This window comes from Hyperolius riggenbachi, chromosome 6, assembly GCF_040937935.1.
Source record: "Hyperolius riggenbachi isolate aHypRig1 chromosome 6, aHypRig1.pri, whole genome shotgun sequence".
Taxonomy (NCBI): domain Eukaryota; kingdom Metazoa; phylum Chordata; class Amphibia; order Anura; family Hyperoliidae; genus Hyperolius; species Hyperolius riggenbachi.
In genome coordinates, this window is record NC_090651.1 from 100,481,860 (window position 1) to 100,770,217 (window position 288,358).

The 288,358-nt window shown below is 45.4% G+C and overlaps 1 protein-coding gene across 1 annotated transcript; it reads left to right on the forward strand.

The window, feature by feature from the left end:
- The first annotated feature begins 51,134 nt into the window (after positions 1-51,134).
- On the forward strand, positions 51,135-216,692 carry LOC137521025 (uncharacterized). The gene is made up of 17 exons (XM_068239740.1): positions 51,135-51,215; positions 152,116-152,234; positions 155,530-155,573; positions 163,884-163,946; positions 164,798-164,854; positions 167,996-168,040; positions 174,812-174,880; positions 177,757-177,804; positions 180,707-180,751; positions 186,507-186,527; positions 190,225-190,263; positions 195,237-195,281; positions 197,418-197,456; positions 200,010-200,075; positions 205,258-205,320; positions 215,605-215,775; positions 216,436-216,692. The coding sequence occupies exons 2-16, from the start codon at positions 152,186-152,188 to the stop codon at positions 215,755-215,757; spliced, it is 846 nt and encodes a 281-aa protein (XP_068095841.1). The 5' UTR covers positions 51,135-51,215; positions 152,116-152,185; the 3' UTR covers positions 215,758-215,775; positions 216,436-216,692.
- The last annotated feature ends 71,666 nt before the right edge of the window (positions 216,693-288,358 follow it).

Here is a 288,358-nt window from a genome sequence, read left to right on the forward strand (position 1 = left end):
AGGGACAAGTGCCTTACGAAGGCACCTGGAGAGAAGGCACAAACAGCTATGGCAAGAACACCTGAGTAAAAGCAGCACTCCTCAAAAGACAAGCCAAACTCCTTCTCCTCTTCCTCCTTCAGGTGCATCGTCTTCATCCACTTTCTCCCTTGCACCTTCACAGCCACCCTCCTCCACACCGCCTCTTCCCTTGAGCGGTTCCTTCTCCTCTGCCCACAGCAGTACCCAGCTGTCCGTGAAGGAAGTATTTGAGCGGAAGAAGCAAATGTCTGCCAGTCACCCTCTTGCCCGGCGTCTGACAGCTGGCGTGGCGGAACTATTAGCTCGCCAGCTATTACCATACAAGCTGGTGGAGTCGGAGGCTTTCCGTAAGTTTGTGGCCATTGGTACACCGCAGTGGAAGCTACCAGGCCGCAATTATTTTTCTCAAAAGGCCATACCCAAACTGTACCGTGCAGTTGAGAGGCAAGTGGTGTCATCTCTGGCACACAGCGTTGGGTCAAGGGTCCACCTGACCACGGATGCCTGGTCTGCCAAGCACAGGCAGGACCACTACATTACATACACAGCCCATTGGGTCAACCTGGTGACCGATGGCAGCAAGCAGGGAGTACGTGGCTGCGCAGAGGATCGACTTGTCACACCTCCACGGCTTGCAGGCAGGCCTCCAGCCCCCTCCTCTCCACCTGCTATCACCGCTTCGCTGTCGTCATCCTCCTCCTCCTCCTCCTTGGCTGGTGCCTCCATCTCCTCCCCAGCTACACAGCCCCAGCACCCCAGGGCCTATGCTGCATGCCAGGTGCGACGGTGTCATGCAGTGTTAGACATGTCTTGCCTGAAAGTGGAGAGTCACACTGGAGCAGCTCTCCTGGCTGCTCTTAACAAACAGGTGGAGCAATGGCTGACCCAGCACAAGCTTGAGATCGGCAACGTGGTGTGTGACAACAGCAGCAATCTCATTGCTGCGTTGAATTTGGGAAAGCTGACACACATACCCTGCATGGCACATGTGCTTAATCTGGTCGTGCAAAGATTTGTGTCCAAGTACCCAGGCTTAGAGGACGTCCTGAAGCAGGCCAGGAAGTTGTGTGGGCATTTCAGGCGCTCTTACAAGGCCATGGCACGCTTTGCAGAGATTCAGCGTATAAACAACTTGCCGGTGAGACGCCTGATTTGCGATAGCCCGACTCGCTGGAATTCCACCCTGCTGATGTTCTCTCGCCTGCTAGACCAGGAGAAAGCTGTCACCCACTACCTGTATCATTACAGTACAAGGACACAATCTGGGAGGATGGGGATGTTGTGGCCCAACAACTGGACACTGATGCGAAATGCATGCAGGGTCATGGAGCCCTTTGAGGAGGTGACCAAACTGTTGAGTCGCGATGAGGGCACCATCAGCGACTTGATCCCCTACGCCTACTTCCTGGAGCGTGCCGTGCGTAGAGTGGTGGATACAGCTGTGGAGGAGCGTGAACAAGAAGAGTTAGGGCAGCAGGATTCATTGGAGCCATTTACACACGAACCCGATGTTTCCACAACACCAGCGGCAGTACAGAGGGGGGAGGAGGAGGAAGAAGAGGAGTCGTGTGGGGAAGGAGAGGAGTCAGACTCTGATGATGGTGATGATGAGGAAGGTGTTTCTGTGGAGGAGGAAGAGGCGGCGGAAGGAGAACAACCGCGGCAGCCATCACAGGGGGCTTCTGCTGCTCCACGTTCCCGTGGTATTGTTCGTGGCTGGGGGGAGTAAGAGGAGTTTCGTCCCATCACTGAGGAAGAGCAAGAGGAGATGGAGAGTACCTCTGCATCCAGCTTTGTGCAGATGTCCTCTTTCATGTTGTCCAGCCTGTTGAGGGACCCCCGTATCAAAAAACTCAAGACGAATGACCTGTACTGGGTGGCCACGCTACTAGACCCTCGGTACAGGCACAAAGTGGCGGACCTCTTACCAACTCAACAAAAGGCGGAAAGGATGCAGCACTTGCAGAACAAGCTGTCGATGATGCTTTACAATGCGTTTAAGGGTGATGTGGCTGCACAACGCAATCAAGGTACCACTGGCAGTAACCCTCCTCCTCCCAAGTCCACGCAGGCAAGAACAGGACGCTCCAGCGATCTCAGGGTGATGTCGGACATGCGGACGTTCTTTAGTCCAACTCCTCGCCATAGTCCTTCCGGATCCACCCTCCACCAACGCCTGGATCGGCAGGTAGCCGACTACCTGGCCTTGAGTGTGGATGTAGACTCTGCGAAAAGCGACGATGAACCCTTGGACTACTGGTTGCGCAGGCTTGACCTGTGGCCAGAGCTGTCCCAATTTGCCATACAACTTCTCTCTTGCCCTGCCGCAAGCGTCCTGTCAGAAAGGACCTTCAGTGCAGCTGGAGGCATAGTTACTGAGAAGAGAAGTCGCCTAAGTCACGACAGTGTTCAGTACCTGACCTTTATCAAAATGAATGAGGAATGGATCACGGAGGGCTACTGCACGACCGAAGACTAAGTCAGTCCACTCCCCACACACAGCATCTCTGCCTGCAGGCCGCTTGACTGCCTTCTCCGCCACTACCAACAGGGTCCAGGACTCTAGGCAGATTCCTGAATTTTTAAGGCCGCTGCTAGCAGCGGCCGCTACACTAATTTTTCTGGTGCGTGTACATGTGCCCATCCCCCTTCGTGATCATTACCTTGCCGCGGTGAAGGGGCTTGCGCATCACAATGAAGCAATGACCGCCGGCTATTTGAGTGTCTCGGGTGGGGGTGGCACACAAAAGATATTAAGGTTGTTGCTTCATTGTGGTCAGATCAAATTTGATCAGCTGGAAAGTCACTGTTCTGTCATTCAGCTACATCAGCCGGGCAAGCATATGGGCTGAAAAGCTACCATCACCTGCACTCTCGTCACGGTGCGCACCAGTCCAGCACGGCCGTCACTACACAAACGGCTGTTTGCAGTCACTGCATACCTTTCACTGCATCTGTGACTGCACATTATACCTGGCAGTCAGTGCATAACTTGCACTTGAATGGATACACTTTCAAACAATTTAAAAATACAACCATCTAAACTTTCAAACAATTTAAAAATACAACCATCTAAACTTTCAAACAATTTAAAAATACAACCATCTATCATTTTCAAAAAATTTAAAAAAAGGGCAAAAAAACTTGCCCTCCGTAAAACATTCTTGGCAAATGCTTTCGACTTGGTTTGTCTTCCGCTGGCTCAAGGGTCCATCTGACCACAGATGCCTGGTCGGCAAAGCACGGTCAGGGCAGCTACAGCATGGGTCTCAGCAGGCTCCCACTTCGGGCCGGAATCCAACCTTCATTCCCCGCGGTGACAATGGCAGACTTGCCCTCCATAACGGATTCCCATTAAAGGATTTAAAGTTAGTTCATTTCAATTAGGGCCGCAAAAGGTCCTCCTGAGTCCTGTATTGTTAATTTTGGTCACTACCTCGGGGCGGGCGTGCATGCCTGCCTGCTTCCCTCCTTGCCTGGATGTGTGGTGGTAGACGTTGATCAGGCTCCAACTCCGGAACGCAATACAAGAGGGAGCTCGTCCTCAGAATCAGCTGGGGGCAGTGTCCGGCGCCATGTATCGCCAGCTATGGCCAGACAGCCAACATGCCCTTCAACGTCAGCTGCTGATGCCACCGTAGCGCCATCAGCCCAGGGGGGCTCAGCGGTTTGGAAATTTTTTCACGTGTGTCTCAGATCGGAGCAAAGCCATCTGTTGTCTCTGCCAGCAAAAATTGAGCCGTGGAAAGGCCAACTGTCACATAGGGACAAGTGCTTTACGAAGGCACCTGGAGAGAAGGCACAAACAGCTATGGCAAGAACACCTGAGGAAAAGAAGCACCCCTCAAAAGACAAGCAGCGGAGAACAACCGTGGCAGCCGTCACAGGGGGCTTCTGCTGCTCCACGTTCCCATGGTATTGTTCGTGGCTGGGGGGAGGAAGAATGGATACACTTTTAAACAATTTAAAAATACAACCATCTAAACTTTCAAACAATTTAAAAATACAACCATCTAAACTTTCAAACAATTTAAAAATACAACCATCTAAACATTCAAACAATTTAAAAATACAACCATCTATCATTTTCAAAAAATGTAAAAAAAGGGCAAAAAAACTTGCCCTCCGTAAAACATTCTTGGCAAATGCTTTCGACTTGGTTTGTTTTCCGCTGGCTCAAGGGTCCATCTGACCACAGATGCCTGGTCTGCAAAGCACGGTCAGGGCAGCTACAGCATGGGTCTCAGCAGGCTCCCACTTCGGGCCGCAATCCAACCTTCATTCCCCGCGGTGACAATGGCAGACTTGCCCTCCATAACGGATTCCCGTTAAAGGATTTAAAGTTAATTCATTTCAAATACACAGCAGGGCCTCGAAAGTCCGCCTCCTGTATTGTTATTTTTGGTCACTACCTCGGGGCGGGCGTGCATGCCTACCTGCTGCCCTCCTTGGATGTGTAGTGGTAGCCGTTTCTCAGGCTCCACACCGGATTCCATCCCTCATTTCCCGGCCATTACCCGGGGTCACAAATGACAGACTTGCCCGCCTCCATATGATTCTCGTGAAAGGAATGTGGTGTCATCTTTGCCCACCATAACTGGTTCTCGTTAAAGGATTTAAAGTACATTCATTTCAAATACACAGCAGGGCCTCGAAAGTCCGCCTCCTGTATTGTTATTTTTGGTCACTACCTCGGGGCGGGCGTGCATGCCTACCTGCTGCCCTCCTTGGATGTGTAGTGGTAGCCGTTTCTCAGGCTCCACACCGGATTCCATCCCTCATTACCCGGCCATTACCCGGGGTCACAAATGACAGACTTGCCCGCCTCCATATGATTCTCGTGAAAGGAATGTGGTGTCATCTTTGCCCGCCATAACTGGTTCTCGTTAAAGGATTTAAAGTACATTCATTTCAAATACACAGCAGGGCCTCGAAAGTCCTCCTCCTGTATTGTTATTTTTGGTCACTACCTCGGGGCGGGCGGGCGTGCATGCCTGCCCGCTGCCCTCCTTGGATATGTAGTGGTAGCCGTTGCTCAGGCTCCACACCGGATTCAAACCTCTCATTCCCCGGCCATTACCCGGGGTCACAATGGCAGACTTGCCCGCCTCCACAGGATTCTCATTGTAGCGGTACTGAACAAGTACACAGCAAGTAGAAAATGTAAATTAAAAACAAAACGTAAGCTTTTTAACAATGCCATGGAAAGTTGAGAAGGAAGTCACACATTACCTGACATCACTGAGTGAGGAAGAGCAATCACGCCATGTTGCGCAGTAGTCCAGCATGGCCGTCACTACACAAACAGCTGTTTGCGGTGCGTTACACAGTGAGTTTGGTGTGTCAGTGTGAAGCAGTACTCTAATTACACTCCCTGTTTGATGTATACACATGCAAGATGTTTGAAAGCACGTTAGGCCTGCAATTTAGCATTCAATGTGATTTCTGCCCTTAAAACGCTGCTTTGCGTCACATCCAGATTTTTCACCGGGACTTTTGGCATGTATCCCACTCCGCCATGCCCCCCTCCAGGTATTAGACCCCTTGAAACATCTTTTCCATCACTTTTGTGGCCAGCATAATTTTTTCTATTTTTCAAAGTTCGCCTCCCCATTGAAGTCTATTGCGGTTCGCGAATTTTTCCGCGAACCGAACCTTCTGCGGAAGTTCGCGAACCCGGTTCGCGAACCGAAAATCGGAGGTTCGCGACATCTCTAGTCCCGGCACACTTGCGGATCTGACTACGGATCTGGGTGCTCCCACGTATGTGATCGCAACGCCAGACAAGGAACAAGTGAACAGCCAGCAGTATATATACCCAAGGACCTTTCCAGGACCTCCCTAATTGCTGGACCAATGAGAGTTGTGGAAAATGTCAGCTGACCAGCCTGGTCAGCTGACTCACTTCTGGCTGTTATATAAGCTCTGTCTCTGTGCGCGCGCGCGTGTTACGCTAAATCCTGGTGGACTATCAGTCCCAGCCACACTAGAACTGTCTTGCAATGTATCCAGTTCCAATGCGGATTCCGCCGTTTCCAATGCGGATTCTGCTGTTCCCAATGCGGATTCCGCCGCTCTGCCTATGCGCCATGCGGCGGTTTTTCCGCGTTGTGACGCCATGCTGGACGCGGAGACAGCCGCCTCACCTTGAGAGACGGCGGCTTTTCCGCGTTTCTTCACAGTCTGCATGTCATTAAATAGCAGCACCATCTTGCTGTATGTTACACAGACCTCCTGACATGCCACCTTGTGAGCGCACCTTCTCATCATTATTCACTTCAGTTTCCACCCCTCCCCACATGCAGTTCTTACTGTTGGCAAGAAGGTAAGCTATCGGCTTTTAACTCCTGTTTACATTTGCACATAAGTTTATCTTAGTAAGGAGGAGGTTTTTTTTGGTGTCTTTCAACCCTTTACACACTCCTAGGTGTTCCGGTTCACTATGAGCTTGCTGGGAAATCTGTAACATTTGTACATGTGATTCTACTATTGCGGATATTGACATGGGGACCAAGCTAACCAGCAGAAAGCTGCAACTGATCTCCTTTATGTCTTTTTACAGCCCTGAACCAAGCTGATAACCAGAGTTATGCTACACTGAATTAAGGACAGGGTCCAGGAGACAGTAATTGAGGGATTCGGAAGCTCATTCGGATTCTGCAGAAATGCGATTTCTGCATTTCCGATCAGATATCGCATTTTCGCATCGGAATGTGGAAATCGATAATACAAGTGCAGTAAGCAGATTTTTGCAGAAAATGCAGAAATGTCTGCCAACTTTAATATCGATTTCTCAAAAACTACAAGGTCTTTTTGAATTGTTTTCCCACTTGTTCCCACTCTTCTTCTGAACATACTGCAAATGTGGTATTTCTAGCGCCTACGGGGCTTTGCTATTAACCACTAAAGTCAGCGGCCATTGACTGTAATGTAAAATACGGAAAATATGCATTACCAATATGCGTTAATTTTATGACAATTAGAAGACTCAGAATGAATGCGGAGCCTCGGCTGCATGGGGCTTCGCACCCTGAGGTATACCAGCCTGCATGGTCCATGGTATGGGGGGCTCTGGAAAAGAGGGGCTGCCCAGCCTCCCCCTCTCCCCCAGAGCCCTTGCCCAATCCATGGACAAAGGGCTCTTCCCACCTCTTACCCCTTTCTAGAAAGGGTTAAATGAGATAAAACCAAATGACGTAAACAGTCCTTTCTTAATCTTTATTAACCAGAAATACAGGTCCTTCTAAAAAAAATTAGCATATTGTGATAAAGTTCATTATTTTCTGTAATGTACTGATAAACATTAGATTTTCATATATTTTAGATTTATTACACACAACTGAAGTAGTTCAAGCCTTTTATTGTTTTAATATTGATGATTTGGGCATACAGCTCATGAAAACCCAAAATTCCTATCTCAAAAAATTAGCATATTTCATCCGACCAATAAAAGAAAAGTGTTTTTAAAACAAAAAAAAGTCAACCTTCAAATAATTATGTTCAGTTATGCACTCAATACTTGGTCAGGAATCCTTTTGCAGCAATGCGGCGTGGCATGGAGGCAATCAGCCTGTGGCACTGCTCAGGTGTTATGGAGGCCCAGGATGCTTTGATAGCGGCCTAAAGCTCATCCAGCGTGTTGGGTCTTGCGTCTCTGAACTTTCTCTTCACTATATCCCACAGATTCTCTATGGGGTTCAGGTCAGGAGAGTTGGCAGGCCAATTGAGCACAGTAATACCATGGTCAGTAAACCATTTACCAGAGGTTTTGGCACTGTGAGCAGGTGCCAGGTCGTGCTGAAAAACGAAATCTTCATCTCCATAAAGATTTTCAGCAGATAGAAGCATGAAGTGCTCCAAAATCTCCTTTAGCTACCTGCATTGACCTTGCCCTTGATAAAACACAGTGGACCAACACCAGCAGCTGAAATGGCACCCCAGACCATCTCTGACTGTGGGTACTTGCAGGGCCGGCGGGCGGGCCGGCCGGCGGGGTGAAACTTTTGCCTCAGGCGGCAAAGTTCTAGGGCCGTCCCTGGGTACTTGACACTGGACTTCAGGCATTTTGGCATTTCTCTCTCCCCAGTCTTCCTCCAGACTCTGGCACCTTGATTTCCGAATGACATGCAAAAGTTGCTTTCATTCGAAAAAAGTACTTTGGACCACTGAGCAACAGTCCAGTGCTGTTTCTCTGTAGCCCAGGTCAGGCGCTTCTGCCTCTGTTTCAAAAGTGGCTTGACCTGGGGAATGCGGCACCTGCACACGCCTTACGCCTATACACGGTGGTTCTGGATGTTTCTACTCCAGACTCAGTCCACTGCTTCTGCAGGTCCCCCAAGGTCTGGAATCGGTCCTTCTCCACAATCTTCCTCAGGGTCCGGTCACCTCTTCGCGTTGTGCAGCGTTTTCTGCCACACTTTTTCCTTCCCACAGACTTCTGTAACGATTGTGGAACTTTCTCCGTGATCAGCGCACAACGCGTGCGCTGACACGGCGGAAATCCTCCACAAGCGTATATTTGCAGGCACCCAGCAAAAGGTGCTACGCACCCGTAGAGGGAAAATTCCTGTCGGCAGATGGCGCTGGGGAGTGCAGAGGAACCAATCCTCTGTACCTCCACAAATGCCAGACAGGAATTGTACGAAGCGCAGAACGCAATCGCACGACAGGCGATTGCGAATGAGACGAGCAAAGGGACAGGTTGTATGTATGTGCGCCAACCTAGTCGCCACCCCACGACAGTGCACATACAACAGCAGATATGAAACAGGAACGCGAACACGAGAGGTGCGATCGCCAGACGTGACACAAGGCAGATCAGGACAGAATACGAGGTTAGCAAAGGCACAGCAAATAATACAATGAGGAGATACGGAAAATAACAAACGCTAGCTAACCGCGAACACCGCACTCATTCGCAACAGTGCTCGCGGTTATGCGCGGTCTCCACGTGTTAAGCACAATAGAGACAAGCACGCCTAACTAACCATTAACAGACAAACATGAAACAGAGGACGCGAGCGCTTGCTTAACGGTTACCTCACTGAGCCTCCAGCAAGCGTAGCAGACAAGACGGACACACGAAAACAGGGACAAGCGAGAGATAGGATCCACAGCACTAGCGAAAGTGGCTAGCGCGATCCAGGTACAGAGTAGCAGAACAGAAGGATCCACAGCACTAGCGGAAAGTGGCTAGCGCGATCCCAGGAGACAGAACAGAAGGATCCACAGCGCTAGCGAAAAAGTGGCTAGCGCGATCCAAAGAGACAGATCAGAAGAGATAGCTGGTAGCAACCGCTGCACCAGCTATACTCCAAGAACAGAGATCAGAACCATTTCCTGTCGACCACCGCTGGGACAGGACAACAGCAACAGAACAAACAAACAGAAAAACAATCCTAACTGCACTAGGGAAAACCTGCCTAGCGCAGATTCAGGAATTACTCTAAGCTGATCTTCAAACAGAGAGTAAGGCTGACACCCCACCAGGAGTGTTACATAGGACGAAATCCTTATGAACAGCCAAGCATTGTGGGACACACATAGTACTTATAGTACACGCCTCCAATGAATGTGGCCAGGCAATTTGCATGACAAAGTATGCAAATTCCTCTGCAAGCACAAGCTGCAAAACTGACAGAAGCTCTTCTTTCCAGAGTCCTGCAGCATGCAAACCCACACAATGGTCAAAAAGCTGCCTGCCTGCACAGGCAGCTGAGCAAATCATCACAACTTCCCACAGAGGTGCCTTGATACAGCACTCTAGGAACAGCCTATTCGTTCAGAAATTTCTTTCTGTGTCTTACCCTCTTGCTTGAGGGTGTCAATGATGGCCTTCTGGACAGCAGTCAGGTCGGCAGTCTTACCCATGATTGCGGTTTTCAGTAATGAACCAGGCTGGGAGTTTTTAAAAGCCTCAGGAATCTTTTGCAGGTGTTTAGAGTTAATTAGTTGATTCAGATGATTAGGTTAATAGCTTGTTTAGTGAACCTTTTCATGATATGCTAATTTTTTGAGAGAAATTTGGGGTTTTCATGAGCTGTATGCCAAAATCATCAATATTAAAACAATAAAAGGCTTGAACTACTTCAGTTGTATGTAATGAATCTAAAATATATGAAAGTCTAATGTTTATTACAGTATTACATTACAGAAAATAATTAACTTTATCACAATATGCTAATTTTTTGAGAAGGACCTGTACCTTTAAAAAAAAATCCGAAGGGGAAAAAAAAATCAGATGCCAATATGCTTGGAAAAGTCCCACGCCAATATCTTCTCATTACATGTTGATTGAAGATCTCTGCTCACCCAACGCTACACACCGCTGCTCCCCACTGCCAGCTCTAGCTATACTAAGTATAGCTAGAGCAAAAGCATAATTAGATTTCCCTCAAAAGCACCCCATTGGTCTTTTAACAGACCAATGAGGAGCCCAGGGGGAGAATTTAAAGATGCTGTTAGCTCTGCTAGATTTAGTATAGCTAGAGCTCCGTCATCCCTCCATCCTCCTGCGTGACTCCCGCTCCCCTCCCAGCCCACCGCACCTATAATGCCCATCCACCCTGTCATCCTGGAGCACACAGAGATCCCTGATATCAGGATAAAAGCATCTTTACATTTCCCTCCAGAGCTCATGCACACTTATAATGCACATGCCGATGCATTGTCCCACAGGCATTTTGGCACTCTTCCTGTGCCTTTGTACTTTTGAAAGTTAACTCATTTTCAGTTGAAAACATCCTAGAAACACAAGAGTTGAGTGTGTCATCTGTAAAAATACATCCTGTCATGTGGTAATGCAGAGAATAGAAATGCATATTAATATGAAAGCTACATATGTCCATGCAGTGGCGTAGCTAAGGAGCTGTGGGCCCCGATGCAAGTTTTACAATGGGGCCGCCCCAAGCACTCTATATATAACAATTGATACGGCGCACCAAAATCTTTCAATGTCAACTACAGTGTCAGATTTGCAAGAAGGGGATGGGGAACAGTTTGTTAATGATTTACCACTATTCAAAGTATCTATAGAAGTGATTATTATGAGCACAGGACCAATAGAGAGCTAATACTGTAGTTGAGGCCCAAAGGCCCCGATGTGGTCGCGACCTCTGCAACCCCTATTGCTATGCCCCTGTGTTCATGCACATCACAGAACATGTGAAGTTAACCAAAGCTGGCTGGTGTGTATATTTATAGTGTGTGTGTGTTTCTGTAAAGAAATCTGTTACCAAGGCCTATCCGACTGTGTTCCTTTTAAAATTGCTTACCTGCCTGCTATGCTAATTCACTGCCTTTATTACTTCCTGAATTATTGGCCCAGGCTCAGTATGCAGATGAGGTGTTCTGATTCTGATGCCACTGGCTGCTCTGTGTTTCCAGTTATTTCTCTCAGGGCCGGATTTACCATAAGGCACTATAGGCATCAGCCTATAGGTGCCTGATGATGGAAAGGTGGCTCGCTCCACTCCCCTAGTGCCTCCCTTCCTTTTTCCCTCTGCAGAGTCCTCAGCAGAGTATACAGTAAATGAGAGGTTACTCTCGACATTTCGCAAGGGAAGTAGGGGAGAGGGGACAGCTGGGACAGCCAGCACACTTGCAATGCAGTTCGGCAGGGTTTTGTAGGTCCATGGAGGGTGAAGTCTAATGCTTCATACACACTTGAGATAACAGTCTTTGGAAAATGAAAGATCACAGACCAATTTACCCCATTCCATGCAGTATGAGAGCCATACTCTACACAGTCTATTCTATGGAGCTGCACTCCCCATCAGATAAAATCCTTGCAAAATGCTGCACACACAGATGCTGTACACACTCAAAAGATCAGTATCTGCAAAAGATCTCTACCTGCAAAATGCATTCATAGTCTATGGGATCTGCAGATCATCATACACACTTGGTTTAACAGACTTCATCTGCATATCTGGCAATCATCTGCAGATCTGAAAATCCACCCTGTTGGATCTGATCTGCAGATGATCTGCAGATGATTGTCTGTTAAACCAAGTGTGTATGATGATCTGCAGATCTCATAGACTATGAATGCATTTTCCAGGAATGGATCTTTGGCAGGAACAGATCTTTTGCAGATACTGATCTTTTGAGTGTGTACAGACATCTTTGTGTGCAGCATCCTGCAAAGATTTTATTTGTTGGGGAGTTCAGCTCCATAGAATAGACTGTGTAGGTATGGCTCTCATACTACATGGAATGGGGTAAAATTGGTCTGTGATCTTGCCTTTTCCAAAGACTTTTATCTCAAGTGTGTATGAAGCATAAGATGCCAGGACATCTATACCTATGGGCTCCTGTGATGTAAATCCAGGCCTGATTTCTCTGACTACTTCCAGAATTATGTCAGAATGATGCTGGCCACACACAGATTGGAGAATACCCCAAAGTTTGCAGCTGATAAAAGTGTAAATTTCAGTTCTTATTCCTGTTTCACAACCAACCTAATGAACCCTCATCAATGTATAATAACATATTATTCTTTCTAAATCTTCCTTTACAGGGAAAGCTGGGTAAAACCATTGGCAACATTGTATGTACTCCTGTGGTAAGATGTCAGTTACTTCTTTATTTCTTCATCTTCCCAGGTGTAATACCACTAGCACACACAAGCTTCTGATATCAGTTTGCTTTCAATTCACATTGAGGTTATGATATGTTTATATCCACATTATACAGATAAAGGCAAATAGGGTTCTAACTTAGATCAAACTAAACAGAATTGACCTTGAATGCAAAGCTGGGTGCACATTTTAAGTTATTTTAACTTCAAAAAGTTTTTAGAGAGTATTTGGGTGACATTTTTAGGAAGGAGGCCTGTTAAGACACACTGCCCCGCTGCAAGCCTGTTCTGTTCTATGTAGAGTAGAGATGTGGTGAACTGTTCGCTCGGCGAACACATGGGGGTTTTACTACTTCCGGGTCGCTCTGACCCGGAGTAGTACGCCTGCACTGCCCGGCGGAGTGCGTCCTAGATTGCGCTCCTGTTGCTGGGCACTCTCTGCGCGTGAGCGTGACGTTGTTCATGACTTCACGCACCTGCGCAGAAAGTGCCCGGCAACAGGAGCGCGATCTAGGACGCGCTCCGCCGGGCAGCGCAGGCGTACTACTCCAGGTCAGAGTGACCCGGAAGTAGTAAAACCCCCAGGGATTCAGAGATGTTCGCCAGCGAACGGTTCGGGAACCGTTCGCCACAACTCTAATGTAGAGGGGAGAGGGAAAAAATAAGCATGATCCTGCTGCAGGAACTTCAGAAGAAGCTCCCAAAAGAACAATAGCTATTGTTCATCCATAATCTAGTTAACCTCCCTGGCATTATGATTATTTCCAGATTTAGGGTCTAAGAGCTGTGCAATTTTTTCACAAGCTTTTAGACCCTAAAACAAGGGGAAAAAAGAGAGAGATCTGCAGCAGCACCTGCATATTACTCAATCAGGCATGGGGTTACCGATCTGAGTTGCTCCACGGCGCGAGTCACGTGGTCTGCCTGACGTCATCGGGACTGTACTGCACAGACGCAGTAATTCTGTGCCTGTGTAGTACAATCCTTATGATGTTGGCCAGACCACGTGACCCGCACTGTGTAGCGCACATGAAGCCGACCTGGTAAGGTCGGCTTCTGCAGCGGAGGACACTGGGGGCCACCCGAGCTGCAGTGAGGGCACAGGACTATTCCAAATTGTAATCTCTCTTACTTTAAAAGATTACCTGAAGTGACATGTGACATGATGAGATAGACGTGTGTGTACTGTGCCTAGCACACAAATAACTATGCTGAGTTTTTTTCTTTCTCTGCCTGAAAGAGTTAAATATCAGGTATTTAAGTGGCTGACTCAGTCCTGACTTAGACAGGAAGTGACTACAGTGTGACCCTCACTGATAAGACATTCCCTTTTTACCTTTTTCTTGCTCTCAGAAGCCATTTTCCTGCCAGGAAAGTGTTTTAAAGTTGGAATTTCTTATCAGTGAGGGACACACTGTAGTCACTTCCTGTCTGAGTCAGGACTGTGTAAGCTACTTACATACCTGATATTTAACTCTTTCAGGCAGAGAAAGAAAAAAAGGAACACAGCATAGTTATTTGTGTGCTAGGCACTGTACATACCCATGTGTATCTCATCATGTCAAATGTCACTTTGGGTATCCTTCAAATAAATGGCAAGAACTTTTTTCCTTCCATGCACAGATCATGTACTCTAGTCCAGGGCTTTTCAACCGGTGGTACGCGTACCATACCACCGGTGGTTCTTTGAAGCTGGCCAGGTGGTACGCGCCGGCACTGCTCTCTACAGCAGGGCTTTTCAACCTTTTCAGAAATTTTACCACTTTTATCGCATGAAAATTTTCAAGTACCACCAGTGTTTTTACAAGACATCAACAACTCAATAAGTGAAAAAAATTGATAAAGTGTGCACACTTATTATTGTATTTATAAAGCTCCAACATATTACGTGGTGCTGCCCCCAGCATAGGTACAAAATTGCCCACAGTATAGGTAGTATGCTGCCCCCAGTATAGGTAGAATATTGCCCCCAGTATAAGTAGTATGCTGCCCCCAATATAGGTAGCATGCTGCCCCATATAGGTAATATGCTGCCAGAGTATAGGTAGTATGCTGACCCCATTATAGGTAGTATGCTGCCTCCATTATAGATAGTATGCTGCCCCCATTACAGATAGTATGCTTCCCCCAGTACAGGTAGTATGCTGCCCCCATTACAGGTAGTATGCTGCCCCGAGGATAGATAGCATGCTGCCCCCATTATAGGTAGTATGCTGCCCCCATTATAGGTAGTATGCTGCCCCCATATAGGTAATATGCTGCCCCGAGTTTAGGTAGTATGCTGCCCCAAGTATAGGTAGTATGCTGCCCCCATTATTGGTAGAAAATTGCCCCCCTGTACAGGAAGCTCACCTCATCTTCAGACCTCCAGATCAGCACAGCGACCATCAGACCTCCAGATCAGCACAGCGACCATCAGACCTCCAGATCAGCACGGGACCCAAGCGGCATCAAGCAGCCGCGTAAATTGTTTCAAATCCAGAAAATGACATCACTCCACAGCTGAAGTGCGACGTAACTGTGTACCGCTTGGGTCCCATGCAGATGTGTAGGTCTGAAGGAGAGGGAGAGGGTGGGCAGGCTGTAGAGAGCAGTGCCGGCGCATACCACCTGGCCAGCTTCAAAGAACCACCGGTGGTACGCGTACCACCAGTTGAAAAGCCCTGCTCTACAGCCTGCCCTCCCTCTCTCTCTCTCTCTCTCTCTCCTTCAGACCTATAGATCTGCACGGGACCCGAGCGGCACACAGTTACGTCGCACTTCAGCTGCGGAGTGATGACATTTCCTGGATGTGAAACGATTTGCGCAGCTGCTTGGTGCTGCTTGGGTCCCGTGCTGATCTGGAGGTCTGATGGTCGCTGTGCTGGTCTGGAGGTCTGAAGATGAGGTGAGCTACCTGTACTGGGGGGCAATTTTCTACCAATAATGGGGGAAGCATACTACCTATACTAGGGGCAGCATATTACCTATATGGGGGCAGCATACTACCTATACTCGGGGCAGCATACTACCAGTAATGGGGGCAGCATACTACCTATACTCGGGGCAGCATATTACCTATATGGGGGCAGCATACTACCAATACTCGGGGCAGCATACTACCAGTATTAGGGGCAGCATACTACCTATAATGGGGCCAGCATACTACCTGTAATGGGGGCAGCATACTATCTATAATGGGGGCAGCATACTACCTATACTTGGGGCAGCATATTACCTATATGGGGGCAGCATACTACCTATACTGGGGGCAGCATACTACCTATACTGGGGGCAGCATACTACCAGTAATGGGGGAAGCATACTACCTATACTCGGGGCAGCATATTACCTATATGGGGGCAGCATACTACCTATACTCGGGGCAGCATACTACCAGTATTAGGGGCAGCATACTACCTATAATGGGGCCAGCATGCTACCTGTAATGGGGGCAGCATACTATCTATAATGGGGGCAGCATACTACCTATACTCGGGGCAGCATATTACCTATATGGGGGCAGCATACTACCTATACTGGGGGCAGCACACTACTTATACTGGGGGCAATATTCTACCTATACTGGGGGCAATTTTATACCTATGCTGGGGGCAGCACTACATAATATGTTGGAGCTTTATAAATACAATAATAAGTGTGCACACTTTATCATTTTCTTTCACTTATTGAGTTGTTGATTTCTGGTAAAATCACTGGTGGTACTTGAAAATTTTCATGCGATAAAAGTCGTACAATTTCTGAAAAGGTTGAAAAGCCCTGCTGTAGTCCTTTGCACAAACCTAAATAAATCCCTTCTACTGCCTGATTCTTAATATCAGCCCTTCCCTCATTTTGTACCTCCTTATGCTAATCTTACTTTCTTCTTGACTTGTAAACCTAGCACTTTTCCCATCCTGTTAACTCTAACTTTCCCTACCCTATCCCCTAACACTAACCCAGGTACATATGATATAGCCACGGGTGAATCATAGCGCAAGATATTATGGAAAGATAGATCAGTAATACCTGCACACCAAAGTACTAATTCCCTCTCCATACCCCTAACACGCACCTGCTTTCCTACATCCTTATCACCTAACACTAACTCTCCCCTCCCCCAATCCACCCCTAACACTAACCTCCCCACTCTCCACACCTTACAATAATATCCCTCCCCACTAACTTAGTTATCTCTGAAAACTAGTCCACAGGCATTGTGGAGAGCCCTCCAGGTAGAATACATTAAAATAAAACTAATTAATATCAGATTCTTACCTTGGGAGGGAGAAGCCTCTGGATTCTAATGAGGCTTTCCCCATCCTCCTAAGCAGCCCGGATCCAGTGCTGCCACCCCAAAGAAACATAAACAATAATAGGCATAGTATCAGCTTCCCCTCAGGCTCTGGCAGAAATAGCTGAGCTTGATTAGGTTAACTCTACTGTGCAGGTGCAGCTGGCTTATGTCTGTGCAGTGCAGTGGACTCAATTGGGCTTGGCTTTGTCCGCCGGAGCCGTAGGGGAAGCTGATATTGCTGCGTGAGGCTCCCCGCAAGTGGACTTTCGGGGATACTAGACTGGATAGATGGAGGGAGATGGAGAAAGCCTCTTTAAAATTCAGAGGCTTCCCCCATCCATGATAAGTACCCAGAGGGGCACTTATTTCCATTCAGGTACACCTTAAAATAAATTTGTAAAACACAATTCCATGATTTAATGAATAAAACTTCCAGATTACAGGTATTTTAATACACCCGCCATACTTTTCATATTAATTTCAGTCTACCTCCACTGCATTCTAAACAAGAGGGCATTGTTTCTACCTACATTTGAAGTAAGCTTTGCCCCTCCCTGCACTGAGCCTGACTTCTTCATAAGCCAAGCTCTGCACCCAACTGTTTCACAGTCTTAGTATCAGAATCACAGTGGTCTGAAGAAGCTCAGGTACTGAACCCTTAAGCAGCTTTGGGTTGAAATCTGGTGTTACATGAGAGAACAAAAGAAGGCAAAGTCTAAATGGAAGCCCATGGCCATGTGTATGTCAGGAGATGTAAAGAAAACAATACAGGGGACTTCGGGAGCTGTGAAGGTTGCAGCCTCCAGAACAGTCATAGTCTGCTGAACTAGTCCAAGTGCTGTCACAGCACTCTGTTTTTAGAAACAATGTGGTTTAGAGTATTGCAGCTATGGGTAATGTTAGGAAGCCCTTGACAATCATACTGTACTCTAGCCTCAGTCTCTGTTTATACTAGAACATTTCTCAGCTTATTTTTAATGCAAACATTTCATAGATGTTTTCTTTTAATCTACAAGGAAAACTTAGTTAACGATGTAGAAGGTGCTGCTAGAAGTGTTGTTGGTGGTCTTGGAAGTCTTGTTGGTGGTCCTGGTGGCCGTGGAAGCGTTGCTGGTAATGCTAACGTTGGTGTTGTTGGAAATATTGCTGGTGCTCTCGATCTTGGACCATTAACTCTGTAAGAAAAATGTATGCCGAGGTAAGCAAAATCTTTCTAAATAAAATACACACTGTAGAATATAGATTTAAAATCTGAATCATGGTTTTCATTATTTTGATAGCCACTAAAAAGTTCATTCCAGAGCCGTGTACTTGTTACTTGTTTGTCTCTCTGCACCTTAACATCCCTAAAGGAGATCCCAGTCTAAAGATACTCAGAAATCTCTATTGCTTGACATGTAGAGTATTAAGTGTGCCTTTTCTCTCTTCCAGGAACTGGACTGATTCCGTTTCTCCTGAGTGTAACTGCATACCAAGAATCCAAGAAATTCCAATCACTTCTCTGCTTTTTTTTTCCTTTAATCAATACTCTCTTTAATCAATACTCTCTACAACCAATCCATGATTGACTTCTATCAACATTAGTGATGATTGTAATCAGTTAATTAAGATTATTCGAAATATCGCATACATTTTCACAATTATGCCTAAACGTAATTGCGATTTGTACATTCAATTGATTTCATATAACAATCATTTTGCATACATTTTCACACCATTTTTGCGTAATTTTGCGATTAATTTGCGGTAAACATCAAAGACCCCATACATGCTTTTGTCACCAACATTGCTATATACAGTGGGTTGCAAAAGTATTCGGCCCCCTTGAAGTTTTCCACCTTTTGTCACATTACTGCCACAAACATGCATCAATTTTATTGGAATTCCATGTGAAAGACCAATACAAAGTGGTGTACATGTGAGAAGTGGAACGAAAATCATACATCATTCCAAACATTTTTTACAAATAAATAACTGCAAAGTGGGGTGTGCGTAATTATTCGGCCCCCTGAGTCAATACTTTGTACAACCACCTTTTGCTGCAATTACAGCTGCCAGTCTTTTAGGGTATGTCTATACCAGCTTTGCACACCTAGAGACTGAAATCCTTGCCCATTCTTCTTTCCAAAACAGCTCCAGCTCAGTCAGATTAGATGGACAGCGTTTGTGAACAGCAGTTTTCAGATCTTGCCACAGATTCTTGATTGGATTTAGATCTGGACTTTGACTGGGCCATACTAACACATAGATATGTTTTGTTTTAAACCATTGCATTGTTGCCCTGGATTTATGTTCAGGGTCATTGTCCTGCTGGAAGGTGAACCTCCGCCCCAGTCTCAAGTCTTTTGCGGTCTCCAAGAGGTTTTCTTCCAAGTTTGCCCTGTATTTGGCTCCATCCATCTTCCCATCAACTCTGACCAGCTTCCCTGTCCCTGCTGAAGAGATGCACCCCCCGAGCATGATGCTGCCACCACCATATTTGACAGTGGGGATGGTGTGTTCAGAGTGATGTGCAGTGTTAGTTTTCCGCCACACATAGCGTTTTGCATTTTGGCCAAAAAGTTCCATTTTGGTCTCATCTGACCAGAGCACCTTCTTCCACATGTTTGCTGCGTCCCCCACATGGCTTGTGGCAAACTGCAAACGCAGTGGCGTAGCTAAGGAGCTGTGGGCCCCGATGCATGTTTTACAATGGGGCCCCCCAAGCATTCTATATATAGCAAATAATACGGCGCACCAAAACCTGCCAATGGCAACTACAGTGTCAGAGGTGTAAGAAGGGGATGGGGAGCAGTTTGTTAATGATTATCACTATTCAAAGTATCTATAGAAGTGATTATTATGAGCACAGGACCAATAGAGAACCAATACTGTAGTTGAGGGAGGGCTCTTAGGGGCCCCTCTTGACCAAGGGCCCCGATGCAGTCGCTACCTCTGCAACCCCTATTGCTACGCCCCTGTGCAAACGGGACTTCTTATGCTTTCTGTTAACAATGACTTTCTTCTTGCCACTCTTCCATAAAATCCAACTTTGTACAGTGCATGACTAATAGTTGTCCTATGGACAGATTCCCCCACCTGAGCTGTAGATCTCTGCAGCTCATCCAGAGTCACCATGGGCCTCTTGACTGCATTTCTGATCAGCGCTCTCCTTGTTTGGCCTGTGAGTTTAGGTGGATGGCCTTGTCTTGGTAGGTTTACAGTTGTAGTCTCTGTGCCAGGTCAGCGCTTCAAACCATAGGTACACTCTGTGGGAATTGCACCACCACCAGGAACACCCTAAAGGATCCACACTCACCAATACTGGTGGGCCAGGTATTACAGTGGCCTTATTGCGCCTCTGGGGTATTTTCAAGGCTCCCCACACCCTGTGGCTGGTCTCTCCCAATCCAATGTCCCTTTTTATCTTCTTAGAGCAAGTTATACCTCAATGCAAACAAACACTATCATTGCGCAGATATCAGTAAAAAAATTACACTTTATTAAAAAGGTTCCACTCACATGCCATCAGCTGTATGTAAGCCTGTGGAGTATTGGAATGGGCTCCACCCCGTGCGGCCTCCCGGGCTGACCACCGTATTGATGTTACTGGGGTCCCGCTCGCTCCTCACACCACCGCGTCCCACGCTCCGGCTTGTGTTACTTCCGCATGTGGCTCCTCCCTATCGATTTCATCATAAAGGACTCATGACCCCTGAATGAGTCATTTATGACGAAATCGATAGGGAGGAGCCACATGCGGAAGTAACACAAGCCGGAGCGTGGGACGCGGTGGTGTGAGGAGCGAGCGGGACCCCAGTAACATCAATACGGCCGTCAGCCCGGGAGGCCGCACGGGGTGGAGCCCGTTCCAATACTCCACAGGCTTACCTACAGCTGATGGCATGTGAGTGGAACCTTTTTAATAAAGTGTAATTTTTTTACTGATATCTGCGCAATGATAGTGTTTTTTTGCATTGAGGTATAACTTGCTCTAAGAAGATAAAAAGGGACATTGGATTGGGAGAGACCAGCCACAGGGTGTGGGGAGCCTTGAAAATAGCCAAGAGGTGCAATAAGGCCACTGTAATATCTGGCCCACCAGTATTGGTGAGTGTGGATCCTTTAGGGTGTTCCTGGTGGTGGTGCAATTCCCACAGAGTGTACCTATGGTTTGAAGCGCTGACCTGGCACAGAGACTATATTTGAATTAAAGGACTTACTCAAGCCTTTTTTCTAGGAGCGCACCCATAGTCACAGGAACTGGGTGACACACACTGGTTATCTGGAGCATACACCATATTGGTGTAGACATTGCATATGTTTTAATAATATAAATCATATTGATTGTTGGTTTTGGCATCTGAGCGCTGTATGAAATTTTGGTTAGGTTTACAGTTGTGCCATACTCCTTTCATTTCTGAATGCTCGCTTGAACAGTGCTCCATGGGATGTTCAAGGCTTTGGAAATCTTTTTGTAGCCTAAGCCTGCTTTAAATTTCTCAATAACTTGATCCCTGACCTGTCTTGTGTGTTCTTTGGACTTCACGGTGTTGTTGCTCCCAATATTCTCTTAGACAACCTCTGAGGCTGCCACAGAGCAGCTGTATTTGTACTGACATTATATTACACACAGGTGCACTCTATTTAGTCATTAGCATTCATCAGGCAATGTCTATGGGCAACTGACTGCACTCAGATCAAAGGGGGCCGAATAATTATGCACACACCACTTTGCAGTTATTTACTTGTAACAAAATATTTGGAATCATGTATGATTTTCGTTCCACTTCTCATGTGTACACCACTTTGTGTTGGTCTTTCATGTGGAATTCCAATAAAATTGATTCATGTTTGTTCTCCCTTTACACAAACAAATGCAGATCCAGGGCAGACTTAGTTAAGGTCATCAAGTTCGCCGACGATAGATACTACTATCATTGGTCTCATCACCAAGGACAATATCCAGGAGTACTGTTAGCAGGTGGAGAGAATCTCCCTCTGGTGCAAGGGGAATGGGCTGGTGCTTAACACCCCAAAAACTGTTGAACTAATTGTTGACTTCAGAAGGTCTGCTTCCACCCCACCCCCAATTCACATCGATGGTACGGAGGTGGCAAGAGTACCCTGCGCTCGCCTCCTGGGCACCACAATCTCCAGTGACCTCACCTGGAGGCCCAATATCACGGCTATACAGAGGAAAGCCCAGCAGAGACTGTACTTCCTCCGCCAGCTGAGGAAATTTGGCATGGCCCAAGAGATTCTGACCAATTTCTACTCCGCTACCATTGAATCGATCCTCTGCTCATCCATTCTGGTCTGGTACTCTGGCGCAACCACCAGCGACAGGCACCTATTTCAGAGGGTCATCAGGGTGGCGGAGAGGGTCATTGGGGGATCTCTCCCCTCACTTGCCCTCCTACACAACAAAAGACTGAGATTGAGGGCCCTGAAGATCGCTAACGACCCCTCTCACCTGGGCCACTGCTACTTCAGTCCGATGCCACTGGGACAGAGGCTTCGGGCCATCTACACCAAGACGGCTAGGCACAGTAATTCCTTCTTCCCCTCAGCTGTCATCCTCCTGAACTCCCTCCATATGCTCCCATCAGGGCACTCCCATGACATATAGAACTGTCACGGACAGAGTCAACGGCTGCTCTAGTATGTAAACTGGAAATGCAAATGAAATGTAATGTACAATGTAAATGAAATTGAAATGCAAATGTAACCCTCTGCTACTGACATGTGTAATTGTAAATTTCTGCTCCTGTTGCTCTATGCTATCGATTGATGTCTCTTCTGAGCCAAATGTACTGTGCCAAACCCAATTCCGGGCATGACCCAGTCATGCTTGGCGAAATAAACTATTCCTGATGTTTGTGGCAGTAATATGACAAAATGTGGAAAACTTCAAGGGGGCCGAATACTTTTGCAACCCACTGTATGTTGTCACGATTTACGATTGTGATTAATTACGATTTTTACCAAAATTTTGCATTACAATTTTGCATCCTAATTGCAAATTTCAATGCGAAATTACATCTATGCAAAATGTGTGTTCATCACTAATCAACATCTGATTTATGTCTATTTCTTTATTGGCTGATTTAACAATAAAATCATTAAATCAAGCTGTAGTCTTTTAATGTTTTGATATTGAATCTATTTGATAACCTGAAGGATATAAACAGCGCAGTACACATATTACATATACAGGATCTTCTCAAAAAATTAGCATATTCTGATAAAGTTCATTATTTTCTGTAATGTACTGATAAACATTAGACTGTCATATATTTTAGATTCAAATACACACAACTGAAATAGTTCAAGCCTTTTATTGTTTTAATATTGATGATTTTGGCATACAGCTCATGAAAACCCACAATTCCTATCTCAAAAAATTAGCATATTTCATCCGACCAATAAAAGAAAAGTGTTTTCAAAACAAAAAAAAATCAACCTTCAAATAATTATGTTCAGTTACACACTCAATACTTGGTCAGGAATCCTTTTGCAGAAATGACTGCTTCAATGCGGCGTAGCATGGAGGCAATCAGCCTGTGGCACTGCTCAGGTGTTATAGAGGCCCAGGATGCTTCGATAGCGGCCTTAAGCTCATCCAGAGTGTGGGGTCTTGCGTCTCTCAACTTTCTCTTCACAATATCCCACAGATTCTCTATGGGGTTCAGGTCAGGAGAGTTGGCAGGCCAATTGAGCACAGTAATACCATGGTCAGTAAACCATTTACCAGTGGTTTTGGCACTGTGAGCAGGGGCCAGGTCGTGCTGAAAAATGAAATCTTCATCTCCATAAAGCTTTTCAGCAGATGGAAGCATGAAGTGCTCCAAAATCTCCTGATACCTAGCTGCATTGACCGTGCCCTTGATAAAACACAGTGGACTAATACCAGCAGCTAACATGACACCCCAGACCATCACTGACTGTGGGTACTTGACACTGGACTTCAGGCATTTTGGTGTTTCCCTCTCCCTAGTCTTCCTCCAGACTCTAGCACCTTGATTTCCAAATGACATGTAAAAGTTGCTTTCATTCGAAACAAGTACTTTGGACCACAGAGCAACAGTCCAGTGCTGCTTCTCTGTAGCCCAGGTCAGGCGCTTCTGCCGCTGCTTGTGGTTCAAAAGTGGGTTCATGCTTCCATCTGCTGAAATGCTTTATGGAGATGAAGATTTCATTTTTCAGCATGACCTGGCACCTGTTCACAGTGCCAAAACCACTGGTAAATGGTTTACTGACCATGGTATTACTGTGCTCAATTGGCCTGCCAACTCTCCTGACCTGAACCCCATAGAGAATATGTGGGATATTGTGAAGAGAAAGTTGAGAGACGCAAGACCCAACACTCTGGATGAGCTTAAGGCCGCTATCGAAGCATCCTGGTCCTCCATAACACCTGAGCAGTGCCACAGGCTGATTGCCTCCATGCCACGCCGCATTGAAGCAGTCATTTCTGCAAAAGGATTCCCGACCAAGTATTGAGTGCATAACTGGACATAATTATTTGAAGGTTAACTTTTTTGTTTTAAAAACACTTTTCTTTTATTGGTCGGATGAAATATGCTAATCTTTTGAAATAGGAAATTTGGATTTTCATGAGCTGTATGCCAAAATCATCAATATTAAAACAATAAAAGGCTTGAACTACTTCAGTTGTGTGTATTTGAATCTAAAATATATGAAAGTCTAATGTTTATCAGTACATTATAGAAAATAATGAACTTTATCACAATATGCTAATTTTTTGAGAAGATCCTGTATATGAAAGGAAACCTGAAGAGAGAGTATGTGGTAGAAGTACTTGTACTACTCAAAGGGAAAATGCACACTGTTTAGGCTGCTTTCACACTATGCACTTTACATCAATATCACAATACAACACAATGATGCTGTCGCATTGTACATTAGAAATGTGATGCGATGTGCTGTGAAGCATACCGTACCATTGAAAGTATGCTTCACTGCCACTGTAAACGTGCATGTTACACTGTTAATGCACTGCATGCAGCACGTTATCCTGATGGAAACCGTTGCAATGCACCACACCGCAATCTGTTTGCTATCCCCATAGGAATATAGTTGCATTGTGTTGTGATGCAATGATATTGCCTGTTGCAACACGATGCAATGCACACGATGTGACTGGAGCCTAAGAATGAAAAAAACCCCACAAAAAACAAGCAGTCCCTTCAGTTCCGCTCAGCTCTTCAAACTGCCAGGAATTCTGCCATGTGGTATTTCCCACACTGCATACCTTGATTCTGAGCACAGGTTCACCCAGCCTCTCCACTGTGATCCTGACATTGTCTGGCAGGCTGAGAGACCATGTTGCTGTCAATCAGTTAGAGCAGGTGTGGACAGGGGCATAGCAATAGGGGGTGCAGAGGTAGCGACCGCATCGGGGCCCTTGGGCCAGAGGGGCCCTGAAGGGCTCTCTCTCAGCTACAGTATTAGATCTTTATTGGTCCTGTGCTCATAATAATCACTTCTATAGATACTTTGAATAGTGGTAATCATTAACACACTGCTCCCCATCCCCTTCTTGCACTTCTGACACTGTAGTTGCCATTGGCAGGTTATGGTGCGCCGTATCAATTGTTATGTATATAGTGCATGGGGGGCCCCATTGTAAAATTTGCATCAGGGCCCACAGCTCCTTAAAGAGGATCTGTAACGTCAAAAGATCTCCTGGGGGGTACTCACTTCGGGTGGGGGAAGCCTCTGGATCCTAATGAGGCTTCCCACGCCGTCCTCCATCCCTCAGGGGTCTCGCTGCAGCCCTCCGTGAAAGATGACGTCAATATTTACCTTCCCGGCTCCTGCGCAGGCGCTCTGACGGCTGACGGCTCCGAAGTAGGCGGAAATACCCGATCGCCGTCGGGTCTGCTCTACTGCGCAGGCGCAAGTTTCCGGCGCCTGCGCAGTAGAGCGGACCCGACTGAGTTCGGGTATTTCCGTGTAGTTCGGAGCCGAAAGCAGCCACAGCGCCCCCGCTGGAGCCAGCAAAGGTAAATATTGAACTGACAGTCGGGTCTGTCGCCGGCTGTTCGGAGGGCTGCAGCGAGACCCCCGTGGGACAGAGGACGGCGTGGGAAGCCCCATTAGGATCCGGAGGCTTCCCCCACCCGAGGTGAGTACCCCCCAGGGGATCTTTTTGATGTTACAGAGTCTCTTTAACTACGCCACTGGGTGTGGAAAATAAATACCAAGACCTCATCTTGCTCTAGGGGTCAAATTACTCATGCAGGACAGGGGACATCTGATGTCCTCTGTACCAATCACATTTTTCCTCAGTGAACCACAACAGACATAACCGTGGCAACAGATGTGCAACATGCATGCATAAACAGACCCTTTGGAACTTATGGGCACTTCCTGCATGTCCAATTTTCTGCTGAGGTCTGCTCCAGGGTAGTGTACATAGAGTGAACAAGGCTTTTAGGCTTTGTGCTCATTATATACACTTAAAACATAAAAAATCCAGAGATCAAAATGAAGTTTTGGTTTTTGAATGAGTTTCTTTGTTGCATGTGATGGGAATGGTACCATTAAATTGGAAAGGCTGCACTGTCTTTCATAGGGGACCACGGATGAGAAATCATGTTAAAAAAAAAGGTGACACACAAACGTATATTTTGCACACAACCTTCCTTAGGTGCCCATTCCTACAGACCTAACTCCAGCCCTGTAACATGCATAATGCAGACATGCAAACATTTATTGCTATAAACCTATTTAAAGATGTATATGTGATATATAAGTGCTCCTAATGTTTAGGTTTGATGTAATGGATGTTTGCATGCCTGCACTATCCATGTGTTTCAATATTATTGGGAATGAGCCCTGGACAGAAAAAAGGGGACTCTTAAAGATGTATATATATATATATATATAACGATCCACACTTGAGCACACCACTATGCTTGAAGTGAAGCCACAAACCAGTAGTCTGATTCCAAAATTTTCGTTTTACATTTTATTCTATACAAAAAATCTATTCTCTTCAAAAAGGTAAAAAAAAGCTTTGTGTAAGCAACAATACAAGTTCTTCATGGTACAGACATATCAAACAAATATATACACATTAAAATCAATAGATTTGAATGTGTATATATATATATATATATATATATATATATATATATATATATATATATATATATATATATATATAGACTGTGTATATATTTGTGTATATATTTGTTTGATTTGTAGATATTCTTTATGCTTTGTAAAGGCCTGACGAAGGGTTAACAACCCGAAACGGACTAGTGTCCTTGCCTGAACTAAAATATCTGAAATACTTTGTTTCATCAAACAAAGCACACAGTGCCTACGGTCTGCTTAATATGTAGATCTATGTGTGTACCATGAAGAACTTGTATTGTTTACAAAAAGCTTTTTTACCTTTTTGAAGAGAAAAGATTTTTTGAATAGAATAAAGTGTGAAACTAAAGTTTTGGAATCAGACTACTGGTTTGTGGCTTCACTTTATCAACACTGATCCTCCTATACAGAAACCTGCACTATCCATGTTACAGGGCCAGAGTTAGGACACCTACATAAACTGGGGAACCTATGAGTGGTGTAGGTGACTAGGCAAGAATATGTATTCTTTTGTATTAAAACCCTGACTTTTAACTTAGCTGTAGGGATAGCAGTGGTTTCTGGATGATTTAATTCTGTGAATGCATTTGTATGAACATTTGTATGTGAGGGTGCAAAGGGTTAACTGTCTTTGTCATTTTCCTGGCCACACCCTATTTAGCACCTCCCTATTAACATATTTAAAGGTCCTAACTTGAGGCAATGTGTCTTGAATGATATGTTTTTTCTTATAACTTACACCTGTCGCCAGGGTTTAATTCAGTGCACTCCTTCATCCCTCTGCCTGACCATTGTCAGTATGCACACAGCTGATGCTGGTTTGTGTATGGTGCACATAAATATTTGTTCGCTCCCTTGTGGGATAAGTCTGATGCACTTATCTATCTGTCCCAGGAGAGGATGTCAGGATATGTGCTCCATATCTTTAGATAGGTTTGATGTAATGAATGTTTGCATGTCTGCACTATCCATGTTACAGGGCCAGAGTTAGGACAACTATGAACACTGGGATACCTCTGCGCAGTGTAGATGACTATGAAAGAGAATGTATTCTTTTGTACTAAGACCTCGGCTTTTAACTTAGCTGTAGGGATTTGAGTGCTTCCTGGATGACTGATTTCAGTGAATGAATTTGTATGGGCATTTGCATGTGAGTGTGCAAAGGGTTAACATGATCTATTACAACCAGTAGAGGCCATTCCTGTAATGTGCAGTACAGTGGTGCCAAGTGCAATGCACCTTGGGCTTGATTCACAAAGCGAGGCTTCTGCTAACTCAGTTAGCACGCCTAAAGACTTTAGGCGTGATAACTAGGGTGCTAACTGGGTTAGCAACGCTGTGTCAACCTGATCACGCGCAAAGTCCTGCACGGAAAGTGTTGCGCGCGCAGCGCGGTGAGCGCGAAACGTTGCATAGAACTAAATGAGCACTTCGCGCTGTGCGCGCCTTTGCTCGCGATCAGAACTTATCATGCCCAAACTGAGTTTAGGCATGATAAGGGGCTTTTCACAAGCGTGCTAACAGTTAGCACCGCTTTGTGAATCAAGCCCCAGGGGTTTGATTCACAAAGCGGTGCTAACCTAGTTAGCACGCCTAAAGACTTTGGGCATGTAAAGTAGGGTGCTAACTAGGTTAGCACCGTTTTGAAAAGTAGTTCACGTGCAAAGTCCCGTACGCAAAACTTTGTGCGCGCACAGCGCCTATAAGGTCTCATGTGGTGTGACCTTAAAGGAGTCATCAGGCAAAAAGTTCTGCGTGCGGGACTTTGCGCGCGAGTTCATTTTTACACGGCTAAACTCAGTTTAGGCATGAAGAGGGGCTTTTCACAAGCGTGCTAACAGTTAGCACCGCTTTGTGAATCAAGCCCAATTAATTAATGCTTTCTGCTTCTGATATTTAACATGAAAAGTAGGAAAATGTTTACACAGCTACTTAGACATTATTTGTACATTGTCATTTTAGAACACCTTGTTTGATAGTGTTCCTTTAACTGCTTTTACAGTATGCAAATTCAGAGCATCAGAGCCCCCCCCCCCCCCCCCCCCCTGTGAATGCCGTCATTGCTCAAACACCACTAGCTCCTAAAGAAAGTGGCAGTGTGAAAAAACTTTTTTCTGAGAGGGTGGGTGGCACGCAGAGGTGTATGGAATGCTGAGTGAGCCAATTAAATTTCTCCATTCTGGGAACTGATAGATTTCTTTAGCATAAAATTCCACATGCCACAGCCACGGGATTGCACACTAACTCGACCCCAGGTACCTATTAGGTACCTAGTACCTCAGAGGAACATTAGAATTTGAAATGGCAGCCACACTAGTTGAGGCCAGAAAAACTGAGCAGTTACCCACCTAAACATTTGAAATAGCAGCCACACTAGGTGAGGTCATAAAAATTTGGTTTTTACCTGCTGGAGACTTTCAGCCTCTGTATTACACAGAGTCCTGGAGTAATTGGCATGTGGCAGAGTAATAATGATAATAATGATAATATTAATAATGATGATAACAATTTAAATAGAAGATGAAGGAAGGAAGAAGAAGAAGGAGAAAACTCAGGAGAAAAATGTAATTGCATATGGGCCAAGTTATTAGAACATCATAAGGGGTCTCTTGTAGAGGTACTAGACCAGCTCAACAAGTGTCTTTAGTTTGGCTATTATTGCCATTCACCTGAAAGTCATTGCAAGGAGCAGACTTTTCAAAGTTCCCCTTAAAGAGAACCTGAACTGAAAACTAAAAGTCAAAATAAACATAAAGACGTCATACTTACCTCCTGTGTAGTCTACTCTTCAATCTCTTTCTTCTCTCCTGCATCCTGTTTGTCCATTGTGATCAATGGAATTGTCTGTCCTCCATTTTGAAAATGGCTATTTCCCCATAACAGCTTCCTGGACAGCACACTGTTAAACTGGTATATATCGCCCACTTGAGTCATAGGGAAACATGGACATTACCTTATCAATTCAGTTGTAACTGACAGCAGCTGCTATAAAACTGACAGCAACTGATATATTTCAGTTCTGACATAATATTGTCAGAACTGGAAGGGATCACTGTAAGAAGAAAATGGTGAGCTTCTGAGAGGAACTTACAGTGACGTACGTATGTAAAATTCATTTGCAGCTACAGCATATGTTTATTTTAAATAATTTTACTCACTTCAGGTTCCCTTTAAGCTTGAATCTATTTTAGGAAGAAAGGAAAACCAGAGATGGGTTTATAGAAGCTATTTATCTGGACTGTTTACACCTTCTCTAAAAGAGTTATAAGACTCCTCTCACAGGGGAAGCCATAAACTCATTTAAGAGGCCTGCTCAGTCCCTGTAGAACTGAGTTACGAAGATCAGAAAAAACACTTAAGACAGGAAAACAGCTGACCCCATTAGTCCTGGAATCCCAAAATGTCCCCCAGTTCACCTCTGATACATTTAATTCAGCACTCTCGCATAATTTTAGCATTACTTCGAGTTTGTAAAGCCTGGCAGATCTCCTGCTTTCTTTCAGCTGCTATGCCCCAATCTACCCCCACTTTCTTCACCCTATGTGGTGCATCCCAGCTTGAACGGGAGGTGAGGAAATAACACCTGCCCAACTTCAGTTACACCCAGGCCTTGGAGACCTAGCTGAGGCCTAGAAAGCCAGAGTACCACCAGAGGTCACCACTGAGGCTAGCAACACAGTTCAGCAGTATCACATACACAGTTTAACAGTTCAGCAGTAACGCACGAGTAGAGATGTCCCGAACGGTTCGCCGGCGAACGGTTCCAGGTGAACTTCGGGTGGTTCGCCTTCGCCGGCGAAGGCAAACTTTCCCGGAAGTTCGATTCGCCCCATAATGCTCTATGAGGGTCAACTTTGACCCTCTACATCACAGTCAGCAGGCACATTGTAGCCAATACGGCTACACTCAGCCGAGGAGACCCAGCCCCCCCTTATATAAGGCAGGCTCCGGCGGCCATTACACTAACTCTGGTGTCGGCTGCTAGTCAGAATAGGGCGAGCTGCTGCAGACTTTTTCTCCTAGGGACAGATTAGTCAGGCTCTTGGCTTGTTAACTTGCTCCTGGCTGAATCCTTATTGCTTTAATAGCACCCCTCATTCAACAGCTCTTTTCAAAGCTAATCCTGTTGTTGTGATCTTTTTTTTTCTCTGTGTGTCAAACTGACACTTGTGTTGCATGGACAGCATTGCTAATTCATACTGTGTGTGCCACTGCCAGCAGCCCATTCAGTGACTACCTGTGTGTGTGAAAGGGAGCTGCACATTGCACTACACAGTACTGCATATACCTACTAGTACCTGTTGTGTTTACTTAACCCACCTCATCACTGCATACACCTACCTTTGTGTTGAGTGAACTCACCTCACTGCATATAACTACCTTTGGGTTGAGCGAACCTACCTCACTGCAGATAACTAGCTGTTGTGTTGAGTGAACTCACCTCACTGCAGATATTTACCTTTGTGTTCAGTGAACTCACCTCACTGCATATAACTACCTTTGGGTTGAGTGAACTCACCTCACTGCATATAACTACCTTTGGGTTGAGTAAACTCACCTCACTGCATATAACTACCTTTGTGTTGAGTGAACTCACCTCACTGCATATAACTAGCTGTTGAGTTGAGTGAACTCACCTCACTGCAGATAACTACCTTTGTGCTCAGTGAACCCACCTCACTGCATATAACTACCTTTGGGTCGAGTGAACCCACCTCACTGCAGATAATTACCTTTGTGTTGAGTGAACTCACCTCACTGCATATAACTAGCTGTTGTGTTGAGTGAACTCAACCTCACTGCAGATAACTACCTTTGTGTTCAGTGAACCCACCTCACTGCATATAACTAGCTGTTGTGTTGAGTGAACTCACCTCACTGCAGATTACTACATTTGTGCTCAGGGAACCCACCTCACTGCATATAACTACCTTTGGGTTGAGTGAACCCACCTCACTGCAGATAACTACCTTTGTGTTGAGTGAACTCACCTCACTGCTTATAACTACCTTTGTGTTCAGTGAACCCACCTCACTGCATATAACTAGCTGTTGTGTTGAGTGAACTCACCTCACTGCAGATTACTACATTTGTGCTCAGTGAACCCACCTCACTGCATATAACTACCTTTGGGTTGAGTGAACACACCTCACTGCAGATAACTACCTTTGTGTTGAGTAAACTCACCTCACTGCTTATAACTACCTTTGTGTTCAGTGAACCCACCTCACTGCATATAACTAGCTGTTGTGTTGAGTGAACTCACCTCACTGCAGATTACTACATTTGTGCTCAGTGAACCCACCTCACTGCATATAACTACCTTTGGGTTGAGTGAACCCACCTCACTGCAGAAAACTACCTTTGTGTTGAGTGAACTCACCTCACTGCATATAACTACCTTTGGGTTGAGTGAAGTCACCTCACTGCATATAACTAGCTGTTGTATTGAGTGAACTCACCTCACTGCATATAACTACCTTTGGGTTGAGTGAACCCACCTCACTGCACATAACTAGCTGTTGAGTTGAGTAAACTCACCGCACTGCAGATAACTACCTTTGTGTTCAGTGAACCCACCTCACTGCATATAACTACCTTTGTGTTCAGTGAACCCACCTCACTGCATATAACTACCTTTGTGTTGAGTGAACTCACCTCACTGCATATAACTACCTTTGTGGTCAGTGAACCAACCTCACTGCATATAACTAGCTGTTGTGTTGAGTGAAATCACCTCACTGCAGATAACTACCTTTGTGTTCAGTAAACCCACCTAACTGCATATAACTACCTTTGTGTTGAGTGAACTCACCTCACTGCATATAACTACCTTTGTGTTGAGTGAACTCACCTCACTGCATATAACTACCTTTGTGTTCAGTGAACCCACCTCACTGCATATAACTACCTTTGTGTTGAGTGAACTCACCTCACTGTATATAACTACCTTTGTGTTCAGTGAACCCACCTCACTGCATATAACTACCTTTGTGTTGAGTGAACTCACCTCACTGCATATAACTACCTTTGTGGTCAGTGAACCAACCTCACTGCATATAACTAGCTGTTGTGTTGAGTGAAATCACCTCACTGCAGATAACTACCTTTGTGTTCAGTAAACCCACCTCACTGCATATAACTACCTTTGTGTTGAGTGAACTCACCTCACTGCATATAACTAGCTGTTGTGTTGAGTGAACCCACCCCACTGCATATAACTACCTTTGGGTTGAGTGAACTCACCTCACTGCATATAACTACCTTTGGGTTAAGTGAACTCACCTCACTGCATATAACTACCTTTGTGTTCAGTGAACCCACCTCACTGCATATAACTAGCTGTTGTGTTGAGTGAACTCACCTCACTGCATATAACTACCTTTGTGTTCAGTGAACCCACCTCACTGCATATAACTACCTTTGGGTTGAGTGAACCCACCTCACTACATATAACTACCTTTGTGTTCAGTGAACCCACCTCACTGCATATAACTACCTTTGTGTTCAGTGAACCCAACCTCACTGCATATACCTAGCATCCCCCCGAGATGAACAAAATGGACAAACCAGGTAGAGGAAGAGGTAGAGGCAGACCCAGAGGAAGGCCACCTGGCACCGGTAGGTCTGTGTGAGGTGGTGTTGCTGTGATTTCGTGCGGACCTGGCCCAAAGTACAGTGCTCAGAAGATGGCACGTGCCATCACTTCCCAAAATTGTGAGGATGTGCTTGACTATTTAGCACAGAACACCTCATCTCCTGCAGCCACCAGCGCTACAACAAGCACCACATCCACTGCATTTGACACTTCGCATGAGTTATTTGGTGTGGAAATCACTAATTCACAGCCAATAATGCTACAACAAGATGAACCAGAGAGGAGTAGGAGGAGACAAGTCCATGAAAGAAGCAGAGGGAGCTCGTCCTCAGAAACAGCTGGGGGCAGTGTCCGGCGCCATGTATCGCCAGCTATGGACAATCAGCCAACATACCCTTCAAGGTCAGCTGCTGATGCCACCATAATGCCATCACCCCAGGGGGGCTCAGCGGTTTGGAATTTTTTTAACGTGTGTACCTCAGATCGGAGCAAAGCCATCTGTTCTCTCTGCCTCAAAAATTGAGCCGTGGAAAGGCCAACACTCACGTAGGGACAAGTGCCTTATGAAGGCACCTGGAGAAAAGGCACAAACAGCTATGGGAAGAACACCTGAGGAAAAGCAGCACCCAAAAGCCACCCACCTTCTCCTCTTCCTCCTTCAGGTGCATCATCTTCTTCAGCCGCTTTCTCCCTTGCACCTTCACAGCCACCCTCCTCCACACCGACTCTGCCCTTGAGCGGTTCTTTCTCCTCTGCCCACAGCAGTAGCCAGGTGTCCGTAAAGGAAGTATTTGAGCGTAAGAAGCAAATTTCCGCCAGTCACCCTCTTGCCCGGCGTCTGACAGCTGGCGCGGCGGAACTATTAGCTCGCCAGCTATTACCATACAAGCTGGTGGAGTCGGAGGCTTTCCGTAAATTTGTGGCCATTGGGACACCGCAGTAGAAGATACCAGGCCGCAATTATTTTTCACAACAGGCCATACCCAAACTGTACCGTGCAGTTGAGAGGCAAGTGGTGTCATCTCTTGCGAAGAGCGTTGGGTCAAGGGTCCACCTGACCACGGATGCCTGGTCTGCCAAGCACGGGCAGGGCGGCTACATTACATACACAGCCCATTGGGTCAACCTGGTGACTGATGGCAGCAAGCAGTTAAACTCTAGTGGTGCTGCCATCTCCTCCTCTCCAGCTACACAGCCCCATCTCCCCAGAGCCTATGCTGCATGCCAGGTACGACGGTGTCACGCCATTTTAGACATGTCTTGCCTCAAAGCGGAGAGTCACACTGGACCAGCTCTCCTGGCTGCTCTTAACAAAGAGGTGGAGCAATGGCTGACCCCACACCAGCTGGAGATCGGCAACGTGGTGTGTGACAATGGCAGCAATCTCCTTTCCGCTTTGAATTTGGGAAAGCTGACACATGTACCCTGCATGGCACATGTGCTAAATCTGGGCGTGCAAAGATTTGTGTCAAAGTACCCAGGCTTAGAGGACATCCTGAAGCAGGCCAGGAAGTTGTGTGGGCATTTCAGGTGGTCTTACACGGTCATAGCACGCTTTGTGGACATTCAGCGGAGAAACTACTTGCCGGTGAGATGCCTCATTTGCGATAGCCCGACTCGTTGGAATTCCACCCTGCTCATGTTCTTTCGCCTGCTAGACCAGGAGAAAGCCGTCACCCAGTACCTGTATAATTACAGTAGAAGGACACAATCTGGGAAGATGGGGAGGTTCTGGCCACCGAACTGGACACTGATGCTAAATGCATGCAAGATCATGCAGCCGTTTGAGGAGGTGACCAACCTGGTGAGTTGCGCTGAAGGCACCATCAGCAACTTGATCCCCTACGCTTACTTCCTGGAGCGTGCCATGCGTCGAGTGGTGGATGAAGCTGTGGAGGAGCATGAACAGGAACAGTTACGGCAGGAGGAGTCGTGGGAGCAATTTTCATCCGAACCAGATGTTTCCTCGACACCTGCGGCAGCACAGAGGGGGGAGGAGGAGGAAGAGGAGGACTCATGTGGGGAAGGAGAGGAGTCAGACTCGGATGAGGAAGGTTTTTCTGTGGAGGAGGAAGAGGCAGCGGCAGAAGAACAACTGCAGCAGCCATCACAGGGGGCTTGTGCAGCTCCACGTTCCCGTGGTATTGTTCGTGGCTGGGGGGAGGAAGAGGAGTTGCGTGACATCACTCAGGAAGAGCAAGAGGTGATGGAGAGTACGTCTGGATCCAACTTTGTGCAGATGGCCTCTTTCATGTTGTCCAGCCTGTTGAGGTACCCCCGTATCAAAAAACTCAAGGGGAATGACCTGTACTGGGTGGCCACGCTACTAGACCCTTGGTACAAGTGGCAGACCTGTTACCAACTCAACAGAAGGCGGAAAGGTTGCAGCACTTGCAGAACAAGCTGGCAATGATGCTTTACAATGTGTTTAAGGGTAATGTGACAGTACAACGCAATAAAGGTACCACTGGCAGCAATCCTCCTCCTCCCAAGTCCACGCAGGAAAGGACAGGACGCTCCAGCGATCTCGGGGTGATGCCGGCTAGCAGCGGCCTCTATACTAATTTTTCTGGTGTCTGTACATGCCTGCCTAATTTTTCTGGCTGCACTGCGCGCGGCTGCAACAACAAAAACAAAGGGCATGTACATGTGCCTATCCCCCGTCGTGATCATTACCTTGCCGCGGTGAAGGGGCTTGCGTATCACAATGAAGCAATGACTGCCGGCTATATGAGTGTCTCGGGTGGGGGTGGCACACCAAAGATAAAAAGGTTGTTGCTTCATTGTGGTCAGACCAAATTTGATCAGCTGGACAGTCACTGCTCTTTAATTCAGCTACATCAGCCGGGCGACCATATGGGCTGTAAAGCCACCATCACCTGCACTCTAGTCATGGTGCGCACCAGTCCAGCACGGCCGTCACTACACAAACGGCTGTTTGCAGTCACTGCATACCTTTCACTGCATCTGTGACTGCACATTGTATTATACCTGGCAATCAGTGTATACCTATTCACTTGAATGGATGGCAGACTTGCCCTCCAGAACAGATTCTCGTAAAAGGAGGGTGATGATGGAATCATTGACCTCCATAACAGATTCTCGTTAAAGGATTTAAAGTTGATTCATTACATCAGGGCCTCGAAAGTCCTCCCGTATTGTTATTTTTGGTCACTACCTCGGGGCGGGCATGCCATGCCTGCTGCCTTCCTTGCCTGGATGTATGGTGGTAGCCGTTTCTTAGGTTCCAACTCCGGAACGGAATAGAAACCGGATTCCCCGGCCATTTCCCGTGGTCAGTGACCATGGTACTGAGAAACTAGTACCATCGAAAATTTCACACACTTGAAGGAATGGCAGACTCGCCCTCCATAAAACATTCTTGGCAAAATGCTTTCAAGCTGGTTTGTCTTCAGGGTCCATCTGACCACAGATGCCTGGTCTGCAAAGAACGGTCAGGGCAGGTACAGCATGCGTCTCAGCAGGCTCCCACTTCGGACTGGAATCGAACCTTGATTCCCCGGCCATTACCCGTGGTGACAATGGCAGACTTGCCCTCCATAACAGATTCTCGTTAAACGATTTAAAGTGAATTCATTTCAAAAACAGCAGGGCCTCGAAAGACCTCCCGTATTGTTATTTTTGGTCACTACCTCGGGGCGTGCATGCCTGCTACCCTCCTTGCCTGGATGTGTGGTGGTAGCCGTTTGTTAGGCTACAACTCCAGACCGGAATCACACCAGGAAGGGTTCCCCCGCCATTACCCTTGGTCACAATGACAGACTTGCCCTCCATAACAGATTCTCGTTGCAGGTACTGAACAGCAAGTAGAAAATGTAATGTACAAAAAATGTATGTAAACTTTAACAATGGTAGAGAAAGAACCATCGAAAGTTGATAAGGCAGACAGATATTACCTAACCAGACATCACTGAGTGAGGAAGAGCAATCTCGCCATGGTTCGCACTGCGCAGTAGTCCACCACGGCCGTCACAACACAGACGGCTGTTTGCGGTGCATTACACAGTGAGTTTGGTGTGTCAGTGTGAAGCAGTACACTAATTACACTCCCTGATTGATGTATACACATGCAAGATGCTTGAAAGCAATTTAGGCCTGCAATTTAGCATTCAAAGTGATTTCTGCCCTTAAAACGGTGCTTTGCGTCAAATCCAGATTTTTCCCCGGGACTTTTGGCATGTATCCCACTCCGCCACCTGGGGGTCCAGGTGTTAGACCCCTTGAAACATGTTTTCCATCACTTTTCTGGCCAGCATAAGTGTTTCTAGTTTTCCAAGTTCGACTCCCCATTGAAGTCTATTGCGGTTTGCAAACTTTTCCGCGAACCAAACCTTCCGCGGAAGTTCGTGAACAGGGTTCGCGAACCGAAAATCGGAGGTTCGCGACATCTCTATACATGAGTTATTACCTTGATTCAGAAGTATGAGGCTATCAACCTTGTGTGTTAGCAGTAGCAAAGTTGACAGACAAGTCCATGGGTAGCAGGTAATCCAAGCAGCTAGCAAAGGAGTATCCAGTAAACAAGCAAGGGTCAGTCCAGGCAGCAATCAAGGGAACTCCAGTAACTTAGCAGAGGTAGGTCCAGGCAGCAATCAAGGGAAGTCCAGTAACTTAGCAGAGGTCGGTCCAGGCAGCAATCAAAGAATGTCCAGTAACTTAGCAGAGGTCAGTCCAGGCAGCAGGAAAAGAGCAATCCAGGAATCAAGCACAGGTTAAATACAATGGAGTAGTCCAATGCAAGCCTAGGTAGAAGTCCAGAATATCAATACAAGATTCAGAGTGCGCACCCAGCAACTAGCAAAAGCTATGCTTATCACGGCCACGACTGGGAGCACTCTGCACATTTAAATAGCAATCATTCTCGAGTAAGTGGCCGGCCACCTTCCACTAAACCAATCACACAGCAAGGTACAAACAGCTAGAGATCAGCTGAGACTGCTCCTGTCAGCTGAACGGGTCAGCTGACTATTGTTTATCCTTGCAGAGGGCGTACTGTGAACGTGCCCTCCGCCTATCAGCATGTGAGTACTGTGAGTCCCCGGCAGGGCCGGTGGCGGGGAACAAGCGCTGAGACCCAGAAGTGAGAGAGATTCTGCCCGGGTCTCGGCAGCACTTTCATAATTAACAGGTACATTCCTTACAGAGATTAGTGTGGCTGCAGAAGGTCACCGCACACTGTGAACAAGACATCAAGGTTGATACACCTGTGAACATTCTTTCTAATTGGTCCAGAGCCTAAGATTCTGTTCCCTTAGACATGGAATATAGTAGATCGGGAGCACTTGGTATCCACGATATAAGCAAATTATGCTGGAGCCAAAACTGGCATCGATTATATCATCTGCTATACATCCATAGAGTTATGGCATAATCTGATATGAATGCCAAAACTCTCTTCCTAAAAAAGGTGGCTGACCCCAGCCATTCTCCTCCAGCTCCTGCCATGTGCGGTTCCTGTGTTTGAATATTACATGAGTGGTCATACCTGGCTTCATATTGTCCAGATGTTTCTTAAGAACAAGTGTTAACTATACAGATTTATCTTTACATGTGGAGGCCTGATGAAGGGTCTATCCCGAAACAAGTCGACGTTGTCGCCTCAATGTTTACAACTGCACTAATCTTAATGTTAATCACTGCTGTATGTTTGCCATTCTTTCCTATGGAAAATGTTCCTTGAAGGATACTTTTTATGAATATTCTTGCACAAGTGTTGTCTTCAATAAAGATGTATTGTATTTTTGGATTTTTATATATAAATGTTTCTAGTTTCTTCAATGTTCTTGATATACATATCCTTGTATTGGAATAAAGTGTATATGGGTGTTGTGGCATACCTCAGAGGATATTGTTCTTCTCCATCCCCTCTATACAGAATATGACCCCAGCCTGGGCTCAAGTTGCTAAAAGTGGGATCATCTCCCCTTTCTTCTACCCACCAGGGAGAGACACAAAAAGGTCTGACACACCGTAACGATGGGGAATTGTTTCCGTGGTCAGCGCACAATTCATCTAAAATCGTCTGCCACACACAAATCACCGGATCCACAAAACATTCATCACACTCATCAGAGTCAATCAAAGTGTACACAGAATTAACACAAGCATTAAGAGTCACTTCGCTTTTTGCGATGTAAAAATCGCAAAATGCCTTCCAATCCATCTCAAACTCCTTAATCAGAGCCCCAATCTCCCATGGAGCAAATGGAGGCTCAAACAACCCTGTATCAAGGTAATACTCATACGGGTTGAGCTCAGGAACATGCATAGATTTTCTTACTCCTTTAACCACTTCCCAACTGAGGGGTTTTACCCCGACCACCAGAGCAATTTTCACCTTTCAGCGCTCCTTCCATTCATTCGTCTATAATTTTATCATTACTTATCGCAATGAAATGAACTATATCTTGTTTTTTTCGCCACCAATTAGGCTTTCTTTAGGTGGGACATTATGCCAAGAATAATTTTATTCTAAATGTGTTTTAATGGGAAAATAGGAAAAAATGTGGGAAAAAATTTATTATTTTTCAGTTTTTGGCCTTTATAGTTTTTAAATAATGCATGCTACTGTAATTAAAACCCATTAAATGTATATGCCTATTTATCCCGGTTATAAAACCGTTTAAATTATGTCCCTATCACAATGTTTGCCGCCAATATTTTAGTTGGAAATAAAGGTGCATTTTTTTCAGTTTTGCGTCCATCCCTAATTACAAGCCCATAGTTGATAAAGTAACAGTGTTATACCCTCTTGACATAAATATTTAAAAAGTTCAGTCCCTAAGGTAACTATTAATGTATTTTTTTAAAATTGTAAATTTTTTATTTTTTTTTTAATTACAAAAAAAAAAAAAAATGGGGAGTGTGGGAGGTAAGGAGTTAATTTTTTGTGTAAAACAAGTTTATTTGTGTGTAAAAAATGGTTAGGGTGTAGTTTTACTATTTGGCCACAAGATGGCAACATTACCAATTTGTTTCATGCGACCTGCAAGCGTCCTTCCGGACGCTTGCAGGAAGTAGAAAGAGGCTGGGACTTTGTTATTTTTTCACAATGATCGCGCTGCTCAGCCGAGCGGCAGCAGATCATTGCGGGGCTTAGATCAACGAACGGGAATGGATTTTCCCGTTCGTTGATCTCTGGGCGAGCGGGCGGCGGCGTGTTTACTAGCGGCGGGCGGCGTGTTTACAAGCGGGAGCGCGGACAGCGGCGGGAGTGCGCAGAGTACGGATTTCTCCGTCCCTGGGGGTGAAAGGATGGAAAAAGGGGCGGAGAAATCCGTACGCGCGGGGGTAAAGTGGTTAATATACTGAATGGTTTTGCATGGATGGGATAGAATAGTTGAGTGATTAGCAGATACATGCTCATCAAGAATGGGTGGTAAACAAGGCAGTTTAAACCAGTGGGAGAAAATAAATGTGAGAAACTGATAAGGATTATCATCCCAGGAATTGCTTTCCAAAATAGCATAAGCCCACACAAACAGATATCCATGCAATAGAGTATGAGCTAATTGGAGAGCTGACGTGGAGGAATCAGAAATTTGAAAGGTAGGATTCAGAAGAAATCTTACACATTCAGAAAGGAAGTCCTCCTTGGTTTCAGAGTCTTATTTTTTAGCTCATAAAGGTATATGAACCATATTTGACAAAATCATACAAATCGGAAATTCCCTCTACACTGGGAATTTCGGTTTGGCTGGTCATACTGTAACAATTGGGAATTATTTCCGTGGTCAGCGCACAAGATGCGGAAATCCTCCACAAGCGTATAAAATAACAACAGAACCCAGCTATGGTGCAATGCACCTGTAGAGAGAAAGTGAGCACAGAGACAGAATGTATGTGTGTCCACCAATCTAGTCGCCACCCGGCGACAGTGAACACACAACAGCGGAAACCAAGTGGGAACGCAATCGCAAGAGTGGCGATTGCCAACAGTGACACAGGACCGAGTAAGACAGAGCACAAGTGTAGCAAGAAAGGCACAGCAAATAACAATGATCAGAACACCAAGGAAAATAACAAACACACTCACTAAGCACGGTCACCACGCGAAAAGCGCAACAGCGACAAAGCACGCTAATGGCGCGGTCTCCGCACGAAAAGTGCAACAGAGACAAAACACGTCAACCCTAATTAACCAATGTAACACAAAAATGAATAGAGAACGCGAACGCTTGCTAAACGGTTACCTCACCGAGCCTACAGCAAGCATTTGTTCTAGACAAGACAGACAGAAGGAGTAACCAGTAGCAACCGCAGCTCTGGCCTAAACTCCCAGACAGAGTACAGAAGGAACCACCGCCACTACCGCTATGGCAAATGCGATCCAGACAAACAAACAGAACGATTTCCTGTCGACCGCCGCTGGCGACAAGACAATCGTAAACACAGTAACTGACCAGTCAGAACCTCACCAGAGGAGCTGGTAGGCACCACTATAACACAGTAACTGACTAGTTAGCAAAACCTCACCAGAGGAGCTGGTGGGTACTATATACAGATAGACAGAACAAGGCAATACAGATAATACAACCTGACTACGCTAGAAGGAATGCTAGTGCAGTCCAAAGGAATTACTCTAAGATAATCTTAGCAAACAATTAGCAAAGGCTGAGACTCCAGGTAAGTTAGCAGGAACAAACCATCATGACCAGCAAGGAATTCTGGGAAGAAATGGTTTTTATACTGCAAGCCATCAGAGGAAGCAGCTAAGCAATTTGCATGACAAGTGTATGCAAATTCCTCCCCAGAACAGCAACTCTGCAGCTTGCAGAGTGGAGACAGGTCTCTTTTCCAGGGATCTGCAGCACTCAGATTTACAAAATGGTCAAACAGCTGTCTGCCTGTGCAGAAATCAGAGCAGATCATTACACACACAGACTGTCCTTTGTTCACCATGCTTGTCTCCAGCTCATCCTTGATCCATCCATCCTGGATCCATCTGCTAGACGATTGAACCTCGGGCCCAACTCTCTTTAATTTGAACTCTTAACAAAGTACTTTCTCCCAACTTCTTGGACTTACAATTCCAATGGACCTGGTAATACCATAGACTGCTCAGACTTTACTCCCCAATTATTTTAATATACAGATCTCAGTTGGCTTGTTGTAAATTTTTGACATTTTTTCTATAATCATCAATGCATGATTTTCCTTACAAAATAAACAATTACAATTGTTTTAGTCTACCACTTGTTCTGAATATCCTCTCCAAAGGATCCTGCCTTTCGGAGACAACATTTCCATAATTGTTTTATTATTATTGTGTCGGTGCTTGAAATATCCCTTTTTCCTACAGGACTAGCTAGATTTAGAATCATGTCTTCTCAAGCTCTTGAGAAGTTGTGGCACCCGATCTCTGAACGAGATTGAAGATTGTATTGATTCTACATACAATTAAAATTGTAACATGTTTTGACTCACAAACTAATCCAAAAGGTTGCTTTGTCTACAATTCTGAATGACTTCAGAAGACCCCGTGTGGCTGAGGAATAAATGGCAAGTTGTGACAAAAGAAAAAGGAATTGGAGGGTGATGTCACAGTCATCCCTTACATAGTCAAGGAAAATGGCAAAAAAGTAAAAGAAGAGAAGGGCCTAGAGCACACAGGGGAAAAAAACCTTTAAAGAGAGTCGGAAGAGTTTTTTTTTAATCTCTTTTTATTGAGCAGCATTAAGATCCAAGCTGATTCGCTGCATACCCACCCCAGAACGAGATATTCATGCCCCTGAAATACCCGGACAAAATTTCACAACTTTTGAAGTCGCAGATATTGTTCCCCGGCAGAGGCAGAGCTGTGCGCAGTAGCTCTGCCTCTTATCCAGCCAATCTCCGACGATCTCCACCTCTCCCTGCCCCTCTCAGTGAAAAAAGACTGAGAGGGGCGGGGAGAGGCGGAGATTGGCAGATATTGACTGGAGCAGAGGCAGAGCTACAGCACACAGCTCCGCCTCTTCCAGGAAGCAAAATTCTGCAATCACTGAATCTTGCTAGGGTATTTACGGGGCATAAATACCTTATTCTGCCGCGGGGATGCTGCAAATCATTTTGGATATTACTGCTGAAGATGACTATTCAATAAAAATATATATTAAAAAAAACGCTTCTGGCTCCCTTTAAATCTTTATGGAAATTGGGAATTTTTACCAGTGTACAGGGGTACATTAGTAAATATTGCCAATTCCTATAAAGACGTATGGTCTACTGTCAGTAAACATTATTTACCTATGAGGTAGCTTCCAATTAACTTCCACGGAGCCCGAACTGGGCAGGACATTTCCCATTGGGGTTAGAACTGGAGCAGAGAGATTACTAGGAAGAAGTGTTATTATTGTGCAAAAATTTAGTCTCTCACAGTCGTGCCATTTGTAGATGGTGGAGATCCATTAACGGTGACCACACATTATAGGCTTGTGCTGTATCTCCCTATCATCTCCCTGCAGAGGGATAGACAGGTGGGGCCTTGGAATTGGGGCACACAGAAGATAATATACCTAAAAGAAGCAGACTTGTCACAAATGTATGATTTTCCTGCTACACCTCTCTCCATGGGTAGCTCTATGATGGGTGTACATTACTGGCATGTGATGCAACCCAGCCATGTCTACTGCAGATCAAAAATTGGCCAGAAATTTGCCCAATGGCTACAGTAGTGTCTGAATTACACAACAGAAACAAGGATGCAGCTTATCTTGTCTTTTTTTTTTGTTTTGTTTAGTTTTTTTGGCTGAAACATATGATCTGCATGCTTGTTCAGGGACTATAGATACAAGTTTTAGAAGCAAAGGGAGGATCAGCATGACTGGCAGACAACTGGTATTGTTTAAAAAGGAAATAAATATGGCAGCCTCTATATGCCTTTCACTTTAAGGCTACTTTCCCACCAAGACGTTGCGTTTTAGGGGACGTTATGGTTGCATAACGTGCCCCTAACTCAACGCATGGTGGTGTTGAAGTTGGACGTCAGATTGAGCTGCGTTATGCAGCTCTCAAAGCAGCCGCTCCAGATTAGTGATAGGAAGTCCGGATCTTTTTAAGGAATCAGATCATTTGAATTGGATCATTGAAAAGATCCAAATCTTTGAACCGAATCATTTGAATCATTTTGCTAGGGAAGCGGACTGGGTGAAATGACTAGCAGGACAGGACTTTCGCTGCACTGTACATTCTGTATGTTCCTGTTTCTTCCAGACAGACAACCACTGTGAACCGAATCTTTCATTGTGATGATCCGGATGATTCGACTCACAAAAAAGATCCGGATCAAATGAACGATTCATTCATGATCCGGACAACACTGCGAGTCCTACCACGAGTCACCACAGTGCAGTGAGTGAATATTAATTAGCCATGTGGCGGAGGAGGAGGGGAGACCTAATCCTCCAACATTACTGAGCATGTGCACACAGTCTAACGTGGCTTAGCCCAGTATAACGTGCAGCATGCAGCACTTTGTTTAAACGTGCTGCGTTACTATTTAACGCAACGTGTGCACTGTGAACAGCACATTGATTTTACAGTGCTGTGAGTTAGGCTGCGTTACTGGCTGCTGTAACGTTGGACTTTAACGTCCCACTGTGAAACCAGCCTAAATGCACTTTAAAGTGAATGTTTACCATTATAAAAATCAAAAAGTCAGATACTTACCTAAGAAGAGGGAAGGCTCGGTCCTAATGAGCTTTCCTTCTCCTCTCCCGGTGCCCGGTCCCGCGCAGGATCCCCCGTGACAGTATTCGACCAGTTCGGTCAAATACTGCCACTTCCGCAGCCAAAGGGAGGTTTCAGAAGCCTTCGGGAGCACTCGGGCTCCCGAAGACAGGCCGCTCCATACTACGCATGCGCGAGCGTCCTCTATGACGCACTCGCGCGTGCGTAGTATGGAGCGGCCTGTCTTCGGAAGCCCGAGTGCTCCCGAAGACCTCCGAAGTCCCTGCGGCGGCGGACGCGAACGGGGGAGCCAGCGCAGCACCGAGGGCACCGGGAGAGGAGAGGGAAGGCTCATTAGGACCGAGCCTTCCCTCTCATTAGGTGAGTATCTGACTTTTTGATTTTTAAATAGGTAACCACTGGCTTTAAGGACACTTTGACTAATGCTATTGCAGACTTAAAAGACAACATTTCCCTCTCTCCCGACACTGGAACAGCATGAGGATTCACTTGAGAAGCATTGTGCTTACTTAGGAGAAAAAAATAGTCATTTGGGGCTATTCCAACATGCAGTGTTCCATGGAGGCGCAAGGGAACCAAAATCAGAGGCAAAAACTTACGGCTATTAAACAATATATGGAAGACTTTTGTGCTTCCCTTTTCCCTGAAACCCCAAAGGATATGTGGCAATTTGATTGAGCTCATCGAGCAATAGGGCCCTTGGCGGGCAGGAGCACCCTTATTGAGGAACATTACAGCAAGGTTTGGGCTGCATGGTGGCATAGGGGATAGCACTCACTTGGGCTGGTTCTAGACTTTTTGCTGCCTGAGGCAAACTTGTGAGGAAAAGCTCCACCCCACCCTCATTTGGAATTATTGCACAGTGCCCGACAATCTACTCTGCTCAATTTAATGTTCTCATATGATATGCTGCAGCTCAACACAGTAGCACCTTGGCTGGCTGTGAGTCTGTGACAAGCAAACGGCTTACCCCCTCAGCCAGGACAGCAATGCCACCTCCTCCCTTCTGCTGTGCAAGTCAAATGAAACAATGCTGTTCTCCTGCCTCCTCACTCACTGTCAGACTCTTCACACAGCACAACAAGCTGCTTTTCCCCAATGATGTCCTCTTCACCTTGCTCTCCTCTTGCTTCTCCTCTTACTCTGACTGCATGCTGTTAGTGTACACACAGTACAACCATCCTGCCCCTGTACTCTCTGCGCCTAATGCAAATGTTTCACCTTGGTTCATTAGAAAACCACCTTGGCACTCTCACCTTGCAACACTGGGTCCCCAGTTCGAATACCAGCCAAGGCACTATCTGCATTACATTTGTATGTTGTCTGTCTGGGTTTCCTCTGGTCACTCCAGTAAATTAATTGGCTTCCCCCTAAGATTGGAATTAGACTACAATGAATATAAGATTACAGTAGGGATTGTGAACCCCTCTGAAGGACAGCTAGCGACAAGACTATATACGCTTTAAAGCAATGCGGAATATGTTGGTGCTATATAACTAAATAATAAAATATAAATAATAATAATAAGGTTTCATTATTAGGAAGCTAAGAAGATCATAGCAACCTAGATAAGAAATGTACCATCCTACGACTTCAGGGGCTATGATATCCAGATATTTCAGGATATTTCACCAACGACATTGGCCAAGAGGAGGAAACTATTAAAGGAAACGGGTATACAATATCATTGGAGGTTTTCATTTAAACTGAGTGCTGTCAAAGATGACATTTATCACAATGGCCTCAATTCTGGTAGCTATGTGTGGTTAATATTTTTTTGTCTGTAAAATACCTTATGTGGTATTTTTTCCCTTTTTTTTTTAGCAATTCTGAAAGATTTTTCTGAATTTCCGAACATGCGGTAAAACGTGCGTTAAAACATGCGGAAAATGCATGAAGTGTGGTAAAAGTGCAGTATTTCAGCGGTAACGGTAAGCGTGCCGTAAATAAATATTAGTCTTTAATTGACTTCCATAAGTTAGGATAGTCTTCAGGAGATGTTTTTTTTTTTTTTTTTTGAAGGTGAGAAGGTGTATTTGATCATGCAGCAACCTAAAAAAAGTATACCGGTATTTATAGGCATCCCCTATAAAAAAAAATCCAGTAAATATTTGGAGTTTTATTTCTGCTATTCTTTATTACACAGCCTGAACTCCACCAAAACAGCAATAGGAACGCCACTGAAAAATGCAAAATGCAGCAAAAATGCTATCAAACTTCCTAATTTCCATGAGAATAGCAATTTTCACTACAATGAATCCAAATTTCCGCACAAATTACCACATAATTTAACACATACAGTAATTCACGACTAAAATTTACTGCATACAGTAAAACATGACTAAAATCTACCAGAATTGCTAAATGTCATTACCGCATGCAGTAAATTACTGTACATGCGGTAATTTGCTTGAAAACCCGGCCAGAATTGAGACCAGAATCTTGGATCCAGACAATGTTCTGGGGATGTTGCAAGGACTGAAGCTGTTAAATTTGTCATTTACCCCGAAGAACTCCCTGTGGTAATCACAGGCAAATTCCCCATCTTCTTCATCTCATCTTTCACAGAAAAATGATCCCCCAGTCTTAAAGGAATACTATCGATGTATGCATTTATTTTTAAATGCTGTATTGTAACGATTGGTGTCAGCAACACAGATATTTCTGATTATTGGTGATCTGCAGTATCACCAATAATACAGATGATATACTTGATTATGTGGTGATCTGCAGAATCACCAATAATACTAGTATAGCTAGACACAGGACACCCAATGTGGTATAGTGTTTGGTGCAACAGTAATCGGAGAGGTTATCTCCCAAGAAGCAGGAGATACAGACACTACTGCAGCCAAGGATTCCCTGAGGAGCAGGGAATCAGACTGCACTGCGGCCAGTGGACCTCTGAGGGGCAGAGTCCCACTGACTGTGCTGCCAGGTAATGATATGTAACAGAATGAGTGATTCAGATAGACCTGCAGCCGAGGATTTCCTGAGGAGCAGGAAATCAGACTGTACTGCAGCCAGTGGATACCTGAGGAGCAGGGATCACTGACTGGAGTAATGTGATGAGGATTGGTCTGCAGCTAGGGATTCCCTGAGGAGCAGGCAATCAGACTGTACTGCAGCCAAGGATTCCCTGAGAGGCAGGGAATCAGACTGTACTGCAGCCAGTGGACCTTAGAGAGGTAGAGACCTACTGACTGTGCTGCAAGATGGTCTCCAGAGGAGCCGGTGACCATAGGCCTGATCTTGCATCTAGTACTCACCTGAAGAGCAGGCGTCACAGGTGTACAGTAAGGCTGATCACCCAGGGGCTAGGTGACAGCCAGAAAGGTCAGACAAGCCAGGTCGGCAACACACGGACAGACAAAGTACAGAAGCGGAAGACTGATTCGGTATCCAGGTACAAGCAATGTTGGCAACAGGTAATCAGATGGGCGGAAGTACCGAATCAGAGAACAGGAGAGTAGTCAGGAAAGCCAAAGATCATAACAGGTAACAGAAATATCTCTTAATCCTAGTCTTAGATGTAAGGTCCTTGGTCTCAACACCTGGGATCTAGTCTAACAGATGATAGTAACAATATAGCAATCTCCTAGTCTTAGGTGTGAGGTCCTTGGTCTCAACACCTGGGAACTAGTCTAACAGATGATAATAACAATATAGCAATCTCCTAGTCTTAGGTGTGAGGTCCTTGGTCTCAACACCTGGCAACTAGTCTACCACATAAACAGTAGCAAGCAATAGTACTTTAAAGCTATCAATGGAATCTGACTCAGTGTGAATTCCCAGCTCCGGCTGGTTCTAACACACTGTGGGATCTGACTCAGGTCTGAGCGCTCACACGTAAATGTTCGCAACAGCAGACAACTTGCAAGTGAAAGGCAAGTCCTATATATACTAAAAGCGCTCCACAGCGCCGCCCCAGTCACTCAGCCAATCCGGAGTCAACTGATCGGCATGATCAGCTGACTCCTCTTCTAGCAGCATAAAGGTCCTGTCGCCTGGCGCGCGTAGCTCTCAACCTGTGTGCACTAGAAGGACCAGGCGAACCAGCAGCATGTAGCCGCGCGGCAGAAGCCGCCGGCTGGAACCCGGAGATAGCCACCCTGCCGCTTGCCCATGCGGCGGCATCTCCGATAATTCATTACATGTATGTTGTAGCACACATTAGGACAAGTACTAGGAGCAATTTGATTCCTCACACAGCTGTTCCTCTCAGCTGTAAAATCCTCCGTCAGTTTTGGCGTCAGTGTTGGATACAAAATGTATCTAAATACTGAGCTCCCAGAGGGCTAGACCATGTCTCTGCACAGGGGAGTTGCTATCAACTCCTCAGTTTATAGTTTAATTATCACCTTGCTGAAAGAATCTTATTGATATGGTGGTAAGGGGTTAAAGATTCTAGCAATGTGTGTTTATTATCTTTGCTTCTCTTGACTGATAAAGATACTAATAATGCTAATTGTAGACAGTGGTCTGCCCCTCTCAGAAGCTTGTAAAGTGGATGCAGCCTGGAGTGAATCACCACAAGCAGGCAGCCAGGCAACCAGTCTGAGTGTAAACACAGACTAGTGTTATAGCTAGTTATATTCCATCAGTATTACAGCTCATTTAGTTACCTGTTACCACCTCAGATCAGCCTATTTCTCCTCATGACTCCTGCATGCTGTGAGTGACACAGTGAAATATATTTGTGAGCTGTGTGACAGAGCAACCAAGCAGCTCAGGGTGACCCAAACTTCTATGAGCTGTGTGAGAAATGAATTTTTAAGCAGGGATAGTGAGAGAGAGCCCTGGGTGAATAAATAAAGTGCCCCTAGCACTAGTGGTAATGTGTACACTAATATAGAGTATTAAAAAAAAAAGTTGTTTCAATCGATAGTATTCCTTTAATTGGGCTACCAGCATGCAAGATTTCCCTGATTTGAATTGCTTTAGGGGCGCAGAGTTCTACATGATGGCTGGATGGCCTGTGGGTCTGGAGTGGGTCATACTCACACGACAAAATGTGGATTCCTCAATCTTTACATTTATGTTTTTTATTATTATTGATTTATAAAGCGCCAACATATTCTGTTGTGCTGTACAAAGTAAAAAACAAACATGAGGTACATAATAAAACAGACAATGGTATACACCAATATACAAAATACAGAATCAATACAAAATACAGAACTGGTAATTACAGTGACAAAAGTAACATGATGAATAAAGTGTATAAAGAATACCAAGACACAAAAGGGTGAGCGAGCCCTGCCCGTGTAGGCTTAATATCTAAAGGAATAGAGGGGAAACAAGAGGTGGGGTAGATGATAATAAACATACCCAGAGAGCTTCAGCCCCGGGCTGCCCATGATGCCAGGTCACGCCTTTTCCTCAGGCGGAATCCTGGGTCAGGGTGGAACCCCCCCCCCCTTTGGCAACCCCCCCCCCCTTGGCACCCCCCCCCCTCCAGCACAAATACCGATTTGTCCATTTTTTCTCTAATTACTTTTAGTTTTCTGTTTCTCTGCAGGATTTTCACTCTGTCCCGCTGCAGCTCACCTCAGGTCACTCCTGGGGAGGATAATCTCTCCAGCTTGGCCTTAAAAATGCCCACAGAGCAAGAGGCCACAGCAGCATCATCGTCACCGGCAGACTCCTGCTGCCTTACGCCGCTGCTTCTCCACACTGACCTCCCGACTCCAAACGCACTGCAGGGAGGAATCCAGAACAGATCAGGCATGAGAGGCTCCCTGCTCCCTCCTGCTACCACCATGGCCCAGCCCCGAACTGGCTCAGCTCCATCTGCATCACCTGCAGCTGCCTTTCCCCAGTACAAGCAGCTCTGCACCACTCGGCTACAGCCCAGCTCCATTCTGCTCCTGCCAAAGGCGGCTGCCACCCACGTGGTCCGGACCGATTTACATCGTGCCTCGGCTCAGGGACTCCAGGTCAGGTCACCTCAATCCCACATGCAAGCTTGAGAACTGCCACCACCGCTGCCAGGGATTAAGTAATGCATAGAGTCACCATCAAGCACACCCAGGCTGCCTCACCTCTTCATGCAGGCTGAAGCCAGGGACAGATGTGCAACCCCCGCTACTCACAGCCATGTCAGGATCCCTGTCTTTGTCCTGTTGGATCTGCAAGGTGGATCATACCATTCCTTGTGCCATCGGGCCTCATCATATTTTATCTAAATAGGATCATAGCCAGTCGAATAAGATTAAATGAAGTTGATATATCATATACAGGACTTAGATCCCATCTCGTATTTAGACCCTGTGGAATACAGGCTCCTAGCTGCCAAATCCAAAAAGCTTCTCTTTTTAGAAGAACTCAAAGCAAATGACCCCCTCTGGCTGATGTTTCACCCTCTCCAGCCCTTGAAACTTAAATGCTGTCATATCCTAATTATAGATATGCAAGAAGTGCTTGTACATGTTTGAAAGATTTGTGACATTGGCATTAAGGTTAAGACACCTATCTGGCCACATTCACATTGGGTGCATTCAGAAATTTATTTAACTACTTAATGCCAAGCAGGCGTATTAAAATGTCCTGCTAGAACCTCTTAATGGCCAGGAATTTGTATAAGTCAAATAGCGCTGATGCCGCTGTGCGTGTGCATGTGCGCGTGCGCTCCCGCACATGTACGTGAGATCAGTGGAAAAAAAAAACACCCCCCCAAAAAAATACACCTTTTTTTAAATAATATATTGTCACCATACTTTGTACTAGGGACATAATTAAAATGTTGTAATAACCAGGACAAATAGGCAGATAAAATATGTGGGTTCTATGTACAGTAGCAGTGTTTATATTACAACTATAGGGGATGAAATTGTAGAAATAGTGTATTTTTTCATTTTTTCCTTGTTTTCCCCTTTAAAATGCATAGAAATTAAGGTAATTACTGAAAACAAATATCAACCCCAAAAAGCCTAATTGGTGGTGAAAAAAACAAGATATAGATCATTAAATTGGGAATAGTAGTGATTAAGCTATTGGCAAATGAGCACTGAAAGGTGAAAATTGCTCTTGTCCATTAGGGTAAAAACCCCTTTGGGGTGAAGTGGTTAAGCACATTTTAAAAAACTCATGCATTGATGCATTTTTCATAAGGCATTTCAGTGTATTGCGGTGCACTTTTTTTAAGCGGACCCATGCGTTTTACTTCCACTTAAATGCACTTGAAAACTTTTTTGGTTAGCATGTTTTGCTTATTTGATGTAGCAGTTGTCAATAAAGATTTGTTTTCATTTGAATTTTTTTTAATTAGTAGTAAAAAAAATGCAAAAATAAAGCGCATTGCTATGTGCTGCTATGCGCTAACAAAAGCTCACCCATTCACTTGCATGGTTGGGCGCAACACCCCATTTCTCAAACAGACATTAACAAAGCTCACAGATGTCAAAGTGGTACATAATAATCAATGTAAAAGCTGTGAAAAGCGTGCAGCAACGTCCCTGGTGTAAACCGCGTCTTAGGGCTTTTATAGCATTTCGGAATACGTTTATGTAAAGAGCGAGTGGTACAAAAAAATATATCTTAAATTACAAGTTGTACGCGTAATTTAATTGACTAATGTTTTAGTCATTTTGAGAGAGCATTAAAAGATATCAAAGGTTGGAGAGTGATGGATGTGTTGTGGAAGGGCATTCCAGTAGAAGGGCGAAGCATGTGCGAAATTGTGTATACTCTTATATAATAAAATAATATAATATAATCTTTTATAATGTTCTTTCCTACTTTCTGCAAAGTCAGGAGTTTTCTTGGAGTGTCTGTCTTTTTCTTTTCCACTCAAAAAGTAAATTATCTTTCAACAGTTCTAATTGACATAAGGTTTGGGCAATACATCTGGGAAATCTGTATTAAATGGCAGATTTTTTAATATCTGGCTACGGTGCAGAAATAACTCTAAACACTGAAGGGTTCATTTCTATACTTAAAAGATATCTGACGCTGCAAGACCTAAATAGGTCTAAGGCAGATTTTGCCTGTGTTTCTTGATTTTCTAAAACAGAGAACCGAGGGGAATACAGAGGTTCTTGGAACCCAACTGGCCCTTCTGCACCTGCTCGCTGGCTCACTGTGGTTTGCTCACTACTGCCACTACAGGAAATCCTTCTTTGGGACTTGGCCAGCTGGGTCCTGTCATTTTGCATCCTGGACAGCCAAAGTCCAAAAATGCAGGTTAAACAGAAGTTGTGTTTGCATACTGACCACATTAGCAGGCCACTTCGCACATTACCCAGCCAGATCCCGAAGTGGTCAACTTTGGGCTTTAGCCATAAATGTATACACTATACTGATTTTTCAATTGTTATGCTAGATAGAACTGTATAACAACAGGAGCTTTTTCCAGCATTCTAAGTCAACACACTGCTGACATTTAGCTTGTGTACGCAAGGATAATTAGGAATCATTTGGCTTAGCTCATAAAGAGGAACAAAGTAGCAGGTGAGCGCTGTTTTCAGATCCACTTCCAATATTTAAATCACGATTTAATCTTGCTTCCGGAATATCTTTTTTCTTAGATGGCAGGTGCTTCAGTGATGAAAGCAAGGGTGGCAACATTAATGGGCCACTAATGCCATCGCGTGGTACAAAGAGATACTAGATCCTAGGAGGCACCTTACATGGTGTAAATATTTTGATTACGACTGCACATGCACCAAAACAGACACAGCTTTTGGAAAGAGTCTTAAAAAAATGAAAGTGGTTTCGATATCCTAATGTAATATTATTATTACTGTATTATTATTATTATTATATAATTATAATATAATACTTTCCTATGCTTTCTCAGAAAAAAAATCGTTTACATTTCAACTTTTTGCACCACAAATGAGCAGCTTCCACTATTTTTACCTACAGTTTGTTACAAATTATCATTTTTCAACAAATTTACTTAAACTTTTATATATATATATATATATAAAAAAAGTTTATTTTTATGTTTCACTCCACAATTATCTTTTTTTTTCTATGTTAAATAAAACCATAAACAATCATATGTAAATTTATTTTACACAAACTAAATGGGGAAATAGGGTTAGCCACCCTCCAGGGGGAGTTAAGGTTAGTCGCCACCAGGGGGATCTTAGGGTTAGGCACCACCAAAGGGGTCTTAAGGTTAGGCACCACCATGGGGTCTTAGGGTTCAGCACCGCCATGGGGGTTTAAAGGTTTGGCACCACCAGGGGTGTCTTAGGGTTAGGCACCGCCATGGAGGTCTTAAGGTTATGCACCGCCAGGGGGTCTCAGGGTTAAACACCATCAAGGGAGGGTTCCAAGGGAGTTAGAGTAGGGAGAGGTAAGGTTATAGTAAAATATGAGTAAGGATTTAAGATATTTTACTATATGAATGAGGTAGCAGGAAAAAAGTGCTATGACGGATAGTGGACAAAAAGGGTGCCGCCATAGACTCTAATGCAATTATCGTTAATACTGCGGAAAAAGCAAAAAAAAAGGGCACCCGATCAATATCGTTAACAACATTAGAACATATACAGTTTTTGAAGTATGTTATCGTTTTGAAAACTTGCATCGTTATAGTTTTTGTCATATTATTTTGTTTGTGTGTACAGATTTTACGTTATCAAACATTTTATCGTTTCTATGTGTAAAAAGTTGTTCCTGCAGGAGGAGTGGTTAGGCACCACCAGGAAATTATTATTATTATTATTTAGTATTTATATAGCGCCGACATATTACGCAGCGCTGTACAGTGTATATATATATCTTGTCACTAACTGTCCCTCAAAGGAGCTCACAATCTAATCCCTACCATTGCCATATGTCTATATATTATGTAGTGTACGTACTGTAGTCCAGGGCCAATTTTTTTAGGGGGAGCCAATTAACTTATCCGTATGTTTTTGGAATGTGGGAGGAAACCGGAGTGCCCAGAGGAAACCCACGCAGACACAGAGAGAACATACAAACTCTTTGCAGATAGTGCCCTGGCTGGGATTCGAACCAGGGACCCAGCGCTGCAAGGCGAGAGAGCTAACCACTACGCCACCGTGCTGCCCACCAGGAAAGTGGTTAGGGTTAGGCACCACTCAGGAGGCAGTTAGTTTTAGGTAACATCAGGGTGGTGGTTAGGGTTAGGCACCACTGCGGTCTTCTGGTTACGCACCATGGGGGGGTGGTTAGGGTTAGGCCCCGCTGAGAGGTGGTTAAGGTTAGGCGCCACTATGGGAGTTTTTAGTTTTAGGCACAAGCAGGGGAGGGTTCTGTGTGCGAGTAGGGTTGGGTTAACCTGTATTGTTGAATTACGTAACAATTTTTAACATTAATATCTTTTCGTTATTATTTTCTGTCTGGTTTTACAACGTTGGTTATCGTTAACCAAGTTTGACAATGATGTTTATCGCTATCGGATTTCGTTATCCACCAGCGCCATTTCATTACCCAGCCGGGCCTTTTTTTCACGGCACCCTTTTTTTTATATGCGCCTTTTTTTCTGGCGCCCTTTTTTTCATGCATGCATGAATGCGATAGTACACTATTGGTATATTAAATTATATTTTATCACTTCTAATGGTCCTCATTTTAGCTCTGGGGTTGTTGTAAGGACTGGAGCTGTCAAAGTTGTCATTTACCCCAAAGAACTCCCTGTGGAAAACCCAAGCAAATTCCCCATTTTTTCTATCTCGTCTTTCACAGAAAAATGATCCCTTAGTCTTAATTGTGCTACCAGCTAGTGTTGGGCGAACAGTGTTCGCCACTGTTCGGGTTCTGCAGAACATCACCCTGTTCGGGTGATGTTCGGGTTCGGCCGAACACCTGATGGTGTTCGGCCAAACTGTTCGGCCATATGGCCGAACTAAGAGCGCATGGCCGAACGTTACCCGAACGTTCGGCTAGCGCTGCGATTGGCCGAACGGGTCACGTGTAGTGTTGGGCGAACATCTAGATGTTCGGGTTCGGGCCGAACATGGCCGAACTCCGAACATAATGGAAGTCAATGGGGACCCGAACTTTCGTGCTTTGTAAAGCCTCCTTACATGCTACATACCCCAAATTTACAGGGTATGTGCACCTTGGGAGTGGGTACAAGAGGAAAAAAAAATTAGCAAAAAGAGCTTATAGTTTTTGAGAAAATCGATTTTAAAGTTTCAAAGGGAAAACTGTCTTTTAAATGCAGGAAATGTCTGTTTTCTTTGCACAGGTAACATGCTTTTTGTCGGCATGCAGTCATAAATGTAATACATATAAGAGGTTCCAGGAAAAGGGACCGGTAACGCTAACCCAGCAGCAGCACACGTGATGGAACAAGAGGAGGGTGGCGCAGGAGGAGAAGGCCACGCTTTGAGACACAACAACCCAGGCCTTGCATGAGGACAAGAAGCGTGCGGATAGCAATTTGCATTTTGTCGCCATGCAGTCATAAATGTAATACAGATGAGAGGTTCAATAAACAGGGACCGGAAACGCTAACCCATCACAGATGTTCATTGTTCATGTTACTTGGTTGGGGTCCGGGAGTGTTGCGTATTCGTTTCCAATCCAGGATTGATTCATTTTAATTTGAGTCAGACGGTCTGCATTTTCTGTGGAGAGGCGGATACGCCGCCGATCTGTGACGATGCCTCCGGCAGCACTGAAACAGCGTTCCGACATAACGCTGGCTGCCGGGCAAGCCAGCACCTCTATTGCGTACATTGCCAGTTTGTGCCAGGTGTCTAGCTTCGATACCCAATAGTTGAAGGGTGCAGATGGATTGTTCAACACAGCTACGCCATCTGACATGTAGTCCTTGACCATCTTCTCCAGGCGATCGGTGTTGGAGGTGGATCTGCACGCTTGCTGTTCTGTGTGCTGCTGCATGGGTGTCAGAAAATTTTCCCACTCCAAGGACACTGCCGATACCATTCCCTTTTGGGCACTAGCTGCGGCTTGTGTTGTTTGCTGCCCTCCTGGTCGTCCTGGGTTTGCGGAAGTCAGTCTGTCGGCGTACAACTGGCTAGAGGAGGGGGAGGATGTCAATCTCCTCTCTAAAGTCTCCACAAGGGCCTGCTGGTATTCTTCCATTTTGACCTGTCTGGCTCTTTCTTCAAGCAGTTTTGGAACATTGTGTTTGTACCGTGGATCCAGAAGGGTATAAACCCAGTAATTGGTGTTGTCCAGAATGCGCACAATGCGTGGGTCGCGTTCAATGCAGTCCTAGGCCGAAGAGGTCATAGCCTAGGGTCACAAAACCTGTTTATTGGGCAAATTCAATGGTGGCGAGTCTGACGTACATAAATCGCAGCAATGGCCGTTAGCAACGTCTGAATCTCACGAAATGTCTCATGCAGGTAGAAGACATATTGTTAGACTTGGGCTCCAAAGATGGGTTCCCTACATCTCTGCAAACCAGAGTTACAGGGCTCCAAATTTGGTAAAATCCCCCATAGGCTTTCATTGGGCCTCCTATTTACAGTTCCAAAATCTCACATCTTTTCAAAGGGCAATTACTCAGCAGTGGCAAATTTTCTAGCATTGTAGGGACCCTTAGGGGGAACATGACTGGTGAGTTTCGGGCCCCTAGGCCGAAGAGGTCATAGCCTAGGGTCACAAAAACCTGTTTATTGGGGCTATTTCAATGGTAGTGATGGTGACGTACATAAATCGCAGCAATGGCCGTTAGCAAAGTCTGAATCTCACGAAATGTCTCATGCAGGTAGAAGACATATTGTTAGACTTGGATTCCAAAGATGGGGTCCCTACATCTCTGCAAACCAGAGTTACAGGGGTCCAAAATTGGTAAAATCCCCCATAGGATTTCATTGGCTCCCTATTTCACTTTCCAAAATCTCACATCTTTTCAAAGGGCAATGGCTCAGCAGTACCAAATTTTCTAGCATTGTAGGGACCCTTAGGGGGAACATGACTGGTGAGTTTCGGGCCCCTAGGCCGAAGAGGTCATAGCCTAGGGTCACAAAAACCTGTTTATTGGGGCTATTTCAATGGTAGTGATGGTGACGTACATAAATCGCAGCAATGGCCGTTAGCAAAGTCTGAATCTCACGAAATGTCTCATGCAGGTAGAAGACATATTGTTAGACTTGGATTCCAAAGATGGGGTCCCTACATCTCTGCAAACCAGAGTTACAGGGGTCCAAAATTGGTAAAATCCCCCATAGGATTTCATTGGCTCCCTATTTCACTTTCCAAAATCTCACATCTTTTCTAAGGGCAATGGCTCAGCAGTACCAAATTTTCTAGCATTGTAGGGACCCTTAGGGGGAACATGACTGGTGAGTTTCGGGCCCCTAGGCCGAAGAGGTCATAGCCTAGGGTCACAAAAACCTGTTTATTGGGGCTATTTCAATGGTAGTGATGGTGACGTACATAAATCGCAGCAATGGCCGTTAGCAAAGTCTGAATCTCACGAAATGTCTCATGCAGGTAGAAGACATATTGTTAGACTTGGATTCCAAAGATGGGGTCCCTACATCTCTGCAAACCAGAGTTACAGGGGTCCAAAATTGGTAAAATCCCCCATAGGATTTCATTGGCTCCCTATTTCACTTTCCAAAATCTCACATCTTTTCAAAGGGCAATGGCTCAGCAGTACCAAATTTTCTAGCATTGTAGGGACCCTTAGGGGGAACATGACTGGTGAGTTTCGGGCCCCTAGGCCGAAGAGGTCATAGCCTAGGGTCACAAAAACCTGTTTATTGGGGCTATTTCAATGGTAGTGATGGTGACGTACATAAATCGCAGCAATGGCCGTTAGCAAAGTCTGAATCTCACGAAATGTCTCATGCAGGTAGAAGACATATTGTTAGACTTGGATTCCAAAGATGGGGTCCCTACATCTCTGCAAACCAGAGTTACAGGGGTCCAAAATTGGTAAAAATCCCCCATAGGATTTCATTGGCTCCCTATTTCACTTTCCAAAATCTCACATCTTTTCAAAGGGCAATGGCTCAGCAGCACCAAATTTTCTAGCATTGTAGGGACCCTTAGGGGGATCATGACTGGTGAGTTTTGCCACTGCTGAGCCATTGCCCTTTGAAATGGTGTGAGATTTTGGAACGGTAAATAGGAGGCCCAATGAAAGCCTATGGGGGATTTTACCAATTTTGGACCCCTGTAACTCTGGTTTGCAGAGATGTAGGGACCCCATCTTTGGAATCTAAGTCTAACAATATGTCTTCTACCTGCATGAGACATTTCGTGAGATTCAGATGTTGCTAACGGCCATGGCTGAGATTTATGTACGCCACCATCACTACCATTGAAATAGCCCAAATAAACAGGTTTTTGTGACCCTAGGCTATGACCTCTTCGGCCTAGGGGCCCGAAACTCACCAGTCATGTTCCCCCTAAGGGTCCCTACAATGCTAGAAAATTTGGTACTGCTGAGCCATTGCCCTTTGAAAAGATGTGAGATTTTGGAAAGTGAAATAGGGAGGCAATTAAATCCTATGGGGGATTTTACCAATTTTGGACTCCTGTAACTCTGGTTTGCAGAGATGTAGGGACCCCATCTTTGGAATCCAAGTCTAACAATATGTCTTCTACCTGCATGAGACATTTCGTGAGATTCTGACTTTGCTAACGGCCATTGCTGCGATTTATGTACGTCACCATCACTACCATTGAAATAGCCCCAATAAAAAGGTTTTTGTGACCCTAGGCTATGACCTCTTCGGCCTAGGGGCCCGAAACTCACCAGTCATGTTCCCCCTAAGGGTCCCTACAATGCTAGAAAATTTGGTACTGCTGAGCCATTGCCCTTAGAAAAGATGTGAGATTTTGGAAAGTGAAATAGGGAGCCAATGAAATCCTATGGGGGATTTTACCAATTTTGGACCCCTGTAACTCTGGTTTGCAGAGATGTAGGGACCCCATCTTTGGAATCCAAGTCTAACAATATGTCTTCTACCTGCATGAGACATTTCGTGAGATTCAGACTTTGCTAACGGCCATTGCTGCGATTTATGTACGTCACCATCACTACCATTGAAATAGCCCCAATAAACAGGTTTTTGTGACCCTAGGCTATGACCTCTTCGGCCTAGGGGCCCGAAACTCACCAGTCATGTTCCCCCTAAGGGTCCCTACAATGCTAGAAAATTTGCCACTGCTGAGTAATTGCCCTTTGAAAAGATGTGAGATTTTGGAACTGTAAATAGGAGGCCCAATGAAAGCCTATGGGGGATTTTACCAAATTTGGAGCCCTGTAACTCTGGTTTGCAGAGATGTAGGGAACCCATCTTTGGAGCCCAAGTCTAACAATATGTCTTCTACCTGCATGAGACATTTCGTGAGATTCAGACGTTGCTAACGGCCATTGCTGCGATTTATGTACGTCAGACTCGCCACCATTGAAATTGCCCAATAAACAGGTTTTGTGACCCTAGGCTATGACCTCTTCGGCCTAGGACTGCATTGAACGCGACCCACGCATTGTGCGCATTCTGGACAACACCAATTACTGGGTTTATACCCTTCTGGATCCACGGTACAAACACAATGTTCCAAAACTGCTTGAAGAAAGAGCCAGACAGGTCAAAATGGAAGAATACCAGCAGGCCCTTGTGGAGACTTTAGAGAGGAGATTGACATCCTCCCCCTCCTCTAGCCAGTTGTACGCCGACAGACTGACTTCCGCAAACCCAGGACGACCAGGAGGGCAGCAAACAACACAAGCCGCAGCTAGTGCCCAAAAGGGAATGGTATCGGCAGTGTCCTTGGAGTGGGAACATTTTCTGACACCCATGCAGCAGCACACAGAACAGCAAGCGTGCAGATCCACCTCCAACACCAATCGCCTGGAGAAGATGGTCAAGGACTACATGTCAGATGGCGTAGCTGTGTTGAACAATCCATCTGCACCCTTCAACTATTGGGTATCGAAGCTAGACACCTGGCACAAACTGGCAATGTACGCAATAGAGGTGCTGGCTTGCCCGGCAGCCAGCGTTATGTCGGAACGCTGTTTCAGTGCTGCCGGAGGCATCGTCACAGATCGGCGGCGTATCCGCCTCTCCACAGAAAATGCAGACCGTCTGACTCAAATTAAAATGAATCAATCCTGGATTGGAAACGACTACGCAACACTCCCGGACCCCAACCAAGTAACATGAACAATGAACATCTGTGATGGGTTAGCGTTTCCGGTCCCTGTTTATTGAACCTCTCATCTGTATTACATTTATGACTGCATGGCGACAAAATGCAAATTGCTATCCGCACGCTTCTTGTCCTCATGCAAGGCCTGGGTTGTTGTGTCTCAAAGCGTGGCCTTCTCCTCCTGCGCCACCCTCCTCTTGTTCCATCACGTGTGCTGCTGCTGGGTTAGCGTTACTGGTCCCTTTTCCTGGAACCTCTTATATGTATTACATTTATGACTGCATGCCGACAAAAAGCATGTTACCTGTGCAAAGAAAACAGACATTTCCCGCATTTAAAAGACAGTTTTCCCTTTGAAACTTTAAAATCGATTTTCTCAAAAACTATAAGCTCTTTTTGCTAAAAAAAATTTTCCTCTTGTACCCACTCCCAAGGTGCACATACCCTGTAAATTTGGGGTATGTAGCATGTAAGGAGGCTTTACAAAGCACAAAAGTTCGGGTCCCCATTGACTTCCATTATGTTCGGAGTTCGGGTCGAACACCCGAACATCGCGGCCATGTTCGGCCTGTTCGGCCCGAACCCGAACATCTAGATGTTCGCCCAACACTACTACCAGCGTGCAAGATTTCCCTGATGTAAATGACTTTAAGGACACCGAGTTCTACACGGTTTACTAAGGGCTGGATGGCGTGTGGGTCTGGAGTGGGTCACACTCACTTGACAAAATGTGGATTTTCCAATCTTTACATTTGTTTTTTTTATATAATCTTCTTTCCTACCAGTACTTTTTGCAAAGTCAGGAGTTTTCTTGGAGTGTATGTCATTTTCTTTTCTTTCCTCTTTTCCCTTTTCTCTTCAGGTTACTCAAAAGGTAATTTCTCTTTACACAGTTCTAATTGACATAGGGTTTGGGCAATCCATTTGGGATATCTGTGTTAAGCGGAAGATTTATATATATATATATATATATATATATATATATATATATATATATATATATATATATATATATATATATATATATATATATATATATATCTTGCTATGGTTACAAAAATAACTCTAAACACTAAAGAGTTAAATTCTATACTTAAACAATATCTAGGCCTGCAAGATTTACATAGGTCACTCTAAGACAAATTTAATGTTACTGCAATAACTTGATTTTCTAAAACAGAGAACCAAGGGGAATACAGAGGTTCTTGGAACCCAACTGGCCCTTCTGTACCTGCTCGCTGACTCACTTAGGTTTGCTCACCGCTGCCGCTACAGGAAATCCTTCTTTGAGACTTGGCCAGCTGGGTCCTGTAATTTTGCATTCTGGACAGCCAAAGTCCAAAAATGCAGGTTAGAAAGAAGTTGTGTTTGTATACTGACCACATTAGCAGGCCACTTCGCACATTGCCCAGCCAGATGCTGAAGTCGTCAACTTTGGGCTTTAGCCATAAATGTACACACTATACTGATTTTTCAATTGTTATGCTAGATAGACCTGTATAACAACAGGGAGCTTTTTACAGCATTCTAAGTCAACACACTGCTGACATTTAGCTTGTGTACGAAAGGATAATTAAGAATCATTTGGCTTAGCTCACATAGAGGAACAAAGTAGCAGGTGAGTACTGTTTTTCAGATCTACTTCTAATATTTAAATCAAGATTTAATTTTGCTTCCTGAATATCTTGCTCCTTAGATGGCAAGTGCTTCAATTATGAATGCAAGGGTGGTGATATTGATGCACCACCAGTGCCCTCTTGTGGTACAAAAATAATATAAAAATCCCAAAGGGAGAGACCTAGGCAGCACCTTACATGGCGTAAATCTTTTGATTGCAATTGCATATGCAATGAACCAGGCACAGCTTTTGGAAAGAGTCTTAAAAAAATAAAAATAAAATAAAGAGATGTGGAAGTCCTAATGTAATATAGGGGGAGTATTATAATTTGATTTTTTTCCTCCAAATTGAGACAGGAAGTCAGATATTGTCCCTTCTAATTATACAGCTATTTGCAAATCCTCTAAAATCTTCCATAGCTTGCTTGCACAATTCAGATAAGTAGATGCATGAAGAATAAGGCAGGTGCTGGACTGCCATTACATTTTTATTACTCCTCTATTATTATCGTCTCTTGCTGAGGCCAAAATAGTTCCCTTAAAAGTCACCCGATAGCCTATTGTTAGATGATTCCAATGCTCAAAAGGTATGGATACTATAACCAGGTTTTTTTTAGATCCAGTGACTTTTTATGCCACAGTATGGGAAGCCCATAAATCATCTATTAGGGGCAAATTGATAGCTATAGCAAGTGATAATAAAGGTGAATTTCAAAAATTAATTTATGAACTTTTGGATCAGTTAATGAAATTGGAGGAGGCTTATACAAGACATTGTTCTGAAGCATTATGTATGCAAAGATGCCATTTATCACAATATCTCAGATCCAGACAATGCTCTCGGGTTGTTTTAAGTAGAGATGTCACGAACATCAAATATTCCGATCGCGAACCCCGAATCCGAACTTCCAGGAAAGTTTAGTTTGTGCGAACCGGGCAAACCTCCATAGATTGTAATGGGCAGGTGAATTTAGAAACTTACAAAGACTGTTTTTGGCCGCAAAAGTGATGGGAAACTAGTTTCAAAGGCTCTAACACCTGGACAGGGAGAAGGGATCTATGCCAAACGTTTCACCAAAACTTACATACGAAGAGAAGTGGAGGGAACCGCTCACTCCGTCCAGGACAGTGCTGGAACCAGGACAGCCAGTCCAAAGGTAAACATCAAGCAAGGGAAGGTCCGCACAATGTCCATAAAAGACAAATCGTTTTATTATGGACGTATCCAAATCACCACATCATACAACTGACATGTTTCGAACCAGACTGGTTCTTAATCATAGCTGCTAAAATTTGACACACCTCCAGATTATATATCCTCCTCTCGTGGATTGGGCCATCCCCTCCAAGGAAAAATTACCTCTGGAGTGAGCATGCCCAAAAACTCCACATATAGGAAGGGATATTTACATTCCCATATAGGAAAATATAGTATTAAAATGAAAAAATTTCTCGGGTTGTTTTAAGTAGAGATGTCACGAACATCAAATATTCCGATCGCGAACCCCGAATCCGAACTTCCAGGAAAGTTTAGTTTGTGCGAACCGGGCAAACCTCCATAGATTGTAATGGGCAGGTGAATTTAGAAACCTACAAAGACTGTTTTTGGCCGCAAAAGTGATGGGAAACTAGTTTCAAAGGCTCTAACACCTGGACAGGGAGAAGGGATCTATGCCAAACGTTTCACCAAAACTTACATAGTTGATGCAGAGTCGGGTTTTAAACCCTACAGGGCAGAAATCACAGTACATTCCTACATTTGAGGTCTAAAGGGCTGCTTTAAAATGTCCAGAGTGGTACTGTAAGGGTTATGCCCGCTTCGCACTGCCGGACCAAACCCCGTGTTTACCGCGATTGAGCACTAACAGGTCTGTAAGGCCCTTAGGTGTGTGGGCGCTGCATGCGCACTCAGCTGAGGCAGACTGGCTCAGTGTACAGATTTTTTTTTTTTTGGGGGGCCTATTTGTGAAAGTTATTGATAAAAAAATTATTTTGAAAGTTATTTATGTATAGAAAAGTTATTTATAACAAATTATAAAATACAAATGTATTTATAAATAATACAAAACTTCAAGGTAATATATTTATGTAATTTCAATGATAATTTTCAAAAAATGTCAGCAGGTGGAGGGTTGCCATTGGTGTTAAAGCAGACCCAAACCAAACATTTTTTTAATTCAAAATATTTAGTTGCACCACTCTGACACATACAAAGATAAATAAACACTCCTTCAAGCCTATGAGCATTTCAGTGCATGCTTTTCACCCTTGTCTTTGCATAACTAGGGTTATACAGGTGGCAGCCATTAGCAATTCCTCCTTTGCCGGACACCATCTACTCCACCAGTTTGCCGGATTATTTGCCGGCAATATGAAAGGAAGGGAGGGGTTTCTCCAATAAATGTAAAATATTTTATATTTGTCATCATGCAGCTGAAAAAAGGCTGCTATTTATTATTATAATTTAGAAAATAGATTTTATTTCTGAAATCTTGTATTTTTAGTTTGGGTCCACTTTAACCACTTCAGCCTTCAGTCGTTTTCACTTTATGCATCCGAGCAATTTTCACCTCCCATTCATTAGCCTATAACTTTATCACTACTTATCACAATGAACTTATCTATATCTTGTTTTTTCCGCCACCAATTAGGCTTTCTTTGGGGGGTACATTTTGCTAAGAGCCACTTTACTGTAAATGCAATTTAACAGGAAGAATAAGAAAAGAAACAGAAAAAAATCATTATTTCTCAGTTTTCAGCCATTATAGTTTTAAAATAATACATGCCTCTATAATTAAAACTCACGTATTGTATTTGCCCATGTGTCCCGGTTATTACACCGTTAAAATTATGTCCCTATCACAATGTATGGCGACAATATTTTATTTGGAAACAAAGGTGCATTTTTTCCGTTTTGCATCTATCACTATTTACAAGTTTAAAATATTTTTTTTTTAAAAAATATTTAATCTTTACATTGATATTTAAAAAGTTTAGACCCTTAGGTAAATATTTACATGTTTTTTTTATTGTAATGTTTTTTTGTTTTTTTTTTTGTATTAAACATTTTTTTGGGGTATTTTTGGGAGGGTGGGATGTAAACCATAGTTTTATAATGTAAATGTGTCTTGAGTTTTATTTTTTTCACTTTTAGTTGTAGTTTTACTTTTTGGCCACAAGATGGCGGCCATGAGTTTGTTTACATGACGTCACTCTAAGCATAACATACGCTTAGAGTGACGCAGGGGGGGGACGTTACAGCCAGAAAAAACGAAGCTTCCGAGAGAAGCTGTCGCTTTTTCAGTGGGGGAGAGGAATCAGTGATCGGGCACCATAGCCCGATTCACTGATTGCCAGGCTAACGAACCGCGGCTGGGAGCGCGCGTGCACGCGCGCGATCGACCGCGGGAGCGCGCGGATGTGCGCATGGCCTCCTGGGCGTAGCTAGTACGTCCAGGAGGCCAAAGTAGTTAAGTAGGGTTGCAGGCTGGCAGCAGGCCTGCCTGCCATTCATGGTGGTGGTGTCACCACCAAATCCAATGCAGAGCCATGCAGTGGAGGCTTGCAAGCAGGGGCATAGATAGAAATGACTGGGCCCCATAGCAAAAAAATGTTATGGGCCCCCCCTACCCCCCACGACCTTCCAACCCCACGGACCTCGGACCTCCCACCTAAACATTCCTCCAGGACCCTCCACTCCAACATTCCCACACCCCTCTAAGTACAGTATAAGTAGCCAGGTCTATAGGTGTCCCCAGTTTAGGTAATAGTCAGGGGCGTAACTAGAAATCACTGGGCCCCCTTGTGGCAACAGCAATTTAACCTAAATACTGTACAGTCGTTTTAACTCATACATGAACATTATGGAAAATCCAAGTTAAAAATAAACTGTGAAGATAAACAATTTCATTCATCCTACTCCTGAAAAATAAATTCATTTTGTACAACCTCCCAGTTTTATTTTCTATTTTAAAAAGCTAAAAAAGTAGGTTTAATGCTATTGTCTCATATGATGATGATTCAGCTTTTCCCATAGTCTCGCAGTTAGCAATCATGTGACCCCCAACAAGACAAATTCAGCAATCATGAGGCCCCTATCAAGACAAATTCAGCAAAAATTAGGCCCCCAACATGACAAATTCAGCAATCGTGAGGCCCCCAACAAGACAAATTCAGCAATCATGAGGCCCGCAACAAATCATGAGGCCTCCAACAAGACTAATTCAGCAATCATGAGGCCCCCAACAAATCATGAGGCCCCCAACAAGAAATTCAGCAATCATGTGACCCCCAACAAGACAAATTCAGCAATCATGAGGCCCCCATCAAGACAAATTCAGCAAAAATGAGGTCCCCAACATGACAAATTCAGCAATCGTGAGGCCCCCAACAAGACAAATTCAGCAATCATGAGGCCCCCAACAAGACAAATTCAGCAATCATGAGGCACATAAATAGACAGCATTTCACATAAATAGGCAGAATGCCCCCTTAATATGGTAGACACCTCTCACCTGGCTTCTGAATTCTCCTGTACTGGCTGCTGTGCCTGGCAATACTGTTTTGGCTGGATTGGGGATGATGTGTGGGCTGAAAGACCTGGCAGTGATGCCGTGGCTTGGCTGGCGGTGATGCTGTGGCTGGGTTTGCTGGCGGTGATGCTGTGGCCGATGCTGTGGCTGGGTTGGCGGTGATGCTGTGGCTGGGTTGGCTGGCGGTGATGCTGGGCTGTGCTTGGCTGGTTGAAGTAAATGCTGGCCTGACTGGTGGTGATGCTGTGGCCTTTTTGACAGTGATTCTGGGCTGGTTGGCTGGTGGTGATGCTAGGCTGGCTGGCCTGGATAGTTTAGGTAGTGACAGGTGCCCCCTAGTTAAGGTAGCGCCAGGAGTCCCCAAGTTTAGGTAGTGACAGGAGCCCCACCAGTTCAGGTAGTGACAGGAGCCCCCCCAGTTCAGGCAGTGACAGGAGCCCCCCAGTGTAAGTAGTGACAGGTGACCCCCAGTGTAAGTAGTGAGAGGTGACCCGCAGTTAGGAAGTGACTGACAGGGACCTCCAGGTTAGGTTGTGAGTGACAGGGACCCCCAGGTTAGGTTGTGAGTGACAGGCGCCCCCCAGTTAAGTAGTGAGTGACAGGCATCCCTCCAGGTTAGGTTGTGAGTGACAGGGACCCCTAGGTTAGGTTGTGAGTGAAAGGCGGCCCCCCGGTAAAGTAGTGAGTGACAGCCCCCCCCCCCCAGGTTAGGTTGTGAGTGACAGGGACTCCCAGGTTAGGTTGTGAGTAACAGGCACCCCCCAGTTTAGTAGTGAGTGACAGGCGCCCCCCAGTTAAGTAGTGAGTGACAGGGACTCCCAGGTTAGGCCGCCCCTCCCCCGGGCCCGCTCAGGGTTGTTTTTGAGGGCTGGAGGGGTCGCAGCATGAGGGGAGAGCTTGGTGGCACGTCGGTGGGGAGGGGGGAAGGGCCCTCCCCCTCCCTCACCCCGGGCTTTCCCCTCTGCGCTCTCCCCTCCAGCATTAAACAGAGATTGTATGCAGGAGGAGGCGGCGGGGCAGCGGCGGCAGATACATACCTTCCGTGCGCTCCACGGATTCTCCTCTCTCTACCTTCTGACGCGACTTCCGTTATAAACAGGAAGTCGCGTCAGACACTAGAGGGAGAAAAATCCGCGCTGGAGCGCATGGAAGCTATGTATCTGCCGCCGCTGCCCCGCTGCCTCCTCCTGCATACAATCTCTATTTAATGCTGGAGGGGAGAGCACAGAGGGGAGAGCCCGAGGTGAGGGAGGGGGGGGGCCCTTCCCCCCTCCCCACCGACGTGCCACCAAGCTCTCCCCTCATGCTGCGACCCCTCCAGCTCCTAGCGGGGCATCCTGCTGCGGCCCCCCCCTGACGTAGGGGCCCCATAGCAACGCTATGGTTGCTATCTCCATTGCTACGCCCTTGCTTGCAAGCAATGAAATGCAGGCTACCTGAAACTCCATCATGGTGTTTGCTACTCCTTCAAGAATGAGAAGTAAGCTCAATCTACACGATACGATTCCTTGTGCGATTCGATTACGATTCTATTTACGATCCGATTAAATATGACACGTCGAATCCCGATGTCGGATTTAATCAGATCGTAAATAGAATTGTAATCGAATCGCACAAAGAATCGTATAGTGTAGATTGGGCTTAAAAGAGGTGGCAGTATGCGTGAACTGGCACTTCTATGAATTTTTTTTTTTTTGGTTTAGCCAATTTATGAAGGTTAGTTATGACAAATTAAAGGACAACTGAACTGCAAGAGATGTGGAGGCTGACATATTTATTTACTTTTAAGCAATACCAGTTGCCTGGCTATCCTGCTGCTCCTCTGCCTCTAATACTTTCAGCCATAGCCCCTGAACAAGCATGCAGCAGATCAGGTGTATCTGACATTATTGTCAGATCTGACAAGATTTGCTGCATGCTTGTTTCTGGTGTGATTCAGACACTATTGTAGCCAAACAGATCAGCAGGACAGCCAGGCAACTGGTATTGTTTAAACTGAGATAAATATGGCAGCCACTATATCACGCTCACTTCAGTTCCCCTTTAAAAAATACACTTTTTTTACAAATTGAAAATTGAAATGTTATTTATAAAATTTTACAATTATTTTTTTCTGAAATGTTAAAGGACAACTGTAGTGAGTGCTAAATAAAGGCTGCCATGTTTAATTCCTTTTAAGCAATAATAGTTGCCTGGCAGCCCTGCTGAACCTCTGCCATTCAGCCATATACCCTGAACAAGCATGCAGCAGATCAGGTGTTTCTGACAATATTGTCAGATCTGACAGATTAGCTGCATGCTTGTTTCTGGTCTTATTCACACACTGCAGCCAAAAGACCTACAGGGCAGCCATGCAACGGGTATTGTTTAAAAGGAAATAAACATGGCAGCCTCCATAGTCTTCTCACTTCAGTTGTCCTTTAAATCAGCAGGTGTCAGTCTGACAGCAGTCCTGCCTGTCATTCATGGCGGTGGTGGCACCAACTCCACTGCAGGGCCACGCAGAAGACGCTGGCTAGCATCCATTGGTGTGTTCAGTGGGTGGCAGGCTGGCAGCAGGCCAACAAGGCAATAAAATGCAGACTACCTGAAACAGCATCATGGTTTCTGCCACTTTTACAAGAATAAGAAGGGAGGTTGGTGGTATGTGAACTGGCAGTGGTGGAATTGTTACCAAGTCACAATCAGGTGGAACAGATGAACATGTTCCACAAAAGCCTGAAATCTATAATGACCTCACATAGTCTTACGCCAAAAGTATTAAGTCACTAGTAGAAGAGGAGGCAAGGGTGCAGTTGCTTCTTATCATAATATCAGGAACCAGAGACAACCTGTACGGTGCCACAAACAAGTTGTGCTGTGTACAAACACCTGTGCCTTCTCAAGCTGTGAATGTAAAAACATGATTCACACACACAATCGGGCAAGCACCATCAACCACAAAATAAATTATCTAGTGTAACGATTGCGGAATAATCTCCGTGATCAGTGCACAAGGCGTGCGCTGACACGGCGGAAATCCTCAACAAGCGTTAGAAGGGGGGAACCCAGCTTTGGTGCAAGCACCAGTAGAGGGCAATTCCCACAGGCAGATGGCGCTGTGGAGTGCAGACGAGTACAACCGCTGCACGGCCACAGATGCCAGATAGGGAGTGTACAGATCAAGACAATGCGGGGCTGAACAGCCCTTAAAGAGAAAGAGCACAGGTACAGGATGAATGTGTGTTCACCAATCTAGTCGCGACCCTGCGACGGTGAACACACATCAGCAGAAACAAAAGTAGGAATGCGATCGCGAGAGAGGCGATTGCCAGAGGTGACACAAGGCTTAAACAAGACGGGGCACGAGAGGAGCAAAGGCACAGCAACTTATACAATGAGAAGATAAGGAAAATAACAAACGCTAACTAAACGCGAACACCGCACTCATTCGCAACAGCGAACGCGTTTACAGTGCGGTCTCCGCATGTTAAGCACAACAGAGACAAGCACGCCTAACTAACCACCGACAGACAAACACGAAACAAAGAACGCGAGCGCTTGCTTAGCGGTTACCTCACCAAGCCTACAGCAAGCGTTCGTATCAGACAAGACAGACAAACGAAAAACAGGAATACGTCAGAGCGAGTCAAGTGAATGCGATCTAAGCTCAGGAACAAGAAAACAGATCAGAAGGATCCACAGCGCTAGCGCAAGGCTAGTGCGATCCAGACAAGACAGAACAGAAGGATTCACAGCGCAAGCACAAGGCTAGTGCGATCCAGGCAAGACATAACAGAAGGATCCACAGTGCTAGCACAAGGCTAGTGCGATCCAGGCAAGACAGAACAGAAGGATCCACAGCGCTAGCACAAGGCTAGTGCGATCCAGGCAAGACAGAACAGAAGGATCCACTGCCACTACCGCTAGAGGTTAATGCGATCCAGGCAAGACAGATCAGAAGGGACTACCGGTAGCAACCGCTGCTCCGGTTAGCACCCAGACAAACAGAACCATTTCCTGTCGACCACCGCTGGGACAGGACAATTGCAACAGACAGACAAAACAGATATACAATCTAACTGCACTAGGGAAACTGCCTAGTGCAGTCCCAGGAATTACTCTACGATAACTTTGACAAGATATAGCATGGCTGACACTCTAGGAGAGTTTCAACAAACCCTAAAGGATGACCAGCAAAGGACTCTGGGAAACATAGCTTCTTATACTGCCAGCCCTCAAAGGGGACAGCTGGGCAATTTGCATGTATGCAAATCCCTCAGCAAAGCAACTCTGAAAGTTGCAAGATGAAGCCAGGTCTCCTTTCCAGAGACCTGCATCCCTCAGACATAAGGAATGGTCAAACAGCTGTCTGCCTGTGCAGCCAGCTGAGCGGATCCTTACATCAAGTATATTGGTATTCGAGTGTGCAGAAAGGAACTATAGACAAACAGGAGTGGACAAGAAACAGAAGTTCCCTGAAAAACCGCACCACTCAGACAATATATATCAGTATAATCACACCTTTATTCAAAAAATAGATAAAAACACTTAAAAACAATTAAGGGTAGCCATGCTAAATACTAAGCCAATCATCAATAATATTACATACAAGGGTGTAAATATATATATATATATATATATATATATATATATATATATATATATATATATATATATATATAAATCCTTGGCTAATTAAGCCATACAAAATACTGACCACTGTAATAATCATAGTAAAACAGATGGCATAATACATAAGTGTAAAATACACATGGCCATCCAGACAAAACCAACATATATATAAGGGCTATAGCAGCAAAAATGTGTAAGTAGAAAACCAAACAATATATAAGTGTACCATAAGCAGTGCAAGGAAGATCCAGTAAACAGGAATGAAACAAATAGTGCAAACAGCAAAGGGAAATAAAGTGCAGATAGTGCATAAGACAGTGTCTAAACACTGAAAGAAAGTGCTATTGCTTACCAATGATGAGGTCAGTAAGGGAAAAGGGGCATGGCGTCCACCTACTGCCGTCGCGATTTGCCGCTCTCTGAAATGTAGCGGCTTCCACTGAGCAAACCCAGTGGAAGCTGCTAGATTTCAGAATACAGACATCAAGAGGAGCTAAGGGTTAAAAGTGGTGAAACCTCTGTAACAGTTGTGCCACTTTGTGCTTATAGCAAGGGTCCAGTAATAAGTGAAGAGAAGTGGAGGGAACCGCTCACTCCGTCCAGGACAGTGCTAGGACCAGGACAGCCAGTCCAAAGGTAAACGTCAAACAAGGGAAGGTCCGCACAATGTCCATAAAAGACAGATAATTTTATTATCGACGTATCCAGATCACCACATCTGACATGTTTCGAACCAGACTGGTTCTTAATCATAGCTATGTCGAACCAGTCTGGTTCGAAACATGTCAGTTGCATGATGTGGTGATCTGGACACGTCCATAATAAAATTATCTGTCTTTTATGGACATTGTGCAGACCTTCCCTTGTTTGAAGGGTCCAGTAATGTTGCCACTCAGTACAGGTTGTTCTCCTTGAGTCTTTTTTATACGGTGGTCCCTCAACAGGCAGGACAGCATGAAAGACCCCATTTGAACAAAGACGGATTCCAAGCTAGCCAGCTCCTCTTCCTCGCTGAGGTCACGCAAGATCTCCTCCTCCCCTAGCCCATCAGTGTCAGTGTTCTGTCTGTATCACACAGACACAGAGCTATGCAATAGTGCAAACACAATACAGTGATAACAGAGGCCCTGGAGCACTAGTGTGTGTGTAATGGGGCACACAATGATAATAATGTGCACAGCTCTGGGTGGGTACCATTGGCCTGTGGAGTGTCGCCCACACAAAAATAAAAAAACAGCAGAACAATGCAGTAGCCCTCAGAAAGGCTTTTGGGAGTGCTATTAAAGCAAGTTAGCCAGCGAGGAACAAAATAAAAAAGTACTGCTTTCTCTAATTCCGGCAATGTCTCTCCCTTCCTCTCACTATTCCAGCCAAAGACTGACTGGAACATGTCCGGCGTGTATGTAGTGCATTTTTATAGGAGGTGGGGGGCGGGTGGGTCCGTGAGGGAGTGCATGCTGATTGGCTGCCATATGCCTGCTGACTGTGATATAAGGGGTCAAAGTTTAGCCCAATGATGATGTTTGGAGGGGCGGGTCAAATAGCATCATGTACTCGCCACTAACGGAAAGCAGGAATACATGATCTTCGCTGAATAGTGCTCACCGGCAAACAGTTCGGCCATCTCTACTGAGAATATGCAACAGGTGAGATGAAACACAATACAATGATAATAACAGATGCTCTGGAGAAGTAGTAGAAAAACTGTGCTTGTGCTTTTATGTTGCACACAATTCAATATCAATATAAGTGGGCACAGGTGTGGCTCAGTGCCAGTGTGCTCTGTCTGTGCACTATCAGACAGACACTGAGAATATGCTGCACCAGTTCAAACACAATTTAATGATAATAACAGAGGCCCTGGAGCACTATAAACAAGCCTAGCTAACACTTTTCCTATCTCCAGCAAGCTGTGTCCTTTCTCTCACTATTCCAGCCTAAGACAGACTGGAACGTGGCTGACGCTGCTGCGTTTTTATAGGTGGCGGGTGGGTCTTTGAGTGAGTGCAGGCTGATTGGCTGCCATGTGCCTGCTGAGCTGACTGTGATGTAAGGTGTCAACGTTTAGCCCAATGATGATGTATGGGGGCGGGTTGAATAGTGCCATGTGCTCGCCACTCGCAGAGAGCACGAATACCTGATCTTCGACAAATACTGCTCGCCAGCAAACTTTTTGGGCCATCTCTAAATATAATTGAAATTCTATAACTCAACTGGCACTTAGTAGCTACTAGAATGTCAGCTGCGTGTTACAAAGGGGATCCCTTCAACCCTTAAACAATAGTAGTAAACAAAATAAAATAAAATAGTAACTCGTGTTAAAATTGAACCTTTTATTGTTCAAAGGAATTCCTAATCAAAAATTCCCAACATACTTTATCCACATAAAAACACACCGCTTCACCATACACTCCCAACACTCATATCCTTCACAGAAGGGCCCTTTAGAAAAAACAAAACAAAAATCAGACAAAAGAATGCATAAAGCTTGAAATGGCTGTAGTGTTCCTAAATTTCAACAAAACCAATAAAACAGTTTAAATCACTCCAAAAACGGTCCAAAAAACATGTGCAAAGAAAGGCAGAGTTTGTACTATTTCCAGCATTAGGTCATATGGGCTAATCAATATCCCAGTTATTCTCAGGCTCCCACAGTCGATTATACGGATATCACTCACTTTTCCGCAGTGCAATCCTTGCCTGGCACCAGTCCTTGCCTGGCTTCTAGTCCGCTTACCGGTAATCTGTTGTACCTAGACGGACCCCTCCTCAGTATTCATGTACTTGTTACCTCCGCTGTCGGCTTCTATTCGCGGCATACGTCACTTCCGGTTGTAAAGTCCAGACTTCCGATCGCCGCACATCCGTTCAGCTGATCTGATACCCTTCGGTGACGTCACCTAAGACCTATGGAACTTTGTATTTCTGGTCGCCACTGCGCGCTTAGTGGCCAACCAAGTTCAAGATCTTTGTAGCAGAGTGTTGCAAATTTCATAGTAAACCTCAACGCGTTTCAGCCAATATCGTTGGCCCTCATCAGGAGGATTTAATCATCTCTAAATATAAGCTTATGATGATGAACCACCACATAGAAATCAGACCCATCAGAATGTACCAGAGAGGTAGATGGGAGTTCTTTTGTCATTTGGGTTGTGTTGCCTGGGATTTCCAGGCCTCTGGTGAGGTTTTCTTATTGGAGGTTTTCTTATTGCATGGCTCCGAGTGTTCACCACATGGAGACTCCATTGCTGAAGCGTCCTGTTGCTAAAGTCTCTTTAGCAAATGGAGAGAATTCTGTTCACTGGCAGGGGCCATCCTTACTCCCTCCAGCTGAAGCCAATGGTGAGGTCATTTCCTCCCTTACTCCCCCCTCCTCCCCACACCAATAGCAAGTGCTGATTGTAAATGCAGGGAATCCCTAAGGAAATGGTAGCAGGGACGGGTGTCCCCATGGATGCGATGTGATGCAGTGGTGGCGGCCACTGCCCACATGCATTGGCGGAGATGCCTGTCGGGCTGGAGTGTGGGGAGGGGGCAGACATGGACAGTCATGGGAGGCAGCCAATGAGAGGAAAAGGAGTGAGAGTGACACAGGCTGCAGCCAATCAGGCTGAACTAGCTGTGTCTGTGCAGAAACTTCCCCCACCCCAGCCTGCACTGCAACTACTCTTTTGCGGCTGATTACTGGCTGCGTCCTAAGGAGCTGGGGGCATGAGAATTAATCTCTGCAATAAAAAAGTAAGATTGATTTTAAAGTTATGCATTGCCTTTTTAACATCCCTTTTATATGATCAACAGATAGAAATAAAGAATTGATTTCGTTTTTCATGCCTAACAGTTACTCTTTAAGAAGTCAGTTGTGAATTGTGTGAAATAGCTAAGAACTTTATCCAACACGGATGGCTGTGCACTGTACCGCAATGCATGACCACCTACTGCACTATGTACTGTCTGATGATTTCACATATTGGACACTTGGTTCATTGAACTGTGCACCACTGCACTGCACATTGCGAGAATGGCCTCTACTGGTTGAGATAGATCCTGTTAACTCTTTGCACAAATGTCCATACAAATTCATTCACAGAAATCAATCATCCAGGAACCACTCCTATACCTATAGCTAAGCTAAAAGCCAGGGTCTTAGTACAAAAGAATACATACTCTTGCATAGTCACATACACTGCGCAGAGGTATCCTAGTGTTCGTAGGTGTCCTAACTCTGGCCCTGTAGCAAATGAAGAGAAAGATCCGCACCACCTTCAGAAAAGCTTAGTCTATTTTATTGGAAAAAGACATACACAAGTTTAAAAAGTACTTTAAGGCAGGACAGTCCACTGTTTCGGGCTCCTGCCCATCTTCAAGAACTAGGCTTCATTTGCTACAGTTTGAGTCCCATGATGTCCAGGACTATTGGATCTGCACACCTGACCATCTGAGATTGATGGAAGCCAAGTAAGTGCGACTCCACACTCAAAATTACTGCTAACTCTGGCCCTGTAACATGGATAGTGCAGACATGCAAACATTCATTACATCAAACCTATCTAAAGATTATCCGACGAGGGAGCGAACAAAATATATTCATGTGCACCATGCACAAAGCAGCATAAGCTGTGTGCATAGTGACAATGGTCAGGCAGGGGAATGAAGGAGTGCACTGCATTAAACCCTGGCGACAGTTGTAACATCTCGTCATTTACCCCAAAGAATTACCTGGTGAAAACCCAAGCAAATTCCCCATCTTCTCCATCTCGTCTTTCACAGAAAAACTGAAAAAAATCCCCCAGTCTTAATTGTGCTACCAGCATGCAGTATTTCCCTTATTTGAATTTATTTAAAGGACCCCTGAGGCGAAAATAAACTAATGAAATAAATGATTATATCTATCTTCCTACTCTTAAAAATGACTTTTTAAGATATTCCACAGTTTTATTTTATGATTAAATCTACTTTTTAATATTTGTTTTTGTTTTGTTTTGTTTTTGCTCAATGACACATTCATTGAAATATGCCAGAGCTAAAATCTATGAACTATTGACCTTCTTTATCTCTTTCCTGCTCTCAGAAGCCATTTTCCGCGAGTGTTTTATAGTTGGAATTTCTTATCAGTGAGGGTCGCACTGTAGTCACTTCCTGTCTGAGTCAGGACTGAGTCAGCCACTTACATACTTGATATTTAACTCTTTCAGGCAGAGAAAGAAAAAAGGAACACAGCATAGTTATTAGTGTGCTAGGCACTGTACATACCCATGTCTATCTCATCATGTCACATGTCACCTCTAGTATCCTTTAAAGGCACAGAGTTCTACATGGTTTTCTAAGGGATGAATGGTCTGTGGGTCTGGAGTGGGTCATACTCACTTGAAAAAAATGTGGATTTCTCCTCTTTTCCTCTTTTTAGTCCACTCAAAAGGTAATTTCTCTTTATGCAGTTTTAACTGAGACAGGGTCTGGGCAATCCATTTGGGATATCTGTGTTAAGTGGCAAATATTTTTTTATATCTGGCTATGGTTACAAAAATAACTCTAAACACTAAATGGTTAAATTCTATACTTAAAGAGAACCCGAGGTGGGATTTAATTATGTTAGTGGGGCACAGAGGCTGGTTGTGCACACTAACACCAGCCTCTGTTGCCCCATGGTGTGCCTCCAGGACCCCCCTGCGCGCCGCTATACCACCCACAGTGCTGGCGACACGCAGCGTGTCGCCAGTACAATGTTTACCTATGCGTGTCTGTCAGCGCCGCTCCCCCGCCTCCTCTGTATTGGCGCTACCCGCCCACGTCCCTTCCCTACAATCAGCGGGAGAGAAGGGACGCGGGCGGGTAGCGCCGATACGGAGGAGGCGGGGGAGCGGCACTAACAGACAGCACATAGGTAAACATTGTGCTGGCGACATGCTGCGTGTCGCCAGCACTGCGGGGGGTATAGCGGCGCGCAGGGGGGTCCTGGAGGCACACCATGGGGCAACAGAGGCTGGTGTTAGTGTGCACAACCAGCCTCTGTGCCCCACTAACATAATGAAATCCCAGTCTAGTGTTGGGCGAACATCCAGATGTTCGGGTTCGGGGTGGTTCGGCCGAACATGCCCCCGATATTCGGCATGTTCGGGCCGAACCCAACCCGAACATGTCCCTTTGGGGCCCCCTATAGGGTCCCAGCATAAAGGGCGAGCATGCCCCGAGCGCTGGGGGGTCGGAAATGCCCCCCACTCCTCCCTGCTAAGCTCTCCCTTCTGCTGGACCCTATAAAATTACATTGAAGTCCCCCAAAGTACCTGGCAGGAGGAGGGCAGGAAGCGGGCAGCCGGAGATCACAGGCGCTAGTACCATATGGTACTTCCGCCCTCTCTCTGACGCACTTCCTGTTTACATTTGTAAGTCGCGTCAAGAGAGAGCAGAAGTACCGCGATGACGTGTACGAGGGTACGCGTCATCTACATGATGACATGAGGTGTTCGGGGGGTGCCGAACCGAACCCGAACAGGCCAAAATCCGGGCGATCCCGAACAGTGGCGAACACTGTTCACCCATCACTAAATCCCACCTTGGGTTCTCTTTAATAACTAGCCCTGCAAGATTTAGATAGGTCTAATGCAGATTTTGTGTTTCTGCAAGAAACTCAATTTTCTAAAACAGAGAATCGGGGGGAAGACAGAGGATCTTTGATCCCCAACTAGCACCTCTGCACCTGCTCGCTGGCACACTGAGGTTTGCTCACTGCTGCCACTACAGGAAAGCCTTCTTTGGGACTTGGCCAGCTGGTTCCTGTAATTTTGCATTCTGGACAGCCAAAGTCCAAAAATGCAATCCTGGCGGTAAGCCCGAGCTGAGCTCGGGGTAAGCCGCCGGAAGGCACCGCTCAGGCCCCGCTGGGCCGATTTGCATAATTTTTTTTTGCTGCACGCAGCTAGCACTTTGCTAGCTGCGTGCAGTGCCCGATCGCCGCCGCTACCCGCCGATCCGCCGCTATCCGTCGCGCCGCAGCCGCCCCCCCCCCCAGACCCCGTGCGCTGCCTGGCCAATCAGTGCCAGGCAGCTCTATGGGGTGGATCGGAATCCCCTTTGACGTCACGACGTCGATGACGTCGGTGACGTCATCCCGCCCCGTCGCCATGGCGACGGGGGAAGCCCTCCGGGAGATCCCGTTCTTTGAACGGGATCTCTGGATCTCCGATCGCCGGCGGCGATCGGAGGGGCTGGGGGGATGCCGCTGAGCAGCGGCTATCATGTAGCGAGACTTTGTCTCGCTACATGAAAAAAAAAAAAAAAAAAATTTTAAAAAAGATTTGCTGCCCCCTGGCGATTTTTTTGCAAACCGCCAGGAGGGTTAAACAGAAGTTGTGATTGCATACTGACCGGCCGCATTAGCAGGCCCCTTCGCACAGTGGCCAGCCAGGTCCCGCAGTAGTCAACTTTGGGTTTTAGATTTAATATATTCAATATACAGATTTTCTGTTATGCTGGTTAGAGCTGAGTAACAGCAGAAGATGATTCTAGCCAACACACTGGAGGACATTTAGCTTGTGCACACAAGGATTATTAGAAATCATTTGGCTTAGTTCACAAAGAGGAACAAAGTAGCAGGTGAATACTGTTTTCAGATTTACTTCTAATATTTTCATCTAGATTTAATCTTGCTTCCTGAATGTCTTGCTTATTAGATGGCAGGTGCTTCAGTTATGAAAGCAGGAGTGGCGATATTGATGCGCCACCAGTGCCCTCTTGTGGTGCAAAAAGAACATAGAAATATACAAATCCTCTAAAATCTTCCAGAGCTTGTTTGTGCGATACAGATAAGTAGATGCATGGAGAACCAGGCATGTGCTGGACTGCCATTTCAGAATCCATTACATTTTTATTACTCCTCTATTGTTATCATTTCTCGCTGAGGCCAATATTGTGCCCTTGGAAGTCATGTTAAATTTACTCTGTAATCCTAGAATACCATCTGTGTAACGATCGGTGAAGCACAGAGAGGATCTGATTACCAGTGATCTGCAGAATCAATGGGAATACAGATGTATACCAGATTATACGTGATCTGTAGTATCCAGTGCAGTTTCTAGGCTAAAATGCACCCAGGGCGAGGGTGTAAAAATTGCGCCCCCCCCCCCCCCGAAGCAAGGTATGGGTGCCCACAGTGTAGGTTAGCCAGGTCTAGTTGCACTCAGTATAGATTCCCCCAGAATAGGTACCCCAGTATAGGTAGCCAGCTATAGGTACCCCAGTATAGGTAGCCAGGCATAGGTGAGCCAGTATAGTTGCCTCCGGTATAGGTTAGCCAGGTAGGTGCCTCCAGTATAGGTAGCCAGTATAGTTGCCCACAGTATAGGTTAGATAGGCAGGCGTCCCCGGTATAAGTTAGATAGTTAGGTGCCCCCACTACAGGTTAGCTAGGTGGGTGCCTCTAATATAGGTAGCCAGAATAGTTGCCCCCCGCATAGCTTAGATGGGTAGATGCCCCCAGTATAGGTTAGTTAGGTAGGTGCCTCCAATATAGGTAGCCAGTATAGTTGTCACCTGTATAGACTAGCTAGGTAGGTAGGTGCCCCCAATACAGGTTAGATAAGTTAATGCTCCCACTATAGGTTAGATAGGAAGGTGCCCCCCAGTATAGGTTAGTTAGGTAGGTGCCTCCAATATAGGTAGCCAGTATAGTTGTCACCTGTATAGACTAGCTAGGTAGGTAGGTAGGTGCCCCCAATACAGGTTAGATAAGTTAATGCTCCCACTATAGGTTAGATTAGGTAGGTGCCCCCCAGTATAGGTTAGATAGGTAGCTTCCCCCAGTATAGGTTAGATAGGTAGCTGCTCCCCAGTATAGGTTAGATAGGTAGCTGCTCACCAGTATAGGTTAGATAGGTAGGTGCCCCCCAGTATAGGTTAGATAGGTAGGTGCCGCCCAGTATAGGTTAGATAGGTAGCTGCCCAGTATATGTTAGATTAGGTAGCTGCCTCCTCAGTATAGGTTAGATTAGGTAGCTGCCACCCAGTATAGGTTAGATTAGGTAGGTGCCCCCCAGTATAGGTTAGATTAGGTAGGTGCCCCCCCCAGTATAGGTTAGATTAGGTAGGTGCCCCCCAGTATAGGTTAGATTAGGTAGGTGCCCCCCAGTATAGGTTAGATTAGGTAGCTGCCCCCCAGTATAGGTTAGATTAGGTAGCTGCCCCCCAGCATAGGTTAGATAGGTAGGTGCCCCCCAGTATAGGTTAGATTAGGTAGGTGCCCCCCAGGATAGGTTAGATAGGTAGGTGCCCCCCAGGATAGGTTAGATAGGTAGCTGCCCCAGTATAGGTTAGGTAGGTGCCCCCCACGATGGAGGGGGGAGCCGCAGCCGCGGGGAGGGCAGCCCGACCTCTCCCTCCCTCTCCCTGGGCCGCCCTCCATGCGATCCCCCCTCGGACGAAGTGCAGAGTAATGCGCAGGGAAGCGCTATAGAAAACTACTCACCTCGCTGGCTCCAAGCGCTGCTCTCTCGCCGCCAGTCTCCTCTCTCTGCCTACACGCTGATACACACACACGCTGCTTCCTGTTTAGCAGCGTGTGTGTATCAGCGTGTGTAGGCAGAGATGAGACTGGCGGCGAGAGAGCAGCGCTTGGAGCCAGCGAGGTGAGTAGTTTTCTATAGCGCTTCCCTGCGCATTACTCTGCACTTCGTCCGAGGGGGGATCGCATGGAGGGCGGCCCAGGGAGAGGGAGGGAGAGGTCGGGCTGCCCTCCCCGCGGCTGCGGCTCCCCCCTCCATCACAGCGCCCCCCTCCCAGCAGCGCCCCGGGCGGCGGCACGCCCCGCACGGGGGTAGAAACGGCCATGGTAGTATCACTGATAATCCGATATACTAGCTAACCTCTGTTCACCTGATTAGAGTGTAGTGTTTTGGTGTAACAGTAACACTTAGAGGACAGGGCCTCAGTACAGTAAGGCGTACTGTACAGATTCCTTCCGCAAACCTGAGCTCTCCAAGGCGGGAGGAGTCAGGCTGCCAGCGGGAAGGATATACTGAAAGTAACCCTCTGGCGGAAGGGTCACTTAACAGAACGAGGAACCGCCTCTAACAGTAAGGTCGGTTCTCGAGGTCGGACAAGCCAGGTCGTACACACACGGACAGATAAAGTACAAGATCAGGAGGCAAAGGCGGAGTCAAAGTACAGGCAAGGTTCAGCAACGGGGTATCAGATATATCGGGGTACAAAATCAGGAGGCAGAAACAGAGTCAAGGAACGAGCCGGGGTTCGGCAACAGAGTATCAGAAATATCGAGGTACAAGATCAGAGTTCAGGAGGATAGTCAAAGCAGGCAAAAGTCATAACATATAATCACAATCAAACTAGTACTTTAGCTATCAACAGAATCTAGCTAAGTGTAGGATTACAGCTCCAGCTGGTCCCGGCACACTTGCGGATCTGACTACGGATCTGGGTGCTCCCACATATGTGATCGCACGCCAGACAAAGAGCAAGTGAACAACCAGCAGTATATATACTCTAGGACCTTTCCAGGACCTCCCTAATTGCTGGTCCAATGAGAGCAGTGGAATTTGTCAGCTGACCCAGCTGGTCAGCCGACACCCTTCTAACTGCTATTTCAACTCTGTCTCTGTGCTCGCGCGCGTGTAAGTCTGAATCCTGGTGGACTATCAGTCCCAGCCACACCAGTACTGTCATGCAATGTATCTAGTGCGGGGGCCGCCTCTGATGCGGATTCCGCCGTTACCAATGCGGATTCCGCCGCACTGCCTATGCGGCATGCGGTGTTTTTTCCGCGTTGTGACGCCATGCTGGACGCGGAAACAGCCGCCTCACCTCGAGAGACGGCGGCCTTTCCGCGTTTCCTTACAGTACCCCCCTCCCGAGGAGTGGACTCCGGACAACTCCTACCAGGTTTCTCGGGGTGTAAGGCATGAAACTCCCTCACCAACTCATCCGCATGCATACGGTGTCCAGGTACCCATCGCCTCTCCTCGATGCCATACCCTTTCCAATGTACGAGGTACTGTACCGAGTTTTGTACCTTGCGAGAATCTAATATTTTTTCCACTTCATACTCAGGTTGGGCATCTACCAACACGGGAGGAGGAGGAGTGGGACCCACCTGGACTGCTGGTTTAAGAAGGGACACATGGAAGGACCTTACCCCCCGCATGCTGGTGGGAAGGTCGACGGTATACGTAACATTATTAATCTTTTTTACTACCGGAAATGGACCGACAAACCTGGGGCCCAATTTATCTGAGGGCTGTTTCAGGGCCAAATGACGTGTGGACACCCAAACCAAGTCTCCTGGCTGGAAGCTCCACTCTACTGAACGTTTCTTGTCAGCTTGACCCTTCTGAGTAAGAAACGCCTTTTGTAAACTATTTCTCACCGTACGCCAAATGTCCTTAAAAGACCTCTGCCAGGCCTCCAGAGCTGGAAACGGGGTGGAGGCCACTGGCAATGGTGAGAACTTGGGCAATCTACCAGACACAACCTGGAATGGAGAGAATCCGGTGGAGGAGCTTTTCAAATTGTTTTGTGCGAACTCCGCGAAGGGCAGAAACTTGACCCAGTCGCTCTGCGTCTCCGCAACATAGCACCTCAAAAATTGCTCCAATGACTGGTTGATTCTCTCCGTCTGCCCATTGGTCTGTGGTTGGTAGCCCGATGAGAATGACAGCTTCATGCCCATTTGTTGGCAGAATGCCCTCCAGAATCTAGAAATGAACTGGACTCCCCGATCCGACACTATGTTTTCCGGAATGCCGTGCAGCCGGAACACATGTGTAATAAACAGGTCAGCCAACTCCTGGGCCGAGGGGAGTCCTTTCAAGGGCACGAAATGGGCCATTTTGCTGAAGCGGTCGACTACCACCCAAATGACCGACATACCTTCTGACTTAGGAAGTTCACCCACAAAATCCATGGACAAATGAGTCCATGGCTCACTCGGGGTGGGTAAAGGCTGCAAGGTACCCACAGGTGCCAGCCGGGAGGGTTTACTCTTGGCACAAATCGCACATTCCCTCACGTATTCCTTGCAATCTGCTGCCAAGGACGGCCACCAGGCGCATCTGGCTACCAGATCCTGTGTTCTAGATGCCCCAGGATGCCCAGCATTTTTATGTGCATGGAACATCTCTAGAACCTGGAGACGGAACGGTAGCGGAATGAACAGCACCCCTGCGGGCTTCCCTTCCGGGATGTCTTGTTGAAAGGGAATTAACGTCCCCTTCCAATCCTCCCAAGTCTCAGTTGCGGCTAGTACCAACCTCTGGGGAATAATAGTCTCTGGAATGGAGGGCTGTGCTGTCTCTGACTCGAAGCACCGGGATAAAGCATCCGCCTTGACATTTTTGCTACCTGGGGTGTACGTAATAATGAAAGAGAACCTAGAGAAAAATAATGACCAACGAGCCTGACGAGGGCTCAACCTCTTAGCCCCCTCAATGTACTCTAGGTTCTTGTGGTCAGTGTAGACCGTGACCGTATGCTCCACTCCCTCTAACCAATGTCGCCATTCCTCGAAAGCTAACTTAATGGCTAAAAGCTCTCTGTTGCCAATATCGTAGTTCCTTTCCGCAGGGGAGAACCTACGGGAGAAGTAAGCACAGGGGTGCATTCTACCCTGCAAGCCAGATCGCTGAGACAGCACAGCCCCCACCCCGACCTCCGAGGCATCCACCTCAACAATAAATGGAAAAGATGTATCCACTAGAGTTGGGCCGAACCTCCGATTTTAGGTTCGTGAACCCTGTTCGCGAACTTCCGCGAAAGGTTCGGTTCGCGAAAAAGTTCGCGAACCGCCATAGACTTCAATGGGGAGGCGAACTTTCAAAGTTTTAAAAAATTCTATCAACTGGAAAAATGATAGAAAACATGTTTCAAAAGCTCTAATACCTGGAACCACACCTAATTGAGTGAAATACACATCACTGCTGGAGGACCCACCCACCCTCCTCCAAGCAAAGTCCTTTATACCATTTGCCTACCTACACTAATTAGTTATGGGACAGCTGCTACACTCTCTGCTAGGGAGATTTTAATACCTCCCACCTCCCTCCTCCCTCCTACCGGAGGGAGGAGGGTCTCTTCTGCCAGGGAATTGTACTATTTTAAAAACCAGTATACATCATACCATAGCTGGTACATCATACCATAGCTGGGAATACATACATGAGTATACATCATACCATAGCTGGGAATCGAACCCAGATCTCACTGTGTGGTGGACACGTCACCCTAAGCACTGTACCACTACAGAAGAAAGTGAAACTAGCCTAAAATTTAACATTTATGCTCAATGCAATAGAACCATTAGGTTGCTTAAAGGAGAACTGTAGTGAGAGGTATATGGAGGCTGCCATATTGATTTCCTTTTAAGCTATACCAGTTGCCTGGCAGCCCTGCTGATCTATTTGGCTGCAGTAGTGTGAATCACACCAGAAACAAGCATGCAGCTAATCTTGTCAGATCTTACAAAAATGTCAAACACCAGATCATACCATAGCTGGGAATCAAACCCAGATCTCACTGTGTGGTGGGCACGTCACCCTAAGCACTGTACCACTACAGAAGTAAGTGAAGCTAGCCTAAAATTTAACATTTATGCTCAATGCAATAGAACCATTAGGTTGCTTAAAGGAGAACTGTAGTGAGAGGTATATGGAGGCTGCCATATTGATTTCCTTTTAAGATATACCAGTTGCCTGGCAGCCCTGCTGATCTATTTGGCTGCAGTAGTGTGAATCACACCAGAAACAAGCATGCAGCTAATCTTGTCAGATCTTACAAAAATGTCAAACACCAGATCATACCATAGCTGGGAATCAAACCCAGATCTCACTGTGTGGTGGGCACGTCACCCTAAGCACTGTACCACTACAGAAGTAAGTGAAGCTAGCCTAAAATTTAACATTTGGGGGGCGCATGCGCGGCGCCAACGGAAGTAGATGTACTCCGTGTGAGCTCCGTGCCTGAGCGGCAATAAAGGACGATATAACGCCATCTAAAGGGCCCCACCAGCCGCCACTTCACTGAGGACCACTTACTAATATGTCCAGGAGAGGAAAGAAGACGGGGGAATCCGCTGCCCAACCATCTATAGCCGAGCTCCTAACTAAGAAGCAGCGGAAGGAGAAAAACAAGATGGCCGCGTCACCCACCTCCAGCCAGGCCTCAGATCGCAGCTCTCCAGCACCACGTGAGTCGCCCACAGCCCCATCACAGCAAGGGTCGCCACTAACCTCCAGCCCTGCAAGGAGGTCTCCCCCCGCTCATCAAGCGGAGCGGCAGCCTCTACCGGCCTCCACGCCGGACCGTAACCTAGGGCCTGTATCATCATCCGCAAGCGGTCCTCCGCTGTCCCCACCGACATCTCAGGAATCTGTAGCACCCCCAGGCCAACTTCAGGAGCCTATGGCAGCACATCTAGCCGTGCGGGGATCTAATGCAGAGCTCCTTGCAGAATTTCAAATAATGCTGCGCAACGAACTAGCAACAGCAATAGCTGGAGTCTCTGCCCAGATGCACGAAATTGGGGGCCGTGTAAATGACCTGGAGCAAAGGGTGGATGCCTGTGCTGATGCTTTGAAATCTGACAATACCAGGCTAGACAACCAGGATGCCAAAATAGCCCTCCTAGAAGCGCGCCTTGAAGATTACGAAAATAGGGCGAGGCGCTCAAATATCCGTATCCGAGGCCTGCCTGAGAGCGTTGTGGACATTAAAGAAGCAGCTTTAAACCTCTTTGCGACCCTCCTTCCGCAAACTGATCCCGCTGACTTTCGCCTAGACAGAATCCACAGGGCGCTTGGAAGACCGCGCAATCCTGACCTCCCCAGGGATATCGTTTTGAAATTCCATTATTATGACACTAAGGAGAGAATTATGACTGCAGCACGGAACCTCACTAGCCTACCAGGTGTTCCACAGTCAGTGCGCCTCTATGCTGACCTGTCCCCGCTTACGTTACAAAAGCGAAGATCCATGCGACAGATCGTTCAGTCCCTCATCAGAGAGAATATCAAGTACAGATGGACTTTTCCTTTTGGACTGCAGTTCCAAATGAACGGCATCTCCCATCATGTAAAATCCCTGGAAGAGGGAAGGCTCATACTGGAAGAAGCAGATATCAGGATTGAAGCCCCTGACCCTCTACTGCAACAATATGCCCAACCACCACCACAGGGGCTCACAAGACCAGAGAGGGAATGGCACACAGTAAATAGAAGAAGACCCGGGGGAGCGGGCCCCTCATCCTCCCAGGACTCGTCTGTTCGCAGTCCGTGAGTTAACTAAAACGTTCTGCACTACGGTTTTCCCCGTCCGAGCCCCAGTTTGCAAGTAAGGCCCAGTTAGAGGCCGCTGACCCATGCCAATGTGCCATCTAAATGCCTCACATCCACCTATAAACCCTGCTTTTCCTTTTTCCACTTACTAACAGTGACTGACCATCAGAACAATCCTGTTTTTCCTTTTTGTTTTTTACTCCTATACCTGTTCCCTGGTAAGCACAGCCCCTTTGAGTATTGGGCTATCAAACTGTGCCGCACTTTAAGACTCAATAATGCCTTTAATATTGTTAGCATACGTTCAATTTTTCTGTGGTACTTCAAGGCTATGCTGATGTAAGGAGGTTCGCCTCTTCCCCGTGTGGACCCTGGACCTGGTGGTGGAGGCCGGGGGGGCGGGCGTGGGCACTCCCACCCTTGACCCTAGTTGGTGGATGGGGTGCCCATGTGCGTCCTTCGGCCGAAGGGGCTTGTCTGGTGCCGACACGGGGGAGATGAGATGTTACATTGTCTCTCATTGGGAATAGAGTCTGAAGCAGAAATCTGCATAAATATTGCATCTGGACACCAGGTATATCGCCTATAGGCCCCGAGGATACGTATATTAGTTATTTTTAATCACTTTACAAAACACCCTGTTATCAATGCCCTGGGGCGGTTCTCCTCTCTGGCTTGGTACCCTGGGCTTGGGGTGGAGGCCGGGGGGGCCCGCCCGGGCCGCTCTCTCTCTCCTCTTTCTGGTTGGGGGGGTGGCCCGGGCGTGCTCCTCGAGCCGAGGAGACCTGCCTGGGGACCTCCTGGAGATGTGGCTTGTCCCCCATGTATATTTACACGGAGGAACTGAATCTTTAACCGCCAATATTTTTTTTTGATGTTCAGTTTGATGTTTATTTTTGATGTTTAACCTGTTCTCTCACATTGGTGGTCTAAGGAACTAATTTACGGGGCAAGGACGGTAAAACCTCGAGTCATAAGGAAATATTTTTGAGACTCCTCATTGATCCTTAAGTCCCACAAATATAGCCGCCCTATGTAAAGCAATAAGAACCAACCCTTTGCCGTTCAGGGTTCTCTTGCTGCACCCACACACTGTGGTATGCTAGAGGAAGGCACTAATAAGCCTTCACTCTTCCATCCCCACTACGATAGGATTGTATTTTCAATCCTAGAGATTACGTTCTCATACCCCAACCTCACCTCACGGCCGACCCCGCTACCCACAACCATTATAGCACGTATCATAGATTTAGCAATATTCCCATACCATGTTGATACCTTCGACTAGCAAAGTTTTCCTAAAGGTATTATCGTTTAATGCACGGGGCCTTAACTCCCCACAAAAGAGGAGGAAGCTGTTCCACGACCTGAGCAGACACCACCCTGATATAATATGTATACAGGAGACACACTTTTCCACAACCTCATGCCCCAACTTTCTCCATAAACACTATACTACCAAGTTTGTAGCTAATGCCCCTAAAAAACACAGAGGAGTAATGATACTAGTCCATAAAAATCTTCCCCTAGAAATAGCTAGTACACAAATTGACACCGAGGGTAGGTACATAATTATGACTGGTTCGCTCTACTCCTGGCACCTTCACCTCATTAGCTCTTATGCACCCCCTGACCAAGCTTTTAAGACATTTCAACTCATCCAAAAGAAAATCCCCACTCAACCTAATACAATCTTTATCTGGTGCGGTGATTTTAATCTAACGCTAAATGAAAAGCTGGATAAATCCAAACCATCACCGGACAAATTAACTAAAACACAAAGGAATCGTCTTCAAACCCTTATGGAAAACAACTTCCTTGTTGACGCATGGAGGGAACTCCATGGAGACAAAAAAGGCTATACTCACTTCTCCGCAGCCCATCGCACCTATGCCAAAATTGACCATTTCCTGGTGACTACATCAACAGTCCCTCATCTGGCCTACATCAGACATATACCCACACCCCTCTCTGACCACGATATCCTCTTAGCCTGTTTTGACTTACATGCTGACGTTGCCAAACCTCGCATATGGCGCTTAAATGAATCTCTACTCATTAGTGCTAAGACACGGTCAGAAGTACAATCCTGTCTTCAACAGTACTTCTCAGAAAACGACCAACCTGACATTTCCCCACCCACATTATGGATGGCTCACAAGGCCGTCATACGGGGTAAACTCATCCAAATTGGGGCTCAAAAGAAAAGGAAAAGGTTTGAAGACATAGCCAACCTTTCATACAAACTCCAGCGTCTTAGATCTCTGCACCAAACCGAGCACTCTAACTTCATATTAAAACAAATAAAAGACGTAGAACTACAAATGCATATCCTCCTATCAGATAAAGTTGAAAAAGCCTTAACTTGGACAAAAGCTAACTATTATAAATATGCAAACAAACCAGACAGCTGGCTCGCAGCCAAACTGAGGAACTCCCATAAAACTAACACAATATACAAACTTAGGACCCAACAAGGCCAAGTCACTAGTGACCCAAATAAGATCTTGCGAACCTTCCACCACTTCTACCAATCTTTATACTCCGACACAACCCCACCCCAACACCAAAAAGTCTCCAACTTTCTCCGTCAAATACAATTCCCAAAACTGGCGGAAGCCGCTAAAAACCTATTGAATGCCCCTATAAACTCCGAAGAAATATATACCGCCATCGGAAAACTTAAAAACAGAAAAGCCCCAGGCCCGGATGGCCTAACGGCTCTCTATTATAAAAAATTTCAAGGTTTACTCTGCCCGCACCTTCAAGCCTTTTTAAACACCCTGCGGAAATCCGAGCTTACTCACCCAGAATTTCTGGACGCTTTTATCACCTTAATCCCGAAGCCCAACAGAGACCCCCTACAACCTAAGAACTACAGGCCAATCTCCCTTCTTAATATAGACTATAAAATCTTTACCGCTATTTTGGCCCGCAGAATAAATAATATTCTTCCCTCTGTTGTCAAAAACGACCAAGTTGGTTTCATCCCTTTCCGACAAGCCACAGACAACATTAGGAAAAATACCACCATAATCGCCCATGCAAACAGAACCAAAAGACCACTTATGACACTGACACTAGACATTGAAAAAGCCTTCGATACGATCTCTTGGCCCTACATGTTTGATGTCCTATCACATTTAGGCTTGCCAGACTCTTACGTACATTGGCTCGCTCAAATATACTCTTCTCCACACGCAACTCTTAAGCTACCCGGATCCCCTAACACTCCTATTACTATACAAAGAGGGACTAGGCAAGGGTGCCCGCTATCCCCAGCTATATTCGCAATTATTATAGAACCGCTGGCATCTTATCTTAGGCAAAATACTTCAATCCAGGGCTATAAGATTTCAGGTGAAGAATTTAAACTTAGTTTATTCGCCGACGACATACTCCTTACAATCACTAACCCTCACATATCAATCCCCAACCTAATGAAAGCCCTGAAATTTTTTGAAGGACTCTCTGGTCTAAAGCTTAATTATGAAAAATCAGAGGCAATGTATTGTAACTACACAAGGACCCAGGCCCAAGCCATTTCACACCAATTCAATTTCCAACACCGCGAACACTACACGCAATACCTAGGAATTAAACTTACCAATGACTATACCCAACTATATACCAAGAACTATATACCCCTGTATAGGGAACTGGTCGCTCTGCTCAGGTCGTGGAACAAGTTTAGTATCTCATGGGCAGGAAGGATCGCGAGTGTGAAAATGACCCTCCTTCCTAAAATCCTATACTACTTTAGGGTACTCCCAACCCCAGTCAAAAAATCTGATTTACTGCCACTTCAAAAAGAAATAATTAAATTCATATGGGCTGACAAAAAACCCCGAATATCCTGTAAAATACTGTGTTGGCATAAAAAGGAAGGAGGCCTATCTGTTCCTAACCTATACTTGTACTATAAAGCAGCTCAACTCGCGATCCTTCCAACCATTTACAGTGAAGACCACAATCCCAGATGGGTTTCCCTCGAAAATCTTCTCATATCCCCCCTCACATGGAAGGGTATATTATGGTCTTATACTAAAGATATAAGCTCAGTGCGAGCTAACTCCATTATAACTTACAATACATTGAAGTTGTGGAGGTCAACTAGAGCCCTGATCTCTCTCCAATTTACCCCCTCTATACTAACGGAAATCAAGTCCAACCCGGACTTCCCCGAGGGTCTTCAGGCTCAGTCATTCTCTTGGTGGTCTACAGAAACGAATCCCACAATAAAGACCTACCTAACCAGAGGAATGATCCCCACTTGGAGCCAATTAATAGACATTACAAAACCCCGGGCCTCAGCTTGGCTCAACGTACGACAACTATATCATTTCCTCTCAAAGTTAGCCAAGCCGGGTACATTTATCCAACCTACGCGCTTTGAAAGCATATGCTCACATGACCCCATGCAGAAGGGTGTACTTTCATACCTTTATGCCATGCTTAATGCCCCACCACCCAACTATACACACCAGTATCAAAAACAATGGGAGTCTGATCTCCGTACCAAACTTGACGATGATGAGTGGTCCCAGTGCCTGGAGACCCTATCTAGAGGAAGCTTGCAAACCACTAATATGGAAGTGTCCCTACGCCTGTTGCATCGTACGTACCTAGTCCCCCTAAGAATACACCAAATAGACCCGACAAAGAGTTCTCTCTGTTTCAGAGGTTGCAATGTTATAGGCACTATGTACCATACATGGTTTTCATGCCCAGGGGTCTCCCGCCTCTGGGGAAGGATTCGTCTCCTAATCAATAAACTAATCCCTAAACCTATTACTCTCGACCCGAAAATTTTGCTTTTAGGCTATAGACCAAAAACAATGTTGCATGCCCAACATAAACTTGTCCAATTCATAACTTCCGCAACAAAGACGCACATTGCTGCAAACTGGAACTCCCCCCACCTTGCATATCTGCAAGTCCTTGAGAGAATAAACCTTATTATGACTTGCGAACGTATTAACGCTATACTCAATGACAGACTACCTCATTTCCGGAAGGTCTGGGACCCCTGGGCATCAAACAAATTATCCAAAGGGGTTCAAATGCAACTAGACCTCGTCCCCTATACCTGATTGGGCTCTATCAGTCTACTTTCAACACCCCTCCTCTGTAAACACCTACAATACCTGGAAATCATAAACGCCACATTAGTATATCTCAAAACGCTAGATACGACTACCCATAATTTTCTAGTGGAACAGGCCGTGATGTTCTTATCCCCCTATTCTGTGTTTTTATCTTATATTATCTTGCATACATTTACTGTTAATCTATGAGAGTGTAATTGTTATTTAAACCCCATGTAACTTTAAATGTCTGTAGCCCATGTTGGGCAGATGCAGATTCTCTGTACAATGCCGCTATGTTCTGTTGATTATGCAACCTGGCACGTAAGTGCCCAATAAAAGTTTGTTGAAACTAAAATTTAACATTTATGCTCAATGCAATAGAACCATTAGGTTGCTTAAAGGAGAACTGTAGTGAGAGGTATATGGAGGCTGCCATATTGATTTCCTTTTAAGCTATACCAGTTGCCTGGCAGCCCTGCTGATCTATTTGGCTGCAGTAGTGTGAATCACACCAGAAACAAGCATGCAGCTAATTTTTCCTTTTAAAATAATACCAGTTGCCTGAATTGCCTGCTGATCCTGTGTCTCTAATACTTTTAGCCACAGCCCCTGAACAAGCATGCAGATCAGGTGCTCTGACTGAAGTCAGACTGGATTAGCTGCATGCTTGTTTCAGGGTGTGATTCAGCCACTATTGCAGTCACAAAGATCAGCTGGACTGCCAGGCAACTGGTATTGTTTACAGGAAACAGCCATATCACTCTAAGTTAAGGTTCCCTTTAAAGGAGAACTGTAGTGAAAGGTATATAGAGCCTACCATATTGATTTCCTTTTAAGCAATACCAGTTACCTGGCTATCCTGCAGATCCTCTGCCTCCAATACTTTTAGCCCTAGACCCTGAACAAGCATGTAGCAGATCTGGTGTTTGACATTTTTGTAAGATCTGACAAGATTAGCTGTATGCTTGTTTCTGGTGTGATTCACACTACTGCAGCCAAATAGATCAGCAGGGCTGCCAGGCAACTGGTATAGCTTAAAAGGAAATCAATATGGCAGCCTCCATATACCTCTCACTACAGTTCTCCTTTAAGCAACCTACTGGTTCTATTGCATTGAGCATAAATGTTAAATTTTAGGCTAGCTTCACTTACTTCTGTAGTGGTACAGTGCTTAGGGTGACGTGTCCACCACACAGTGAGATCTGGGTTCGATTCCCAGCTATGGTATGATGTATACTCATGTATGTATTCCCAGCTATGGTATGATGTACCAGCTATGGTATGATGTATACTGGTTTTTAAAATAGTATAATTCCCTGGCAGAAGAGGTGGGAGGTGGGAGGAGGGAGGAATTAAAATCTCCCTAGCAGAGTGTGTAGCAGCTGTCCCATAATTAATTAGTGTAGGCAGACAACTGAGTCAAATGGTATAAAGGACCTAGCTTGAAGGGAGGGTGGGCGGATTCTCTAACACTGAAAGCAGTGTGTTTGACAATAACATGTCTGCTGACAGTGAAATGGAGGCTAAAAATTTTGCTCAATACAGCATTATGGGGCGAATCGAACTTCCGCAAAAGTTCGCCTGATGCAGGCGAACGTGAACCCCCAAAGTTCGCCTGGAACCGTTCGCAGGCGAACCGTTCGGCCCAACTCTAGTATCCACATGTCTGAGGATGGGTGCAGAACAAAATAGGCCCTTCAGGGTGGCAAAAGCCTGTAACGCCTCAGGAGACCAGTGAGTGGTATCTGCCCCTTTTTTGGTGAGACTGGTAAGTGGCGAAATGACCGTAGAGTAACCCTTTATGAACCTCCTATAATAGTTGGCGAAGCCAAGAAACCGCTGAAGAGATTTCAAGCCTACCGGCTGAGGCCATTCCAGAACAGCGGAGACCTTGGCAGGATCCATAGACAGGCCTGTGGTGGATATTATGTACCCCAGAAAAGCGACAGATGTTACTTCGAAGATACACTTTTCTATTTTTGCGTACAATAGGTTCTGCCTTAGCTTGTTCAAAACGAACCTCACATGGGTCCTATGTTCAGAGAGATTGTTGGAGAAAATAAGAATATCATCTAGGTAGACTAGAACAAATCTCCCCAACACCTCTCTGAAGACCTCGTTGATGAGTTCTTGGAAAACGGCCGGGGCATTACATAACCCGAAGGGCATCACCAAGTACTCGTAATGCCCATCCGGTGTATTAAAGGCCGTTTTCCACTCATCGCCCTTTCTTATGCGTACCAGGTTGTACGCACCCCGTAAATCCAGCTTAGAAAAGATCTGGGCGCCCGTGATCTGAGTGAATAAATCGTCTATCAGGGGTAGCGGATAGCGATTCTTTACTGTAAATTTGTTGAGACCGCGGTAATCGATGCAAGGCCGCAGGCCTCCGTCTTTCTTTTTTACGAAAAAGAAGCCTGCCCCAGCAGGCGACCGGGACGGGCGAATGAAACCTTTGGCCAGATTCTCCCTGATGTACTCTTGCATAGCCACTTTTTCGGGTCCCGATAAATTGTACAAATGACCCCGGGGGGGTACACAACCAGAACGGAGATCAATGGGACAATCGAAAGGGCGATGTGGAGGTAATTTATCGGCTGCTTTGGGGCAGAATACATCCGAATATTCAGCATACTGGTCTGGTACACCTTCCACCTGAACTCTGGTTTGTCCCAATGTTAACTTCCCCAAACACTGCTGAAAACAATGGGGAGACCAGGAGGTTAACTGGCCCGTGGCCCAGTCTATTTGTGGTGAATGGATCTGCAACCACGGCATGCCTAGGATAATAGTCAAGGTTGACATGTATAACACAAAAAATTGTAACTGTTCCCCATGCAATACCCCTATGGTGAGCTTCACCACCGGAGTCTGCGACAGAGCACGATTCCGTTGCAGAGGGGAATCCTCCACTGCTGTGAGCGGAAGACCCAACTCCTGAGCAAATTCGAAATTCATAAAATTAGCCGCTGAGTAAGAGTCAATAAAAGCTTCAGTGGATACAGATTTATCCTCCCATGTAACTGTACAAGGGAGAAGTAATTTTTTCTCTTTAAGGGGTTAAATTTGTGTGCCCAGGGTGTCACCCCCCACTACTCCTAGGCAAACTCGTTTCCCGACCTGTTAGGGCAGTTTCGCACCCTATGCCCTGCTGTTGCACAATATAGGCACAGCTGTTCCGTCATCCTCCGCCTTCGCTCCACCTGGGTCAATTTCGATCGACCAATCTGCATTGGTTCGGGTGGAGGCAAGGCCGGAGGGGATGAGACAGAGGGAGACGGTGTTACTAAGGGTGCAGCAGAAGGTGCCGCATAGGATGTCGCCCTTACACGGTGACTGCCTCGAATTTGCCTCTGATGGCGTAATCGACGGTCGACTCGGATGGCCGATGTGATGGCCTCATCGACTGTCCTGGGTTCGGGCAAAGTTAACATTAAATCGGAGACCTCCTCCGACAACCCAGACAAGAAGTAATCCATTAGGGCAAAATTATCAAATCTGGCAGTGACCGACCATCTGCGGAATTCTGCCGCGTAATCCTCGACTGAGCCTCTACCTTGCCGCAAAAGTTTGAGCTTGCGCTCAGAGGTAGCCGCAAGGTCAGGGTCGTCGTATATTACGGCCATGGCCTTAAAAAATTCCTCCACCGAAGTTAGAGCAGTATCAGTGGGAGACAGATTGTATGCCCAGGTCTGGGAATCACCGGTTAACAAAGTTTTAATAAATATGACCCGTTGGGTCTCAGTTCCCGAGGATCGGGGTCTCAGCTCGAAGTATGACAACACTCTACTCCTAAAATTCCGGAAGTCAGACTTGTGGCCGGAAAATTTATCAGGTACTGGCATACGTATGTCAGCACTAGGAGAGGATCGCACTGAATCAACTGACGTCTGGAGGGTTTGCACAGAGCCTGATAGGACATCAATCATAGTCTTGTGGCTACCCAGCACTTGGTTGATGTTTTCCACCGAAGTGGCAAGTGCGCCCAGACGGTCAGTGTGTGCGTCCATTTGCATTTTTGGTCTGGCGTTCTGTAACGATCGGTGAAGCACAGAGAGGATCTGATTACCAGTGATCTGCAGAATCAATGGGAATACAGATGTATACCAGATTATACGTGATCTGCAGTATCACTGATAATCCGATATACTAGCTAACCTCTGTTCACCTGAGTAGAGTGTAGTGTTTTGGTGTAACAGTAACACTTAGAGGACAGGGCCTCAGTACAGTAAGGCGTACTGTACAGATTCCTTCCGCAAACCTGAGCTCTCCAAGGTGGGAGGAGTCAGGCTGCCAGCGGGAAGGATATACTGAAAGTAACCCTCTGGCGGAAGGGTCACTTAACAGAACGAGGAACCGCCTCTAACAGTAAGGTCGGTTCTCAAGGTTGGACAAGCCAGGTCGTACACACACGGACAGATAAAGTACAAGATCATGAGGCAAAGGCGGAGTCAAAGTACAGGCAAGGTTCAGCAACGGGGTATCAGATATATCGGGGTACAAAATCAGGAGGCAGAAACAGAGTCAAGGAACGAGCCGGGGTTCGGCAACAGAGTATCAGAAATATCGAGGTACAAGATCAGAGTTCAGGAGGATAGTCAAAGCAGGCAAAAGTCATAACATATAATCACAATCAAACTAGTACTTTAGCTATCAACAGAATCTAGCTAAGTGTAGGATTACAGCTCCAGCTGGTCCCGGCACACTTGCGGATCTGACTACGGATCTGGGTGCTCCCACATATGTGATCGCACGCCAGACAAAGAGCAAGTGAACAACCAGCAGTATATATACTCTAGGACCTTTCCAGGACCTCCCTAATTGCTGGTCCAATGAGAGCAGTGGAATTTGTCAGCTGACCCAGCTGGTCAGCCGACACCCTTCTAACTGCTATTTAAACTCTGTCTCTGTGCTCGCGCGCGTGTAAGTCTGAATCCTGGTGGACTATCAGTCCCAGCCACACCAGTACTGTCATGCAATGTATCTAGTGCGGGGGCCGCCTCTGATGCGGATTCCGCCGTTACCAATGCGGATTCCGCCGCACTGCCTATGCGGCATGCGGTGTTTTTTCCGCGTTGTGACGCCATGCTGGACGCAGAAACAGCCGCCTCACCTCGAGAGACGGCGGCCTTTCCGCGTTTCCTTACAATCTGTTTGTAAATTGAATGATAGCCAGCCCCAGCTGCCCATGAGGCGGGATGAGGTGGGTTCCTTAGGCGGCAGGTGTGGAAGGGGCGGCCCAGTCTGACCGTGGGGGTCGCCGAGCTGGAAGGGGTAGCAGGCAGAAAGGGGGGCAGCCATTAGCAATTCCTCCTTTGCCGGACACCATCTACTCCACCAGTTTGCCGGATTATTTGCCGGCAATATGAAAGGAAGGGAGGGGTTTCTCCAATAAATGTAAAATATTTTATATTTGTCATCATGCAGCTGAAAAAAGGCTGCTATTTATTATTATAATTTAGAAAATATATTTTATTTCTGAAATCTTGTATTTTTAGTTTGGGTCCACTTTAAGTGTTGTTGCAGCAGGCCTGCCTACCATTCATGGTGGTGGTGTCACCACCAAATCCAATGCAGAGCCATGCAGTGGAGGCTTGCAAGCAATGAAATGCAGGCTACCTGAAACTCCATCATGGTGATTGCCACTCCTTCAAGAATGAGAAGTAAGCTCAATCTACACGATACGATTCCTTGTGCGATTCGATTACGATTCTATTTACGATCCGATTAAATCTGACACGTCGAATCCCTATCGGACATGTCGGATTGATTACGATTTGATTACGATTACAATACAGTGGGCGGCGTTGCAGGAAGTGACGTCAGTGGAGCGCACGCTGGATCGAGCGAGGAAGAGGTGAGTCCTCCCCGCCCACTGCCTCTTACGAGTTGCGCTTCTTATCTATTTAAGGCTGGAGGGGAGCGGAGGACGGGGGACCCAGGCGAGGGAGGGGGGGTCCGACCCCCCTCCCCGCCGCTAGGCCCAATACCCCCATCCTGCCCGCTACCCCTCCAGCTGGGCGGCCGGCTCCCCGCACCCACCGATGGGCGGATGCCGCCCCTAGAAATTTGCTGCCTGAGGCAAAAGTTTCACCCCGCCTTATGAGCGGGCCGGCCCTGGGCGGCCCCGTCTGACCGTGGGTGTCGCCGAGCTGGAAGGGGTAGCAGGCAGAAAGGGGGGCATCCATTAGCAATTCCTCCTTTGCCGGACACCATCTACTCCACCAGTTTGCCGGAGTATTTGCCGGCAATATGAAAGAAAGGGAGGGGTTTCTCCAATAATTGTAAAATATTTTATATTTGTCATCATGCAGCTGAAAAAAGGCTGCTATTATTATTATAATTTAGAAAATATATTTTATTTCTGAAATCTTGTATTTTTAGTTTGGGTCCACTTTAAGTGGAGTTGCAGGCTGGCAGCAGGCCTGCCTGACATTCATGGTGGTGGTGTCACCACCAAATCCAATGTAGAGCCATGCAGTGGAGGCTTGCAAGCAATGAAATGCAGGCTACCTGAAACTCCATCATGGTGTTTGCCACTCCTTCGAGAATGAGAAGTAAAGCCCAATCTACACGATACAATTCCTTGTGCGATTCGATTACGATTCTATTTATGATCTGATTAAATCTGACACGTCGAATCCCGATGTCGGATTTAATCAGATCGTAAATAGAATCGAATCGCACAAAGAATCGTATCATGTAAATTGGGTTTAAAAGTGGTGGCAGTATGCGTGAACTGGCACTTCTATGATTTTTTTTTTTTTTTTGGTTTAGCCAATTTATGAAGGTTAGTTATGACAAATTAAAGGACAACTGAACTGCAAGAGATGTGGAGGCTGACATATTTATTTACTTTTAAGCAATACCAGTTGCCTGGCTATCCTGCTGTTCCTCTGCCTTTAATACATTCAGCCATAGCCCCTGAACAAGCATGCAGCAGATCAGGTGTATCTGACATCATTGTCACATCTGACAAGATTTGCTGCATGCTTGTTTCTGGTGTGATTCAGACACTATTGTAGCCAAACAGATCAGCAGGACAGCCAGGCAACTGGTATTGTTTAAACTGAGATAAATATGGCAGCCACCATATCACTCTCACTTCAGTTCCCCTTTAAAAAATACATTTTTTTACAAATTGAAAATTTTATTTTATGTTATTTATAAAATTTTACAATTATTTTTTTCTTAAATGTTAAAGGACAACTGTAGTGAGTGGTATATAGAGGCTGCCATGTTTAATTCCTTTTAAGCAATAATAGTTGCCTGGCAGCCATTCAGCCATATACCCTGAACAAGCATGCAGCAGACCAGGTGTCTCTGACATTATTGTCAGATCTGACAGATTAGCTGCATGCTTGTTTCTGGTCTTATTCACACACTGCAGCCAAAAGACCTACAGGGCAGCCATGCAACGGGTATTGTTTAAAAGGAAATAAACATGGCAGCCTCCATAGTCTTCTCACTTCAGTTGTCCTTTAAATCAGCAGGTGTCAGTCTGACAGCAGTCCTGCCTGTCATTCATGGCGGTGGTGGCACCAACTCCACTGCAGGGCCACGCAGAAGACGCTGGCTAGTATCCATTGGTGTGTTCAGTGGGTGGCAGGCTGGCAGCAGGCCAACAAGGCAATAAAATGCAGACTACCTGAAACAGCATCATGGTTTCTGCCACTTTTACAAGAATAAGAAGAGAGGTTGGTGGTATGTGAACTGGCAGTGGTGGAATTGTTACCAAGTCACAATCAGGTGGAACAGATGAACATGTTCCACAAAAGCCTGAAAACTATAATGACCTCACATAGTCTTACGCCAAAAGTATTAAGTCACTAGTAGAAGGGGAAGCAAAGGTGCAGTTGCTTCTTATCATAATATCAGGAACCAGAGACGACGTGTACGGTGCCACAAATAACTTGTGCTGTGTACAAACACCTGTGCCTTCTCAAGCTGTGAATGTAAAAACATGATTCACACACACAATCGGGCAAGCACCATCAACCACAAAATAAATTATCAAGTATAATGGTATTCGAGTGTGCAGAAAGGAACTATAGACAAACAGGAGTGGACAAGAAACAGAAGTTCCCTGAAAAACTGCACCACTCAGAAAATATATATCAGTATAATCACATCTTTATTCAAAAAATAGATAAAAACACTTAAAAACAATAAAGGGTAGCCATGCTAAATACTAAGCCAATCATCAATAATATTACATACAAGGGTGTAACTATATATATATATATATATATATATATATATATATATATATATATATATATATATATATATATATATATATATATATATATATATATATATATAAATCCTTGGCTAATTAAGCCATACAAAATACTGACCACTGAAATAATCATAGTAAAACAGATGGCATAATACATAAGTGTAAAATACACATGGCCATCCAGACAAAACCAACACATAAGGGCTATAGCAGCAAAAATGTGTAAGTAGAAAACCAAACAATATATAAGTGTACCATAAGCAGTGCAAGGAAGATCCAGTAAACAGACAGGAATGAAACAAATAGTGCAAACAGCAAAGGGAAATAAAGTGCAGATAGTGCATAAGACAGTGTCTAAACACTGAAAGAAAGTGCTATTGCTTACCAATGATGAGGTCAGTAAGGGAAAAGGGGCATGAGTGCAAGCCCAGTGGAAGCCGCTAGATTTCAGAATACAGACATCAAGAGGAGCTAAGGGTTAAAAGTGGTGAAACCTCTGTAACAGTTGCACCACTTTGTGTTTATAGCAAGGGTCCAGTAATGTTGCCACTCAGTACGGATCCATCTGAAAATGGCGCCTGAGAATAATGGCGCACGGTGTTGCCGCTAATCCATTTGCCGCTTATCGCTATTTAACGTTAAAGCCTTATTGTTATGTAACGTTAAAGCCTTATTGTTATTTACCGTTAACACACAGAACCCTCTCTGTACCTATCCCTAACCCCTAAACCCCCCTAGTGGTGCCTAACCTTAACCACCCCCCTGGTGGTGCATAACCCTAAGACCCCCCTGGTGGTGCCTAACCCTAAGACCCCCTGGTGGTGCCTAACCCTAAGACCCCCCCGGTTGGTGCCTAACCTTAAGACCCCCCTGGTGGTGCCTAACCCTAACCAACCCCCTGGTGGTGCCTAACCCTAAGACCCCCCCTGGTGGTGCCTAATCCTAACCACCCCCCTGGTGGTGCCTAACACTAACCACCCCCCTGGTGGTGCCTAATCCTAACCTTGACAGTGTTACATTAAATCCATTCAATGTTTTGCAGTTAAATAACGTCTGCAGTTTGGCTTATGTAGGGCGCTATTGATAAATAACGTTACTGTGGGCAATAACGTCTGCTGTTTGGCAAATGAACGGCACTATTGATAAATAACGTTAGTGTGTGCCACTATTGATAAATAACGTTAGTGTGTGCCGTTTTTCTTTTTTTTTCCCTGTGCGCCATTATTATGCAGTACTAACGATAAATAGCGATAAGCGTATCTTTTTAATGCGGCACCATTTTTATGCATAGGCGTAGTGCGCCATTATTCACTGATCCGAGCAGGCCTAGCCTGCACACAGACCTAACACTAGCCTAGCACAGTATACAGTATACACTAGCTGACTAAAAACATTCAAATTACTAGCTATCTATAAATGAGTACAATTAATGTGTTCAGGAGGTGATTATGAAGCAAAACGCTAGGTTTAGCAATGAAAAAGCACTTGCTCAGACGCAGCAGCATTGGAAATGTTCTCAGTACCACAAGTCACAAAGCAAGGACGAGGCTCCGCAAGATGGCCACCACCCTATATAGAGGAGGGGAGGGCCAGGCTCCCCTGCTCTGATTGGTTGCTAGGGTTGCTAGGGCCTCGGCTGAAAGCCTTCTGATTGGCCCAATGACGTCATCTGCCGGATACCGAAGCCGAACCTCGTGATCACCGAGGCCAAATTCGAGTGCGACTATTCGGGAACCTTCAAATTCGAATTCGGCAATAGAGATGGCCCGAACCTCCGATTTTAGGTTTGCGAACATCCTCAAAAGGTTAGGTTCGCGCAAACTTTTGCGAACCGCAATAGACTTGGGGGGATGCGAACTTTGAAAACTAAAAACATTTATGCTGGCCACAAAAGTGATGGAAAAGATGTTTCAAGGGGTCTAAAACCTGGAGGGGGGCATGGATGAGTGGGATAGACGCCAAAAGTCCCGGGGAAAAATCTGGATTTGATGCAAAGCAGCGTTTTAAGGGCAGAAATCACATTGAATGCTAAATTGCAGGACTAAAGTGCTTTCAAACATCTTGCATGTGTATACATCAATCAGGGAGTGTAATTAGAGTACTGCTTCACAGTGACACACCAACATCACTGTGTAATGCACCGCAAACAGCTGTTTGTGTTGTGACGGCCGTGCTGGACTGGTGCGCACCATGGCGAGGGTGCAGGCTGTAGCGGTGTTCAAGCCCATATGGTCGCTGGGCTGTGGTAGCTCAATGATAGAACAACAGTGACTGTCCAGCTGATCAAATTTGGTCTGTCCACAATGAAGCAACGACCTTATTATCTTCTTGTATGTAGGTAGGCATAGGTAGGTGCCCCAGTATAGGTAGGTAGGCATAGGTAGGTGCCCCAGCAGTTAGCTAGGCATAGGTAGGAGTCCCAGTATAGGTAGGTAGGCATAGGTAGGTGTCCCAGTATAGGTAGGTAGGCATAGGTAGGTGCCCCAGTAGTTATCAAGGCATAGGTAGGAGACCCAGTATAGGTAGGTAGGCATAGATAGGTGCCCCAGTATAGGTATGTAGGCATAGGTAGGTGCCCCAGTAGTTATCTAGGCATAGGTAGGAGACCCAGTATAGGTAGGCATAGGCATAGGTAGGTGCCCCAGTATATAGGTAGGTAGGCATAGGTAGGTGCCCCAGTAGTTAGCTAGGCTTAGGTAGGAGTTCCAGTATAGGTAGGTAGGCATAGGCAGGTGTCCCAGTATAGGTAGATAGGCATAGGTAGGAGACCCAGTATAGGTAGGTAGGCATAGGTAGGTGCCCTAGTATAGGTAGGTAGGTAGGCATAGATAGGTGTCCCAGTATAGATAGTTAGGCAGGGCCTGGCTGGCACAGTAATAACAATTACCAAGGTCCAGCTGCAACAGATAGGGCTGTATAATGTCACTGTCAGTGGGAAACACAAAAAAAAAAAAACACATCAGGAGAACATTAGCTCTCAAAAGAGCTGTTGAGGGATGCTATTTTAGCAATAACAATCAGCCAGGAGCAAGCAAACAAGCCTACAAGAGCCTAACTAATCTTTCCCTATGAGAGTCTGCCAGCAGCTGTTCTTTCACTAAGTAATGCAGGCACACGAGTGAGTGTAAAGCCCGGGGCTGCCTGCCTTTTATAAGGGGGGCGGAGTGGCTCCAGGAGAGAGTGTAGTCTAATTGGCTACAATGTGCCTGCTGACGCAAAAGTTCGTGTTTGCGTTCGGCCGAAAGTTTGCCTGCAACCGTTCGCATGCGAACCGTTCGAGCCATCTCTATTCGGCAACAGCATCGGGCTTCGGCTTCGATTTCGGCAAACATGAAAATCTACCCGACTATTCGGGTACATTCGAATTCGAGAGTCCTGATGCAGGGCCGGCCCTAGACTTTTTGCCGCCTGAGGCAAATTTTGAAAAAATTGACGTCCCCCCCCCGCCGCCGAGCTGGAGGGGTAGCGGACAGGACGGGGGTATTGGGCCTCTCCTGGGTCCCCCGATCTGTGCTCCCCTCCAGCTTTAAATAGTGAGTAAGCAGCCGACAGTAAGAGGCACGGACGGGGGATCACTCACCTCTTCCTCGTTCCAGCGTGCGCTCCACTGACGTCACTTCCTGCAACGCCGGCCACTTACTGTCGGCTGCTTACTCACTATTTAAAGCTGGAGGGGAGTGTAGATCAGGGGACCCAGGCGAGGGAGGGGGGTCCGACCCCCCTCCCCACCACTAGGCCCAATACCCCTGTCCTGTCCGCTACCCCTCCAAATCCCCTCCAAATCAGCGACCGGCCCCCCGCACCCACGGACAGGCGGGTGCCGCACCTAGAAGTTTGCCGCCTGAGGCAAAAGCGGGCCGGCCCTGTCCTGATGAGCCTACCTACTTGCTTGCATGCTATTTTGGCATTTGGATGAGAAAGTGCCATTCAGCAAGTGCTTTTGAAAAAAGGAAAGCCTAAGAATTCCCCATGGAGATGAACTAGTCCAAAACCTGTCAGATATTTACTGCTTAACCTATTTTGGTTCCTGGACGTAGTTTCTACGTCCAGGAACCATGCGCGCTACCGCGCGCCCCCGCGGCCGATCGTGCGCGTGTAGCCAAGGAATCAATGTATCGGGCTACGGAGCCCGATCATTGATTCCTCTCCCCCGCTGAAAAAGCGACAGCTTCTCTCGGAAGCTGATCTTTTTCTGGCCGTCTTCTTCCTGATGCGTCACTCTAAGCGCGTGCTACGCTTAGAGTGACGTAATGTAAACAAACTCATGGCCGCCATCTTGTGGCCAAAAAGTAATACTACACCTGAAAAAAAACAAAAAAACAGAATTAACACACATTTACATTATAAATCTATTGTTTACCTCCCACCCTCCCAAAAGTACCCAAATAAAATGTTTAGTATAAAAAAAAAAAAAAAATTACAATAAAAAAACAACAACATGTAAATATTTACCTAAGGGTCTAAACTTTTTAAATATCAATGTAAAGATGAAATATTTCTATATTTTTTTTATTTTAAACTTGTAAATAGTGATAAATGCAAAATGGAAAAAATGCACCTTTATTTCCAAATAAAATATTGTCGCCATACATTGTGATAGGGACATAATTTTAATGGTGTAATAACCGGGACATATGGACAAATACAATACGCGAGTTTTAATTATGGAGGCATGTATTATTTTAAAACTATAATGGCTGAAAACTGAGAAATAATGAATGTTTCCATTTTTTTCTTATTCTTCCTGTTAAAATGCATTTACAGTAAAGTGGCTCTTAACAAAATGTACCCCCCAAAGAAAGCCTAATTGGTTGCGGAAAAAACAAGATATAGATCAGTGCATTGTGATAAGTAGTGATAAAGTTATAGGCTAATGAATGGGAGGTGAACATTTCTCACGTGAAAACGACGGAACCTGAATGGGTTAATATCAATTAATTTATAGTGCATTTGATCCTGGAACAAATACATTTCTTATACATATATATCTGCATAAAAATGCATTTTAAGTTATACACTAATCCTAAACTGGCATTAAAAACACCTTAAAGAGAACCCGAGGTGGGTTTGAAGAATATTATCTGCATACAGAGGCTGGATCTGCCTATACAGCCCAGCCTCTGTTGCTATCCCAAACCCCCCTAAGGTCCCCCCTGCACTCTGCAATCCCTCATAAATCACAGCCACGCTGCTGACAAACAGCTTGTCAGAGCTGGCTGTGTTTATCTCTATAGTGTCAGTCTGCTGCTCTCCCCGCCTCCTGCAGAACTCCAGTCCCCGCCTGCATCCCTTCCCTCCCTGCTGATTGGAGGGAAGGGACGGGGGCAGGGACCGGAGCTATGCAGGAGGCGGGGGAGCAGCTGAGACTGACACTACAGATGTAAACACAGCCTCACAGCATGGCTGTGATTTATGAGGGATTGCAGAGTGCAGGGGGACCTTAGTGGGGTTTGGGATAGCAACAGAGGCTGGGCTGTATAGGCAGATCCAGCCTCTGTATGCAGATAACATTCTTTGAACACACCTCGGGTTCTCTTTAACTTCCTTCCAATTTTCCTGTCAATTTTTATTGATCCAAGCTGCAAGTTATTTACATGCAATTGGAATGCAAGGAGAAATTATTTGCATCGTATTAATCATCCCCACCTTCAGTGGCGTTTCTACCACAGGGCGCAGGGGGGCGTGGCGCACCGGGTGCCAGACAGCCAGGGGGGTGTCGCCACAACCCCCCATAGATGCTGGACTCAGGAGGGGAAGAGCAGCGCTAGGAGGAGGGGTGACAGCAGGGATAGCGGTGGGGAGGGGGGACATATCCCCCCTCCCTCACCTGGGTCCCCTCCTTCTGCCTCTCTTCTCCCCCCTCAAAATGCAGGCAGCGGGACGGGGGCAGTGGTCAACGAGCAGGCGAGCGCGGAGAATACTCACTTTACTTCCGCGTATCAGCCTGGAACGCTCCGTCGCCGTCACGTGCCTCTTCTGCGCCTCCAATCATTGGAGGCACAGTAGAGGCACGTGACGGCGACGCATGTTCCAGGCTGATACGCGGAAGTAACGTGAGTATTCTCCGCGCCTGCCTGCTCGCCCTGTTTGCTGCCCGCTGCCCACACTTTGGGGGGGGAAGAGGCAGAAGCAGGAGGAGGGGACCCAGGTGAGGGAGGGGGGAGATATGTCCCCCCCTCCCCACCGCTATCCCTGCTGTCACCCCTCCTTCTAGCTACACGAGGGGGGGGGGGGGTGGTACTATACTACCTAAACTGGGGGCCACTATACTGGGGGCAGCTAAACTGGGGGCCACTATACTACCTTAACTGGGGGCCACTATGCTGGGGGCAGCTAAACTGGGGGCCACTATACTACCTAAACTGGGGGCAGCTAAACGGGGGGCCACTATACTACCTAAACTGGGGCCACTATACTGGGGGCAGCTAAACGGGGGGCCACTATACTACCTAAACTGGGGGCCACTATACTGGGGGCCACTATACTACCTAAACTGGAGGCCACTGTACTGGGGGCAGCTAAACGGGGGGCCACTATACTACCTAAACTGGGGCCACTATACTACCTAAACTGGAGGCCACTATACTACCTAAACTGGGGGCCACTATACTACCTAAACTTGGGGCCACTATACTAGCTATACTGGGGCCACTATACTGGGGGCAGCTAAACGGGGGGCCACTATACTAGCTACACTGGGCCTGGGGGTCATTATACTAGCTATACTGGGGGCCACTATATTACCTATACTGGAGGGCAGCTGTACGGGGGCCACTATACTAGCTACACTGGGGCAGCAACACTACCTACATTGGGGGCAGCAGCTATGCTGCCTATCCTGGGGGCAACTATACTAGCTATATTGGGGCAACTATACTACCTTCACTGGGGGCAACTAGCTACCTATACTGGGGGCAACTGCTAGCTACCTATACTGGGGGCAGTGGCGGCACCGGGGGGGGGGGGGGTGCTTAAAATTCTCCAAGCACCCTCCAGCGTGAACTGACTTTCGGAATCTAATAGATGCCGTGTCAGTTCATCGCAGTGGCAGAGCAGGGCTATAGTAAAATGTCTGAAGCCCTGCTCTGGAGACTTTGGGAGTTTCAGTTGCTGACTGCAGAGGATCGTGGGAGCTGCGCACCGGACGGAGGCCGGAACAGGAGCTCTGCTGCAGGTGAGTAAATGTGTTTTTTTTTTTAAATTTATATTAGCAGCCAGGTGTAGCGTTTATGTTCTGGCCAGGTCTGCTACACGATCGAAGTGTTTTCTGGACTGGTCTGCCACACGTTTGCATGTATTTTCTGGTCAAATCTGCTACATGATTGCGTGTATTTTCTGGTCAAATCTGTCGACATGATTGCATGTATTTTCTGGGCAAATCTGCCGACATGATTGCATGTATTTTCTGGGCAAATCTGCCGACATGATTGCATGTATTTTCTGGGCAAATCTGCCGACATGATTCCATGTATTTTCTGGGCAAATCTGCCGACATGATTGAACTTATTCTCTGGGCAAATCTGCCGACATGATTGAACGTATTCTCTGGGCAAATCTGCACACATTACGTTTATTTTCTTGAGAAAACCTGCACAAGTATGTGAATTTTCTGGGGAAAGGGTCACCAAAACTTGGGTCCACTGTCTTTGCGTTGCACTTTTAAAGGGAACCCGAGGTGAGAATAATATTGAGGCTGCCATATTTATCTCCTTTTAAGCAATATCAGTTGCCTGGCTGCCGTGCTGGTCCTCTGCCTCTAATTCTTTCAACCATAGATCCTGAACAAGCATGCTTGTTTCTGGTGTGATTCAGTTCGCTACTGCAGCCAAATAGATCAGCAGGGCAACTAGTATTGTTTAAAAGGAAATAAATATGGCAGCCTCCATATCACTCTCACCCGGGTTCACGTTAAATTACAGTTAGCTCCGCCCTCATCCAGTCATGGCCACGCCCATTTTTTTGCCGTGGCACTAGAGATGAGCCGAAATTTTCGAAATTTCGAACTGCTTTAATTACGAATGCGAAATTTAACATTACGACCCAAATTCGTAATTTCGTAATTAATTTTCAAATCGTAATTTACAATTTCGTAATCGAAATTTCATTCCCGTAATGACGAATTTCGTGTCTCCAACCGAAATTTTACTTTTTCAGGTTTGTAAGGGTTTCTATCCCTCTAGATGCCTAAAATGAATAACCAACTCCTCCTCCTCCCTCTCTCTCCAGAGATCTGTAGTATTTCAAAACCATACTCACATTCATGACATGTCCAGGGATCAAACCCAGGCCAACCACATGGAAGACAGCTATGCTCACCACCATACCACCAAACACACACTAAATAGACTGCTAACCTAAATCTTACTTGTAGACAGTCATATGAGACACATGCTGGGTGCAGGGCTTTGTGATTGGACCATGGACCATGCGATAGAGTGAGGTGCAAAAATGAAATCATGCCTAGCAGAGGATGGTTTCACAATGCTAAATGCTAGGCTGGCTGTGGTGCAATTGGTTAGTGCGTCTGGCTGGTAACAGCAAGGTTACAGGTTCGATTCCATCCAGGCATGTCTTTTCCTTTTGCGTTCAACAGTTGTCCAAACAGAGCCAACAGAGCCCCAGATAGCCATGTAGAGTTAGGTCACAGCTAGCCTGGCTGTGGTGCAATTGGTTAGTGTGTCTGGCTGGTAACAGCAAGGTTACAGGTTCGATTCCATCCAGGCATGTCTTTTCCTTTTGAGTTCAACAGTTGTCCAAACACCGAGCACAAAGTTTTGCATGCGTAAAGTTTTACGCACGCAAAATACCCCATGGGGTTCAATGGCGCAGCGCGCGCACGCAAAAGGAAAAGACATGCCTGGATGGAATCAAACCTGTAACCTTGCTGTTACCAGCCAGACACACTAACCAATTGCACCACAGCCAGGCTAGCTGTGACCTAACTCTACATGGCTATCTGGGGCTCTGTTGGCTCTGTTTGGACAACTGTTGAACGCAAAAGGAAAAGACATGCCTGGATGGAATCGAACCTGTAACCTTGCTGTTACCAGCCAGACACACTAACCAATTGCACCACAGCCAGGCTAGCTGTGACCTAACTCTACATGGCTATCTGGGGCTCTGTTGGCTCTGTTTGGACAACTGTTGAACGCAAAAGGAAAAGACATGCCTGGATGGAATTGAACCTGTAACCTTGCTGTTACCAGCCAGACACACTAACCAATTGCACCACAGCCAGCCTAGCATTTAGCACTGTGAAACCATCCTCTGCTAGGCATGATTTCATTTTTGCACCTCACTCTATCGCATGGTCCAATCACAAAGCCCTGCACCCAGCATGTGTCTCATATGACTGTCTACAAGTAAGATTTAGGTTAGCAGTCTATTTAGTGTGTGTTTGGTGGTATGGTGGTGAGCATAGCTGTCTTCCATGTGGTTGGCCTGGGTTGATCCCTGGACATGTCATGAATGTGAGTATGGTTTTGAAATACTACAAATCTCTGGAGAGAGAGAGAGAGAGAGAGAGAGGAGAGAGAGAGAGAGAGAGAGAGAGAGAGAGAGAGAGAGAGAGAGAGAGAGAGAGAGAGAGAGAGAGAGAGAGAGAGAGAGAGAGAGAGAGGAGGAGGAGGAGGAGGAGGAGGAGGAGGAGGAGGAGGAGGAGGAGGAGGAGGAGGAGGAGGAGGAGTTGGTTGGTTATTCATTTTAGGCATCTAGAGGGATAGAAACCTTTGCAAACTTTAAAATACTAAATTTCGTAATCGTAATTACGAAAATTTGCGTAATTTGCGAAAATTACGAAATTTCGATTACTGCTAAAATCGTAATTGTAGTAATTTCGCGAAATTTCGGAAATTCGTAATTAGGTCATTACGCTCATCCCTACGTGGCATGCTTCGCACGCCGCATGTTATAGCGCCACCCATTTTTTGCCCCTTTACTTTTTTTTGGGGGGTGATGTGTTGTATAAAACCCAGCACCGGGTGTCAAATGCCCTAGGTACGCCACTGCCCACCTTTAATATCGTTACCCAACTTAAACAAAGGATCTTCCCGTTTATGGGTCAGTGTTAAAGAGAAACCGTAACCAAGAACTGAATCCCAATCAGTAGCTGATATCCCCTTCCACATGAGAAATCTTTTCCTTTTCACAAACGGATATTCAGGGGCTCTCTATGGCTGATATTGTGGTGAATCTCCTCCCACAGTGTGATATCAGGACCATGGCTCTGACATCACACTGTGGGGGCCTTGTTGCATTGTGGGAAATAACAGCTGTTTACAGCTGTTTCCAACTGCCAAAAAAGCAAACAGCATCTCCTTCCACTTATATCACCTGCCAGCAGTGAAAATGTCACCATGTGATAAATGTCAGAAGGTAAATCAGGGAGAGGAAAGATTTTACAATGGGCAAACACTGACTAATTCATTTATACATAATAATTGTAAAAATGAAGCACTTTTTTATTAAATTATTTTCACTGGCGTTCCTCTTTAAATTACAACAATAACGATAGTAAGTCAGAGGCTTCAACATTTTATTTACCTCCTCAGGTCATGAGCTCATCAAAATTCCATTTCCATTGTGGCAAATTAAATCATTAAGCTAAAGGGGCTACTTGGGCAACTAGATTCCACATGATACTTGTAAGATAGTTCAATATTATGAACCATATTATGCATGATTTAAAGGACTACTATCGCGAAAAAAGTAGGCAGTTAAAATCTGACAGAACCGACATGTTTTGGTCCAGTCCATCTCCTCATAGGGGATTCTCAGGGTTTTCTTTCAACAGCATCTCCAAAACAGCAGTTTAACTGGCAAAATAGCAAGATATCAGCCAGCCTCCCTAATCACTTGCACACTATTTTGTCAGTTGGACTTTGCAACTGCTTTTCAGGAAATGCCGTTGAAAACAAAGAATCCCCCATGAAGAGATGGACTGTCTCAAAACCTGTCAGTTCTGTCAGATTTTAACTGCCTACTTTTTCGCGAAAGTGGTCCTTTAAAGACATGGGCCGAGTGTCATATCTCTTTAATAGGTCGTATTGCTGTGTTTAAAATAAATTCACTGCCTAAATTAATCGACCTAAAGTCGACTATGCCTGTGTGATTACTAGTAGTGTTGATCGAACAGTTTTCGACACTGTACATTATTCCCCGAATATCGGGGTGTTCGGGCTCGGCTCGAGCTCAGCCGAGCACCTCATGGTGCTCGGCCAAACAGCGCGGTCCCCTCATCTCGCTTATTGGCGCCTTCAGGCAGCCATTAAGCGGCGTCTATGCTTTTTGCCCAGCTATGGTCGCACAGCCTAGCTGGCTATGACCATAGCTGTGATTGGCCATTCGCATTTGGGTTTAGCTTGGGGTAGGTAGGGAGTGATTAGTCTAGGATGGAGACAGAGCGGTTAGGTGCCACTGCCAGCTAGGCCAGCCACAGTGCCCCAGCCTCACCACCACTGCCAGCAGCAGCCACAGTGCCCCAGCATCACCACTGCCAACAGCCCAGCAGCAGCCACAGAGCCCCTGCCAGCCTCACCACTGCTGTCCGTGGTGAGGCAGGGGCTCTGTGGCTGCTGCCGGGCTGCTGGCAGTGGTGAGGCTGGCAGGGGCTCTGTGGCTGCTGCTGGGCCGTTGGCAGTGGTGAGGCTGGGGCACTGTGGCAGCAGCCACATAGCCCCTGCCACACCACTGGCAGCAGCCACAGTGCCCCTGCCTCACCACTGCCAGCAGGCACTGCCAGCCCACTGCCAGCAGGCACAGCCAGCAGCCACTGTGCTTTCAATACTTTCAGTGCCAGCTGGGAAAACTTGTGCCCATAAAAAAACAGTTTATTGCATTTTACTCTTGCTTAGTGCCAGCAGCCACTGTGCTTTCAGTACTTTCAGTGCCAGCTGGGAAAACTTGTGCCCATAAAAAAACACAGTTTATTGCATTTTACTCTTTTGCTTAGTGTTGAAAAAAACAGTACTTTTCAGTGCCAGCTAGGAAAACTTTTGCCCATAAAAAACACTGTTTATGGCATTTTAATGTTGCTTAGTGTTGAAAAAAAAAAACATTACTTTCAGTGCCAGCTGGGATCAGTTGTGCCCATAAAATAAACACAGTTTATTGCATTTTACTGTTGCTTAGTGTTGGAAAAAAAACAATACTTTCAGTGCCAACTGGGATCAGTTGTGCCCATAAAATAAACACACTGTATTGCATTTTACTGTTGCTTAGTGTTGAAAAAAAACAGTACTTTCAGTGCCAGCTGGGATCAGTTGTGCCCATAAAATAACCACAGTTTATTGCATTTTACTGTTGCTTAGTGTTGAAAAAAAAAACACTACTTTTAGTGCCAGCTGGGATCAGTTGTGCCCATAAAATAAACACACTGTATTTCATTTTACTGTTGCTTAATGTTGAAAAAAAAACAGTACTTCAGTGCCAGCTGGGATCAGTTGGGCCCATAAAAAACACAGTTTATTGCATTTTACTGTTGGTTATTTTGAAAAAAAAACACTACTTTCAGTGCCAGCTGGGATCAGTTGTGCCCATAAAAAAACACCGTTTATTGAATGTTATTGTAGCTTAGTGTTGTTTTTTTTTTAAACAGTACTAGTGCCAGCTGGGAACAGTTGTGCCCATAAAAAAATGTTTATTGCATTTTACTCTAGCTTAATGTTTTATAAAAAAAAAAAAGCAGTACTTTCAAGGCTAGCTGGGAAAACTTGTGCCCATAAAAAAAAAGTTTTTTTTATTTTTCTTTGTGACAAGTAACGACTACTATGAAGAAATCCGGTGAAAAAGGGAGGGGCAGGGGAAGTGGTGTTTCCCATGACGGTCCACGTGGAGGCCGTGTTGGCGCACCAAAGAAAACCCACTCAATACCGCCCATGTTGTACAGGCAAAAAACAACCCTCAATAACCCACAAGAACAGGACCAGGTACTTCAGTGGTTGACCTCTCAAGCGTCCAGCAGCGGGTTAAGCGCCAGCCCATCCTTGTCAGGCACGATGTCCTCTGCCAGTTACAATGAGCCAGTGTGCACAAATGTGACACAAGCGGCAGCTACACCATGCACACAACTGCCACATACCGACTCCGAGTCCGAGCAATTGATCCACGACACTGTGGGATATTCGCAGGAGCTATTCCCCCCAACATGTGCAACCTTGCATCTGTGAAAGGCCAATGGAACAGCCACAAATCTTGTGCCTGGATTCACAAGCAGTAGATGCTGAAAATGCACCAAATATTACTGAAAGGCAAAGCGAGGACGAAGACACCCAAATCTCGCAATGTGCACAGGAATTTGAATCGTAGGAGGTCTGCCAAGATGAGGAAGGGATGGGATGTGCAGAGGCTGTTCTGAGGAGCTCTACTCCAGAGTGCACACATGATATGGAAGAGGAGGAAGAGGAGGTTATGGACGATGAATTCAGAGACCCAACATGGGAAGCAGGCCGTCGCCGTCGGGATCATAGCACTACAGATGAGTCATCTGAAGAACCCACTGCTGCAAGAGTTTGCATTGTGCCAGAAAGTATTCAGGGAAGCGCACAAGTGAGATGCAAAAGAGGCATGTGCCAAACTCCCCAGCGAAGCAGTAGGTCTTCCAAAGTCTGGTCTTTTTTTGAAGATAGCAGAGAGGATGTAACCAAGGTGGTTTGCAAGGTGTGCAGGACCACAATGAGCAGGGGGAAAATGTCAACAACCTCACCACCACTAGCATGCGCTGGCACATGGAAGCTAAACATCACAATCTGTGGGCAGACACACAAGGCCAGGGTACCGGCTCGCTTCCAGCCCCCAGCAACACTGGCTCCGTTTATGACACCAGACCCTCCTCAGCAGCCCAGCCATTACGTGTTGGCCAACCATCAGTACCCAATGTCAGTCGCAGCAGTAGTGCTCTTGACTGTTCCCAGTCATCGATGACAACAACCAACTGCCCTTCAGTGTGCGAGCCTACTGTTCAGTTGTCTGTCCTGGAGATGTTGGAGCGCAGGAGAAAATTGCCAGCAAACGACCCCCGGGCCAAAGCACTAACAGCCAGCATTGCCAAATTCCTGGTCTGCAAAATGCTGCCATATAGAGTGGTGGAGACAGAGAGCTTCAAATTCATGATGTCGATGGCCATACCACGTTACGTGGTTCCCAGCCGCAACTACTTTGCGCGCAGTGTTGTTCCAGCATTACAGGAGCACGTGGTCGCAAACATAACCCGAAGCCTGAAAAATGCAGTTGCCTGCAAGGTTCACCTAACCATTGACACGTGGACGAGTGCATTTGGCCAGGGCCACTACATCTCCCTTAAGGCGCACTGGGTGAACTTTGTGGAGCCTGGGAGCGACTCCTCCTCACCCGCTATGGCACAGGTTTTGCCAACACCTCAAATAGCCGGACCTGCATCCCTAAGAGTTGATGACAGCACCTACCTCTCTGGCTCCCTCTCCTCCACCGCCTCTCCAAACCCTACCTCATCCGGCAGCGCTAACTCACAATAGGTGCGTGGAAGCGGTGCAGCACAGCTGTTGCCATGTGTCAGCAGGCCTTATTAAAGCTGATCTGCCTTAGAGATAAGCAGTACACAGGTGCTGAAATTTGGAAGGGAATACAGGAACAGACCCAGTTGTGGCTGGCACCGCTGTACCCGGAACTAGAGTTGGGCCGAACGGTTCGCCTGCGAACGGTTCCATGCGAACTTCCGTGGTTCACGTTCGCGTCCCGCAGGCGAACGTTTGCGGAAGTTCGGTTCGCCCCATAATGCACCATGGAGGGTCAACTTTGACCCTCTACATCACAGTCAGCAGGCCCAGTGTAGCCAATTAGGCTACACTAGCCCCTGGAGCCCCACCCCCCTTATATAAGGCAGGCAGCGGCGGCCATTACGGTCACTCGTGTGCCTGCATTAGTGAGAGTAGGGCGAGCTGCTGCAGACTGTCTCTCATAGGGAAAGATTAGTTAGGCTTAGCTTGTTCCTGGCTGCATACCTGTTCTGTGAACCCACCACTGCATACCTGTTCAGTGAACCCACCACTGCATACCTGTTCAGTGAACCTGCCACTGCATACCTGTTCTGTTCAGTGGACCCGCCACTGTATACCTGTTCAGTGAACCCGCCACTGCATACCTGTTGTGTTCAGTGAACCTGCCACTGCATACCTGTTCTGTGAACCCGCCACTGCATACCTGTTCTGTTCAGTGGACCCGCCACTGTATACCTGTTCTGTTCAGTGAACCCGCCACTGTATACCTGTTCAGTGAACCCGCCACTGCATACCTGTTGTGTTCAGTGAACCCGCCACTGTATACCTGTTCTGTTCAGTGAACCCGCCACTGTATACCTGTTCTGTTCAGTGAACCCGCCACTGCATACCTGTTGTTTTCAGTGCACCCGCCACTGCATACCTGTTGTGTTCAGTGGACCCGCCACTGTATACCTGTTTAGTGAACCCGCCACTGCATACCTGTTGTGTTCAGTGAACCTGCCACTGCATACCTGTACTGTTCAGTGGACCCGCCACTGTATACCTGTTCAGTGAACCCGCCACTGCATACCTGTTGTGTTCAGTGAACCTGCCACTGCATACCTGTTCTGTTAACCCACCACTGCATACCTGTTCTGTTCAGTTGACCGGCCACTGTATACCTGTTCTGTTCAGTGAACCCGCCACTGTATACCTGTTCAGTGAACCCGCCACTGCATACCTGTTGTGTTCAGTGAACCCGCCACTGTATACCTGTTCTGTTCAGTGAACCCGCTACTGTATACCTGTTCAGTGAACCCGCCACTGCATACCTGTTGTGTTCAGTGAACCCGCCACTTTATACCTGTTCTGTTCAGTGAACCCGCCACTGTATACCTGTTCTGTTCAATGAACCCGCCACTGCATACCTGTTGTGTTCAGTGGACCCACCACTGCATACCTGTTGTGTTCAGTGGACCCGCCACTGTATACCTGTTCAGTGAACCCGCCACTGCATACCTGTTGTGTTCAGTGAACCTGCCACTGCATACCTGTTCTGTTCAGTGGACCCGCCACTGTATACCTGTTCAGTGAACCCACCACTGCATACCTGTTGTGTTCAGTGAACCTGCCACTGCATACCTGTTCTGTGAACCCACCACTGCATACCTGTTCTGTTCAGTGGACCCGCCACTGTATACCTGTTCTGTTCAGTGAACCCGCCACTGTATACCTGTTCAGTGAACCCGCCACTGCATACCTGTTGTGTTCAGTGAACCCGCCACTGTATACCTGTTCTGTTCAGTGAACCCGCCACTGTATACCTGTTCTGTTCAGTGAACCCGCCACTGCATACCTGTTGTGTTCAGTGGACCCGCCACTGCATACCTGTTGTGTTCAGTGGACCCGCCACTGTATACCTGTTCAGTGAACCCGCACCTGCATACCTGTTGTGTTCAGTGAACCTGCCACTGCATACCTGTTCTGTTCAGTGGACCCGCCACTGTATACCTGTTCAGTGAACCCGCCACTGCATACCTGTTGTGTTCAGTGAACCTGCCACTGTATACCTGTTCAGTGAACCCGCCACTGCATACCTGTTGTGTTCAGTGAACCCGCCACTGTATACATGTTCTGTTCAGTGAACCCGCCACTGCATACCTGTTGTGTTCAGTGAACCCGCCACTGTATACCTGTACTGTTCAGTGAACCCGCCACTGTATACCTGTTCTGTTCAGTGAACCCGCCACTGCATACCTGTTGTGTTCAGTGAACCCGCCACTGTATACCTGTTCTGTTCAGTGAACCCGCCACTGTATACCTGTTCTGTTCAGTGAACCCGCCACTGCATACCTGTTGTGTTCAGTGAACCTGCCACTGTATACCTGTACTGTTCAGTGAACCCGCCACTGTATACCTGTTCTGTTCAGTGAACCCACCGCATCAGTGCGCATACCTGTGCAGTTAAGTGAACCCACCTACCTACGTGAGTGCACGCAGTGTGATATACCACTCCGTGCATACCCGATATGGACAAAACAGGTAGAGGAAGAGGTAGTGCCAGAGCCAGAGGAAGGCCACCCGGCAGGTCTGCGCGAGGTCGTGTAAATGTAATTTCGTGTGGACCTGGCCCACAGTACAGTGCTCGGAAGAAGGCACGTCCCATCACCTCCCAAGATTATCAGGACGTGGTTGAGTATTTAGCGACACAGAACACCTCATCTTGCTCAGCCACCAGCGCTACTACTAGCACCACTTCCGCTGCATTTGACACTTCGCAAGAATTATTTAGTGTTGAAATCACTGATGCACAGCCATTGTTGTTACAGCCAGATGAATTTTCACCAGCTCATATGTCTGAGTTACGCGGCAACACTATGGATGTAACGTGTAAGGAGGATGAAGGACCTACTGATGGTGCATGTTTGGATTTTTCTGAGGCAAGCAAAGCTGGGCAGGATGATTACGATGATGACGATGATAGGGATCCTCTGTATGTTCCCAATAGAGGAGATGAAGAGGGGGACAGTTCAGAGGGGGAGTCAGAGAGTAGTAGGAGGAGAGAAGTTGCTGAAAGAAGCTGGGGCAGCTCTTCGTCAGAAACAGCTGGTGGCAGTGTCCGGCACCATGTATCGCCACCTATGTACAGCCAGCCAACTTGCCCTTCAGCATCAGCTGCTGAGGTCCCCATAGTGCCCACATCCCAGGGTGGCTCAGCGGTGTGGAAATTTTTTAATGTGTGTGCCTCAGATCGGACCAAAGCCATCTGTTCGCTCTGCCAACAAAAATTGAGCCGTGGAAAGGCCAACACTCACGTAGGGACAAGTGCCTTACGAAGGCACCTGGAGAAAAGGCACAAACAGCAATGGGATGGCCACCTGAGCAAAAGCAGCAGCAGCACACAAAAGAAAAGTCACCCTCCTTCTCCTCTTCCTCCTTCAGGTGCATCATCTGCTTCTGCCGCTTTCTCCCTTCCACCTTCACAGGCACCCTCCTCCACTCCGCCTCTGCCCTTGAGCGCTTCCTGCTCCTCTGCCCACAGCAGCAGTCAGGTGTCCGTGAAGGAAATGTTTGAGCGGAAGAAGCCAATTTCGGCCAGTCACCCCCTTGCCCGGCGTCTGACAGCTGGCGTGGCGGAACTGTTAGCTCGCCAGCTGTTACCATACCGGCTGGTGGACTCTGAGGCCTTCAGTAAATTTGTGGCCATTGGAACACCGCAGTGGAAGATGCCAGGCCGCACTTATTTTTCGAGAAAGGCCATACCCCAACTGCACCGTGAAGTTGAGAGGCAAGTGGTGTCATCTCTTGCGAAGAGCGTTGGGTCAAGGGTCCACCTGACCACAGATGCCTGGTCTGCCAAGCACGGGCAGGGCCGCTACATTACGTACACAGCCCATTGGGTCACCCTGGTGGTGAACGATGGCAAGCAGGGCGCAGCGGACCAAATTGTGACACCTCCACGGCTTGCGGGCAGGCCTCCTGCCACCTCCTCTCCTCCTGCTAAATGCTCTTCGCTGTCCTCCTCCTCCTTGGCTGAGTGGCAGTTCTCCTCTCCAGCTACACAGCCCCAGCTCCGCAGGGCCTATGCTGCATGCCAGGTACGACGGTGTCACGCCATCTTAGACATGTCTTGTCTCAAAGCGGAGAGTCACACTTGAGCAGCTCTCCTGGCTGCTCTTAAGAAACAGGTGGATGAGTGGCTGACCCCGCACCACCTGGAGATAGGCAACGTGGTGTGCGACAAGGGCAGAAATCTGCTTGCCGCTTTGCATATGGGGAAGCTGACACACATACCCTGCATGGCACATGTCATGAATCTAGTTGTTCAAAGATTTGTGGCAAAGTACCCTGGCTTAGCGGATGTCCTGAAGCAGGCCAGGAAGTTCTGTGGGCATTTGAGGCGGTCTTACACAGCCATGGCACGCTTTGCGGAAATTCAGCGGAAAAACAACATGCCGGTGAGACGCCTCATTTGCGATAGCCCGACTCGCTGGAATTTGACCCTGCTCATGTTCTCCCGCCTGCTAGAACAGAAGAAAGCCGTCACCCAGTACCTCTACAACTACAGTAGAATGAAACAGTCTGGGAAGATGGGGATGTTCTGGCCCGACAACTGGACACTGATGAAAAATGCATGCAGGCTCATGCGGCTGTTTGAGGAGGTGACCAACCTGGTGAGCCGCAGTGAGGGCACCATCAGCGACTTAATTCCCTACGCTTATTTCTTGGAGCGTGCTGTGCGTAGAGTGGCGGATGAAGCTGCGAATGAGCGTGACCAGGAACCGTTACGGCAGGAACAGGCATGGGACCAATTTTCATCAGACCCAGCTGTTTCCTCAACACCTGCGGCAGCACAGAGGGGGGAGGAGGAGGAAGTAGAGAAGTCATGTGCAGAAGACGAGTCAGACTCAGAGGATGATGAGCAAGGTGTTTCTTTGGGGGAGGAGGAGGAGGAGGGGACGGCGGCAGGAGAACAACCGCAGCAGGCGTCGCAGGGGGCTTGTGCTGCTCAACCTTCCCGTGGTATTGTTCGCGGCTGGGGGGAGGAGGTTGACTTACGTGACGTCACTGAGGAAGAGCAAGAGGAGATGGAGGGTACTGGATCCGACTTTGTGCAGATGTCGTCTTTTATGCTGTCCTGCCTGTTGAGGGACCCCCGTATAAAAAACCTCAAGGGGAATGAGCTGTACTGGGTGGCCACACTACTAGGCCCTCGGTACAGGCACAAAGTGGCGGACCTGTTACCAACTCACCTGAAGGTGGAAAGGATGCAGCACATGCAGAACCAGCTGTCAACTATGCTTTACAATGCCTTTAAGGGTGATGTGACAGCACAACGCCAGCAAGGTACCACTGCCACTAATCCTCCTCCCGTGTCCACGCAGTCAAAGACAGGACGCTCCAGCGATCTCATGGTGATGTCGGACATGCGGACGTTCTTTAGTCCAACGCCTCGCCGTAGCCCTTGCGGATCCACCCTCCACCAACGCCTGGAACGGCAGGTAGCCGACTACCTGGCCTTAAGTGTGGATGTAGACACTGCTGTGAACAGCGATGAGGAACCCTTGAACTACTGGGTGCGCAGGCTTGACCTGTGGCCAGAGCTGTCCCAATTTGCCATCCAACTTCTCTCCTGCCCTGCCGCAAGCATCCTGTCAGAAAGGACCTTCAGCGCAGCTGGAGGCATTGTCACTGAGAAGAGAAGTCGCCTAAGTCACAAAAGTGTTAAGTACCTCACCTTTATCAAAATGAATGAGGCATGGATCCCGGAGGGCTGCTGCCCGCCCCAAGACTAAGTCAGTCCCCGCACACACAGCATCTCTGCCTGCACGCCCTGTGACTGGCTGCCTGGCTTGCCCCAAGAAGACTAAGTCGCTCCCAGTCCCTCCACACAGCCTGTCTGCCTGCAGGCCGCTTGACTACCTCCTCCGCCACCACCAACAGGGTCCGGGACTCCAGGCGAATTGCTGAATTTTTTAGGCCGCTGCTACCAGCGGCCGCTGTAATAATTTTTCTGGTGCGTGTACATGACTGCCTAATTTTTCTGGCTGCACTGCGGGCAGCTGCAACAACAAAAGAAAAGGCATGTACATGCGCCCATTCCCCTTCGTGATCATTACCTTGCCGTGGTGAAGGGGCTTGCGTATCACAATGAAGCAATGACCGGCGCCTAGATGAGTGTCTCGGGGGGCACACAAAAGATAATAAGGTCGTTGCTTCATTGTGGTCAGACCAAATTTGATCAGCTGGACAGTCACTGTTCTGTCATTCAGCTACATCAGCCAGGCGACCATATGGGCTGTAAAGCCACCAAAACCTGCACTCTCGCCATGGTGCGCAATAGTCCAGCACAGCCGTCACTACACAAACAGCTGTTTGCGGTGCGTTACACGGTGAGTTTGGTGTGTCAGTGTGAAGCAGTACCTTAATTACACTACCTGATTGATGTATACACATGCAAGATGTTTTAAAGCACTTTAGGCCTGTCATTTAGCATTCAATGCGATTTCTGCCCTTAAAACGCTGCTTTGCGTCAAATCCAGATTTTTCCCGGGGACTTTTGGCGTGTATCCCACTCCGCCATGCCCCCCTCCAGGTGTTAGACCCCTTGAAACATCTTTTCCATCACTTTTGTGGCCAGCAGAATTTTTTTTTCCAAAGTTCGCCTCCCCATTGAAGTCTATTGCGGTTCGCAAACTTTTCCGCGAACCAAACGTTGCGGTTCGCGAACCTAAAATCGGAGGTTCGTCCCAACTCTTCCCGGAACCAGGCCTGGTTGTGTGTGATAATGGGAGCAATCTTATTAGCGCGTTATGGTTGGCAAAGCTGAGACACATCCCTTGCCTGGCCCACGTTCTGAACCTAGTGGTTCAGCAGTTCCTGAGGACATACCCAGACGGTGCGACGAGTGGTAAAGCATTTTCGCAAATACAGTACCTCTTCGGCCGCACTCACCAACTTGCAGGTGCGATATAGTCTACCCAACCACCGCTTGGTGTGTGATGTCCCCACGCACTGGAATTCGACGCTGCACATGTTAGCACGCCTTTGCGAGCAGAAGAGTGCAGTAGTCCAGTACCAGATGGAGCAGTACCGAGGCTTATCCAGTCAGCTGCCAAACTTCTGTGGTTCAGAATGGGCCACCATGTTGGACCTCTGCAAAGTCCTCCAAAATTTTGAGCAATACACGTTGATGGTGAGCGGTAATAACTCATTAGTCAGCATTACAATACCACTGCTGTGTTTACTTAAAGAGAATCTGTACTGTAAAATTCTTACAATAAAAAGCATACCATTCTATTCATTATGTTCTCCTGGGCCACTCTGTGCTGTTTCTGCCACTCCCTGCTGAAATTCTGGCTTGTAATTGCCAGTTTTAGGCAGTGTTTACAAACAAAAGACATAGCAAGTGATACGCTGAGAGTAGTTCAGTGTGTGAGTCATACAGAGTGTGCAGGGGGCCTGGAGAGGGTGTGTATAGCTTCTATCCAATCACAAGCAGCACAGCACATTCCAGCCTGACTGCCTCAGCCCGACAGAGCCGACAGAGGAGAGAAGATTAGATCATAAAACAGAGATAATACAGCCACTGTGCAAATAGGAAAGGCTGCAGTAAGACAGAGTACATTAGAACAGCTATAGGAACATATACAATAGAAGAAATAAGGCTCAAAATTTTGTTACAGAGTCTCTTTAAGAAATCAATGTTGAAGATCAAGGAAGACGCAATCAGGATGGAAGAGGAGGAATTCAGAGAGGAGTCGGACACCGCACAGCGTGATATCCACATCAGGCAATCTGCCGCAGGAACTGCTGGTCCCTTGTATGATGAAGAGAAGGAGGAACAGCTCGAGTTGGAGCAGGAAATGGATGCCTCCACTGCCGAGGGACATGGCTGTGCACGTTTGACTTGCACACAGCGGGAATGGGCAGGAGAAGACGAGGAAGAAGGTAGGCATGGTGCTGGTGATCGTGCATCAGAAGCAAGCAGACAAAATGATCATGATGACAAGCTACCTGTTGGGACTCTGGCACACATGGCTCAGTTCATGTTAGGCAGCATTGAACGCGACCCGCGCATTGTCCCAATTCTGGGGGAAGTTAAGTACTGGGTTTATACCCTTCTGGATCCACGGTACAAAGACAATTTTCCAACATTGATTGAAGAAAGTGTCAGACAGGTAAAAATGCAAGAGTACCAGAAGGCCCTTGTGGAGAAGTTGGTGAGGAGATTTGCATCCTTCTCCAGCCACGCCAACAGACTGACTTCTGCTAACCCAGGACTAGGAGGAGAGCAAAGAACCCCACAAGCTGCAGCTAGTGCCCACAAGGGAATGGTATCGGCAGTGTCCAAGGAGTGGCAACGTTTTCTGACACCCAGGCAGCAGCCCATAGAACAGCGTTCGCGCAGTTCCAGCTCCAACACCGCTCGCCTGCAGAGGATGGTCAAGGACTACATGTCAGATGGCGTAGCCGTGTTCAACAATCCATCAGTCCCCTTTAATTATTGGGTCTCTAAGCTAGACACCTGGCACGAACTGGCACTGTACGCAATAGAGGTGCTGGCTTGCCCGGCAGCCAGCGTTATGTCTGAAGGTTGTTTCAGTGCTGCCGGAGGCATCATTACAGATAGGTGTATCCGCCTCTCCACAGCAAATGCAGACCGTCTGACACAAATAAAAATGAATCAATCGTTGATTGGAACCGCTTTGCAACACCCCCTAACCAAGCACCATGAACATCTGTGCTGGATTATCATTGCCGGTTCCAGATAGGAATAGGACTGCTTTTCAGGAATATCTCCTTTGTATAATATTTATCAATGCATGGCGGCAAAATGCATTGGTTTAAAGTGAACCTAAGGTGAGAATGAGATGGAGGTTGCCGTATTTATTTCCTTTTAAACTATACCAGTTACCTGGCAGCCATAGTGATCTATTTGGATGCAGTGGTGTGTGAATTAAACCAGAAAGAAGTATGCAGGTAATCTTGCCAGGTCGGACATTATTGTCAGAAACACCTGATCTGCTGCATGCTTATTCAGGGTCTATGCCTGAACGTATTAGAGGCAGAGGATCTGCAGAACAACCAGGCAACTGGTGTTGCTTAAAAGGAAATAAATATGGCAGCCTCCATGTCACTCTCACCTCGGGTTCACTTTAAGCATGCATTTTGTCCTCATGCAAGGCCTGGGTTGTGTCCTTGTTCTCCTGTACCTCCACTTCCATCCTGTGTGCTGGGTTAGCGTTGCCGGTCCCATTGGTAGGACTGCTTTTCAGGAATATCTCATTTCGATTATATTTATCAATGCATGGCAACAAAGGGCATTGCTTTAAGCCTGCATTTTGTCATTATGCAAGGCCTGGGTTGTGTCACAAAGTGTGGCCTTGTTCTCCTGTACCTCCACTTCCATCCTGTGTGCTGGGTTAGCGTTGCCGGTCCCATTGGTACTAGGACAGCTTTTCAGGATCTCATTTGTATAAAATGTATAAATGCATGGCGATAAACTGCATTAGCCTTAATCGTGCAGTTTTTCCCCATACACGTATGCCTTTTTTTGGGGAGTTTTATGTGTTTTATTGGCAGTCAAGTATAATTGGCGCACTGCTCTGCAAACATGAGTCCCTGTTTTTATTCTGAGCCTAAGATCTATGTGTAAAATGCCCCCCCCCCCCCCCCCCACACACACACACTATTTCCAACCCATTTTGTAGAAGTTTCCCTCATTTAGTAAGTTTTTTTCAGGCCTCGGGTCCCCATTGACTTCCATTAGGCTCGGTGTTTGGCCAAATATGCCAAACATCTGGACCATGTTCGGCCGAGCCGACCCGAGCCCGAATATCTGGGTGTTCGATCAACACTACCAGCTTATAGTTAGGAAGGATCTGACTTTACATAGAAGGCTTGGTGGTCTACAGAGATGGCCCGAACGGTTTGCATGCCTTAACATACCCGTGTTTCCCCAAATATAAGACACTGTCATATTCTTTTGGGGAGAAAAATAAGGACTCGGGCTTATTTTCACGGGGGGTGCTTATATTTCGGGAGGGGTGGGTGCTTTATGTATGCGGAGGTGTGCAGTCTTGTACCGGACCTTCCTTGTGGTTGCGTCCCCCTCTGTTTGCATATTATTGCTTTGGTATCATAGCTTGACAGTGCTGTGACCTCCGTGCAGGAACGTGACAGTGCTTTACTATGTCACAATCAATGTGTGCGCCGCTATGATCCTGGAGCAATTATACGTGAACAGGGGGAAATGCAGCCACAAGGTAGGTGCAGTAAGGGACTGAACGCCTCCCCATACAAATAGAATCCTTAGCTAGGTCTTATTTTTGGGGGAGGGCTTATATTTCAAGCCTGTTTGACATATAAGATAGAGATTAATTTCAGGGGAGGTCTCATTTTAGAGGAAACATGGTATACCCTATACTGATTTTCTGTTGTTATGCTGGTTAGAGCTGTATAAGAGTAGGAGCTGATTTTAGCATTTTAACACACTGGGTGACATTTAACTTTTGCACACAAGGATGATTAGAAATTATTTGGCTTAGTTTACAACGAGGAAAAAAGTGAGCATTGGCTTCAAATCTCCATCCAATATTTATTTTAACCTAGATTTAATTTTGCTTCCTGAACATCTTACCTCTTAGATGGCAGGTGCTTCAGTTATGAAACAGGGTTGGTGGTGATATTGATTCTTCACCAGTGCCCTCTTGTGGTATAAGAAGAATATAGACATCCCAATGGGAGATACTTCATCCTAGGTGGCACCTTGCATCGAGTAAAACTATGGGGGGAGGGGGGTTGGGGCACTTATACAGTATTTTGGGAGGGGTGGGCGCTATGTTTATGGGGAGTTGTGCAGTTTCTCGCCGCACCTCTGTTGTGTCTGCAACCCCCCCCCCACATTTGAGTATAATTGTTCCGGTATCATAGCTGACAATGCTGTGACCTCTGCACAGGAACGTGACCGCGCTCCCCTATGTCACAATCAATTAGCACGTGCATGCGCATTTATTATGAAAGGGGAGCATGGTCACGCTCCTGTGCAGAGCTCACAGCACTGTCAAACTATGATACTTGAGCAATTATACACGAACGGAGGGAGACGCAGCCACAAGGGAGGTGTAGTAAGAGACTGCAAACCTCCCCCATACAAATAGCGCCCTTAGCTAGATCTTATTTTCTAGGAGGGGTTATATTTCAAGCCTGCTTAAAATATAAGCTAAGGATAATTTCAGGGGAGGTCTTCTTTATACCCTATACTGATTTTCTGTTGGCATGCTGGTTAGAGCTGTATAAGCAGGGCCATTTCTAGACTTTTTGCTGCCCAAAGCAAACTTGTGAGGAATCCCAAGCCCCCCGGTTTGAAATGATCACACAGCACCCAACATTTTTCACCACCTGTTATAGCTGAGGTGAGCCCCCCAGAAAACACCCTCAGTATGAGTAGGTAGCGAGGTATAGGTGCCTCCAGTATTGGTAGCTAGGTACAGTTGCCCCAGTATAGGTTAGGCAGATGCAGTTGGCCACAGTATAGGTTGGCCAGGCAGGCACTCTCTTCACTTCCTGTTTCTGCCTGGTGCTGTCCCCAGACTTCTGCCGCCTGAAGAAGTTGCCTCACTTGGTATCATGGGCGGACCGGCCTGTGTATAAGAGTAGGAGCCAATGGCATAGCTAAGAAGCTATGTGTAGAGATGTGGCGAACTGTTCGCCCGGCGAACATCTCTGGAGCTCTTACTACTTCCGGGTCGCACTGACCCGGAGTAGTACGCCTGCGCTGCCCAGCTGAGCGCGTCCTAGATCGCGCTCCTGTTGCCGGGCACTCTCTGCGCATGAGCGTGACGTCATTCATGACGTCACGCACACGCGCATTAAGTGCCCGGCAACAGGAGCGCGATCTAGAACGCGCTCCCGCCGGGCAGCGCAGGCGTACTACTCCGGGTCAGTGCGACCCGGAAGTAGTAAGAGCCCCAGGGATTTGGAGATGTTCGCCGGCGAACGGTTCGGGAACCGATCGCCACATCTCTAGCTATGTGCCCCCGTGCAAGTTTTACATTTGGACCCTCCGAGCACTCTATACATAACAATGGATACGGCGCACCAAAACCAATCAAGGACACCACAGAGTCAGAGGTGCAAGAAGGGGAGGGGAAACAGTGTGTTATTGATCACTAGTATTCAAAGCATCTATAGAAGTGATTATTACCAGCACAGGACCAACGAATAGCTAATACTATGGTTGAGGGTCAAGAGTCCTGATGCAGTCGCTACCTCTGCACCCCATTTTGCTACGCCACTGGTAGGAGCTGATTTTAGCATTTTAACGCACTGGGTGACATTTAGCTTTTGCACACAAGGATGAATTGAAATTAGTTGGCTTAGTTCACAAAGAGGAAAAAAGTAGCAGCTGAGTGCTGGCTTCAGATCTCATTCCAATATTTATTTTAATCTAGATTTAATCTTGCTTCCTGAACATCTTACCTCTTAGATGGCAGGTGCTTCAGTTATGAAACAGGGGTGGTGATATTGATGCTTCACCAGTGCCCTCTAGTGGTAAAAGAAGGATAAGAAATCCCAAAGGGAAATACTTGGTGGCACCTTGCATGGGATAAATCTTTTGATTGCAACTGTATATGCACCGAACCAGACAGTTTTTAGATTCTTTAAAAAAAATACAGAGATGTGGATGTCCTAATGTAATATTGGTGGTATTTTAGTTAGATTTATTCCCGCTCATTAGAAAGGAAGCCAGATATTGTTCCTTCTAATGATATGGATATATGCAAATCCACTAAAATCCTCCAGAGATTGCTTACACACAGGGGCGTAACTAGACTTAATAAGGCCGCACCCCCTGCACCGCTCAAAACTGATAGCATGGGGCCCCTTTGGTCCCCAAATCCCATGCAGGTCATGTGTAGAGATGGCCCAAATGGTTCGCATGCGAATGGTTCCAGGCGAACTTTCGGTGGTTCGCGTTTGCCAGCGTTTGACCCTCTACATCACAGTCGGCAGGCACATTGTAGCCAATTAGACTACACTCTCTCCTGGAGCCACTCCCCCCTTATATAAGGCAGGCAGCCCCGGGCTTTACGCTCACTCGTGTGCCTGCATTACTTAGTGAAGGGACAGCTGCTGGCAGACTCTCATAGGGAAAGATTAGTTAGGCTCTTGTAGGCTTGTTAGCTGTCTCCTGGCTGATTGTTATTGCTAAAATAGCACCCCTCAACAGCTCTTTTGAGAGCTAATGTTCTCCTGATGTGTTGTTTTTTTTTGTGTTGCCCACTTACACTGACTTTATACAGCCCTATCTGTTGCAGCTGGACCTTGGTAATTGTTATTACTGTGCCAGGCCCTGCCTAACTATCTATACTGGGACACCTACCTATGCCTACCTAAATACTAGGGCACCTACTTACCTATATGGGGACACCTACCTATGCTTACCTACCTACCTGCCTATACTAGGGCACCTACCTATGCCTACCTACCTATACTGGGTCTCCTACCTATGGCTAGCTAACTACTGGGGCACCTACCTATGCCTACCTATACTGGGTCTCCTACCTATGCCTAGCTAACTACTGGGGCACCTACCTATGCCTATCTACCTATACTAGGGCCCCTACATATGCCTACCTACCTATACTGGGACTCCTACCTATGCCTAACTAACTACTGGGGCACCTACCTATGCCTACCTACCTATACTAGGGCACCTACCTACCTATACTGGGTCTCCTACCTATGCCTAGCTTACTACTGGGGTACCTACCTATGCCTACCTACCTATACTGGGTCTCCTACCTATGCCTAGCAAACTACTGGGGCACCTACCTATGCCTATCTACCTATACTGGGGAACCTACCTATGCCTACCTACCTATACTGTGACTCCTACCTAAGCCTAGCTAACTACTGGGGCACCTACCTATGCCTACCTACCTACACTGGGTCTCCTACCTATGCCTAGCTAACTACTCGGGCACCTAACTATGCCTACCTACCTATACTGGGTCTCCTACCTATGACTAGCTAACTACTGGGGCACCTACCTATGCCTATCTACCTATACTAGGGCACTTACCTATGCCTACCTACCTATACTGGGACTCCTACCTATGCCTAGCTAACTACTGGGGCACCTACCTACCTATACTAGGGCACCTACCTATGCCTACCTACCTATACTGGGTCTCCTACCTATGCCTAGCTATCTACTTGGGGCACCTACCTATGCCTACCTACCTATACTGGGACTCCTACCTATGCCTAGCTAACTACTGGGGCACCTACCTATGCCTATCTACCTATACTGGGACACCTACCTATGCCTACCTACCTATACTGGGACTCCTACCTATGCCTAGCTAACTGCTGGGGCACCTACCTATGGCTACCTACCTATACTGGGGCACCTACCTATGCCTATTTACCTATACTGGGACACCTACCTATGCCTACCTACCTATACTGGGACTCCTACCTATGCCTAGCTAACTACTGGGGCACCTACCTATGCCTACCTACCTATACTGGGTCTCCTACCTATGCCTAGCTAACTACTAGGGCACCTACCTATGCCTATCTACCTATACTGGGACACCTACCTATGCCTACCTACCTATACTGGGACTCCTACCTATGCCTAGCTAACTACTGGGGCACCTACCTATGCCTACCTACCTATACTGGGGCACCTACCTACCTATACTGGGTCTCCTACCTATGCTTAGCTAACTACTGGGGCACCTACCTATGCCTACCTACCTATACTGGGTCTCCTACCTATGCTTAGCTAACTACTGGGGCACCTACCTATGCCTACCTACCTATACTGGGTCTCCTACCTATGCTTAGCTAACTACTGGGGCACCTACCTATGCCTACCTACCTATACTGGGTCTCCTACCTATGCCTAGCTAACTACTGGGGCACCTACCTATGCCTACCTACCTGTACTAGGTCTTCTACCTATGCCTAGCTAACTACTGGGGCACCTAACTATGCCTACCTACCTATACTGGGTCTTCTACCTATGCCTAGCTAACTACTGGGGCACCTACCTATGCCTATCTACCTATACTAGGGCACTTACCTATGCCTACCTACCTATACTGGGACTAACAGAGCCGCTTGTGGGACTAGGAGAGGAAAAAGGAGGATGCCGTGAGACCTTGCGGCCTACTGTGGGCTGGAGGAAGCTCCAGGTAAGTGCAAATTGTGTTTTTAAAACCTGTTCAGAATCCCTTTAAAAATTAGACGCCAATTTATCTGCCAAACAAGATACACAAAAGGAGATGGAGGCTGGCACGTCCAAAAATAGAAAAGCCCTTTTATTGAAGTGACATATTAAAATCTGTGGCTATACAGCAACAGCCCGCTGTTTCTGGTCTCAGCCTTTCTTCAAGCCGTTTCAACCACAAATAAGGAATCAAGTGACATCATTTTTATAACAACCACCCTTAATCCCATCCAATCATTTTAAATTTCAAGCAGCCAATCCGTTTACCTGTGCAGATGTGCGGACCTGATGTGAGACTTTGCCTCCTTTCCCAGGGAAACACCCACTACGCAGTCAGAGCCTGGGCGCTGTGGCGTCCTCCGCTCACAGACACAACCCTTAGCTTCCCATTTGCTGTGGTCAGATCAGGTGACTCTCTACCTGGTGACGTCACCAAACAAACGCCGCGAGAGGTCCGTTCGTGAGTCCTGCGCAAACCAAGTGCGCAGTAGACCCGACACGTAACTGGATGCCACCCACTGGGCGGACACCACCTGACGTACTATGTAAACAAAAGCGCAGCAATACAGCCACATTCACAGCTTCACTTGCTGCGTTTCCAAGGCAACACCCCCAACAATACAAACATTATTTCATATCTCACCAACTCCTCCACAGCAAATATAAATGGAAAAGACTTCTCCAAACAGGAACCGCCACTGCAGGAAAACGGAAAGCTCTGCAAAAAAAAGCAAAAATACATACATTAAAACATACAGCACGAATTTCATCAAACTAACACTATATACAGAAGCCTAATTCATATTCTCGATTGAGCCCTCCATTGCCCATCACTCCCAATCTTTTGATCCAACTAGCCTCTCTCTTACGTAGTTCATTGGTTCTACTGGGAAAGGAGGCAAAGTCTCCCATCAGGTCCGCACATCTGCACAGGTAAACGGATTGGCTGCTTGAAATTTAAAATGATTGGATGGGATTAAGGGTGGTTGTTATAAAAATGATGTCACTTGATTCCTTATTTGTGGTTGAAACGGCTTGAAGAAAGGCTGAGACCAGAAACAGCGGGCTGTCGCTGTATAGCCACAGATTTTAATATGTCACTTCAATAAAAGGGCTTTTCTATTTTTGGACGTGCCAGCCTCCATCTCCTTTTGTGTATCCGGTTTGGATCCAAGGGTGCGAGGATCCATTGAGGCTTGGGCACCCTCATCCCAGCTGACTGAGTGCTACTCTTTTTACCATTGAGTTAAATTTATCTGCCAAATGCAGATCTGAAAATCTTTACTGAGACATTAGCTAACAGGATTTCCCAGCTAATGCCTTCATTGGTTTATGCAGTCCAAGTTGTATTTATCACTGGGAGATACCCGGGGGACAATATGTTTTACATGCCCTATTAATTTATTAATTGGTATACCATATTTGGTATTATATTAGATCATATTAATCATAAAAAGATCTCTTCAGTGTTGTTAGGATTTGATGTAGAAAAAGTCTTTGATAGGCTAGATTGCACTTTTCCATTATAAACATTAAAATGTATGGGTTTCTCTGGGAAAGGTGGTTTTGGTGCAAAACGCTCAGCGCTGAAAGTAAGCGCTAATCTAGCAGTGTCATATCTATTTGATAGGTCGTATTATTGTGTTTAAAATAAATGTACTGCCTAAATGAATCAACATAAAGTTGACTATGCCTTTATGGTTACCAGCATATATTTAGGAAGGTTTTGACTTTACATAGAAGGCTTGGTGGTCTATTGGTGCCAAATGTATATATTATGTCGCCAGTCAAATGAGACAAACGGTAGCATGGTTTGAAAGGAACCCACATGCTTGTTGGTCACAAATGGAATTCTTTTTATTAGTTCCATATGATCCAAGCTCATTATGCTGGTAACACAATCAAATATTGTTGGAACTCTTTCGGAGGGCGAGTGTAACGATCGGTGTCAGCACACAGAGAGAATCTGATTATTGGTGATCTGCAGTATCACCAAGAATGCAGATATATACCCGATTATTGATGATCTGCAGAATCACCAATAATACAAGTATAACTAACCTCTGGACACCTATATAGTGTGAGTGTTTGGTGCAACAGTAATGACTTTGAGTGGGACCACCCGAGGAGCAGGTGGTCCTCGGCAGTATGGGGAATACTTCCCTCTAGAAAGTGCAAAGACCTTTCAACAGCCTGAGACATCCAAAGGGGCGGAGCCCCAGGCTGAAGGTCCTGTGGCTGAGTGACACCTTGAAGGTGGGCGTCACAAGCAGGTCTGGAGACTAATCTCTCAATAGAGAGGGATAGCTCTCAAGGTCGGGCAGGCCAGGTCGGCAACACACGGGCAGATAAGGTACAGAGACAGGAGGCTGATTCGGTAACCAGGGGCAGGCAGGATTGGCAACAGGATATCCGATATGCGTAGGTACCGAATCAGAAAGCAGAGGGATAGTCAGGAATGCAATAGGTCATAACAGATATCAAACAATGCCTAGTCTTGGGTGTGAGGTCCGTGGTCTCAACACCCTGGAACTAGTCTGAAGTATAACACAAGTGAGGTCCGTGGCCTCAACACCCTAGAACTAGTCTGAAGTATAACACAATGATAACACAGTATCCCTAGTCTTGGGTGTGAGGTCCGTGGTCTCAACATCCTGGAACTAGTCTGAAGTATAACACAATGATAATACAGAATCCCTAGTTTTGGGTGTGAGGTCCGTCATCTCAACACTCTGGAACTAGTCTGAAGTATAGCACAATGATAACACAGAATCCCTAGTCTTGGGTGTGAGGTCCGTGGTCTCAACACCCTGGAACTAGTCTGAAGTATAACACAATGATAACACAGAATCCCTAGTCCAGGGTGTGAGGTCCGTGGTCTCAACACCCTGGAACTAGTCTGAAGTATAATACAATGATAATACAATAGTAATACAGAAGTAATCTGGCTCAGTGTGAATTCCCAGGTCCTCCTGGTTCTTAACACACTGTGGGATCTGACTATGGTCTGAGTGCTTTCATGTAAGTGTTCGCAACGGCAGACAACCAGCAACTGGCAAGCAAGCTGTATATATAGTTGCAGGACTCTGCCGCCCCACCCGAGCCACTCAGCCAATCAGGAGTCCAGCAGGAATCAGCTGATCGACCTTATCAGCTGATACATCTCCTGCTGGTATAAAGGTCCTGACTTCTGGCGCGCGCGCGCGTAGCTCTCCATCCATGTGCACTAGAGATCCCAGCCGACCCAGACATGTGTTGCTGCGCGGAAACCGCCCGTCTGAACATGGAGAAAGCCGCCCCACTGCCAGACCGCGCGACGGCATCTCCGCCATTTATTACAGCGAGTCCCTCTTTGGGAGCCCTGTCCCTCTTTCCTCCACATTTGTCCCTCTTTCAGGACCTTGTCCCTCTTTCTATGTAAATATATGTATTTCTGTGCTACAAATGTGTTTGATTGACTCTAAACTTGATCCCCATCCTTTACATTTATATATTACTCATTTTAAAATGTTAATATGATGGAAAATGAACCAGGATAGAAAAGACTAGTGTGGTTTGAATTATAACACAACATATTTTTCTTATGAAATCTTTATGGTATGCATGACTAAGGTTGTGATCAGTGGTGTGGCAGGGACGTGGTTTAAGTGTCCCTCTTTCTCATCTCAAAAAGTTGGGAGGTATGAGCACTGTAGCAGCCACAATATCATCATCAACAATCAAGACTAATATAAAACTGTGAGGAGGACTGAGTTGAAAGGTGACCTAATTTTTTCCTCAATCCTGCAAGATCCCAATCTTTGGCAACCCTGCTTTTGTCCCTGGTATTCACAGACTTTCAACATTTGGGCTCAAAAGAACATTTGTTTGATAGAGGACATTCTGGACCTCTTTACTAATAGACAAGACAAGACAAATAACATTTATATTGCGCTTTTCTCCTTGCGGACTCAAAGCGCCAGAGCAGAGCAGCAGCCACTAGGGCGCGCTCTATTGGCAGTAGCAGTGTAAGGGAGACTTGCCAAAGGTCTCCTACTGAATTAGTGCTGGCTTACTGAACAGGCAGAGCCGAGATTCTAACCCTGGTCTCCTGTGTCAGAGGCAGAGCCCTTAACCATTACACCACCAGCCAACTGCTCTAATAAAAGATACACATTTGAGATCCAAAAGGAGAGATTTCAGTTGGACAATTCATAATATTCATATTATTTATAATATATTCAAGTGCCACACTTTATGGGATCTATATCACCCATTTTGGTATTTTCAACAAAAATGGATTTTGAATGTATATTCTTTCCACAAGGGGCTCATCCTTTCATGTTACACATGGTTTTATTCTCCCCTGAGGCACGCTGCAACCTTTCAGCACAGGCATATGGCGTACTGGGATAAAGCTTTGAACACCATGACAACAACCTTAGAATCCTGGACAAAAATATGGACTAATGCAGCACAAACATTTATTTGTTTTCTGAAAATGGAGCATATTTACAACGTGCTTTTCCTATGATATGGTATATGAGTGGTTTAATAAATTGTTTATTTCTACCTCTCCTCAATGCTAAAAAAACTGTAACCACAGGGGCATGTCCCTTCATATCTTCTGGTCCTGCCGTATCATACAATCATATTGGGATGAGGCTCTTTTGCTTATTTAACAATATACCACAATCCCAAGGTCTAAGGATGAATGGACATGTCTTCTGGACCTCCCTCTCCCTAAAGCTCACACAGTGACTAAATCATTACTGAACGGCAACAAGGTGCTTGATCTCCAAGCAGGGCCGGCCTTAGGTTTCACAGCGCCCTGAGCGTAACCAGATTTTGGTGCCCCCCCCCCCCTCTTCGCGCGCGCACACACACACACACACACTTTTACAAGTTTCCAAAAATGCTTACCAAAACCACCCAACTCACAAATCGCCAGCAAGGGGAAAAAAGCTTTAAAAAACGCCCAACGCAAACGCACCTGGAACGCAATGTGAACGAGGCCTAACTGTATATAGCATGTTTTTTAAAGGAAATCCAAGGCTTTCTAACTACAAGCATTTATATTTACCTGGGTCTTTTCTCCTGCCCTCTGTAGGCTGTGAGCTCCCTCAAATCCTCCTGGTCCTTTCCTCTTCTTCCCTGTCCAGCCTGGTAGTTTGGGATTACTGCGTATGCACAGCAAAGCGGAACTAAGCCTAATTGCAGCTTTAACCAGGCCAGATGGGAGGAACGGACAAGGACAGCAAGGAAGCCCAAGGTAAGTATAAATGCTTGTAGTTAGAAAGTTTTCGTTAAAGGGAAACTTAAGTGAAAAAAAAAAAGGGTTTCAACCTACCTGGGGCTTCTTTCAGCCCCCTCGACACATACTGTGCCCACGACATCCTGCTAACCCCCTCTGGCCAGCAGCAGTAACCCCCGCAAAGCTGGTCTGTCGCCGCCAGTCAGTGGCTACTGCGCATTTGTGGCCCTAAGCTGTGTGCACCCTGGTCGCACTACTGCCGCCAGAAGCACTCTGTGCAGTATGTGGAAATTGCTACTGCGCATGCGCAGAACGCTCTTGATAGTGGGAGTGCGACCAGGGTGCACGTGGCCGCACATGCGCAGTACTTTGCAACTGGCCAACTTCGCAGGGGTTAACGCTGCTTGCCGGAGGGGATCAGGAGGATGTCGTGGCCACAGTAAGAGTCCAGGGGGCTGGAAGGAAAATCACTGCAAATCACTACACAAACAGACCCTTCCCACCAAAAGGCCCACACTGCAAACACATACATACTCTTCTCTCCCTCCCCTCTCCCCTCCAAAAAATAAACTCCTCACCTCCCCCCAATAAACCCACTTCACTAACACACACTTACCCTTCCTCCCCTCACTACAACCAAATCACCTACACATGCAGACCCTTCCCTCCCCAATAAACCTACTCCAGTAACACACACTGACCCATCCTCCCCCCCACCCCCTATAAAGCCACATCACCAATTCCCCAGTGCTAGACATTTATAAAGAAATTAAAAGGAAAAAAAATCACCTCAGACCTCTGTTGTATGTGCAACACACTCTCTGGCAGTCTGGCTGGAGCCCTAGCACATTGTTGAGGAGCCTGATCCAGTCTGCCGAGCCGAGGGAGAAGGTGGCAGCAGCGTAAGCTGCTCTCTTCATGCCTGCACTCCATGGCCTCCCCGCTTGCCGTGCTGGCTCTGTTCTCTTCTCCCCACCTCTTCCCTGCTCACATGGCAGGGCAGGCACTGTCGGGGGCTGCGGTATGAAGAAAGAGGCTGAGCGAGGACTGGGGAAGCAGGCAGCTGCCATACCGAACGTGCCGCCGCCGAGTCACACATGAGCTTCCTCCAATGACTTTGCACGCTGCATGCATCTGACGTGCAATGCGCGCTGCGTGCAGGAGGAGAAAGTGATCGAACGCGCTGAGAGCGACCAGGCCGGGTGGGGGTTTAAGTAAGGGCGCACTCCCTGGTTTGCTGTACATACAGGGGAGCTGTATGTACGTACAGCCGCCGGCCGCCGCAGCAGTGAGCACAAATGAACAATATGCGGCCAGGGCGGAGGGAGCGCGGCGCCCCCCTGGAAGCCGGCGGACCGGCACCCTGAGCGATCGCTCAGGTCGCTCAGGTCAAAGGCCGGCCGTGTCTCCAAGCACTGGAAGGATTTACAACCTGCTACCTGTCTTGGTCAGGAGAGATGGACAAATATTTATTGGCCGCTGTGTGGACTAAAGACATATTTTGTTTTTCTTTCTTCTCTCTCTTTTCTATCGTTTTTCCTACTATTATTCTCTTCTTTCTTTACTATAGGATAAGCCTAAGTACTCACCACCAGATGGATCGGGGATCTTCGCCGACGAAAGATTGTTCGTCAATCCATCTGGCTGAATTTGCAAGTGTCGTTGGTGATGTTACGCAATAACACTGAAAAAAAATAGTTTGTTATGAAAAATAATCCCAAAAAATTGCTTAGAGGGTATGGACCTTTAGTCATCAACAGTAAGTTAGCAGAGCATGGTATGCTGCAATACTGCGCGTAGTGTGCGCACAGGAATTTTAACTCACGCTGCTCAGTATTGTGTAGACAAGGAGTCTTATCTCAGCTAACAACCTCTCATGCCATTCAGATGTCCTGTTTCACTTCAGGCATTTTAATTACATGTATTTATGCTTGAAAAAATGTATCCCCTTTTGATGTTGCATGTACAGTATTTAGATGCCTGTTCCACCAGAGCAATTATACGCTAACACAGTGCTGGTCGTAATGGAAAAATCTACGCTTACGGATCATTACACGTAATTTTACGCTATTACGCATTACGCAATTACGGTTACGGCGTAGAAAATTATCTACGGTTCATCACCGTAATTACGCGTTAACTTACGCAGTTACGCGTAAGGATACCGTAATGTAGGCGCTTACACTACGATGTTACGCGTAGTGCCGTAATACCCATTGATGCGTATTTTTTGACGCATACGGACGATGTGTACGCAATAGCCGTCAATGTAACAGTTATTGCGTACACATCATTCGTATGCGTCAAAACGTACGCTTATACTGAAGGGCGGGAGAAGATACTATTGGTTGCTTAGGATGTTGACTGATTGGCTACTCTTAGAAAAGGGGAGTTTTTACGTTAGTAATTACGCGTAAAATTACGCGTAACTCTTCATAAAATTGTGCATACCTAGCAATTACGGTAGACAGTGTAATTACGATACCACTTAACTGCTTACGCGTAAATAATTACGCGTAAGACCGTAAGTTACACGTAGCGCTTACGCGTAAATTTACATTGAATTACGATGCGTAATTACGCTCATGTGTAATTTTGGCCCAGCACTGCGCTAACAGAGATGGAGGCAGTCACAAGGGAGGTGCAGTAAGGGATTGTACACTTCCCCATACAAATAGTGTCCTTAGCTAGGTCTTATTTTCGGGGGAGGGGTTATATTTTAAGCCTGCTTGAAATGTAAGATGGGGATTAATTTTGGGGAGGTCTTTTTTAGGGGAAATATGGTGTACCCTATACTGATTTTCTGTTTTCATGCTGGTTAGAGCTGTATAAGTGTAGGAGCTGACTTTAGCATTTTAACACACTGGGTGACATTTAGCTTTTGTACACAAGGATGATTTTGAAATTATTTGGCTTAGTTCACAAAGAGGAAAAAAGTAGCAAGTGACTGCATGCTTCAGATCTCCTTCCAATATTTATTTTAATCTAGATTTAATCTTGCTTCCTGAACATCTTACCTCTTAGATGGCAGGTGCTTCAGTTATGAAACAGGGGTGGTGATATTGATGCTTCACCAGTGCCCTCTCATGGTATAAGAAGAATATAGACATCCCAAAGGGAGATACTTGATCCTAGGCGGCACCTTACATGGAGTAAATCTTTTGATTGCAACTGTATATGCGCTGAACCAGACACAGTCTTTGGAGCTTTAAAAAAAAATAAATAAAGAGATATGGATGTCCTAATGTAATATTGGGGGTATTTTAGTTCGATTTTTCCCCCCTCTTTAAAACGGAAGCCAGATATTGTTCCTTCTAATAATATAACACAATTAAAAGGAAAGAGGCTCTCTTTGCTATTGGTTCTTGCTAATCGGCATTGTGATTGGCCCGAGGAAGCGGGCTAGGACCCGTGAAATTCGTTGCCTGTGCTGCATAAAATTATTTGTTCCATACACAAATTTCGTTATTGAGGTAAGCCACCTCACTTTTCCGATTTTCAACTGATTTTAATCTATTTTACACATACCAGGGCTCCCCTTTTCCTTTAGTTGTGCCGAGTTTACCCCCAACAACCCATGTTGTTGGGGTTGAGACAGAGCACCTGTGGTTCTTCACCATGGAGTGTTGCTGTCATAAATCTTTCATAAACAGAGCGACCACATTGAGGTGCAGTAGGGTTTATTATTGTCTCCACCTGCTCCCTATGGTTGGTTGCCCCCTTGGAACCTAAGTTTGTGAGTAAAAATTTGTATTTGTAAAGGATTGCGGAGATGCCGCCGCGCGGTCTGGTGGTGGGGCGGCTTTCTCCGCGTTCAGACCGGCGGTTTCCGCACAGCAGCAGGCGTCTGGGGTGTCTGAGCCTTCTAGGGCACACAGATGGAGAGCTACGCGCGCGCGCGCAGGGAGGCAGGACCTTTATGCCAAGAGGAGAGGGATCAGCTGATCAGGTTGGTCAGCTGATCCCAGCACAGATTGTCATTGGCTGAGTAGCGCTGGGTGGTGCTGAGGAGCGCTGCACTATATATAGATCTCGCTGGTCAGTCTCAGGTTTTCTGCCGTTGCAAATACATACGTGTTAGCACTCAGACCATAGTCAGATCCCACAGTGTGTTAGAACCAGGTGGACCTGGGAATTCACACTTAGCCAGATTACGCTTGTGTTATACTTAGACCAGTTCCAGGGTGTTGTGACCAAGGACCACACACCCAAGCTTAGGAATACTGTGTTATTGCTGTGTTATTCTTTAGACCAGATCCTGGGTGTTCACTCTCTAGACTAGGCCTCTGCTTTATATCTGTTATGACCTATTGCTCTCTTGACCTCTCTCCTGCTTTCTGATTCGGTACCTATGCATATCTGACTACCTGTTGCCAAACCCTGCCTGTGCCTGGTTACCGAATCAGCCTTCTGTCTCTGTACCTTATCTGCTCGTGTGTTGCCGACCTGGCCTGACCGACCCTTCTGGCTGTCACTCATTCCTTGAGTGTTCAGTCTGCCTGTACTACCTGTGACACCGGCCTACTAGGTGTCAGGTAGCTTCAGAGACTCCCTGTTCCTCAGAGGGGCCTCTCTGCAGTCCAGTCAGGGGCTCTATCCCTTAGGAGTCCTTTGGCTGCAGTATAGTCTGATTCCCAGCATTACAGGAAATCACTGGCTCTCAGGTTATCTCCATCCCCTCGGCTAGGAGATAGTCCTCATACAGCCAAGGGCCACCTGCTCCTCAGGTGGTCCATGCTCATTGTTATCTGCGTCTCCCTCCCCTCAGGAGACAGCTTACTGATGCACCAAAACACTTACACTCTATCAGGTGTCCAGAGGTTAGTTATACTTGTATTATTGGTAAATCTGCAGATCATCAATAATCGGGTATATATCTGTATTATTGGTGATACTGCAGATCACCAATAATCAGATTCTCTCTGTGTGTTACAGTATTGCTTTTATTTCATGTCATTTATTTTAACATTGTAACATACATTGACGGGGCAGCTGCGGCGAACAGTGCTGCCACTGCAGCTGCCTGCGTCTCCCTGCCTAACGTGTCGCCAGTGCCGTCTAGCATGCCGAGGACGGGTCTGTCTTCTGTCCACAAGGTTGCATTAGCGCGGGCGCGCACGCATCGTCACAACCTTTATGCGGGCAAGAGGCGTGTCAGCTGACCTACGGGCCGGCTGACGTCAGAGGACATGTCCGCCTGTTTTGATTGGCTGGCGTCGGGGCGGGGGGCGTGCCTCAGGGTATCCTCGGCCTCTTAAGCACGGAGGCTTCATTCGCAACTTGTCTGCTGTTGCGAATACTTCGTGTTAGCACTCAGATCTAGTCAGGTTCCTGCTGGGATAGATGTATATGCAGTGTTTGCGATATACATCTATCTATAGTTAGTATTTGATTATATTTATTATCTTCTCCTGTGTATGACTCTGGCTCATTTCTGACTACCCTTCTGCTTTATGCTTCTGTACCTTAGCCCATCTGATCTTGTTGCCGACCTCTGCCTATTTAACATTCTTGTCTTTGCCTGCCGATTTTGTACCTTATCTGCCCGTCTGTTACCGACTCGATTTGTCTGACATCTCTACTCTCACCAGGGAGCCCTTGTCTCTAGAGAGCGGCTCTGTACTGTTAGTACCCACCAGCTCCTCTGGTGAGGTGTTGCTAAATCTATCAGTACTTACTGTTGCACCAAACACATTACACTGTTATCCAGTATCTCTTCTGTTGCTGGCTATACTTGTATTATTGGTGATTCTGCAGATCACCACATAATCAGGTATAGCGTCTGGATTATTGGTGATTCTGCAGATCACCTAATAACCAGACATCTGTATTGCCTACACCAATCGTTACATAACAGCAGACCGGCATGTCTATGGACGCACTGTGTAGCCAAGTTGAGGCTTTGACCACGGCGGTGAACAATTTAACCGAAACGGTCAATACTCAACAGGCCCAGATCACCCAGCTGTCTGAGGTTGTACGGACCCTTCAGACTTCGGCCGCACCAGTGCAGTCCCCTCAAATCATTGAGCCTAGAATGCTCATGGCAGAAAAATTCTCGGGGCATAAGTCTGTTTTTTAAAATTTCAAGAACCGCTGCCTTTCTTATTTTGAAATAAGACCTATTTCATCAGGTTCTGAGAGCCAGAGGGTGACCTTTATTAAAACGTTATTAACAGGGGATTCACAGTCATGGGCTTGCAGTCTTCCTAATGGTCATGAGGCTCTGCCCTCAGTACAGAAATTTTTTGAAACTATGGCGATAATCTACGATGATCCGGATATCGCAGTTACTGCTGAGAGGAAACTTAAGATCCTCCGGCAGGGGCACAATACAGTGGAGTACAACAGACAAAACAGACAAAATACAGTGGAGACCTATGCCGCTGAATTCAGGAGGTGGGCAGTGTCGGCCAGGTGGGGGCAGTTTGCTTTGCTGGATTGTTTTTTAACCGGCTCATCTGATCCAGTGTCTGATATAATGCTCGGCCACCCAGAGCCTAAAACCGTGGATGAGGCTATAGCACTGGCGGTTAAAATGGATCGCTGCATCCGGTACCAAAGGCAAACCCGGGGTAAACTTTCTGTTAAAACTGTTCCCTTCTCCTTTTCCCCGCCTGCTCCTCCTCCGGATGAACCGATGCAGATCGGTCACTCCAGATTGTCTGAGTTGGAGAAAACCCGGAGACGAAAAGAGGCCCTCTGTCTATACTGTGCAGAAAAGGGACATTTACTTCAGAACTGTCCTAAGAAGTCGGAAAACTCTGCCGCCTAGGTGTAGCTAGAGGTACTACCCTAGGCGAGCCTGTGTTACCTCTATCTGATAAATGCTTATTGCTCCCTTGTTCTATTACCTGGGAAGACCAAGTTTTGTCTACCCAGGCATTTATAGACTCGGGTTTCGAGGCCAATTTTATTGATGCAGATTTTGTTAAGAAATGGGGGATACCCCTGATCCCTTTAGACACGCAAATTTTTGTTACGGCAGTAGATGACTCCCCACTGCACGGTAGACAGGCTCTCTCATGGACTCCGGTTCTCTTGTGTCATGTGGGGGTGTTGCACAAAGAGAGGTTACAATTTTTTGTACTTAGGATGGCCTCCTCTACTGTAATCCTTGGTATGCCGTGGTTAAAAAAACACTCTCCTCAGATTGACTGGAGTTCCGGCCTCACCGGAGTTTTGACTGCCCCATTGAACTAAGACCAGTTTGTATGCCCCCCAGAGGTCATCTGTACAATCTCTCTGGTCCTAAAAAACTCGCCATGCAGGATTACATTAGTGAGAATTTGGCTAAGGGATTTATTCGTCCTTCTAAGTCTCCGGCCGGAGCAGGTTTCTTTTTTGTTCAGAAGAAGGACGGTGGGCTTCGCCCGTGTATCGATTACAGGGAGTTGAATAAAATAACCATAAAAAACGTTATCCACTTCCTTTAATTGACGATTTGTTTTCCCAAATCACTGATGCTGGGATCTTCTCTAAGCTAGATCTGAGAGGGGAATACAACCTGGTACGCATCAGGGAGGGTGATGAGTGGAACACGGCCTTTAACACGTCCGATGGGCACTACGAATACCTAGTCATGCCCTTCGGGCTGTGCAACGCCCCTCCCGTCTTTCAGGAGCTTGTTAATGAGGTATTTAGAGAAGTTCTGGGGTGCTTTGTTTTAGTTTATCTCGAAGACATTTTAATTTACTCGCAGAATTAATCAGAACACAGGAAGCATGTGAAATTTGTTTTGGAGAAACTCAGGCAGAAGTGTCTGTACGCAAAACTCAAAAAATGTCTTTTTGAAGTGTCTGAGGTTCCTTTTTTGGGATATATCATCTCTACTTCCGGTCTCTCCATGGACTCCAAGAAGGTGTCTGCCATTCTGGAGTGGCCACAGCCCGCAGGGCTGAAGGCACTCCAGAGATTTCTGGGTTTCGCCAACTATTATAGGAAATTTATTAAAGGATTCTCCTTGGTAGTGTCACCCCTCACTGACCTCACCAAAAAGGGGGCGGACACTTATAACTGGTCAGAAGAAGCGCATTCTGCCTTCTCTACTCTGAAGAGTTTGTTTTGCTCCGCCCCTATTCTACGACATGTGGATGTCACTTGTCCTTTTATTGTGAAAGTGGATGCATCGGAGATAGGGGTTGGGGCTGTGCTGTCTCAGCACTCTGGCTTCCAAGGCAGATTGCATCCCTGTGCCTTTTTTCATGTAAGTTCTCTCTGGCCGAGAGAAATTACGATATTGGGAATCGTCAATTACTGGCCATTAAACTTGCATTCGAGGAGTGGCGTCATTGGCTCGAAGGAGCAGAACATGTGATCATGGTCTATACCGACCATAAAAATTTAGAATACATTGAGGGGGCCAAGAGGCTCAGTCCCCGACAAGCTCGCTGGTCGTTATTCTTTTCGAGATTCAGCTTCATAATTACCTATAAGCCTGGAAGCAGGAACATTAAGGCAGATGCTTTGAGCCTGAGTCAGTACTGGCCCCAACTCCCGAAAACATCCTGCCCGAGAAGGTTGTCGTAGCAGTCACAGAAACATGGGAAGACTGGTCTCTCACGTTAAGACCTTATCAACTAGACGTCCCCGAGGGGAAACCTTTGGGGGGTTTTGTTCGTACCATTGCATTTACGGTTACAGATCTTACAGTTGTTTCACACCCACAAAAATGCAGGTCACCCAGGGGTGGCTAGGACACAGGAATTACTGGCTAGATGTTTTTGGTGGCCATCTCTACCCCTAGACTGTACCGAATTTGTAAGAGACTGCTCGGTTTGTGCTAGGAGCAAACCATCGAGACACTTCAGTCTTTACCTATGCCTGAGGAGCCTTAGACCCACTTGTCTATGGACTTTGTGGGTGAACTCCCCAAGTCCGAAGGAAAGACGGTCATCTGGGTGGTAGTCGACAGGTTCAGCAAGATGGCTCTTTTTTTTTCCCCTAGACGGACTCCCCTCTGCTCAAGAGCTGGCAGATCTCTTCATTCAGCACATTTTCCGATTACATGGCATTCCGGAAAATGTGGTGTCAGATAGGGGAGTCCAGTTCGTGTCTAGGTTCTGGCGAGCTTTTTGTCATCACTTGGGTATGAATCTGTCGTTTTCGTCTGGCTACCACCCACAGACCAATGGTCAGACTGAAAGGGTTAATCAGTCATTGGAACAATTCCTGAGGTGCTATGTGGCTGATGCTCAGTTGGAATGGGCAAAGTTCTTGCCGTTCGCAGAATTTGCACACAACAATTTGAAGAGCACTTCTTCTGGCTTTTCACCCTTCCAGGTGGTCTCGGGGAGATCCCCCAAGTTCTCCCCATTGCCAGTAGTGTCTTCTCCTTTTCCTGCTCTGGAGGTTTGGCAGGGATCATTAAAGGAAATTTGGTCAATGGTCAAAAATAATCTGGAAAGGGCTTTCCAGACTCAGAGGAAGCAGGCAGATAGGAAACGGTCACCGGAATGGGAATTTGTACCTGGGGACATGGTATGGGTTTCAACTCGGCATCTGGCCCTGAAGCAACCCTCGGCTAAATTAGGCCCCAGATTTATTGGCCCATACCCTGTTTCCAAAAAGATCAATGATGTGACTTATGTGATCACACTGCCATCCAGTATGAGAGGTGTGAAGTCTTTTCATGTGTCTTTGTTAAAGCCGGCTGTGCATGTGGATTCCTCTCCCCCACCCCGGTGGTGATTGACAGAGAACCTGAGCTTGAGATTGAATGGATCTTGGATTCGTGGTGGGTACGCAATTCAGTTCAGTACCTGATTCATTTGAAGGGGTACGGGCCTGAGGAGAGATCTTGGGTGCCGGGTCATCGTATGCATGCTGAGGAGTTGAGGCAGGAGTTTCATAAATTGCTTCCTGAGAAGCCATGCAGGACCTGTCCGGAGTCCACGCCTCAAGGAGGGGGGGGGGGGGGTACTGTAACAAACATTAGCGGGTCTGTCTTCTGCCCACAAGGTCGCATTAGCGCGGGCGCGCGCGCATCGTCACAATCTTTATACGGGCAAGAGGCGTGTCAGCTGACCTATGGGTCGGCTGACATCAGAGGACGCGCCCGCCTGTTCTGATTGGCTGGTGTCGTGGGGGGCCGGGGGCGTGCCTCAGGGTATCCTCGGCCTCTTAAGCATGGAGGCTTCATTCGCAACTTGTCTGCTGTTGCGAATACTTCGTGTTAGCGCTCAGACCTAGTCAGGTTCCTGCTGGGATAGATGTATATGCAGTGTTTGCGATATACATCTATCTATAGTTAGTATTTGATTGTATTTATTATCTTCTCCTGTGCATGACTGGCTCGTTTCTGACTACCCTTCTGGTTTACACTTCTGTACCTTAGCCCATCTGATCTTGTTGCCAACCTCTGCCTATTTAACCTTCTTGTCTTTGCCTGCCGATTTTGTACCTTATCTGCCCGTTTGTTACCGACTCGATTTGTCTGACCTCTCTACTCTCACCAGGGAGCCCTTGTCTCTGGTGAGGGGCTCTGTACTGTTAGTACCCACCAGCTCCTCTGGTGAGGTGTTGCTAAATCTATCAGTACTTACTGTTGCACCAAGCACATTACACTGTTATCTAGTATCTCTTCTGTTGCTGGCTATACTTGTATTATTGGTGATTCTGCAGATCACCTAATAACTAGACATCTGTATTGCCTACACCAATCGTTACAAACATACTACACCAGTTGGGCTCCTGCTTTTTGTCTCCTGTATTTTTTGCCTATGGGGTTGTGACACACCTCCCACTCTGCTTCTAATGATATGGATATATGCAAATCCACTAAAATCTTCCAAAGCTTGCTTACACACAGGGGCATAACTAGACTTAACCACTTAAGGACCAGGGGATTTTTCAGTGATCGGTGCTGCGTGGGCTCTACAGCCCGCAGCACCGATCAGGAGTGCAGCAGGGCGATCAGACTACCCCCCTTTTTTCCTCACTAGGGAGATGTCCTGCTGGGGGGGTCTGATCGCCACTGGCTGCATTTGCTTAGTGGGGGGGGCTCTTCAAAGCCCCCCTCCGCAGCGTTCTGCGCCCTCTCGCCCGTTCCCTCTCTCTCCCTTCCCCTCTGAGCGGCGCAGGACGGATATCCGCCCTGCGCCTGATAGGATAGGCTCTCAGCCTATCAGATGTCGGCGATCCCCGGCCAATCAGAGGCCGGGGATCATCAGCACCGTATTGATGTAAACAGCAGGGATTTCTTCCCCGCGTGTTTACATTATGCGTGCGAGCCGCGATCGGCGGCTCGCACATTGTTCACGGAGGCAGCCTCCGTGAACTGGCATGGAAAGGCCGCTCGATCGAGCGGCCGTTTCCATGCTATACCACTAACGACCCGCCGACGCCTATCGGCGTTAGCTGGTCGTTAAGTGGTTAATAGGGCCCGCCCCCTTGCAAAATGTGATCGGGAGCTGGCGAAAGGCTGTGAAGCAATGTCTTGAAGCAGAAAAAAAATTACACATGCTCCCGCGCTTGGTTTTAGTGAGCAAGCATTGCTAATTGGTTGGGTAGAGGGAGAAGGAGGGGTCCCTAATGCCTCTGGGCCCCCGTGATGGCAGAGTTCGCAGGGGTGATTGGTATGCCCATGCTTACACAATATGGATAATTAGATGTGTGGAGAACCAGGCATGCACTGGACTACCATTTTCAGAATAGATTACATTTTGAATACTCCTCCATTATTAACGTCTCTCGCTGAAGCCAATATGTGGGGTGACCAATGTGTCCCATTACATTTAACCTGTAATCCCCGAGTACCATCTGTTTGGAAATCGAATGATAGTCTATTGTTAGATAATTCCATTGCTCAAGAAATTATGGACAGTATAACCATTTTTTTAATCCACGAGGGCTTAGTGACTTCTTATGACACGGTATGGGAAGCCCAGAAATCATTTATTAGGGTCAAATTGATAGCTATAGCTAGTAATAAGAATTGTGGCTGGATAGTGTACTGGTTAGGGCGCTGCCTTTGACATTGGAGACTAGGGTTTGAATCCTGGTTAGGGTTAGTACCTATTCAGTAAGAAGTTCAAGGCAAGACTCCCTAACACTGCGGGGTGGCCCCTTCAGCACGTCCCAGTGGCTGCAGCACTTGAGCGTTTGAGTCTGATAGGAGAAAAGCGCTATACAAATGTTTGAATGATTACAATTATCTGATGATTATTATTATTCAATGAACTGATGAACTTTTACAGCAGTTAATGAAATTGAAGTAGACTCATCAGAAACTAAGAAACATCTTTCTGCAGCATTATATACGCAAATGGGTAAAGTCCACAGACAATTATAACCACAATAAAATAAGTCGTTCTGTTACCACCCCTCAATGCAGTACCAAAAAAGTCCACTAAAAAAACCACAGAGCTTTATATGAAGAAATTCCATTTTATTCTTCAAGTCACAGATCTTCTAAGTTGCGGAAATAGCATGCAGACACAATTTTCAGGATTCCAAATCACAAAAGAAACTGCCTAACATGTTTCAAGGCCAAAAGCCACTTCCTCAGAGGCACACAGTATACAAACACATCAGCTGCAGGACAAAGGAAATGTACCACTGCAATTTGTAGTGAAGGCAGAAAAGGCGCTCTATGACAATTTCATGCGCATACAAACACATTGGCTGCAGGACAAAGGAAATGTTCCACTGCAATCTGTAGTTAAGAAAGAAAAGGCGCTGTACGACGATTCCATATGTGTGCGTACATGTAAAACAAAGAGATGGCTAGTGAGGGAATCTGGGGACTCTCAAAGCATTGAAGGCAAACAAGGCACCAGGACCTGACGGCTTTACCATAGCTTACTAGAGAAAATACCGATATTTGTTGGCCCCTAAAATGATTACACCCTTAAATCACTTGAGATTCACTTTAAATTGTTTCAGAGTCCATCCCTACCACTATGCTTCAATCCCATATGGTTGTCGTACCTAAGCTAGACAAGGATCATTTGGACTTTAAAAATTAGGCGCCAATTTCTCTGCCAAATGCACATCTGAAAATCTTTACTGAGACAATAGCTAACAAGATTTCCCAGCTAATTCCTTAATTGGTTTATTCAGACCAAGTAGGATTTATCAATGGGTGATACCCTGGGGACAATGAATGACCACAATTCTGGTAGCTATGTGAGGTAAATATTTTTTGTCAGTAAAATACCTCCTGCGGTATTTTCTTCTTTTTTTAGCAATTCTGAAAGCTTTTTCTGCATTTCCAAACATGTGATAAAACATGGAAAATAAATAATAGCCGTCTTAAATTGTTTTTTTTTTGGGAGGGGGAGGTGCATTTGATTATGTAGCAATCTACGTAAAGTATATCTATAGGCATCCTATATATATATATATATATATATATATATATATATATATATAAATATATATATATATATATATATATATAGTAAATATTTGGAGTTTTATTTCTACAATTCTTTTCTATTATACAGCCTGAATAGGAACTCCACTAAAACAGCAATAGGAACGCCACTAAAAACTGCAAGATGCACACAAATTGACTTTTCCGCCAGGTACAGGCAAATCTTAAACTGATTAGTAAATTATGTGCCAGCATGCCCCTAATTTTCATGAGAATAGAATTTTTTAGTAAAATAAGTGCAAATTACCGTGTAATTTACCGCATATGGCAATTCTTGAATACATTTACCTCATGAGGTAAAACATAACTAAAACCTACCAGAATTGCTAAATGTCATTCCCTCATGAGGTAAATTACTGTACATGAGGTAATTTGTTTAAAAACCCTAAGGCCCGGTTCGCATTAGAAAATATGAGCCAAACGGATCCGGTGAGCGGATCCGGTCTCCGCTTCACCGGATCTGGATGGCTCTGTGCACATTGGCAAACGGATTGTGTTTGTCAGCAAATACATACCCAACGACAGTGGCAGAGGCTTCCTCTTCTTGCGCTGTGATTACACAGCATGTGATGTGACTAGTCACATGACACGTCATGTAGTCACATAACACGGAAGAAGACGGAAGCCTCTACCGCCAGCGTTTAAGTATGTATTTAAGGCCCAGTTACCCTCGCTCACCCGCCCGCCTGGCTGCTGCACCCTTCCTCACCCTCCCACCACTCAGGTTCGCATCCCCACATCCCCTCATCCCCCATGGAACGGTCCGTTTTTTCACTAGTGTGAAGAAACGTTCCATTTTCCATTGCCCTAATGCAGCAGCATTTTTTGTCCGGTTCCATTCCGTTGGGCAAAACAGTCTGGAAAATTAGGGCTTGCTGCACTTTTTTGGCCCAGGGAACGGTATGTATCTGTACCAGTCCAATAGCTTAAAGAGACTCCGTAACAAAAATTGCATCCTGTTTTTTATCATTCTACAAGTTCAAAAAGCTATTCTAATGTGTTCTGGCTAACTGCAGCACTTTATACTATCACTGTCTCTGTAATAAATCAATGTATCTTTCCCCTGTCAGACTTGTCGGCCTGTGTCTGGAAGGCTGCCAAGTTCTTCAGTGTTGTGGTTCTGCTATGAACTCCCCCTTCCAGGCCCCTCTATGCACACTGCCTGTGTGTTATTTAGGATTAGAGCAGCTTCTCTCTTCTCTCTTATCTTTTACAAGCTGGATAAATCGTCCTCTGAGCTGGCTGGGCTTTCACATACTGAAGAATTACAGACAAGGGCAAAGCTGTTTGCAAGAAGAAACAAGCAGCCTGAAACTTCAGTGCATGAGAACAGGGGGAAAGAAACACACAAATGATCTCTTGAGATTCAAAAGGAAGGCTGTATACAGCCTGCTTGTGTATGGATGTATTTTCTATGTGTGGACATACTGTACATCAACCTACTTCCTGTTTTGGTGGCCATTTTGTTTGTTTATAAACAAACTTTTTAAAACTGTTTTTAACCACTTTTAATGCGGCGAGGAGCGGCGAAATTGTGTCAGAGGGTAATAGGAGATGTCCACTAACGCACTGGTATGTTTACTTTTGTGCGATTTTAACAATACAGATTCTCTTTAACATTGGATCCTTTCACATCTGTTCCGTTTGTACAGTATACGTTCCGGTTATGTTCCGTAAAAAAACGCAGATGTGAACCGGGCCAGAATTGAGGCCAATATGTTTTAGATGCCCTATTAATTTGGTAGACCATATTTGGTAGATCATATTGATTATAAAAAGAACCCTTCAGTGTGTTTAGGGCTTAATGCAGAAAAAGCCTTTGATAGGCTAGATTGAACTTTTTCATTATAAACATTAAATTGTATGGGTTTCTCAGGGGAAGCAGGTGGTTTTGGTGCACAGCACTCAGCGCTGAAATTAGGCGCTGCTATAGCAGTAATGCTATAGTGCACGGGGCGCATAAGGCTAATTTGGGGTTCCAGTGAATAGTATTTAACGCCACCGGGGATTTGAGCAGTCATTTGGCTCCTCTGCTCCCAGCTCGGCGGCGGAGTACAAAGCTTCTAAGGTGCCTTTCTGTAGACTGTAGACCATTCCCATGCACCGCACCCCAAGGGGGGGAGGAAGGGAGGATACGTGTGTGGAGTGTTACACACAGAGAAATGCAATAGTGCTATCAGAATACAGTGAAATAATAAAGCACTGGAGTGACTGTCATGCAACTTAATGTAGCAACAGCTGTAGTGTGCACACAGCTCTGGGTGTCGGTGGGCTGTGTAGTAGCACATACAAAAAATACACAGGAGACTGATGTGCTAGCCCTCAAAAAGGCTGTTTGGGGTGCTTTCACAGCAAGTGAGGAACAAGAACACAGGCCTAGCTAATGCTTTCCCTACCTATCTGCAGCAAGTCTGACCCTACTCTCACTAACAGTCAGCAGCCAGAAGAGAATTAATCCAATATGGCCACCGCAACTGCTTTTTGATATGGGGGGGGGGGGGGGCCTAGGAGGGGGTGCTAGCTTATTGGGTGCCATGTGTCTGCTGACTGTGATGTAAGGGGTCAAAGTTTAGCTCAATGATGATGTATAGGGGCGGCTCGAACACGCCAAATGTTTGCTGTCCGCAAATGCAAACAGCGGACATTTGCAGAATACCTCTATTAGACACACCAATAAAAGGACAATGTGTTTCACGAGACCTGCCTGGTTCCTCTGGTCACTACCAGACAGTGTCTGAGCTATGTATCTATGTTTCAGAGTGAAACTGACACTTCACACTTTGACCGGCCAGATCCTGAATTGGACAACTTCGGGTTCTAGCCGTAACATATACACTATACTGATTTTCTGTTGTTATGCTGATAGAACAGTTAATTCCAGCATTCTAAGAAAACACACTGGGGACATTTACCTTGTGTACACAAAGATGATTAAGACTCATTTGGCTTAGGTCACAAAGAGGAACAAAGTAGCAGATGAGCACTGTTTTCTGAAGCACAGCCAATATTTATTTTAGTTATTATAGACTTGAAATTCCTGGAATGATAATTTTTTTAAATGATTGTCTTTGTGCCGTATGCTTATGACGTCAGCATCTTTAATAGTATAAAAATCAAACCTGGGTTTCATCAGTATCTACATCGAGACCAAACAACCTGCACTATGAAGTTCTTCATTTTCTTCATGCTGGTCGGCCTCGGCCATTGTCAAGGTAAGAAATTACTTCTTATGAATGCAAAACTGAACTAAGAATTAACTTATGAGATGAATGATTGTTAGTGTAGTATTACTGGTAAACAGATTTTGACACAATTTTATTTCCAACTGAAGGAATTTTAAGTCTCGTAGCTTCCACAAAAGAGAAAAATTTACTTTTTAAATATTTCAGCACTATCCCGTTATTAGTTTTTGTTCAGCTAGATACAAGTGTTTTCGCTTCTATTTACATTTTGGGAGAACAGCTGCTGCATTTTACCGCAATTTTACTGCCCCCATTTGTTTAGAGAAAACATTGGTTTATTGTAATGTCTCATAATTAAGAAAAATGAAAATAAGACAGTCAAACAGCAATGGAATGCAGTAACAGCTCTCCTGAAATATAGACAGAAGCCAGAACACCTCTGTTTGCCTAAAGAAACAATGCTGATAACAGGACAAGGCTGAAAATTTCAGGCTACATACACACGGGGCGTTGCGTTGTAATGCGACGTTAAAGTCACAACGCAGCATTACAACGCAAAAAAAAAGTAGGTAACGTAGATAAAGGCAGCTTTACCTTCGCATACAGTAGATACAGTAAAGCATACAGTCAATGAAAAGTATGGTTACCTGTACCTGGTAATGTGTGCGTTTACAGGTAATGCACTGCAGCAGTGTGTTACCATACAGCTAAACGGTACAATGTGATGCTAACATTGCACTGTGAGCGTCCCATAGGATTAGCATTGCAGTGCGGTAAGCTGCGTTATACCAGTTTATAATGCAGCTCCGCAACGTCCCACTGTGAATAAGCCCTCAAAACAAAAGGCAATGAATCAAGTTAGAAGAGTTTTATTAGTGCCTTGCCAGGAACTTAGACATCTTGGTATCGAGTACTGGCATATAATTACACTATAACCACATTATCCACAAGGTAACCAAGGTGAATGCCTAGGGCATGTTTGATGTCCAGTGGCCTGGCTGCTATTTCCTCTGAGCCATCGCCTCACCTTATAAAAAGTAATGATGTGAAATGGTGGGAGCCAATGCTGTTACCTCGCCTAGTGTCCGACTCTACCGTGGTAACAATTGCCTATACTCAAAATGCTGAGGAACACTGGGGCACATTTACACAGAGAGATACATAGGAAATAGGAACAAGGGTTAAGCAACTGTCCAGAGCAGCCTATTAGAATGCATGTTTCATTTAAAGAGGAACTCCAGTGAAAATAATGTAATAAAAAATAGTGCTTCATTTTTACAATAATTATGTATAAATGATTTAGCCAGTGTTTGCCCATTGTAAAATCTTTCCTCTCCCCGATTTACATTCTGACATGGATCACATGTCATGGTAACATTTTTACTGATTGCAGGTGATGTCAGTGGAAGTAGCTGCTGCTTGTTTTTTGGCAGTTGTAAACAGCTGTAAACAGCTATTTCCCACAATGCAACAAGGTTCACAGACAGGAAACTGCCAGGACCATGGTCCTCACAGTTTCCTGTGGGAGGGGTTTTACCACAATATCAGCCATACAGAGCCCCCTGATGATTTGTTTGAGAAAAGGAATAGATTTCTCATGGGAAAGGGGTTATCAGCTACTGATTTGGATGAAGTTCAATTCTTGGTTACGGTTTCTCTTTGAAGGACAACTGAAGTAAGAGGGATGTGGAGGCTGCCATGTTTGTTTCCTTTTAAACAATACCATTTGCCTGGCAGCCTTGCTGATCTATTTGGCTGCAGTAGTGTCTAAATAACACCAGACACAAGCATGCAGCTAATCTTATAATATCAGAAACACCTGATCTGTATATGCTTGTTCAGGGTCTATGGCTAAAAGTATTAGAGAGAATCTGTATTGTTAAAATCGCACAAAAGTAAACATACCAGTGCGTTAGGGGACATCTCCTATTACCCTCTGTCACAATTTCGCCGCTCCTCGCCGCATTAAAAGTGGTTAAAAACAGTTTTTAAAAGTTTGTTTATAAACAAACAAAATGGCCACCAAAACAGGAAGTAGGTTGATGTACAGCATGTCCACACATAGAAAATACATCCATACACAAGCAGGCTGTATACACCCTTCCTTTTGTATCTCAAGAGATCATTTGTGTGTTTCTTTCTCCCTGCAGTTCTCATGCACTGAAGTTTCAGGCTGCTCTTTTCTTCTTGCAAACAGCTTTGCCCTTGTCTGTAATTCTTCAGTATGTGAAAGCCCAGCCAGTTCAGAGGACGATTTATCCAGCTTGTAAAAGATAAGAGAGAAGAGAGAAGCTGCCATAATCTAAATAATACACAGGCAGTGTGCATAGAGTTGCCTGGAAGGGGGAATTCATAGCAGAACCACAACACTGAAGAACTTGGCAGCCTTCCAGACACAGGCTGACAAGTCTGACAAGGGAAAGATGCATTGATTTATTACAGAGACTGTTATAGTACAAAGTGCTGCAGTAAGCCAGAACACATTAGCATAGCTTTTGGAACTTGTAGGATGATAAAAAACAGGATGCAATTTTTGTTACGGAGTCTCTTTAAAGGCAAAGGATCAGTAGGACAGCCAGGCAACTGGTATTGTGACGTTTAAAATAAATATGACAGCCAGCCAGGCAACTGGTATTGTAAGAAAATAAATATGGCAGCCTCCATATCCCTCTTCCTTCAGTTGTCCTTGAAACAGATTGAAACCTTCTTAGCTGCTCTCATTTTTACTCCAGTCTTCTTTCAGCTTGTCTTTCAATAGCCACCCCATAGTTCTTTCAGTTTAGTTCGACTTTTAATTCACTTGAGTTTTCCATAGCATAGAACATAAAAATCCATTTGTTTTAATCATCCTTATGTTCCACACATATCTTCCAGCAGTTTGCTCTGAGGCTAGACTATGTGTAAGACTAGTAAGGCTGCATTCACAATGGTGCGTTGCAGTGCATTGTAATGGAGCCTATTTATTGCACAGCAAAACCCCGCAATTGAAAGTCTATGTGCAGTCTAGATCGCATCAGTTGCAAGGTGATCCTACAGAGTCCAGTATCCCAACGCAATGCATGCAGTGCATTACCGCATAATGTGAGCATTTAAAGTAGCAGTGAAGCATACTTTTTATGTTCTGTATGCTTCACTGTATGCATCCCACCGTATGCATAACATGCAATGCAACTGTTCCCTGTTGTGATCCTGCTTTTGCATGCTACGCACTGAACCCCCATTGTGAACATAGCCTTACAGTATGAAAACCAGCTTAGTGTGACAAGCATGGTGTCATGCCAATCATGATCTATACTGAATACTCTCCAATATATTATTTTGATAGGTGATGTACCACAAGCCGTGAAGTGTACCTTGGATTTGCTTGCGGTAAGAATTTCTGCTTTTTATACAACATATGTAATTGCTGGAGAAAGATGATAGATAGATAGATAGATAGATAGATAGATAGATAGATAGATAGATAGATAGATAGATAGAATGAGAATGATACCGTTTAGTCTACAATCTGTTAATAACCAGAGAGGCAGTTCACACATTGGGATTTTTGTCTAGTCTGTAAACATTTTCATGTTGATAAACTCAGCCGCTGTCTGGATACAGATAGTTGTTATTAAAGGAAACCTGAAGTGAGAGGGATATGGAGGCTGACATATTTATTGAAAGGAAACATGAGGTGAAAATAAATTGCAGAGATAAACAATTGTATTTTTCCTCCTGCGCATAAAATTTACTTTTTTAGTTGTCCCACCGTTTTATTTTATATTTAAATGTACTTTTTAAGTTTTTACTGTTTCATAGTCTCTGCTCAATGACAAATTCATTGACGTATGAAAGAGCTAAAGTCTATGAACTACTGACCCTTTTTATCTATCCCCGTCTCTCAGAAGCCATTTACTACCAGGAACGTGTTTATAGTCGTAGTTCCTTACCAGTGAGGGATACTCTTTAGTTCGACCAGTCCAAATCCAGACAGAAACTGCCACTTGTATACACGATTTTTAACTCTTTCAGGCAGAGAAAGAAAATGAGATACAAAGCATAGTTTCTGTAGGCAGCACAGTGCCGTAGTGGTTAGCGTTCTCGCCTTGCAGCAATGGGTCCGCTGCTTGAATCCCAGCCTGGTCAACATCTGCAAGGAGTTTGTATGTTCTCCCTGTGTCTGTGTGGGTTTCCTCCGGGCACTCTGGTTTCCTACCACATCCCAGAAACATACAGATAAGTTAATTGGCTTCCTCCTAAATTGGCCCTATGATACATGCACTACACGATACTTACATAGACATATGACAATGGTAGGGACTAGATTGTGAGCCCTTCTGAGAGACAGTTAGTGACAAGAAAATATACTCTGTACAGATCTGCATAATATGTTGGCACTATATAAATACTAAAATAAATAAATAATAGTTATTTGTGTGCTTGGCACTATACTTACACATGTCTATCTCATCATGTCACATGTCACCTCATGTATCCTTTAATTATAAAAATATATATTAATACATATGTATAAAATATATTTAATTTACCTAGTGTGTCCATCTCCCTTCCCCTAAGGTTGTAAGCCTTTGGCAGGGTCCTCCCTTCCCTAATGTATTCTACATATCTTTGTGTATCCTAGAGTATTATACATATCCTCCATATAGCTCTGAAGCTGGATAAGTGTCTTCAGATCTGTATACAACTGAACAATCAATTTCCTTTGCTGGGAGGCCACTTCTGTGTCTTCTTATCAGCAAGTGCCTGCATCTAGACAATGGCTCAATGTTTTGAGTGGGAAATTCAGCCAAGCTAAAGGCCCATACACACGTCGGATTTTTCTGAACAACGGGTCGTTTGAACGTCCCGTCGTTCAGTCGTTCGCACGTCAAATCCGACGTGTGTACAGACTATCGTTCGCGTGATAAGACTGGTTTCCAGCGATCCGCCGGGCGGATCGCTGGTAACCAGTCTTATCACGCGAACGATAGTCTGTACACACGTCGGATTTGACGTGCGAACGACTGAACGACGGGACGTTCAAACGACCCGTCGTTCAGAAATATCCGACGTGTGTATGGGCCTTAAAGGCCAAACTGAAAAAAAGGAAGGCCGCAATAACAGTATATGGGGTGCTATTGTAGCTGGGAATGCGAAGAATCACTTGCGTTCCCAGGCTGTCGGCCGGTGACAGCGAAACCGGAAGTGGCCGCTGGCGGGTCCAGGAGCAATTGGAACTGTTGTTTTTTTAGATATCTCATGGCTTTATGTTATGTGTAGTGTTGGGCGAACAGTGTTCGCCACTGTTCGGGTTCTGCAGAACATCACCCTGTTCGGGTGATGTTCGAGTTCGACCGAAAACACCTGATGGTGTTCGGCCAAACCGTTCGGCCATATGGCCGAACTAAGAGCGCATGGCCGAACGTTCCCCGAACGTTCGGCTAGCGCTGTGATTGGCCGAACGGGTCACGTGGTTCGGACCCGAACGCGCCCTGATTGGCCGAACGGGTCACGTGGTTCGGGTAAATAAATACCTGATCCACATCATTTTGTCTGTGGGTTTAGCTTTGGGTAGGCAGGCAGGGTAGTTCTCTCTAGCCAGGCTAGCCAGGGTCCCCTCAGTCATTGTGTCGCTGCTGGGAACAGTAGTACACCGCTCACCCACACTATATAGCATTGTGTTTACTGCCACTCTGTGTACACCGCTCACCCACCACTGTATAGCATTGCGTTTACTGCCACTCTGTGTCTCTGCTGGGAACAGTAGTACACCGCTCACCCGCCACTGTATAGCATTGTGCTCTGTGTCGCTGCTGGGAATAGTAGTACACCGCTCACCCACCACTGTAGAGCATTGTGCTCTGTGTCGCTGCTGGGAATAGTAGTACACAGCTCACCCACCACTGTATAGCATTGTGCTCTGTGTCGCTGCTGGGAATAGTAGTACACCGCTCACCCACCACTGTATAGCATTGTGCTCTGTGTCGCTGCTGGGAACAGTAGTACACCGCTCACCCACCAATGACATTTTCCGCATTTAAAAGACATTTTTTCCTTTGAAACTTTACAATCAATTTTCTCAAAAACTATAAGCTCTTTTTCAAATATTTTTTTTCCTCTTGTACCCACTCCCAAGGTGCACATACCCTGCAAATTTGGGGTATGTAGCATGTAAGGAAGCTTTACAAAGCACGAAAGTTCGGGTCCCCATTGACTTCCATTATGTTCGGAGTTCGGCGCGAACACCCGAACATCGCGGCCATGTTCGGCGAACGTTCGCGAGCCCGAACATCCAGTTGTTCGCCCAACACTAGTTATGTGTAAACATTTACAAAGTAGATTTAATGTTTTATTGTCGCTGCCTAATGGCAGTGTCTCCCAGGGTGAAAATACATGAACTGTTGACTTTTTTTTATCTATCCCATACCTTCAAAAGTTGGTCTGTGAGGGTTACCGAAAAGGTACCAACAATAGAGAAGCTGTCACTTGCATGCCTGCACATTAATGCTTTCAGGCAGAAAAAAAAAATACAGCCTCGTTATTAACTTGTTTGGCACAGTACATACACAAGTTTATCTCATCATATCACCTCTGGTACTATTTAACTGTCCCTCAGAGGGACACACAATCTAATCCCTACCATGGTTATATGTTCATCATAGTCTAGGGTCAATTTTAGGGGAAGCCAATTAACGTATCTGTATTTTTTGGGGGATGTGGGAGGAAACCAGAGAGCCCGAAGGAAACACACACACCAGGGAGAACATACAAACTCTGTGCAGGTAGTGCCCAGGCTGGGTTTCAAACTAAGAACCCAGTGCTGCAAGGCTACACACTAAACCACCATGCTGCCCAAAACAAATATATACATAGTTTGAATTTCACATTCAATATTTTCTTCTTTTTTTTTTTTTTTTTGGTGCAGAAAATTCTAAAACCTTATCATTTTGTTATTTTCACAAACACATGCTGTGTTGTGTATGTATATGACCAATCGATATTTACAGTCCTGTGTGACTGTTTAATGACTGAGAAACCAATCAGTTTTAAGTTGTCTCCAATCAGTTGGAAGAAGAATGCACATTATGGTAAAGTCATTAGGAATCTATGATAAAAAAAATCAGCCAGATACTTACCTAAGGAGAGGAAAGGCTCTGGGTCCTATAGAATCTTCTTGCTCCTCTCCCGGTCCCACGTTCCAACGCTGGCTCCCCCGTAGCAGTATTCAACCAATTTGGTCGAATACTGTTCTCGCTGCCGCCAAAAGAGGCTTTGGAAGCAATGGTGCTCGAATGTACCCAAATTCGATTTGAGTACATCCGAATCCGGGTCCGGGTCAAATCCGGATTCGGCCGTGATCACAACCATAGAATTAGATTTGAATTTGAATTAGAGCCGTAATCACGAATTGAATCTGAATAACGAGTCGTGATCACGAATTCGAAATGGCCCTAAAGCATCTTGTTTTTTTTTTAAAGGGAAACCACAATTAAATATCTGTGGAGGTGTAATTAAAATAAAAAAAAATTGATGGAAAACTTTTTTTTTCTGTATTTGTTTGTTTATTCTTCTTTACCATCTTCACCTTCTTCTTTTTCTGCTGTCCATCTTTTTCTTCACCGTCTTCTTTTTCTTTTTCACCATCTTCTTTCTCACCAACCATCATCTTCATCATCTTCTTCTTCACTGGCATCTGGTTCTTCTTCTTCACCTGGTTTCTCTTCTAGTATTATTCTTCTTCTGGTTCATCTTCACTTGGTTTTTCACTTGGTTTTTCATCTTCTTCTTCACCTGGCAATATAACAGGCCATGGCACCTAGCGTTGGTACCACGGCTGTAATAAACACCAACAGCAGGAGGTTCGAGACAGCAATCTCGGAGCCCACACTGTGTCCAATACACAACTGGGACAGCACAGTTTTCAATCCAGACACCGCAGAATTTTTTTTTACAGCAAAATATAGCTATTGTAGTGGCGTAAAAGCTAGCGGCGCATAATTCTGTGGACCCTGGCGGTGGGAGCAAAGACAGCAGGAGGTTTAAGCAGCAGCAGGAGGAGGAGAAGGAGTGACCTGTGGCAGCATAAAATACAATAAGCCATAGCACCTAGCGGTGGTACCAACAAAATATAGCTATCATAGTGGTGAAAAAGCTAGTGGCGCATAATTCTGTGTACCCTGTCAGTGGGAGCACAGACAGCAGGAGGTTAAAGCAGCAGCATCAGGAGTAGGAGGAGGAGTGACGTGTGGCAGCAGGCACTGTAACAGGCCATGCCACCTAGTGGCGATACCACAGCACAAACAAAAAGAAACAACTGTGAGGTTCCAGGAAGTGGTCGTACAGCAGAAGTTGGATTCTCCCCACAACTCGGACAGCACAGTTTGCATCCCAGACAACTCAAACATTTTTTTTTTACACAAGAACAGTACTAGTAGCTATTTTGAGGGTGTGTAAAATAGCTAGTGGCAGCAGAGCATAACGGAGTAGACCCTGGTGGTGGTGGTGGTGGGAACACAGACAGGAGGTTTAATGCAGCAGCAGTCCGAAGGACATATATGGCAGCAGACAGCCTAGGCCATGGCACCTAGCGGTGGTACCACAGCACCTAAAGAAAAACAAGGCCAAATTAGCAGGGGACTGAATGTTGATGTTGTCAAAAAATAATTCCCAGGCACCTCATGTCCTCCTCTCGCCGACAACAGGTGCCTGGAACGTGCCTTCAATCCAGGCCTGGTTGATCTTGAGGAATGTGAGTCTGTCCATGGACTCTGGGGACAGACAAGAGCACTTCTCGGTGACCATGCCACCGGCCGCACTGAAGCACCTCTCGGACAGCACGCTGGAAGGGGGGCAAGACAGGACTTCCAGGGAGTACGGCGCCAGCTCACTCCAGATCTCCAAGCATTTGACCCAGTACTCCAAGGGGTCCACAGGCTCCTCGCTGGTGTCACGCCCGCTGAAGCACCCCATGTAGTCGGCCACCATCCGGGTCAGGCGCTGGCTGTGACTTTGAGAGGAGGATGCTGCTTCATGCACCTCCTCTCTCGGCTGCTCCACCGTAATGTAGAGTGCCTTAGTCAATGACAGCAGGTCTCCTGTGTGCCTGATGCTGCTTCTGCTGCTGGCTCCAGGCACCGGCTACTGTGCTGGCTGGACAGGGACAGAGTGGGTGGAAGGCTGGGGAAAGGCTTTCTCCAATCGCTGAACAAGTATCTGCTGCAACTCCATTGTTCGCTGTTTAGGGTCTCCAGCAGGCAGGAACTGACCCACCTTCCCCTTCAGCCGTGGGTCCAGGATCATGTTGATGCAGGCATCCTCCCGAGCACGCATCTGCTTAACCCTGGGGTCTGTGCGCAGGCACCACAGCATGTGTGCTGCCATGGGGAACAGGGTGGACTGTCCAACAGATACACCAGGGCCAGCGGCCGCAATGCTGTCCTCCTCCTCCTTTGGCCCCTGAGCCTCTTCCTCCCCTCTCCACCCTCGCACCACTGCAGCTGCACTCTGCTGTTCCCCCTCAACAGCAATGTCCAGGACCTCCAACTCCTCCTCCTCCTTCAACAAGTCAAAATCCTGCACAGAAGTGGACTGCGCAGGCGGCTGCTGTTCCAGCTGGATCAGGGCCTCCTCTCCTACTGTCCATCAGATCACTCCAGGCCCTGTCCAGCAGACAAACAAAGGGGACCCACTGGCAGAGGGATGCCTGTTCCTGGCTCACCACTAGGTTGGTTCCCTGCAGGAAGGGAGCCAACACCAAGCAGACCTGCTGCATTTGCCCCCACTGTGCGTTTGAGAGGAGCTGGAGTTTGGTGGTGCTGGTGAGAGTGCCTTCAACGATGTGTCGGTTGACAGCCCTCCTCTGCTCAACCAGCCACTCCAACATCGCCAGGGTGGAGTTCCAGCGAGTTGGCAAATCGATGACAAACCGGTGTCGTGGCAGGCCCTTGCACTGCTGCATGTCGGCCAGGTTTGCTGCGGCAGTGGCTGAGCGGCGGAAAGTGCGAACAATTTTCCGAGCCGCTTCCAACAGATTGTCCATCCCCTGGTAGGTGCGCAGGAACTTCTGCACCACCAGGTTTAGGATGTGGGCAAAGTAGGGGACATGGGTCAAGTGTCCCCTGGTGATGGCAGCCAGCAGGTTGGCCGCATTGTCGGAAACCACTAATCTGACCTTGAGGTCTCTGGGGGTCAGCCACGTCTTCTCCTGCTCCCTCAGGTAGAGGAGCACATTGGGTGCAGTCAAGCTGTTTTCCCCAGTTCTACTACTAGTAGTGTTGTAGTCTACAGTAGTCGATCTATAACTAGTGTGACAGACAGTGACAATAAAAGTCTGTCACACACACAATCAATAGGGTCAGGCAAATGGCAGTCACAAATCACAACAGATGCTGGCCTGTAAAGTAACTAACAGTACTGAAGCTGCGGCACTAAATCAACTGACAGACTAGCCGTACAAATTAACTAAACTAGTACGTAGCAGCACTACTACTAACTATAATCCCTCATCTGCCTAAGATAGTAGGCTAAGGGCAGGCTACCCTAGGCTAGCAGACCTTAGCCTGCACACAGACCTAACACTAGCCTAGCACAGTATACAGTATATACACTACACTAGCTGACTGAACTATAACAATCAAATTACTAACTAACTATAAATGAGTACAATAAATGTGTTCAGAATGTGATTATGAAGCAAAACATTGGGTAAACAGTGAGAAAAGCACTTGCTCAGACAAACAGCAGCACTGGAGATGCTCTCAGTACCACAGTCACAAGCAAGGACGAGTTCCTCAAGATGGCCGCCGCCTTATATAGAGGAGGGGAGGGCCAGGCTCCCCTCCTTTGATTGGTTGCTAGGGCCTCGGCTGGGGGCCTTCTGATTGGCCCAATGACGTCATCCCCTGGATACCGCAATCCGAATTCGTGATCACAGGTTAACACTCGTGTTTACGGCCGAATTCGAGTGTAGAATCCGGATACATTCGATTTCAAATTCGAGATCGGCATTGAACTTCAAATTCGAGTCCGGATTCATGAAAAACAACTTGTGATCACGGGTAATCCGTGATCACGAGGTCCTGATGAGCAACCCTGTTCAGAAGTCTTCGGGAGCACTTGGGACTGGCCGCTCCAAATTGCACATGTGCGAGCGTCCTCTCTCGCGCACTCGTCCATGCGCAGTATGGAGCAGCCTGTCTTCGGGAGGACTCAGCTCCCGAAGATTGCCAAAGTCTGCCACAGTGGAAGATTTAAACGGAGAAGCTGCTGCTGCAACGAGGGGACTGAGAGAGGAGAGAGAAGGCTCTATTGGACCCAGAGCCTGCCCTCTCCTTAGGTAAGTATCCAGCTGATATGTGTTTTATAGATTCCCATTTGGATCTGATGGTTTTGTTTACAGCGCTTGTAGTTAATATTGCCTTGTGTGTTCCAGATGGAACTAACAGAGACCAACTAAGTTGTTTTATCTGCATTTTCAATGCTATTGATTGAGCAGTGTAAAGTTAACATTAAGAAGATAGATTCTGCAGCATTACTTGCATATTGAATATGTGGACAATACAGTGACCTTAGCTTAAATTTAAGATATGGCTTTTGTTCAAAGACTATCAGGTTTTGTGAATCTGTGATAAATCATATGAATGAATGTTTTGCAGAATATAATGGCCACAATCAATTTTCTCTGTTTTGTCTTAATAGCAATCCACTGATTTTGTTGATGCCGCTCTCAAAGAAGCATGTGCACTTAAAGGAAAGAGTACGGTAAATATATGGAAGATTCTTCTTACGTCTCATTCACCTTTGTGACTAAAGCTAGCTTCAACCAATAGGCTTGTATAGAGCAGCACCGACCACCACAGTAGTCAGACTGCCACTCAACAAGTAAATCACCTGGCGGGCCAACTTGGCTGAGCAACAGTCAATTCCCTTGTGCATGCCGCTTCTCCATCCGCGACAACACATATGCTGCACTCTGTCACCCCCCCCCCCCTCATTGCAACAGAACGTGCTGTCAGCTACACAGCTGACATGCGTCTGTACAGTCAGCACTGGGCTAGGACATGTTTGTTGATTTTTTTGTAAGATATGAAATTTTTTTTTGTCACTCTGCATCACTACTGTAGTTTTGTGGTTTTCCTAACTTGCTCTGTTATCTCACAGATAATCTTTATATTGGGCTGGTGAGCACTTCAGATACCAGCATTTTGCTCTGGTCTGCATTAGTCCTTGGACATCGAGGAAAATAGTTCATGCTTATTATATTGAATATATTAGCATTATAATTAGCAAAGCATGAAATGTACATGTTGAACTAAAGTTTTCAGTTCTGCTAAATATATCCATAGAGATGTATGAAATCTGCAGAAAATCATGTGATTTATGACGCATAACGGGCTGCATTCCTGCTCTACATGCACGGCTCTCTGCAGATTAGCCTGACCCCCATGCAAGTCTCTGAACACGTCAGATGCTTGTCATTATTATTTATAATGATTTCATTATTATCATGTAGTATTTTGTCATTACTGATTCTCTTGATTCAGTTATAATAAACCTGAAATAATGCACCATGGTGTTTCTTTTTTAATAGCATTTACATATCATTTTCACAGGACGAGGAGAAGAAGTTGGCTGTTGAAAATTTAAATAGTCAAATTGAAGCAGTGGCGGTAAGTCATGGATGTATTGTGTTTACTCTTTGGTTATGTTCCCTGAAATGCGTCAGCTGTGATATTTGGTTGAGCATGAGACGATCTCGCACTAACCATTACATTTACCCTTAACTACTTGCGGACCTTTGCTACGCCCCTGTATACTTCACTTGCGGATCAGGGGAGTAGATATGAGTATTGTTTACTTACCACCGCCATTTGCGATCCGCTCGGAGTTTCCGTTCTCCTTGCTGTCGCAATTCCCTCCTTACATGATTGGGGTGTGAAAAACAGATGTTCCCAAACTCCGTGCCTGTGATGAATCAGAGCCTGTGGCAGCGACGCAGCCTCTCGTTCAAAAAACAAACAAACTCTGTTGTAAACACTTGATTCCGTGTTCTATTCATAGAACATGGAATGGTGTAGCACCATCTTGTGGCCATAAAGTAAAAATACACCATTATACACTTTTACATACGAAAAATAAATAAATGTTTATTATTTTTTTAACCTCTTCCACCTCTGCCCCATAGTTACCCGAATACAGTAAAACACTTATAAAAAAAAAATTACACCATTTAAAAAAAAAATTACAAAAATAGTAACCTTAGGGACTTTTTTATATGTATGTCATGAGGGTATATTACCGTTAATTTTGCAAATAAAGTCTTGTAATTAGTGTTATAGTGTTAAAAATCCCTAAGTGGAAAAATACACCTTTATTTCCAGATAAAATATTATTGCCGTACATTGTAATAGGGACAAAATTTAAACATTGTAATAATTAATGGACAAATAAAACATGTGGGTTTTATGTGTTGAAGCACATTTTATTTTAAAACTAATATGGCTGAAAACTGAGAAATTATGATTTTTTAACCTATTTTTTTCTAATTATTCCCTTTAAAATGCATATAAAATAAAAATATTCTTTACAAAATGTACCAAAGAAAGACTAACTTGTGGTGAAAAAAAACTACATATAGATTGTTTTAGTGTTATAAGTATCAATAAAGTTATCGAGGAATGAATGGGAGGAGCGCTGAAATGTGAAAATTGTTTTGGTTTTTAAGGCAAAAAAACTGTGATGCTGAAGTGATTAAAGTAAATCTAAGATGAAGCCTGCAAGAAAAATACAGATAGTCACCTAGGAACCTTCAGATGCTTCCCTTGTCCTTCTCGCCCCTTGCACCACTGCCCGGACCCTCTGGAAAATTGCAGCCGCGTTCTTATTTATGCATGAGTGCGGCCGTACTGTGCCTATGTGAGTACAGTCGCCCATGCGCAGTAGCAAGTAACCGTGTCTCCATAGTAGTTTTGAGGGCGAGTGTGTCACTACTGTAAATGGGTGAGTTCGGATTTGCGCATGCACAGTAGTGATTCCTCATCCTGAACAGCTTGGAAAGAGCTGATTTGGCAAACAGCTTTACCAGCAGACAGTGCTGGAAACACAGGCGACACACAGGAACAGGAAGGCTCTATACTGTCCAGAGCCTTCCCTCTACTTAGGGAAGTATCATACCTGAAGTGAATTTCTGACTTCAGTTTTGCTTTAAGGCAAACAATCTTTATACAAGTTTGCTGCAGATTGCCACTTTAAGTTGTAGCAATCCATGGCCACAACGGAATTTAGTGGCCCGCCTACATTGTTTTTGTATTAGCAGATGACCACCTCTATATAAATATGCCCCCCTCCCCCCCCCCCCAAAAAAAAAAGATTAGGATCTATAGCTAAGGATGTCTTTGATACAGGAAGTACTTGGTGGGCTGGCAGTTTCCTATCTAGATACTTTAACAAATGCAGGTAAACTCTGTCACTGAGCACTCCCACAGGCAGGGCTGGCGCTTCCTTACAGGCAAAGGGGCAATCCCCCCGGGGCCCCCGCATCCATGAGGGGCCCCAAGTGTCCCCTTTCACCTCAATAACTTCATATAGCTCCCAGCCAGATACCCCTGCATGCTCCCCCGTGGCTGCCGCTGGCCAGATTCCCTGCTTTTCCCCCCCTGCGTGCTGCTCCCCTCTCCCCCCCCCCCCCCCCCGCAATGTAATGAAGGCAGTGGGAGAGACACCCACTCACCTCAAAAAAGACCCAGGTGATGCATCTCCCAGATGTCCCCCCTGTAGTGATTCAGTCCTTCACTTCCTTATTCACGTTTGGGCTCTAGTGCCTGAATGGATTAGCAAGAAGTGCAGAACAGAGTAGCTACAGGGGACACAGATGGGAACTTCATCATCCGGATCATTTAGGAGGTGAGTGTGTGTCTCTCTCACCGACTTCATTAGGTTACTAATGAAGTCTGTAATGAGGGAAGACTGTACTGGGGATCGAGGGGGTACTTCTGGCTTGTTGGCAGGAATTAGGAGGGAGCACATCTGGCTATCGTTGGGGGGGGGCAGGGGGGCCCCAGGCTACTTTTGCCCCGGGGCTCCATTGTGGCTAGAACCGGCCCTGCCCACAGGACCAGGAAACACCTGTGACTGAAGAGGGGAAACAAACAAATTGCATGTCAGTAAAGTGCTGTATATAGTATACTGTATAATCCTGGCTCCTCAGCAGTGCATGCTGCTGTCACTAACAAGGCTCTGCAGAACCCAGATAAGTTCTGGCATTTGCACATTGTACTTGGTTTGGAAGCCTAACCATGCCCTTTTGCCCATGCCACTATCCTCTCACCCAGGACAACCCTCTGTCTCCCCAGGAAATGCTTTTCTTTGCCTTCCAGTGATGCCATTGCCTAGCTACTGCATCACTAGTGAAGCTAGGCAGTGGGCAGCAGTGTCAGGTGGGAAAGGGAGAAGGCATTACTACTGAGCAGAGAAGAGACCCTTTGTCTGCAAAACAACTTGGTGAACATTAATAGAGGAACACTTTTCTCATTGTTCTTTACACTAATTAATATAAGATTTCATAGTTCAGACGTACATCTGAGAGGCCAAGCTGTTATACCTTATTTTATCTACAGGTGGTGCTGATAGCAATATTTATGATGGCAGCTCCCTGTCCCTATCCTTCCTAGTATTGAGTAGGCAGAAGGAGCTTATTGATGATTTTTGTGGGATTTTTTTTTTTACTTTAGGTTAGAGTGCATCTTTAGTGGATAATATAATAATAACTGTATTATATAAATTTATAATGATTAGTGAATTTCAACCTGCAGGAAAAAGCTGGCTGCCCCGTTAAGGAACTTGTTGGAGCAGATCTCGTAAGTCTGCTGTTATTTAGTATCTCTCTCTCTCTCTCTCTCTCTCTCTCTCTCTCTCTCTCTCTCTCTCTCTCTCTCCCCCCCTCTTTCTCTCTCTCCCAAATTGTACTACAGCAAGTAATTATGGAAGAAAGTGAAAAGAATGCATATATATATTAGCATACTTTTCAGTTTCTTCCATAATTGCTTGCTGTAGGAAGATTGTATAGCTAATGGAATGCATAGCATAACATAGGATGTATTTTGAAAATCCTGCAAGTTTTGGACCACAAGTGATGTCAAGGTTAAAGTGAAATGCAGATATGATCTCGTCATATTGTGATCCCTGAGGCCGGTTTTACACCCGGCCAAAACGTTGCAGTGTGATGCTCCTCTCCCATCGCACCGCAACGCCAAAAACTACAATTATGTGACCCTGCGGCTGAATGCGCCAACAGAGTCATTTGCATAGTAGTCCCTCCCCCCCGCACACCCGTTGCTACCCCTTGCTCAGTAATAGGAAGTACGCCCCTGGGATTCCTGGCTTCCCTGCCGTAGTTGCATCATTCCATGCATGCATGCCACACTGTCGCCGCCAATGTATTTAAATTTTCTGCATCGCCCATTGACTTACATGCATTCCATTGCCACAGAAGTCCAACTGCAACACACTTTGCAGCAGGTCGCCGGCCAATTAGACACTTCTAGCGTAATGCAACGGGGTTAGTGTGCTAGGCCCCATAGACTTTCATTGCTGCTGCCTTATCCTGCATGCAGAAAGGGTAATGCAACGCATAGAAAGCGGCCTGGTGTAAAAGGGGCCTGAAAGTGCTTTTGTAGTTGTAAGCCTTTTAGGCAAAGCTCACGCTGGTGATTTCAGGGCCCGTTCTCACTTGGTCATCGCAGAACAGTGATTTGCGCTGGTGATTTTACTGCGATTACTGCGATTTTTGAGCAATCACGATCAGAGCTTTTTAGCATTCTAAATTGCGATCACTCTAAAATCGTGGTAAAATGCTGCATGTAGGGCATTTTGCAAGTGGCACTAATCGCAAATTGCCAGCTGTAATCGGCCCCTAATCGCCCAGTGAGACTGGGCCAGTAAAAGTGCCTTAAAACCATGTATAGCATTTTGCGTTTTTGAGGCATTTTAAGGAAGTTTTTTTTCTGCAGTCAACAGTAGTTCTCAAAGATCTAAAACAAATTTTAGCCACACTGTCTGCAGTGACTCCTGGCAATATGGGAATCCGTTCCGTGTCCTGTAAAAGCTGGAATAAAGATGGACTAATGCTTTAACACTGTAACAATGTGTAACTGCCATGCTATGCATGTGTAGGTACATGACACTTTCCTGATGCAGGATTTAGTATTTGATGTTGGTCGGAAATGGCCATTTTCCGTTTTTCTGATTTTCCAGTCTTCCAATTTTCAATGAGTATTTTGTTTGTTTTTTTATTTGGGTTTTTTTTTTTTACATCAGAGAATGCAAAAAAAAAAGGGGGGGAACCACTGTAGGGTTATGCTGCCTGAAGGTAATTTAATTTATGATGTCATCTTAATTGCTGTGCTTTTATTGTGACCCCGCCTTACAGGTCTTGCAGTACCACAGGACATAAAGTAAAAGGACAGCTCTCCAACGACAAAACAAGTAGCAAAGAAAGTCCTCTGCCTTAGAGGTTTTCTATAGCAGGAGTGCAGGAAAAGCTCCCCAATAGACAGACATAAATAAACAATCAAATGCTTCATTTTTCCATACAAAAAGTGTTTTAGGTGGGATTCTGCTTTAACCTGATGCCTGAGCAGCATGGCCGCCTTCAGGGCATCACAGGCAGGACTGCTGTATGGGGCCCGAGTGAATCTGGGGCCCGGCGAACAGTGCCACACATAGGCTGACTATTAAGTGCCAAGATGCTCATCCAGGAGTTACCTTAGTCAGTTAGTAATTAAAGTATTTTTCACCATATAAGACGCTCCGGAATATAAGACGCACCTAGGTTTAGAATGCACAAACCAGGGGAAAAACAAATTATACTAAACCTGGTGCGTTCATGTTCCAGGAGCGTCTTGAAGATGTTCTCCCACAGTTGGTATCCTCCCATGCGTCCTTCTGTCTCCAGGTGTCCCATTCTGTCCACCCAGATGTCCCTTTCTGTCCACAGGTGTCCCCTACCATCCCCCCAGGTGTGTCCTACCATCCGCAGGTGTTTCCCTTCTGTCCTCCCGGTTGTCCCCAGGTCCCCCCTTCTGTCCCCAGGTTCCCCATTTTGACCCCAGATCCCCCCTCTGTCCTCCCAAGTATCCCCCTTCTGTCCCCAGGTCCCCCCTGCTGTCCCTAGGTGTCCCCTTCTCCCTGGTGCCCCCGCTACCTCCCCTGTGTCCACGCTATCTCCCTAGTGTCCACGCCTCTCTCCCCATGTCCCAGCTACCTGCACATGTTTCTAATAATGTCCCCTTGTGTCCCTTGTGTTTCTAATACTGTCCCCTTGTGTCCCTGCTCCCCATTTAAATGTATAGATTCTTCCCTAAATTATCTATTGAAGATAGGGAACTACTAGAGGCAGACATTAGCTTACAGGAAGTTTGCCAAGCTATTTCATCACTGAAACCCAGGAAGACCCCGGGACTAGACAGAATTCCCTCTGAGCTATATGCAAAGTACAGTAAACAACTAGCTCCTAAACTCCTGTCCTTATTTAAAGAGATACTGAAAGAAGGGGTAGTGTCCCCCACAATGTCTGAAGCTTTAATTACGGTTATTCCTAAAAAAGATAAGGACCCATCTCTCTGCTCCTCTTACCGACCCATTTCTCTTTTAAACGTAGATGATAAAATTTAAGCCAAGGTTCTGGCCATTCGCCTCAACACTGTTATTACATCTGTAGTCCACAAGGACCAATCAGAATTCATTCCTGGTAAGGGATGCGATATCAACCTGAGACGGGTGTTCACGAATAAATCCACTCGGCACATCAATAGTGGCTCTAGGGTTATTGCATCGCTTGATGCCGAAAAAGCATTTGATAGTCTCAAGTGGATATATCTGTGGGAGGTGCTTAAAAATTTGGAGTGAGCCCAAAATTCATTACATATATTAACACCCTATCCCAAGGCCAGGGTTAGGACAGGAAATAGGATTTCCTCCTTCTTCAATTTGGGTCACGGCACCCGGCAGGGGTGTCCGCTGTCACCTGCACTTTTTGCACTGGCAGTGGAGCCCCTGGCGGCAACTCTTCGCTCCTCAACTGAGGTGTCTGGACTCCGTGTTGCAGATTTGGAGGAAAAGGTTTCCTTATACGCGGATGACTTGCTATTATATCTGGCTGACCAACATGTATCTCTACCCGCGGCTCTCTCCATAATTCAGGAATTTGGGAAATATTCCACATTGGTGATCAACTGGAATAAGTCATTACTACTACCTCTAGATCCATATCCTTCTTTACCGCCACAAACGCACCCCCTCCAAGTAGTACCTATGATTCGGTACCTCGGCATTGATATCTCTGCTAATGAGTCAGACTTCTGTAAATTGAACCTAGCTCCCCTCCTGACCACTATCAAAGGGAAGTTAAGAGCATGGGCAACACTCCGTCTATCTCTGATTGGGCGCAGTAATTTATTTGAGATGTGCGTGCTCCCAAAACTTTTATATATTTTTCGGAACACACCTGTGTTGATTCCTAATCATATATTCTCCGAATTAGATAAACTTGTGGGGTCATTTCTATGGGGCTCTTGATCCCCACGCATTGCTTTAAATAGCTTACAGTTACCTGTGGATAGGGGTGGGATTGCATTCCCTAAGCTTAAATTTTACTATAGGTCTGCTGTTCTTACCACCGTATATTGGTGGTTTGCCCAATCCGATTACAACCCAGCCACAGTGCTAGAAGCTGCAATATTAGGCTCCTTTAACGCCCTCTCTAGCCTTCCCTTTCAGGGGCCCAAAGCCCGTCCCTCACTAACCACCTCTATGAAAACTACTGCAGCTGTCTGGGAGATTGCGGGCAGGTATATATCTCACACAGGTCAAAGGTCCCCACATACTCCGCTTTGGAATAATGCTAAATTACAGGAATTCACCTCTGTTCCTGATCCCTGTGTTTTGGCAGACAGAGGCATTCTCAAGCTACGAGATATCACTGATAATAATTAATCTGTCAATTTAAAGATCTTAAACAATCGTTCAATTTACCAAACTCAATGCTATTTCGATATCTCCAGTTACCTTCCAAACTCAGTTTAGAACAGTTGACTTTCTAGTGCAATCCCACCCCTTGGAAGACCTCCTTTCCCACTCTGGTTTGACCGGGGTGACTTCTCAGATATATACTGTACTTATTAATGAAGAGGCTACTCTGAACACGACACTCCTGATCAGATGGCAGGTTGATGTTCCTGACCTTACACATAAGGAATGGAACGAAGCCACTGCCCATATGACATCTACTCCGATAGCTGCGCAACATAAGCTAGTTTCGCTTAAGTTCTTATATAGAGCGTACATTACCACACACAAACTCTCTAAGATGAGACAAGGAGAATCTGGGAAATGTTGGAGGTGTCAGGAGGACAGAGCTGATTTCATACATGTATTCTGGACCTGTCCTGACCTAGAATACAGGAGTTCTGGGCTGATGTTCACTATATGCTCTCTGTGCTCTTCAACGGCCTAATATACTATTAACTTCCTGGGCGATAATCCCGAGCTGAGCTCGGGGTATGTCGCACAGGAGGAGTTCTCAGGCCCTGGTGGGCCGATTTGCATAATTTTTTTTTTGTTACACGCAGCTAGCACTTTGCTAGCTGCGTGTAACTTCCGATTGACGCTGCTTGCCGCCGATCCGCCGCTACCCCGCCGTGCCGTGCAGCCCCCCCTCCCCGACCCCTTGCGCAGCCTGGCCAATCAGTGCCAGGCAGCGCTGAGGGGTGGATCGGAACTCCATCTGACGTCACGACGTCCATGGCGTCGGTGACGTCATCCCGCCCCGTCGCCATGGCGACCAGGGAAGCCCAGCAGGAAATCCCGTTCTGAACGGGATTTCCTGCTTACTCTGATCGCCGAAGGCTATAATGTAGCGAGCCCAGGGCTCGCTACATGATTTAAAAAATAAAAATTTTTAAAAAATAGTGCTGCGCCCCCTCCTGGGCGATATAATTGTATCGCCCAGAGGGTTAGAGCTCTATTACTTGGGATTTTTGGGGAAATTGCACTTTCTGACAGGAAGTTATATTTAGCCCGTTTAATACTTATGTACTCCGAAAGAGCAATTGTTTTACAGTGGAAGAAGACATCCCCACCATCACTAGTAGCGCTTAAAAAAGAAATTAATCTGGATATCCCTATATATAAGTCTGCCTATGAGGCTAGAAAGTCTACCAAAAAGTTCTACAAAATATGGAAATGCTGGTTGAAACTCTGTAACCTGGATCTGTAAACGGTACACAAACTACTGGATGTATTTCATATGTCAAGTACTGTATTTCTGCCTTCTGTATATTTTGTCTTGTTGGGTGGGAGAGGAGCCGGGTAGAGGGTGGAATGGGGAACCTTGTTGGGTATATTTTGTTATGTTTCTTTAAAAAAACAATAAAAATGTTTTACACAAAAAAAATGTATAGATTCTAGCTGAAGCTGCGGGTCTTACCCCTCCAGCAGTGGGATAGCCGACTTCTTCACCGCCACACTTCTCGCTCTAGTGCTGGCTTGTACTGATGATGCGTCAGTACAAGCTGCGGCCACTAGAGCAAGAAGTTCGGCAGTGAAGAGGTTGGCTATCCCCGCGGGCGCTGCTGGAGAGGTAAGAGCTGCAGCTACAGCTACAATCTATACATTTAAACAGAGAGCAGTAAAAAGGGGACAGTATTAGAAACACATGGAGGTAGCAGGGACATAAGGGTACATTATTAAAAACACATGGAGGTAGCAGGGACATGGGGGAGAAAGGTGGGGACATGAGGGAGATAGCATGAACACAGGGAGATAGCAGGGGCAGGAGGATGGATGTGCTAGACAGAGCGGGCACATAGGCAAGAAATCCCCGACGTGGTGGCGGGTCGCAGCTCGTATTGGCAAGCACTCGGAAGTCAGGGATTTCTTGCTTTTGCCGTATAAGGACTTATTGTCCCCATTTTTCGGGAAGAAAAAGTCTGTCTTGTACAGCGGAAAATATGGTAAACCTGAAGCAAATGGGAGAAAAGGACTTTTACTTTCCTGGGGCTCCTTCCAGCCCCCTGTAGTCCGTCAGCTCCCTCAATACCCACCAGTCCAATCCTTCATGCTCCTGTGAAGTCCACACAATCCAGCTGGGTTGCGGTGCACTGCGCATGCACTGTTCCTGGCCCCGTGCCTCCTCCATCGAGCACCCATAGCTGGGAGCATTCTGTGCAACTGCAGTTACAGACAGTCTTAATGAACTGAGCATACACAGAATGCTCCCAGCCATGGGAGCGCATGAAAAGCGGTCAAACAGACATTAGTGTATTCAGGCTTTCAAAGATTATGACTTGACGTGTGGGGGCAGAGGGGAGTGAGGGTAGCCCAGTAGGTTTGCACAGTTTGAGGCCCCAGCATTTCTGATGGTGGCCCTGTTGAGCAGTCTAGAAATCAGGAATGCTTTGCCACAATTGGGACAACTGGCAGACATGAGGTCTCCATGATGGCAGAAGGTGATTGATATCTGTGAAGTTTTGGTTTGTGTTTAATTGTCAAAAGTTGTGTGATGAATCCATAACAATAAATGTATTATATTCATATAATGCTTTGTTATTAATGCATATTTTTCATTGTAGGCAGAGGCATTGAAAAGCACTAGTCAAAACATAAATGACGTTTTAATTAAGGTTGACGAGAAATTGCTGGTAAATTGTGTTTTTTTTTGTATTATATTAGTCTAATATCAGCTGAGTGTATCTACCCTACAGAACCTCATTAGACATTACAGTATGTTCTCCTAAAGTGACCATGTCTGGGCCTGAATATATGGGCTGTATCCTAAGCTGGAAAAGGCTGGTCAGTAGCGATGAGATTTTTGCATTGATATTTGAATTTTTGCTTGATGTGATGTTTTAGTGAATATATCATGGAGTTTCATAAGATGTACATTTTCACAAAAATAAGATCTTTCTTTAAAATGTATTTTCTCATGTCCATGGTCTTCAATCAGATCATCCCCTAGGCAACTTAGGCAGATGCCTGGGGCCATGAGAAAAAAATCAGGGCCTAATTGACATTAGTCCCTACCAATTATTATCAAAATACCCAGGTGGCCATGAAGGGTGAGGCCCAAAGTTTTTCACTGCCAAGGGCCCCATTTTCCCTTAATCCACCTCTGTCTTCAATGCACTCATATGTATTTTTACATGCATGCATGTATTTTTGCGAAAATATGTTTTTTTTTTTACATCTGTAGACATTAATGCATTTAGCAAAAAAAATGGTTTTCTCATACTGACATATTTTCACAAAAGTTCTTATATATGCAAAAATGTGATTTGTCAAGCCCATATATTTTTACAAATATTCTCACTGCAAAAATATGACATTTATTATGGCAAAAGAAAAAATGGCCATATTTTCTCCTCACTAGTGATCAACACACCCACATAGGGGGAGCTTCTGCACCTCACACTGCCTATTACTTATCTGTAGGCAGTGATGGGCTTCTCAGCAGCTACCTACTAGTAGCTTCTCAGAAGCGAAAAGTTAATTACAGCACCTGAGGGGGCGAGTGAGGGAGGGTTAACCATGCTGCCTTCTGCTTGAATGCGCTCCAATTGCGTCCCACCTTGCGTTCCAAGTCACGTTCACATCACTACCAAGCTTCCTCCTTGATTTCTGAAGGAGGAATCGTGTTAGTGACGTGAACACGTCTTGGATCGCAACATGCTGTGCTTTTCGCTTCCGCGTAACTAAGAGTAGGTGGCTACTCGGAAGCCCATCACCTATGCGTAAATACAAATTCGTAATTCAATTGACTTTGCATAATCATTTGTAAATACGCATACATTTACGCGCAATTTATGCATAATTTTGTGACGACTTTGGCAGTGAATTGCAACCCAATACATGCTATAGCTACCAAAATTGAGTACGTTAAGGAGAATAGTGGGTACAGGTCAAAAAAACTATATTCAAAAAAGACCTTATCGTTTTTGAGAAAATCGATTTAAAAAATGCAAAGAAAATGGTATTTAAATCCAGAAAAATGACTCTTTAAAAAACATTTTTTGTAGTTTATTAAAAACGATTTTTCTCAAAAACTACAAGGCCTTTTTGAACAATTCTTTTTGTAACTTGTACCCACTATCCTTCTTAACATACGTAATTCTGGTAGCAATAGCATGTATGGGGGCTTTGCTAGACAGCGCCAAAGTTGTCACGAAATTATGCATACATTACGCGTAAATTCATGCTTAATTACGAATGGTAACAATTAACTATGAAATTAATTATGCTATTTCCCTGAAATTCCGCATTACGATTATGATGCGTAATTGCGTATTACGATGCATAATTATGCATTGGCATGATGTAATCACTACTGTCAGCCAAAGACACCCCCAACTATTACCATAATGACAAGTACCATAAAATAACAAGACTGGTGGCCATCCTGGTAAAGGGCACTGCAAGGCACCATGAAACAAGGGACCGTGTGCATAAAAAGGTGGAGAAGCAGGAAGTCTCCTCCGCTGTGGTGGTGAGGTGAGTATGGTATTACATTTTCTCCTCAAAGATGTATTCATGGCATCGGGAGTTTTCTGCTTTAAAGAGGAACTCCAGTAGAAATAATGTAATAAAAAAAAGTGCTTCATTTTTACAATAATTATGTATAAATGATTTAGTCAGTGTTTGCCCATTGTAAAATATTTTAAATCCCTGATTTATATTCTGACATTTATTACATGGTGACATTTTTACTGTTGGCAGGTGATGTAGATGCTGCATGCTTTTTTGGCAGTTGGAAACAGCTGTAAACAGCTATTTCCAACAACGCAACAAGGTTCACAGACAGGAAACTGCCAGGAGAACCATGGTCCTCAGAGTTTCTTGTGGGAGGGGTTTCACCACAATATCAGTCATACAGTGCCCCCTGATGGTCTGTTTGTGAAAAGGAATAGATGTCTCATGTAAAAGGGGTATCAGCTACTGATTGGGATAAAGTTCTTCAATTCTTGGTCAGAGTTTCTCTTTAAGCTGCATTCTGTGGAGTAAAAAATATTTTTGTAATGGATTTCCAGGCCTGATTTTTATCCTTTTAGGTTTAGTTAGAGTGAGCAAGGATTTAAATCTTTGTATGGCTATTATCTTCCTCATTGGGGAGATTTTCCTCACTTGTTCTGGTCAAAACTATCTCTGAGTCATGAAATTAGGGGAAATCTAACCAGTGGGAGCAAAGATAGAAGCAAAACACTCACAAATGTTCTAGTCCTCCTCCTCACTACTAGAGAAGACATTTATATCTCTGTCTGCATTGCCATTGGTGATATTCTGATTATCTTCAGTTACCACTGAAAGGACAGGAAAAAAGTAGGTGAACATCCTTAATCAGGACACAGACTGCAATAAGAACCAGATAAAGGTTTACAATGCCCCTTTGTAAATTTGAAAAATAACTTATTTCACAGCAGAATTGTTCTATGCAGATCTCCTATTTGTGTTTGTGTGGACTAACAGGCATTTACTCTGATATAAGAAAAGTCATTAAAATCAATGATGTTTCCATATTTTCTAGACAAAAATTGGGCTTATAAAGGAAGTAGTGGCCTTTGTGTGTACATTGGTGAGTAAATATTTCTCTAAATTCCTCTTTAATTTTGCCAACTTATTTGTCACTTAAAGAGAACCTAAAAACATGGAGGCTGACTTATTTATTTAATTTTAAACAATACAAATTGCCTGGCTATTCTGCTGATCCTCTGCCTCTAATACTTACACATAACCTAGCTTGCAGATCAGATGTTTCTGACAGAAAGGAAACCTGGCACGATTAGCTGCATGCTTGTTTCAGGTGTGTGTACTGATGCCACTCCCTATGTCAGGTTCCCTTTAAGAAACATTTTTCCTAAAATGCACTGAAACAAAAAATGTTCCAGTGGTCTGAAACTCTGACATAACATTCAATAAAAATGTGTTTTCCTACTTATATTACCCATACAGTTATCACATTTGCTTTTGTGCACAAGTAATATTGTCTATTTACAAATTACAAGTTACCAAAATACAGTGTATCTGCTCTGAAAGCTGCTATTGCATTTTATTCAAGATGATTTTTAGTATTAAAATCTTCTAGTGAGCCCTTCTGAACTGTGTGCATACTGCAGAGAGAGCTTGGTATCAGCACAGCTATGAATGTAACAACTGAGGAGTGTAAACAAAAGAGGCTTGATTCTCTAAAAGGCGCTAACTGTTAGCACGCCGGTGCTAAACAGTTAGTAACTATCATTTGTGCGATAATGTGGACATTTGTCCGCGTTATTGTGCACAAATGGTAGTTACCGTGCGAGCGCAAAACTTTGCGCTTGTAAAGATGCGCGAACGGCCCCTCACGTGCTAACTGTTTAGCACCGGCGTGCTAACAGTTAGCACCCTTTAGAGAATCAAGCCCAAGATGATGTTATCTCCTGTTTGGATGCGGATGGATCATAAGCTGAAGGAGCTTCTCATTGCAGGACAAAGTGCTGTGTTTAACTGTTTGAATGCTGTTCTATTACAATTTTTTTCTTGTTAGTAGGTTTAAAGCGGACCCAAACCAAACTTTTTTTTAATTCAAAATATTTAGTTGCCCCACTCTGACACATACAAAGATAAATAAACACTCCTTCATGCCTATAAGCATTTCAGTGCATGCTTTTCACCCTTCTCTTTGCATAACTAGGGTTATACAGGCGGCAGCCATTAGCAATTCCTCCTTTGCTGGACACCACCTACTCCAGCAGTTTGCCGGATTATTTGCCGGCAATATGAAAGGAAGGGAAGGGTTTCTACGTTAAATGTAAAATATTTTATATTTGTCATCATGCAGCTGAAAAAAGGCTGCTATTTATTATTATAATTTAGAAAATAGATTTTATTTCTGAAATCTTGCATTTCTAGTTTGGGTCTACTTTAAGGCTATAAGAAATCTTTTAGAGCAAAGAAGAAATGTTGAGTTTCAGACCACTTTAAAGGAAACCAGAGACGTTCTAGAAATTCTAAATATTTAAAACTTACCTTGAAAAGTCTGGAAATTCCGAACGTCTCAGGTCTGTGAGCCAGTGTCACAAGCCTGGTGATTCTCTTTTTTGGGATATAATGACGTTATTCTGGAAGCACCAACGTTTTTAAAGGGAACCTTAACTGAATGGGGGGTAAAGAGTTTCACTTACCTGGGGCTATTACCATCCCCCTACAGCAGTCCTGTGCCCTCGGAGCCGCTCTGGAATCCTCTGGTCCTTCGCTGTCACTTATTTTCTTTTTTGGCGACTCGCCAATCGGCCGGCCGCCATGCGTATTACTGGATACAATTAGCGCTGTTGCGGACCGCAACGCGTACAAAAATACGCGTTGCCGCATTCCACATGCGTAGTTATGCGGCTACACGTATTTTTGTACGCGTTGCGGTCCTCAACAGCGCTAATTGCAGTAGGGAATGCGTCCAGTAATACGCATGGCGGCCGGCTGACTGGTGAGTCGTCAAAAACGAAACTAAGTGACAGCGGGGGACTGGAGGGTTCCAGAGCGGCTCCGAGGGCACAGGTAATTGAAACTCTTTACCCCCAGTTCAGTTAAGGTTCCCTTTAAAGACACTCTGTAGAGCTGGATGAGGGTGAGGATGCTTGTGGATCTGTTGAAAAAGTGTGTTTAGTTAAGTTACATACTCACCAGATGGTGGATGGGGGAGCCCATGGAGACGCGACTGACAAATGAGTGTTCCCCAAGCCATCTTCCTACCGCGGGAACATGCGATGGCACATGACGGGCGTGAGTAAGAGGTCAAACGATTGTGACACTTTGCGTTGGAGTCATTGGGTATCTTAAAGATCCAATCCGTCGTGATAATTGTAGTAGCTGTGAGTGGCAAAACATAATTTGTGTAATCACGCACACGTGCAAACTTTGCGAAATCATGGAAAACATGGTTCATCTTGCCAAAAATCGCCGGTCGTGGGAGAAGTTATGTGGGTATGTGCCTTTAGAAGGACAACCTGAACTTGCTTACATTTTGATAGTCCTTTCACTTATACAGCTGCCCAAAGTCCACTTCTATAAACCCTGTTCAGTGTACTGTCCTATTCATGTGCTCTCATTCATGCACATCATGTAAGTATAAAAATGTAGGTTTAAAGCAAACCTGTAATGCGGGGAGGAAAAGGAGTTAGATACTTACAGTAATATTTTGAAGGCGCTGGATGGTCCAAAGGTTTCCTGGATCCTTGTAGAGTCCTCCTTCTTTGTCCTCTGGTAACATTCCAGAAGAACTGGGTGATGACAGTGTGTTATTGGTTATTACAATTATTTATGCATTTTATTTGATTAAATTGTTATTCATTTTAATTCACTGACAGTTTTTTATATTATATTAAAGTATAATTTAAGTTGATTGATTTAATATCGTGTTGTGCAAAATGACATTTGCATTGTAGCAATATTTTTGTGTAAAATTGACAGTAGTATAAATATAACAATATTACAATATCTTATAGACTAATACCGTGACTGATTCAGAATGCTTTACAAAAGTAAAGGAGGTAAGAAAAGAATTTTAATTTACCACTGTTCCTTGTTATGTCCTGTTCATGTTGTGATGTGTAAAAAAAACTTGTACTATTTTGCCAGAGTTACTGTGTTCCTTTCTATACATTTATCTCAAAAGTTTAAATTAAATTGCTACTGTATTGCCTTAACTTCGAAGCTGGGCAGCTAGTTAACAGAATTTAGCCCCAAGGAAAATATTTTACCTTCCTATTGTGATTGTTATCAGGAATATTGTAAAAATGATGACTTTGTCCTCTAGAGTTACTTCAGCTAGTAATACAAAGTACAGAATGCAGAGCTGGAATGCCTGTCAGCTGTGCTCCTCTAAGTCTGAGACTCCTGTCTGCTGCAGAGCTAATAACTACCTCCATTGAGGTCTCGCACTGCCCCTTGTAAACTTGTGCATCTAAATGAGAGTGGTGATGTCACCACAAAAGCCCCCCTCTCAGGTTGTTAAAACAGTGCAGAAGATTTGGGCGCAGCTGGCGCCACTATAGGCTGTAATAGGAATTATGGCTAAAGCTTTGCTCAGTGAGTAATTTGTGCACCGTCAAAAGACGGAGCTCAAATTACTTTTAAAACACTGTAATGCAGCCGCCAGCAATAGCTGGAAGCCAAATGGCATAATTCCCCCATTATCCATGGCGGCCTGGAGAGGGAATAGTAATTAGCGCCGCTGGGACTTGTGCAGGAGCAAGGTAAGCAGTATGTCGGCTTTATCCTGTGCCCAAATCTCAAGGCGGCATGTTCATAGGTATGCCTCTCTCTGGACAAGTATAAAAACAGTTGTATAGAAATGTATTAGATTTGCAATACAGACTACTGAATATTTGATTTATCAACACAGACAACGCTTCAAGAAATCTGGAATAGTTGCCCAAAACAACCAATACGATTTTAGTTAAAAGTAATGTAACAGATGTTTTGATAGGTTGCCTTGTGCAATGACTATATGTTTGCTTTAGTGTCCTTTGCACCAGATAAATCAGACCCTCTTTTCCAAAGCAAGAATTTAAAGTGTGGAATCATTTCTAAGGTGTACTGAGTGGAAAACAGGCTACTACTTGTATTCTCTTTTATAAGAGGGCCTAAACTCTTCCATGGGAGAGAAGGAAAACAGAGAGAACCCCACTCTGTTTGTATTTAGAAATAACAGGATGTCCAATTCTCCCTCATCTGCTAGTTTTAAATCACTGTACTTTGATCTGTCAGCCCTGTCTGATCTGTGCCTTGGTGTGCCCTTCAGACAGGCTGTATGTAAACACAGGAGGTTAACCCTGTATGTGCTTCCATGAAACCAGGAAGTAACTACAAATCAGCTGCTCTGGGGAGCTCTGTAAGCAACACAAAGATGTTTGTCTGTAAAGGTTATGCTGTTGCTTATCTTTTAGAGTAGAGAGGAAGTCCTGGGTTTAGGTCCGCTTTAAGCTGTCCTGCTGTTTTCTTGTTGATAATACAGTGGGATGCAAAAGTTTGGGCAACCTTGATAATTTTCATGATTTTCCCGTATAAATCCTTAGTTGTTACGATAAAAAATGTCAGTTAAATATATCATATAGGACACACAAACTGTGATATTTGAGAAGTGAATGAAGTTTATTGGATTTACAGAAAGTGTGCAATAATTGTTTAAACTAAATTAGGCAGATGCATAAATGTGGGCACCACAAAAAAGAAATAAAATCAATATGAAGGTATTTTGGACCATTCCTCTTTACAAAACATCTCTACTAGTTCATTCAGGTTTGTTGGCTTCCGAGCAAGGACAGTTCACTTTAACTCACACCACAGATTTTCAATTATATTCAGGTCTGGAGACTGAGATGGCCATTCCAGAATGTTGTACTTGTTCCTCTGCATGAATGCCTTAGTGGATTTTAAGCAGTGTTTAGGGTTGGTGTCTTGTTGAAAGATCCAGCCCCTGCGCAGCTTCAGCTTTGTCACTGATTCCTGGACATTGGTCTACAGAATCTGCTGATACTCAGTGGAATCCATGCGTCCCTCAACTTTGACAAGATTCCCAGTCCCTTCACTGGCCACACAGCATGTTTTTCCTCCATGCATAACGCCCCTTGTTATGCCCAAATAACTCAATTTTAGTTTCATCTGTGAACAGCACCTTCTTCCAAAATGAAGCTGGCTTGTCTAAATGTGCTTTAGCATATCTTAATCAGCTCTTTTTGTGCTGTGGACAGAGAAAAGGCTTACTCTGCATCACTCTCGCATCCTGGTGTAAAGTGCGCCAAATGATTGAATGATGCACAGTGACTCCATCTGCAGCGAAATGATGTTGTAGGTCTTTGGTGCTGGTCTGTGGGTTGACTCTGACTGTTCTGACCATTTGTCACTTCTGTTTATTCAATATTTTTTATTGGTCTGCCACTTCAAGCATTAACTTGAACTGAGCCTCTGGTCTTCCATTTCCTCAGTATGTTCCTAACTGTGGAAACAGACAGCTGAAATCCCTGAGACAGCTTTCTGTATCCTTCCCCTAAACCATGATGGTGAACAATGTTTATCTTCAGGTCATTTGAGAGTTGTTTTGAGACGCCTATGTTGCTACTCTTCAGAGAAACTTAAAAGCGGATGGAAACTTGCAATTGACTCCCTTAAATACTCTTTCTCATAATTAGATTCACCTGTGTATGTAGGTCAGGGGTCACTGAGCTTACCAAGCCAATTTGAGTTCCAATAATTAGTTCTAAAGCACCTGCCTAATATTATTTCAACAATTATTGTGCACTCTTTGTAAATCCAAAAAACTTCATTTCACTTCTCAAATAACACTGCGTCTCCTATATGATGTATTTAACTGACATTTTTTTGTCGTAACAACTAACGATTTATACAGGAAAATCATGAAAATGAACAAGGTTGCCCAAACTTTCGCATCTCACTGTACTTTGTTGCCCATTGAGCTTAAATGAGCATGCTGATCAGATGTTCTGCCTACACTGACTGTAAGCTTTTCACAAGTGTCTTGCTCAGAAATGACTGAAGCCAAGGCATTAGCATGAGAGCAGGGGCGTAGAAATAGCCATAGCAGCCATAACATCTGCTATGGCGCCCTGGAGAATAGGGGGCCAAGTGGGTACTTAATGTATTCACCATTAATTAACTTGTGTTTCTCCTCTCTCTGAATTTGTGTCAGTGCCCATGAACTATGTGCAGTGTTAATTGCATGAGAATGTAAATTTCCCAATTAACTTATTAACTTGTATCCATAGGATAGGGGCAGGTGACATTCCTTAGGTGGCTACATCTGAGGGCCCCATGATCTCTAGCTAGTAGCTACGCCACTGCATGAGAGACAGAAACACGATATTTTAAGAAGAGATCAAGAACCCAGATTCCACATGCCTCTCACTACTGCTTCCCAAATGGCTGGGTTAAGTCCACTGTGAACATGACAGCTTTGATGGAGATATGTTTAATTGATGTTATGAAAGTCAGATAAAATATATAAAAAAAAAAAATCAGAAAACTGATCAGGAAAGATTAGGTGTCATATAAATCATAAATAATTATGATTGAGAACAATGCGTTTGTTGGTGGTTTTACATTCACCATACACATTTCTTTAATGCCTATATCTATGGCAACAACAAGTAGAAAGGATGACTGGGTTTGAGACCTGGATTTTTATGCAATTGTAGCAATCATTTATTTTACCATAGTAGCAAAAGACACAAAGTTTCGAAACAATGGCCTCAATTCACTAAGCTTTATCAAACACTTTATCGAACGTTTGATAATTTACCTCATGAGTAAAATCTAATTTTGAATTCACTAAAGTGTTATAGATTTAATGAACATTTTATCAATAAAACATTCAATAAATCTACAACACCTTAGTGAATTCAAAATTCGATTTTACTTATGAGGTAAATCATCAAACGTTCAATAAAATGTTTGATAAAGCTTAGTGAATTGAGGCTTGTGTCTTTTGCTACTATGGAGAAATAAATTATTGCTACAATTGCACAAAAATGCAGGTCTGAGACCCAGTCATCCTTGCTCCTTGCTGTATGTACCTGCACGTTTGGTGGATCAGGGTGTGGACTGGTCAACTCCCTGGTGCTGAATTTTAGCAGTGTGAGCTGTAGGACTCTTTTTTCTCTCTTATATCTATGGCAACAACAGACAGCCTTGACCAGCTGACTCCTCTCCTATCCTATCTGATAATTAGTGAGGCAGACCAATACCAGACCTGCCTGCTATGCCATCATTATGGTGATAGGGGTCATTTGCAGAGGTTGCAAACGCATCGGGACCCTTGGGCCAGAGGGGCTCCCGTGGGACTCTCCCTCAACTGCGGTATTACCAGTATCTCTTTATTGGTCCTGTGCTTATAATACCGACTTCTATAAATGCTTTGAATGGTAGTAATTATTAACAAGCTGTTTCCCATCCCCTTCTTGCACCTCTGACACTGTGCTTGTCCTTGGCAGGTTTCAGTGGGCTGTATTCATTGTTAAGTATAGAGTGCTTGGGAGGCCCCGTGTAAAAATTGCACTGGGGCCCAGAGCTCCTTAGCTGTGCCACTGATAGGGGTTGATTCATTAAGGAAATAACACAAGTAACTTCCTATTACTCGCTCTATTTCCACAGTGTGCTTTAAATGTAATGCACTGCATGCTACACATGCTATTAGCTGCATAGCGCATGCAAACACAGTAGAGCACACTATGCTGTGGGTAGTGTTGCATAGCGAACGCTATTACCTAAAGCCTCTTTCCAGCAAATAAGGAGTGCTCCTCTCCTCCTGCCCTGAGACCCTTAGCATCCAATCACTATAAAAGACGTGATCCTCGCACTCTGATTGGCCCAATAGGCTGCTTGTCTAGCTCCTGTGTATGCGCGTGCTACGCGGCTAATAGCACGCTTAGCGTGCATCGCATTACATTTAAAGCACTCTGTGGAAATAGCACGAGTAACAGGAGGTTACTCACGCTATTCTCACTATTTCCTTTAGTGAATCAACTCCATAATCCTTTTTAGTCATTTGTACCAAATGATAATAAGTGACCGGTTTCTATAAAATTCTTAGGCTACGTTTTCACAGTAGCATTGCGCATTCACATCAGGAAAATCACTAGCGATTTTTCATATCCCAAAAATAAAAGCATGGTATTTTACATGCGTTTTTATGCAAATTTTTGCAATGACCCTAATTTACATGTTCTGCCTAGTAACGGTATGACAAGCTCCTTTTTCTGGCAAAAATAGGGCCGCAAAAATTTGCATTTGAATGCTTTTTTTTTTTTTTTTTCTTTTGCATTGTATATGAAAAATCGCCTACAGCATGAGAAAATATAGAACAGGCTGTCAATTTTTTTTCACGCATACAATTTCATGCAAAAAGTTTAATGAAATGGAAAGTAGCTCATTCACAATCATACTTTTTTTGTATACAAATGCGAAAATTGCACAAATGGAAACCTAGCCTTATGTGTGGTGAATTTTGCACTTCCAAGTCCTCACTTCGCACTTCCGGTAATGATCCGATCAACAGTCCGTCGTTGTGCAGTCGCCATATGTAAACGTGCACCGACGCTGTTCACTTATAGCTAATTGCAGTCTAGCGTGTGTATGGAGATTTAAATGACTGTGTTCATTGTATAAGATAATACAGAGCGAAGAATTTCCGTAATTTACAGTTCTTATGTCATTTTAATTTTTTTCTGTAACTGTTTGTTAAGGTTCATGCAATTTAATCATGCGTCATTTTAAAATTTTGTCTTTCAGATTTTACAAAATTCTGTAAAGGTAAAGCTAACCATTTAAATATTTCTACTTTATTTGTATTTTAATGCCCCGACTGGTTAACTATTGATCAATTTTGGATGGTTTATTGATGAACAGTGTGATTGGAAATTTTGGAAAATCTCTGCAAATGAGGAGGGACAGAATTTGCAAGAGATCGATGGCCACAAAATATTGGCCTGCACTGAGGGCCTGCCTGAGCCCACAAACACAGTTGTGTCTTCTTTTCAGCAACACATTAATGTTAGGGCTCCTTTCCATATAACGTGCTTTCATGCGCGCTTGTGGAAACGTGATCGCAGGGACAGCAGACAGTGCACAGACTGCACTGTCTGCCGTTTCCATGCATGCGCAGTGATTCATTGCTGAATAGCCACGTATGGTTTGCTACATTACGGGGCGCTTCAGCCCACAATCCCATTCAGTATAATAAATGGGATTGCAAGCCCCGCCCCCCGTCGGGAGTGACGATCAGAGGGGCTCTGCACTGCATGAAAAAGAACCCTTACAGATGCAGAAAAGCGGACAGAAGCGGACACATCTGCGTTAGTGGGCTTAGGCCTCTTCTCCACTTGCAAAGCTGGTAACGGTGGTGACGCAGGGCTCTGCGTTGCATCAAGATTCTCCCAGATGGGCTTGCGACCCCATTCATTTGTAATCAATGGGATTACTGCAGAAATGTACCAAAATGCATGTAACCACGCATTGCGATTCTGCGGTGAATCACAATGCATCTATGGAAACATCAGACAGTGCAGTCTATGCACTTTTGAAGTCCCTGCGATTGTGCATTGTGCTGCGTTTCCAAAAGCCCGGCTGAAATCATGCAGTTGGAAATGAGTCCTTAGCATTACAATGCTGGTGACACCATTGAGGGCCTATTCACACTAGGGCAGTGTGGTGCGCCAATTTACCGCATTCCTACCGCAGTGCACTGTAATTCTATGGGTTAAATCACATTGCCTGTGGTGGACTGTGCAGGAAGCTCCCTATCTAACGCGAGCGCATACCGACGTTACCATGTGGCTCCTGCGGAAACCTGCAGTGATCTGCAGCAGACTAGAAGTCATGTAAGTCTATGGCGACGCAGGTATTTTCAAAAATGGTGGCAGTGCGGCGTGCATGCGTGGAAGCATATTTTTATGTATATGTATATACACTTCTGTGCACTTCCGTATTTCCTAAACAGGAAGTGAGCACAATCGAGCATCACTTCCTGTTTGGCTGCTGGCCAGAAGAGGATTACCGCGTATTAACATGGTAATCCCTGAAGGCCTGTTTTTGAGCACCGCTGCCGCCAATTCGCTGTGTGAAACCGGCCTGATGCTTGATAGATGTAATGATCTGCTCAGCTGTCTGCACGGGCAGACAGCTGTTTGTCCATTCTTTAGGTCTGAGTCCTGTAGGTCTCTGAAAAAGAGACCTGTCTTCGCTTTGCAAGTTTCAGAGTTGCTGTGCTGGTGAGGAATTTGCATCTACTTGTCATGCAAATTGCCTAGCTGCTTCTTCTGATGGCTTGCAGTATAAATACCATTTGCTCCCAGAATTCCTGGCTGGTCATGATGGTTTGTTCCTCTCTCCTGGAGTATCAGCCTTGCTATTCTTTGCTAAAGATTATCTTAGAGTAATTCCTTGGGACTGCACTAGGCATCCCTTCTAGTGCAGTAAGGTTGTATTATCTGTATTTGCATTGTTCTGTCTCTCTCTTGCGATTGTCTTGTCGCCAGCGGCGGTCGACAGGAAATGGTTTTGTCTGTCTGGGAGTGTAGGCCAGAGCTGCGGTTGCTACTGGCTGCTCCATCTGTCTGGATCGCATTTGCCCTAGTGGTAGTGGCAGTGCTTCCTTCTGTATTCTGCCTTAGGGTTGCTAGCCAGAGCAGCGGTTGCTACTGGTAGCCCCATCTGTCCCTCTGTCTGGATCACATTCGCCCTAGTGGTAGTGGCAGTGCTTCCTTCTGTATTCTGCCTTAGGGGTGCTTACCAGAGCAGCGGTTGCTACTGGTAGCCCCATCTGTTTGTCTGTCTGGATCGCATCCGCTCTAGCGGTAGCAGCGGTGGTTCCTTCTGTATTCTGTCTGGGAGTGTAAGCCAGAGCTGCGGTTGCTTCTGGCTGCTCCTTCTGTCTGTCTTGTCTGGTACGAACGCTTGCTGTAGGCTCGGTTGAGGTTACCATTTAGCAAGCGGTCGCGTTCTCTATTTCGTGTTTGTGTTACATTGGTTAGTTAGGGTGGCACGCTTATCACTGGGCAACTAACGCGCGGTGATCGTGTCTTAAATGTGTTCGCTGTTGCGAATGAGTGCGGTGTTCGCGTTTAGCTAGCGTTTGTTATTTTCCTTGATGTTCTGATTGTTGTTGCTTGCTGTGCCTTTTGCTACTCTCGTGCTCTGTCCTGCTCGGTCTTGTGTCTGTTGGCAAGTGCCAGTCTTGCGATTGTATTCATACTTTGTTTCTGCTGATGTGTGTTCACCGTCGCTGGGTGGCGACTAGATTGGTGGACACACATTCATTTCTGTCTCTGTGCTCTCTCTCTTTAAGGGCTATCTTGCCCTGCATTGCTTCAACTTGTACAATTCCCATCTGGCATCTGTGGCCGTGCAGAGGCTGTGCTCGTCTGCACTCCACAGCTCCATCTGCCGGTGGGAATTGCTCTGTACAGGTGCATTGCACCCAAGCTGGGTTCTATCAAATTACACGGTGTGGAGGATTTCCGCAGTGTCAGCACGCATCTTGTGCGCTGACCACAGAAATAATTCCCCAATCATTACAATAGATTTCTGCTGAGATCTATCAAGATTGAGTTCATATTGGGGTATAGAGATAGATCACTATCCCATTAAATCCCAACCAGGGAGAGACCGATAAGCTCGGCATATTGGGCTGAAATTGACCAGTGTATACCCAGCATAAATTTATAGCTGTGTCCCAGTCTGACAGAAGTGGGTGCATCTCTCCAGTGTCAACAGAGAACAAATAAAACCTTTTCCTCTTGTCCCAGGACCAGGAAGTGAGGGTAACTGTCTCCACAGCTGGAACTCAGACAGCAGTAAGGCCTGGAACCCACCAGCAGTACATTACTAAGCCATTTCTGAGCGCTTGTGATTTTTTAAGCTGTTACTAATATTAGTGATCCCACTTGAGCTATGTGATTTATCACCCATAGCATTGCACTAGAAAGAGCATTTCAAATCACTAGCGCTTAGAAAAGGCTGCTAGAGGGTTTGAGCCCTAAAAATCGAAAACAGATCACAACCTCCTCCCACAGTATCCAAAAGTAAAATCTAATTGACTGAAATTATGGAGTTTGGTTAAACTGTTTATTGTAATCAGAATAATGGCGCCCATACACGGTACAATTAAAACATTCAATTTTACCATTTATTCGACCAAAACGATCAAAAAGAGTTAAAATTTAAAAGAATCCTTTTTTTTTAATTGAGAAAAAAACAAACGAGTATTCCGTTTTTTTCAATAAAAATCTGATGTTAGAAAAATCTGGGTTATTGTTTGTAAATATGGTACCGCCAAAAAGAATTTTTAAAAACTATTCGAACAAATGGTGTAATTGATCAAATTTCTCTGATCTGAAAAAAAAAAAAGATATATTGTACTGTGTATGGGCACCATAACTGGGACCATTTTAGAGTTTGAAATAAAAGCCACTCATTTAATCAATCATTTAATCTTTATTTTGGAATACAGAAACCACTGGGTGGCATCGCAGGATTGCTCAACTGTCAGGTATGAATAATGTGATGTGGTATTACACTGAAATTAACAAACCTGTCCCATGACAAAAAGGGACTATAATAACACTACAGCCAACAGGTGAGTAGCTGCAGTTGTCCTCAATACATTCCTGTGCAGCTGGGAAGCCCCTGGATATCTTGGGGATGTCTTTACAAGGAGGTGTTTATCATTATCCAGAACCTGCCACCTGAAATGATCTTCCAACAACACTCTGGATAGCAGTACCTCTGGGAGATGTCAGCAGGTTGCTGGAGGATTAAGGAAGAATTTCACAAAGTGCTAAATAATAAGTGCCTCTGTGCCAAATAATTATGTAAGGTAACATTTTAACAGTATGCTATGTCCCATAGTAATGTGTCTTTAACCTTTTTGGGACCTTGCTCATTGAAATCTATGCCCTGGTGGGGTGCTGGTATCCCTGCCAGGGCATAGATTTTAATCTGCTACAGCACACAGTCTCGGCGCCCCTGCCGTTCATGCCTTTTTTTTCGTTGCTGCAGCCCACTTGCTCTGCTGTCACAATGACAGCAGGGCTTCTGTAACTTGGAGAGGATTATTTATAGGCTCCTGACCTTGTAATTCCAGTGAGCCAATCCCAATAATCACATGTCTAAACAGGGAATGCATGGCTCTGGTCCTTACGGGGCCAGAACCATCCAGTCCCGAAAAGGGTAAACTTACCCAGAAAAAAACATCTATGGCTTCTGTAACTGTTCAACCAAGGATTGATTTCAATTTTTAGAGGGCATGGAGTACTCTATCAACCATATTGACATTTCTGCCTAACCTCACCTTATCTAACCTGGACTAAATGAAACGTAAAAGTCTACTCCTAAAAACACTGCACAGTAGAGTATTGCCTTCTTGAAACAGAAATAAAAGCGGGATTAAACTCCCCAAACTAAAATGTATTTACCCACTCTTAAGTACATAAAAGAATCTTTGAAAGCTTTCCCTGTGTCTAAAATTGTTTACTTTCAATGCAGAGAGCAGTACAAGTTTGTACTGCTCTGCTAATCGGCAAATGTAACCATTGCCTACTAGAAGCTCTCTGCCTGGTCTCTTCACTCTCTTCCTCTTTTTTTTTCTCCTGAAGTGATTCAGCCATTTTCGATTTCACGTAAATTCAGATTTCTGCCAATGCCAATTTCCAATTTTCCCTTTTTCCAATTTTCAGATTTCTGAGGAGTATTTTATTTCTCATTTTTTTGCATTTGAAAATGCAAAAAAAAAAAAGACAAAATAAAAAAAAAATCAGAAATCAGAAAAACAGTCTTGTGATTGGTCTAAAATTACCGTGGTAATCTGATTTTTGCGGAAAAATTCTGCCTTCTCTGATTGGTCCAATGCTTCCAAAGTCTGTGATTGGGCTACAATTACCGAGTTGCAATAAATCAAATTTCCCCGGAATTCCAATTTTCGATTTTTTAAATTTTAGAGGAGTATTGTATTTGTCAGTTTTTGTATCAGAGAATGCAAAAAATGACAAAAAACAAAATAGTCGGAAATCGTAAAAGCAGAACATAAATCTTGCGACACAAAAAAAACAACTCAGAAATCAGAAAAACAGTCTTGAAAATTGGTCTAAAATTATCGTGATAATCTGATTTTTGCAGAAAAATTCTGCATTCTCTCATTGGTGCAATGCTTCCGAGTTCTGGGATTGATTTTATTATATTACTCCCATGCAGCAGAAGCTACAATTAACAATCCTGCAAAGCAGTAGGGACATTTATGGTGAATTAGATGAGCTAATTTAATATTTATGTATGTTAGTGGTTGAGTCCTTGAGATATATTATTTCCCTTAGGCCTCTTTCCCAGAAACGGCTGAACTGCTGGCTTATTGAGCAGTTCAGCCACCCAGCTGCCCACCACAAGTGCCATTTGGCTGCAACTGCAAATACATGCAGCCGAATGGGAGCGTTCGGTAACACCGTGCATGTCACATTTGTTACGCGGCAGCAAAAAACATTGGATGCAATCACACGGGGAACTTTTCTTTTCACTACCTGTGCCGAGTACAAGCAAGCACCCGGATGCAGAGCCAGATTTGTGCTTTTCTCTACCCAAGGCCCACTGTCACCAACTGCCCCCCCCCCCCATATTTTTTCAAACACAAGTCCCTTGGTTCCTGCCCGGTCCATTCCGTTGCATCACTATCCTTCACTGAAAGATCACAAGTTGCGGCCCAGGTCACATATTCCATGGCTGAATGCTCCCAGCAGCAGAAGCCTGACTGTGGAAACACAAAGCCTGAGCTACGCATACACAGTAGCCCATGGTGGTCTAGTGAGCAGGCTTTTGGAGGGGGCAATGACACAACATAACAGACCAGAAAGAAAACCAGGGGACCTGTAAGGCTACAAGTGGCTACAAGTGGGAGTCCCAGGTAAGTAAAATAGAACTTTTCCCCTGTCTCAGGGATACTTCAAGGAAACAGATTTATACTTACCTGGGGCTTCTTCCAGCCCCCTGTAACATATGTGCTTGATTGCCGCCCTCCAGCGCAGTTGTGTGCCAAAGTGCATGTGTGGTTTCGGGAGGGCCCCGGATCGAAATCTCATTCTGCGCAAGCACAGTTACAGTGTTAGCGAACTGTGCAGAACACTCCCTGCCACAGGAGAGTGATTTGTCATGACCAGGACATGCACAATAAATGGGAAGAAGCAGACCATTAGGGGCCACAGGAAAAACAGAGTATGGGGACTGATTGGAAGCCCCCCATATAATGCCCTTTAAATTACATTTGGTTTCCATAGGGGAGGAAGGGACACAGAAACATCACCAGTATTGTCATTTTAAATAATGTCACACATGCAGACAATGTTCTGTTTACTTACTGTACAGCCTGAAGCAGAAAGCTGCACCCACCCTGAATGCTGGAGGGCTGGGTTTCTTTCAGTAGGGAAGGGGTCTCGATCGCATCGGCGCACTGGGACTCTCTCATGCATCCATCAGCCCCAGCGGCACCGCGAGACCTCCCATCCATTCCTGTCTCCAGGCTCAGGGCAGGCTTATGTGACGTCACGTAAGCATGTCACGTGACTTAAAACTGACAGCGGGCGCCGGGCAAAGAGATGCTGGATGCTTGGGACTCTGGGGCGAGAGGCTGGCAGCTGCAAGTTCACTTGCTCTCGCTCCAGCCCAGGCAGCTTCACTCCACCGCCAGCGCCGCACACATCTCCTCCTCAGTCCTCTATTCTATTAGCAGAAAACCACGACCGCCCACAGCTGACCTGTTGCTCTGCTCACACACAGTTACCAAGTGGGGCGGGCGGTACATTATGGAAGGTGACAAGTGCAGTTAACCTGTCACTCGCCCCACGAACTGCAACAAATTTTGGCGCCCTTGTCCTTGGCCTTGGAGGCCTTCCCACAAATCCGGCACTGCCCGGATGGTAGGCGGGAGCAGCTGACAGGAGGTGAATTTATCACTTCATCTGCTTGTAGAAAAGTGGACTCAGAGGTCTGATTCTGTAATAGAATATGCAGTGTTAAGGGGTTACCAGAACTGACATGTGACATGATGAGATAAACGTCTATGGACAGTGCCATTCCTGCACATACCAGGGGTGGATGCTGATATTGTAAGGAGAACAGAGGCGCCAACAGAATAAAATATATCTAAAAACTTTAAAATTCCTCAGGAGGCGGTGGTGGACTCATCTCCCTGAAGCAGACATGATACTGTCGGTTTTAGTACAAACACATTTATTAATATACTCCAACATACAGCGCAACGCGTTTCAGGCAGAGGTGCCTGGCTCTTCTACTGACCACATATGCTATTGCTCCGTTGTTATTGCCTGATGAAGCGGGATCAAACCTGTGAAACGCGTTGCATATTTGGAGTTCATAAATAAAATATATTGACTGTCTTTACTACAGTCGTTGTGTGTCTACTTGGAGGAGATAAGTCCACCACTGACTCCACTATTTACCAAGTATTTGATTTTTAAGTTCATTTAGCTTCCTTTTATCCTTTTGGCGCCTCTGTTCACCTGTACTGGAAACAATATTAGACTTGTGTCTCTGCTCCTAATGTTTTATTATTAGCTGTACTACACATACAAATCATTATATCATTTTTTTTTTCACTTCAGTGTCTCTTTAAAGGTTATTATGCAGAGAGGACTTTTGAGTTCAGGTCCGCTTTAAAGGGAACCAGAGGCCCCAGAAAAAAGATTTTATACATACCTGGGGCTTCCTCCAGCTCCATACGCACGGATCACTCCCACACCGCCGTCCTCCACTTCCTGTATCCGGCGTTACCGGGTCCCGTAGTGTCGGCCAGTCGGCCAGTCGGCGGCAGCACGCGGCCAATTGTCCGCATCACAGGGGCTCCCGGCATACCCTTACACGTGTGGCTGCATACTGCGCAGCCACACGCATAAGGGTATGGAGGGAGCCCCTGCTCATGTGGACAATTGGCCGCGTCCGCCGGAAGTGACGGGACCCAGTACCGGCGGATCCAGGAAGCAGAGGATGGCGGCGTGGGAGCGATGCAGGTTTATGGGGCTGGAAGAAGCCCCAGGTATGTATAAAATATTTTTTCTTTTATAAGTCCTTTTTCTTTTATAAGTCCGGCGTCTCTGGTTCCCTTTAAGACATTGGTTTAGAACAGATGAGAAATATAAAAGCTGTAAGCATGCGCCTATAATATGAATACAATATTACAGTGCAAGGTAAAGAGGTGTTCAGTAAAATTATCAAAGCAATAAGTCATTAAAGTGCTGACAGGATAAATGACTTTTATTAACATGAGGTGTTTTTTTGGGTCAAAGCCCACTTCATCAAGTAAAAATAGTCTACAATTTAATAGGATGAAAGAAAATTCAAAATCACAATGTTAGGCTAGAGATTAAACTCACAGTTAATGCATATGTTATATGAAAATGCAGTAACTTGTTATCATTCATACACATTGTAATCCTTGTTGTAATGTTTTTCCTTATTCCACAGGTTAACAATGGAAATATTAATTTGCAAACAGTTTCCGACCTCTTGGTAAGACTGACATAAAAACGTTTACAGTCGTTTTAGTTCAGCATTGATATCCTGTGCCTACAAACCACTAAGGCCTATGTTCACACTATCAGGCATCTATCCCTGGCTATCTATACTGAGGTACCTATTCCTGACTATCTATACTCAGGCATCTATTCCTGGCCATCTATACTGAGGTACCGATTTCTGACTATCTATACTGAGGCATCTATCCCTGGCTATCTATACTGAGGTACTGGTACCTATTCCTGCGTACATCAAAAAAGGGCATTGGGAAAAAAGGGCGCGTGGTGTAAATGATAAGCAGTTTTATCGTTTATAAAAATATTGTGTAGAATTTTGTTTACAAATAGTGTTTTAAGAATTTATAAATCATTAAATAATGTGTATGAAATCGGCAATTCTTAAAACGTTAATCTTCCCTGTTTCTAAACTGAAACTTATAATTACGTTTGTTAAAAACCCTCCCTGTGCCTATCCCTAACCCCTAGACCCCCTGGTGGTGCCTAAACCTAAGACCACCCTGGTGGTGCCTAAACCTAAGACCCCCCTGGTGGCGCCTAAACCTAAGACCCCCTATGGATAATAATGTTTTACAAACATTAACAAATAAAACATTTAAATAAAAAAATGTAAATAATTTTTTGGGATAATAATGTTTTATTAATGTTTTACAAATAGTGATTTAGTATCTTTATAAACGTTATTAGTCACGGGCTCATTTTGTAAAGTTAAATCATCACAAGCACAGTTATAAAACCTTAAAAATCTCCGGGCGCCGTTTGTAAAACGTTAATAATCTCCGGCGCCTTTTTTTCCCTGTTCGGCGCCCATTAAACGATATTCATAATGGGAGTGAATGGGGCGCTCTTTTTGTCCACTTGTCTCATGCGCCCAAATCTCCTGCTTCCCCTATTCCTGACTATCTATACTCAGTCATCTATCCCTGGCTATCTATACCGAGGTACCTATTCCTGAGTCCTGACTATCTATACTCAGGCATCTAATCCTGGCTATCTATACTGAGGCATCCAATCCTGGTTATCTATACTGAGGTACATATTACTGACTATCTATACTGAGGCATCTAATCCTTGCTATCTATGCTGAGGCATCTAATCCTGGCTATCTATACTGAGGTACCTATTCCTGACTATCTATACAGAGGCATCTAATCCTGGCTATCTATATTAAGGTACCTATTCCTGTCTATTTATAATGAGGCATCTAATCCTGGCTATCTATTCTGAGGTACCTATTCCTGTCCTATCTATACTAAGGCATCTAATCCTGGCTACCTATACTGGAGGCACCTACTCCTGGCTATTTAATGTAGGGTGAAGGGGCCCGCGTCCAAATTCAGTATCGGGGCCACAAGCTTTGTAGCTACACCACTGCATAATTATACATAAATATTTGCTTCAAATGCACTGGATGAGGTTTCATGTGACATACAGATTTATTGGCCTGGTGCACACCAGAGGAGTTTTTCTGAGCGTTTTGAGTTTTTAAATCTGCTGCTAATGTTATCCTATGTGTCTGTGCACACTGGAGCAATGAGGTTTTGTAAAAAAAAACCATAGCATTACATTGGGAAGAGATTTTAGAGGTTTCAAAAACTCTTCTCAATGTAATCCTATGGAGTTTTTTACAAAACCTCATTGCTCCAGTGTGCACAGACACATAGGGGAACATTAGCAGCAGATTTAAAAACTCAAAACGCTCAGAAAAACTCCTCTGGTGTGCACCAGGCCATATTCTTTACATCCCCAATCAACTTTCTTGTTATTCCCCCATCCATGTGCAATAGTGTCCTCCCATTCCATGTGCAGACCCCTTTTACATATATAACATTAATGTACAGTAGTTCCTCTCTTTCATGTACAGCTTTATATTGAAGCCTCCTAGTCCCTTTTATATTTGCAGCCTCCTCTTCCATATTCAACAAATTTTTGGGGAGGAGCTGCCCTTTTGGACAGGAGTTGCCCAAGGCCCAGGCCATTGTGGTCTGTTCAGAAATGTGTCCACGATTGCATTAGATGGAATTTATTCATGTATGGAAAATTGAAACGCTGTCATGTATTCATATTTGAAAAAGATTTCTAGTAACTAAAATATTTTATTATTTTGTTTCAGGTTCAGGGTGAATGCCTGCAAGTAGCACCTAACGTTTTGGTAAGATCTGTTAAATACTAACAAATATTGAATTTAACTGAATTTTTATTTAAAAAAATGTATGCTGGAAGAATTTCATTGACCAGTACAATTTGAGAGTATTATGAATTGAATGTATCATGAAGAATATTTTCAATGTCAAAAGAAAGGCTCATTTGCCCTCGAAAAATAGGGATTGACAATATGATATAAATAATTATGAACTGATGCTAAATTCCTGGCAATTTTAAGTAAATGTAACCTTAGAAGATGGGCCTATCAAGTTGCCCTGGTAGCAGCATTTGTCTTTTCAAGCTCCAGAAATGTGTATAAAATTTCAGCCTGGTATTATTTACATATTTTAAACAACACTTTAATAACTGTAATGAATGTAGCTTTCAGCCCAGTGTAAGCGGCAGCAGGAAATTTGGGCACTCACTAGCGGCCATATGCGCCCATTGAAATAGCGATATTAAGGGGAGATATTGGGTGCCAAAAAAAAACCCTCAATGCTTATGGCAGTGCCTGAAAAATGATGTTTTTGGGATTTTTCATGGCAATTGGCAGTTGGAGGGAGAAGGGGTTAAGGTTAGGCGTGGGGGTGGTGGTTAAGGTTAGGCATGAGGGGGGCGGTTAGGGTTAGGCGCCTGAAAGTGTGTCTGTGCAGGGGGGAGGGTTAAGGTTAGGCATCAGAAAGGGCGGTTAGGGTTAGGCATTGGAGCAGAGGATTCTATGTGAGAGTAAGGTAAGGTTTAGCTAGCTATAGTAAAATATCATTATTTAATACTGATATTTTATGATCCTTCTATACACTTGAATAGTAGAATATTTGTATATTTACCAATAATCTATTCTTGGCTTTCCTGGGTGCCCAAATTTCCAGGTGCCCTTTTATTACTTACACTGCTATGTTGTGAGTAGTATATGAACAACTCACTCCTCTCCCTACCTCATCCTCCCTCCTATTTATAACATATGACTTGTGGGTATCACATATTATTTCCCACTTATACTCATATTAAGTTAGTTTTACAGCCTAATTCATATTATTTCTGTTTTGTAAGATCTTGCAGCTATCATTTGCCTTCCGATCTTTGCATACAGGACAATGGGCTTGATTTACTAAGACAAATAGTATGCCTTATCAGAGTAGCATAGCGAGAGCTACAAACTTATGCCTGTTACTTGGCAATGACAAGAGCTCCACTCGTCCTGCCCTGAGCCCCTGCGGGTCCAATCATTTTAAAGGACATTATCCCCGCACTTTGATTGGCCCAATAGGCTGCCTGTGAATTTTCTTGTCAAGTGACGGACAAACTATTGAGCCAATAAAAGTGCAGGGATAATGTCCTTTAAAGTGATTGGACCCGCAGAGGCTCAGGGCAGGATGAGTGGAGATCTGGTGTGGTGTCTAGCTAGCTTATAGTATACTACCCATGTAGTGTATTGTATGGCTGCGTCACTGTGACATCCCCTCACTGCAACAATAAAGTGATTGACCGCACTGGACTTTAAAAAATTTAACCTGACATGTCTCACAAAGTATTTACATAAGATCACTGTCTTTGTAGTGCAGTGTTTTGCCCAGCCCCACACTGCGCAAGCAGCATATATTGTGACCTCCCCTCACCAGATATTGGGCCTAATTCATCAAGCTGCACTTCCTTAGTCATGTAAGGAAGGCACGCTCCTTACATGGCAGCGAGCGCTGCTATGTAAGGCGTGCATAGCGGTGCAGCTTAATTTGCTGCAGCAAATTAAGCTGCACCGCTTTAGCAGCGCAGCTTAACTACCTAACGACCACGTCACGCTAATGGGCATGACCGCAGTGGCAGCCCCAGGACCGCCTAATGCCAATTGGCGTCAAGTCCTGGGACCGGCTACTGCATCCGGGCGCGCATCTCCGCTTGGAAAGCAGAGCTCCGCTCCGCCTTCAGTCTCCCAGTGGCGATCAGCGCTCGAGAGACTGTTAGACGGCGAAACCGCCATCTTTATACTTAGTACAGTGTGTGACATGGCTGTCCCCTCCATTGGCTTATGAGTGATCAGCTGTCATAGGTTGAAGCCTATGACAGCCAATCACAGTGATTGGCTAGTGGGGGGAGGGAAGGCGGCTTGTAAAAAATAAATAAATAGTGAAATTTATTATAAAAATAAAGTAAATATTTACAAAAAAAATAAACATGTGAGGGGCGGTCAGACCCCACCAACAGAAAGCTCTGTTGTTGGGGAGAAAAGGGGGTGAATCACTTGTGTGCTGAGCTGTGCGGCCCTGCAGCAAAGCCTTAAAGCTGCAGTGGCCCATTTGTGGAAAAATGGCCTGGTCTTTAGGGGAGTTTAATACTGCGGTCCTCAAGTGGTTAATGAATCAGGCCCATTGTCACACAAAGCGTTTCACATCTTTCACACATACTTTCTAAGCTATCAGATAATATATTAAGAAATCTCCTCAGAAAGTAGTAGACCTTCAATGACATGTACTACTGTATAAATGTATGGCAATAAATCTTGTGAAATGTTAGTTTTACAAAAAGCATTCTGAGAGTAAAGAGTAATGCTGTGTCTCTTTTTCAGGGCCTTGATCCTACAATTACAAATTCTATCACCTCACTCGCTACGAATTTAGTGAAAAGCCTTCTGGTAAATTATTACTACTGTCTTTATTATTGCTTGCATTGTCACTTAGCCTTTCTTTTTTTATATTGCCTGCTTAATTCATAGGTTCCGTAAAGGACTTCCAATGCAAATTAAAAAATCTAATTTGTAACCTGGGGCTTCTTCCAACCCCGAGCAGCAGTCTCAGTCCCTCGCCACAGCCCCAGTCCTCCTCGGTGTCCCCACTGGCCACCTGAAATAATGACGACCCGCTGGCAAGGTCGACTCTTCTGCACCTGCGTGGCCACGAATACCCGCGACTTCACGTCATCTGCCACATACTATGCTTGCGCAATAGTTATGTGCAGGAGCAGTATGCGCCAGATGACATGGATACGCAGGCACGCAAAAGAGCCGACCCTGCCGGCGGGTCACCATTGTTGCAGGTGGCCAGCAGGGATACCAAAGAAAACCCGGGCTGCAGCAAGGGGGATGGAAGAAGCTCCAGGTAAGTACAAATTAGATGTTTTTATTTCAACCATGTTAATAACAGTTTAGTCAGGCAGGGACTGGTCTTAGGCCAGCAGGTAGGTAGGTGATCCACTCCAGATATTCTGCTGATGTTGCTCCATCAGGGTCTGCTGAAAACTGTCACACCTGCACTTGTGTTTGCTGCTCCCCAATACCACCAGCTAGTATACTGGATAAACTTAGCTTTTTGGATAACTTCCCTGTAGCTGCTTGTTTCTTTCAAAATTTCAGGGATCATTACACAGGAATTCATCAGCCACAACAAAACCACTCAGGCAGATAACTTTGCTTTCCTAACATGCCACGGCAATGCACACTGTGATCAGCAAAGTAGGAGGAAGGGCATGTTCCAGTGAAAGCTATAGGTAAGAGGGTGGTCGGAGAGTATAAAGGTGCGTACACACATGCGACTATAGTCATTTGTAATGATCGTTCCCCGATCTTTACCAACGACGATCGTTACAAAAAATGAACCACCGACTATTAAGGCAAACGGCGAACGAGCCAAATCGCTACAAAATCTCGGCAGATTTTAACCAACGACGATCGTTTGCAAAAGTAGTACATCGTTGGAAACGGTAGTTCGTACTAGGCTTGACATGCGCATTTCACTATTTCTCTGTGAAACCTCTCATTTTTATGCGCAGGCGCAATAGTTGCTTTACGTGATGTAACATTTGTTCTAACGATCAGATCGTTACACACCTTTTAAAACTATCTTTACTTAGGTTGTTCTTTTATCAATTAAAAGGTCGTTCGTCGTTCTCAACGAACGATCGTTGTCGCATGTGTGTACGTAGCATTAGACACATAAGGAGCACTATAAAGGGGGAGCTACAAAGGAGACATTATACTGGAGGCACTATACAAGAGGCATTACAGTGGACAATACAAGATGCTCTACAGAGAGGATCCTATGCACAAAGCTGCACTAAAGGCACTAAATAGAGGACATTATATAGAAAGCACAATGCAGTGAGCACTAAGTAGAAACAAAATAAAGAGGGCACTCTACTGCTGACACTACAATGGTATACAATTCAGGGGATGCTATACAAAAAGCACTACAGAGAAAGGTCATAATAGAGGTCACTATACAGGTGACCCTTAGCAGTATACATGGGGCAGTAAACAGGAGCTAATACAAAGGGGACACTACAGGAGGCACTATATAAAACAAGGGGCTCTTAAAAAGGGTTACTATACATTCTATACAGGGAGAATATACATGGGCCACTACAAGAGGACCTATATAGGAAGGACTATGGAGTTGCCTTATGCTGAGCATAATATACAGGGGGTGCTCACAGGAGGAAGCAGGCAGGCCCCCATGAAATGCGTTGTCAGTGCTTGAATAAACTATTCTTCAGGAGAGGTAAGACCAACACTGCCTTTCCTTTTTAGACTTTTTTTTTTAAACAAATTTTATAGACATTGGACGCCTCCGCCACTTATTTTGTCAGTTTACACACTTCTGTAGGAAGGTAGTCGTTTTTTAGCTGTTATCCTGATAAACTTTTAAGGTAGCGGGGATGGTTAATTTCCCACAGGCTCTGAGGCTGGTCTTGTAACCTTGCATTGTGAGCAGAGGTGCAATTACCAATAATGGGGCCCCCAGCAATACACTCTAATGGGGCCCATCCATGTTCACACTATTTCCCTTGCCTCGGTGACCCTCACACAGCCTGGGGGCCCATCTTACAGCTCATAAAACAAGTGTGGCCATCATAATCTTCACACCCATAACAAGTAAAGCCACAAAACACCTGATCTGTAGGATGGACTCCTTTATTGGAACAAGGGAAGGTCAGTGTAACGATTGTTGTCAGCACACAGAGTATTTCTGATTATTGGTGATCTGCAGTATCACCAATAATACAGATGCTATACCCGATTATGTGTGATCTGCAAAATTACCAATAATACCAGTATAGCTTGACACAGGATACCTAATGTGGTAAAGTGTTTGGTGCAACAGTAAGAAAAGGTTATCTCCCGAGGAGCGGGAGATACAGACTCTACTGCAGTCAGTGGACCCCTGAGGTGCAGGTGGCCACTGACTGTGCTGAAGCTGACCTCCTCAAGCAGAGGAGAGACAGACTGTACTACAGCCAAGGATTCCCTGATGGATTGGGAATCAGACTGTACTGCAGCCAAGGATTCCCTGATGGACTGGGAATCAGACTGTACTGCAGCCAGTGGACTCCTATGGGGTAGAGCCCCCTGACTGAACTGCAAAAAGGACTTCCTGAGGAGCAGGTAGCCCTTGCAGCTAATTGACACCTGTAGAGTTAGTGTCACGAGTAGTACAGTAAGGCCGATCACTCAAGGGATAAGTGACAGTCAGAAGGGTCAGACAGGCCAGGTCGGCAACACACGAGTAGACAAAGTACAGAGACAGTAGGCTGATTCGGTAACCGGGTACAGGCAAGGTTGGCAACTGGTAGACAGATGGGCAGAGGTACCGAATCAGTAAACAGGAGAGTGGTCAGGAAAGCCAGAGATCATAACAGGTAACAGTATCACAATATCCTAGACTTAGGTGTGAGGTCCTTGGTCTCAACACCTGGGAACTAGTCTAGAATATAACAGTAGCAACACAGCAATCTCTTAGTCTTAGGTGTGAGGTCCTTTGTCTCAACACCTGGGAACTAGTCTAGAGTATAACAGTAGCAACACAGCAATCTCCTAATCTTAGGTGTGAGGTCCTTGGTCTCAACACCTGGGAACTAGTCTAGTAGATAACAATACAATATTACAATAGAAGCTAACAGCGGAATCTGACTAAGTGTGAATTCTCAGCTCCGGCTGGTTCAAACACACTGTAAGATCTGACTGAGGTCTGAGTGCTCACACGTGAGTATTCGCAATGACAGACAACCTGCAATTAACAGGCAAGTCCTATATATACCTGCAGCGCCGCCCCAGCCACTCAGCCAATCCGGAGCCTAGCTGGGATGAGCTGATTGGCCTGATCAGCTGATTCCCCTTCTGCTGGCATAAAGGTCCTGTCGCCTGGCGCGCGCGCGTAGCTCTCCATCTGTGTGCACTAGAAGGAGCAGGCGAACCAGTGACATGTTGCTGCACGGCAGAGGCCGCCGGCTGGAACGCGGAGATAGCCGCCCTGCCGCTTGCCCGCGCGGCGGTATCTCCGATATTCATTACAGTCAGTAGTTGGGGCAGAGGCGGCATTAGAGTATGCGGGGCCTGGGGCGAGTGTCATATGCGGGGCCTAGAGACACAGATATGCTGTGGATACACATACACACACACTCACACTCACAAACACACACACACACACGTATGCTGTGGATACACACACACACACGCACAGATCTGCTGTAGAGACATACACTCTGTATAGGTTAGATAGGTAGGTGCCTACTGTATAGGTTAGATAGGTAGGTGCCCGCAGTATAGGTTAGATAGGTAGGTGCCCCAGTATAGGTTAGCTAGGTAAGTAGCCCCAGTGTAGGTTAGGTAGGTAGGTAGGTGCCTCCAGTGTAGGTTAGATAGGTAGGTGCCTGCAGTATAGGATAGATAAATAGATAGATAGATAGATAGATAGATAGATAGATAGATGCCCCCAGCATAGGTTAAATAGGTAGGTACCCCCAATATAGGTAAGGTAGGTGCCTGCAGTATAGGTTAGATAGGTAAGTGCCTCCAGTGTGGGTTAGATAGGTAAGTGCCTCCAGTGTGGGTTAGATAGGTAAGTGCCTCCAATGTGGGTTAGATAAGTAGGTGTCTGCAGTATAGGTTAGATAGGTAGGTGACTGCAGTATAGATTTAATAGGTAGGTGCCTACAGTATAGATTATATAGGAAGGTGCCTGCAGTATAGATTATATAGGTAGGTGCCTGCAGTATAGATAAGATAGGTAGGTGCCTCCAGTATAGGTTAGATAGGTAGGTGCCCCACAGTACAGGTTAAATAGGTAGGTTTCCCGAGTAAAGGTTAGATAGGTAAGTGGTCGCAGCGGTGGGGAGAGTGGGCATAGTAGTTAAAACTCACCTTTCTTCCGCCGATCCCCGCAGCTTATATCTCCTTCATGTCCCGGCATCTGTCATATTGGTAACAGTGCCCCCCTGTGGTGACATGCGGTCACGTCATCACAGGGGGCGCTGTTACCAATACGTCAGATGCCAGAACAGGAAGGAGATAGAGGCTGCGGGGGGAGCGGTGGAAGAAAGGTGAGTTTTAACTACTATGCCTACTCTCCCCACCGTGCAGAGGGTACGGGGCCTCTTTGGGCACGGGGTCTGGGGCGATTGTCCCATTTGCCCCCCTCCCCCAAATGCTGCCTCTGAGTTAGGGCCCCCTCAAAGCTTTGCCCCCCTGCAGTTGCTGGGGCTGCTTCCCCCTAGTTACACCCCTTATTGTAAATATAATGACTTATTAGAATGATACCATCATTCAGCCATACCGCACCATTGGGCTCCTGGCCCCTCTTTTTTCTTAGATGATCCCTCCTGGGGTTTCAGTAACCACCAGGAATTATCTTCATACACTTAATACACAGTATTAATATTCATATATTTATTAATATACAAGTTACTCTATATAGGAAACACTAGAAGAGGAGTTCCATATAGGAATGGTAGCATAGCTAACACTGGCCATAGACTGGTGGTGACACGTTTATGTACAGGAGAAACAATGCAACTTATGTTTGTGTCTAAATCTTCTTTTACAGGACACAGTTACAGGGCTCACTAACAGCGTTACAGGGCTCGTTGGCGGCATTGCATGTCCTTTGGTAAGGTGTCAGCTGCTTCTTTATTTCTTCATCTTCCCAGGTGTAATACTGCTAGTGCACACAGGCTTCTGATATCAATTTGCTTTCACTTTACATGAAGATTACCATAAGTTCATACCCTAGCTATACCGGTAAATGGAAAATAGAGATCAAATTAAACTGAACTGACCTCAAATGTAAAGCCAGGTACACGTTTTTAAACTTTTTTTTTCCCCTTAAACAAATGTGAGCTATTGTTTGGGTGTTTAGCTTAGGAACGAGGCTGTCTAGAAACACCTCTCATTTGCCATTTGCCAGCTGAGACATCTGTTCTGAGCTGCTCCTTAAAGCAAACTTGTATGAAATACTGTGATCAAACTAATAACACTGCCAGCAGGGCCTTGCAGAGGGTCCTTAAGTGGGGGGTGCTCAAATTTAAAAAAGAGGCCTCACCCCCCTCACACAAAAAATGCACAGTAGTACCTACAAGTGGTGGGGGACCTTCCCCCCAGCCCCTTTGCCCTGCAGTGACATGTGACCTTCACCCATGTCCCCCCAGGTTCTCAAACTGTCCAAAACCATACCCCTGAGTACCTCCACTTGATGCATACTTTCAGTCACAGAAGTGCTGGCTGCATTCAATGGTGTGGAGTCAGTCGGACCTGTCACTGGTGGCCGCACATTCTCCCCCTCCTCATTTCTGGCTAGGGGGTACTGGTTGTCATGTGGGTGCTGAATGCAGATGCTGGGTGCCATGTGGGTTCTGAGGGGGGTATACTGGATGTCATGTGGGTACTGGGTGCAGGTACTGGGTGTAACATGGGTGTGAATACTTGGTGCCATGCCTGTACTAGGTGCTGGCTATGGGTGGGCATTGGATGCCACATGTGTTCTAAATACAGGTACTTTGGGTGTGGGTAGTGGTTAAGTGGGTGCTTCGTGCAGATTGTGGGTGCCATGTGGAGGCTGTATGCAGGTGTGAGTACTGGGTTCAATGTTAGGCCTGGGTGTCATGTGAGTACTGGGTGCAAACTACGGGGGAAAGGGGTGTGGGTGGATGTTGGGAGAAGAAGAGATCAGAAGACATCAGTGTGGGTGCTGCAGAAAGGGGAAGTAATTGGGGATGCTGGGGGATGGAGAGGTCAGTTTAGGTGCTGAGGGAGGTCACTATGGGTGCTGCTGGGGACAAGAAGGGTGCCATTGGGGGAGGGAGAGGTCACTGTGGGGTCTGGGGGAGGCAGGATCACTGAAGTGCTAATGCTGGGGAGGGAGAGGTCAGTATGGGTCCTAGGTGGAAGGAGAGGTCACTGTGGGTGCTAGGTGGATGGAGAGGTCACTGTGGGTGCTAGGCGGAGGGAGAGGTCACTGTGGGTGCTGGGTGGAGGGAGAGGTCACTGTGGGTGCTGGGGGAGGTAGAGGTCACTGTGGTTGATAGGTGGAGGGAGAGGTCACTGTGGGTGCTAGGCGGAGGGAGAGGTCACTGTGGGTGCTGGGGGAGGTAGAGGTCACTGTGGGTGCTAGGTGGAGGGAGAGGTCACTGTGGGTACTGGGGTAGGTCGAGGTTATTATGGGTCTATGGAGGTCAGTATGCCACACTAGGATTCCTGTCCAGGCCTTTTCACTTGAAAGTGTCCCAGGCAGGGGAGGAGCTTCCCATGGGTGGGCGGGGCTTATCAATGTTTGGGCGGAGCTTATTTTGCACGGCTAGAGGTGTCTTTTTGAAGATTTTTAAAAAGGGGGTGCCTGGGCCCCCAGAGCACCCCCCTCTGCATGTGCCTGACTGCCAGATTACAGGTATCTTACGGTGAGTATATATTGCTGCAACATGAGTTGTATTGGGCGAAAGATGATGCTGATAGTTAAAATATTGAGGTTAAAAGGGAAAAAAGGAAATGCTGGCACAGCAAGCCGTCTACCATCCAGGGAGGAGGGGGGAGGAGAAAGGCAACACAATCCAATGCATAAGGGTATGTGTCAAGCGCCATGCATTCTCAGCGTGCTCAGGCCAAAGTGGTTTGTAGACATGGAGGAAAGAGGAAACAAAGCGCCGGCACTGCTATCAAACACATTTATTCATGGCAGGGTGAATAAAAACGCATATGTCCATGCAAGAATTTGTATAAAACAACACATACCGTTGGTATCAATTGGGAGGAGCGGTGGGTGCAAAAGGTGGTGGTGGTGCGGTGCCTGACGGCCGTTTCGCGCTATTTGCGCTTCTACGGAGGCTGCATGCAGGTACTGGCGCGGGCAGGCTTATATAGTATCTCCAAGTCTGCCTGCGGTGATTCGCCGCCATTCGCGCCGTCCCCCTGAACATCACTACAAGCCTCCGCATTGGCTGCATTAGCCGCTCATGTGAGCGGAAGCAGCTGGAGGCTTAGTGACGTCGGGTAATCTCCTGCTACGGTGGCCTGCGTGGGAGACACTCTATTAGGTCTCCCAGGCAACGTTTGCGAAGCCAGGCCAATAATGCAGTCAAGGAGATTATACTGCCATCTTGTGGCCAAAATAAGTAATGCAGCTGAAAGCTGCAAAGTGCATATTTGTGCAAAAATACAACCAATTGAGAGACTACAAAGTCATATTGGAATTGCAAAAAGTGACTTATGCTAATTATTAAAGTGCGAACACTAGTGTCCCTTGTTAAAGTGCAGAGTGCATATTTGTGAACCTAATTTGTGTTATAAAATTGGGTATCAAAACTTAAAATTGAACCTCAGGATCAAGAATTGGGAAAATTGTGTGCATGTGACAGAATTGGTGATAACAGCATCATCATATACAAATATCATATAGTGAATCAAACAGGGACCCTGTTCTTAGTGCAAATATGCTCTATTAAATTGGTACCGACTTAAGTGATGGAAGGGGTATGGGAAACTATTAAAAACACAAAACAAGGGGGAGCAATGTGCTTATTGCTACATGTTCACCCCTCTTGGAAAGGCCATACCGAGAAAGAAGGAGGCAATAAATCTCGGTACTTATATATTACATATTGCTAATAAATGGCTCTAAGGAGCATGGGGGCCAGTCGTTGAAGGGCACAAACCTAGTGGGTAACCTAGGTGCCAATGCTGCCAACAGCATTATAAAGGCAGCAGCAGGGCACATCAAGGAAATTGGCATACATAGGGGACTTTAATGCAGCATGGATTCCTCGGGGACTAGGTGTAGGGTGGAAGGGAGGACAGGGGCGGGAAGGAGAAGGGGGGGGGGGGAAGGGACGGAATCACAGGGGAAGGGAAAGATTGGGGAAAGGGAGTGGGAAGGGAAGGGATAGGGGCAGGGCAGGGGAAAAGGGGGGGGAAAGAAAGGGAGGGGACGGGGGCCGACCTGGCAGGCGGATGGAAGGGGATAGGCGGGAAGAGGAATTGCCCTATGGTGTATACACACAATAAGGAATAGATAATCAACTAATACATTTTCTGTATGTGTCTCATGCCCCTGAAAAGGAAAGAAGTAACACAAATGGTCAGGGATCCAAGAAACATGAGAGGTCTGTGTGGTCGTTCATTCCAAGTGGGCCCATGGCGTCAGTCCTCAATATCATGCGAGCCTCTTCTCTTTTCAACTTTCTCTCCCTATTTCCACCACGTCTTAAAGGTGGTACTTGTAACAATCCAGCAAAGGTTAACTTCGTGGGGTCTGCCTGATGGGCCTCTCTCATGTGTGCAATCACCCGAGTGGAGCCTTTACCTGACTCAATCGAGTGGAAATGTTCACGGAACCTCCTATTGAGGGATCTGGTTGTTTCCCCTATGTAAAACCTACCGCAAGGGCACCACAATGCATATACGGAAAAACACGTCTGACAAGTAAAAAAGTCTCGCACGCTGCGGCGCAATGGGCCCACCTGGTACTGTGAGCCAATAGCCATGAATTCACACGATACGCACCGTCCACATCTGTGGTTCCCCTGTGGCAGATGAACATGTAGCAATAAGCACATTGCTCCCCCTTGTTTTGTGTTTTTAATAGTTTCCCATACCCCTTCCATCACTTAAGTCGGTACCAATTTAATAGAGCATATTTGCACTAAGAACAGGGTCCCTGTTTGATTCACTATATGATATTTGTATATGATGATGCTGTTATCACCAATTCTGTCACATGCACACAATTTTCCCAATTCTTGATCCTGAGGTTCAATTTTAAGTTTTGATACCCAATTTTATAACACAAATTAGGTTCACAAATATGCACTCTGCACTTTAACAAGGGACACTAGTGTTCGCACTTTAATAATTAGCATAAGTCACTTTTTGCAATTCCAATATGACTTTGTAGTCTCTCAATTGGTTGTATTTTTGCACAAATATGCACTTTGCAGCTTTCAGCTGCATTACTTATTTTGGCCACAAGATGGCAGTATAATCTCCTTGACTGCATTATTGGCCTGGCTTCGCAAACGTTGCCTGGGAGACCTAATAGAGTGTCTCCCACGCAGGCCACCGTAGCAGGAGATTACCCGACGTCACTAAGCCTCCAGCTGCTTCCGCTCACATGAGCGGCTAATGCAGCCAATGCGGAGGCTTGTAGTGATGTTCAGGGGGACGGCGCGAATGGCGGCGAATCACCGCAGGCAGACTTGGAGATACTATATAAGCCTGCCCGCGCCAGTACCTGCATGCAGCCTCCGTAGAAGCGCAAATAGCGCGAAACGGCCGTCAGGCACCGCACCACCACCACCTTTTGCACCCACCGCTCCTCCCAATTGATACCAACGGTATGTGTTGTTTTATACAAATTCTTGCATGGACATATGCGTTTTTATTCACCCTGCCATGAATAAATGTGTTTGATAGCAGTGCCGGCGCTTTGTTTCCTCTTTCCTCCATGTGTAGTTAAAATATTGGTAATGTAATATTACCAATATTTTACTATAGACTGACCTGGGCTCACACTAACCCTCCCTCCTAATGCCCAACACTTATATCCCCTAATAATACACAACACTAACATCCCCATCTAATTCAAAAAACTTATATCCCTCCTAATGCACAACTCTAACATCCCCTTCTAATGCCTGGCACTAACATTCCCTCCTAATGTTCAAAACTAACATCCCCACCTAATGCACAACATTAACATTCCCTCCTAATGCCCAAAACTTATATCCCTTCCTAATGCACAACACTAACATCCCCTCCAAATGCCTACCATTATGCCCCTCCTAATGTGTACAGCCCTTTGTAGGGCACCAGGACTGGAGCATGTCTCTCAGGAAGCATTCAGCAAGCTAGGATGATCTGTCTCATCATGGCAGCCCCTTCCCATTATACAGGGGCACTGGCCAGTGTTCCTTTCTGTGATTGGGTGCCAGGGCTTAGGCTGGGATTGATTGGCTCAATGAGGTCAGGTGGGGCTGGCCAGGGTTCCCCTCTGTGATTGGTTGCTGGGGCTTCTGCTGGGAGCCCTCTGATTGGCTCCCATGACGTCCTGGACCTCATACAGTATTTCAATGGTCGGATATCCGCATAGCCCAGCCAACTAACTGCAGATAGCTATCCAGATTTGGCCAACTATCTGGAATCCGAAATCTGATCTGGATAGGTCTAAAAAGGTCGGATATCCGGGTTACCCGGATATCCGGAATTTGGATGAGCATCCCTGTTAGGGGATACTGCCTTTTTTTCAATGCGTTTTTTTGAATGCAGCCATGCTCACCAGGCAAAATCCTTACAGCAATAACGGGCTATAGTGCATCTTTAGGACATTTGGATTCTTCATAGGCCAAGCCCTGCAGCCGACTGTTTGACAGTCTAGTTAAAGCAAAATTTGGGCTAGCACCATCTACCACTCAATATAATCTTATAGTATCATGATCTGGGTGTGCAGAAAGGAACCAAATATGATGAGACCAAAAACAAGAACAGTAGTTCCCTAAAAAACCGCACCACTCCATAAGTAATCAATAAACCACATCTTTATTCAAAAAATGATTAAAACCACTTAAAAACACATCTGAGACGCCATATAATAACAATGTAAAGCAATATGAGATAATGGCAACAAACTCCACCAAATAGCAATTCATATACAATGTAGTAATAACCAATAGATATTGATTTATATATATAGCATAGGTAGCAACAGCAAGTTGTGCAGTGACAAAACCACAGAGATTAAAAAGTGAAACAGTGCAAAATAGAGGTAAAGTGCATAGTGCAGGAGAAAAGGCGTAGAAACCGCCAGTAGATAGTGCATGAAAAAGTGATGAGTGCAAAGGTAGGCTGAATACCTAACCAACGTAATGAAAAGAGCTGGAGCTTACCAAAGCAAAAGTTAATGGAGCATGAGGGAATGGCGTCCAGGAACAGCCGTCGCGATTCGCCGCTATCAAAGTACTGCGGCTTCCACTGGGCTCAAGTGGAAGCCGCAGTACTTTGATAGCGGCGAATCGCGACGGCTGTTCCTGGACGCCATTCCCTCATGCTCCATTAACTTTTGTATTCAGCCTACCTTTGCACTCATCACTTTTTCATGCACTATCTACTGGCGGTTTCTACGCCTTTTCTCCTGCACTATGCACTTTACCTCTATTTTGCACTGTTTCACTTTTTAATCTCTGTGGTTTTGTCACTGCACAACTTGCTGTTGCTACCTATGCTATATATATAAATCAATATCTATTGGTTATTACTACATTGTATATGAATTGCTATTTGGTGGAGTTTGTTGCCATTATCTCATATTGCTTTACATTGTTATTATATGGCGTCTCAGATGTTTTTTTAAGTGGTTTTAATCATTTTTTGAATAAAGATGTGGTTTATTGATTACTTATGGAGTGGTGCGGTTTTTTAGGGAACTACTGTTCTTGTTTTTGTTTGACAGTCTAGTGTCAGAGTCACAGGAGTCAAAAGATGCTGATGCTGAATTCTTAAAGGAAGCTTAAAGAGGAACTCCAGTGAAAATAATTTAATAAAAAAAAGTGCTTCATTTTTACAATAATTATGTATAAATGATTTAGTCAGTGTTTGCTCATTGTAAAATCTTTCCTCTCCCAGATTCACATTCTGACATGTATTACATGGTGACATTGTTACTGTGGGCAAGTTATGTAGCTGTTTCTAGCTGCTCTGGCTGTTACAGACAGCTTTAAACAGCCATTTCCTGTCTGTGAACATTGTTACATTGTGGCAGTTTGCCCAGAGTACCGCGGTATTCAGAGCCTCTTGTGGGAGGGGTTTCAGCACAAAATTAGTCACACAGCGCCCCCTGATGGTCTGTTTGTGAAAATCATTGTATTTCTCATGTAAAAGGGGGTATCAGCTACTGATTGGGATAAAGTTCAATTCTTGGTTGGAGTTTCTCTTTAAGTGACATGATGTAACATGATGAGATAGACATGTGTAAGTAACGGGTGTAACTAGAAATCACCTCCTGCGAGACTTTGGATGGGTCTTCCACCTGTTTTCTACCTGTTTTCTACCTGTTTTCTATCTGTTTTCTGGTGGTGGCTTGATGGTGTAATGGCTCTCTGCCTCTGACACAGGAGACCAGGGTTCAAATCTAGGCTCTTCCTGTTCAGTAAGCCAGCACCTATTGAGTAGGAGACCTTTGGCAAGTCTCCCTAACACAGCTACTGCCTATAGAGCACACCCTAGTGGCTCCTGCTCTGGTGCTTTGAGCCTGCCAGGAGAAAAGGGCGATATAATTGTTATTTGTCTTTTCTGCACAGATAAACTGAGAACCAATGTTATTCAGTTTGCTAGTGCACACGTGAATGTGTTTTCCCCATGCAGATGCCTGGTGCACACATGGTAGAAATGCTAGCGTAGCGTAAAACGCTGCATTTTTGCTGCTAATAGAAGTCTATGGGACGCAGGAAAAATCGCATATTAAAACGCATACAGGTTTTATATGCTATTTACAGTATGCGTTTTTAAAAACGCTGGTTCTGTTGCATATTATGCAGCATGGCAGCCAAAACGCACATAATGAAAGTCAATGGGAACACAATGGTATGCATTTTTTCATGCGTTTTCCTATGCGTTTTTTTGCATACAAAAAAAATTGTTTAGTGATGCATTTTCGCTTCCTGTTGTCTTCCGAGTGATTTGCATAAAACATAATAGAAAAACACATGAAAAACGCATACAAAATGCATATGCGTTTTGTATTAGCGAACAGCAAACGCATAAAAACACACACACAACGCTTGAAAAACGCATCGCAAATGCAGCAAAGAGGCAGAAAAAACACAAAAAAAACGCACACAACATTAACATAAAACGCAGCCTTTCACGCTATGTCATATGTGAACCCAGCCATAAACTGACAGCAGTGAAGCGCTGGGACCATTTGTTCTATCAATTACACAGACACAGAACATTTATATCGCGCTTTTCTCCTGACGGACTCAAAGCACCAGAGCTGCAGCCACTAGGATGCGCTCTATAGGCAGTAGCAGCGATAGGGAGTCTTGCCCAAGGTCTCCTACTGAATAGGTGCTGGCTTACTGAACAGGCAGAGCCAAGATTAGAACCCAGGTCGCCTGTGTCAGAGGCAGAGCCCTTATTACACTAGCTTCTGTGATAAAATGTGCATGTTTTCACACATACAGACACACATGGAGGTTGATTCACTAAACCGTGCTATGACAAATATCACACCTTATCAAAGATATCACACCTTGGGCTTGATTCTCTAAAGCGTGATAACTGCTATCACAACAGTTATCACGCGATCTGCCGCACGCGGCGCTTTGCGTGCGTAAAATATTACTTCGCGTGATAAGTGACAGTTTGCGCGTGATCAAAACTTTGCTTGTCACGCAAAGTAATCCTTTACGAGCGCAAAGCGCTGCGCGCGGCAGATCGTGTAATAACTGCTGTGATAGCAGTAATCACGCTTTAGAGAATCGAGCCCCTTATCAAAGATATCACACCTTATCAAAGTTAACACATGGGATATCTAAAAGTCATTTTTAGGATAGATACAATTGTTTGTCTCATCAGTTTATTTTCACTTAAGCTTTATGTTAAAACTTTGGGATGAAATTTCAGCATCTGATTGACTGCATTACATGAGAGGGTCAAGTCTAAATTAAAGCACAGGTATTTGAAAGGGAGTGTAAAGAAAACAATGTTGTGGAATTTGGGAGCTGTGCAGGAGGCAGGAAAGAGATTGATGTCTCAGGGGCATATTTGGGTAATATAGCGCCTGTGCCAAACAATGAACCCCCCCCCCCCCCAGTCAGAGCTCCCTTCCCCTCTAAAAACAGCATACTTTCTCATGCACATGTGTTATGCTTGTTTGTGTTTTTTAGCTCGGGATATTGCTGAACTTACTTTTTTGGAAACATCTTTTCTTATTCCCTCCCTATACTCTTTTCTAACACTACGTCAAGTGCGCCCTACATGCATAAATTACCGTATTTTCCGCCAAACGCCAAAAAATAGGGAGAAAAAGTCCCTGCATCTTATACGGCAAAGGCGGGGAATCCCCGACTTACGACCCCCCCCCCCCCGCCCGATATGAACTGTGACCCGCTGCCACGTCAAGGATTCCCTGCCTGTTCCTCCCCTCCCCCCGCATGCCTCTTCTATGACCCCTTCTAATCTGCTGGCCCCTGTCATTGCAGCATCTCCTCCTATGTAACCCCCATGTGCCGCTGCTCCCCGCAATGCCTCCGCCATCCCCCTCTAATGTCCTGGCCCCCCTTCTTGCCTGTAGCAGCAGCAGCTTACCTGATACATGCCAACGTGAGGACTGCAGATACCCGGCGTCCCTATACACGCTTCCTCTTGTGCGCGGCTACTGATGATGCGATCAGTACAAGCCGCGTATATTCTTTTCCCGTGGTTTTTGCCTTCTAAACCTAGGTGCGTCTTATATTCCGGAGCGTCTTATAAGGCGGGAAATACGATAAGTAGCCATGTTCTCCAGATAACAGAATCTGATCTGAGGTCTGAGTGACAGCAAGGCATCGGGGCAGGCATGGTGGTGCAGCACAGGGGTAGGCATAGTGGTGCAGCACAGGGGCAGGCATGGCGCCCATGGTGTCGTGGTGCGCATGGCACAAGCCATGCCTGCACCCCTCTAGATATGCCTCTGCCAGAACTGTCATAGTCTGTGCAACTAGTTCTGGTACTGTCAGAGAACTCTGTTACTAGAAGTAATGTAGTTTTCACCAATAAAGTTGTCTAGTAAATTACAGTGATGAGTGATGTTAGGAGGCCCTGGGCAATCATACTGTACTCCTTCTCTGGCCTCAGTCTCAATTTATAGTAGAACATTTTATCAGCTTCTTTTTAACAAACATTTCATAGATGTTTTCTTTTACTTTATAAGGTTAACACTCTGGACGGTGTTCTTGGTCAAGTTGGAGGTGCTGGTGGAGGTGCTAGTGCTGAAGGTGCTGGTGCTAATGTTGCCGCTTCTGGTAGTGTTGGAAAAGGTGGTGCTAATAATGGTGGCCTTCTCGGTCTTGGAAAAATACTGTGAAAAAAAATGTATTCTGAGGTAAGCAAAATGTTTCTATATCAAATACAAACAGTAGGGTATAGCTTTAAAATCTGAGCCGTGTTTTTCTTTATTTTGTAAAAGTCAGTGCACTAGAATGATCATTGCAGAGATTAGTCTTGTACTTGTCAGCTGTCGCTGTATTTTGCTTGTCTCTCTGCACATCTCTACAGGAGATCCCAGTCTAGAAACACTCAGAAATCTCTATGGTTTGACATTTAGAGTATTAAAGAGGAACTCCAGTGAAAATAATGTAATAAAAAAAAAGTTCTTCATTTTTACAATAATTATGGATAAATGATTTAATCAGTGTTAGCCCATTGAAAAATCTTTCCTTTCCCTGATTTACATTCTGACATTTATCACATGGTGACATTTTTACTGCTGGCAGGTGATGTCAGTGGAAGGAGAAACTGCCTGTAAACAGCTCTTATTTCCCACAATGCAACAACACTCCCACAGTGTGATGTCAGGACCTTGGTCCTGACATCACACTGTGGGAGGAGTTTCATCACAATATCATCCATACGGAGCCCCCTGATGATCTGTTTGAGAAAAGGAATAGATTTCCCGTAGAAAATGGGGTATCATCTATTGATTGGGATGAAGTTTAATTCTTGGTTATGGTTTCTCTTTAAGTGTGCCTCTTCTCTCTTCCAGGACCCGGACTGATTCCGTTACTCCTTAATGGAACTACATAGCAAAAATCCAAGAAAATCCAATCATTTCTCTTTTTTTTTTCCTTTAATCAACACTCTATAATCAATACTATAATCAATACTCTCTTTAATCAATTCTCTCTATAATCAGTACTCTATAATCAACTCTCTACAACAAATTCCTGATTGACTTATATCAACGTATGATTTATCTCTGTTTCTTTACTGGCTGATTCATCAATAAATTCATTGCATCAAGCTGTGTGTTAGTCTGTTCTTTTTTTCATTTTGATTATTAATCTAGCTGGTAGCATGGATATAAAGCAATGCAGTGCTGTTCTAAGGAAATAGCATCTTCATGCAGGAAAAAAATAAAAAAATGAAAACCATATTGAAGTCAATGGCACTGCAACAATCTATTTAGTCTATTAATTCTCAGCGCCGGCCACCTCGGCAGAGTCGGCACAGGGTGAAGCTGAAAAATGTCTCACGCTGCTCCTGCACGAACTCCGGGCCTGCGCTCATTGCTATTCCCCCTCCAAGTTGCAACAACTTGGGGGGGGGGGGGGGGGCGCATAATTCGGACACCAGCTATTGCCAGCAGGCAAATTACTCTTTTTTAATGAATTTGTGCAATGCCCGGCTGAAACTCCAGGTGCCCAAATCAGGCACACAGCGCTGGCACCGAAACGATTGGCTCAGCTCTGCGATTAAATCAGCTGGTTCGCCGCTGCCCCATCTATTTGCATCATCAGCCACACTGCCACTGCCCATATGGGTCCCTGCGCACTGGAAACTACTGTATACCGATCCCGGGGCTCCAGCAGAAGCTTCACAGGCTCCCGCTGGTTTGCAAGAAATCCAAACGACCCCTGCGCTTCAATCCTGGTCTCAAACAGCCGTTCAAAAACAACCTCTGCAGTCTTTATGTTCCCAATGCCTGGCTCAGCTCCAAACAGCTCTGGGGTATGTGCAACTTTAAAACAAAAACAGGGAGCGCTCCATGGTGCATTAACATAAAAACTTGTTTATTTCGCATTAAAAGTTATACTCACAATGTGCTAGTATAAAGTTCGCCTATCAGCGGTAAGCCCTTCCGCTTAACTCCCCGGCTGCTATGGCACTCAGTGGCCAGCAGCGCGGTCCTGATGTGATCCGTAGCTCGTCTCTCGGGGTGGGGGGGGGTGGCTTAGTTCGAACGTGCTTGCTGCGTCATTATGCGTTTCGGCGCTCTGCGCCTTCGGCAGATGACACTGCAAGCTTAAGCACGCCCTTTATTTGGCAGCCTTTCACCGTAGTCATAGCAACAGTTACTGCGGCGATAGGGAGACTCGCCATGGCGCAGATACCAGTTGCAGCGGTGATAGAAAGATTTTTCTGACGCGGATAGGGGGCGGGTGGTTTGTTGTAACTAAGCAACCCACTATGCAATACCTATGATCAGAATCAGAACCGCTCTATTGGCCCCTATAAGCGCGTCAGGGGTTATTAGCCATCATTTCCACGGCAAGCAATAATACATAATAAATAACAATAGTAATATTCATAGTGATTAAAAAACAAATTACATCATAAATATATAAATATCAGGTTATACATTTGTAACAACAGTCATTGAAGCCATTAATCACTAAAAGCTTATCAGTTTTACTTCACATCTCTCGATGCTAGTATGAATATTCATAATAAAAATAATGTTATAAATTCTTTTCAGAACTCAAAAAAGCTTAAAAACTTAATTGCTTATGCTAGACATTAAATGAGAATACAATGAAAAAATTTAATAAAAACGAAATTAGATGCAAAGAAATAAAATGAATGATTAACTGTATCAATTCACACTCCTATACAATATTAAAAAGGTAGATTTTTACCCCCATTTAATTTGGACTATGGACTTTTTTCTGGACTATTTTTTGGTCGCATCAGACCTTACTGCAGCACAAGTTGTTGGTGCATGGGGAAAAGAAAGTTTTGCGTGTAAAGTGCAAAACTTTACACGCGCAGGGCGCTCCTCGCAAAGTGCCCATTAAAGCCTATGGGACTTTGCGCGCAAAGTTAGCACGCGATCTGATTGAGAAATCCGGTGCTAATCTACTTAGCACCCTGGTTAGCACGTCTAAAGACTTTAGACGTGCTAAGTAGGCTAGCACCGCTTTGTGAATCAAGCCCTTAGACTGTTAATCGCAGGGTTCTCAAACTTGACACAGTTAGTCACTGGATTAATGCGATTAAGATTCAAGAAAATGGGTGGAGCCTACAACAGCCAATCAAAATTTACCTATTAATTTTCAAGGGAAATATTTAAACTGCTGCCATTCTTACACTGTTAATGGCAGAGGCTTCAAACTTGCTACAGTCGTCATTGGGTGACTGGGGTCCAAATTCACTAAAGGGGCGGGGCCACATACAGCCAATCAGATTTCCTTGGAGGATAAACTGCTTCCATTCACACATTTTTGATGCCAGGAACCTGAAAGCTCACAAACGTGGTCATTAAGTGACTGTGTGTCAAGGTCACAAAAAGTGGGCGGTTGCGCAGTCCGCATTGCCGCGAGTGCGGCTGCGCAGCTCTAGGGCCAACGCCCCGAACCACGCACTGTAGCATGGATCAGGGGGGGGGGGGAGGCCCTAGAGCTGCGCAGACGCACTCACGGCAATGCAGACTGCGCCGCCGCCGCCAGCTCCGGCGGCCATATTAGGAGTGGCAGGAGAGCCCGACCTGGCCTGTGGGGTCACGAGCGGCACGGGGGGCGATTTCACTAAGGGGACCCGGCGGAACTGCAAGGAGGGAGCGGATGGCGTCCTCCGTGCATTTAAACATCATGCAGGTACTTTACTTTTTTAGTGCTTTTGGCCTCGTAAGTCCTTTAAAGGGAAGGTCCAAGCAAAATAAAAAAATGAGTTTCACTTACCTGGGGTTTCTACCAGCCCCTTGCAGCCATCGTGTGCCCTCATTGTCACTCACTGCTGCTCCAGTCCCCCACTGGCAGCATGCCGACCTAGGAGGTCGGCGGGCCGCATTGCGTACATTTTTACGCATTCCAGCTAGTGCAGGAACATTAACACATACACTTTTACGCGTTAGTGGATCAAAGCGTAAAAATGTACGTATTAAACCACTAACGCGTAAAAATGTATGTGTTAATATTTCTGCATTAGCGTGAATGCGTAAAAATGTACGCAATGCGGCCCGCCGACCTCCGAGGTCGGCAAGCTGCCAGCGGGGGACTGGAGCAGCAGTGAGTGACTACGAGGGCACAGGATGGCTGCATGGGGCTGGTAGAAGCCCCAGGTAAGTGAAACTCATTTTTTTATTTTGCTTGGACCTTCCCTTTAAGGACTACATTGTATAGCAGTTCCAGGCTGCACTTTATTTCATACCACAGTATGTGTTTCCTAAAATCACAACACAAACAGGAAATGGAGAGGTCCAATCTTAACTTTGAAATGTGAATTTGCATGAGGCCTGACAAACCCACATGAATGCAGCAGAGTAACTTTGCTCACAGCATACAAACCTGTATAGTACGCACTCAGTCTAACAACTGAATGTGATTTGGGAAAAGAAACCCCTCACAATCCTTACTATTACAGATTACACTTTTTGCTTACACCACACAAACTTAAAAGTAAACCAGAGCGGAGTAAAATGCAAAAATCTCTCCACTGTTAAAGTGCTTCTCCACTGTTAAAGTGCTTAATCATATCTTTCATACTGAAAGTTTTTTATGTTTCAATATGTTGTTTTATGATGTCATCCCTGATTGACTTTTATTATGTATGTTCACTTTATTCTTAATAAACTTTACTGTTAAAAAAAAAATATGCAAAAATCCATACTTACCCAGGGCTTCTTCCAGCTCCATAAGCATGTGTGAGTCCCTCACTGTCCTCCTGCGGCCTGCCGTTCAGCCGCGACTGAGCAAGTAAGCGGGGTTGATAGCGGCTAAACGGCAGACCGCGGGAAGGCGGTGAGGGACTCATACATGCTTATGGGGCTGGAGGAAACCCTGGGTATGGATTTTTGCTTTTTACTCAGCTCTGCTACACTTTAAATCAGAGCCAGGACAAGGTCCTCCAGCACCCAAGGCTGAGACACCAAAGTGCGCCCCTCCATCCCTCCCACCCCAGCTGTCACACACTGATTGCTATTAAAAAAGAGACGCCCCAGGGCCCCCAAAACCTTAATCTGTAGTTATCTGGATTGCAGTCACTGCCATGTATCCTCATTTCTTATTTCTCTTCTTCATTTCTATATTTGCTTCAAACACAATAGGGCAGTGGTCCTCAAACAAAGGCCCCCCTGGGCGGAATGCGGCCCCCTGAGGCTTTTTCACTGCCCCCTACCCCCACACAAAATGTATAACTTATTGATGCAGCTCACTACTGCCCAACTGGACGGCAGGTTGTCACCAGGGTATGCTTCACTGCCTGGTGCACAAAGACGTTCTTTGGGCACCGCATGACTGAATGGCTGCTGCTGGGAGTTCTCCTCTGGGCATGACTGGAAGGGAATCATCAATACCTAGATTCAATGTAGTGTTTTTCAACATCATTTTATGTATGTTCCGGCCCCCCAGCAGTCTTAAGTATGTTAACCCAGTCTTTGATTGAAAAAGTTTGGGGACCCTGCAATAGGGGAATGATAGCTGGGTGAGTCGTGCGCCACCTCTTACACTGCACCCAGAGGCTGGAGCCTATCTCGCCTCAGCCTTAACCCGGCCCTGCTTTAAATACACACATACTGGGGCGTGGCCAAGATGGCGTGCTAGGCAGATGCGAGTCCTGAGAGCTCTGCTGCCCGGCTAACAAGATCCACTTTCATCCGTCGTACCAACACTGCAAAAACACTCTTCTGGACGGCAAAAAGCTCCCTTACCATCCTGGAGTCCTGGGGCGATACTCCCTTTTTACCTCCAGACGAAGAATAACCTTTAGATCTTGAGCACCAGGCTTACTTCGCGGGTCCCTCCCGCCCACAAAGGTCGCCACGCCGATTTACTCCATACGGAGACATGGGCAATAAGAAAGGGGACAAAAAAGATAAATTGGACGGAGGGGCTCCTCCGGACAAACCTCAGCCTACTGTACAGGCTCCGAAACACAGCCAGAAGGAGATCTCCCTGGAGGAACAGGACGCCATGATCGGCCACGTGGTGGAGGCTGAACAGCTCCCCAACACGGCGGAGTTAATGGAGGCAATCAAAACTTGCCAATCGGCTTTAACCAACAAGATAGACTTTATAGAAGCCAAGTTTGGTCTCCTGCATCAAGATGTATCTGATATACGGGACCGCACAAAGGAGCTGGAACAGAGGGTGTCCGATGCAGAAGATAGAATCACCACCCATGACGCTGATATACCGGACATGAAACAACGTTTGACCCAGCTGGAAAACAGTCAACGATCGATGCGGAAAAACGCAACAGGAGAAACAATTTAAGAATGCTGGGACTCCCTGAGGGATCGGAGGGCAAAGATGCCGTGCAGTACATGGAGGATTTACTTAAACAACTGCTCCCGGATGCAACCTTCTCCATATATTTTACTATAGAGAGAGCACACCGCATCCCCATGCAGCGAGGGCCTCCAGGCAAATATCCAAGACCTATGATATTTTGCCTCCTCCACTACAGGGATCGTGATGCAGTCCTGGCGGCAGCGCGACAAGTGAAGGATCTGCAGTTGGGGAACAACCGGCTTATGCTGTTCCCGGACTATACCGCGGAAATGCAGAAATTAAGATACTCCTTCCACGCGGTTAAGCCCAAGCTGAGAGAAAAGAAAATAGTATACTCATTGATCTTCCCTGCGAGACTCAGGATTCAGGACGGTGACTCTACTATTTTTTTTGAAAAGCCAGCAGATGTACTGAGCTGGTTGAAAAAACGCCCGAAAGATCCACAGGAAAGCTAAGTACTCTCCTATAAGCACCAATGCTACCATACATCGTGCCTTGGCTCTTCACGCTGGATCTAGCGCTATTCACCTGCTTATATGAAGATATAGTTTGCTGAGGTTGTGATCCTCCTTTTTACTTTTTAAATATTTCTGCCTCGGCTGCACGGAAACTTCTGCAACCATCTGATAAGTATATGTTCTGCACTTAATGAGAGGTTGGTATGCTCCCTCGACATGAATCTCATCAGTTATTACCATGGTACGGTAAGAAACTATGTTCTAAAGTTTTTAAATATAGTTTGGCGCATATTACTCCCGCGCCTTTTATTAGACTAAGCGTGGCTACTCATATAGGTGTTTTAGCCTGAAGAGGACATAAAATTGCTTAACAGCATAGTAATAGATACTTATGGATTCTGTCTTGATAGAGAACTAAGACAGTTCTTAGACTGCGGGCACAACTGAAGCGGTGAGACAGGTTGGAACTTTTAATCACTTTTTGGCTATAAATTTATGTTGAATCCGGTAGCCACATCTATACAGTATGGAGCGATTAAACTTTATAGAGACACTAACCGGTAACACACGAACTTCTGCTGTTATAGGGTGTTTCTGTACATTATACTGTGGACTATATATATAACATTCCTATATGCCAACGACCTGTAGACTTTAGTACACGCATTACTAATCAAATCGATAGTCCTGATTATCATCCGGAGGTTACCTCTGCCAGGAACATTGCTGTCAGTTGGGAACAAATACAACTGTTAAAAGTTAATATAGAGATTAATATATAGGGTTGTAGTCAGGGTGCTTTCCAATGCCCAAATGTTCGGTTAAATACTGTAGAAGGAGACTGAAGCACATGGCGGCCAGAGGCAAGATGCGACATAAGTGCCTAAAAAGCAGATATGTTTTCTTATTTAACTTTACCTTTATAAACTAACGGTTTGAAGGCTATATAATGCATGCTACAGTTACAAATGCCACTCATCAACTGTGAAACAGAGATACTGTATGAGATCCGCTCAATAGCTGTCTACATATATGATTAAGCGGGTAGCCGTAATGGTATAATACAGACACCACAAGATAGACTAGATAGAGCCTTAGCTTTTTCACCAGAGACAAATGGAGATGATAGCTAGGAACGTAGCACACTGTTTCATCTCTATCCCCCCCCCCCTCCCACCCTCCTTCCCGCCCCCCTCCCTCAGACCATTCCTTCCCTAACCATACAGCAACATGTAGTGCCAAATTTTTCCTGATGTATTACCTTAGTACATAAGTTTATATGATGCATGCTAAGTATGTCTAACCTAAACTATATACTGTGTATATGTCTATTCTAGATGTCTTAAGTATTGATATCACGAACAGCCAGAATAGATAAACAACTAATTGTAGGTATACTGGGATACAGATAGTCAGGGAATAATTATAAAGCACAAACAGATCTATGAATAGACAGGTGAATATCACTTTAATGTCAAAATGTGCTGGGTAGAGACGGCAGAGAGGCGACTAGTAATGTGGTTGGCACTCAGTCGCACACATTAATTTCACTACCATTTTTCAGACACTGGGTGGCAGCACAAGACTACAAATATGAAACAGTAACCTAACTCAAGGCTTGCTTTCAAACGCTGGTTATAAGAGATTATTATTATTATTATTATTTATTGTATTTATGAAGCGCCAACATATTACGCAGCGCTGGACAATAAATATATACAATGAAACAAGGATGCCATACATAGGGTTATACACATAGAACAAAGTTATACATACAAATTGTACAAAATACATGATCATGCAATATGGGCTGGTTAGGTAGGCCCAGTAATACAAGTACAGGCTGTCATAGGACAGGAGCATATGATCCTGTAGATTACACTAGGGAGTGGAGGACCCTGCCAGAGGCTTACAATCTAAAGGGAGGGGTGGAAACACTAGGGGGGGCTGTTAAATATTCCTTAGAGAGTTACTATGTGGTAGGAGGTGGGTAGGCCATCATAAAGAGGTGGGTTTTGAGGGCTTGCTTGAATGTGTTGAAAGAGGGAGCAAGTCTGATGGGTGGTGGAAGGGCATTCCAGAGGGTGGGGGCAGCTCTTGAGAAATCCTGCAGGCGGGCATGGGAGTGTGAAATGCGTGGGGTGGTGAGGCGAAGGTCGTTGGAGGAACAGAGGGGGCGACCTGGTGTATACTTGTGAACAAGCTCTGAGATGTAGGTAGGGCAGGTTTTGTGCACAGATTTATACGCCAGGCATAGAATCTTGAAACTTATCCTGAAACGGATAGGGAGCCAGTGCAGGGATTCACAAAGGGGAGATGTGGATGCAGAGCGGTGCGAAGAATTGATGAGTCTTGCAGCCGCTTTCATCACTGATTGAAGGGGGGCAGTGCGTTTCAGGGGGAGGCCAGAAAGGAGGGAGTTACAGTAATCAAGGCGGGAGATTATGAGGGCATGGATGAGCAGTTTGGTCGTGTCCGGGGTTAAGAAGGGGCGGATCTTGGAGATATTACGGAGGTGGAAATTGCAGGATCTGGTGATGTTTTGGATGTGTGGGATGAAGGAGAGGTCAGAGTCCAAGGTGACACCCAGACAGCGGGCCTGGGAGGTAGGGAGAATGGTTGTGTTGTCGATTGTGAGGTGGAAATCTGGGATGGGTACAGCAGCATGGGGTGGAAAGATCAGGAGCTCAGTTTTGTCTAGGTTAAGCTTTAGGAACCTAGCTGACATCCAGGAGGAAATTGCTGAGAGACACGAGGAGACCTTGTTTATGGTGGTGGTTGAGAGATCGGGGGTATGGAGGTAAATTTGAGTGTCATCTGCATAAAGGTGGTAATTGAAGCCCAGGGAGGAGATAAGCCTGCCAATTGAGGAAGTGTATATGGAGAAAAGAAGGGGGCCTAGAACAGAGCCCTGGGGGACCCCAACTGAGAGGGGCCAGGGGTTGAGGAGGAGCCATTGAAGGAAGTGGTGAAGGAGCGATTGGATAGGTAGGAGGAGATCCAGGCCAAGGCAAGACCATGGATGCCCATGGACTGTAGTGATTGGAGGAGGAGGGAGTGGTCAACAGTGTCAAATGCTGAAGAGAGGTCAAGGAGGAGCAGGATGGAATAACTGCCTTTGGCCCTGGCAAGGGTAAGGTCGTTGACCACCTTGGCGAGGGCTGTTTCAGTTGAGTGTGCAGGTCGGAATCCAGACTGTAGGGGGTCAAGTAGGGTATTGGTGTTGATGTATTGGGTAATGCGCTGGTGGACTAGGCGTTCGAGGAGTTTAGAAGCATAGGGAAGGAGGGAGATTGGGCGGTAGTAGGGACACCTACCTATGCCTACCTAACTACTGGGGCACCTACTTACCTATACGGGGACACCTACCTACCTACCTATACTAGGGGACCTACCTATGCCTACCTATCTATACTGGGACTCCTACCTATGCCTAGCTAAGTACTGGGACACCTACCTATGCTTACCTACCTATACTGGGTCTCCTACCTATGCCTAGCTAACTACTGAGGCACCTACCTATGCCTACCTACCTATACTGGGACTCCTACCTATGCCTACCTACCTATACTGGGCAGTGGCGTAGCAATAGGGGGTGCAGAGGTAGCGACCGCATTGGGGCCCTTAGGCCAGAGGGGCCCCAAGGGGCCCTTCTTCAAGCACAATATTAGCTCTCTATTGGTCCTGTGCTGGTAATAATCACTTCTATAGATGTTTTAAATAGTAGTAATCATTAACAAACTGTTCCCCATCCCCTTCTTGCACCTCTGACATTGTGGAAATCCTTGGCAGGTTTTGATGCGCCCTATCAATTGCTATGTATAGCTTGCTTGGGGGGCCCCATGTAAAACTTGCACCGGGGCCCACAGCTCATTAGCTACGCCACTGATACTGGGTCTCCTACCTATGCCTAGCTAACTACTGGGACACCTACCTATGCCTACCTACCTATACTGGGTCTCCTACCTATGCCTAGCTAACTCCTGAGGCACCTACCTACATATACTGGGTCTCCTACCTATGCCTAGCTAACTACTGGGACACCTACCTATGCCTACCTACCTATACCGGGTCTCCTACCTATGCCTAGCTAACTACTGAGGCACCTACCTATTCCTACCCACCTATACTGGAACTCCTACCTATACCTACCTACCTACCTATACTGGGACTCCTACCTATGCCTACCTAGCTACCTATACTGGGACTCCTACCTATGCCTACCTACATACAAGAAGATAATAAGGTCATTGCTTCATTGGGGACAGACCAAATTTGATCAGCTTGACAGTCACTGTTGTTCTATCATTGAGCTACCACAGCCCGGCGACCATATGGGCTGGAAAACTGCCACGGCCTGCACTCTGGCCATGTTGCGCACCAATCCAGCACGGCCGTCACTATGCAAACAGCTGCTTGCGGTGCGTTACACAGTGAGTTTGGTGTGTCAGTGTGAATCAGTACTCTAATTACACTCCCTGATTGATGCATACACATGCAAGATGTTTGAAAGCACTTTAGGCCTGCAATTTAGCATTCAATGTGATTTCTGCCCTTAAAACGCTGCTTTGCGTCAAATCCAGATTTTTCCCCGGGACTTTGGGCATGTATCCCACTCCGCCATGCCCCCCTCCAGGTGTTAGACCCCTTGAAACATCTTTTCCATCACTTTTGTGGCCAGCATAATTTTTTCTATTTTGCAAAGTTCGCCTCCCCATTGAAGTCTATTGCGGCTCGCGAACTTTTAAACTTTCTCTAGTTGTCACTCTTGGCGTCTTTCCCGACCCACTCTACTATATCAAATTAAGTAATCCACTAAATGCAAATGAGGGTAGATTGTATTGTGCCTAGTATTAACCACTTGCCGACCGCACGCTTATACCGTGCGTCGGCAAAGTGGCAGCTGGAGGACCAGCAACGCAGATGTGCGTCGCCGGGTTTTCCGTGCTTAATCAGCGATCGCGCGGCTCCAGCCGCGCGATCGCTGTGTCACGTGGTGCCGCCCCCCTGTGACTACAACCCGCTGGCCAATCCGCAGCGCCGGCGGGTTGTAACTTTTCAAACGGGCCACTTACATTCGTATAATACAGTTTGTTTACCTAACAAACTGTATTATACTGCCTGCCTCCCCGCTGGTGGTCACACTTAGCGATCGACCACCGGCGAGGAGAGCAGGCATAGTGAGTCACACACCGCACACGTTAGGAGCCCCACAGACCCCCCCGATCACCCTCAGCACCCATCAGACCCCCCCCCCCCCTGTACACCGCTGCAGACCATAGTTTGCAGCCAACCACCCCCTATATCACCCATCAATCAATCCCTGTCACCACCTGTCACTCCTATCAAACTGATCAGACCCCCAACTACCCCTTAGGGTTATCTGATCACCCCCCACCCCTTCAGATCTCCCCCCCCCCTGTATACTGCATCTCCCTATAATAGTCCACTGATCAGCTGTCAATCACCTATCAGTCACCTGTCAATCATCCCTTGTCACCACCTGCCACTGCCCCACATCAGATCAGACCCCCAACTGCCCCTTAGGGACTTCTGATCACCCACCCACCCTTTCAGACACCCACCGAGACCCCCCCCCCCCCCCCCCCCCGATCACATCAGCAGTCCATTGTTTACATCAGTTTTTCCCTGTAAAAACCCGCTTATCACCCGTCAATAACCCATCTATCACCCCCTGTCACCACCTGTCACTCCTATCCATCAGATTAGACCCCCAACTACCCCTTAGGGGTATCTGATCACCCCCCATTCCTTCAGATCTCCCCCACCCCTGTATACTGCATCTCTCTATCTCCCTGTAATCGCCCACTGATCAGCTGTCAATCACCTATCAGTCACCTGTCAATCATCCCTTGTCACCACCTGCCACTGCCCCCCATCAGATCAGACCCCCAACTGCCCCTTAGGGGCTTCTGATCACCCACCCACCCTTTCAGATCCCCCCGAGACCAACCCCCTGATCACATCAGCAGTCCATTGTTTACATCTGTTTTTCCCTGTAAATACCCACTTATCACCCGTCAATAACCCATCTATCACCCCCTGTCACCACCTGTCACTCCTATCCATCAGATTAGACCCCCAACTACCCCTTAGGGGTATCTGATCACCCCCCACCCCTTCAGATCCTCCCCACACCTTCCTAGTGCATTGATTGCGTATATTCTCTCCCCTGCCATTGTGTATCTTATCTCCTGTCTGGCTTGATTGTGCTTTGTTTGGCTACAATTGTCTCAATTGCACTGTGATTGGCATCGATTGTCGTGTGATTGGCTTCGATTGTCACGTAATTGGTTTTCGATTGTCGCGTGATTGGCTTCAATTGCCCGTGATTGGTTTTGATTGTGCCAATTGCCCTCTGATTGGCTTTTTTGCCCTGTGTCTCGATTGTCTCAATTGCCCTGTGATTAGCATCGATTGTCGTGTGATTGGCTTCGATTGTCACGTAATTGGTTTTTGATTGTCGTGTTATTGGATTCAATTGCTCCTTGATTGGCTTTGATTGCGCAGATTGCTGTAATTGTGTTGTAATTGCCTCGTGATTGTTTTTGATTATTTGTGATTGCTCTCTGATCCCCAACCCCCCCTCACCGTCACTATCCTAGTGATCTAAAAACAGTGATCAGTGAAAACTGTCACTTTTTTAGTATCACTAGTGGTAACAGTTAGGCCAGTTAGCTAGGCAAAAGGGTTGTAAGTGTCAGTTAGTGCTCAGCCCACTGCACCACAGTCACTAATTAGCGTCATCACTGTCGCTAATCAGCATTGGTACTATATAGTATCTGTAAGTGATCATTAGTGATCACAGTCAGATCTATATTAGGGTCACTAGGATCCACAAAAAAACGCAGTGTTTGCCCGATCAGACCTGATCGTTCGCCTGCACTGCGTTCAGCCCGCCCCACCGCAGTGACAGAAATTTATTTTTTCTGATCACTGCAAAAAACACTGTACACTAGCTGTGGCACTGTAAACAGCAGTTTTGATTTTTTTCTTTTATCAAAACTCAGTGACCACAGCTTTCTACCTCTCAAGTACTCCCTTTCGCTAGGTAGGTGCTCTTTTTCCTGGGTAATCTCAGAGGAATACCGCCTAAATTTAGCAGGCCACCATGGCAAAAAAGAGGTTTTCCAATGAAGACATCTACAGGTACATGGACCAGTCGGATGAGGATGATTGGGTCGAGTTATTCGACAAATCTTCTGGTTCAGAGTACGATCCTGTAGACAGCAGTGGCTCTCTGACCGATAGTTCCGATGACGAGGTTGAGGTCCCGGCTAGAGCCAGGCGTACCACACCCCATGTCACTGGACTGCAGGTGGCGGAAGATCAGGCTCAAGGGCAGCAGAGCAGGGGCGTAGCAATAGGGGGTGCAGAGGTAGCGACCGCATCGGGGCCCTTGGGGCAGAGGGGCCCCGAAGGGCCCAACCTCAATTACAGTATTAGCTCTCTATTGGTCCTGTGCTCATAATAATCACTTCTATAGATACTTTGAACAGTGGTAATCATTAACAAGCTATTCCCCATCCCCTTCTTGCACCTCTGACACTGTAGTTGCCATTGGCAGGTTTTGGTCCGCCGTATCAATTGTGATGTATAGAGTGCTTGGGGGGCCCCATTGTAAAACTTGCATCGGGGCCCACAGCTCCTTAGCTACGCCACTGCAGCAGAGTGATGCTGGCGCTGATCTGATTTTTCTTGGTGAGGCATGCACCAGTAGCGCAGCATCTCCTGGCCCTATCAACACCAGTACTTCCGTAGAAGACCCTGGTGAAGTGGCGAACACCAGCCTGGAAGTAGAAACTGGTTCGGTGGTACGTGAATTAAGATCGGATCTGCAGCCACCAAGTAGACGGGCCCGTACTCCCATTGGTTTTCCAGAGGTGCTGGCAAACCCTGATTGGCATTCCCCTGATCCCGCCGCACCCGTACTGCCCCCTTTCACCGCCCAGTCTGGAGTCCAGGTGGAGACAGTTGAACTAGGATCGGCCCTAGACTTTTTTGAACTGTTCCTCACCCAGGATCTCCTTGACTTAATTGTGGCTGAGACCAACCTATATGCCACACAATTTATAGCCGCCCATCCGAAAAGCTGCCACGCCCAGCCTTTTTGGTGGAAACCACTCCAAGTTTCCGAACTTAAAATTTTTTTGGGCCTTCTCCTCAACATGGGTATTACCAAAAAAAATGTATTGCGCTCTTATTGGTCTACACGCCAAATACATAACATGCCCGTGTTCTCTGCTGCCATGTCCAGGACGCGATTTGAGATCATCCTGCGCTTCCTGCATTTCAATGACAACGACACCTGTCATGCAAGAGACCACCCAGCTTATGACCGGCTCCACAAAATTCTGCCCCTCATAGACCACCTGTCATCCACATTTGCAGATGCTTATACCCCTGAACAGAACATCTGTGTAGACGAGTCCCTCGTACATTTTACCGGGCGCCTTGGCATCAAACAAACCTACCCGATTCCCAGTACCCCAACTCAACTCAACCCCAGAAAAAGATGTCGTGTCTGCAGCAAGGCTGGAATAAGGCGTGACACCCCCGTTTACTGTCCCTCCTGTCCTGACCAGCCTGGCCTATGCCTAGGGGAGTGTTATGAGAGGTACCACGAGAAGGCACACTTTTAGAACCTAGGGATCTACACACACAGCAGTAGGCACACAAGGGTCTCTCAGTGCTATTTCACACTGGCGCGATGCGTTAGGGCAAATTGCCTAGCAAAAGTCACACTTTGCGGTCCCCCCCCTACGCCGGAAGTGCTTGACTTAACACTAGTGCATGCCTACGTTACTGCGTGGCTTCTGCGGCAATTTGGGTCGGCCCGGAAGTCATGTTAGTCTACGACGACGCAGTTAATTACTAGGCCGAATGCTACTCTTGTGGTATTCCCTGAAGATCTATTTTGGGCGAGACGGTGCGGCGGGTTCGACCGACCGGATAGGCCAGTATGCAGTGTGAACCCAAACATCAGGTTTTGAGAGATCCAAATACACTGGCCTGCCAGAAACCTCTCCTTTCACTTGGGACAGAATGCATAATGTACTTCGCCACATATCTGTGCGATTTGCACTTTGCACATTGACCCATGGGGGAGGAGAAGTTTATCCTCAGCTCGCAAGTAAAAAAACAAAAAAAAAACAGGTAAGCAAAAAAGTTAACATTTGGTTACCAATGTTATTGTTTGGTTTGAACATATTTAATAAAGTTTAAAAAGTTAATGTTATTGAAGTGCTTTGCTGCTTGCCTGCTTTTTTTTTTTGCTTTTTTTTTTCTTCTTCTCTCTTTTTTTCCAACCGACCAATCAGCTGCAGCACTGATGATGCATCCTGACAGAAGCATTGCGCTTCTGTCAGGTTACACAAAATCGGTGCATGCAGCGCTGTAGGACGAGATTTCTCCTCCACAGTAAAAACGATACGTTTGCCGAGGCATATGGGCCAAGGAGTGGTGTTGGGGTTCATATGCTTTGGCAAGCACTTTGTATCAAAAAAGAACTCAAGCAATGATTTCTCCAATCACATCGATCGATGTGGATGAATAAATCAGGATTGCCTGGGCATACGAGCTGGTGGGTTTGGATTTTTGGGGTGGCAGCTCCTATGTCCAGGCGGACGCCTTCCCCTCCTTTTTGTTTTGTTTTTTCGTTTTTCTTCTCTCTTTTTTTTATCCAGACAGACCTACCGACCGACCGACCAATCAGCCGCAGCACTGATGGTGCATCCTGATAGAAGCATTGCGCTTCTGTCAGGTTACACAAAATCGGTGCATGCAGCGCTGTAGGACGAGATTTCTCCTCCACAGTAAAAACGATACGTTTGCCGAGGCATATGGGCCAAGGAGTGGTGTTGGGGTTCATATGCTTTGGCAAGCACTTTGTATCAAAAAAGAACTCAAGCAGGGGGGGCGGAGCTTGCCATGACGGCGTAAGGAAGCAGAAGGGAAGAGCTCCTCCGCTACTTCAGCCCAAAAGCACTGATTTAGGCGACTGACAGACTCAAGCCTTACCGGGATAGTATGTCCAGGCGATCTAGAAAAACAGCAGACCTTAATTCCCCGAAAAAATCCACTCAACAACCGCTCACAAAGTTTCTGAAGAAAAACGAGGCAACACAGACTCCAGCCAAGATGGCCGCTGCAGCACCTCCTTCTGCACAAGCCGCGCCGGATAACGAGGAGCTGGCAAACACGACCAGAGCGCTGAAGGAGATTAGGGACTATCTCCATAGTCTCCCCACAAAAGATGACTTGTCCGAGCTGGCTGACCGCATCACAGAGGCCACAAGAGCAGACCTCCAAGGCCTGCAAGAGGAGGTGACAGATCACGGAGGCAGGATAGCAGCACTGGAAGCCGCAGCAACAGAGATGAAAGCGGAGATAAGCAAACTCCAGACACAGCAGACTCAACAAACAGCCACCAACACAATACTACGTACAGGTCTGGAAGATCTTCAAAACCGTAGCAGACGGTGTAACATTAGGCTCAGAGGGCTGCCTGAGGAGATTACCTTACAACAGCTGCACACCACGGTCTCTGCTATCTTTAATGGAATCCTCCAGCAGCCGGCAGATAAACCACTGAAATTTGACAGAATTCACAGAGCCTTACGACCTCAACCTGCTGCAGATGAGCCACCGCGGGACGTCATTTGCAGGCTGCACTACTTTACTACTAAAGATGCTATAATGCAAGCAGCGAGAAAAATGGAGAATATCACCTACGAAGGCCATCATCTGATGCTTTTTCAGGATCTGGCTCCCAGCACCTTGGCCCAGCGCAGGGCGCTCCAACCACTTTTGAAAGTTCTGCAGGAGTCAGGAGCTACATATAAATGGGGTTTTCCCTTTCAGCTTCACATCACCAAAAACGGTAAGACCTATACTTTAAAAGAGCCAGCGGGTTTGCCAGAGCTTTTTAAGGCTTTAGAGATCCCAGTAACAGAGGTACCGGAATGGCAACCTGAGAAGTTGTTTATGGGGCTCCCCCAGAGAGCACGTAAGTCCAAACTAGGTGAGAGACAAGGGAGATAACTCTGAATAGGAAAATGTTTTTTCTCTTTTCCATTTTTATTTTTTTATTTTTCTTCTTGGTCCCCCTATTTTGACACTGCAGTGTGGACTCTGGAATTGATCTAAGTTGGTGCTGTCTGTGAAAACTTTAACCACCCTGACAGTCCATGCATGATTTCCCGCCGTGTCCCGCGTGGATTCCTTTACTCTCTAAAGAGAAGAATGAGCTGCCCCAAGCCTCTATTGTCTTAATTATACCACCTGTGTATTCTGAACATATGGAAATGAAGAGGCTTCACAGTAAAATACCCCTTTAGCTATCTGTGAGACAGAGACTTAATAATCATCCACATGGGAGACATTATTCTGGAACTGCGACATCCCCCCCCCATTTTTAGCGGACATCTCGGAGATCCGAAATGGTGTTTATGCATGTCAAAGCCGAAAATTGGTAGTTAAAATATGCACTAGCTATATGTACCTAACAAATCGTATATACTGCCGATTAGGTATTACTTCAGTGATATATAGATTAGGCAGATAGAAATAGAAGCGGATTCTGAGATGCCGCAGGATAGATAACTTATTGAGGGAAGTCTGCTGCACAGGAGACGTGGAGACATGAGGAATGGGGAATGGTGTGGGATATGGCGGAGAAGAGGAAGTATCCCTATAATTAAAAATAGGACTGAAGGGGAGTGGAGATGGCCAGATGGGGCATTTCTTAGAAATAGCGGGAACTTTTCTGCAGACGCCATAGATACAATCTGAATGCTGTGACTCTCATAGGATGTTACTTATAGAAATCTAGTCACATAGAATACATACTAGCTATGTGTAGATGATAGTGAATAGTTGCTGCATTTATAACTGCTAAACCATTTGGACATTGGGGGAAATAAAAGATGCACTAACTTAGATAATTGTGCTTTCATTGGACACAGAGTGTACTAATAACTTAGAAGGGGAACGTTTAAAGTACAGTATTATAGGTTAAATATTGTGTTAAAGATATCACTGAGATGGCTATTACTAAGAGAGGGGTCTGTATAGTTACGCCTTATACAATTTACGTAATGATCAGGGGCTGGGCTGGCGGGGGGGGGGCATTCTATTGGTGGTAGTGCTTCACTCGCGGTTACTGGTTTCTTCACTCCCACATAGGGTTAACAAACTAACCTACTGCAGCACTGCAGTGATGGTTGGTTTATTGTATTTCCTTTATAGGAAGTATCGGCCTGAGTGGCCTATGATTAGGAGGAGAGATGAGCCTCCTGCACAGACAGGTGGTAATAAAGGCGTGGCGTGTGGTTTCCTGGGTCTTCCTACCCCTTCTCTATGGCACACATGAAAGTTGTATCAGTCAATTCCAGGGGGTTGAACATTCCTGAAAAAAGAAGAATTTTACTGAGAGACATGAAAAAACAGAGGGCACAGATTGTCTTTGTCCAGGAGACGCACTTTCGAGGTAACGATGCTCCTAACCTAGCTGACAGGAACTTCCCTAGCAGCTTCATCAGTAACTCCCCAGACACAAAATCAAAAGGAGTAGCGATCCTCATTAGCAGAGATATAGCGGTTACTGAAATGGGAAGGTTAACAGACCCTAATGGCAGATATGTGTTTCTTAAATGCCTGATTAAAGACCAAAAATATACCCTGGGCTCAATTTATGCTCCTAACTCAGATCAGGACACATTTATTGTAAGAATCCTACAAGAACTGGACTCGTTTGCCGAGGGTAGCGTCATCCTGGGCGGAGACCTGAATATTCCTCTTAATCCTTCTTTAGATACCTCCCAAGGCAAATCAGTACTATCTTACTCTAAGCTCAACAAAGTAAAGAGGGCCCTGCACGATAGACAGTTAGTGGATGTCTGGAGGGTGACACATCCTGCGGACAAAGACTATTCATTTTATTCCCCAGTACACAAAAATTATTCACGCATTGACTATATATTGTTGTCACACAACCTGCTCTCCGAGCACATACAGTCTGACATAGGAATAATTTCATACTCAGACCACGCGCCGGTCAGTGCCTTGCTAAATGCGGCCAATAAGAAGGGCAAACCGTTCACATGGAGAATGAATATCTCCTTACTCCAGGATAGCCAGGCATCGAAAGAAATAGCCCAACAAATTAATGAATACTTTAGATTAAACGATACTGGGGATGTGTCACTCCCGGTCCTATGGGAATCCCATAAATGTGTTCTCAGGGGGACACTGATCAAATTGGGCACCAAACGGAAAAAAGAAAGAGCAGAGGCTATCACCAGGTTGTTGGAGGAGATTAGAACCCTCGAACGGAAACATAAACAAACCCAATCGCAAGAGAACTTGATTCCTCTTTTAGATGTCAGGAAAAAACTTAACGCACTCCTACAAGATAATGCAAAACAAGCTGCGCATAGATGCCGTCATATCTTTTATATGCATGGTAACAAACACGGGAAGTTATTGGCCAGGGCATTAAGGCAACAACAGCAAAAAACATATGTAGCACAGATTGTAGACCCAAGAGGGAATAGACACATCAGAAGCGAGTCAATCGCTCAGGGTTTCAGGGAGTTCTACTCTAAATTATATAACCTAAACCAAGCTTCAGGGGTGGCTAGAAGGGAAGGCCTCACACTTGCAATAGACAAATATCTGGACCAAGCTAACATGCCTAAGCTAACTGCAGATATGATTAAAGAGATGGAAATGCCGTTTACGGAATCCGAAATTAGAAAGGTAATTGCAGGTATCAAAACTGGCAAGGCCCCAGGCCCGGATGGCTACCCGATTGATTACTACAAAAAATATAAAGATCTACTGGTCCCCTATCTATGCAAACTGTTCAACGCTCTGGCAGACAGCGAGCAGAAAGTGACATTGCCCATTCAAACCCTTGAATCACATGTGACAGTGATAGCAAAACCTGGGAAGGATCCAGCGGCATGCGGTAGCTACCGCCCTATATCACTATTAAACTTAGATTTAAAGATCTTTTCCAAGATTATAGCTAAACGCCTTTCTGAATGCATGGAACATTTGGTTCATTGGGATCAGGTGGGATTTGTCCCTCATAGGGAGGCCAGAGACAACACTATCAGAGCGTTGGATCTGCTGCGGCTTGCCCGGTCAAAGAAAATACCCTGTATGCTATTATCTACAGATGCCGAAAAGGCCTTTGACCGGGTGAGCTGGCAGTGGATCAACTCAGTCCTACGCAAAATAAATATAGGAGAACGCCTGCTGTCATGCATTGATGTCCTGTATTCTCACCCCACAGCACGAATCAAAGTTAATGGCATACTGTCAGATCCCCTGACGATAAAGAACGGTACAAGGCAGGGATGCCCCTTGTCACCTTTAATCTTTGCCCTGGCTCTGGAACCCTTCCTGTGCCACGTGAGAACAAGGGGTGACATTAGAGGTATAGCGGTTGGTGGGACAGAGCATAAGGTGGCTGCATACGCAGATGACTTGTTGTTCTTCCTCACTAATTCTTTGATTACACTCCCTAATTTGTTAACTGAATTTGATGCCTTTAGTAATCTTTCCTACTTTAAAATTAATTATGACAAGTGTGAGGCCTTTAGCGTGGGACTGCCAAAAGAAACCAGAGAACAATTGGAATGTAATTTTCCGTTCAAATGGAAGCAACAACACATTCGATACCTGGGGACGAACATTTCTGACTCCCTGAGCGATGTCTACACATACAATTTCCCACCGATTTTACAACAACTGACTGCAGATCTGAAAAGATGGGACCTTCCCCAGCTCTCGTGGCTAGGCAGAATAGCAGTGATAAAGATGAACCTGATGCCCAGACTGCTGTACCTCTTTCAGACCCTCCCGATTCCAATACCGATGTCCTTTCTGCACCAAGCACAGTCCACATTTAACAAATATATATGGAAAGGCAAACCCCCTAGAATTAAAAGAGATATTCTATATAGACCCAAACAGAACGGAGGATTAGCAGTACCAAATGTGTCTTATTATTGTTTCGCAGCAGTCCTTACCAGGGCGGTAGACTGGGCCAGACACGCTCAATCCAAGCAATGGACGATTATGGAACAGGAGCTCTCTTCTCACAATCTGGGAAATGTAATGTGGCTGGCCAAGCATACTTCCTTAGCTTGTCCGCTCCCTCCTCTGAGCGCTAGAACGATCCAGGTGTTTGTTAAATTGAGGAAACTGGTGGGGATATCCCCCTGGCCTTCACCACTACTACCCCTAATTGATAATCCATATCTTCCAGGGTCTACGGGGACGGGGGCGCACAGGATTTGGAGAGAGATACAATCACTGACTCTATCTGATATTGTGGGAGAGGGAGCGTGGTTGACCCTGTCGGAGCTCAGACAAAAATATGGGAAACCTGAACTAGACTGGTGGGGTTACTTTCAAATTAGATATATGCTAAGGCATTTGGAGGTGCATCCCACTAGCTTCAGGAAATTAACAGAATTTGAAGAATTATGCCATGGTTCTGACCCAATGGAAAAAGTCCTCTCAAAGATTTACCTTCTACTGATTACGCAAATAGACCAAGGTGTGCCATTCCTAGATAAATGGGAAAGAGAGATCGGCAGAACTTTCACTCCTGCACAGAAGGAGAAAATGTGTACCTATGCTCATAAGACATCCCTCTCGGCTAAAATACAAGAAATCAACTATAAAATTCTCTCCCATTGGTACTACACACCTCTTAAATTACACAATCTTTTCCCAGAAGTAGATGACAGATGTTGGAGATGTAGACAAGATTCTGGCTCACTTCTTCATCTGTTATTGTCCTGCCCACTACTGTCTGATTTTTGGAAAAAAATAGAAAGGCTTCTGAAACATATTACGGATCGAGAGGTATTATTCTCTCCGGAGTTTTACCTACTACACCACAACTCCTGGTCAATGAAGGCATACAAAAAATCAGTGGTCAGACATATATTGAATGCAGCTAAATGCCTCCTTGTGCGGAAATGGCGAGATGTTATTCCTCCTAGTTCTGGAGAAATAATTGCAGAATTAGACCACATATATTCCATGGAGCAATTAACACATTGCACCCTGGACAGATCAGAAGTCTTTCACAAAACATGGTCATTTTGGAGTGTGTTCAGGGAATCAGAGGACTTCATTAAAGTACTGGAGGGTTTGACCTGAGGTTGAGCGACATGGGGAATACGGGAATCACCCTGGAGTTGACACTGGTGGTTTCTTCCAAATTACATAAATATACATGGAGGAGGAGGGGGAAACGACACGCCACGCCTAGTGAGGGTATGCAGGACTGCATACCCATTTGATATTTAGTTTAAGGTTCAAATAAAGTTGCTCTTTAATCTTTATGTATCTGCCTAGCAATATAATTTACACTTGTTGGACAGCTTTAGATCTCTAATGATAAGTCTTATTTCTACATTGGATTATCAAACATATATTCACTATAATGGAGCTGCGCCTCCAAATGTTTCAACTGTGATAAGATAACCTTTGTTTAAGCACTTGTCTATTCAAAAGTTTGACTTGTTATTTGTATCAACAATTTAAAACAAAATACAATAAAGAATATTAAAAAAAAAAAGAACTCAAGCAATGATTTCTCCATTCACATCGATCGATGTGGATGAATAAATCAGGATTGCCTGGGCATACGAGCTGGTGGGTTTGGATTTTTGGGGTGGCAGCTCCTATGTCCAGACGGACGCCTTCCCCTCTTTCTTTTCTTTTTTTTTCACATTTTTTGGCAGATATTTGTTCATCCACATTGATCGATGCGAATGAAGGGATGTTTGCCATTCATTTTTCCTTTTAGCCCAGAATGCACTATCTGTATGCCCAATATAAGGAGTATAGAAGAAATACTGGCCATACATGTAATGATTGCAGAGACCCTAAAATGTCAGGACAGACCCCACAAATGACCCCATTTTGGAAAGAGGACACCCCAAAGTATTCTGTGAGGTGCATGGTGAGTTCATAGAAGATTTTGTTTTTTGTCACAAGTTAGCATAAATTGTTGTTTTTTTTGTTTTTTTTCACAAAGTATCCTTTTCTGCTAACTTGTGACAAAAAATATTTTTTTTTTATAAACTCACCATGCCCCTCATGGAATCCTTTGTGGTGTCTTATTTCCAAAATGGGGTCATTTGTGGGGTTTGTTAACTGTCCTGTCATGTGGGGGGGGGGGGGCTAAAATGTGAGCACCCCTGTAAAGTCAAAAGGTAGTCATTGCACGTTGGGCCCCTTAGCGCAGTTAGGCTGCAAAAAAGTGCCACACGTGCTATCGCCGTACTCGGGAGAAGTAGACCAATGTGTTTTAGGGTGTATTTTTACACATACCCATGCTGGGTAGAATAAATCACTCTGTAAATGACAATTTTTTGATTTCTTTACACACAATTGTCCATTTACAGAGATATTTCTCCCACCCAATATGGGTATGTGTAAAAATACACCCCAAAACACATTGTACTACTTTTCCCGAGTACGGCGATACCACATGTGTGGCACTTTTTTGCACCCTAACTGCGCTAAGGGGCCCAGAGTCCAATGAGTACCTTTAGCATTTCACAGGTCATTTTGAAACATTTGGTTTCAAGACTACTCCTCACGGTTTAGGGCCCCTAAAATGCCAGAGCAGTATAGGAACCCCACAAATTACCCCATTTTACAAAGAGGACATCCCAAGGTATTCCGTTAGGAGTATGGTGAGTTCATAGAAGATTTTATTTTTTGTCACAAGTTAGCGGAAAATGACACTTGGTAAAAAAAAAACGATAAAAATCATTTTCCGCTAACTTGTGACAAAAAGTAAAATCTTCTATGAACTCACCGTACTCCTAATGGAGTACCTTGGGGTGTCTTCTTTCTAAAATGGGGTCATTTGTAGGGTTCCTATACTGCTCTGGCATTTTAGGGGCCCTAAACCGTGAGGAGTAGTCTTGAAACCAAATGTTTCAAAATGACCTGTGAAATGCTAAAGGTACTCATTGGACTCTGGGCCCCTTAGCGCAGTTAGGGTGCAAAAAAGTGCCACACATGTGGTATCGCCGTACTCAGGAGAAGTAGTACAATGTGTTTTGGGGTGTATTTTTACACATACCCATATTGGGTGGGAGAAATATCTCTGTAAATGGACAATTGTGTGTAAAGAAATCAAAAAATTGTCATTTACAGAGATATTTCTCCCACCCAATATTGGTATGTGTAAAAATACACCCCAAAACACATTGTACTACTTCTCCCGAGTACGGCGATACCACATGTGTGGCACTTTTTTGCACCCTAAGTGTGCTAAGGGGCCCAAAGTCCAATGAGTACCTTTAGGATTTCACAGGTCATTTTGAGACATTTGGTTTGTAGACTACTCCTCGCGGTTTAGGGCCCCTAAAATGCCAGGGCAGTATAGGAACCCCACAAATGACCCCATTTTACAAAGAGGACATCCCAAAGTATTCTGTTAGGTGTATGGTGAGTTCATAAAAGATTTTATTTTTTGTCACAAGTTAGCGGAAAATGACACTTGGTAAAAAAACTCAATAAAAATCATTTTCCGCTAACTTGTGACAAAAAGTAAAATCTTCTATGAACTCACCATACTCCTAATGGAGTACCTTGGGGTGTCTTCTTTCTAAAATGGGGTCATTTGTGGGGTTCCTATACTGCCCTGGCATTTTAGGGGCCCTAAACCGTGAGGAGTAGTCTTGAAACCAAATGTTTCAAAATGACCTGTGAAATGCTAAAGGTACTCATTGGACTCTGGGCCCCTTAGCGCAGTTAGGGTGCAAAAAAGTGCCACACATGTGGTATCGCCGTACTCAGGAGAAGTAGTGCAATGTGTTTTGGGGTGTATTTTTATACATACCCATGCTGGGTGGGAGAAATCTCTCTGTAAATGGACAATTGTGTGTAAAGAAATAAAAACATTGTCATTTACAGAGATATTTCTCCCACCCAGCATGGGTATGTGTAAAAATACACCCCAAAATACATTGTACTACTTCTCCCGAGTATGGCGATACCATATGTGTGACACTTTTTTGCAGCAAAACTGCGCTAAGGGGCCCACAGTGCAATGACTACTTTTAGGCTTTACAGGGGTGCTTACAATTCAGCACCCCCCAAAATGCCAGGACAGTAAACACACCCCACAAATGACCCCATTTTGAAAAAAAGACACTTCAAGGTATTCAGAGAGGGGCATGGTGAGTCCGTGGCAGATTTCATTTTTTTTTTGTTACAAGTTAGCAGAAATGGAAACCTTTTTTTTTTCTTTTTTTTTTTTGTCACGAAGTGTCATTTTCCGCTAACTTGTGACAAAAAATAAAATCTTCTATGAACTCACCATGCCTCTCAGTGAATACTTTGGGATGTCTTCTTTCCAAAATGGGGTCATTTGGGGGGTATTTATACTATCCTGGAATTTTAGCACCTCATGAAACATGACAGGTAGTCAGAAAAATCAGAGGTGCTTTAAAATGGGAAAATTCACTTTTGGCACCATAGTTTGTAAACGCTATAACTTTTACCCATACCAATAAATATACACTGAATGTTTTTTTTTTTATCAAAGACATGTAGAAGAATAACTTTCGCGCTCCAATGTATAGGAAATTTTACTTTATTTGAAAAATGTCAGCACAGAAAGTTAAAAAAGTCATTTTTTTGCCAACATTTATGTCTTTTTTGATGAATATAATAAAAACTAAAACTCGCAGCAGCAATCAAATAGCATCAAAAGAAAGCTGTATTAGTGAGAAGAAAAGGACGCAAAATTCATTTAGGTGGTAGGTTGTATGAGCGAGCAATAAACTGTTAAAGCTGCAGTGGTCTGAATGGAAAAAAACAGCGCTGGTCCTTAAGGGGGGGTAAAGGCTGAGTCCTCAAGTGGTTAAAGGATGTTATGGCTGGGGGAGCAAAGGAATGATGGTGACTCACAATATAAACTATTGATACTGGACTATCAGTAGTCCACAGTAGGGTAATATAATTGCGGCTCAAGGCCACTCCTTGGGCCAGACAAAACTAAACCTCTATAGCTAGAAAGGGTGGCACCTCTCAGTTTCAAATTCTGAATATCCAATAGATTACACCTATAAACCAACTCATGCTGACGGTCAATCCTGGATCTTCCTTCCAGCTATTTTATCGACTACAATTATCTTTCTTAAAGGAATATCCTCCCCCCCCCCCCCCCCCCCTCCAACCACAATAGTGTGACAAGCTGAGTTAAAACTAATAGATATCAATTAAGACAGGACGGATGTTAAAGATGTATGTTATGTTTTGCAAATACTGAACTAAACAAAGTTTAACCCTCAGTTTTAAACTGAGAGAAGCTGGGCAGCGGTCTCTTGGACACGCAGACCACCGCCCCTAAAAGAAGAGAGTTTTTCTTCTTGGTTTTATTTTTTCTCTCTTCCTTTTTCTTTTTAGTTTTATTTTTCTTTGGCCAGGTATTGATATACCCGGCTCTTAGTTACACCAGTCCTAGTTTGGGACTGTAGGTGTAACGATTGTGGAACTTTCTCCGTGATCAGCGCACAATGCGTGCGCTGATGCGGCAGAAATCCTCCACAAGCGTATAATTGCAGGAACCCAGCAAAAGGTGCTACGCACCCGTAGAGGGAAATTCCTGTCGGCAGATGGCGCTGAGGAGTGCAGAGGAACCAATCCTCTGTACCTCCACAAATGCCAGACAGGAATTGTACGAAGCGCAGAACGCAATCGCAAGAGAAGCGATTGCGAATGAGAATGAGCAAAGGGACAGGTTGTATGTGTGTGCGCCAATCTAGTCGCCACCCCGCGACAGCGCACACACAACAGCAGATACGAAACAGAAACGCAACCGCAAGAAAGGCGATTGCCAAAAGTGACACAAGGCAGATCAGAACAGAATACGAGGATAGCAAAGGCACAGCAAATCATACAATGAGGAGATACGGAAAATAACAAACGCTAACTGAACGCGAACACCACACTCATTCGCAACAGTGCACGCGTTCATGCGCGGTCTCCACGTGATAAGCACAATAGAGACAAGCACGCCTAACTAACCATCGACAGACAAACATGTAACAGAGGACACGAGCGCTTGCTTAACGGTTACCTCACCGAGCCTCCAGCAAGCGTTCGTAGCAGACAAGACAGACACACGAAAACAGGGACAAGCGAGAGATAGGATCCACAGCACTAGCAAAAGTGGCTAGCGCGATCCAGGAAGACAGAACAGAAGGATCCACAGCGCTAGCGCAAGATGCTAGTGCGATCCAGGTAGGCAGAACAGAAGGATCCACAGCACTAGCGAAAAGAGGCTAGCGCGATCCAAGGAGACAGAACAGAAGGATCCACAGCGCTAGCGCAAGATGCTAGTGCGATCCAAGTGAGACAGATCAGAAGAGACAGCTGGTAGCAACCGCTGCACCAGCTATACTCCAAGAACAGAGATCAGAACGATTTCCTGTCGACCACCGCTGGGACAGGACAATCGCAACAGAACAAACAAAACAGATAAGCAATCCTAACTGCACTAAGGAAACCTGCCCAGTGCAGTTTCCAGGGATTACTCTAAGCTGATATTCAAACAGAGAGTATGGCTGACACTCCTCCAGGAGTGTTTCACAGGAAGGAATCCTGATGACCAGCCAAGCATTGTGGGAAACACATAGTACTTATAGTACACGCCTCCAATGAATGTGGCCAGGCAATTTGCATGACAACGTATGCAAATTCCTCAGCAAACACAAGCAGCAAAACTGACAGAAGCTCTCCTTTCCAGAGTCCTGCAGCATGCAAACCTAAACAATGGTCAAAAAGCTGCCTGCCTGCACAGGCAGCTGAGCAGATCATTACAGTACCCCCCCCCCTCCAGGGTCGAATTCCAGAAGACCCTCAAAACTGCTATTAGCAAAAGACTCTAACCGAAGACTCATGAAGGTCGGGACAGCCCGACAAGGTCCAATTCCAGAGTCAGTCCACCCGAAACCGACCTCATCGGAAACAGAAGCCACCGAAACATGCCCATCAGCACTACAAGTCTCAGCGTAACACCCATCAGGACTGTGGATACCAGAGAAGAAGACACCGACACCCTCCAGACAATACCCACCACCTTCCAAGGAGCGTCCGAAAATACCAAATCTGCCACAAAACCTGTTCGAAGTGTCTCTTTCAAAACAAAAGCCGCTGTTGATCGTATTCAGGGTACCAAGCAAAACTTCTCTCGGAATCTCCCAGAACGCCTTGAAGCTCCGCAGAGATTCCAAGAAGCCAGAACGCTCACCAGGCTCACATGGAGAGCTACCAAGCACCCCCATGGAACCTATGACAGTTCCAGATTCAAAATTAGCAGGACACCCATCAAGATCAGGACTTTCAGGGACCACTTCTGGGCATGTAAGCAGGCAGGCTAAATCAGAACATGTCTCCACCGAGGAAGCATCTGAGTACGCTGGTAACCGAGGCACACTTGGGCTTTCTGGGTCACAGAGCACACTGGGGTACACCAGCACAGGAGAAACCTCAGGACATGTCGGGGAACTGCCAACCTCAGAGTCCGGCACGACCAGACCAAAACCAGGACCGGGCAGAAAATTATCACGAGTAGAGGTCACAGGTACTGGTATTTCAAAAGAAGTCTCAGGCTTAGAGATCTCAATGACTGTAATGGTATCTGACAGAAATTTATCATTGACTACCCATGACTGAAGCTCCACCAGAGCTGAAAAGGTAGCCAGCAAGGCAGCAATGCCTACGGAAGAGGGCAACACCTCAGAAGGACTTGGGGGGCAGGAGACATCTCCTACAAGTTCTGCACCCTTTGGGAGGAACTCGGAGACCTCCAGAACATCAAAAAAGACCTCAGGAACATCATTTTCCAGGTTTTCTAAGAAGGATTCTGAACTATCCATATTACAGGGCTGAACATTAAATACCTGCTGCAGGCAGGGCAGATGTCCCAGGAATGGTTCCACCATAACCTGAGACTGAACTTCATCACAATTAGCGGGATGTACAGGAATATTTACTGGAACACACACTGACTCCCTAACTTCATTCTCACTGTACCCAGAATTCTGTGTGGCAGTCAAACTAGCTTGTAACTCCAAAACTGCAGAAAAACAGGTGAGTATAGTGGCAATACCTAGACGAGCCTCTAGGGACACTGCAGGGGATTCTAAGCAAGGCCACATTGACTCATCCAGAGTACAGGGTGCAGAATCAGCACATCCCTCAGAGCAAGAAAGGGGCTCACAAACGTCAGTGTGAAAGGAAAACATGTTTTCATTCATGGTACAGGGCAGATTCAGAGAAAGCATCTCTGAACAAGGCAAAGAAGGTTCAGCATCAGATTCGCAAAACCGAAGCGCTGTCTCACTCTTAGATTCGGCTAACAATGTCGAATCCGAGGAGTCAGAACGCAAAACCTGCGAATCAAAAATCACTTTAGATTGTGAAACTGATGCTTCCATAGCGCAAACCTCCGCGATCTGCGAGGCAGACTGTAAGGTGTTCAGGACAGAAACACTGGGGCAACTGTCACCAGGCAACGGGCCCTTACAGGTGTGAACAGGGTGAGACAGAGACTCATCTGCAGAAGAAATAGCGACATCAACAGGATAAACTTTATTAGGCATATTAATTTTACTTTTGGCGCTGCATAGTCGAGAAATTTTCCCCATAGCAGGGTCACAGACGGAAGATCTCAAAGATCTGTTTCTAAATGACAAAGGATCCCACACATCCTTGAGGAAACCGGCAGACTCATGCCGATCACAATCTGCAGGAACATCCGAGAAACAGGCATCAGATCGCACAGATTCAAACTGCACACTGTCAGGAGCGAATCCTTCAGGATTCGCACAGGAATCAACCACAGCGGCACACTCATTCATTTCAGATTGCACAAAGTCAAGACTCACATGCTTTACCCCAGAAAGGCAGGAACAATCATCCGAGAACGATGTCTTTTTATTGGAATCAATCGGGTGGTGTGTGTGCAACTCATCCAAAATGGTTTGCCATACATAGATCACTAGATCCACATCATCCTTGTCACATTCATTGGAATCAATCAGAAGGTACATAGAATCGAGACAAGCATTCAAGACATCTTCGCTTTTTGCGATGTAAAAATCGCAAAAGGCTTTCCAATCAAAATCGAATTCCTCCAGCAAGGCCCCAACATCCCAGGAAGCAAATGGGGGTTCAAACAGGCCAGAATCCAGAAAATCTCCATATGGGTGGAGATCAGGAACAAGAACAGATTTTTTAACTGCTGTAATATAGTGTGCGATCCTACCTATAATAGGATCCACATAAGCTTTGGATTGGGGCAACGAAACCTGAGACTGAGAAGTCTCTCTGAAATCATCACATTCAAGTGCTTTCCCTACTTCAGAGTTTACAGAACTAATTTCTTTATTTGTAGTTGCTATGGGCAACGGATTTTTCCGCTGGGAAGTCTTCCGAGATCTTTTACGTTTAGACTTAGCAGCTCTGGATGGCTGCTTTTTGGATGAAAGAGTAGATGGAACAGCTGATTGAGCTGCTGACAACAACTCATTAAGGGGGTATGGTAATTGAGGTAATCTCAGCCAATTGTGAATTAAAAAGGCCAAGAATTCCAGGGGTCTTTGACTCAAGGTGGTATGATCTAACACATCATAAGCCCACATTGACATTTCGCCCCCCAACAGAATGTAGACCATTTGGGGGGCCCAGGTAGACACTGTGGTGCATTGGAATTCAGGGTTCGCTAAAAGTTTAGTACACTCAGACAAAAACTCGTCTGCTGATTCAGGTTCAAGATTTTTAAATCTCTTAAAGGTACAAGAGCCATATTCGACAAAATCGTACAAATCGGAAATTCCCTCTACACAGGGAATTTTGGTTGGGCTGGTCATACTGTAACGATTGTGGAACTTTCTCCGTGATCAGCGCACAATGCGTGCGCTGATGCGGCAGAAATCCTCCACAAGCGTATAATTGCAGGAACCCAGCAAAAGGTGCTACGTACCCGTAGAGGGAAATTCCTGTCGGCAGATGGCGCTGAGGAGTGCAGAGGAACCAATCCTCTGTACCTCCACAAATGCCAGACAGGAATTGTACGAAGCGCAGAACGCAATCGCAAGAGAAGCGATTGCGAATGAGAATGAGCAAAGGGACAGGTTGTATGTGTGTGCGCCAATCTAGTTGCCACCCCGCGACAGCGCACACACAACAGCAGATACGAAACAGAAACGCAACCGCAAGAAAGGCGATTGCCAAAAGTGACACAAGGCAGATCAGAACAGAATACGAGGATAGCAAAGGCACAGCAAATCATACAATGAGGAGATACGGAAAATAACAAACGCTAACTGAACGCGAACACCGCACTCATTCGCAACAGTGCACGCGTTCATGCGCGGTCTCCACGTGATAAGCACAATAGAGACAAGCACGCCTAACTAACCATCGACAGACAAACATGTAACAGAGGACGCAAGCGCTTGCTTAACGGTTACCTCACCGAGCCTCCAGCAAGCTTTCGTAGCAGACAAGACAGACATACGAAAACAGGGACAAGCGAGAGATAGGATCCACAGCACTAGCGAAAGTGGCTAGCGCGATCCAGGAAGACAGAACAGAAGGATCCACAGCGCTAGCGCAAGATGCTAGTGCGATCCAGGTAGGCAGAACAGAAGGATCCACAGCACTAGCGAAAAGAGGCTAGCGCGATCCAAGGAGACAGAACAGAAGGTTCCACAGCGCTAGCGCAAGATGCTAGTGCGATCCAAGTGAGACAGATCAGAAGAGATAGCTGGTAGCAACCACTGCACCAGCTATACTCCAAGAACAGAGATCAGAACGATTTCCTGTCGACCACTGCTGGGACAGGACAATCGCAACAGAACAAACAAAACAGATAAGCAATCCAAACTGCACTAAGGAAACCTGCCCAGTGCAGTTTCCAGGGATTACTCTAAGCTGATATTCAAACAGAGAGTATGGCTGACACTCCTCCAGGAGTGTTTCACAGGAAGGAATCCTTATGACCAGCCAAGCATTGTGGGAAACACATAGTACTTATAGTACACGCCTCCAATGAATGTGGCCAGGCAATTTGCATGACAACGTATGCAAATTCCTCAGCAAACACAAGCAGCAAAGCTGACAGAAGCTCTCCTTTCCAGAGTCCTGCAGCATGCAAACCTAAACAATGGTCAAAAAGCTGCCTGCCTGCACAGGCAGCTGAGCAGATCATTACAGTAGGCTTTTTGGTTATCAGTGAAGTTTAGGGCTGTAAGATGTCCAGGTAGTTATGTTAGTTCTACAGGATGTAGGGTGGGGGGTTGGGTTGGGGAGGGGAGGGATTGTATAACAATCCGGTCATGTTATTGCAGCCTTTCTCAACCTACCTACCCTGGAGGAACCCTGCAAATAACTTTGGGATCTCAAGGAACCCCTGCAAACAATGTTTTGATCTTGAGGAACCCCTGCATTTATTTTGGAGGAGGCATGGTCTTTAAAAGTATGTGTGGCTGCTTATTTTACTATCCCCTATTACAGTGCCACTCATTATACTCCTCCCTGACCCCCTAATTTAGTGCTTCTTGTTGAAGTACCACCTATTATAATGTGCTCTATTATACTTCCCCCATGATGGGGGAAAATGCCAAGGAACCCCTGCAGAGTACTCAAGGAACCCTGGGGTTCCAGGGAACTGGTTGAGAAAGCCTGTGTTATTGTATGCAGGGCCGGCGCTACCATAGAGGCAAAGGGGGCAATTGTCCCAGGGCCCCAGAGCTTGTAGGGGCCCCCAGTGGCTACAAGAGGAAAAAAAAATTCAAATCGGCCTTATAGTTTTTGAGAAAATCGATTTTAAAGTTTCAAAGGAAAAAAAATACACATTTAAAAACCTGACGACTTTAATGGTTAATAGCAAATCCACCTTAAATGCTAGAAACCCTAAATTTTCAGGATATGTTAAGGAGATCATTGGGAATAAGAGGAAAAAACTATTTTTCAAAAAGACCTTATAGTTTTTGAGAAAATCTATTTTAAAGTTTCGAAGGAAAAAAGTATACTTTTAAATGCGGTAAATGTCACTTTTAGTAGCAAACCTAACGGTAGTGTAATTTTACATGTATCAAAAGAAAGAGCAATAAATTTCCTGAAGGGGTTTCCAGGGGGCTCATACGCAGCAGCTGCGCTTTAACCAGGGATCGCTATACAGCCGCAATATGGCTGCATGAAGATCCCTGGCATTTTTTCCTATTTTCCCAATTTTTTTTTTTATGTTTAGTGTGTGGGATTTATTTTATTTTATTTTTTTAAAAATTATGTGAGGTCCCCCCTCCTGAAACTTTTTAACCCCTTGTCCCCCATGCAGGCTGGGGTAGCCAGAATGTGGAGCTCCGACCGATTGGAGCTTCACACCCTGACTATACCAGCTGCAAAAAAGGTCCCTTAATGCCGATTTTTGTTCCGCGGTATCTGTTGGGGGGCCCCCCAGGTTTATTTTGCCCTGGGGCCCCATTGTTGCTTAAACCGGCCCTGATTGTATGTACTGTTTCTCTGTATCTTTTCTCTTTTTACTTCTTGTTCCGCCTGGTCCCGGACCTGGGCCTGTCCTCGCCGCTCTCAGCTACTATAAAAGTAAGTACCTACCACACTGGTGTTCTGCTCAAGTAAGGATTATTCTGCCAAGACTACTGTGGATTATTATTATCTGCATTTCAAATGTCGTCTATTAAAATTGTATCATGGAATGTAAGGCGGTTGGGCTCTAAAATTAAACGTACGCTAGTTACTAATTTCCTTAAACAACAATCACCTCACATCTGTTTCCTCCATGAAACGCATTTAACAGGGGGGAAAAGAATGGCACTTAAAAAAACCTTGGGTGGCGCATGCCTACCATGCCACATATTCATCATATTCCAGAGGAGTCACTATACTAGTTAGTAAAAGCCTCCCCTTTCAGTTGAAAACTATCAAAATCGACCCGGGTGGCCGTTATATTATAATACAAGCTGTTATAGAACAGGAAGAAGTGATTCTGGTGAATGCCTACCTACCTCCACCAGCAGATATTACACTGTTAGACAATATCATATCTATTATCGCACAAATACCCACAAACAAACTGTTAATATGTGGGGATTTTAACTTGATACACAGTCCTTCCTTGGATAGATTAAGAGCAAACAAAAGGGACACATTAGAATTTAGTAAGTGGCTGGAAGCACATTCCCTAACGGACGTTTGGAGATGGAAGCACCCTACCACCAAAGCATACTCATGTCACTCAGCATCCCATGGCTCCCTCTCTAGAATAGACCTTATTTTAGCCTCCAAGGAGTCTCTACCGTTCATTAAAGCTTCTCAATTCCTCTCTAGGGGCATATCTGACCACGCGCCACTGGAACTAATACTACAAATAGGCTCTCGACCAAAAGATAAGGTATGGAGGTTATCCAAACACTGGATAGCTGATCCCACGATCAATTATATTATAAAACACCAAGTTCATCTATATTGGGAGACCAATAAGAATTCAACTACACCACAAATGGTGTGGGATGCGGGAAAAGCTGTTATTAGGGGACAATACATGGGGGCCATTAAATTTGCTAGAGATCAGACTAAAGCCTATATTCAGTGGAAAGAAAAAGCAGCCAATGAACTTGAAAAAGAATATATAAACAGTAATGACCCTGAAACGTATAATAAATGGCAATTAGCATTAACCCAACTTGAACTTTACAGAGTTGACGCCACAAAAAAAAGCTTACTTGAGCAAAAACAGAGAATCTTTGAACAGGGGAACAGATCTGGGAAATTGTTAACTTGGCTGTCAAAAGATGCCCAAGCTATAAACATTATACACCGCAACTAATAACTGACTCCCAAGCTGTCATAACCGACCCAGACGCAATAAATGAAACATTTTTTTTCAATTTTACTCTACCCTTTACACTAGCAGACTCACTAAATCTGAAGCAGACCTTGAACAATATTTAGCAAACGTTGAACTACCTAAATTCTCGGCAGAGGAGGTGGACTCTTTGGAGGCTCCAATAACGGTTAATGAAGTTATAGATGCCATAGCTGGCATGCAGGCTGGCAAGACTCCAGGTCTAGACGGGTTTCCTACTGAATTTTACAAACAATACACTAAAAAATAGCTTCTAAATTAAAAATCACTCTCCAACTGTCCTTCGAAAGAGGCTCCTTACCCCCATCTATGGCTGATGCATTAATAATTGTACTTCCTAAACCAGGAAAAGACCCCACTAGATGTACATCCTACAGACCCATATCACTTCTAAACACGGATGCTAAAATACTCGCAAAGATACTGGGCACTAGATTAAATCTCTGCATACGTACAGTGATTCACCATGATCCATCTGGGTTCATGCCTGGTAAAGGCACAGACATAAACCTGAGAAGATTTCTAACCAACATTGCTGCCTCGCATTCTAACACTGGTCAACGGGTTATAGCATCCTTAGACTCCGAGAAGGCTTTCGACTCAGTAGAATGGGAATATCTGTGGGTGGTAATGCGTAAATTTGGGTTTGGAGGGAACTTCATTAAGTGGGTACAGTTGCTGTATGATTCTCCTAGAGCTAAAATCCGAACAGGTAATGTAATATCCCAGTTCTTCTCTTTAAAAAGAGGCACCAGACAGGGTTGTCATCTCTGTCCCCCAGTCTTTTCGCAATAGCCATGGAGCCGATAGCTGCTCATCTCCGACAAGCAACTACTGTACAAGGGTTAAAGATTGGAAATCTGCAAGAAAAAATATCTTTATACGCGGACGATGTCCTTCTTTATCTAAACGACCCTTACTCATCCCTAGATGCAGCCCTTAGACTATTCGAAGAGTTTGGTGACATGTCGGGAGTTAGAATTAATTAGAGTAAGTCAATATTATTTCCCCTTGCCGATGTATCTTCTTTACCACCAAACCCCAATTCACCTCTGTCAGTGGTAGACCACTTTAAATACCTGGGTATCCAAATCACCAACGATATGAGGAGGTTTAGACCACTTAATATAGACCCACAGTGTTCTCCCCAGAATTTTTTTCCAGCCGGGTGGCATGAAAAAGTAGCCGGGTGGGTCGGCACGGGGAAATTTGGTGGCGTGCGTAAGTTACCAGAGCACGCTATGCTGCACTACCGCAGCCTAGCGTACGCCCGTCTCTCTAACTCTGTCCACTTTTACAGTTTCGTTTCCAGTTGCATTGGTTGTGGGGTATCGTAGATAGTGTGCAGGGGCCACATATAATCAATTTATTATAGGAAATGTAAAAGGAGTTAAACAAAGATCTACTTACCCGGGCATTCTCCAGCCCCTGGCAGCTGTCTTGTGCCCTTGCCGCAACTCCGGTGTCCCGGTATCTCCTCCGTTTCAGATGGCGACCCTGCCCGTCTGGCATCTTCTGCGCCTGCACAGAAAGCGAACACCAGGTGCAGTAGATGCCGACCTGGCAAAGTCGGCATCTCCAACAGGGAGGATCCCGGGACACCAGAGCTCAGGCGAGGGCACAGGACGGCTGCCAGGGATTGGAGGAAGTAAACCTTTGTTTTTTAACTCCTAGGACACTTCCTTTAATATATTATAATCATTATATGTGGCCCTTGCACACTATAATGCAATGCAATACAACACAATGCCCCCATTTCGCCTCCCAGCAGCCCCCCCCCCCCATATCGTGCACATCAACCCATATCCATGGTCAGTGAACATAACAGCCTGCAGATTGCATATATTATATTATATATATATATATATATATATATATATATATATATATATATATACATATATATTCACAGCCTGCATACAGAATTTGATTCAGCTTCATCCGTCAGTGAGCTGTGTGCATACCTGTCTCCCTACTCGGCTCTGCACAGCTCACGGACACACAGCTCTGCAATCGGCGGCCAGCGCGAGATCTCGCGCTTCCCGGCGAGCTAGTGCTTTGATTGGCTCAGCGTATAAGAGGCGTGACGCCTCTTATGCGCTGAGCCAATCAAAGCACCAGCTCATCGGGAAGCGCGAGATCTCGTAAGCAGGGGAGAAGCAGCGCATCCTGCCAGCCGAGCACTCGTTAGCGACGAGCACTGCTCACGGTGACACAGCATCATCAGCCGCGCAGGAGTAATTTATTTTACTTCAGCACGGTGACAGCGGGGCAAGCAATCTCACCAGCCGGGCGGTAATTACATTTACCCGGGCGCTCCGCCCGGCTGATTGATCCTAGGGAGAACACTGACCCAATTGCTCAACAACTCGAAAATAAATGTGCTGTATGGAACAGACTCCCGCTAAATTTGATAGGCAGAATTAATCTGCTTAAGATGATTTTCCTACCTAAATTTATTTATGTATTTAGGCAATGCCCAGTCTGGCTTCCCAAGTCGCTATTTGAACAAATTGATCAGCTAATAATTGTTGTGAAATACCACAAATCGATGTCTTGGAAGTAAAGTATTGGTTTATTTACTGTACAGGAGACGAAATTTTAGTCTACCGAGTAAGGCCCGTAACAGAAGTTATATACCCCAAATTACACATTACAATCATTCCTCCTACCAATAACCTGATTGGATCCTCACAAAATCTCTAAGTTAACTATTGGTATACAGAATACAGCATAAATGAATACATGAATACATATTAATATTTAAGTGGATGAGATCAGTCAGTCGTTAATTATTATTAGAGGTATATGTTTCATCCGTAGCTTGTTTAATTTAAGGCTAGTTTGACTGGTGAGATTCACACAGCGCCATCCTTATCTACAAGACAGACAAATCATCCCTAGTAGCACATTCCAAACCCATGAAAACATGTGAAAGAAGAGAACTAGTCTTATGCTGTATAGAACAAAGGAAGTATGGCAAAATGGCTTACAGGTGGCCATTTTATTTATCAATTTTACTTCATTCCCCCCTGTTGTTGGCAACACCTACACAGACAGACAAGGGAAAGGTAAGGCTTGCAAAAGGGTCAACTATTCTCTCTTGGCCATCAAAGGTCCATGGAGTTCCATTTCTCAAGGAAAGATTCACCATCTTCGATCATCTGCAAAACATCCATAGACTTAGTGACGTGAAGCTCTGTATTGGCTTGGTGTATGTGGACAGGCAACATAGAAGTGGTTGCTTTAGTTACCAGTTTCTTTCAGAATGGAATGAGGAGTACTCCAATGCAGCATAACATGATGATGGGTATGCAGGGGTAGGCAAGTGATGATAAGTGTCTTTATTAAGGACAACTCCCAGGCTGGAATTTCCTCTGACCAACCTGAAAACAAGTCTCCAGTTATACCTCCTTCTTCAACCATCTGTTTCCTTAAAGTATGTAGGCACTTGGAAGTATGGAGCTTTAACCAGTCCCATTGTTCATCATCATTAGTAGGGATAAAAGTTCAACAAGAGTCTCCAACCAAAGCACTGACCCCTCCCTTAACTGCTGAGGTCACCCAAGGCATATCTGTTCTGTAGTGTAGTGAGCCTGAGACCATGTAACTCCTCTTTGACAGCACAGAAAGCTTCATCAGTAATGTTTATAAACGTAAACAGTTCATACCCGTTTCTCTGTATCCATTTGGGATCAGCCTGTACACCAGAGCTTAGCAAGCTAGTGAAGAAAGACTCTGCATCTGAGGAAAGTCAGAACTCATCTCGTATATCTAGTGTTGTAAAGTAGTTGCTTCTTTTTAAAAGTTTCGTACCTGGAACACATTCACTTAGGAATCACCAGCAAGGGGTGGGTGAGTAGGACTATGGAGCACACACCTGCCCAACCTCTATGGAGGCTAGGATAGCCATTTTACTACACTTCCAGAATATTCATTAATGTATAAGTACCCCCTGAAAACATTTTACTACTTTTCATTAATCTAAGCGCTTGAAGTTGTATACCATTTTGTTTTTCATTTAAAATAGATGTTCCCAAATGGCTTGACTTAATAGGGAAAATTAACATTAATGTTAGAACCAATATTTCAGTTAGAACCAGATTTAAAGCTTAGACTAAGAGAAAGTAAAATCTTAGGTTAAGTTAAGCGGTAAGTAGAAGTTATTGCCATTAGTAATAAATATTCAATGACAGATTATTAGTGCATTTCAGTGTTGTCAGTACTTTGTTAAAATAATAAACAATAGTGTTCTTAATCAGAGCAGTTAGTAGCTTTAGACAGTTTAACGTTTACAACCCACCATTATTGTGCATAGTACAGTCACATGTAAAAGTTACAACCTTACATTGTTAGCGTTATCAGTTAGCATAAATAAAATGGATCCTGTATAACCTAAAATTCACATTTTTCAAAACTTCAACTCAACCTAACACTACACAGAATCTCATACTAAAGGAGTACATTTTAACAACAGTTGCTTAAAACACAAATTATCCATGAGAGTGATTTTTTTTTTAACTACAACTTGAAGATGTTCTCTTCTGTATAGATAAAAATAGTCCAGTCCAGGTTCATAAAATAAGCAAAATTAAAATGGCTTATATATGCTGATACCCAACAACTAGGAATGTTCAAGTCCGTTTCTGTATTTGGATAAAATAGGAATAAAGCACTGTCTTTCCAGATTGTGATGGAGGGCTGTGAAATCAGCAGCACAGGCAGTAAAACACTCATGATTAAGCGCAATGTATAGTTCTCACAGTATGACACAGAAGGAGGGCAAGCCATAGCCACCCACACGAGAAGGGCACACAGATATAAGGTCATCCTTCCAGGGCTGCAGCTGTCCAGTGGATTGGAATCAGACAATCTCCAAAATCTGTAGTAGTTGGAGGACACCACAACGGCTCTAGTAACAAAGAACTTGTGTAGACAAATTAGTAAAATGCATAAAAATAAGAGGTCAAACTTCATCAATTAAAAATCCATAAAATGAAAGTTAATACAAGAATTTCAAGAGCTTCATGTGGTGTGTGTATTTAAACTATATTCCACAAAAATGTAATACTTCCTAGCTAAATACTGGATAAAAGTTCTTTCTCCACTTTCACTAGGATCTCTACTTTCTTCTCTGGCTCTAAGACACTAATACCATAGAGTATAACTTTAAATACCTGTATAATCAATTAACCTATCCTTCACTCTAGTTTTGAATGTGTCACAACAAATTCATTAATGATAATTGTAACATTGCCCTACCTTTTATAATGCAGCACTACTACAAAAGAAAAATCATAAGAACCTTTAATTTTCCTGCAACCCATAATAGCAATACTATTTCTTAAAGCTACAGTTCAATCTAGCACTACGGAATTAACATTACCTGTTAATTACCTGTCTTTGCTCTGTCAAGGCACTACCTGTCAGGAAACTGCTATAGATAGGGGTATGAGAGGCTGTCTGATTAAGCTACATGCTCTTTATTTGATCCATAATGTCACCCTGAAAATTGATACAAGGGATCAACTCTGCCTCTCGAAAAGCCTCCCCAAAATATACCATGATCAAAATTGTTTCCCATATATTTCAGATTGTACCCATAGGACTGGCAACTTACTTATTAAGGTGTTTCCCTTAAAAGCATTAGTATGAATTTCCCATTTTTAGTGCTTTAACATTTTATTAATAAATTCACAGTATTTCCCTTCTGCCAAGTCTCTTTATTAAACATATAAATAGTTAATATTCGTCAGACTAATTTCCACAAACACACTACACAGGAGTAGTAACCGTGTGCCCTCCAATATTAGGGAAAACACCCATCAGCACTTGGATTAAAGCAATTACTTGATTAAATACAATACCCTAATTATTTTAATGGGAAGTGTCAGTTAAACTAAGGATTAAGTTCTCAGTCTCATAGCTCACTCAATCATTGCTATAAGATTAACATTGAAAATGTGGAGACCGATTTCTAATAATATATTTAGTAAACAGTTTTGTCCTAAACTTCCAATCAATTGCGCACACACACAGCTTACTTCACTCCAAAACAGCCAGATATTTATATCACACAGCTCTCATTTAACACTTCACAGACAAAATAACTTCCCCTTGCATACAGACTTACTGTATCTAGCATTGTAACATTCTTCCTCTTTCTTAGCTCTGGCTTCATTAACCATACGATAAACATGTACATGTTATATCAATTTCCCTGATTTTAAAATATCAACCTGTCAAACAGCTCTGAGACACACACACATTCTCACATGAGACATGGATATCTTCACATACAAATCAGCTTTATTCAACCAATTTCTCATTACTATTTAAAATAATGCTATATCTCATAGAGTAAATATTCTTCATTTATTTATATAATTTTATTGTATTCCATGTATTATCTTAATGATCTGCCAATATATGTTTGTTTAACTAATCTACTCCCCCCTGTTTGTGCAGGCCACTAAAATATATTGAACATAATTTGCACTGTTAAATTTTCCACTATCTTCTTAAAGTTGTAAAAATGCAGTCAGACAATCTAGTAAAGGACTGCACTTCTAGCCATACAATCTTACAAGATCTAGTATACAATCCCCACACACATCAAACTGCTGCATAATAGAATTCATCAAACAAACATAACACCATCTGTCAGATATAGACTGCAGATTATGATACCGTACAAGTCAGCCCCTTTTTGAATGTATGAAATGGTTAAATTTAGTGAGTAGGTCCCAGTACAAGAACTGATCGGGATACATAGAGTGAAAGAAACAAATCAGTAAGGACAATATTTCCTATTTTTGATTAGAACTAGACAAGCAAAGGGCATAAATTAAAGTTCTCCAAAAGAAGTCTTCTGTCTCCATTCTGATAAACAGGGATTGCAGTCAGATTGTGAGTGTAGCAGCTCTGCCAAGTTTGTACTGGGTGTCATATTTTTCATTTTTACAGTTCTCCAGGGCCCATGTGTGTGTAAGCTCTGTGGGCCTACATTATTAACCTTAAAAAATTACACGTTTAAGGGAAATGGGTTTGATTACTGTATGAAGTGTGATAAGGATACTATACTATTTCTAAATCTTCTAGTTTCCCACAAATCCAACATTGTGAGGATGGGGCCCTTCATTCTTTCCATACCCCTATTATGAATCCCTTCTCGTAAATGTTTTGAGAAACCTACTGTATGTAAAGTAGGAGGTGGTAGACAATTTGTCTTTTGAAAACTGCTATTTCTACCACTACAATCAGGCCAAAAAAGTGTGCTCTGTATGCATTCCAGTGCTATGAGACCAGAGATTGTAGAACTGGTATTGACACTTGGCTACATTCACACAGAAAAAAAAAATCAAAACTTATTAAAAGGCATACAATATCAGACTTAATTATGTTTACCTTCTCTATCAATCATATACAGCATATACTTTATGTAGCTTTTCCAATTTTAACTTTCCGGAACCATACAACAACAGCTATCAACAAATTCCAGCTTTGATATATTTTGCTGAACAGAACATGCACACTATATATAGTCAAGCAGTCTCAGCTCACACACACTGGAAAACACAGTCATCACAGCATTCCCTGCATAACTCACACCAAGACTTCTCAATCTGCTAATTAGACAGAAAATACACCCAAATTAGTAACAACCATTCATAACCCTTCTCCTTTCTTGCACAATCGTCTGTGATTTCATCACACAGAAGCTTCCTTACAGACAAGAGATATAATTTTCATTTTTTCCTCCTCCATTATTATTTTGTATTTATTCATTATACCCTAAGTTCTAGATTACCCAGCAAGCTCATGGTGAATTAGAACTCCTAGGAGTGTGTAAGGGGCTGAAAGAGACCAAAAAGCCTCCTTACTAAAATGCTATACAAAACAGAAGTTTGTCTCCTTACCACAGAAGGCATTTGCGATTATTCTACCCTCTAACACTATTATCCCCTACTGGCAGTTCACGTAACCCTTACTAGCCCATGATGGTGATACTGTTGTTATTTGAGCTGATTCCTTAGGAGGGGGCATAGTGAGCTCACAGCTGCAAACAAGCTCTGCTGGTACAGGGGGGTTAATTGAACACTGCAGCAGACCTTTTCACTACCAAATACTGATTTTCCCAATGTTAACCTGAATCTCTAACTCTAACATATTTGTAGTATGGACGTTTCATTTAGTAACCATTTGGATCTGAACCATGTTGTTTTTCCCAGTAGTAACTTCTTAAATGTATACATAATTCAATTAAATTTTTGTTTTCTCAGGCCATTTACCACTATACTAAATTAAACTTCTTTTACCATTTGGATGTTCTTTCACATGTGACATGTAATGGTGATTCCATATTCTGTATCATTTATTTAAACAAGCAGTACTGTGCAGGTCCTGCTGACCTGAATTGTGGACCTGCATGTGGAGAATGTGATTGAGGATGTGGCTGGGGTTGTCTGGCAGGTGGAACATGTGAGGAAGGAGAATTATTAAATCTACACTGTCTGGATATGTGTCCTAATCGTCCACAAATCCAACATTGTGAAAAAACTGCAGCTTCCACTACAGGAGTAGTCTTCTGTCTGTCCTTATTCTTTTGTTTATCTTTCTCGGACTCCTCAAGCTGTTTGTTGTAATGAACAATGTGTGCCTGTATTTCAGTCCAAGGCTTATTTTCTAAAGCTACTACCTGGCTCAACTTTTTCTGCAGCTCTGGTGGAAAGGTTTTTAATAGTGTCTGGAAAAATAGAACATGGCCTGCGATTCTAGAAAAGTCCTTGCTGTCAGGATAAGTATCTCTCAGTGCCTGCCAAACACGATTATGTATAGGGTTAAACATAGCTCCATCGTGCTTGTCCACCGCGAGGGTAACACTTCTATTTCCCAAAGCTTTCTCAAACATTTTGTCAGTTTTATCCCCAATGATTAAAGATAGCAAGGACTTGATATCCCCCAGTGCTAGGGTTTGACCAGCTGTTTTCACTTCAAACTCTCTGATCCACCTTGTAGATCCTGATTGCAGGGATGGCAGAGAGCGCTTTAAATTTTCCTCATCAGTACTCTGCCACGGAATATATTTAGATGGACGACCACCCGGTCCACCTCTAACCACAGGGTACACTCCTGCTGTAGCAGATTTACTTCTCTGTTCATATTTCCTCCATACCTGTAAGCAGTTTTCATATATTCCCTATCCCAGTCAGGATTCCCAAATGCCTGTGGACCATCTATGCAGGTGATTGCTACTTCCAGATGTTGAGGGAGGAAAGATCCTTCCTTTGGCCATGGGCAAGTGATAAATTGGTCTCCTAATGCCTTTGTCCACTCATCACAGAAGGGATCACAGTAGTAATACCCTTCCTTTTCCCCAACTATGTCTTTTGGGCCTTTATGTAAGTTAATTACTGCCTGTGAGAATCTGCTCAGCTGCCTGTGCAGACAGGCAGCGTTTTGACCACTGTTCACGTCTGTATTCTGCAGGTCTCTTTAAGAGAGACCTTCTGTCAGTTTTGCAGCTTGTGTTGCTAAGGGATTTGCATACATTAGTCATGCAAATCCGTTACCTGCCTTCTTTTGATGACTGGCACTATAAAAGCATTCTGCTCCCAGAATGCTTTGCTGGACATTTCCCTTCCATGGTCTGTTCCTGATGGACACTGCTGGAGTGTCAGCCGTTGCTATGTAGTATACACTCCTAGTGAGTGTCAGCCATGCTACTTCTCGTTGAAGATTAGTTTAGAGTTATTCGTGGGACTGCGCTAGGCAGATTCCCTAGTCTAGTTAGGATTGTATTATTTGTATTGCCTGTTCTGTCTGTCTGTGGGGTGCTAACCAGAGCAGCGGTTGCTACTGGTAGGCCCTTCTGTTCTGTTATTATCTTCTCTGGATCGCACTGGCTACTTTGCGCTAGTGCTGTGGATCCTTCTGTTCTGTCTTCTGGGATCGCGCTAGCCACTTTTCGCTAGCGCTGGGGATCCTTCTGTTCTGTCTCCTGGGATCGCGCTAGCTACTTTTCGCTAGCGCTGGGGATCCTTCTGTTCTGTCTTCTGGGATCGCGCTAGCCACTTTTCGCTAGCGCTGGGGATCCTTCTGTTCTGCTACTCTGTACCTGGATCGCGCTAGCCACTTTTCGCTAGTGCTGTGGATCCTTCTGATCTGTCTTCCTGAATCGCACTAACCGCTAGCGGTAGCGGCTGTGAATCGTTCTGATCTGTGTTTCTGCTTGGATCACACTTGCTCTGACGGAAGAGCGGTGGATCCTTTCTGCCTAGTTCCTGTTTCACGTTTGTCTGTCTTGTCTGATTCGAAACGCTTGCTGTAGGCTCGGTGAGGTAACCGTTAAGCAAGCGCTCGCGTTCTCTGTTTCGTGTTTGTCTGTCTTTGGTTAGTTAGGCGTGCTTGTCTCTGTTGTGCATAACACGCGGAGACCGCGCACGAACGCGTGCACTGTTGCGAATGAGTGCGGTGTTCGGGTTCAGCTAGCGTTTGTTATTTTCTTTATCTTTCTCTTTGTATGATTTGCTGTGCCTTTGCTACCCTTGTGCTCTGTCCTGCTCAGTCTTGTGTCGCTATTGGCAATCGCCATTCTTGCGATTGCGTTTCCTACTTCGTTTCCGCCGTTGTGTGTTCGCCGTCGCTGGGTGGCGACTAATTTGGTGGGCACACATTGGTTCTGTCCCTTTGCTCTGTTCCCTGTGGGCTATCCAGCCCTGCCTGATTGTACCTTGTCCCGGATCTGTACAATTCCCATTTGGCATCTGTGGCTGTGCAGCGGCTGTGTTCGCCTGCACTCCACAGCGCCATCTGCCGGTGGGAATTGCCCTCTGCGGGTGCATAGCACCTAGCCAGGGTGTCCGCAATAATACGCTTGTGGAGGAAATCCGCCGCGTCAGCGCACGTCTGGTGCGCTGACCACGGAGACGATTCCACAATCATTACACTGCCATAAAAGTTGTCTCATTCTGTACAGAATCCCCCACATCCTGCACTCCTGTTACTTCTTCACCTTCCCCTAGAGTATCATCACTTAATTTGCTTTTAATTGTCGTATCTTGAATGCCAGACTTAGCCTTTTCTAGCTGGGGCATAGAAGGTGTCTTTTTAGTTGTCTGGACTCTTTCCTCCTCTTCAGACTCAGAAGCTGATTCTTCTCCTTCACTTCCACTCACTTCTTTAGATTCATCACTTAGTACTTTTCCCTTAGATAAAAGATCTACTATCTCCTTCACATTTGAATGAGGGTTACCAATATGGATCAATCCTGATAAATTAACCCATAATGCAGAACAATCTTCCTCACCCTTTTGCGTTGTACCCTCTACTCCTCTCACTTCTCTTTCTAGTAATTTCTTTGTTTCCGTGTTTTAGACTGTCTGATTTATTATCCCCAACTAGCGGATTCTCATATCCTCCTGCTGGATTGTTATCATCAGTAAATTTTAACACAGCCTGAGCACAGGGAATGTTACAGCTGTTTGTCTAAGCTGGCTACTTGTAAGGAGGAGGGGGCATGGGGGCACTCGCAACTGCAGAAACAACTCTTCTGGCGAGGGAGTTAATGGCAGGTCAGACACAACAGCAGAAACTTTCTCTTTTAACTTCTGAAATTTTTCAAACTGAGTTTGAACCTCTAATCCAGCTTGCTCAGTGGCACGATCTCTCCATTTTTGTAATATCTGCAAGTGGGCCACAGCTTTTTTCCCTTTAACAGTGGCTTCAATGTAAGTCTGCAAATGATTCAAGATCTTACAATTGAAGGAGCCAGTCTTTGGCCATGCCACTGTTAATACTTTAGTTTTTCCATACCATTTATCATTATACTTAGTAAGATTCTTTGCATCATTTGGATACATATCACACATAACTTGCAATGGCGATGCCATATTCTGTATGCCAGGCAGTTAAGTCACTACACAAGAAGTGAAGATGTCTCAGAAATTTCTGAATCTCTGTGATATGGCTGTCTGGCCTACAGATAGTTAGTACACTCTCATGCACAGTATGTCCCTAGGTTCGTTGGAGGTTGCCGTGAAATACTACAACCCCTTCTTCAAGGAACTGGGTGCAATGTTCCTCCAAGTACAGTTAGCCTTGCACTAACTGCATATGTTAGTAGACAAACAAACAAACAAATGCGCAGCCTGTTTGCTTAATAAAAAGTAACTGTCCCTAATCTTTCCCTAATTATAAATGCATTTTTGAACCAGTTTCCCCGGTAACCCAAGTGTTACTACTATCTTCTAGTTAACCATATGCCAAAATGTTCTAAACCACTTACAAGCAATTTCACTCAAATATAATTATTATTTACCACTGACAACTGCAACTTTAATCCACATTTGACACGCTCTATAACTTTCACTCCTTTACTCATCCACACAGAATGTCACCTTGCTGGATATATCCCTTCCCACTATAAACTAGTGAGGATTTCCACTAGGCTTAACCAGAGGTAATTACTCTCTGGCTGTGATGAGTCTAATACCCAACCCGTTACCTCTTCCCGTTAAGAATGAGGATTTCCCTAGAAGTTATCCAACTTCCTGCATACAGATGATAAGTCCTCTTCTCAGCCTATTGGTGGCCATAAACTATGCAACCTGAGGTGCAATCCATCCCAGCCTCACTTCAGCTATGCAGTACAAGGGACTGCTCAGAGAAGACTAGGATCAAGTGCAGAGGCTGCACAGTATACAGGCAGCACATAAGTGAGGAGTTCCACATTTCCTACAGACGTCTCTTCCCACTATTCACAGACAGTGAAGATTGCCATATTTACAAGTTCAAATTTTACAATAGTTTACTTCCAGACTGGTTCGGAGTGCCACCTTACAACCAAACCTTCTCTGGTAATTGCGCTCCAGGTACAGCACCAAGTGTGACAGATTTTAGCCAAATGCAAGGTATCTGCTTACCTGTATTGTGCACATTCACACTGGTAGCTTGTCCTCAGAGCGCTGGACCAGATAGGCATCGGGTGTCAGGCTGGACCCTCCTGGCTGCCTCGCCAAACTGTTGTGAAATACCACAAATCGATGTCTTGGAAGTAAAGTATTGGTTTATTTACTGTACAGGAGACGAAATTTTAGTCTACCGAGTAAGGCTCGTAACAGAAGTTATATACCCCAAATTACACATTACAATCATTCCTCCTACCAATAACCTGATTGGATCCTCACAAAATCTCTAAGTTAACTATTGGAATACAGAATACAGCATAAATGAATACATGAATACTGTGACAGATATCGGGAGGATTTGGGTGGAAAAGTCCAGGACGGGATTTATGTCTCACCCAGGTTCAGGTCATTTGCATCCCTGTTTCCTTGATCCAGGCCAGCTTTTGAGCAGGGCTGGATCTCCTGCAGAAAAGAAAAAAAAAAAAAAAAAAAAACCTTGATAGGCTGCAGGCTGTCAGTTCGTAGTTTCTCTCTGCCTGGGAAGGACCTAGATAGGTCAGGAGAGCTTGCTGAAGGCAAGGTAATCTGGAAAGCTACTTTGTTTGGACTGAAAGTTATAATACTGTGGGGAGTGTTAGGCTCTTCACAGTGGCTTAGACAGGGAAGTTACCTGTGTTTAGACTAGCAGCCTGAGTGGCAGGATTTCATTTACTGTTTTGTTTTGACAATTTTTACTACTTGCCTGTATATAGTGTATAAAGCTGTAAATAAACACCACGTTTTGCTGTTGAACACCATTGGAGCCTGCTGTGCCTGTGTTTCAAGCTCATCCAGGGGAGCTCAGCACCCCGCTACCTACTAATCCCTTACACGTGGTGGAGGAAGCCTGTAGTTCTATGCAAGGACACTGCTGGAAGACTGCTGGGGAAGCCTGCTAAGCACGGAGGAGATGTTGAAGCAGTTGGTTTTGGCCAATGCAGAACAACAGCAGACAAATGCTGAACTACAAAAGGCAAATGTACAGCACATGGAGATGATGTTGCAACTGCAGAAACAAATGGAGTCGCAGCAGCGATTGCTACAAAGTTCCCAGAGCACCGCTGCAGGGGTTGCTGTTACACCGTCCATCCAGGTGAGCCGCTTGTTGCATAAGATGTCCACTGAGTAGTGTTGGGCGAACAGTGTTCGCCACTGTTCGGGTTCTGCAGAACATCACCCTGTTCGGGTGATGTTCAAGTTCGGCCGAACACCTAATGGTGTTCGGCCAAACTGTTCGGCCATATGGCCGAACTAAGAGCGCATGGCCGAACGTTACCCGAACGTTCGGCTAGCGCTGTGATTGGCCGAACGGGTCACGTGGTTTGGACCCGAACGTGCTCTGATTGGCCGAACGGGTCACGTGGTTCGGGTAAATAAATACTCGATCCACGTCATTTCTCCGCCATTTGTCTGTGGGTTTAGCTTTGGGTAGGCAGGCAGGGTAGTTCTCTCTCCAGCCAGGCTAGCCAGGGTCCCCCGGTCATTGTGTCGCTGCTGGGAATAGTAGTACACCGCTCACCCACACTATATAGCATTGTGTTTACTGCCACTCTGTGTGTCTGCTGGGAACAGTAGTACACCGCTCACCCTGTATAGCATTGTGCTCTGTGTCGCTGCTGGGAATAGTAGTACACCACTCACCCACACTATATAGCATTGTGTTTACTGCCACTCTGTGTGTCTGCTGGGAACAGTAGTACACCGCTCACCCTGTATAGCATTGTGCTCTGTGTCGCTGCTGGGAATAGTAGTACACCGCTCACCCACACTATATAGCATTGTGTTTACTGCCACTCTGTGTGTCTGCTGGGAACAGTAGTACACCGCTCACCCTGTATAGCATTGTGCTCTGTGTCGCTGCTGGGAATAGTAGTACACCGCTCACCCACACTATATAGCATTGTGTTTACTGCCACTCTGTGTGTCTGCTGGGAACAGTAGTACACCGCTCACCCTGTATAGCATTGTGCTCTGTGTCGCTGCTGGGAATAGTAGTACACCGCTCACCCACACTATATAGCATTGTGTTTACTGCCACTCTGTGTGTCTGCTGGGAACAGTAGTACACCGCTCACCCTGTATAGCATTGTGCTCTGTGTCGCTGCTGGGAATAGTAGTACACCGCTCACCCACACTATATAGCATTGTGTTTACTGCCACTCTGTGTGTCTGCTGGGAACAGTAGTACACCGCTCACCCTGTATAGTATTGTGCTCTGTGTCGCTGCTGGGAATAGTAGTACACCGCTCACCCACACTATATATTACATTTATGACTGCATGGCGGCAAAAAGCATGCTATCCGCACGCTTCTTGTCCTCATGCAAGGCCTGGGTTGTTGTGTCTGAAAGCGTGGCCTTCTCCTCCTGCGCCTCCTCCTGTTCCATCACGTGTGCTGCTGCTGGGTTAGCGTTGCCGGTCCCTGTTTATGGAACCTCTTATCTTTATTACATTTATGACTGCATGGCGGCAAAATGCATGCTATCCGCACGCTTCTTGTCCTCATGCAAGGCCTGGGTTGTTGTGTCTCAAAGCGTGGCCTTCTCCTCCTGCGCCTCCTCCTGTTCCATCATGTGTACTGCTGCTGGGTTAGCGTTGCCGGTCCCTGTTTATGGAACCTCTTATCTTTATTACATTTATGACTGCATGGCGGCAAAAAGCATGCTATCCGCACGCTTCTTGTCCTCATGCAAGGCCTGGGTTGTTGTGTCTGAAAGCGTGGCCTTCTCCTCCTGCGCCTCCTCCTGTTCCATCACGTGTGCTGCTGCTGGGTTAGCGTTGCCAGTCCCTGTTTATGGAACCTCTTATCTTTATTACGTTTATGACTGCATGGCGGCAAAAAGCATGCTATCCGCACGCTTCTTGTCCTCATGCAAGGCCTGGGTTGTTGTGTCTGAAAGCGTGGCCTTCTCCTCCTGCGCCTCCTCCTGTTCCATCACGTGTGCTGCTGCTGGGTTAGCATTGCCGGTCCCTGTTTATGGAACCTCTTATCTTTATTACATTTATGACTGCATGGCGGCAAAAAGCATGCTATCCACACGCTTCTTGTCCTCATGCAAGGCCTGGGTTGTTGTTTCTCAAAGCGTGGCCTTGCGCCTCCTCCTGTTCCATCACGTGTGCTGCTGCTGGGTTAGCGTTGCCGGTCCCTGTTTATGGAACCTCTTATCTTTATTACATTTATGACTGCATGGCGGCAAAATGCATGCTACCTGTGCAAAGAAAACAGACATTTCCCGCATTTAAAAGACAGTTTTCCCTTTGAAACTTTAAAATCGATTTTCTCAAAAACTATAAGCTCTTTTTGCTAATTTTTTTTCCCTCTTGTACCCACTCCCAAGGTGCACATACCCTGTAAATTTGGGGTATGTAGCATGTAAGGAGGCTTTACAAAGCACGAAAGTTCGGGTCCCCATTGACTTCCATTATGTTCGGAGTTCGGCGCGAACACCCGAACATCGCGGCCATGTTCGGCGAACATTCGCGATCCCGAACATCCAGGTGTTCGCCCAACACTACCACTGAGGATGATGCAGAGGCCTACCTGACAACCTTTGAACGGACTGCTGAAAGGGAAGGCTGGCCCAAGGACAAGTGGGCAGGACTGGTAGCCCCACTGTTAATAGGAGAATCCCAAAAGGCTTACTTTGATCTGGAGCCGGAAGTGGCCAAAGATTACGACAAGTTGAAAAAGGAAATCTTGGCACGGTTGGGTGTTACGTTGGCTGTGCGGGCACAACGCGTCAGCAGCGGCTAGAGCTATCAGATTGGGAAACCACCCAGATCACAGATGTATGATCTAATCCATCTGGTGAGGAAATGGTTACAGCCGGAATCCCTGACTGGGCCCCAGATTGTGGAGAGGGTCGTAATGGATCGCTATCTGAGATCTCTCCCTGTAGCTCTTCAGAAGTGGGTGAGTCATGGAGACATTAGCTCTGCAGATCAACTTGTTGACCTGGTTGAAAGGTACTATGCAGCTGAGAGTTTGGTTATTCCTCCCACAGGCCCCAGGTTAGTTCACCCTAAAACTGTTATACGAAGTGGGGGTGAAAAAGGGGAACCTAGTGGTGCTGTGCCTTTAAGTGCGGACTGGCGTTTGAGACCTGAAAAGGTTAATGCCTCTGAAAGGGTGAGGAAGATTGTTTGCTATCGCTGTCATGAGGTAGGACATATTGCTGCAAACTGTCCAGTAATGAGTGAACCCATGCAGTGTGACTTTTCTTTTAAGGAAAATTGCAAATCTTTGTTTGCCACCCTGGCATGTACCGCATTACGAGGAAATGAGAGACATATCTGTTTGATGATGTTGAATGGAAAAATGATTACTGTACTGCTGGACTCAGGGAGCCTGGTCACACTGGTTAAAAAAGATGTGGTGGCCCCTATGAACGTCCGGTCTGAGAAGGTTGCAGTAATTTGCATTCATGGAGATACCCAGGAGTATCCCACAGCAACCATGGAGTTTGGAACTGTGCTAGGCATGATCTCGCATGTAGTAGGGGTGGTACCCCATTTGATGTATGATGCAATTGTGGGAAGAGATTTTCCACAGTTTTGGGAACTTTTGTGTCATTCTGGACTGTTGATAACTCCTAATGCTGGGGATGGTGGTGCACCATTAGACACCTCGGACACTCCTGAGTTCCCACTCACTGTGTTGGCAGGAGAGTTGGAGATGTCTGGGGAGTCATCTGCATCCCCCAGAAATGATGAAAGTGCCTCTGAAATCGAGGCTCCTGTGGAATTTTCAGATTTAAATGTACACTGTGAAAAATTTTGTACTGAACAGTTGAAAGATATTACTCTTTTAAAAGCCCGTGAGCAGGTGGTAATGAAAAATGGGGAACCTGTGAACCCAGGGGATAGGTTGTCTTTTCCCTATTTTGTAATAAATGGTGATTTATTGTACAGAGTAGTACAAAAGGCTGGTGAGACCATTGAACAATTGGTAGTACCTAAGCCTTACCGCAGACTAGTACTGGAGCTAGCACATGGGCACTTGTTGGGTGGTCATTTAGGGGCAGAGAAAACCCTGGAGAGAATAGTGCAGAGGTTTTACTGGCCTGGTGTTGCAAAAGAGGTTGAAAATTACTGTGCATCCTGTCCTGTTTGTCAGTTGTCTGCTCCCTTGCCACATTTCCGCAGTCCATTAGTGCCATTGCCCATCATAGAGGTGCCATTTGAAAGGATCGCTATGGATCTGGTGGGGCCTATCCTAAAATCTGCCCGAGGCCATCAACATATATTGGTTATTATGGACTACGCAACCAGATATCCAGAAGCGTTTCCTTTGCGTAATACCTCTGCAAAAACAATTGCAAAAGAATTGTTCCAGGTGTTTAGTAGAGTGGGGATTCCCAAGGAAATCCTGACAGACCAAGGAACTCCCTTCATGTCACGGGTTACAAAAGAGTTGTGTAAGCTACTAAAGATTTCACATTTGCGAACATCGGTCTACCACCCACAGACAGATGGGTTGGTGGAACGATTTAACAAGACTTTGAAACAAATGTTGAAAAAGGTTGTGGATAAGGATGGGAAAAACTGGGACTGCCTGATTCCTTATCTAATGTTTGCGATTAGAGAAGTTCCCCAGTCTTCCACTGGATTCTCTCCCTTTGAATTGCTTTATGGGAGACAGCCCAGAGGACTGCTGGATATTGCAAAAGAAACTTGGGAGAGTGAGAAAACCCCACATAGAAGTGTTATCGAGCATGTGGCACAAATGCAGGATAGAATCGCCCTGGTGATGCCTATGGTGAAGGAGCATTTGGCGCATGCGTACATTTCACAGCAGAGAATTTACAACCGTGGGGCCCGAATCAGGACGTTTTCTCCTGGTGACAGGGTCTTGGTCCTGGTCCCTACGGTTGAGAGCAAATTTCTGGCTAAATGGCATGGTCCTTATGAGGTCTTGGAGAAGATTGGGGAGGTAAATTATAAAATAAGTCAGCCTGGAAGACGGAAGGTGGAACAAATTTACCATGTGAATCTGCTAAAACCATGGAAGGATAGAGAGGCCCTGTCAGCAGAAACTGTCCCTTGTGCTCCAGTGATTGCCCCCATAATACCAGAAGTGAGAATAGCAGAAACTTTGTCTAGTGTCCAGAAACAAGAAGTTTGTGAGATGCTGTTAAAAAATAAAGGAATGTTTTCAGAGTTACCAGGACAGACCACCATTACCCAACATGAGATTATTACAGAGCCAGGAGAAAGGGTGAAGTTAAAACCCTATAGAATCCCTGAAGCCAGGAGAGAGGCCATCAAGGAAGAGGTTAAAAAATGTTAGAATTAGGAGTCATTGAAGAGTCTAATAGTGATTGGTCTAGCCCCATCGTCCTTGTTCCAAAACCAGATGGAAGTTTGAGATTCTGTAATGATTTCAGAAAACTTAATACTGTCACTAAGTTTGATAACTACCCCATGCCGAGAATTGACGAGCTTATAGATCGTTTGGGTACAGCCCATTATATGACCACTCTTGACCTTACAAAAGGTTACTGGCAGATACCGTTAACCAACTCTGCAAGGGAAAAGACTGCCTTTGTGACCCCGTTTGGATTATTTCATTATAAGATGATGCCTTTTGGGTTACAAAACGCGCCTGCCACTTTCCAGAGAGCAATGGATAAAATTCTGAGACCTCATCAGAAATATGCAGCAGCCTATTTGGATGATGTCATCATCCACAGTCCTGACTGGGCATCACATTTGCCAAAAGTACAGGCTGTATTAAATTCTCTGCAGGAAGCAGGATTTACAGCCAACCCCAAAAAGTGTGCCATCGGATTAGAAGAAGCCAAGTATTTGGGGTACACGATTGGAAGGGGGGTTATAAAACCGCAGGTAAATAAAACAGAAGCTATTCAGGACTGGCCCCGCCCCATTAATAAGAAACAAGTCCATGCATTCCTGGGTATTACTGGCTATTACCGGCGATTCATACCTCATTTTGCCACATTAGCCAATGCATTGACAGAGCTCACAAAAGGGAAAAATTCTGTGATGGTGAAATGGTCAACAGAGGCAGAGCAGTCTTTTGTGACTCTATGTTCACAGCCAGTACTCTATTCTCCAGATTTCGCGAAACCTTTTGTAGTACAGACTTATGCATCCGAAGTAGGATTAGGAGCTGTACTGTCTCAGGTTCAGGATGGAGAGGAGCACCCGGTGTTGTATTTAAGCAGGAAACTTAATGACCATGAAAGGAACTATGCGGTGGTTGAGAAAGAGTGTTTGGCAATTAAATGGGCTCTGGATTCCCTCCGATATTATTTACTGGGTCGACAATTTGATTTAATTACGGATCATGCGCCTCTCAAGTGGATGGCTCAAAAGAAAGAAACCAATAGAAGAGTGAATCGTTGGTTTCTTACACTTCAAGATTACTGTTTTACAGTAAAACATAGACCAGGGTCAAAAATGTCCAATGTAGATGCACTTTCCCGTGTTCACTCTTTCTGGGCCACTTGTGTTCCAACCCCAGGGTTGAAACAAGGGGGGGAGGTATGTGACAGATATCGGGAGGATTTGGGTGGAAAAGTCCAGGACGGGATTTATGTCTCACCCAGGTTCAGGTCATTTGCATCCCTGTTCCCTTGAGCAGGGCTGGATATCCCAGCTTTTGAGCAGGGCTGGATCTCCTGCAGAAAAAAAAAAAAAAAAAAAAAAAAAAAACCTTGATAGGCTGCAGGCTGTCAGTTTGTAGTTGCTCTCTGCCTGGGAAGGATCTAGATAGGTCAGGAGAGCTTGCTGAAGGCAAGGTAATCTGGAAAGCTACTTTGTTTGGACTGAAAGTTATAATACTGTGGGGAGTGTTAGGCTCTTCACAGTGGCTTAGACAGGGAAGTTACCTGTGTTTAGACTAGCAGCCTGAGTGGCAGGATTTCATTTACTGTTTTGTTTTGTTTTGACAATTTTTACTACTTGCCTGTATATAGTGTATAAAGCTGTAAATAAACACCACGTTTTGCTGTTGAATACCATTGGAGCCTGCTGTGCCTGTGTTTCAAGCTCATCCCAGGGAGCTCAGCACCCTGCTACCTACTAATCCCTTACAATACATATTAATATTTAAGTGGATGAGATCAGTCAGTCGTTAATTATTATTAGAGGTATATGTTTCATCCGTAGCTTGTTTAATTTAAGGCTAGTTTGACTGGTGAGATTCACACAGCGCCATCCTTATCTACAAGACAGACAAATCATCCCTAGAAGCACATTCCAAATACATGAAAACATGTGAAAGAAGAGAACTAGTCTTATGCTGTATAGAACAAAGGAAGTATGGCAAAATGGCTTACAGGTGGCCATTTTATTTATCAATTTTACTTCATAATATCCTTTATATGGGCAGGAAAACAGCCGAGCATCGTGCTAGACGTATTGCAACTTCCCAAATCTAGAGGCGGTTTGGCTCTCCCGCACTTCCAAAAGTATTATTGGGCATCGGAACTTGTTACAGTCAGATGGTGGTTCTCTCAAGAAGAAACAAACCCAGCGGTGAATGTGAAGGCAGTGGTGTTGGGCTCATATGAGCAATTAACAAACCTTCCCCAAAAGAGGGCCTAAAGCCAACTCCCAAACTACTCTGGCCATGACAACAACATGGAAGACTTGGTCTACGACCAGACGTCTTGCAATAAAACCTGATACTATATCTCCATACACGCCCCTATGGGGCAATCCACAATTGAAGCACTTCTCCACTATACCTAATCCAATTATTAGGGCAAGACATGGGATTAAAAATATATCTCACATCCAACAAAATAAGACACTTAGCACATTCAACGAACTTAAAGCTCAGTTTGGCCTCCCTAATAAATACCTTTTTAGATATCTCCAGCTACGGCATGCTCACAGAGCACAATTTGGATCTCAACCCCCTCACACACAAACTGACACACTAGAACACTTGCTCCTGACCAGAAATCTTCCCAAAACACTCTCAGCTATTTTATGCTGAACTACTTACTTGCAATAACACTAGACTAGACAAAAACTTTCAAAAATGGACACAAGATGTTCCTGGTCTGACCAAGGAAGAATGGGATACAGCCCAGGCAGACTTCCCAGCCACGGTTATATCTGCCAACGATCAACTTATCCAGACACAATTTTTGCACAGAATTTACCTCACCCCTGTGAGAGTACATAGACTGAACGACAACAATTCAGATAGATGCTGGAGGTGCTCGGTGGACCTAGGTAGTTTCATTCATATTTTCTGGCAATGCTCAGAAATCGCCCCCTTCTGGGAAAGGATACTGTCAATTATAAACAAACTGTTACAAACTTCCTTCCAATTAGACGCAGGATTGCTTTTATTGGGGAGAATTAGCAAATACACTATCTCCACTCACAAGCAGCTGTTTGTAAGGTTACTATGCTTTTATGCTAGAAAAGAGATCCTAAAATACTGGAAAAAAAATTCTAGCCCGACACTTGGTACTTGGGCTAAAGCAATAAATGACGCTCTCCCTTTATACAGAACGACTTATCTAAATAGAAAAAGTCCCAAGAAATTTAAGAAGGTATGGGAGACTTGGGAAAGCAGAATACTAGACCCAACCAATGAGAAATTCATACCAATTATAAACTAGTGGTGCTGGTGTGTGGGGGCGGGGGCGGGTCCAGGGGCAGGCGGTGACTTTTCCTTCTCTTTTCTTTCCTCTCTTGCGGGGTGGTACTACCCCGGTTTACTGTACACTTCTTTTCTGTGCAGAATGGTCTCCCTAATACTGTAACAACACCCAATGAAATAATACTATAATTTAAACCGATAGCAAATACTGTATCTAATTATCTGATGTAATTATTAATGTAAAGATGCGGTTATATACTGTAAAGAATATCTGTATGACTATGACTGTACTGCACTATTCTGTAACTTTCTTGTTGCACTTGCTGGAAAAAATAATAAAGTTTTACTGTTAAAAAAAAAAAAAATACCCACATACTCTTAGTAACACGTTCTGCGTTACCACACTGCTCTGCATTACATATAGATGATCTGTCCCACAGGGGCGTTGCTAGGGTCCTAGGAGATCCGTGGCACCCATGGGGCACCAGGTAAATTGTGAGCGTGGCCATCCAGAAAGTGGGTGTGTCCGTGGGTGGGGCCAAATGTACATGAGCTTAGCAGCAGTGTAATTTTAAAGATAAAGGGCCTGTCCAGCAAAATGTTGGATTGAGCCCTCTATGCTTTAAGTCAGTGGTGCTCAACCTTTTTTGGCCCGAGGGCCGAACTTCAAATCAAGAAAAATCTCGAGGGCTGGAACACATGCATACAAAATTTCGATGTAAAACGTTTAACGTTTCTCTAGTAACAGTTAACTTGGTGTTGGAAATGGAAAGAAAACGACAATATAAGAATTGTTGTACTCACCATTTGATGCACATTTTCTTAATGAGAAGTTTGTGGCAGATTAATGCAGCAATGGTATCAGAGTCCAGTACGGTACCTGGATGTATGCACAGGGCAGATTGATGCAGCAATGGTATCAGAGTCCAGTACGGTACCTGGGTGTATGCACAGGGCAGATTAATGCAGCAATGGTATCAGAGTCCAGTACGGTACTTGGGTGTATGCACAGGGCAGATATTAAAGCAGCAATGGTATCAGAGTCCAGCCTGTAGTGTGCTGGCTGAGGAGGCTGTCAGCTCTGCTGAGGAGGAACAGAGGCCTAATTACTCACACGTGGCCTGCCTGTAGTGTGCTGGCTGAGGGGGCTGTCGGCTCTGTGTGGGCCTGAGGGGGCTGTCGGCTCTGGCTGATTCCTATTGGAGGAAGGTTCCTGCAGTAACCAATGAGGAAGGCTTTCTAACTATCCCAGCGCTACCCGGGGCTGAATACGCAGCACACGCGGGTGTATGCGCGAAACTACTTACTTGCCGAATGCCGATGCTAGGATAACGGTCTGTAACAATACCACCCGATCCTCTCCCTCCGTCCTCAGCCTATAACCACCCGATCCTCTTCCACCCCGGGCAGCCTCCGTCCTCAGCCTATAACCACCCGATCCTCTCCCTCTGCAGGACACCTCCGCGCGGGCCACATAAACTGGCCTCGCGGGCCACAAATGGCCCGCGGGCCGTAGGTTGGGCACAGCTGCTTTAAGTAGATAGTTTACTATTAGTATAGGCATAGAGAAAAGATGCATAGACACATTTAATTTTGATTGGTCAATCAATGACCAATTTTACTACCTCCATGTAGTATGAGAGCCAACAGATTTTGAATACTATGAACAGAGCTGAACTCTTATAATACCTAGAAGTAGTAAAATTGGCTAATCAAAATTGTATGTGTGTACCAGGCTTTACAGATAATATTGTACATACAATACAGCTGGTTTACAATCAGTAAAGGCACAAAGTAAAGCCTGGTACACACCATGCAATTTCCCGTCAGATAGATGGGTCGAATAGATAATTTCCGACAGGTCCGATCTGATTTCCGATCGTTCTTGTGATCAATTTCCATAGAAGTGATCAGAAAATCAATTAGGAATCTGAGCGGATCTGTCGGAAAATATCTGTCGACCCATCTATCTGATGGGAAATTGCATGGGGTTTACCAGGCATAACAGCTTATAATGTACATACTAGAGGCAGCAGAGATCAGCACACACTGCAGCTAGTTTACTATCAGTACAAGCACAGAGTAACAGCTTATACTGTACATATTGGGGTTAGAAATGAACAGCACACACTACAGCAAGTTAAGTATAGGCACAGTGTAACAGCTAATGCTGTACATACAAAAGGTAGCAGGGATCAACACACACTACAGGAAATTTACTATCAGTACAGGCACAGAGTAACAGCTTATACTATACTGTACATACTGTAGGCAGCAGAGATCTGCACACACTGCAGCTAGTTTACTATCAGTATAGGCACAGAGTAACAGCTTATACTGTACATACTGGAGGTAGCAGGGATCAGAACACATTTAAGCTAATTTACTATCAGTACAGGCACAGAGTAACAGCTTATACTGTACATACTGAACGTAGCAGAGATCAGCACACACTGCAGCTATTTTACGATCACTACAGGCACAAAGTAACAGCTTATACTGTACATACTGGAGATAGCAGATATTAGCACACACTGCAGCTAGTTTACTATCAGTACAGGGACAGAGTAACAGCATATGCTATACATACTGAAGGTACCAGGGATCAGCCCACACTTTGGCGAGTTCACAATCAGTACAGGCATAGAGTAACAGTGTATACTGTACATACTGGAGATAGCAGGGATCAGCACACACTGCAGCTAGTTTACTATCCATACAGGCACAGAGTAACAGCTTACGCTGTACATACTGAAGGTAGCAGAGATCAGCACACACTGCAGCTAGTTTACTATCCGTACAGGCACAGAGTAGCAGCTTATGCTGTACATACTGAAGGTAGCAGAGATTAGCCCACATTTCAAAGAGTTTATTATCAGTACAAGCACAGATAATAAGCTTTAGCAGGGGCTATATCACTACTTTTCATGTGGTAAATCAGATTCAGAAAGGAAAATACTTACCCACCTTGATTACCTTAATGAATCAGCTTTTCTAGTGGCAGGCTGGTAGTGATTGGACGATGCTATTGGCAGGCTGATAGTGATTGGTTGATGCTGGTGGCAGGCTGGTAGTGATCAGTAGATTCTAGTAGAAGGTAAATAGTGATTAATAGATTTTAGTGGTAATCAGATAGTGATAAGTAAGAAAACAGAGGCGCCAAATAGAGTAAAAATAGTGCCAATTAAAAACATATAAAATTGTGGGTGACAATTAGTGTTGGGCGAACATCTAGATGTTCGGGTTCGGGCCGAACAGGCCGAACATGGCCGCGATGTTCGGGTGTTCGACCCGAACTCCGAACATAATGGAAGTCAATGGGGACCCGAACTTTTGTGCTTTGTAAAGCCTCCTTACATGCTACATACCCCAAATTAACAGGGTATGTGCACCTTGGGAGTGGGTACAAGAGGAAAAAAAAATTTAGCAAAAAGAGCTTATAGTTTTTGAGAAAATTGATTGTAAAGTTTCAAAGGAAAAATTGTCTTTTAAATGCTGAAAATGTCATGTTTCTTTGCACAGGTAACATGGTTTTTACCGCCAGGCAGTCATAAATGTAATAAAGATAAGAGGTTCAATAAACAGGGACCGGTAACGCTAACCCAGCAGCAGCAGCAGCACACGTGATGGAACAGGAGGAGGCGCAGGAGGAGAAGGCCACGCTTTTTGAGACACAACAACCCAGGCCTTGCATGAGGACAAGAAGCGTGCGGATAGCATGCTTTTTACCGCCATGCAGTCATAAATGTAATAAAGATAAGAGGTTCAATAAACAGGGACCGGTAACGCTAACCCAGCAGCAGCAGCAGCACACGTGATGGAACAGGAGGAGGCGCAGGAGGAGAAGGCCACGCTTTTTGAGACACAACAACCCAGGCCTTGCATGAGGACAAGAAGCGTGCGGATATAGCAGCAATGCTTTTTGCCGCCATGCAGTCATAAATGTAATAAAGAGAAGAGGTTCCATAAACAGGGACCGGTAACGCTAACCCAGCAGCAGCACAGAGCACACGTGATGGAACAGAAGGAGGCGCAGGAGGAGAAGGCCACGCTTTGAGACACAACAACCCAGGCCTTGCATGAGGACAAAAAGCGTGCTGATATAGCAATGCTTTTTGCCGCCATGCAGTCATAAATGTAATACAGATGAGAGGTTCAATAAACAGGGACTGGAAACGCTAACCCAGCAGCAGCACACATGATGGAACAGGAGGAGGCGCAGGAGGAGAAGGCCACGCTTTTTGAGACGCAACCCAGGCCTTGCATGAGGACAAAAAGCGTGCGGATATAGCAATGCTTTTTGCCGCCATGCAGTCATAAATGTAATACAGATGAGAGGTTCAATAAACAGGGACTGGAAATGCTAACCCAGCAGCAGCAGACGTGATGGAACAGGAGCAGGCGCAGGAGGAGAAGGCCAAGCTTTTTGAGACACAACAACACAGGCCTTGCATGAGGACAAAAAGCGTGCGGATATAGCAATGCTTTTTGCCGCCATGCAGTCATAAGTGTAATACAGATGAGAGGTTCAATAAACAGGGACCGGAAACGCTAAACCATCCCAGATGTTCATTGGTCATGTTACTTGGTTGGGGTCCTGGAGTGTTGCGTAGTCGTTTCCAATCCAGGATTGATTCATTTTAATTTGAGTCAGACGGTCTGCATTTTCTGTGGAGAGGCGGATACGCCGATCTGTGACGATGCCTCCGGCAGCACTGAAACAGCGTTCCGACATAACGCTGGCTGCCGGGCAAGCCAGCACCTCTATTGCGTACATTGCCAGTTCGTGCCAGGTGTCTAGCTTCAATACCCAATAGTTGAAGGGTGCAGATGGATTGTTAGACACAGCTACGTCATCTGACATGTAGTCCTTGACCATCTTCTCCAGGCGATCGGTGTTGGAGGTGGATCTGCACGCTTGCTGTTCAGTGGGCTGCTGCTGCATGGGTGTCAGAAAATTTTCCCACTCCAAGGACACTGCCGATACCATTCCCTTTTGGGTACTAGCTGCGGCTTGCGTTGTTTGCTGCCCTCCTGGTCGTCCTGGGTTTGCGGAAGTCAGTCTGTCTGCGTACAACTGGCTAGAGGAGGGGGAGGATGTCAATCTCCTCTCTAAAGTCTCCACAAGGGCCTGCTGGTATTCTTCCATTTTGACCTGTCTGACTCTTTCTTCAAGCAGTTTTGGAACATTGTGTTTGTACCGTGGATCCAGAAGGGTATAAACCCAGTAATTGGTGTTGTCCAGAATGCGCACAATGCGTGGGTCACGTTCAATGCAGTCTAGCATGAATTGAGCCATGTGTGCCAGAGTCCTACCAGAATCCTCATCATCCTCTTGTGAGCGTTGTGATAGTTGTTGTGATGCATCATAGTCGTCACCTTCCTCCTGGTCTGCTTCTGCTGACCATTCGCGTTGAATTGTGGAAGTCCAACGTGCACCGCTCTGGCCCTCGTCAGTGGTGGCATGAAACTCCTGCTCCAACTCCAGCTGTTCCTCCTCCTCTTCTTCGTCATAGCTGCTGGGGCCAGCGTTCCCTGAGGCGGATGGCCTGATGTTGGTACCATCACGCTGATCGTTTTCTCCTTCAGATTCCCCCAGTTGCATCATGACAGCTGTTTTCTTGATTTTTAACATCGACCTCTTCAGTAAACACAGCAGTGGTATGGTAATGCTGACTGAAGAGTTGTCACTGCTCACAAGCAACGTGGATTGCTCAAAATTTTGGAGGACTTGGCAGAGGTCCAACATGTTGGCCCAATCGGATCCACAGAAGCTTGGCAGCTGGCCGGATGCGCCTCGGTACTGCGCCGTCATGTACTGGACCACTGCACTCTTCTGCTCGCAAAAGCGGGCTAGCATGTGCAGCGTAGAATTCCAGCGCGTAGGGACATCACACAGCAAGCGATGGTGGGGGAGATTGAAGCGCTCCTGCATCTTGGCGAGTGCCCCCGAAGCAGTACTGGAAGTTCTACAATGTTTGGCCACTCGACGCACCTTCAACAGAAGATCGGCCACGCCTGGGTATGTCCTCAGGAACCGCTGAACTACTAGGTTCATCACGTGCGCCAGGCAAGGGATGTGTGTCAGCTTAGCCAACCTTAAAGCGCGAATGAGATTACTCCCATTATCACACACAACCATGCCCGGTTTCAGGTCCAGCGGTGCCAGCCACAAATCCGTCTGTTCCTTTATTCCCTTCCAAATTTCCTCCCCTGTGTGCTGCTTATCCCCAAGGCAGATTAGCTTCAGCAACGCTTGCTGACGCATGCCAACAGCTGTGCTGCACTGCTTCCACGATCCTACTGCTGCTGGGTTAGCGTTTCCGGATGAGGTACAGCTTTGAGATGCGTTGGAGGAGAAGGAGTCAGAGAGGTAGGTGCTGCTGTTATCCAGTGTGAGGGACGGCGGTGCAGCTGTTTGTGGCGTGGGCAACACCCGTGCCGTAGCAGGTGAGGAATCGCTGCCAGGCTCCACAAGGTTCATCCAGTGCGCGGTAAGGGAGATGTATCGACCCTGGCCGAACGCACTCGTCCAGGTGTCAGTGGTGAGGTGAACCTTGCAGGCAACGGCATTCTTCAAGCTTCGGGTTATTTTGCTGACCACGTGCTCATGCAACTCAGGCACTGCAGAGCGTGCAAAGTGGTAGCGGCTGGGAACCACGTAATGTGGGATGGCCACTGACATCATGCCCTTGAAGCTGTTTGTCTCCACCAATCGATATGGCAGCATTTCGCAGGCCAGAAGCTTGGCTATGCTGGCTGTTACTGCCACGGCCCGGGGGTCATTTGCTGGCAATTTCCTCTTGCGCTCAAACATCTCCGACACAGACAACTGAACCGTAGCGCTGCACACGGAAGGGCTGTTGGTTGTTGTGTTTGAAGAACACTGGGAGACCTCAAGAGCACTACTCCGGAAAGTGACAGTGTCAGCGTCGTCTGATGTTTGTGAATGTTGTGAACCACGCAATGGCTGGGCTACTGCTGCTGCTGAGGCGGGTCTGGTGAACCCAAGGGAGGCAGTGTTGTTTCTGGTACCCTGTCCTGACACGTTTGCCCAAAGAGTGGGATGTTTGGATAGCATGTGACGGCTCATGCTGGTGGTGGAGAGGTTGTTAATACTTTTCCCCCTGCTCAGGCGGGTCTTGCACACCTTGCAAATCGCCATGGTAACATCCTCAGTGCAGTCTTCAAAGAAAGCCCAGACTTTGGAGCACCTGCCTCCTTGCTGGCGATTTCTGTTTGCTCCTCTTTTGCCTCTCACTTGAACTTCCACGCTTGTGGTGCCTGAAATTGCGCGCCGCCTACCTTGTGGCACAAGGCGAGCTCGTGCAGCAGTGGGTTCTTCAACAGACTCATCTGTGCTGCTGCTACGACGGCGATGTTCTCGTTCACAAACAAAATCTGGGTCTCTGTCCACATTGTCCATACCCTCCTCTTCCATCTCCTCAAACTCGTCATATGTCATTGTGGGCCGCCGCCGTGGAGTAGAGCTCCCCACAACAACCTCTGCGCAGCACACTCCAACGTCGTCTTCCAGATCTTGTCGGCCGACCTCCTGCAATTGCAACCCTTCCTGCCCAAATTGCTCTGGGATTTGGGTTTCCGAGTCCTCTTCGGACTCGCCTTGTATTTCAGTGCGCGGTGCATTTCCCACAGTTAACGGTTGCGAATCCAGGCACAACATTTCTGGCTGTTCCTCCATTGACCTTTGAAAGGTGGAAGTTTGTTGGGCTGGGAATAGCTCCTGCGAATACCCCATTGTGTCCTGAGGTAATTCATCGGACTGGTTATCTGGCAGTTGTGTGTGTGGTGTCGCTGCCGGTTGTGTCAGCTTTGTGCCCACTGGCTCCTTGTAACTGGCTGAGGACTCGGACCTCGTGCGTGATGTGCTGGTGCTGCTTAACCCACTGCTGGAAGCTTGAGAGGTCATCCAAGTAATTATCTGGTCCTGTTCTTTTGGATTTGTGAGGGTTGTTGTCCTGGACAACATGGGCGGTATTGAGTGGGTTTTCTTGGGTGCTCCCCTGTGGCCTGTACGTGAACCGTCAGGGGAAACACCTCTTCCCTTGCCCCTCCCTCTTTCACCGGATTTCTTCCTCATTTCACTTATCCTTACAGTACACGCTGACTGGCAGCAGTACAGTGGCAGTACAGAAATGCTATACAGTACCACTATTCCCAGCAGCGACACAGAGCACAATGCTATACAGTGACGGGTGAGCGGTGTACCACTATTCCCAGCAGCGACACAGTGCACAATGCTATACAGTGGCGGGTGAGCGGTGTACCACTATTCCCAGCAGACACAGAACAGTACACAGAATGCTATATAGTGTGGCTGAACGAGCGGTGTACCACTATTCCCAGCAGACACAGAACAGTACACAGAATGCTATATAGTGTGGCTGAACGAGCGGTGTACTACTGTTCCCAGCAGACACAGAACAGTACACAGAATGCTATATAGTGTGGCTGAACGAGCGGTGTACCACTATTCCCAGCAGACACAGAACAGTACACAGAATGCTATATAGTGTGGCTGAACGAGCGGTGTACTACTGTTCCCAGCAGACACAGAACAGTACACAGAATGCTATATAGTGTGGCTGAACGAGCGGTGTACTACTGTTCCCAGCAGACACAGAACAGTACACAGAATGCTATATAGTGTGGCTGAACGAGCGGTGTACCACTATTCCCAGCAGACACAGAACAGTACACAGAATGCTATATAGTGTGGCTGAACGAGCGGTGTACTACTGTTCCCAGCAGACACAGAACAGTACACAGAATGCTATATAGTGTGGCTGAACGAGCGGTGTACTACTGTTCCCAGCAGACACAGAACAGTACACAGAATGCTATATAGTGTGGCTGAACGAGCGGTGTACTACTGTTCCCAGCAGACACAGAACAGTACACAGAATGCTATATAGTGTGGCTGAACGAGCGGTGTACTACTGTTCCCAGCAGACACAGAACAGTACACAGAATGCTATATAGTGTGGCTGAACGAGCGGTGTACCACTATTCCCAGCAGACACAGAACAGTACACAGAATGCTATATAGTGTGGCTGAACGAGCGGTGTACTACTGTTCCCAGCAGACACAGAACAGTACACAGAATGCTATATAGTGTGGCTGAACGAGCGGTGTACTACTGTTCCCAGCAGACACAGAACAGTACACAGAATGCTATATAGTGTGGCTGAACGAGCGGTGTACCACTATTCCCAGCAGACACAGAACAGTACACAGAATGCTATATAGTGTGGCTGAACGAGCGGTGTACTACTGTTCCCAGCAGACACAGAACAGTACACAGAATGCTATATAGTGTGGCTGAACGAGCGGTGTACCACTATTCCCAGCAGACACAGAACAGTACACAGAATGCTATATAGTGTGGCTGAACGAGCGGTGTACTACTGTTCCCAGCAGACACAGAACAGTACACAGAATGCTATATAGTGTGGCTGAACGAGCGGTGTACTACTGTTCCCAGCAGACACAGAACAGTACACAGAATGCTATATAGTGTGGCTGAACGAGCGGTGTACCACTATTCCCAGCAGACACAGAACAGTACACAGAATGCTATATAGTGTGGCTGAACGAGCGGTGTACTACTGTTCCCAGCAGACACAGAACAGTACACAGAATGCTATATAGTGTGGCTGAACGAGCGGTGTACCACTATTCCCAGCAGACACAGAACAGTACACAGAATGCTATATAGTGTGGCTGAACGAGCGGTGTACTACTGTTCCCAGCAGACACAGAACAGTACACAGAATGCTATATAGTGTGGCTGAACGAGCGGTGTACTACTGTTCCCAGCAGACACAGAACAGTACACAGAATGCTATATAGTGTGGCTGAACGAGCGGTGTACTACTGTTCCCAGCAGACACAGAACAGTACACAGAATGCTATATAGTGTGGCTGAACGAGCGGTGTACCACTATTCCCAGCAGACACAGAACAGTACACAGAATGCTATATAGTGTGGCTGAACGAGCGGTGTACTACTGTTCCCAGCAGACACAGAACAGTACACAGAATGCTATATAGTGTGGCTGAACGAGCGGTGTACTACTGTTCCCAGCAGACACAGAACAGTACACAGAATGCTATATAGTGTGGCTGAACGAGCGGTGTACCACTATTCCCAGCAGACACAGAACAGTACACAGAATGCTATATAGTGTGGCTGAACGAGCGGTGTACTACTGTTCCCAGCAGACACAGAACAGTACACAGAATGCTATATAGTGTGGCTGAACGAGCGGTGTACCACTATTCCCAGCAGACACAGAACAGTACACAGAATGCTATATAGTGTGGCTGAACGAGCGGTGTACTACTGTTCCCAGCAGACACAGAACAGTACACAGAATGCTATATAGTGTGGCTGAACGAGCGGTGTACTACTGTTCCCAGCAGACACAGAACAGTACACAGAATGCTATATAGTGTGGCTGAACGAGCGGTGTACCACTATTCCCAGCAGACACAGAACAGTACACAGAATGCTATATAGTGTGGCTGAACGAGCGGTGTACTACTGTTCCCAGCAGACACAGAACAGTACACAGAATGCTATATAGTGTGGCTGAACGAGCGGTGTACCACTATTCCCAGCAGACACAGAACAGTACACAGAATGCTATATAGTGTGGCTGAACGAGCGGTGTACTACTGTTCCCAGCAGACACAGAACAGTACACAGAATGCTATATAGTGTGGCTGAACGAGCGGTGTACTACTGTTCCCAGCAGACACAGAACAGTACACAGAATGCTATATAGTGTGGCTGAACGAGCGGTGTACCACTATTCCCAGCAGACACAGAACAGTACACAGAATGCTATATAGTGTGGCTGAACGAGCGGTGTACCACTATTCCCAGCAGACACAGAACAGTACACAGAATGCTATATAGTGTGGCTGAACGAGCGGTGTACTACTGTTCCCAGCAGACACAGAACAGTACACAGAATGCTATATAGTGTGGCTGAACGAGCGGTGTACTACTGTTCCCAGCAGACACAGAACAGTACACAGAATGCTATATAGTGTGGCTGAACGAGCGGTGTACCACTATTCCCAGCAGACACAGAACAGTACACAGAATGCTATATAGTGTGGCTGAACGAGCGGTGTACTACTGTTCCCAGCAGACACAGAACAGTACACAGAATGCTATATAGTGTGGCTGAACGAGCGGTGTACCACTATTCCCAGCAGACACAGAACAGTACACAGAATGCTATATAGTGTGGCTGAACGAGCGGTGTACTACTGTTCCCAGCAGACACAGAACAGTACACAGAATGCTATATAGTGTGGCTGAACGAGCGGTGTACTACTGTTCCCAGCAGACACAGAACAGTACACAGAATGCTATATAGTGTGGCTGAACGAGCGGTGTACTACTGTTCCCAGCAGACACAGAACAGTACACAGAATGCTATATAGTGTGGCTGAACGAGCGGTGTACCACTATTCCCAGCAGACACAGAACAGTACACAGAATGCTATATAGTGTGGCTGAACGAGCGGTGTACTACTGTTCCCAGCAGACACAGAACAGTACACAGAATGCTATATAGTGTGGCTGAACGAGCGGTGTACTACTGTTCCCAGCAGACACAGAACAGTACACAGAATGCTATATAGTGTGGCTGAACGAGCGGTGTACTACTGTTCCCAGCAGACACAGAACAGTACACAGAATGCTATATAGTGTGGCTGAACGAGCGGTGTACCACTATTCCCAGCAGACACAGAACAGTACACAGAATGCTATATAGTGTGGCTGAACGAGCGGTGTACTACTGTTCCCAGCAGACACAGAACAGTACACAGAATGCTATATAGTGTGGCTGAACGAGCGGTGTACTACTGTTCCCAGCAGACACAGAACAGTACACAGAATGCTATATAGTGTGGCTGAGCGAGGTACACAGTGGCAGTAAACAATGCTATATATAGTGTGGCTGAGCGAGCGGTGTACTACTGTTCCCAGCTGCGACACACAATGACTGGGGGGGACCCTGGCTAGCGTGGCTGGAGCGCGAACTACCCTGCCTGCCTACCCAAAGCTAAACCCACAGACAAATGGCGGAGATATGACGTGGTTCGGGTATTTATTTACCCGAACCACGTGACCGTTCGGCCAATCAGAGCGCGTTCGGGTCCGAACCACGTGACCCGTTCGGCCAATCACAGCGCTAGCCGAACGTTCGGGGAACGTTCGGCCATGCGCTCTTAGTTCGGCCATGTGGCCGAACGGTTTGGCCGAGCACCGTCAGGTGTTCGGCCGAACTCGAACATCACCCGAACAGGGTGATGTTCTGCAGAACCCGAACAGTGGCGAACACTGTTCGCCCAACACTAGTGACAATGGTGGACTTGTACACCCTACAAGCAACAATCAGACCACTTTATATGGTAAAAATAAATTTAATCAATTTAGTATTCCAAGATAAAACACACAGTTTGCAACGCGTTTCACGGGACACAAGCCCGCTTCCTCAGGCAAAAACAATTATAGGCAGGAGCAGCTGAAAGCAGAAAAAAAAAACGTACAATGGGATCCATGAAAGACATCAAAACAAAAACAAAAAAACAGAGAAAACCAAAACACATGATCCGACAACAAAAATTGCACATAGGTACTGTTCGTTTCCATCCCAAGAGACTCCCCAGTTGGAGTCCCCCTCGACAGTATATGATTGATTAGTATAGCATGTTAATTCTTAGCTCCCCAAATGGGGCATATATAACTTATTCCTTTGTATATTCTCGGTTTTTTGGTGATCAAATGGTTACCATAATAACGATACTGATGATAACATAACAGTAACAAAACAATACAATGACAATAATGATGATAATAGCATAACAAAAATATAAAGAAAGTACATATGCATGCACCCAGCCCTCACAATCCAAAACAAGAATGCAAAAAGCTGAGTACATACATACATACACACACGCATATGTACATGAAAAAAGGCAGTACATTCAAAATCATATTGATAAATGTATAAATGTATATATGTATATATATATATATATATATATATATATATAGGGGGGAGAACATATACTATCACAACTTTTTGTGTATCTGGATGGCCTGTATACACAAGAAAAATTATGCGAGGTAATGTATATATGATAAAGAGCACTATAATAACAGTGCTGCAATAAATGGCAAAAATTGTGCAGCTGGATTATATGATTGGATATCGACCTGTTATTCTATGGTGAGGGTAGCTAATTATTCGTCCCCAATGTAATGAGGCCCGTTGGTAAATGAGGAAAAAGAAGATGATAAACGCGGAAAAATAAAAAGAGGGTAAACAGCCAATAAAGTATGAGAGGACGGCAGTGGCCATTGTAACAAGAGAATGTGCAAAAAATGTGCAAGGCAAAACAAAATAGACTTACCCAAGCAGTGATCAATACTGGCGTGGCACCTCTGTTCCGTCTGGATGCCACGCCAGCTCCTATATACCCCGCTCTCGGTAAAAAGCCAGTAACGGCTGTGTGTCAGCGCCGCTATGGGTGGGCGGGGCCAGCTGTATGCGGAAGTAGACGCTGTCCGCCATATAGCAATTGGTTCCTGGCTCACGGCGGAAATACGTCATTTTGAGGGCATGAGTCCTCTGTGGCCATATCTGTTGGGGCCAGTGCTATAGAGGCATAGGGGCGTCATGTGTGGGCTGAAAAACCAGGATGGCGTATGTGATAGCCCCAACATCTACAGTATTGTATTGCGCGCTGCGGGATCAGCGCAGCACTCACAATATGGGATGGGCCCCACTAAGAGTTATGTATAATGCATAAATAAATAAATAAATAAGTGGTAAATAATTGAATAAAAATAAAATAGAATACAGTGAGGTAAGCTCAGTTATTGGGAATAGGGGGGACCGGACGAATATATTAATATTAAGGACTTGATCTGTATGACTGTGAGTATCTTGTATTCTTACCCCATCTAGTGGTCAAAAGCAGGTAGCTTAAGTATGGGGCTGTAATTGATGCAGGACTGTGTGTGATCTGTTCATGGTCAGCGGTATGTGTTCCTGTGCTATATGGGCCCACTGGCTCCTATCTCCAAGTCCCACTAGACTCAGGATAGTTGCATAAGGAGCTGATATAGATAATAATAATAATAATAATAATAATAACAACAATTATTCTCGTTGTCATATATATAATATAAAAAAAATCAAGAACATCCTAATCAGGAAAAAAGGACTACTTACGGTAATTAATATTAATATTAAGTGGTGAAAAGAAATAAAAAAAGAGCGGCTGGAGTGTGAATTCTAAAAATTAAGAATATATAAAAAATATATTAAAAAAATGATATAATAATAATATAAAAATAATTTTTTTTGTAAAAATCGTTATTATTATAATCCAACAACAACAATAACGATGGCAGCAGCAACATCATTATGATGATGGGTAGAGTCG

Bases quoted from the DNA above. Each gene is read 5' to 3' on its own strand.
- LOC137521025 (XM_068239740.1), top strand. From the start codon at position 152,186: ATGAAGTTCTTCATTTTCTTCATGCTGGTCGGCCTCGGCCATTGTCAA. The intron at 163,947-164,797 runs GTAAATATATGG...TCATTTTCACAG, and splicing joins CACTTAAAGGAAAGAGTACG to GACGAGGAGAAGAAGTTGGC. The intron at 195,282-197,417 runs GTAAGACTGACA...ATTTTGTTTCAG, and splicing joins AAACAGTTTCCGACCTCTTG to GTTCAGGGTGAATGCCTGCA.